The 288358-nt window shown below is 45.2% G+C and overlaps 1 protein-coding gene and 1 non-coding gene across 2 annotated transcripts; one reads left to right on the forward strand and one right to left on the reverse strand.

Moving 5' to 3' along the window:
- Positions 1-24371: 24371 nt before the first annotated feature.
- On the reverse strand, positions 24372-195958 carry LOC124551153 (G-protein coupled receptor moody-like). The gene is made up of 8 exons (XM_047126118.1): positions 195828-195958; positions 116302-116442; positions 88183-88353; positions 85165-85292; positions 68411-68564; positions 66169-66434; positions 55618-55785; positions 24372-24527 (listed from the first exon to the last, which is right to left on the reverse strand). The coding sequence occupies exons 1-8, from the start codon at positions 195956-195958 to the stop codon at positions 24406-24408; spliced, it is 1281 nt and encodes a 426-aa protein (XP_046982074.1). The 3' UTR covers positions 24372-24405.
- Trnat-agu lies at positions 105836-105908 on the forward strand. The gene has a single exon. It is a non-coding gene; the product is annotated as a tRNA-Thr (tRNA).
- Positions 195959-288358: the final 92400 nt, after the last annotated feature.

A 288358-nucleotide genomic window follows, 5' to 3' on the forward strand; every position in this document is an offset into this window, starting at 1 on the left:
GAACAGGACCAAAGACGTGCTGTGTGACTAGCCAGCGTTACTCCGTTATGCTTCGCCGGCATGTCGTACCCGCCCTACAGGAGAAAGACGCATTGGACTCAAGTTTTCATGCGCGATGGGGCCCCATTGCACATCGCTAGGTGAAGTTCACCTCGTTCTCCGAAACACATTTGGAGACGATCGGATTATCAGCCGATCGTTTCCAATTGCTTGGCCGGCACGGTCACCTGACCGTGATTTCTGGTTGTGGGGCTACCTGAAGGACAGGGTTTACCAGGGGAACATTCACACATGAGCTGATCTGAAGCGCAGCATATCAACAGAGGCAGCCAGCATACCTACGGACATGCTTTGTTCTGCTGTGCAGATTGCAGTCCTGCGCTTTCAGACTCTATTGGACACTGATGGGCGCCATATTGAGCCCCTTTCGTAGCAGTAATGGTACCGGTATGTAATGGTATGATTATCGTAGCAGCACATTAAAAGTGTTTCAGTTGAACTGATTTTGCATTATTCCTCTTCCACATGTCCTTGACATTAATGCTACCAAGTTTGGTATTTGTACAGTAACTAGTTTCCGTGTTATAACGTGTTAATAGGGAGAGTTTAATTATAATCACTAGCTTGCGCCATACAAAGAACTTAAGTCATCTGATAAAGCCCTGCCATGTTCAACAATCTAAGGCCACATTACAACAACTTGAAGCTGTCTAGCCCTATCTAAAGCTGCCTCACCCTGTCTGAAGCTGTCTGACGCCATAGGCGCCTAACCACAGTATATACAGGGTGGTCCATTGATAGTGACCGGGCCAAATATCTCACGAAATAAGCATCATACGAAAAAACTACAAAGAACGAAACTCGTCTAGCTTGAGGGGGAAACCACATGGCGCTATGGTTGGCCCGATAGATGGCGCTGCCATAGGCCAAACGGATATCAACTGCGTTTTTTAATAGGAACACCCCTTTATTACATATACGTGTAGTACCTAAAGAAATATGAATGTTTTAGTTGGACCACTTTTTTCGCTTTATGATAGATGGCACTGTAATAGTCACCAACGTATATGTACGTGGTATCACTTAACATTCCTCCAGTGCGGACGGTATTTGCTTCGTGACTCCAGTGTTAAAATGGACCGTTTACCAATTGCGGAAAAGGTCGATATCGTGTTGATGTATGGCTAGTGTGATCAAAATGCCCAACGGGCGTGTGCTATGTATGGTGCTCGGTATCCTGGACGACATCATCCAAGTGTCCGGACCGTTCGCCGGATAGTTACGTTATTTAAGGAAACAGGAAGTGTTCAGCCACATGTGAAACGTCAACCACGACCTGCAACAAATGGTGATGTCCAAGTAGGTGTTTTAGCTTCTGTCGCGGCTAATCCGCACATCAGTAGCACACAAATTGCGTGAGAATCGGGAATCTCAAAAACGTCGGTGTTGAGAACGCTACAGCAACATCGATTGCACCCGTACCATATTTATATGCACCAGGAATTGCATGGCGACGAGTTTGAACGTCGTGTACAGTTCTGCCACTGGGCACAAGAGAAATTACGGGACGATGACTGATTTTTTGCACGCGTTCTATTTAGCGACGAACCGTCATTCACCAACAGCGGTAACGTAAACTGGCATAATATGCACTATTGAGTAACGGAAAATCCACGATGGCTGCGGCAAGTGGAACATCAGCGACCTTGGCGAGTTAATCTACGGTGCAGCATTATGGGAAGAAGGATAACTGGCCCTCATTTTATGGATGGCAATCAAAATGGTGCAATGTACGCTGATTTCCTACGTAATGTTCTACCGATGTTACTACAAGATCTTTCACTGCATGACAGAATGGCGATGTACTTCGAACATGATGGATGTCCGGCACATAGGTCGCGTGCGGTTGAAGCGGTATTGAATAGCATATTTCATGACAGGTTGATTGGTCGTCGAAGCACCGTACCATGGCCCGCACGTTCACCGCATCTGACGTCCCCGGATTTCTTTCTGTGGGGAAAGCTGAAGGATATTAGCTATCATGATTCACCGACAACGCCTGACAACATGCGTCAGCGCATTGTCAATGCACGTGCGAACATTACAGAAGGCGAACTACTCGCTGTTGAGGCGAATGTCGTTACACGTATTGCCATATGCATTGATGTTGACGGACATCATTTTGAGCATTTATTGCATTAATGTGGTATTTACATGTAATCACGCTGTAACAGCATGCGTTCTCAGAAATGATAAGTCCACAAAGGTACATGTATCACATGGGATCAACCGAAATAAAATGTTCAAACGTACCTACGTTCTGTATTTTAATTTAAAAAACCAACCTGTTACCAACTGTTCGTCTAAAATCGTGAGCCGTATGTTTGTGACTATTATAGCGCCATCTATCACAAAGCGAAAAAACTCGTCCAACCAAACATTCATATTTCTTTACGTACTACAAGAACGTGTAATAAAAAATGAGAGTTCCTATTTAAGAAAAAACGCAGTGAATGTCGGTTTGACCAATGGCAGCGCCATCTAGCGGGCCAACCACAGCGCCATCTGGTTTCCCCCTTCAAGCTAGACAAGTTTCCTTTGTAGTTTTTTCGTTTGATGCTTATTTCGTCAGATATTCGGCCGGTCACGATCAATGGTCCACCCTGTATAAAACGAATAATTGTTCTAGAACAATCTACAACTGGTAATGGTGCAAATTAATAACTTATTGACTTTAGTTGCAGAAATTATTTATAGGTTTTGACTTCTGTCGTTTTTGGATAATAATTTAAGTAGAGCGTTATGGATCTAATGATTACTGACAGAGTTGATAAATTTTGAAAATGTGAAAAATAATGATGTCCTGTTTGTTTACAAGATCGATGATATTAATGATAATAAAATTACCAAAATATTATAAATGAATACAAAAAATTTGCTTGCATGAATTTAAAGAGTAAAAATATTGTCTCCAGTATCAAGTTGTTTTCAGATCATTTAAGTTAATAACTGTGACCATTCATTTTCATGGTACAAGATCGATGTTATGAAATATATCGATACAAATAAAAAAATATATTGACAGAAAATTAGTTTTTTGACAATTAAAAAGGTCCAGAAATATCTACCGACGAGAAGTATATAATTTAAGTAAGAAAGTTTGCCCAAAATTTATACGGTATGGAACGCTTCCATTGACATGCGACAGTTCCGAAAGGATTAGATTTACTGCACTATAACGTACCCGTGGCAATACTCGCCCCTCCACAACAGGAGTACGAATGGTGCCAGGTGTGGCACGATCCGCCGTTGTTGGAGCTACATAGCCAGGCTGTGCTAGTTGTTGGAAAAGGCGCTTGCACAGTTGCAAGTTCTGGATATTTTTCAGCATGCTGGACAAGGGTTTGACGGTTGCTTCCATTTGCAAGGCCGTAACAGAAGATCATGTCTGCCATATTCCGTGTGGAATAATAACTCCATCGATATTAATACTATGGAAATCACACTTCAGCGCCTGGCAGAGGGTTCATCGAATCACCTTCACAATAAATCTCTATTACTACAATCTCGAACAGCGATCGGAGAAAACGAACACCTATATCTTTCCGTACGAGCTTTGATTTCCCTTATTTTATTATGATGGTCGTTTCTCACTGTGTAGGTCGGCGTTAACAAAATATTTTCGCATTCTGATGAGAAAGTTGCAGATTGAAATTTCGTTAGAAGATTCCGCAACAACGAAAAACGCCTTTGCTTTAATTATACCCATCCCAAATCTTTTATCATGTTAGTGACACTGTCTTCCCTATTTGTCGATAGTAAAAAACGTGCTGCTCTTCTTTGAGCTTTCTCGATGTACTCCGTTAACCCTATCCGGTAAGGATCCCACACCGCGCAGCGGTACTCCAAGAGAGGACGGACAAGCGTAGTGTAGGCAGAGTCCTTAGTAGATCTGCTGCATCTTCTAAGAGTTCTGCCAGTAAAACGCAGTCTTTGGTTACCCTTCCCCACAAAATTTTGTGTGTGTTCCTTCCAATTTAAGTTGTTCGTAACTGTTATTCCTCGCTATTTACCTGAATTTACGGCCTTCAAATTTGAGTGCTTTATCGTGTAACCTAATTTAAACGGATTCCTTTTAGCACTTATGCGAATGACCTCACACTTTTCATTATTTAGGGTCAGTTGTCAATTTTCGCACCATTCAGATATCTTTTCTAAATTGATTTGCAATTTGTTTTCATCTTCTGATGATTTTTCTAGACGATAACCGACAGCATCATCCGCAGACAACCTAAGATGGCTGCTCAGATTGTCTCCTACATTGTTTATATATATAAGTGACAGTTCAGGGCCTGTAACACTACCTTGGGAAACACCAGAAATTATTTTTGTTTAGGTCGATGACTTTTCGTCAATTACAACTAACTGTGGCGTGTGTGAGGGGAAATAACGACTCCAGTCACGTAACTGAGACGACATTCCATAAGCACGCAATTTAATTACAAGCCGCTTGTGACCGGCCGATGTGGCCGAGCGGTTCTAGGCGCTTCAGTCTGGACAGATGACTGATGACTGATGACCTCAGATGTTGAGTTCCATAGTGCTCAGAGCCATTTGAACAAGCCGCTTGTGAGGTAGAGTATCAAAATCCTTCTGGAGATCGTGAAATGCGGAATCAATTTGAGATCCCTTGTCAATAGCACTCAACACTTCGTGTGTGTGAAGAGCTGGTTGTGTATGACTGGAACGATGTTTTCTGAATCTGTGTTGTCTGTGTATCAGTAGACCGTTGTCTTCGAAGCAATTCATTACGTCGAACACAATATACACTCCTGGAAATGGAAAAAAGAACACATTGACACCGGTGTGTCAGACCCACCATACTTGCTCCTGACACTGCGAGAGGGCTGTACAAGCAATGATCACACCCACGCACGGCACAGCCGACACACCAGGAACCGCGGTGTTGGCCGTCGAATGGCGCTAGCTGCGCAGCATTTGTGCACCGCCGCCGTCAGTGTCAGCCAGTTTGCCGTGGCATACGGAGCTCCATCGCAGTCTTTAACACTGGTAGCATGCCGCGACTGCGTGGACGTGAACCGTATGTGCAGTTGACGGACTTTGAGCGAGGGCGTATAGTGGGCATGCGGGAGGCCGGGTGGACGTACCGCCGAATTGCTCAACACGTGGGGCGTGAGGTCTCCACAGTACATCGATGTTGTCAACAGTGGTCGGCGGAAGGTGCACGTGCCCGTCGACCTGGGACCGGACCGCAGCGACGCACGGATGCACGCCAAGACCGTAGGATCCTACGCAGTGCCGTAGGGGACCGCACCGCCACTTCCCAGCAAATTAGGGACACTGTTGCTCCTGGGGTATCGGCGAGGACCATTCGCAACCGTCTCCATGAAGCTGGGCTACGGTCCCGCACACCGTTAGGCCGTCTTCCGCTCACGCCCCAACATCGTGCAGCCCGCCTCCAGTGGTGTCGCGACAGGCGTGAATGGAGGGACGAATGGAGACGTGTCGTCTTCAGCGATGAGAGTCACTTCTGCCTTGGTGCCAATGATGGTCGTATACGTGTTTGGCGCCGTGCAGGTGAGCGCCACAATCAGGACTGCATGCGACCGAGGCACACAGGGCCAACACCCGGCATCATGGTGTGGGGAGCGATCTCCTACACTGGCCGTACACCACTGGTGATCGTCGAGGGGACACTGAATAGTGCACGGTACATCCAAACCGTCATCGAACCTATTGTTTTACCATTCCTAGACCGGCAAGGGAACTTGCTGTTGCAACAGGACAATGCACGTCCGCATGTATCCCGTGCCACCCAACGTGCTCTAGAAGGTGTAAGTCAACTACCCTGGCCAGCAAGATCTCCGGATCTGTCCCCCATTGAGCATGTTTGGGACTGGATGAAGCGTCGTCTCACGCGGTCTGCACGTCCAGCACGAACGCTGGTCCAACTGAGGCGCCAGGTGGAAATGGCATGGCAAGCCGTTCCACAGGACTACATCCAGCATCTGTACGATCGTCTCCATGGGAGAATAGCAGCCTGCATTGCTGCGAAAGGTGGATATACACTGTACTAGTGCCGACATTGTGCATGCTCTGTTGCCTGTGTCTATGTGCCTGTGGTTCTGTCAGTGTGATCATGTGATGTATCTGACCCCAGGAATGTGTCAATAAAGTTTCCCCTTCCTGGGACAATGAATTCACGGTGTTCTTATTTCAATTTCCAGGAGTGTATGTTCCAAACTCCCGGTGCATATCGATGTTAATTATATGGGCCAGTAATTTAGACAATCACTACTACTGCCTTTCTTGAATGTTGACGTGACCTGTGCAATTTTCAAGTCTTCGAATACGGATCTTTCGTCGAGCGAGCAGTTGCATATGATTCTTAAGTATGGAGCTGCCGCATCAGCATACTCTGAAAGGAACCTAACTGGTATACAGTCTGGACCGGAAGACTTGCTTTTATTAAATGATTTAAGTTGCTTCACGACTCCGAGCATAGATACTTGTAAGTTACTCATGTTGGGAGAGGTTATTGGTTCGAACGCTGGAATATTTACTTCGTCTTCTTCGTTGAAGGGCCGGCCGAAGTGGCCGTGCGGTTAAAGGCGCTGTAGTCTGGAACCGCAAGACCGCTACGGTCGCAGGTTCGAATCCTGCCTCGGGCATGGATGTTTGTGATGTCCTTAGGTTAGTTAGGTTTAACTAGTTCTAAGTTCTAGGGGACTAATGACCTCAGCAGTTGAGTCCCATAGTGCTCAGAGCCATTTGAACCTTCGTTGAAGGAATTTCGCCGATGTTTCCATTCAGTTAAACATAAAACTACAATATAAAAGAACGGTTAGATTCTGACAAAAACATTTCACAGACTTGCCAAATCACAGACTGATGCCATTAGAACTAATGTAAGTAGTGCACTTGTCCAGCACTGTGGTTATGGTTCACATAATAACACTAACATGCGTTTAATGCGTGCCACATCTGTGGACTATCACAGGAATGTTTCCTCTTTTGTTAACTGCATTCTGCAGGCCTTTCGCAATAGCAGAGAGCTTGGAGTAGAAGAGAGGTGTCACACAGTAGCGAAGATGAACAAGTGATGATACCTCTTATAGTATGCATTCCTAACTTTACTGGACTTTTTTTTCCTTTTTTTGGTGCGTACTACCAGCTCTCAGAATATGGAGTACTTCCTGTATACATTTCATCAGTGTCTCTGCTCTCGCTTTCTCAAAGGAACCTGTAGACGTCCCTATTATCACGGAGTCGTCATCCTAAACTGCGGTAGCCATTCTAGCAAACGAATGAAAGTAGAAGCTCAGTATATCTTCAGTTGGTACATGAACTGCAATTTCAGAAGCCTGCTGCTGCCTTTTCTATGAAACTGAAAACTTGCTAACTACTTACTTGTTATTTACATATGTATTACGAAAAATACCTAGTAGCAAAAAGCTCCATGAATGGTAAATACGTGTGTTAACGCAGTACTGTTTGCTGTGGTATCGTGGCTCAGGCAGTGATACGTTTACCGTCCACTTTGTATCATGTTCAGACGTACTGTGACGATCGTTTCTTGTTACCATGTGAAAAATGGCAAGGTGAACAACAGTACACAATCGAAGGTAAACCCGGCAAGTTTGATGTAAAATCGGCAAAAGAAGGCAAGCTGCTGAAGTCCTCCGTATTGGTAATATTCAAGAATGGAGTTCGCAGGTAAGTGTGAAAAGTTTTGAAAGAGTTCCGCAACTTTCAAGCACACGGACATCGAAGCGTCTTATTTTTTCAGTGCCTTAGAATGCCAACGCCAGTGAAAGAAGCTGTGTCCAATCTGCACACACACAAATTTAACAACAACATTACAGGACATTTCTAGTCGCACTTCATCACTGTGGGTGGGATAGACTGAGATTGGATAGCGCTACTCTGAAAAAAACGGAAAAGTCAGTTCTGTATTGTAAAGCATCGTAATTGAAGACTATTAAAGAGGGCTTCTACGAAAGGGACTGCTTACGAAACGATTGTGCGTCCCATGTCAGATATGGAGCAGCTGCTTTCGTTCATGTGAAGGAGAGTCATCTGTCAGTGCCTTCAAGAAAGCCTGATTATTTCTATGAAAGGAGCGCAGTCACTGGCACCATAAGGTACACCATATGATCAAAAGTATCCAGACACCTCTTTGTAGTGTGCAGCCGTCCTTTAGGCTTTACGAGAGGCGGACCCGCCAGTATGGAAGGCGGCGAGGGCTGTCGAGATGTCAGCAGGAAAGCAGCGACAGCGGGACAGCTGAGTGACGGTCTGGTTACTGTACAGTCACTGTAGTGATAGGCGCGACAGGGGCGTTTCAGTCCTTTAACTGCCCACGACTACTACTGGTGATGTGACTGCACAGTGGAAACGTGAAACGGCTCCCACAGTTAATCGAAGCCCGGGCAGACCTAATGTACTGTATGAATGAATGATCATCTAACATTCTGCGTGGTTGCTGTTTGTTCTAAGTCGTGTCTCCCTACCACTTTCGCGCAACGACGCTCTGAGCGTGTTTTTTTAGGGAATTGACTAGTTTGAACCTGGGACCTGTTGCTGGTAAGGAGACGCCAGACCACACATGACATGTAGAGTTCAGAAGAGTTCAGTGAGACTAGCGATGATATGATCAAATACTTAATGATTTCAGCGTCAGCTCCACTGCACTACCTGTAAAAGAATCTTAATACTAACTAAATTTAGTGGAACGGGTTCAAGTCTTTCCTATTTTTAGTTAGCTGGTAAAATAACGTCGAAAAAGCAGTTAAGTTTACCGTTGGAATTTTTATTCTACTCACAAAACATTGTTTATAAATTGTACTAGATAAAAGGAAATATTTTAATAGAGAGTAATAAAAACCAACTGTGTTCTACAAAAATGTGAACGAATATTCCCTGAATGGGTTTCCAAGTTCTATAACGGATCGAAGGATGACCTATGCCATATCACATCTATAATCTAGGTTTAAATTAAGTTTCATAAAAGAGAAAACTATCAAAAATGGTTTACAGTGACCCTCAATTATCTTTAATTACTTATTTAACTTGTCGTAAATTACAGTGGCTCATGTGGCTTCTCAATAATTATATAATAGAAAAATCAGCGCGTTTCAGATTTTAACTTCAAGTAGCAAATGTGAATACGATCGACACTAGTATTACGTAAAAAGGGGGTGTAACAGATGAGACTTCTGCGGTTCTGAGTGAAGCCTTACGCACTTTTATGCGGCATCGCGTGCGTTCATTGCCTTGTTGGTGTTTAGGCAGTGCAGGGGCGGCGGGCGGCGCAGCTCCATACAGCTCGCCGTCTCGGTAGCAACTCTCTCGAACTTATCCTTACTACTGTTTACTGAAGTTGCTTTAAGAAAAAGGTATCTGGCTGTGTTTTCAACTGACCAATCAGCGTCTCAATGTTAACCTTAAGCTCTGCCTACAAAAATTCTGTCTATCCAATGAGGAACGTTATACTTTTCGTGGTGGGGCAATGTTTTTAATGTTTCCTACGTAACAGAGACGCCTATAGGCTCACGCTAAAACTTGCAGCTGGTGTGGCCCTTTTAGTGTTATCGTCAGATCTATACTGTTCTTCTGGAGGGCTCTAGCTTTTAACATGGGCTGGGGGGTGGACCTCTTGGCGGTTGGCCGGCGATGCGGGTGTCCCATTGCCCCACTCTTATTGTAGGGCCTTCTAGCTTAACACGGTTCTGCTCTCGGCTTCTGTTCTCGCTTCTCCCCTCGGAACTGCGTCTGTTTCACGGTGGGAAGGCATGACATACATTTAGGCGTTCTTGTGTTAGTCTGTGGTATTCCATTTGCTGACTCGTTGATCGTATTACTTTGGTTAATTTAATGTCAGAATTTATTCGGAGCTGTGTGACATAGTGCCGGATTTGCTATCATGTCAGGGTTTTCATGGAAGGTGTTGGATTTGCTTGATACCTTACAATCACATGGCGTTGTTGCCCTGGAGACCCCATCTGGGTTTGTGAAAGTCTTTCTGTTTGATGCCACTTCGCCGAATTGGGCGGCTTTTTGATGAGGAGGAGACGAAATTACTAGGGTAACACGAACACCCAATCCCTGACCGAAGAAAAGCTTCGACGCTGGACCCCGCGATCGACAGGCAGCGACAGTAATCACAAGAGCAGAAGCTGTGGACACTTTTCGTACTGACGAACAGGGGCCGTCGAGTATTGCAGAGCGTGATAAAATCTCAAGAAATCAGCCGAAGGAATCACTCGTTAACTCCAAAGTGCTACTACCAGTCCAGGAACATAATTACTGTGGACAGGTAGTTAAAAGGAATGGGCTACAATGGTGGATCCACACACTCCTGTGGTCAGTGGTTAAGCCACGTGGGGCAAAGTGCGACGCTACTGGACAGTGGACGGCTGGAAATTGGGGATTTGGAGTGATGAATCATACTACACTGCGCGGAAGTGTTTGGTTTTGGCGAATGCCTGGACAACATTACATGTCATCGTGTGTAGTGGCAATAGTGAAGTTTGGAGGAGCTGTTGTGACGGTAGGGGGGTCTTTTTTTATATTGGGGTGTCGCCCGAGTGTTGCCCTTAAGAAAACGCCATGTGCGGGTAGGGTGTGAACGCATGTTACAGCAATGTGCACTGCGTGCAGTAGAGGAACAGTTCGGAGACTACGATTGTTTGTATAAGTATGACAATGCACCCTGTCATAAAGCAACATCTGACAGGCAGTGTTTTGTGGACAGTAACATTCCCGAAATGGACTGGCCTACCCAGAGTCCCAATCAGAATGGAACACCTTTGGGAAGCGTTAGACGGTGAAGTTGGCGCTAGACCCACTGTTCAAGTTCACTACCATCGATGGTTTCGTCTCAAGAGGAAGATGAGCTGCCATTCCCCGTACAGACATTCAGATACCTCATTAGAAGTCTCCCCAGTACAGTTCAAGCGAAGACAAAGGATGTCACACCCCACATAAATGTCCACTAATGTGTGTCCGGTTACTTTTGGCCAGGTAGTGTGCCTCTAGGGAGGGTGAGCAAGCACTCACATGTGCAGAACAGGATGTAATATATCGTATCTCCATCGCCTGCGATATACCTTTTCTACATTCATTTTCTTTTTGTTATGTAGCGTTTTCATCTTTATTTTTTCATCAGCCGTACATTTTTGCAAAACTTTAAAGGATAATTAAACTTGAAAAACTTCCCTCCTCCCCCTCTCACTCTCTCCTGTCTCTTCTACACTGGCATAGCTACTATCTCTCTTTCTCTCTCTCTCTCTCTCTCTCTCTCTCTCTCTCTCTCTCTCTCTGCCCATTCTAGTGTGGGCGCGCACGCATGCACGCGCGCGCGCGCACACACAAGCACACACACACACACACACACACACACACACACAAAATTTCCTCCTCCCACATACCCTGCTTAACATTTCATTATTAAAAAAGTAAATACATAATAAGTAATGCTGTGATGTTTATTGTTTATTTCAAAAATGTTGACCAATACTAGTTAAACAAAAGATAAATGAAATGCCAAACTTAATTTCAGTGCCAAAATTGTAGATGTAATATCTTCCAAACTCATTGTTTAATAGATTTCATAAATAGCACAGGTCTATTTTACCGTGTAACTTCATGTTATTTTTGCAATATAGTAACTGATATATACTTGCTGTCGCCAGTGTGTATTACAAGAACAGAACAAAGAGAGACTCTGCCCTGGCACAAACTCTTTGACAATACTTTAGCTGTAGTCCTTGGTTTATTTATGTTTTGTTAAGCATGTGGGGCGTGTTACCTGTGGCTAAGGGTGTGAAGTCCAGTAAAATTGACGTCACTGGGAAACATTCATTATGTTTTCCAGAATACTGTGTGCACCAACAACCAACCAACAGATACCAGTAACTGTAAGTAACGTAACAAAATCGGTGCCATAAAGTCAGTAGTTCTCGCCACACTCAGTGCTTACATGTTTCTATTATACATCTTGCCACAGCTACACGACCCCCACACAGCTGCAAATAAACAATAAACATGTACTATCTGATGATGAATCACTAGGCGGTTCGAAACTGGTAATGGGATGATAAAATTGTAGAACAAAACAAACGGCGATTGATTGCAGTAATTTCATTATTCGTCACAGCCGCAGCACGATCCTCATCCGTAATGGATAAAAGTTTTATACCTTACTATCGATTAGATGCCCAGTTGAGCAACGTCTTCTTTGCTGCCGTCTCATTTTCAACTGCTTCAAATAAATCAATAATGCAGATGCACATGTACTTCGACCAGCGTCCAAGGCAACGTTTTGTTATCTTTTCTGCAGCTTCGCTAGAGCAGTGCTGCCAAGCGCCTACCATGTATACTTACACTGTACGTACGGACTGCTGAAGCTCACTCAAATGAAGCCGTATTCCAGAGTGTATTGCGACACTATAAGCTGTGGCGACAATTGTAATTACAGTATAATAGGCAAATGTCTGTATTTCGATTACCAAAGGATGCTGAGACGTAAAGACAATAATTTTATGAATAATCATTGCTCGTTTTAGAATGATTAGTTACACGTTTCGGACATGATAGATAACGTTTAATATTTCATTTTCTCCTAGTGTCTTCACAACATCTGCTGTCAATGGCGTGGGCATTATTTTAACCACCTTTTCGTGATGTCACTACTGTATAAATGTTTGAACGCTTTACGAACGTAACTAATACTTGGATTCTTATTTTTTTTTAAATATTTTTGTGGTTACCTACCAGCTTCTCTCACTGTGTGCGAACTGCCAAGTAATTGTTGAGGTAATTTCCGAGAATGATTGCCTATCGAAGTCGAGGGGTCCAAACGATACATATCGAGCGTGCGATCGTAAATCGATCATGCGGCTCCGCTGGCGGGCGTTCTCATCAATTATTTGTGGTCGTCATTTTTATCTGTTTTGCATCGTTCCCTTAGCTGCTCTAAATTACATACCTCCGCGAATTATTAGTGAGTTGCTAGGGAAACCCATACGATTTATGTCGTTAGTGAGTTGGATGTCTGATGTACTTGACGTTTCTTCGGCGGATTCTCACACATGGAAGACTCTAATTCCATGTTTATCCAGCGTAGAAAATTGTTTGACTTTTTGTCGCAAATATGGAGTACTACCAGACGAGGAAAGAAGGGACTGTGGTGGTGCGAAGTGTATAAAACTTCGTAAGAACAGTTTCTATGCTAAAATACCGTTACACTTTCATTGCGGACAGCGCGGAAAACGAACGAGTTTCAGGAAGAATACATGGCTCGATTCATCCAAATTATCCATCCAGACCACCGTAATGGACTTTCACATGACGACAACACCGACGACGAGTTAGATAAGTTGTCTCCTTTGCAGTAACAAGTATTTTTGTAACGATTTTCTTTTGTCGTTACATTAGTGACCAACGTAAACACACTCATAACGCCCGCCACCAGTCGCATAATCGATTTACGATCGCACGCTCGATATGTATCGTTTGGACCCCGCGACTTAAATAGGCAATCATTCATGGAAATTACCGTTGTTGAAATTAGCGTGTCATAAGAAATTCCTGAAAGCAAGCGAACTTTGTATATTACATTACTTTATACGCACACAAACGAGGAGATTAAATGATATACGGATAGTGTAATAATGTATGTGATACAATAAGCACATACTGATTTTTTTCTGCGTGGAGTTATCACTTCCAATCCCAGGAGTAAGAAATGGTCGGTTAAACAACGAAAACTACCCAGCAGATGCACTGAATCAGTACTAAAGAAGAAAAAAGCGTTCGTCATCTATGGAGGCGATTCAAGTGCAACAGTAATTTTACGAAAAGAAGTAGCTCCCAGAGGCCAAGAATGTCTCGTAAAAATGGTGCCTGGATTTGGGTGCATTAAAATGAGTCTGAAATCCTCAAAGAAATTGAACTACAATAGGCGCAAGGCGTCAGAAAGAACGTACTGGGCTCACGTATAACCTTGTAATGATTTCCGACTCAAAACACGTCAGGTTACAATTCATTTCTCGTCCTCGTCGTCGGTGATAATAATGCGCTCGGCTACTGTCAGTGGCGTATGCACAGCGCTCAGATTGTATTATAATACGTTGACGATAGCAGATTGGCGAGATATTAGTTTAATTACATTTGCATCATCATCTTGGAAAAATCACTACCCCGGTTAGTGAGTAGGAAATAAGATAGGAATACTATTAAAAAACAGTAAGTTTTCAGTGTGTATCAAGCCATTCTTCTGTTACTATAGGCTAACTGCTCAAAGCGCTAACATCGCTGCAGTTGTGAAAAGGTTGCATTTGTTTGCCGTATAGAGTTTCTCGACTGTTGTAGACGGCGGTTTGACTTCCACTGGTGAAAGTTCAGCTGAGAGGACGTACAAAAAGGTGCACTCAACTCATCAGTATATTTTTTACTGAACGATGAGTTTTAGAATACACAGGTAAAATGAAATGAAATGAAATGTCGTGTGGCGAGGGCCTCCCGGCGTGTAGACCGTTCGCCTGGTGCAGGTCTTTCGATCTGACGCCACTTGGGCGACCTGCGCGTCGATGGGGATGAAATGATGATGATTAGGACAACACAACACCCAGTCCCTGAGCGGAGAAAATCTCCGACCCAGCCGGGAATCGAACCCGGGACCTTAGGATTGACATTCCATCACGCTGACCACTCAGCTACCGGGGCCCGACAATACACAGGTAAGACTCCGACATTTGATAACTTACGTAAGGCAATCTACGTTAAAAGCAGAAAGACGTTGGAGAAGTAGATGCGACAGAGAGAAAGAAATGAGTTTTGACAAGTTTTGTTCGTTACTGTATACTCATCAGTACACGTTGCCTGCCAAGTCATTTGACTTCAGTATGACGTAAGGTTTGCATGTAAGCTTTCACATTCTCCTCCTATGATGTATTTCAGTTCGCGACTGAGCAACAATAATGTGCAGCTCAGACGTTACTAGAAGAAAGAAATAAACCTCCGTTTGCCGGCCGGAGTGGCCGAGCGGTTCTAGGCGCTACAGTCTGAAACCGTTCGACCGCTACGGTCGCAGGTTCGAATCCTGCCTCGAGCATGGATGTGTGTGATGTCCTTAGGTTAGTTAGGTTTCAGTAGTTCTAAGTTCTAGGGGACTGTGCTCAGAGCCATTTGAACCATTTTGAACCTCCGTTTATAACATTTGCAGCTTTAGAGAAGGCTTTTGACAGTGTTGATTGGAAAACCCTCTTTAGGATTATGGAGTTATCAGGGTTAAAATACAGGGATCGAAAAGTTACCTGCAACTTGTACAGAAACCAGAAACAGGTCTGAGAGCATGAAAGGGAAGCCGTGGTCGAGAAGGCACTGAGGGTTGTACCCTATACCCGATGTTGTTAAATCTGTACATTGAACACGTTTTGAAAGAAATCAGTACCAGATGTTATTAAATCTGTATACTGAACACGTTGTGAAGGAAATCAAGGGGAGATTTCGAAAAGAAATTAAAATTCAGAGGGAAAAAATATAAACTCAGAGATTGCCGACGACACTGTATTCTGTCAGGGACGGCGAAGCATTTAGAAAAGCAGTTGAACGGAATGGAGAGTGTCTTCAAAAGTGGTTATAAGATGAATATCAACGAAGGTGATCCATGGGTAATAGAATGTAACCGATTTAAAACAGGTGATGCTGAGGGAACTGAATTAAAAAATGAGACGATAAGAGTAGTAGATGGGTTTTGCTAGTTGGGCAGCAAAATAACTGATGATGGCGCAGGTAGAGAGGATATTAAATGCTGACTGGTAATGGGAACGAAAGCATTTCTGAAAAAGAGAAATTTGTTAACATCTAATATAAATGTATTAGGAAGTTTTTTCTGAAAGATATTTGTCAGGAGTGGAAACCTTTTTGAAAGCAAAATGTGGATGATAAAGAGTTCGTACAAAAAGAGAAGAGAGGCTTTTGAAATGTGGTGTTACAGGCGATTACTGAAGATTAGATGGATACAGTGAATAACGAGTCGCTTTTTAATCGAATTGGGAAGAAAAGAAATATGTGGTACAACTTGACTAACAATTAGCGATCGGATGATAGTATCCACCCTAGGACATCATCGTATTATTGCATTTGTGTAATGAAGGGAAGCGTGGTGGGTAAAAACTTTAGATGGAGACAGAGACACGTCTTGACCGCAATAAGGATGTTCAGATACATGTTAAGTTAGAGCAGTTGTGCGGACAGAAGAAACGTGCACAGGATAGATTAGCTTGGAGGGCTGCATCAAACCAGTCCTCCACTAGCCCCACAACAACAGTGACAACAACGCTGATAAGCGATTCTTGGCATTTCTTTTTATTTCTCTCCCTCTCAATCTCAACTTCGTTGACAAGCGTCGTTGATTCTGACTGCAACGCCCGCTCTATTTCTGGATCCCAGTTCCCATTCATTCGAAACACTGTTCGTGAAATTTCTGCTTCTTCGGCGAGGCTCCTGTTGTCTGACAGCTTTCGAGATCTGACAACTAGACTTTTTAGCAAGGAATTTCTTTGTAGCAGATGATGGCTCGAGGAGTAAAAAGAGTCATTGTGCGTTGGTTTTCTATAAACGCTGTGATCCAAGGGATCCGTTTGGCCTTCTCCTAACTAAAGCGTCGAGGAAGTGTCATCCTTCAGATTTGACGTTGGGATTTTCGTAATGTGATAGGTGGAATTTAAATGTTCCAGGAACTTTTCAATATTTTTCGTACCATGTGGGCATACTACAAACGACTCGTGCACGTATGGATGACACACCTTGGCTTGAACTTCGTTTATTCTAGTGCGTTTACTTCAATGTGTTCGAGGCATAGGTTTGCCAGGACTATAACGGAATACTCATTGGATTGTTCATAGCATTTTCAGTCAAACAGGAAGTAAGTTGAATTGGGAAACTGAGTAAAGAAATAAGTGAAACGATTGTCTAACCTTAACGCAAATAGTTTCAAAGACTCACAAAACGGGACTCTCGCAATCGAAACTGACCATAAGATCCGTATCACGTGCAGTTTAAGATAATTAGATATAAATTCATTTTTCTTGACTTTGTTCAGTGCCTAAACGTCGATATAAAATTTCAGCAACAAATACACTATTAATACGAAGTATAAACCATCAGTACAGTAGTCGTTTTATATTAGAAGGAAAAACAATACTTCTTAAAATTACACAAGCCCACTTCCACTGTTGTCATCAAATATCATTCAGAAACAATCATTTGTTCTCCATGTCTATAAGTAAATTTTGTATTGTATAAAACTGAATGTAAACTATGATGGGTAGGAGTGGTATGTATCTTAAGAAAACGTAACTCATCAATGGCTTCTGTACAGTATTTAATTATTTTACTATAGAAAACTATATGCATTTATAAAGAGACAACAATTGCCACAAATTTTGGAGCAAAGAAAGTGTCTTTTGTATAACAATAACTAAATTTGATACATAAATTATGCATACTATTTACAAAGATTTTCTAAAATTAACTCTTTGTGCACAAACATTACATACAATAATCAAGAAATTAAACCACTGCTGCCCTCTGAATACTGTTGTGTAAGAAACAAAGATATTTACATATTACTAAACTCAAAATTAAACATAAATTACGAAACTTATATTTATAAAGATAAAGTGATCTCACTACATTCTCCTGTCATGTATTGTAGCTTAACAAACAAAATTATTTTTGAGTGCGAAATATTGTATCGTATTTGTCCTCAAAACTACTCATTTATTCTCATAAACAGAAAAAAACTGTTTGTCCAATGAATGCACTCTCATAGCTACAAATATTCTATACGTTCTGTAAGTGTAAAGTCATGATAAAATATACTTCAGGTGATCAACACTTATTGCTTTGGCACTGTTACTAAAGTAATGGCATACCCTTCCACTGTATTATATTCGATTTGCTTCCAAAATTTCACTATATGTTGGTGTATTGACATCATATTTTGCACCACACACACTGTACTTAGAAAAATCTCTTTGGCAAAACACTGTACACAGAAGTTTGTTTTAAAGACTTTTTGATTCTCATTGTCATTATTCAGTACTTATAAAAAAGTGATAACTCCAGCTTACGGTTGCACTTTTTATTTTCATGCTCTAGAGGTATGGTAATAATTTTTATGATGATATATTGTCTTGTTTACAGACATGGACTAAAGTTAGAAAAAGTAATAAAATGAACGAGCTCTAATATTGAATATTATAAGGATGATGGTTGTGGGTGTAAACTAACTTTCTGTAAGAAATCTCAAAGTGCTTTAGGGAATTTAACTTATCATTAAGACAGTTATTTTCAATCACATTTTTGTTATTAAATTGACAGAAATATCACTGTCTGTGCAGAGGCACATTACACATATTAATGCCTGTAACTGGTAACTGCAAGATAAAGAAAATCATTTAGTATGTAGAGTGATACCTTCATAAACAAATATATTTATGTACAGAAAAGTTTTATCTGCATTAGGCATTCAGATTTACAGGTTTGCTATATGCCAGATGCAGGTAAAGTGTTGGGTACTAACATTTATTGAATAAAACTGTTTTCATCCGAAAATAAACTTTGAACAATGTTATATAATACATAAGCCATAATATTTGGTAACAATGTTGTGGACTAGACAAAGAGTGTTATTTACGGAGTTAGATGATTCATAAAACTTAAAAAATATTTCCTTTTCTTTGTACTGAGTTACCAATAGGATCATGTAATAAAATGCTTCTATTGAGAAATGGTAAATGTCCCTGTCTGTCCCAGAATAAAACAGCAAGAAATAGGCATTTAATAAATGGCATTCACTCCCTACAATAGCAATTGAAAATCATATACATTTTATTTTTAAACTGTTGCACAAACTGAAATATACAAAACAAATAAGATAATTTTTGCTAAAAACTGTTTGTCACTATATTTAGCATTCTGTGACACTGTTTGTCTGTAACAGCGTTGGGCTGGAAAGTCTCAACAGTTCTTGTCGATATTTTGCATGTTTCAGGTGCTCCCATTTTTAAAAGAATTGTTAGATATTTTGAGCAATATACATTTATGTCAGAAATAGTGGCTTAGGGATCTGGAAAGGCTTTGAATAATTTATAGGGGTCATAAAACAGTTTTGGATTAGTACAACCTAAACTTTAAGCATTTATGGGGAGAAACCTGTTGTAGCTCTTCTTTTTCGCAGTTTTCCTGTCCTTAATATTGTGAATATTGTGTGTCTGTTATTAATCACAACTAACCTCTTGCCGGATGTGGGTATTTTCATCCACGATACACACAAGACAATTTTGTCAAGCGAAAATCCAGCAAATACGATACGAGTATTGCTGACACTGTTGTTCAGAAAGAATGATTTAGCATGTACTCTTATTGTGATATGGAGTACAATTATGGGACGAAGTAATCTTGGTCTGTTCTTCGTTACTTTTCTACCCTGAAAGACGTTAACGGAGAATTATTACTCCTATATTGATGGCTGAGCAATATATATGATGACACAGTCGTAATCTGCAAATGCTGATGAAATGACAGAAGCGCCTAGTGGCGCAGGCTTGGAATGGGTTGTAGGGCGAACACTGAACTCCTCAGGGGCATCCTACTGGCGGATTATCGAGATGTATCTCATTCTGGAGCGACGTTTACGTCCTCGGCTGTTTCTCTCTCCCTCCCTCCCTCTCTCATGCCCACTCAACGGGCTCACGTATCTGGCGACTGGGATGCTCATATTCTCTAGTGCTGCCAACTTTGAGAACGAGTTCTCCCTTTAATGGTAACTTGGCTATGTTTCATTGCCTTTGTCTGCGCTCAAACTCAAGTGGTGACAGACGTTGCTAAGAATCTCCTGTTTCTTTGAGTAATGTTCTGAACACTTTAGTTGTTGTTTTGAGTGCAAGATCTTTGTTAGTCTAACAAGTTTTGGTAGGAAGTCGCTTCAGGTATATGCGACTGGGAATTTCGAACTGTTACAGTATATTTTGTTCTAGTCAGTCATGTCCCAGAAAATTACCAATGCGGTTTGTGTGACATTCCTACGGATACATTATTCTTTTCTAAGATATGATAAAATTGTAATGGAAAATAACTCTCAGCATTGTAATTTAAGGTAATAAACATAGAAAAGTAATAATTTTAGAATATTTGTATGGTTAATCAGTAGTACTGCCCATATCGTTTATTATAATAGTATGCTAAGAAATATAATTATTGTATTTTTGATTGCGTGTTTCAGTTTCGATTCAAACATATAGTATCGTTTTCAGTTTAGACTTTTGGTAAAGTTGTTACTAGAAGGTTTGAATACATTGTATAGTAGTAAAACTTTGTACTTGTACAGTACTTTGAAGAGTCGTTGTGTAGAGTGTATAAACCATCTGATGATGCCTATAGCCTTAAGTGGATATGAGAACTAGAATGTGGAGAGCAATACAGCTAGGCATTAGATTGATACTTCCGTTGTTGTTGGGGGGGGGGGGGGGGGGACATTGGAGAGCTCATTAACTTAGTCTCTATACTTTGTACCAGTCAGTGCTCACACAATTTGTATTTATTAGTTCTTTACGTTTCGTCTTTTCAGACGTTATCACTAGCCCAAAATGCTTCTTGGCAGATGTGTGCGTCAGAGTATGTTAAGATTGAACTCATTCTGAAAGCTCCCACCAAGGACTCTTGGAGTAAACATATCGTCGAAGATCCTACTGTGGACTCTAGTAGAAGTCTTGAGGATACGTTCACTCATATTCAGTGCTCTCTGTACTATCTGGATGCAGAATTCTGTCTTTCAGCACTGAAATTCCTCGGTCTTTCTGCATTTTGTGCTTTGCATCTTCCGTCATGTTGTTGTCGGAGAAAAAATTTCCATCGATGTGTATGTGTTTAAGGATTATTTATCCGTTTCAGGTTATAAAACTTATGTCGTGGACTACAAAAATATCGAAGCAGGGATTGTCAGATCTGCAGGATATTGCAATATTTCTTTTGAAGAGATGTATATAACCAGAATGATTATTTTCTTAGCGTTTGCTACAAATTTTACAATCTCGTGGTTTTGTTCCTGCAGATGGTAAGTTTTGCTAAAGATATCGTTATTGCTTGATAATTGATTGAGTTATTAATATTTATAGTTTCAGTGCATTTAAAGAAATCCATGGAGATTTAATGTGCCAACTATAATTCGTACGCTTTGTGTCATGACTATGTATATCCTGCAGGAAACTGATAAGCATTCGTAACAATGTTCCCGAAATGTGTCACCGTACACATGTATCTGCGTTGTCAAAATAGATACATGTAACGTCTATAAGTACTGATAATTTTCCTGAAAATTCGGAATTTCATGACCAGTTTAAGGAAATACATTTACTTTTGGAGTACATCTATCCTATGGCACTGACTGCCAACATAGTTGTTGGTAGTCAGTGCGTGACGTCAAGTTATCAAGTATGTTAATATGTACTTAATTTTCGACTGAGGTGTAAGTGGCATTCCACATTTTAATATCAGTTTATATTTTATAAGTATATCCTTTGTTCGTAGCACTTGTTAGTCGTGGCATGTCTGAAAAAACGATGTCAACTTTGTTCTGCATTGCTTTAACACACGTTTTTACGAGTTATACGTTTTTAAAGGTTTCGCTAATATAGTAAATAATTTAGGGATGTGTGCTGCATCTCGTGGCGTTCTTTTGCACGACAGTGAAATGTGTGGGTAAGAAACAAGTGAAATAAAGCAGAATCAATTTTCTGATCGTACTGCCAACGTCTGAATTGCAGGCAAATTTTTGAACTGGCACAGCAGAATTATCACCGTTCTTTTGCGCTAGTCCTGAAACAGTCCATCGTGTTGTTCTGCAGAAATCTGGAACACGCGGTGTCATAGGAGTATGTTGGCACAGAATGGAAACGTATTTTGTTTTACATTCTAGTGGCACTTCGTGGTGTGAGGGTCTTTGGCTGGTTAAACAGCTGAGTTGGATATCCAGTTTAGGCATAGATTAGAACTATAACGCAGCCATCGGCCAAGAAACTCACGGGCCACTGATAACGGCTCAGAAGTTCAAATAGAGATAGTCAATAATTAAATATTGAGAGAGCACTGACTGGTAGAAACTGTATCTGGGAAGAGGCAATTTTTATGGTAGTGGTCTAGTCTCAGCCGTATTGTGAAATGTTTTCTAAGGCATTAAAGCAGTGAAAATGTATGTTTAATATCTTACGACTAACATCTTATCGTCCACCCGGTTAGCCGTGCGGTCTAACACTCTGCTTTCCGGGTGGGAAGGCGTGCCGGTCCCCGGCACGAATCCACCCGGTGGATTAGTGTCGAGGTCCGGTGAACCAGCCAGTCTGTGGATGGTTTTCAAGGCGGTTTTCCATCTGCCGCGGCGAATGCAGGCTGGTTCCCCTTATTCCGCCTCAGTTACGCTATGTCATGCGATTGCTGCGCAAACACTTTCTCCACGTACGCATACACCGTCATTACTCTAGTACGCAAACATTGGGGTTACGCTCGTCTGGTGTGAGCGGTGTGGGGCGGCGGTGGGGTGAGTTGACTGCTGTAGCCTGCTGCGGGTTTGTGAACCACTGAGGGCTTCGGCGGGGACGAAGCCTCTCCGTCGTTTCTAGGTCCCCAGTTCCATACAATACAATACAATACAATACATCTTATCACCTGTCACAAGCTCCAGTTGAGACAATGATCTACGTGGAATCGAATATCATGACTCTGTTATCAATCCGATGCCTTCGTGTCTAGACTGTCATGAAGGAATGTTCTGATACCTAGTCAGTGACCACTTAGCTAATCTTTGTTTTTGCCTGGAAAAAACTAGAAAAACCAAAAGTAACAGCCTTAACTAAACCACATCAGCAAGTGAAGTGTTTATATGTACAACTCATTAGTATTCGAAATAAATATGTCATTATTAAACACGCACAGCTGCTTTGAGAATATTTTCTTTATAGTTGAGACTTGTGTCGACCAAAAGACAGTGCATCAATCTCTCACAGCCTACGTCGACTGTGGGTGACATTCGGATCAAAAGTATTCTCGACAGTAAAGAATACATCCTTGCAGCAGTTTATTGCTGGTTTCTTAATATGCTTAAAAATCTGTGGAACACTGGTTACAGAAAATATTTGGTTGGTAATTCACCAAGAAACAATGGTTGTTGTTTTTATACAAAATTGCCAAACGTCTATATTTGACCAGGTACACATTTTATACAGTCTTAAATTCGTGTGTATAATCTATGAGGAAATATCATAGGCAATTAGCAGGAGGTGGCGTATGCTCTGCAGCTTTTCGTATTTGTGATGTACAGTTTATCTGGTATTCCTGTGGTAGAACCGTGGAAGACATATGAGTAGAGCACTAGAATTTAACTACTAGTTCTTTCTCTGCTCTGTTGTAAACATATTTCCAGCACGCTCAAGGAATGGCAGGACACCTAATGAGAATCATAGCGCGGCACCTCATATGAAACTGCAAGTGTGTGGAAGCTTCAGCACTGACCTACAAGAAGCCTTCCGCTGTTAGCATGGAAATGCTCTCTTTCTATCTCTCTCTCAATGCGATTTTCTATTACAAAGTGTCCCAATCACGTGTAAGTTCTAGTTCTAAAAAGGTAAACATTTACATCTTTGGTACCTCTTGAAATACTACTAATTTTCGTTCCATCAAACACACGATTTTCTCCCATTTGGAATTCGCAGTACACGTATATTTGATGCACAAAGTCAATGAGCAATTTTCACAGCAAGTACACGTTCGAAGTAATTACAAATATTAGAGTGAACAGATTTCTTGGATGACAGTGTTTGTAGAATACGCAGTACAGTTGCTACTACGGAAATTTATGGCGTGGTTAGTCTTCGTTGTGAACTGTTATCTAGTACACTGACGTAGTGAAAGGAAGTAATTAAAAACATCTGTAATACAGCAGAGGACGTAGAGGTGTAGGAAAACGGTAGGATAGCCTGTGAAAATTTTCGTACAATGAGTCTGCTGTTACTGTCCGAAGGTAGTGGTTTACTACCCAGCTGAAGAATCACTTTCTTTGTCTTTGTCACTTTGAAAATAATCTGAAATCAACAATAAGCTCCAGTATTAAACGTTTATATCTTTGGTAACAGATAAACTCTTTGGCAGTCCGACTCTTTACCGACGTTAAGTCCACTTTCAGATTTTGTAGCGGACGCCCGCACGCTTCAAAGTGTTGAGAAGGGATGCAGTGAATGGTGTATGCCGGTTCCGGCGACTTCCCATTGTTGCCCCGGTCACGTGGTGCGATTGTTGCCGACGTCAGGCAGGCGTGTGACGTCACGGCTCTTCGAACACTTCCGGCAGCTCGTCGTTCCTGTCGTTCCTGTGTGGAACCATGGGCCCCATGGCTATGCTCACCTGGGACACCATGGTGCGGCTGATGGCGTCCTTGGACTTGTCTGCAACAAAAGACGTGATGGAGGTGAACAGCTGTGCAGAGAGTCAGAGAACCGGTTCTCTCAACCCATCAATGCCGAGAGTTACATTAATGCTACGTGTGACATGGCAGGGATCTTAAAAGAATGAAGTAAGTTCTGTGAGGAATTCAGAATGACAATTAATAAGAAAAATACAAAATGTGTAACGATAAGTGCAACAAAAGTAAGAACAACTATACAGCTAGAATAACAAAATATAGAAGAAGTTAATGCTTTCAGATATCTGGGGATCATAATTAAGGAAGCATCAGATGTAATGAGGAGATGAGAACACGTACAGAAACTGCCAAGAAGGCATTTAATAAGAACAGGAGGCTTCTATGCGGGTGAATGGCGGGAGGACACTGGCAAAGTGCTTTATATGGAGTACAGTATTATACAGAGCTAAGACATGAACACTGGGGAAAGAGGAAAGAAGAAGAATAGAAGGATTCGAGGTGCGGGTTTGGAGGAGGATGGAAAGGATAAAATGGGTAGAGAAAGTGAAAAATGAGGAGGAGCTGAGAAGAGTGGGGGGTGGTGGTGGGGGGGGGGGGGGGAGATTGAGAAATTTTAAAGGTAATCAGGAAGAAGAAATAAAGTAGGCTTGGACATTGGATGAAAAGAGATTGCTTACTGATGGATGGTATGGAGCGAATGGTGAATGGTAGAAGAAGAAGATGCAGAAGATATCAGAGGGCGGATAGTGTAATTAAAGGAAACAGTTATGAGAAAATGAAGATGCTAGCAAATGACAGGAGTGCATGGAAAGCTACATGTGAAGACCTGCCCTAGGGCAGAACACATAATGATGATGATGATGATGAATATGACACAGTTAGCCTTGGACAGTGATGGTCTTCCACAATCTTGGTATCGTTATTTAAGGATTGTTGAACGTATGTTCTTCCATTCCTATGTTAGTAGTTTTAAGAATCAAATCATGGATTCATACTCTATGTAACAATCAAACTATCATTCAGGCTCAAGAACAGCAAATAGTTCCCCAGCACACCAACGGTCACATGCTATTTATTTAAATGTATGCAACATTATTTGTATCGTAACGACACAGATTTTCACTACCCATCATCTTATTATGCCTATTGCTGTTTTAATGTGGTATTACTTTGGACGCACTGAGACTGCGAGAGAATATAGTATGTCCCAAAATTCCCCCTTTCCAAAGAAGGAAATGAAAAAAAAAGAGGTACATTCTGCCACACAAAAGGAAAATTATGTGTTTCTGTGAAAACGGCGTGACAACTGCATCATTTGGGAAGTATCTTGTTCCTTTGTAGCTCCTTGACCCTCCATTCTGACAGAATACAACAAGCACATCGGTGGAATTGATCGAATGAGTCAATATGTGAATCAGTACAAGATAAATATCTGTAACAGGAAATGGTACTGAACTGTTTTCTGTTAGTTATTGGATGTCACAGTACACAATTCCTGGATACTCTAGCAAAAAAATGGAAAACTATGTCTCTTGTAAATTTTCGAAGAGAAATTATGCAGTCATACTTGACGAACTGTATGAAGCCACCAAATGGGGCTGTTTGAATCCCATACTGTACTGTAGGAGATGAAGTTGAGTTTGATGCAACGAAGCACCTGATTCTGAAAGTACACGAACACAAAATATGATGATGTGTTGGACTAAACTGTAAGACATCAGCACCTACCTAATGGAAGAAATGTAATGCACGACTACACGTTGAATATTTTGCGGTTTATCACGTCAAGTAATTTGTTATTTTACTTTTTGATTTGTCATTTGTACTCATGTACAGTTTCTTTGCTTCAGAACAATAACGTGTAACATTCCCATATTGTGCAGAAACTGACATAATGTCCTTGCAGAAATCAGCAATCACTGGCAGCAGAACGTAATTCATACAAATGTACGGTTTCCTGTTAAAAGTGCAGCATACAGGGACTTAGCAGTATGAGTACAGATACTTTTACTGATGACAGAGAACAGTGACTGAACAATGTTACATTAGTACTAACTTAATGTGCAGAGTAATAATCATAGCTATTTGGAGTAGTATGTTTTTAGGTTGATTCATACCTCCAAGTACATGTGGCAATAGCAAGCCATTCCCTGGGCAAGCCGGTCAGGTGTTGAAGTGTGGACGTGTGGACGCAAAACGGTCAGTCTATACCGACAGGCGTAGTCCACTAAGTCGTGCAATTACGACCGTGCAAAAAATGTCAGGTTTTAAATTATGTGCCGTGTTTGCAGGAAGAGTTAGGTGCAGAGAAAAAAAAAACAGCTGATTCACTGAAGTGGCTAAATATTAAAGTACAATATCTGCACTTGTACACCCAGTACATGGTACAGTAGATTACATGAAAACCAGGAAGATAAAAATTACTTTTCCACTTTAAATGCTTCTTTTCTAATGTCATAAGCAAGGTAAAAGTAAGAAATGTTAAAGAAATTAATGAAAAAATAATATGAAAGCTATTGGGTTAATTCCGAGATGCACTGTGAAGAGCGTGTTCAAACATTCATGCCACCACGATGCTGGGAAAGAAATGTGGCGCAAAGGGTGTGGAAGCTGGACTGCACCTTAACATCGGTTTGTTGCAGGATTCTCGAACATGTGCTCAGTTAGAATATAATGAATTTCCTTGAGGCAGAGAAGCTGCTGTCCATGCATCAGCACGGCTTTAGAAAGCATCGCTCCTGCGAAACGCAACTCGCCCTCTTTTCACATGATATCTTGCGAACCATGGATGAAGAGTATCAGACGGATGGCATATGGGATGGGTTCCCAAATATGTGAGTGGCTCGAAGACTTCTTGAGTAATAGAACGCAGTACGTTGTCCTCGATGGTGAGTGTTCATCGGAGGTGAGAGTATCATCTGGAGTGCCCCAGGGAAGTGTGGTAGGTCCGCTGTTGTTTTCTATCTACATAAATGATCTTTTGGATAGGGCGCATAGCAATGTGCGGCTGTTTGCTGATGATGCTGTGGTGTACGGGAAGGTCTCGTCGTTGAGTGACTGTAGGAGGATACAAGATGACTTGGACAGGATTTGAGATTGGTGTAATGAATGGCAGCTAACTCTAAATATAGATAAATGTAAATTAATGCAGATGAATAAGAAAAAGAATCCCGTAATGTTTGAATACTCCATTAGTAGTGTAGCGCTTGACACAGTCACGTCGATTAAATATTTGGGCGTAACATTGCAGAGCGATATGAAATGCGACAAGCATGTAATGGCAGTTGTGGGGAAGGCGGATAAGTCGTCTTCGGTTCATTGGTAACATTTTGGGAAGATGTGGTTCATCTGTAAAGGAGACCGCTTATAAATCACTAACACGACCTATTCTTGAGTACTGCTCGAGCGTTTGGGATCCCCCTCAGGTCGGATTGAGGCAGGACATAGAAGCAATTCAGAGGCGGGCTGGTAGATTTGTTACTGGTAGGTTTGATCATCACGCGAGTGTTACGGAAATGTTTCAGGAACTCGGGTGGGAGTCTCTGGAGGAAAGGAGGCGTTCTTTTCGTGAATCGCTACTGAGGAAATTTAGAGAACCAGCATTTGAGGCTGACTGCAGTATAATTTTACTGCCGCCAACTTATTTTTCGCGGAAAGACCACAAAGATAAGATAAGAGAGATTAGGGCTCGTACAGAGGCATTTAGGCAGTCATTTTTCCCTCGTTCTGTTTGGGAGTGGAACAGGGAGAGAAGATTCTAGTTGTGGTACGAGGTACCCTCCGCCACGCACCGTATGGTGGATTGCGGAGTATGTATGTAGATATAGATGTAGATGTACTTCTGCTTGTGTGATGTTAAAACAACTTACAAGATGGCGGTGGTTGTCGGGAACGTTGTGTGGCTGCAGCCTGTAATTCACCAGCCGTCCGGCGCACGTATTACACGGGTCACCAGGTCCCAAATGACGCGGTGCATTAGCAGCACGCTGCGCGACTTCTGAACAAACACAGTTATGACGTGTTGTTGAGAACAACGTTAAGCAGTAAGTTTACTACCGAGCGAGGTGGAGCAGTGGTTATCACACTGGACTTTCATTCGGGAGGGCGACGGTTCAAACCCGCGTCCGGCCACCTTCATTTGGGTTTTCCGTGATTTCCCTAAATCCCTTTAGGCAAATGCCAGGATGGTTCCTTTGAAGGGGCACTGCCGACTTCCTTCCCCATCCTGTTCTAGTCCAATGGGACCGATGACCTCGCTGTTAGGCCCCCTCCCCCAGAGCAAGCAACCAACCAATTAGTAAGCTTCTGATCTCTGTACCTCCTTGGATTATGTTCGGTAGGGTCGAAGCTACCACGGCGAGTGGAGTAATATCTGATTGTTTGAAGTGGGAAAATAGGAAGAAAGCAAAGTAAAAGGGAAACACAAAATCATATGTGTGTTATTAATCATTTGTCACCCAAAATTAGTGTTCCAGCGAAAAAAGGTTTTTATTTAACTGTTATCTTGTTTTACAAATTTGTGGCTCTTCTCTCTGAAGTTTTAATGAATGACATAGCAATTCAGTTCCCGTTCACCGCACCGACACCTTACATGGGATACCGGATGCAAAAGAATGACTGATAACACCTCTTGTAGCATAGGTAATGTTGAACCGTGCTAAAGTTTCCAGATAGCCCTAAGTCGGATGTGCACCGTTGTCGGGTTAGGGCTGCTAAACGACACCCGATCCAGGGACTGCATTTGACTACCGTGAAGGAATGGTCGCAAAAAATTTTGTGACACCACAGCAACTTGTTTTTATTAAATATGACGTGCTCCGATTGTTATTTACTGACCTTTTTACAAGATGGTGAATTTACATCTGAAATTTCGTGGGGAGCCAACATTTCTAGTAATTTATGGCCAATTTTGAGCTTGATATCCTGCAATATATGCTAATGATATAAAATCAGACAACTGAATATGGCATGAAAGGCCGAAACCTGGGTTATAATTAAATAGACAACGATACAGTCAAATGGCGGTGTGTTCATTTAAAAAACAGTTACAATACGCCCGGTATTTCGAGAGAGTGAGCCAATAGTTTCTTGGAGTGAATCATCTTTATATCGAAACTGGAAACAGAAACGTCTTGCACATATTGTAAGAAATCTACGCATGTGAAGTTAATTACGCGCTTAATCCAAGGGAATCGTACAGGGCCATCGCTGTCTTCAGTAATAGAGAAAGGGTAACATAAAACCGAACCCATAACGAAACCACAAGCAGATACTATATGTGAAGGACTCTATACAACTAGCGTGTATAGCGGATGTGTATGTTACTACTAATTCACAGCTGCCGTTCGTCAGATGTTACGGGTCAGAGCAATATACATTTTATTGTAGTTTACCATTGTGAACAGCGTTGTGGTTGTGTAAGGTGCCATATTCAATCCAAGGGGAGAAAACTGTGCTTAAACCATAAATTTGTTTTGAATCACTTCAAGAAACACGTCAAATGTTTGTAGAAAAATTTACGAATGCCAATGCCCCCGAAAACAGTTTAGGTTTCAGATGCAAAACGAATTAATTATTTAAGTAAAGAACTTTTTAATATAACACCTTTTTAAAAAGGAGCAAAAGTGTTAAAAGTATTGTCATAGCCATTAAAAAAAATCACAAATAAAAATTTTCAGACTGTCTTTACAGGGTTAGGAATCTGTGAGTGGGGATAGGAGAAATTAATTTTACACTTTTCAGCCCGGTTTAAAAGTGTATTACATCAAACAAATTTTATTTATGTAATCATTGTCTACTTTTTAATCTTTTTCAGATATTTTGACATTACAGCAGATATATATGGAAAACTTCAGGTTAATTTCGGTTTCTCTTCACCTGAGTTAACCAATTTATTGCTTCCTCTTGCGTATATCACGGGAAAAGACCTTGAAGGTAAATATTAGAAAGGTTTCAGCTCACACGATGGCTCTTCCTGCGAACCGTTCGCGTATGGAACAGGAAAACGTGGTAAATAGCAGTGCTACATTAAACACCCTTCGCCACACACCAGACAAGACAGCGAGTTAATATTGCATTGTCATCCACTTCTGAGTTACGTTGAAAGTTTGAAGTGTCCAGCTCACTGGTAAGCTAGTTTAAAATCAATTACAAAATCAGTGATGAACAGGCAATAGAGAAGAAAGGGACCTAATAAAAGTGTCAAAAGAGGCAACTTTCCGCTAAGACTCCAAAAGCATGAATCGAAATTGAAACCTTAGCGCGTTACAATTGTGTGCAACAAATAGAGGAGGCAGACACACCGAAACGTATTCATTATTGCAACTGGCTTCTCGACAGGCGTTGTTGGAAGGCAGATAGACCCGACGCAGTGTTCCATGTCAGACTAGACACGGTTTCGTTTATCGGGCCAAGTTCATTTGCAGGATACCAGGTATTGCATGGCGTGTAGTCCTCACATGATATTCTAGTGTCCACTACACAATGAGAAAATTGGTGTTTGGTGTGCCGTTTCCGGTAAACGTATTGTGGGACCAACATTTTTGGATTGATCTGTCAATACAGGGTCGCCCGTACATTTTCATGTCAGCAGAGGCAAAAACATTTTCCCCATCATCTACATCTGTATCTATATCCTGCAAACCACCGTGAGGTGCGTGGCAGAGCGTACATCCCATTGTACCAGTTATTAGGATTTCTTCCCGTTCCGTTCACGTATGGAGCGCGGGAAAAATGATTGAAGTCTTCTGTTCGTGCAGTGATTATTCTAATTTTATCCTCACGATCCATGTCTGGGCGGTACGTAGGGTATTGTAGTACATAGCTAGATTCATCATTTAAAGCCAGTTCTTGAAGCTTTGTTACTAGACTTTCACTGTGCAGTTTAAGTCCATCTTCAAGAATTTGCTTCAGTTTCTTCAGCGTCACTGTAACACTTTTCCACAGGCAAGTAAACCTCTGACCATTCGCGCTGCCCTTCTCTGTATACATTCAGTATTCCCCATTAGTCAAAGTTCGCATGGGTCCCACAATTCTAGTATCGGTCGCAGGAGTGATGTATAAGCAATAGATTAGATTAGATTAGTACTTGTTCCATAGATCACGAATACCACACTTCGTAATGATGTGAAACGTGTCAGGTTAATAAAAGGTGTCTATACAAGATATTACATTACAAAAATATTACATAACACTTAATATTTTTAATTTTTTGTGGGGGTTGAGGAAATTACCCACTTACTATATACTGTGGTGTCACCGCCAGACACCACACTTGCTAGGTGGTAGCTTAAATCGGCCGCGGTCCATTTAGTACATGTCGGACCCGCGTGTCGCCACTGTGTAATCGCAGACCTAGCGCCACCACCAAGGCAGGTCTCGTGATACGAGAGAGCACTCGCCCAGTTGTACGAGAACCTAGCTACCGACCAGATGTACGAAGCCTTTCTCTCTCATTAGCCGAGAGACAGAATAGCCATCAGCTAAGTTAATGGCTACGAACTAGCAAGGCGCCATTAGCCATACAGTGATTGTACTTAAAGTCTCCTGTGTATCGTCAAGATCGATGTACCACAATGATTGAGTAAAGTTAAGTATTAAACCTGCTCCGTACTTTTCTTCCTAACATTAATTACGTATCCTGTTCCAGTACTTCACGCCCGTCTGCGTTAGTCTAGCTTGCCTTTTCAGCCATCTCAACTTCACGGTGTCGGCCCAGCTACCGACACAACATATACAAACATTCATCTAATGAGTAGAAGGAGTTGCCATTAAAAAATTCTTTCAATTTCCTTTTAAATGCTATATGACTATCTGCCAGACTTCTGATGCTATTAGGTAACTGGCCCAAGACTTTTGTGGCAGCATAATTTACCCCCTTCTGAGCCAAAGTTAGATTTAACCTTGAGTAGTTAAGATCATCCTTTCTCCTAGTGTTGTAGCCATGTACACTGCTATTACTTTTGAATTCGTTCGGATTGTTAATAACAAATCTCCTTTGTAGACGGATTGCACTTCCCCAGTATTCCACCCACGACTGAACCTACATGATCATTCCATCTCATGTCCCTACAGTGTTACACCCAGGTATTTGTACGAGTTGACCCATTCCAAGAGTGATTCATTGACATTATAGTCATAAGACACTATGTTTTTTCGTTTTGTGAGAGCACAGTTTCACATTTCTGAACAGTTAAAGCAAGTTGCCAACATTTGCACATATTTGAAACGTGATCAAGATCTGACTGAATATTTATGCAGCTTCTTTGAGATAGTACTTCATCATAGATAACTGCATCATCTGCATAAAGCCTGAGGCTACTATTAATATTGTCTGAAACGTCATTAATATATAATATGAACTCAAAGCGTCCCAACACCCATCCCTGGGACACACATGAAGTTATCCTTACATCTGATGACGACTCTCCATCCGAGATAACTTGCTGTGTCCTCCCTACCAAAAAGTCCTCAGTCCACTCACCAATTTCACTTGATACCACATATGACCATACTTTTCACAATAAGCGCAGGTGCGGTAGTGAGTCAAATGCTTTTCGGAAATCAAGAAATACTGCACCTATCTGAGTGCCTTGATCCAAAGCTTTTAGTGTGTCACGTCAGAAGTCCTTCGATTTTCTTGCGTTAAGAGCGACGTGCTGAGTCACAATACTCGTACATGTTCCATAATTCTGCAACAGATTGACGTCGGAGATACAGATGTCCTGTCGAAAACAGACGTGAGCTACGCTTTTTTCCAGTCACTTGGTATCTTTCGTTGGTTCAGCGACCTACTATATACTGCTGCTAGAAGGAGAAAAAATTCTTTCGTGTGTCGACTGACATTGCTTGTCATGACCAGAATGATTTTAACAGAATAAAACTTAAAGAAGTACAGTAAATAAGGGAGACGTGCTGTGTCACAAGTGGCATGAGTCTCCTTGCGAAGGCGTCCAACCACTTTGAGTTCTCCACCATTGTGAAACACGTGCTACGAAACCCATCCCCAGCCATAAGGAAATGAGACTAATCTTATCAGTGACGCTCGCCTTCACCTACATCTGCATGACAGCTCCATAGTTCACACTTATCCGTCGAGCAAAGAACCGTGCTTAGTAGTTGGAAGAAAGCACGCGTCACGCTTGTATACAAGAAGGGTAGGAGAAGTGATCCACAAAACTACCGACCAGTATCCTTTGCATCAATTTGATGTAGGCTCTTAGAGCATATTCTGAGCTCAAACATGACGCGGTATCTCGAACAGAATGACCGAAATGACCTTCTCCATGATAACAGCACGGTTACCGAAAACATCAATCACGTGGGACCCAATTCGCACTTTTCTCACATGACACACCGAAACTCGTGGATCAACGCAGCCACTTAGGTGCAGTATGTCTCGATTTCCAAACAGCATGTGACTCAGTATCATACCTACGGTTACTATCAAACGTACGATCGTGTGGGGTATCAAGCTAAATTTGTGAATGTCCAAGAGAAGCATGTTGGGACCGCACCTGTTCATGGTGTATATTCATGACCTTCCAGACAATGCTAATAGTAATCACAAACTTTTCGCAGATGACGCAACTGTTTGTAATGCTGCACGGTCTAAAAAAGTTGCTCAAGTATCCAGTCATATCTCGGTAAGATTTCAAAGTCGTGTATTTCTTGAAACTTCCTGGCAGACCAAAACTGTGCGCCAGACCGAGACTCGAACTCGGGACATTCGCCTTTCGCGCGCAAGTGCTCTACCAACTGAGCTACCCAAGCACGACTCACGCCCCGTCCTCACAGCTTTACTTCTGCCAGTACCTCGTCTCTTACCTTCCAAACTTTACAGAAGAACTCCTGCGAAACTTGCAGAACTAGCACTCCTGAAAGAAAGAATATTGCGGAGACATGGCTTAGCCACAGCCTGGGGGATGTTTCCAGAATGAGATTTTCACTCTGCAGCGGAGTGTGCGCTGATATGAAATTTCCTGGCAGGTCCCGAGTTCGAGTCTCGGTCCGGCGCACAGTTTTGGTCTGCCAGGAAGTTTCATATCAGTGCACACTCCGCTGAGGAGTGAAAATCTCATTCTGGCTCGTGTATTTCTTGTCAACTTTCTTTAAATCATCAGAAATGTAAAATTGTACAGTGAAACTGTGCACTTCACGAAATGATAAACGTAGTATCCTATGATAGTAATATCAATGATTCACTGCCAGAACCAGGTGACCTACACTACTGCTTTGGTGTAAGAATTTGCAGCGATATGAAATGGAAAGATCACATAGGCTCAGCCGTAGGTAAAACAAGTGCCAGACATCGGATCATTGATAGACTACTAGAGAAATGCAGTCAGCCTACGAAAGATATTGCTTACAAAGCGCTCGTGCGAGCCACCCTCGAATACTGCTGAAGTGTGTGGGGCCCGTAGCAGACAGGACTGACAGCGGATATTTAACGTATACAAAGAAGAGGAGCACGAATGGTCGCATGATTGTGCAACCCGTAGAGAGTGTCAACGGAGATGCTGAAAGAACTGAACTGGCAGACAGTTGGAGACGCAAACTATGTAAGCTACCGCTTCTGTTTGGCTCTTTTCTGCTGATGGGTAAGCCTGTGAACCGAACGTATAAGTGAAAATGTTGCACAACGGGTTTTATAACGCTAATTTGTCGCCCTGACACTTATACGGTTTCCAGAAGGGTAAGCTTATCCTCTGCTCTGTATGTGACGTCAACTAGTCGTATGCAAATCTGGTTGGTTTCTAACCATATTCTCAGTATATGCTAGAATGTTCAGATGTGCTGACCTACAAACACTGCCACCACCAGGTGGTTGCAAACATGAAATACACAAATAAGGAGATGATAAAATGGCAAAGGAAAGTACTAGCTATGAAATGATACACTCAGTAGTGTTAAATGCTTTACTCCTCTGCAATGTACTCTATACACGATTACACAGTACGAGCAACATTTTAGTTCTGCCTAATCACATTTGGTAATCGCTCTGCCTGGCACTGTCCTCTGATATATTCGCGGTCGTTAATTCAAGCGCGGAATACTGACATCAGCTATGGCAACTGCAATTATATTTAGAACTACACTCGCTTCTAGCAACGCGAAGCCTCAGCATAGAACGAAAAAGACACGTGATCAGCAATTTACTTTACTTCCCTAACCGCCGTTGCGAGTGTATGACCACTACAGTGATCTAACGCTTATCGCTGCAAAGGTTCTCGCCTCGGCGAGATAACATGAATTCTACTTCACCAAAAGCTTCCGTGGGCACCTCCACGGCTGCCGTGGAACACCAGACCATCCTCAGGCTCTCGCTACAAGTACTCTGTCCCAGTAACGAGGTCGCACACCTCGCCAGGACCAACCTCTCTCCTCGACGCCCCAGGAACAAGTGTTTCACAGTTGCTACGCTTTTTCGTAGCTCCTGTTCTTTTTTCTTCCCCCCTTTAATGTGCGTGGCCAATCATGTTGCTGGAATACGTTCGTTTCCGAGCGCCAACTAATCTCACTGTTGCAACCGACCGAAGCTTCTAGAAGTTTGCAGACTGTTCCAGAAGCTTCCGCTCCGGCCGTTGGGAAAACCACCTACACGCCGCCACGCGTTTTGCGGGCGAGCCCCCGTGACTTCTTCTCCTTGTCCTCGGCCACGTGGCTGCCGGTAAGCCGCGGTCCACCCGCCTGTGGTTTCCAGAGTAGCTTACGGGCGCTGTTGTCTTCAGCTCTCGGGCCTGCCTGCCACGCTCGTGTCTTTCCCGTTCTCCTGCCAGCCTCCCGTCTCCTTCCGCTTCACTATCGCCCAACGTGCAGATATTCTGCTACAAATTAAGATCCCTAGCCGATGTCAGTATCGTTAATGGTTTCCTGTCTCGATGTTTATACTATTAAAGGGTCTTCTCTCCGGAGTGGTAGTTGTAATGTGTCTCAAAATGATGCCACCTTACAACTATCATGAGAAACCCTAGTTACAAAGCATCAAGAACCGATTTTAAATGACAACAATGGAACAACAACTGTCCACTGCATATCGATCCCATAGCGATCGGCCGGCCGCGGTGGTCGTGCGGTTCTGGCGCTGCAGTCCGGAACCGCGGGACTGCTACGGTCGCAGGTTCGAATCCTGCCTCGGGCATGGGTGTGTGTGATGTCCTTAGGTTAGTTAGGTTTAAGTAGATCTAAGTTCTAGCGGACTTATGACCTAAGATGTTGAGTCACATAGTGCTCAGAGCCATTTGAACCATAACGATCGTCAGGACTAGACTGGATTAATCACAGCACGTACGGAAGCATTCAGACAACCATTCTTCACGCTCTCTATATGTGATGGGAACGGGAAGAATTCCCGATTAATGGGACGGTGGAACGTACGTTCTGCAACTCGTTTCGCAGTGGTTTCCAGGGTATAAAGGTGTAGATGTGGAAGTGGTAGGGAGGGGCTTGATAGAACCGCTGGCAGACAACTTCCCAACTGTTCCTCTGTCGAGGGGGACGCCCTTCGTCGTCAGTTGTTCCGTAGCGCCTCCACTTTAGTGGAGCCCCGATACGCGTACCACTGCTAACCGGGTGTCACGCAGCAAAATTCGTTACGAAGGAGATTTTTTTGTCTGTCTCTCGTCTTCCATTTAATATCCCTCTCTCCCCCGCCCTTCCCGCCCTCTCTCTCTCTCTCTCTCTCTCTCTCTCTCTCTCAACTATTCTGCACCATTTCGTGCGAGCGGTCCGGAAGTAAGAGCCCCCTGCCTGCAGTAGCTGGCAGGTTAAAGCAGAGCAGGCAGCATAAAACAGAGCGGCGCTCTCTATGCAGAGGAGGCGGCAGCAGACAGCGTCACCCCCCTCTTCCCCCCCCCCCCCCTTGCCGTAGCAGAGTGGAAAACTGGTGCCGTCACTCAGCGTCGCTGCCCTACACGCGGGGGCGTTTTCTCCTTCTCTTCCCGCCCCCCACCCCCAACCCCCGCCCGTGTATTTGTCCGCGAAATTCCAGCTGCTGCTCCCGTTAGGGGAACGAACAGTCGGTCGGCAGTCGTAGCTTCTCCTTCCTGCAGACTAACGCCCCCAGGAGCTGTGCGAACAAGAATGGGGGCGCACTGGAATGGGAAAAAAAAGTAGGCGCCGAGCACTCGAGCTAATGCTCCACCAGCAAGATCGTCGTCTGCTTGTTGCTCTGACAAGGGAACCTCCCCATCGCAGCCCCCCCAGAATTAGTTATAAGTTGGCACAGTGGATAGGCCTCGAAAAACTGAACACAGATCAATCGAGAAAACAGGAAGAAGAAGTGTGGAACTATGAAAAAAATGAGCAAAATATACAAACTGAGTAGTCCATACGGAAGATAGGTAACATTAGGACAATGTTACTGCAGGAGCACCGTGGTCACGTGGTTAGAGTGAGCAGCTGCGAAGCGAGAGGTCCTTGGTTCAAGACTCCCCTCGAGTGAAAAGTTTAATTTTTTATTTTCAGACAATTATTTTCTGTCCGTCCGTCCGTCCGATGCGAGGTAACTGCGCCGTAGTATGGGGACGCTACACCTAAACAAACATCCAAACACACGACGTCAGTCGACTACAGCGCACGGAAGAGAGAGTATTCCTGCTAACGAAGCTCCCTGGCTGGCAGTTGACTGTTCGCTACTTTGGACGAGAGAGCATTAAATACGTGAGATGTATTCCGTGGGCAATATGAATCCAGCAAATATAGCGGTCGCAAAACACAGACACTAAACTTATTACAGTGAACAGAGACGTCAATGAACGAACGGACAGATCATAACTTTGCGAAAATAAAGAAATGAAACTTTTCACTCGAGGGAAGACTTGAACTAAGGACCTCTCGTTCCGCAGATGCTCACGCTAACCACGGGACCACGGCACTTCTGAACTCACGCTATCGTTGATTTTTCCTATCTTTCGCATGGACTACTCAGTTTGTATATTTTGCTCATTTTTTCATAGTTCCACACAACTTCTTCCTGTTCTCTCGATTGATCTGTGTTCAGTGTTTCAAGGCCTATCCACTGTGCCAACTTATAACTAAATCTGAGAGGGGTGCGATGGGGAGGTTCCCTTGTGAGCAGAAACGGGTTTATCAAGCGAAGTGGTGCAGCGGTTAGCACACTGTGGACTCGCATTCGGGAGGACGACGGTTCAAACTCGCGTCCGGCCATCCTGTTTTGGGTTGTCCGTGATTTCTCTAAATTTCTTAAGGCAAATGCCGGGATGGTTCCGTCGAAAAGGCACGGCCGCTTTCCTCCTCCATCCTTCCCTAATCCGAGTTTGTGCTCCGTCTCTAATGACGTCGGGACTTCAAACACTAATCTTCTCCTCCTCTTCCCCCCCCCCTTCCCCTCCTCCTCTAGAAACAGGCTGACAAAGTGCGCCATTCTGAGCCCGGCGTTAACTGTCAAAGTGTCAACTAGAGACGACGGTTGTCGCTGAATCAACCGGCTTTCTTTTATACCACATTTTCGTCTTTACTTTAACCTAGCTGTTAAAAACCACTCAAAACAACAGGTTTAAGAAATAACCGATTTCGGTTTTTTATTGTTACTATTTCCCAGCAATAAACACAGACTCTGAACAGAGATTGAAAAATTGTAATGAAGGGGAAGGAGGGCGGATCTTGATCGATGTGGCGTTGAGACTGTGGCCGAAATTGGTCTCGTTCTCTCCAGGAAAGGTGCTGCACGTGAAAGAGAAGAGCGTAGCGACATCGACAGGGACAGATCACAAGCTGATGACTTCCCTGCATCGTCACTTTTGGATTGTATTAGATTCTCTACCTCAAGCAACCACAAATGTAAGGATTAAGTTATTATCCCAGTATTACATGAACTGAACGCTTGTTTCAATGCCTGAAGCAACCACAAATGTAAGGATTAAGTTATTATCCCAAGCGTTCAGTTCATAGTGCTTTGGAATGTGGGAAAAAACCGCAAATTGGCATTCATAAGAAGAAGAACACCAAAAATGCAACAGGAGCGTAATATGTAAGAAACTGTCCACGCAACCTGCCACTGATTATGCCTTGCAGAAAATAAAGGCGAAACGCGTATGACATTTAAATTGTGTTTTATTCAGTTGCTATCAGACGGTCCATAAGTAAAAATTATCAATATAGCGTAATATTACACGCAACTGAGGAAGACAGGACTAAAAAAGTTGAAGATGTAAACCTAACTAACCTAAGGACGTTACACAATCCATGCCCGAGGCAGGATTCGAACCTACGACCGTAGGGGACGCGTGGTTCCAGACTGAAACGCCTAGAACCACTCGGCCACTGTGGCCGGCCCATTTCATCTCATTCAAGAGAAAACATAAATCGTGTATGAAGACAAATTAAACCTGATGGTGGACCCACAGAGCCCGAAATGCATCGACTGTTTAACAAAACATTAAAATTTATGACTGCAGGCGATTTTTGCAGTGTACTGAATACAGTCACGTTTGAAGCTGCAATATATGGATAATATTAAAATATAGATATATCGACCAAATTTACCTTCTGTTCCAAGGGACATTGCGTATGTTTTCTCCTTATATAATGTCGGAAGTTTGTTGTGGCTCCTCCAGCTTTTAATTTTTAAAAGCGTAAGAGCATTGTACTTTTTTACTACCACACTACGAAAACATATTCCAAACCTGGCATAGTGCCATTCTGCAATACAACCGATTCCATGGATCAGGTTTGATCAGCAAATCTTATCACTGACGTCATTTCACCCAAAACTTCAATCCCACGTTTAAAATTCTACTTTTATTTGCTTCATTGCTTTTGCAATATGCAGGGTGAATAACAGACGAGAATGACTCCATCCCTGACTTACGCACCGTTTCGAATCCTAGCACCTCTCTGTTATTCTCTTCCTTATTTTTCTCTCTCGCTTCTTGTGCGTATTCTATATCACCCGTTTTTCGATTCACTGTAGCCTTGTCGACGTCAAAACTTCTATTCGCTCGCCGGTCGAACTTTCTTGTGTGACAGAAGACGGTTAGATTCGAATCGTTAATAACTGCGACACTAATAATGAGTAAACAATGGTGGAGCCCACAACTGAGAGACGTTTATGTGTGCACGTGTTCGTCGCGCAGTATGCGTTTGACTAGTGACGTCATCGTACCAGTGTAGCCGCATGCACGAAATGCTTACGTATTGCCTTAGTGTAAAGTTACAAACTGCCATAGCGTCGGAATACATTTAGCTAGGAGATTGTTACGTGTGTCACTGCAAAGAGCTTGTGGACCATTACTAGGAACCGGCCGCTGTGGCTGAGCGGTTCTAGGCGCTTTAGGCCGGAACCGCGCTCCTGCTACGGCCGCAGGTTCGAATCCTGCCTCGGGCATGGACGTGTGTTAGGTTAGTTAGGTTTAAGTAGTTCTAAGTATTGGGGACTGGTGACCTCAGATGTTAAGTTCCTTAGTGCTTAGAGCCATTTGAACTACCGCTAGGACGCAAAGTGAGATAATAGTAAACATATTCACCGGAATATAAGTGAAATTCGTTGTTGTTGTTGTCTTCAGTCCTGAGACTGGTTTGATGCAGCTCTCCATGCTACTCTATCCTATGCAAGCTGCTTCATCTCCCAGTACTTACTGCAACCTACATCCTCCTGAATCTGTTTAGTGTATTCATCTCTTGGTATCCCTCTATGATTTTTACCGTCCACACTGCCCTCCAGTACTTATTTGGTGATCCCTTGATGCCTCAGAGCATGTCCTACCAACCGGTCCCTTCTTCTAGTCAAGTTGTGCCACAAACGTCTCTTCTCCCCAATTCTATTCAATACCTCCTCATTAGTTATGTGATCTACCCAACTAATCTTCAGCATTCTTCTGTAGCACCACATTTCGAAAGCTTCTATTCTCTTCTTGTCCAAACTATTTATCATCCATGTTTCACTTCCATACATGGCTACACTCCATACAAATACTTTCAGAAACGGCTTCCTGACACAAAACATGTCCTACCAACTGATCCCTTCTTCTAGTCAAGTTGTGCCACAAACTTCTCTTGTCCCCAAATTCGTTAGTAAACTGAATATTTCAAAATAATTAAATAGGTGTCATACGACTTTCAAACATGCTCGGAATTATAGAAAATGCAAGTTAGAGGAAAGTCCATTTCTAAATGAACGCAAAAAGTCCTAAAAAGTGCAGTTCAGCGGCAGCTACGTGAGCGTCGAAAAGGAAATGAAAAAACGGCGCAAAGCTATTACGTGCAGCTGGCCCATCGGCCACACACTGTCCGACGACAGCATTATGGAAGCATTATACTACTATGGGGAACCATTTTATTAAACAGGCAAGTAAATAAATTGTATATTAATACGGATCAGCTTTTTATGATGTTAACCCTACTTTTTCACGAAAAATCTACGATGCGGACGGAATCTGCACACAGTAATTTTTTTTTGTTTTTTGTTTTTAGGACTTCGTACGTTAACCGGTAAAAACGGAACGCTTATAGGATCAATTTGTTATTCGTCTGTTTCTCTGACTGTCGAAAATTATTTTTCTCAGGAACGGGTAGTAAAAGTATCAAGCTAAAATTAATATCACCTACGAAGGTATACGATCCCTTGGCGGTGAAAAAATTGAAGCTTCTAAGTCAGTGCTATCAAAAGATACCGTCATATTTTGATATATGTGAACTCACTCATTAAAACCTATAGTGAACTTTTCTTTGACCTAGAATCATGATATTTAGCAACAAGCAAGGTTTCACGATACAGCCAAAGGAGAAAATTAGAAAATTGATAGTTTATAATTTTATCACTCGATAAACATTGTTTCTCATTTGTTATCAGGCTGTCTGTCTGCCCGTCCATCTGTTAAGACCACTTTCTTCAAGAACGGGTTGATGGGTCGAAGATGAAACTTGTCACATACTAAGGTAGGTCTGTGGTCCTTAGCTTCTAGTGAATTCAGTCGAAAGGGACGGCCTTTCACGTCACTTATTTTGATACTCGCGAAGTCTCTCATTAAAACCTATAGGGTACTAATTTGGCAAGAAGCAAGGTTACACAGTACAATTAAAGCAGAAAAACCAGAAAATCAGTAATTTGTAATTACATCACACAAAATAAATATTTCTTTTGGCAATTTCTATTTGACTTCAAACATGAAATTAAAGTATTCTCGAAACTTCTGAAATCCGTGCGACCAATATCTGGCGGGGCAAAAATTGTAGTGATTCTCGACTTCCGGAAACGCTGAAACGCCAAAGAAACTGGTATAGAGATATGTAAACTGGCAGAAAACGGCACTGCGGTCGCCAACGTCTGTATGAGACAAGTTGTTAGATCGGTTACTGCTGCTACAATGGCAGGTCATCGAGATTTAAGTGAGTTTCAACGTGGTGTCATAGTCGGCACACGAGCGATAGGACACAGCATCTCCGAGGTAGCGATGACGTGGGGAGTATCCCGTACGACCATTTCCCGAGTGTACCGTGAATATCAGGAATACGGTGAAACATCAAATCTCCGATATCGCTGCGCCCGGAAGAAGATCGTGCAACAGCGGGACGAACGACTGAAGAGAATCGTTGAATGTGACAGAAGTGCAGCTTTTCAGAAAATTGCTGCACATTTCAATGCTGGGCCATCAACAAGTGTCGGGATGCCAATCATTGAACGAAACATCATCGATATGGGCTTTCGTAGCTGTAGGTCCACTCGTGTACCCTTGATGACTGCACGACAAAAAGCTTTACGCCTCGCCTGGGCCCGTCAACACCGACATTCGACTGTTAATGGCTGGAAACATGTTGCCTGGTCGGACGAGCCTTGTTTCGAATTGTATCGAGCGGATGGACGTGAACCTCATGAATCCATGGACGCTGCAGGTCAGCAGGGGACTCTTCAAGCGGTTCTGGGCGCTTCAGTCTGGAACTGCGCGACCGCCAAGGTCGCAGGTTCGAATCCTGCCTCGGGCATGGATGTGTGTGGTGTCCTTAGGTTAGTTAGGTTTAAGTAGTTCTAAGTTCTAAGGGACTGATGACCTCAGAAGTTAAGTCGCATAGTGCTCAGAGCCATTTGAACCATTATTTTGTACCAGTTTCTTTTGATCTTCACTGTATACACATTATTAAGTGTACGGAACCCTCAGTATACGATATATTTTACTCGAAAAGGCATCTACAATGCATGAGCTGTCAAGCTGGTCGCACAATATCTGTCGCTTTTATCTTTCCTTGTCCGTATTACCGTACCGAAAGTGGGGCAGTAGCGAGCAATGTGAAACGAATCACTTGTCCACCGTCGCTTCTCATCGCAGCCAGCGGAGCAACTGACCTCAGATGGAGGCCAGAGAGTACTGTGTAGCGCCGCGTGATGCCGCAGTACGGCGACTGCAAAGAGAGCAGGGAACACAATTGTTCTGCGCACACCGCTCGGATCGTAAAAACGAGCGCGCGCCCACTCCCCGCCGCCTGCAGGCGTCCAGCGCGCTGTATCAGCGTTCTCATCCCTGACGACGTCGTTCGTTTTACGTCCCTCCGAGGCCGAAACAGCCAGAGCGCAGTTGCATCTTTCGCCGCCGTCACTTTGCCCGCTCCGATATATACGGCAGACGCGTCCGGCGGAATGAGCGAGGTATAAAATCCGGCCTTATCGCGCGGGAAGAGACGGACTGGACTGCTTTCTGATGATGGAGTCGCCGCCACCGGCCGGAACGACGCCGGCTACCTCAGCCAGTGGCACTCCGCGAGGCGGTCCGCGCCAGATTAGGACTCGATAAACTCTCGTCCGGCTTAAAGTGGGCGCCGTAAGACGCGCTGGGCTGCTCCCAGCTCTTGCTGTACAATAGACGAGAAACAGAAGATGGTCATCGTTGACCGAAATTAATTATCTGGATAGTAAACTTTTGTGGCCTGTGACTGGATATATAATAAAATAAAAAAGAAACGGAATATTTTAGGGCATAAATACTCAAATCGTACCAGTTAAAATTTATATAGGAACTAGGAGGCTTCCATTATGATCAGAACGCTGCGCTTGTACACTACTGGCCATTAAAATTGCTACACCAAGAAGAAATGCACATGATAAACGGGTATTCATTGGACACATATATTATACCAGAACTGACATGTGGTTACATTTTCACGCAGTTTGGGTGCATAGATCTTGAGAAATCAGTACCTAGAACAACCACTTCTGGCCGTAATAACGGCCTTGATACGCCTGGGCACTGAGTCAAACAGAGCTTGGATGACGTATACAGGTACAGCTGCCCATGCAGCTTCAACACGATACCACAGTAGTGACTGGCGTATTGTGACCAGACGTTTTCAGTTGGTGAGAGATCTGGAGAATGTGCTGGTCAGAGCAGCAGTCGAACATTTTCTGTATTCAGAAAGGCCCGTACAGGACCTGCAACATGCGGTCGTGCATTATCCTGCTGAAATGAAGGGTTTCGCAGGGATCGAATGGAGGGTAGAGCCACGGGTCGTAACACATCTGAAATGTGACGTCCACTGTTCAAAGTGCCGTCAATGCGAACAACAGCTGACCGAGACGTGTAACCAATAGCACCCCATACCATCACGCCGGGTGATACGCCAGTATGGGGATGACGAATACACCCTTCCAATGTGCGTTCACCGCGATGTCGCCAAACACAGATGCGACCATCACGATGCTGTAAACAGAACCTGGATTCATCCGAAGAAATGACGTTTTGCCATTCGTGCACCCAGGTTCGTCGTTGAGTACACCATCGCAGGCAGTCCTGTCTGTGATGCAGCGTCAAGGGTAACCGCAGCCATGGTCTCCAAGCTGATAATCCATGCTGCTGCAAACGTCGTCGAACTGTTCGTGCAGATGGTTGTTGTCTTGCAAACGTCCCCATCTGTTCACTCAGGGATCCAGACGTGGCTGCACGATTCGTTACCGCCTTGCGGATAAGATGCCTGTCATCTCGAGTGCTAGTGATACGAGGCCGTTGGGATCCAGCACGGCGTTCCGTATTACCCTCGTGAACCCACCGATTGCATATTCTGCTAACAGTAATAGGATCTCGACCAACGCGAGCAGCAATGTCGGGATACGATAAAGCGCAATCGCGATAGGCTACAATCCGACCTTTATCAAAGTCGGAAACGTGATGTTACGCATTTGTCCTCCTTACACGAGGCGTCACAGCAACGTTTCACCAGGCAACGCCGGTCAACTGCTGTTTGTGTATGAGAAATCGGTCGGAAACTTTCCTCACGTCAGCACGTTGTAGGTGTCACCACCGACGGCAACCTTGTGTGAATTCTCTGAAAAGCTAATCATTTGCATATCACAGCATCTTGTTCCTGTCTGTTAAATTTCTGATCTGTAGCACGCCATCTTTGTGGTGTAGGAATTTTAATGGGCAGTAGTGTATTACGTTTGTCAGCAACAGCTCGTCCTCTTATGTACTGCGCAAGACTGTGTGAGTAGGCAGCGGCCCTGTACACTGACCAGCCAGAACTCTGTGGCCACCCACCTTATAGCCTGTATGTCCATCTTCGCACCGATAACACAGGCGACACATCGCAGCATGGAAGTACTGGGGGCCTTGGCAGTTCGCTGCAGGGAGTCGGCCACACACCTGCACACACACAGGTCACCCAGTTCCCGCAACTTCCGTGGAGGCGGGCCATGAGCTTCGACGACACATTCAATCACATACCACACATCTGCTTCAGATCCCGCTTTTTGGGGGGCAAGCACATCAACTGCAACTCGTCAGTGTGCGCTTCGAACCACTCCATCAGAGTACTGGCCTTGTGAGATGGCGCGTTATCATGCTGAAGAATGCCAGTGCCTGTGGTGTACGTGGTCTGCAACCAATATACGATGCTCCTTGGCCGCCATGGTGTCTTGCACGAGGTTCGCTGGACCTACGGATGCCTACATAAATGTTCCCCGAGGCCGCCGCCAGCTTGTCTCCGTCCCGCAGTACAGGTGTCAAGGAACTGTTGAAAGGTGGCTACACTGAGCCACAGCGCCAGAGATTGCGCCAAAGAGTATTATTCAGCCGCCTCCACAGTGCTTGGGGAGAGCTCGTAGTAGTCAGTGCGTGGGCAGAACTCGTGGTAGTCTGTGCTGAGATGTCGTAGTGAGGAGTGTTTGTTGAGATGTGCTAGTAGGCAGTGCTTGCTGAGATGTGATATTGGAGAGTTCTGGTTGAGATGTGGTAGTAGCGAGTCGGTGTGGAGAGATTGTAATGTCTAGAGTGTTTTTCATCAATATAAATTAAGGTAACAAACTACCTAAAAAAAAAAGAAAGAAAGAAAAACGTGCATGGGGGCTTAATTAAATAAAATGAAAATACTTTTTAAATTTTTAGTAGCTGTATATCCGATTACGCTGTCTCGTAAACGGTTGGCCCTGACTAGTATTATTACGCAATCTGACTGCATAGAACAACAACAAAGAATGAAATGAAAATTTTCGTTAATACAATTAATTAATTAAGTCCCCAGCTACTATAAAACCTACGAAGCCAACAAAGCTCAAGTGTAGCTGTTCTGTGTGTGGAAGTATGACTCAACGTACACATCTGGCACGGTTCTTCTTAAATAAGACAAGAAATTTTAAATATCATTTATACTGACGTGATAAAAAAAATTAGAAATACTATAATTGCGTAAGGAAAGCAGAATTACACTTTAATACAAGAACACAAGCCAGATGCTTTGTTGACTGAACCTGTAATGACGCATTATTCAGGACATTGAAATAATGAGAAAAAAAAAGAAAAGTAGTTTGTTACCTTAATTTATATTGATGAAAAGCACTCTAGACATTACAATCTCTCCACACCGACTCGCTACTACCACATCTCAACCAGAACTCTCCAATATCACATCTCAGCAAGCACTGCCTACTAGCACATCTCAACAAACACTCCTCACTACGACATCTCAGCACAGACTACCCCGAGTTCTGCCCACGCACTGACTACTACGAGTTCTCCCCAAGCACTGTGGAGGCAGCTGAATAATACTCTTTGGCGCAATCTCTGGCGCTGTGGCTCAGTGTAGCCACCTTTCACTGTGCCCCTGGCGTATCACCCGGCGTGATGGTATGGGGTGCCATTGGTTACACGTTTCGGTCACCTCTTGTTCGCATTGACGGCACTTTGAACAGTGGACGTTACATTTCAGATGTGTTACGACCCGTGGCTCTACCCTTCATTCGATCCCTGCGAAACCCTACATTTTAGCAGGATAATGCACGACCGCATGTTGCAGGTCCTGTACGGGCCTTTCTGGATACAGAAAATGTTCGACTGCTGCCCTGGCCAGCACATTCTCCAGATCTCCCACCAATTGAAAACGTCTGGTCAATGGTGGCCGAGCAACCGGCTCGTCACAATACGCCAGTCACTACTCTTGATGAACTGTGGTATCGTGTTGAAGCTGCATGGGCAGCTGTACCTGTACACGCCATCCAAGCTCTGTTTGACTCAATGCCCAGTCGTGTCGAGGCCGTTATTACGGCCAGAGGTGGTTGTTCCGGGTACTGATTTCTCAGGATCTATGCACCCAAATTGCGTGAAAATGTAATTACATGTCAGTTCTAGTATAATATATTTATCCAATAAATACTCGTTTATCATCTGCATTTCTTCTTGGTGTAGCAATTTTAATGGCCAGTAGTGTATTAGTATTGTTATCGTTCTGTTTCTTCAAATGGAGTACCACAGCCGTGAATTTTCACTGACAGGAAAGTAAACGCAACACCAGAAAATAATTAATGTACAGTAATGAAATTTTGGGAATACGTTTGTCTAGGTAATATATTTAAGTTATTAACATTGCAAGACTACAGGTTAATGTAAGAGCGAGATGAATCATTGAAAATGTGCTCATCTCTCGCTTTCTCTGCTCGTACATTAATAAGCGGTGTAACTGCCAGAATGCTAAATGCAAACACGAATGCTCTGCGTTGTTCAGGTGGCGGATGTCAGTTTGTGGGATGGAGTTCAATGCCTGTTACTCTTGGTCGGTCATTACAGGGACGGTTAATGCTTATTGTGGATGACGAGGGAGCTGCCGTCCGATGACGTCGCATATGTACTCGACTGGAGACAGATCTCGTGATCGAGTAGGCCCACGATCGAACAAAATGGAGACAGCAAATACACCCAACGGGCCCTGACAACGGGCGTGATAAACGCTAAAGGGAGAGGAGAAGAAAGTGAAAAATATACGCTTTGCGCTATGCTGATGATGCTATCCTCATTGCAAGAAGTGAAAACGAACTAAACTACCAGTTCTGCAGTGTAAAAACTCTTAGTCTGGACTTAGATCCAGAGATAAAGATGATAAAGGCCGTAGTGGTGGTTATCAGTAGGCAAGGTTTAGGTCAGAGCCAACTTACAGGTTGCTTAAAGAATCTCGAGCTACTGAATGATCGTATATATCCAAGATCTCCGATCAATGGCACAGAAAACGGCAGGCCACCATTGACCGACCTGCAACGGTTAAACTCATTAATATGTGGCAGAACGCGACAATAGTCAACACAACGAATGGGCTTGGTGGAAATGTTGGCATTCCCTGTGTACTTTCACGGCTGCGAGACGTGAAAGGTAGTGGAAACAGAGGAAATGATGCCTTCGAGATGTGGTGATGGCGAAAGATGTTACGTATACCATGGAGAGAAAGAAGAACCGGTGTTGCAGTTATAGAAGAACTTAGCACCAGAAAAAGTTTATCCTTTCATGTCAGTAATTCCAGCTCCTTCAGCATATCATGAGAAGAGAAGGGGTCCATTGAGGAAAGACCATCTTATGGGGCACATCTCTCCACATTATACACCGAAGACGCAAAGAAACTGGTACACCTGCCTATCTTGTAGGGTCCCCGCGAGCACGCGTAAGTACCGCAACACTGCGTGGCATGGACTCGACTAATGTCTGAAGTAGTGCTGCATGGCACTGACACCATAAATTCTGCAGGGCTGTCCATAAATCCGTAACAGTACGAGGGGATGGAGATCCCTTCTGAACAGCAGCACGTTCCAAGGCATACCGTATATGCTCAATAATGTTCACGTCTGGGAAGTTTGGTGGCCAGCGGAAGTGTTTAAACACAGTAGAGTGTTAGGGGTGTCGCATTGTCCTGCTGGAATTGCCCGTTCGTCTCAGTGCACAATGGACATAAATGGATGCAGTTGGTTCAAATGGCTCTGAGCACTACGGGAGTTAATTTCTGAGGTCATCAGTCCCCTAGAACTTAGAACTAACCGAAGGACATGACACACATCCATGCCCGAGGCAGGATTCGAACCTGCGACCGTAGCGGTCGCGCAGCTCCAGACTGTAGCGCCTAGAACCGCTCGGCCACACCTGCCGGCGGATGCAGTTGATGAGACAGGATGCCTACATACATGTCACCTGTCAGAGTCGTATGTAGACGTATCAAGGGTCCCATATCACTCTAGCTACACACGCGCCAGACCATTACAGAGCCTCCACCAGCTTGAACAGACCTCTGCTGATATTCAGGGTCCACGGATTCATGAGATTGTCGCCATATCCGTACACGTCCATCCGCTCGATACAATCTGAAACGAGACTCGTCAGAGCATGCAACTTGTTTCCAGTCATCCACAATGTCGGTGTTGACGGGCCCAGGCGAAGCGCAAAGCTTTGTGTCGTGCAGTCATCAAGGGTACACGAGTAGGCCTTCGGCTCCGAAAGCTCATATCGATGATATTTCGTTGAATGGTTCGCACGCTGACACTTGCTGATGGCCCAGCACTGAAATCTGCAGCATTTTGCACTTCTGTCATGTTGAACGATTCTCTTCAGTAGTCGTTGGTCCCGTTCTTGCAGGATCTTATTCCGGCCGCAGGGAGATTTGGTGTATTACCGTATTCCCGATATTCACGGTACACTCGCGAAATGGTCGTACGGGAAACATTTCATTGCTACCTCGAAGATGCTGTGTCCCATCGCTCGTGCGCTGACTATAACACCGCGTCGAAAGTCACTTAAATGTTGATAACCTGCCATTGTAGCAGCAGTAATTGATCTAACGGCTGCGCGAGACACTTGTGGTCTTATATAGGCGTTACCGTCGGCAGCGCCGTATTCTGCCTGTTTACATATCTCTGTATTTGAATACGCATGTCTATACCAGCTTCTTTGGCGCTTCAGCGTGTTAAGAAGAACTGAAGATCGTTGGGAATGGAGAAGTCTTCTCGTAGATTCAGCTATTTAAAAAGTGAACGAAGAAATGAGGTCACGACAATGAGAAAATGAATAAAGTGAGCGAGGATGATGCTTATTAGTATTGGTTAAAAACAGTCTTGGTTGCAATTTTAGTTTTTTATTTTTCAACGACGCGTTTCACCTTACTTAGGCATCTTCAGGTTATCTTTACGGATGGACGCGAGAGGTACCAAGATCTGCATAGCGCGTTCCCGTTCACAGGAGCGAGTAGCAGAGTAAGATGGGGGCTGAGGCAGTAAGCTTACTATGCAGATCTTGGTACCTCTCGCGTCCATCCGTAAAGATAACCTGAAGATGCCTAAGTAAGGCGAAACGCGTCGTTGAAAAATAAAAAAAAAACTAAAATAGCAACCAAGACTGTTTTTAACCAATACTGTTAAGCACTGCTATTCTGTACGCCACATATGGACTGGAGCCGGCCGCGGTGGTCTAGCGGTTCTAGGCGCTCAGTCCGGAACCGCGCGACTGCTACGGTCGCAGGTTCGAATCCTGCCTCGGGCATGGATGTGTGTGATGTCTTTAGGTTAGTTAGGTTTAAGTAGTTCTAAGTTCTAGGGGACTGATGACCACAGATGTTAAGTCCCATAGTGCTCAGAGCCATTTGAACCATTTGAGCCATGGACTGGAAGAATCTCTATGATGCTTATAATTATTTTTAGTTTACACGACGCGTGTACCAGAAAGTCGTGCAGAACCTGCAGTGTCCGGTCCCGTCCATGATGTAACTTTAATGCCGCTATTCGGCATATTTAATCTGGTGATGTGGCTTCTGGGGTACGAGGCCGGTCGTTAAATAAACTCGGCGGCGTTTTGCGCTTAACGCGGCAGACCCCGCAGTTTGCGCCGTGCAAAGTGTTTGCCGTCGCCCCTCGTCCCACCTGCAGCGCGCCTGCGCACTCAGATAAGGCCGGCCCGGCGGCAGATGGAGCCGTTCCACCCGCCACGGCAGCGGCCGCCCCCCAGATGAACGCGCTGTTTATTCACTGTGCCCCGCGCGCAAGAGGCTAACTGCCCGCTGCACCCCGGCACTGCCACGAGCTGCGCTGTACAGTAATGGGGCACGGCTGACAGCGCCGGGGATCGCTCGTGCGAGGCTCTTCGCGGATTACAGCTGTCTGAGCGTCGGCAGAATTTGTTACCTCATATCCCACCACTGATGAGGTCGTCACATAACATTTGTAATAGAGATGTGCAGTAATTTTTCTTAAGCTGGCATAACGTCAGTGACAGAATCTGTGCAGATTAGTGAACCACATAACGTGCGAAAAATTGTTTCTGTTCTTTTCTGTTTTGATTTATAGAACTTGTCATTCTCAAAGTCGAACGATTCGCATCTACAGAGTGTTACAAAAAGGTACGGCCAAACTTTCAGGAAACATTCCTCACACACTAATAAAGAAAAGATGTTATGTGCACATGTGTCCGGAAACGCCATGTTAGAGCTCATTTTAGTTTCGTCAGTATGTACTGTACTTCCTCGATTCACCGCCAGTTGACCCAATTGAAGGAAGGTAATGTTGACTTCGGTGCTTGTGTTGACATGCGACTCATTGCTCTACAGTACTAGCATCAAGCACATCAGTACGCAGCATCCGCAGGTTAGTGTTCATCACGAACGTGGTTTTGCAGTCAGTGCAATGTTTACAAAGGCGGAATTGGCAGATGCCCATTTGATGTATGGATTAGCACGGGGCAATAGCCGTGGCGCGGTACGTTTGTATCGAGACAGATTTCCAGAACGAAGGTGTCCCGTCAGGAAGACGTTCGAAGCAATTGATCGGCGTCTTAGGGAGCACGGAACATTCCAGCCTATGACTCGCGACTGGGGAAGACCTAGAACGACGAGGACACCTGCAATGGACGAGGCAATTCTTCGTGCAGTTGATAACCCTAATGTCAGCGTCAGAGAAGTTGCTGGTGTACAAGGTAACGTTGACCACGTCACTGTATGGAGAGTGCTACGGGAGAACCAGTTGTTTCCGTACCATGTACAGCGTGTGCAGGCACTGTCAGCAGCTGATTGGCCTCCACGGGTACACTTCGCCACTTCTCCGAATGGTTCATCCAACCATGTGTCAATCCTCATTTCAGTGCAAATGTTCTCTTTACGGATGAGGCTTCATTCCAACGTGATCAAATTGTAAATTTTCACAATCAGCATGTTCGGGCTGACGAGAATCCGCGCGCAATTGTGCAATCACGTCATCAACACAGATTGTCTGTGAACGTTTGGGCAGCCATTGTTGGTGATGTCTCGATTGGGCCCCATGTTCTTCCACCTACGCTCAATGGAGCACGTTATCATGATTTCATACGGGATACTCTACCTGTGCTGCTAGAACATGTGCCTTTACAAGTACGACACAACGTGTGGTTCATGCACGGTGGAGCTCCTGCACATTTCAGTCGAAGTGTTCGTACGCTTCTCACCAACAGATTCGGTGACCGATGGATTGGTAGAGGAGGACCAATTCCATGGCCTCCACGCTCTCCTGACATCACCAACAATGACTTGCATTTATGGGGACATTTGAAAGCTCTTGTCTACGCAACCTCAGTACCAAATGCAGAGACTCTTCGTGCTCGTATTGTGGACAGCTGTGATACAATACGCCATTCTCTAGGGCTGCATCAGCGCATCAGAGATTCCATGCGACGGAGGGTGGATGCATGTATCCTCGCTAACGGAGGACATTTTGAACATTTCCTGTAACAAAGTGTTTGAAGTCACGCTGGTACGTTCTGTTGCTGTGTGTTTCCATTCCATGATTAATGTGATTTGAAGAGAAGTAATAAAATGAGCTCTAACTTGGAAAGCAAGCGTTTTCGGACACATGTCCACATAACATATTTTCTTTCTTTGTGTCTGAGGAATGTTTCCTGAAAGTTTGGCCGTACCTTTTTGTAACACCCTGTATAAATCGCGTTTCTTGCAGCACGAGAGTTTTGATGGTGAAACACACACACACACACACACACACACACACACACACACACACACACACACACAGGGTATCAGACGCACCTCTCTAAGACTAAAAGAAGATTCAAAACTCCCGCCCAGAACACATTCAACCGTCCGCCACCTTTTTGTCGTATCTTGTAAGCAGTGACAGAGTTCACGTTTAAAAGTTCACATCGTACTGGAGACATGACGTAATAAACACTGTGCTGCGTGAAAAATTGTTGCATCGTGCATGGCGGTTAAATTTGTTACTTGTTTGCTACTAATTCTATTCGCAACACATTTTGCAGAAAATATCCACATATTCCGCTGAATGCCGCTACAAAATTATACTCTTGTACGACTGATGGTTCGGGAGATAGTACGTCATAAATAATGAGCTGTGTCAAAAACGAAACGGCAGGGCGAAATTCGCTACAGGGACAGGAGAAATAAGTGTACAAATACTCACGCAGTATGTCAAATGTACGTGATTTATGTGTATGTGGACAAAGCTGCATGTAAAAATCTCCTTCTAAGCCCCGAAGTCGATTTCTACCAAACTTGGTACATGTATTAGTTACTGTCTGGAAAGAAATACTCTGGGAGTAAGAACAAGCAACTTACTCTGGGGTGGGATTGATAACGTGAAGTGAGAAGGGGGAAGGAATAAATGAAGAACAGACAAAGAGGGGGAAGTGGGACATGGATAGAGATATGAGAGAAGAGGAGGTGGAGAGAGAGAGAGGGAGAGGGGGAAACGGACAGTGAAAGGTAAGAGGAGGAGGTCGATGGAAGAGGTTCAAATGGCTCTGAGCACTATGGGACTTAACATCTGTGGTCATCAGTCCTCTAGAACTTAGAACTACTTAAACCTAACTAACCTAAGGACATCACACACATCCATGCCCGAGGCAGGATTCGAACCTGCGACCGTAGTAGTCGCGCGGTTCCGGACTGAGCGCCTAGAACCGCTAGACCACCGCGGCCGGCGATGGAAGAGGGGGGGGGGGGGAAGATATGGACAGAGGGTTGAAGATGAGATGTCAGAGGAGGAGTGGATGGACAGAATCATGGGGAGTAGCAGAAGGACAGAGAGTTAGGTAGAAGGAGACAGAGTCGTGGATGGTGGACAGAGGCATGATGAGATAGACTGTGGTGGATGGTGGAGGTGGACAGAAAAAGTGGAGGATGAAATGGACAGAGAGGAGAGGGGAGGAGGGGGATAAAGGGAGTGAAGAGGAGATTGGGCAGGCGGAGATGGACTAAGGGGAGGAGGAGGTGAACAGAGGTGGAAAGAGCTGATGGACAGGGGGATGGGGGGGGAGCAGCAGATGGACAGAGAGAGGGCCAGAGAGAGGTAGACAGAGTGTGTTGTGGTCACTGGACTTGGACAGGGAGAGGTTGAAAGCGGCAGAGAGGAGAGCAGACGAGATGGACAGAGAAGAGGGAGGACGAGATGGACATAAAGAATTGGAATAAATAATACCTGGGCGACGCCAGGTACTCAGCAAGTACCTATAATAAAACGAAACCTATCTCATTAAAAGAATGTCGATACACTGCATTTCGTCAGTTCATGTGAACAGCTGTACCACCATAGACGTTTATGTCAACTGTAGAAGTGGGCAAAATAAGTACTGATGAATGGAGACGGATGGGAAGGTTCTACAACAAACCCAGAAGTTGTACAAATCGAGAACTCGTTCTGAGCAGCACGCTGTTAACACTATTGCAGAGTTGCGGTTACTGTGCAGAGCGTGTGAGCAGGCGGGTACGATGTGCGGTGTCGTGGTTAGTGCCCGGCGGTTGGCTGCAGCGGGGAGAGGAGCTTCGGACGTTACCTGCGGCCCAGTGCGCCGAGGCCCCCGGTGGCGCCTCTGGAGAGACCGCTTTGCCGCTGCCTCTGGCTGCAGCTGCTGTTGTTGCCGACGCTGGTGACATACCTTGGCAGCTGCTGTTGTTGGCAGTGGGCGTCAGCGACAGCAGACGCGGCCGGCGCAGCAGCAGCACTGTCTTGTACGCCTGGCGGTACTGCTTGTTCATGATGACGTAGATGATGGGGTTGAGGCACGCCGACAAGTACAGCATGATGTAGCCCAGCACGTGCAGTCCTGCGGGCGACAGACATGTCACGTAAGACACGGAGCACTGCTTGCTCGCAATGTTTGTGTGCGAGGCAACTGTGGTAGCCTGGATGGTCGGACAGGCATCTGTAGTCAGCCAGCCCTCCCCCACTGAGTGGGTCAGCAGCCTGTCTGACTGTGAGTGAGCACACTGTGACTCCATAGTTGACCCTAGCTGCAGCCAGTCATGCAGCGGCTTTCACTACCCAAAAACAGAAGCGGAAAGGGTGGGGTATGGAATGGTAGGTGGCAGTCAGGGGTAGCAGATGGCAGTGCACTGGTGGAGCTGATGCAACCAGACTGTGGACCCAACCACTATAAAATTGCCCACACAAAGGTGAGCATGTTGGGCCAGACACACTTGGCAGGTTGGGAGGGGGGGGGGGGGGGGGGGGCTGGCCAATGGGTAGACCTGTGAGTAGATGGCTAAAGCCACCCATTCAAAGGCCGACCAGTCGGCCAACATTGACCCCCCTCCCCTTACCCTCCCATAAGCAGGTCACCAACCCATGTGACTGTGTGTGGGCATACGACAGATGCATAGCAGACATTAACTGTGACCAGTCACATGGCAGCTTTCACCATGCCAAAACAGAAAGGAAAAGGGCAGAGTTGGGGTGGCAGGAAGCAATCAGGGCAAGCAGGTAGTGGTGTGCCACTGGAGCCAACACACCTGAGCCACGGTCCTAACCACTGTAAAATTGCCCACACAAAGGCGAGCATATTGGGGTGGACCCGCTTGACAGGGGGGGGGGGGGGGGTGGATTGGCCAGCCAGTCAGCTAACCCCCGCCTCCGTATGAGTGGGCTGTCGACCTGTGGCAGAGTTTGACTGCGCCCAGTCGTGTGGCAGCTTTCACCTTGTCAGAACAGAACAGGAAAGGACAGAGTGTGGAATGGCAGGTAGTGGTCGGGGCTAGCAGGTAGCGATGCATCGGTGGAGCCGACGCACTGGACCACGGACCCAACCACAATAAAATTGCCCACATGAAGGCGAATGTGTCGGGGCAGATCTGCTCGGCAGTGGAGTTGGCAGACTGTTTGGCTTCTGAATGGTTAGCTTTAGATAGGGTGTGTGATGCAGGCAGCAGTCAAAGGTACTGCACAATGTTTACGACTTGGTTGGACACAGAGACTTACAGATGTTTTCCTCTCATCATGAGAGATGAGGGTTTTACACATCTACCAAAATTTACAGCAATTAGTTCGGTGGAAAACACAAAGAATTGGAAGTGATTGATAAGGCATAAGGATAAGGCATTGATAAGGCATAAGACTTCATATTTTCCTCTGACTGTACTCATTATTACAATATAAGCTACTGCAACCACAGTCTTAGATCATTTTCAATTCCTTACTGGTGATGAAAACAAAGCAGCAGTCAACATTCATAAAAAGAGTAGAAATGTGAGCCGCTGTGGTTGCGTCAGCCTTTGTTAGACACTGATGCCGTGTGTGCATATTGCAGTAAACAGTACAATAAGTGGCATATACGAAGTCCTTTAAAGAACTGTACGAGACTATGGTGCTGCAGCAAATACAGTTACGTATAAGGATAAGAGTATAATGGAGGCAACAGTTGAAGTGACGTAACATTATTTACACCTTCACTAGACAAGGTCTTCTGCAGACGCAAGCAAACTCAGCCTTACTCTAACCTAGGGTGTTTTTAGAAAGGAAATTTCTTTTGGCAAGTGTGTGCCTTTATTTTCACAGGATAGTAGGGCGTTAATGCAGCAGTAACAATATGTGCTAACAAATAATTTGATTGGCAAGATGAATAATCAGAGCTGGCGAATCAGGTGGAAGGACACACGCAGAGGAAAATTGTCTGAAAGTACTGTAGAGCACAGTACATCAGACATGCATCTGTACATTCTTTCAGCTGAGGTCAAGTCGAGAATATACTACGGAGGCACCAGTAAAAGGGATCTCACATTAGTTACAGCTCAACCAAAGCATTACTCAAAATAGTGTAGGAAACATTTTACGTGGGAACCATTCCTTTTGACAAGTAGAAAACGATGCCGTTACACAACAGAAATGAAACTTGCTAACAAGTAGTTTGGTTGGTGAGATGAGGAAACCGAGTTTGCTGGTCGATGCAAGGATTTATCCAGAAGAAAGTCCTGCGAATTACTGGAGAAGGCGACAGAGTTACAGTGGAAGACACTGCTGCTACACCTGATGCAGAACACTTGAACACGAAAGCCCAGAATCACCAGGTGGTGAGCTGGACTGCAGCATCCGGTGTGCAGTTTGTTTCAAAGCGCTAGCTCACACCCAGCAAAGCAACTACCCGAGTTTCATCAATACAATGGGGATATTATTATTTGTCGTTTGTTATGTTAGCGTGTGGTGAATAGCTCAGATATTTAAAGTGCAATCTCTGAGGCGTGCTGAAACGTAATGCTTCCGAATTTCTCATGTGTAAAGTCTTACAAATTTTTCAATAAAACAAACTTCATTAACATTTCCCATTTGTATTCCTCATGTCTACATACTTATTTCTCAACATAGTCAGCCCGGCGATGAACATGTTTCTCCCACCAGGAGGCTATTTTGTTGATACCATCACTGTAGATTATTTGATTTTGTTGATAAAACTACAACCTCAGCTCTGTTTGCAACACTTCCCCACTGTCAAAGTGAAATCCTCAAAGGTGTACTCCAAGTTTTGGAAACAGGTGAAAATCGGATGGGGCCAAATCAACATTGTAGGAGGATGATCGATGACAATGAACCCAAGGTGACGAATTGTTGTAGCGTGTAACATGGCGCTGTATAACATGTGTATCTCACGCACCGAGATAGTCAAGATACACAGCGCCACGTTACACGCTACAATTCGGAGCCCTCTAGTGTCAGAGGGTTGCAACTTGCGTCAGTGAAGCGGGAAAGCCGACTGAGTTATCTTGTGAACAGCATACAAATTTCGGAGGAAATAGTTTCCAGCATGCCTTCATAACTGTGTTTCTAAAAAGATGCAACTTAAACGTGCTTTGCAGAACTTCGAAATATAGAAAGGTTCAAATGGCTCTGAGCACTATGCGACTTAACTTCTGAGGTCATCAGTCGCCTAGAACTTAGAACTAATTAAACCTAACGAACCTAAGGACATCACACACATCCATGCCCGAGGCAGGATTCGAACCTGCGACCGTAGCGGTCGCTCGGCTCCAGACTGCAGCGCCTAGAACCGCACGACCACTCCGGCCGGCGAAATATAGAAAGGTTTGATAGCATAATTCTTTACGTTTGTCATGTACTGACATAGCCACGTTACACAGCGCCGTAAATAACTGTGCGATCAAAACATTTCCATATTTCCAAGTTGTGCCAAACCTGAATGGTCGTGTGCTGGTGTAAGCCGCTGCCAGCACGCCGGTTGGGAAAGAGGCTGCAAGAAGGTCGATAATAGGCGCTGAATCAAGTGCGTCTGTCAGGAGAGAGGCCAAAGACAGACTCGCAAGCAACGAGCCGACAACGCCCTCTCAGTCAAAGACCGCCAGTATTTAGATCGCTGCTCCGGACCGGAGAGCCCAGTCAGTCACAGACCGTCAGCCCAGTCGCATACAGAGTCAGTCGCAGTTGCGGTCAGCTCAGTTACATAGTTGACATCTGTCAGTTCACGTCACCAGCTACAAGAGTGTAGTGTGTATAGCGGGACTTGTACTTCGCCAGCAGTGAGGCTAATGTGGACTATTATGGAAGAGCTTGCACCACAACAACTTGCTTAAAGATAAAGTTCTTGTTCTTGTGAATGAAGAACCCTGTTAACACACCTGTGTGGAGTTGTATTGTAGAAAGAGGATACCGGACACCAAACGACAGCCTCTCCCCCGCTTCTCCTGGTACAGAACTCTACAGTGTCAACGACTACACAAAATGTCAACTGCTTCTACCATGGATGCATTTTTCCATCAGGTAATGGTTAACGTACATCGCTATCTTTCCTGATGCTGCACATAATTATTACATTATTATTGCTTGCAAATGTTGCACTCACACATAGTTCTTCATAATTATTAAATATGAATTCTGTACAGCAACCTCCGATATTGAATAATTAATGCCCTGTAACAGGGAAACACATGCGGACTGCTTCGCTCTCTTTAAGTTTATCTCAAGGTGAGTGCACAATCAACAATTCATTATACAAATATGACGCAATGATAAAAAAATCGAAAAAATGAGAGCTGAAGATCAGAAGATATCCAAGAACCAAGTACAAGGTGACAATTGTTGAACTATAGGAGAGAAAAAAAACGTAAACTAGTCGCAAACTACGGCGTGCACACACTTTATTGAACAAGTAAACGTCATTACAGATATTCCGATTTAGATTATGACATGTTCGATATGCCTGCCATCGTTGGCGACGATGTGGCGCAAAAGAATAGCGAAATTCTGCATGACCCGTTGAAGTGTGGGAATATCCATGGTGTCGATAACCAATGGTTATGCGGTTATTGATGTATACCTTGTCCTTAATATAACCCCACAAAAAGGAGCCGCACGTGTTCAGATCCGGAGAATATGGCGGCCATTCGAGGCCCATGGCAGTGGCCTCTGGGTACCCCAGAGCCAGAATGCGGTCCCCAAAGTGCTCCTGCAGGTCATTAAACACTCTCCTGCTTCGAAGGAGTCACCTTGTCGATATCAGGGTGACTTTGGATAATGGAGATGAAATCATCTTCCAAAAGCCTCAAGTACATTCCGTGACTGGCCATTGCACACCTCACAGAAACTCGTTGAGGGTGAAGAGACTTCTCAATCTCGAAATGCGGATTCTCAGTCCCCCAAATGCGCCAATTTTGCTTATTGATGAACCCATCCAAATGAAAATGGATTTCGTCGCCAAACCAAATCTTGCATGCGCGTACTAATTCCTATCAAGCCCCGTGGCCAACCGTGCAGTTTGAACATCCTAACACAACCGTTCAGAAGTTATGACGATTTTATTTCATATAGTTCAATAATTGTCACTGTGTATTTGCTTGTAATACAGTCACTGATAACTGAGTATACACACTATTCGACTAAACAGTGTTCGGTAACTTACTAGTCGACATTAGTATGGAGGTGTGTCTATCCTTCGCTTTTATGAGGGATTCAGCTCTGTTTGGAACACTTTCAATGAGGTGCCTGAATGGCTGTGAAGGAATGGCAGCCCATTATCCTGCGAGGGTAGTGATGTTGGACGCTGGCACCTTGAGTGAAATCGACGTGCTAACTCTTATATCATTGTGTTGTGCTCGCGGTCTTGGGCAGGCAAACTTGTTACAAAAATATTACTCTCCACAAACTATTACCTGCCTGATGCTACTTCATGACGTGGTGCACTGTGATGCTGATACAAACAGTCACAGGCCCTGAACTGTTCCCCTACTGCACACAGCAGACAATGCCTTAAACTGTGTTCATACCTTTCCACATTTAGCCTGTTTTTAAGCACAATGAGAGAAGCACACCCTAATCGTGAAAAACATCCCGACAGCGTAACACCACCTCCTTCGTACTTCACTTTTGGCGCTACAGATGATGGGAAGTAACGTTCTCCAGGTATGTGCCCAGCCCAAACCATCCATCGAACGGCCACAGTGTATATCGTTATCGTCCACTCCAAATCTCTCGCTTCCAGCCACCCACTGTCCACCGTCCACTGGCACCACAGTTTACGCCACTACAAGCGTCACCCAGCATCGGCTACGCAAGTGCGTGGCTTGTGAGGAGCTGCCCGGCCACTCTACCCCATTACTTCTCACCCTCTACGCATATCCATTGTGATAGGTGGCACGTTGGTAGCGCAGCCTCTGCGTCGATGTGTTACTCAGCTGACGTCCAATGACTAGGCTACTGCGTTTCAAGCCTCGAGCTCTCGTGACCAATTCATTCTGCTGTTACTGCGTCTCTGCTGGCAACACGACACTCCCTGCGCCCTTTTATACTGGCGGGTTCGCCTCCTGCGACGTTACATAGCGGTGTATGGCTACTTTTGATTAGATATTGTAACATAAAAGTCTCGTGAAGGGTGAAATCGCTGTTTCGATTCTCAGTGATATAAACGTATTTTAAGTTTTGTTTAAATTCTATATTTGTCGTCAAATGGAAATGTTTATTAATTAATACTGATCGTATTCTGTTGTAACAACAACGTCTTTTAAGTTCTCATCACTGTTTCTGTATTCTTTCTGTGAATCTGCAATTGGATGCAGCTAGACGGAGAATCTGCACACTTTTCTGTGCAAGAGCGTGCCGCACTTGATGTAGTGCATCGCAGGAGTGGGATCGGAATGGGAGATCGAATTGCTTGACCACCCCGCTTCCTCTGATCTCGTACCTGTTGATTTTATGATGGTGGCATATCAGATGTCTAGTGAGCGTGACACCAATTCCCGACAAAGTAACACTGCTCCGCAGGATACGTGTAGGGTCTGAAGAGGTTCGTGGGGTGTCTGGTGTACTTGCTGGAGTGCATCAGGTTTTTCTAGGTACTTTCAGCGCGGATCCCCCACATCCTCCAACTCCAGGACTTAGTGAATGCTGCAGGCGGTGGGCTGATGGATGGGAGCGCAACTTGCGCATGACAGAAATTTTCTACCTCCACTGATTTATTTCATATCTGTAGGCGACTGAAGTCCTGATTTCTCGTAGTATATGTTGTGCCTATATTGAATACGCTGGTTGTCATTTCGAACACCTTGTGTATTGTACGACATTGAACATACGGTACATTGTCTTTGCTGAACTTAAGGCGCGTGTGCATTGACAGGCCATGTCGTTCCTGACATTGCAAAGCTTTCTTTGGTTCTGCATTCCTTCCAAGGCCATAAGTTCCTGTTCCAGACGTTTTGTATCTCGACTCCTTTATCAGCATCTTCAATTCGTGCACGCCTTTCGCAGATCAATAACAATGCTGAACCTCTGGAAAACAAAAAGTATTTTATTCTCTATTTCGCGTCTGGCATTTTTATACCAAATTTTATTTTACTGTGAATACTCGAATTTTCTTGTGATTAGTAATTAAAAATAAAGACACGTAGTTTTCGTTAAAAAGTCCGCCTCTGTATCTGGCTGCCGTGTGGCAGGCCCGGGTTGGAATCCTGGCACTGCCAGGCATTTTTCCCTGATGAGGGGTCTGGAACAGGCCGCACTCAGTCTGGTGTTCCCAGCTGACGATATGCTTGAGTGGGAAACATCGCCTCCAAAGTATGCGAAGCCAACAAGGGTCGGGGGTCGGGCAGACGGTGTGCTCAGCCCGAGCTTCTCCATGTTGCATCCAATGGCGTCCTTGGCAGAGGATCACAGGGCCGTCGCTCCCGACAGACCTGAACGTGGAGCTTTGCTTTCTTGCTTTTATTTCGATTTCCTTTTAAATATTTGGTAATTAACATTTCCATTTGATTTTCGTCTCTTTCTTCTATCTCCAAGTGTTTCTGTTGGCCTGTTATGGTGCCGTTGAGATCTGATGCCATCTTTCCATTGGTCGACCCAGTGATGTTACATCGTTGGGGTGGTAGTCTGTCAGGGATTTTAGAGTCCTACTTTGAGCACAGTCGTCGTAGATGTTTTCCCCACCAGTATTGTTTGTTCTTTACAGTATCTGTGGTGGGTTCCATTTTAACTTCCTTAAACACGCCTTCATTCCTTTAGAGATCCCATCTGGTGTAGCCAGCTGTTCGTCTCAAGAATGTCATTCCACGAGAAGTTAGTCTTTTCGAGTATTTTGGCTTTTCTCTCCAGGCTTCGCTGCCCTAGCACACCTCTTGCCTAGGTATTTTTTTTTCAGTCATCACTCTTCTGATGCGGACGGCGACATATTCCTCTCCTATGCCAACCTCTTGATCTCAGAGTAGCACCTGCACCGTACTTACTGAATTATTTCCTGGCTTAATCCAACCTCTGTCTCCCTCTACAGTTTTTACCGCGGACGCTATTCCCTAACGTTTTAACCGGTGTCTTATCACCATGTTTCTTCTTTTCGTCACTGTTTTCCATTGATTGCTTCCCTTTCCGATTCTGCGGAGAAACTCTTCATTCCTTCACTGAACTCAACATAATTTCCAACATTCTTCTGTACCACCACATCTCAAATGCAACTTGTGATCTGAGTCTATATCTGCTCCTGGGTACGCCTTACAATCCACTATCTGATTTCGGAATTTCTGGCTGACCATGATGCAATCTAACTATAATCTTTCTGTGTCTGCTGGCCTTTCAGAAGTATACCTCTTTCCCCTAAGTATTAGATTGTCATCTCCCTTTAGGTACGGAATTACTGTTTCAATATGTGAGGATATACTTTCTGTATGTCATCATCTTCTGCTTACGACGTCGGCATGTATACCTGAACTATCGTTGCCGGCGTTGGTGGAGGAGAGCAGCTCCTGACACTGAACTGTTCACAGTAGCTGACTCTCTCTCCTACCTTCCTATTCATAACGAATCCTACTCACTTTACGCAGTTTTCTGCTGCTGTTGATATTATCCTAAACGCGTCTGACCAGAAATTCTTGTTTGCTTCCCTATTCTCCTCACTGGCCCCCACTATATCTAGACTGAGCCTTTGCATTTTGTTTTTCAGATTTTCAGCTTTCCTGCTACATTCAAACTTCCGACATTCCACGCCCCTCCCCCCTCCCGATTTGTAGAACGTTATCCTTTCATTCGTCATTGTCCTTTCCTCACGGTCACTTCCCCCTTGGTAGTCCCCTCCAGGAGATCAATCTGAGGGACTGGTCCAGAATCTTTTCCTGATGGAGAGATCATCATGACACCTTTCACTTAGAGGCCACATGTCTTGTGTCTTCAATGCAGTGGTTTCCATTGTATTCTGCATCCTAATTTCATTAATCACTGCGGAAGGAGGTGAACACATGTTACAGCATTGTGACTGCGTACAGGGAGGGAGGATTCAGGGGGAGGAACAGTTCAGAGACGGTAATTATTTGTACCAGCATGACAATGCACCGTGCCATAAAGTACCATCTGTGAGACAATGGTCTGAGCAGGCAAGTCGGTTTCAGGAAAGTTGTTGCCCACTGTGTCCTGACCTGAATCCAATGGAGCACCTAGGGGACGAGTTGGAACGTCGACTCGGCTCCAGAACGTCTGCTGCCTAATCTGGTTTCAGTTCTCGAAGAAGAATGGGCTGCTATACCTCTGCTAACATTTAGACACCTGATTTTATCTTGGAACTCTTCCATTTGGTCCGTATTTGCATAGAAAAACAGTTATATCAAAAAATTGAGTTCACCTTGATGCAAAACACCTTGTTATTCGTTTATTTCTTTATTGTCCCAAACTAGTTTCGGCGACAAATATCACCATCATCAGTGGGTTTTTTAAATCAAAAACATGTAGAAAATGGTATGGTTACACAAACACAGTAGCACATTTTTACTATTCGTTCTTTAGAATATAGTTTTCTATGGATACTTTTATACTACCTTATTTATTGTATGTTGCAGCATGTTTTAAGCAATGGTTGTCGCTGTCTGCCACATATTTTCTGTGCGCTTCTTTTCTGTTGCCGTTTGCCGGCCGCGGTGGTCTCACGGTTCTAGGCGTGCAGTCCGGAACCGCGCGACTGCTACGGTCGCAGGTTCGAATCCTGCCTCGGGCATGGATGTGTGTGATGTCCTTAGGTTAGTTAGGTTTAAGTAGTTCTAAGTTCTAGGGGACTGATGACCACAGCTGTTAAGTGCCATAGTGCTCAGAGCCATTTGAACCATTTTTTGTTGCCGGTTTTTACTCAACGAACATCATGTCATCTGGAACCAGCGGTTTCCACAGCACTACCGCAACTCCAAGTATATATTGCTGACATACGAAGTTCACCTTTCAGTATTTTGTTTACTAACAGCCACTCACGTGGTTGCAGATGACATGATGTTCGCTAAGTAAAAAACGGCAACAGAAAAAAACCGCACAGAAAATATGTCGGAGACAGCGGCAATAATTGCTTAAAAAAAGCTGTAACATAGAATAAATAAGGTAGTATAAAAGTATCCATAGAAAACTATATTCGAAAAATCGAATAGTAAAACTGTAATAATGTGCTACTTTGTTTGTATAACCATGCTATTTTCTGCATGTTTTAGATTTTAAAAAAAAACCCACTGATGATGGTGATATTTGTCGCCGAAACTAGTTTGGGAGAATAAAGAAATAAACGAATAACAAGGTGTTTTGCATCAAGGTGAACTCAATTTTTTGATATTGCTGGTTTAGACACCTGACTGAGAGTGTCCCCAGCAGACCAAATGACGCCACCACCTCGAATGCTGCCCACTAACGGCTGTCCAGACGCTTTTCGTCAGATGGGGTACACTGTGACTTTAGGAGTGCAGCGGGCGGCCGCCCTCACCCGGGTGTCGCACGCGGTGGTCGGCGACCTTGACGATGGTGATGGGCAGGTAGCACACCACGAAGGACAGGAAGATGGCCAGCACCATCTTGGTGATGCGCCACTCGTTGCGGCGCGCGCGCACGTCCCTGGCCGCGTGCCGCTGCTGCTGCTGCCCGCCGCCGACGCCCCCCCCGGCGCCGCCCCCAGGCGTCAGCCCCTTGCCGCCGCCCCCGGGGGTGGGAGCCTGCGCCGCCGACTGGTGCGACCGCATCCGGTTCTCTGACCTGCAGCAGATCCAGACATGGGTTATGAGAGAGATATGATACTGTTGTCCATTACACCGTTACTAGGACACAGGGGCGACACTGAAAAGTTTTACAAACAGGGTTTATTTTTTTAAATATATATTTCTTTACTGTTTTTAAAGCTCTTGGCCCTGTGAAAGAAAAAGGTCTCTCAAGGAGATTCAACTATGAATTATACAATCTCTATCATCAGAGGCACACTCGACTTGGGCAACCCAACAAGTCGGCAGTCGCAGAGCACTGTTTGTCCAAAAATCACGAAACGGTATACCAACACACAGGTATCTAAATTCTGGTACAACGTCTTTATAGAGGCTATCGAAATTCGTACCATGGACGGCTCATCAACCGAGATTGCGGCTACAACCTCAGCAGAGCATTGGGAACCAGGACTGAGTCTAATTAAAAAGACGCTCAGCAAAGGAAACGAACGCGCGACTAGGGCGGACGAGACAGTTACACCGACGCCACCACATACGCCGTCGCCAGCCTCTCACCGACCGCTGACGCGTGGGTGCGGACCGCGGAGAGAACGCCTTGCGAGGGGAGCGGATTTGAGACGGCCGCCCGCCCTCAGGAGCTCAGTTCTTCAGCGCACCTGACGATGGCGACATGTCTGATCGCCGAAATATTGTGCCCGCTGGACACTATGGACCAGCAGTACACCCGTGGACTGTTCGAACAAGTGCAATGTCGTTTAGTAGGTGATAAACATTTTGTGAAAAAAGGTCATTCTAAACATTTATAAAAGAAGCACATATTTATTAGAAATACATTACTGCTATTTTATCAACGAAAAGTCAGAGATTCATTACTGGAAAAGAGAAACTCACTATTAACGATATTTTTTGTTATTTTTTCGAGATGGTCTCTTTTTCCTTGTTCTGGCGAAACGTGTGTGAACTGTAGAGACCTCTTCATTTGTACTAGGAAAGGAAACAGTATTATTCCTTTTGGCTTAGATTCATGAAATTAGGGAAGAAGCCAGGTTTAATAGTAGAAATAAAGAAAGAAAATCATAAAACTGTTAATTTGTAATTATGATACATGAAAAATATTTTTGTGATTTGTTATTCGATTGTCTGTCAGACGGTATGTTGCGACGCAGGTTTCTTAGGAACAGGTAGACGCATCAAGTTGAAATTTATGTCTATGGTCTCACGGTTGTGAAAAAAAAAGTTAAATTTCTAAATGAATGCAGTATAAGGGCGATTCTCTTTAAAACCTATAGGATACTTCCCGTTTACATCGGTTCATGAAATTTGGCAAAAAGCAAGATTTTAACGTAGCACTAAAGGAAAAAATCAGAAAATTGTTAAGATGTGATTATATCGCTCGAATCAAATATTTCCTGTGTCATTTGTTGCCTGACTTCGTGTTTGAAACATTGTCGAAAATCCTGTGATTCCCGTGGCTGGTATCTTGCCAAGGTCGAGGTCGATAACAGGCAGCAATCGTCGAGACTGACGGTTCCTCATACAGACACACTGTCTACTGTCTGTATACACGACTGAGTCCGCTTCTAGCTCACTGAGAGTGCGAGACATGGCCAACTGCTTTCGACCTGAGGGCGGCCTACGCTGGCTGAAACAGCTTACGAAAAATTTAATGAAAATTGTGGTACACACCGGGTTTTTCAGGCATTCGCACACTCCCACCGGCAATTTCGTGCTCCTGCTAAAAGCAGGTGGCTGGAATGTGCTGGTGCTTCCTGGAAGCAGCTACAGAAGTTTATTTCGAGAAGATTTACTCTCTGGCCACCTGGTCTGCCGGTTCACTTCCGAGTACGCCTCTGAGAGCTTTAAACCATGCAGAGTGTATAACCCAGTTTTTACTTTGCAACATCATAATCTCATTTCCGTAACTAGGCTGTTGTGGCGGTTCGGAGGCCGCTCTGTGTAGAGAATGAGAAATAAGGAGGGGTGGTGCTCGGTATGGTGGACAGGCGTACTCACTCGTGGACGACCCAGAAGATGCGCGCGTAGCAGGCGACGATGACGACGCAGGGCACGAGGAAGCCCAGCACGAAGAGCGCCGTCTTGGAGGAGCGGCCCCACGAGTCCTCCAGGATGGAGCAGGAGCCCAGCAGCGCGTCGTAGCCGAAGCGGCCTGTCGGGGAACAACAACAAACAGCGCCACGTGGGCGATTAGCGTCAGCACTGCGGTGGAGGCGCTTGCACGGTGACAGTTACTGCACTACGTGACAAAAAAAAACGTAAATTAGTTACAATCTACGGCGTGGACCCACTTTATTCAACACGTAAACGTCACTAAAGATAACAATGATTTTATCTTGGAACTCTTCCATTTGGTCCGTGTTTGTATAGAAAAACAGTAATATCAGAAAATTGAGTCCGCCTTGATGCAAAACACCTTGTTATCCGTTTATTTCTTTATTCTCCCAAACTAGTTTCGGCGACAAATATCACCATCATCAGAGGGATTTTTATAATCTAATGGTTCAAAAATGGCTCTGAGCACTATGGGACTCAACTGCTGAGGTCATTAGTCCCCTAGAACTTAGAACTAGTTAAACCTAACTAACCTAAGGACATCACAAACATCCATGCCCGAGGCAGGATTCGAACCTGCGACCGTAGCGGTCTTGCGGTTCCAGACTGTAGCGCCTTTAACCGCACGGCCACTTCGGCCGGCTTTTTATAATCTAAAACATCCAGAAAATAGCATGGCTATACAAATATACTAGCACGTTATTACATTTTTACTTTACATTGTATGTTACAGCATGTTTTAAGCAATTATTGTCGTTGTCTGCGACATATTTTCTGTGCGCTTTTTGTTTCTGTTGCCGTTTCTGTTCACATGGTTGCAGATGAAATGATGTTCGCTAAGTAGAAAACGGCAACAGAAACAAAAAGCCCACAGAAAATATATCGCAGACAGCGACAATAATTGATTAAAACATGCTGTAACAGCCGGCCGCTGGTGGCCGAGCGGTTCTGGCGCTACAGTCTGGAACCGCGCGACCGCTACGGTCGCAGGTTCGAATCCTGCCTCGGGCATGGATGTATGTGTTGTCCTTAGGTTAATTAGGTTTAAGTAGTTCTAAGTTCTAGGGGACTTATGACCTCAGCAGTTGAGTCCCATAGTGCTCAGAGCCATTTGAACCATGCTGTAACATACAATAAATAAGGTCGTATAAAGGTCTCCATACAAAACTATATTTAAAACGAATAGTAAAAATGTAATAGCGTGCTACTCTGTTTGTATAACCATGCTATTTTCTGCATGTTCTAGATTTAAAAAAAAAAAAAAAAAAACACTGATGATGGTGAGCCGGCCGCGGCGGCCGAGTGGTTCTAGGCGCTTCAGTCTGGAACCGCGCGACTGCTACGGTCGCAGGTTCCAATCCTGCCTCGGGCATGGATGTGTGTGTGATGTCCTTAGGTTAGTTAGGTTTAAATAGTTCTAAGTTTTAGGGGACTGATGACCTCAGAAGTTAAGTCCCATAGTGCTCAGAGCCATTTTTCGATGATGGTAATATTTGTCGCCGAAACTAGTTTGGGAGAAAAAGAAATAAACGAATAACAACGTGTTTTGCATCAAGGCGGACTCAATTTTCTGATATTACTGTGTCACTACAGATATTCGGATTTGGGTTATGACGTGTTCGATATGCCTGCCATGACTGGCGATGATGTGGCGCAGGCGAATATCGAAATTCTGCATGACCCGCTGAAGTTTAGGAACATCGACGCTGTCGATGATCTCCTGAATGGCTGTTACCGGCTCAGCAATGGTTTTGGGGTTATTGCTGTACACCTTGTCTTTAACACAGCCACACAAAAAGGAGTCGCACACGTTCACATCTGGAGAGTATGGAGGCCAATCGAGGCCGCTGCCAGTGGCCTCTGCGTACCACAGAGCCAGAATCTGCTCCCAAAGTGTTCCTCCACGATCTCAAACACTCTCCTGCTTCGATGGGGTCGAGCTCCGCCTTGTATGAACCACATCTTGTCTAAATTAGGGTCACTTTGGATAATGGGGATGAAATCACCCTCCAAAACCTTCAAGTACCGTTCGGTAGTCCTCGTGTCGTCAAGCAGTGTCACACCGATTATTCCGTGACACCACACACTCATCCGCTAGGGATGAAGAGACTTCTCGATCGCGAAATGCGGATTCTCAGTCCCCCAAATGCGCGAGTCTTCCTTATTGACGAACCCATCCAAATGAAAGTGGGCTTCGTCGCTAAACCAAACCATGCATAGGCATACTAATCCCCATCATGCCCCGCGGCCAACCGTGCAGTTTGAACGTCCTAACACAACCGTTCAGAAGTTATGACGATTTCATTTCATATAGTTCAATAATTCTCACTCTCTATGTTAGGATGGTTGTACAGGAGGTAGATCACGGTCTGGTTGTCTTTTCATGACTTTAGCACAAGCACCTGAGGGAAGAAGATAGATTAGGAATGTAATAGACATGGTCATCAAAAAGTCAGTATAAATTTGTAGATAGAGAGGTAAAAATTGACGCACATGCTTGGAATGACATAGGGTTTTAATAGAAAAAAAAAAAAACAAAAAAAACGAGGTTCACAAAAGGTCCGACAGATGGCGCTGGGCAGCAAAACGTCAGTGACTGCGCATCATTCCCAGCCTGGCCGTACGAACGATGTTTATGCAGGGTAGCTCTCCACCCCATATCGCTAGACGCGTGAAAGGTCTCTTGCGCACGTGGTTTGGTGATGATCGTGTGCTCAGCCGCCACTTTCGTCATGCTTGGCCTCCCAGGTCCCCAGACCTCAGTACGTGCGATTATTGGCTTTTGGGTTACCTGAAGTCGCAAGTGTATCGTGATCGACCGACATCTCTAGGGATGCTGAAAGACAACATCCGACGCCAATGCCTCACCATAACTCCGGACATGCTTTACAGTGCTGTTCACAACATTATTCCTCGACTACAGCTATTGTTGACGAATGATGGTGGACATATTGAGCATTTCCTGTAAAGAACATCATCTTTGCTTTGTCTTACTTTGTTATGCTAATTATTGCTATTCTGATCAGATGAAGCGCCATCTGTCGGACATTTTTTGAACGTTTGTATTTTTTTAGTTCTAATAAAACCCCATGTCATTCCAAGCATGTGTGTCAATTTGTACCTATCTGACTACCTTATTCCGTGATTTACTCAGTTTTCAAATTTATAATGACTTTTTGGTCACCCGGTGTTTTCATCCATTGTGGAAAGTCATTTGGCAACGTGAAACGGAGAATGATATGGAAATCACTAAAGTAAATGGTATTTCCAGCACAACTCATTAAGACAGGTTAGTCGCTAGAAACTGAGGTGATGAGTCATGGGATAGCCATGTGCAGATATACCGTAGTAGTTTCGCGTACACAAGGTATAGAAGGGCAGTGCATTGGTGGAGGTGTCATCTGTACTCAGGTGGTTGGTGCCAAACCCAAGTGATTGCGGCCCCTCGACGGGAATTAACTGACTTTGCACGTTCAATGGTAGTTGGAGCCATCATTACGCTTCGGAATTCGTTTGCGACTACAATATGCCGATATTCACAGCGTCAAGACTGTGCCAAGAATACGACATTGCAGGCATTATCTCTCACCACGGACAGCGTGCTAACAGACAAGCAACACTGTGTGAAATGATCACACAGATCGTTGTGGGACGTTGGGGCCTACGACGAAAGTACCCGTTACGACAGTGCGGCGAAGTTTGGCGCCAGTGGGCTATGGCAGCAGACGACGGCTGAAAGCACGACATCGCCTGCACAGACTCTCCAGGGCTCGTGACCGTATTGTGTGGACTATAAGACCGTGGCCTGGTCAGATGAGACACGATTTCAGTTGTTGAGAGCTGATGCCAGGGTTGGAGTGTGGCGGAGACCCCACGAAGCCGTGGAGCCGACTTGTCAACAAGGCACTGGGCGAGCTGGCGGTGGCTCCGTAATGCTGTTGGCTGTGATTATAGGAATGGACTCGGACCTCTGGTCCAACTGTAGCGATCATTAGCTGCAAATGGTTGTGGTCGGCTACTTGGAGTCCATTTGTAGCCATTCATGCATTTCCTGTTCCCAAACAACGATGGAACTTTTATGTATTTTAATATATTATCATTAGTTTGTTATATTCTTTATATGTGCTTTTATTTTAATTATTGGTTTAGTTATTGGTTTTAGTTCAAAATGGTTCAAATGGCTCTGAGCACTATGGGACTTAACTTCTGAGTTCATCACTCCCCTAGAACTTGGAACTATTTAAACCTAATTAAACTAAGGACATCACACATATCTATGCCCGAGGCAGGATTCGAACCTGCGACCGTCGCGGGTGCGCGGTTCCAGACTGTAGCGCCTAGAACCGCTCAGCCACTCCGGCCGACCGTTGGTTTTAGTTGGTTTAGCTTAGTTCCTTATTTCCTTTTATCTCTAATCTCCTGAAAACCTGCAAAATATAAATATTTCGTCTTAAATACCACAGGAGAGCAAGAGATGTATTTCGCAGCGGCGATCTCGCGGAAATTCCTCGTCGTTATCTACACCACTAGAAATCTCTAAAATCTTTACTCGCTACGCAAATGCTTCGGCACAACTGTGTGCTATGTTGTTTGATGAGTCTGGATGATAGGTCCAACAATTTAGCAAATTAAAGTTTATTAATTCCAAGATATTCTCTCGACGAATTCTGACCGTGGAAAATGCAGGTTCCCACTATCGTTTCAAACTTCACCTCCGAGCGATCTACGTCTCGTAATATCTGTACCTTGATAATTAACTAATTGAAATATGGAGACATACACACCTTTAATACATCTACATCTACATGGTTACTCTGCAATTCACACTTAAGTGCCTGGCAGAGGGTTCATCGAACCATTTTCATACTACATCTCTACCATTCCACTCTCGAATGGCGCGTGGGAAAAAGGAACACCTAAATCTTTCCGTTCGAGCTCTGATTTGTCCACGTAGGTGGGTGTCAACAAAATATTTTCGCATTCGGAAGAGAGAGTTGGTGATTGAAATTTCGTAAACACATCTCGCCGCAAAGAAAACCGCCGTGTTTCAGTGACTGCCACCTCAACTCGCGTATCCTATCAGTGACACTCTCACCCCTATTGTGCGATAACACGAAATGAGCTGCCCTTCTTTGCACTTTTTCGATGTCCTCCGTCAATCCTTCCTGGTAAGGATCCCACACCGCGCACCAATATTCCAGCAGAGGACGGACAAGTGTAATCTAGACGGTGTCTTTAGTGGGTTTTTCGCATCTTCTAAGTGTTCTGCCAACAAAGTGCAGTGTTTATTTCACTTTCCGCACAGTATTAGTTGCTCGTAATTGTAATTCCTAGGTATTTAGTCGAATTGACAGCCCTTAGATTTGTGCGTTTTATTGTATACCCAAAATTTATCGGATTTCTTTCAGTACCCATATGGATGACCTCGTACTTTTCTTTGTTTAATGCCAATTGCCACTTTTCGCACCATACAGAAATTCTCTCTAGATCATTTTGTAATTGGAATTGATCGTCTGATGATTTTACTAGACGGTAAATTACAGCGTCATCTGCAAGCAATCTAAGGGGGCTGCTCAGATTATCACCTAGATCATTTGTGTAAATCAGGAACTGCAGAGGGCCTATGACACTATCTTACGGAAAGCCAGATATGACTTCTATTCTACTCGATGATTTACCGTCTATCACTACGAAGTATGACCTCTCTGAGTGGTAATCACGAATCCAGTCACACAACTGAGACGATACTCCATATGCACGTAATTTGATTAATAGTCGCTTGTGAGGAACGGCATCAAAAGCCTTCTGGAAATCTAGGAATGTGGAATGAATCTGAGGTCCCTTGTCGACAGCACTCATTACTTGATGAGAATAAGGAGCTAGCTGTGTTGCGCAAGAACGATATTTTCTAAATCGCTTGATGTTAGTTATTGGATTTCATGTAGTGCAAAAAACTATTTGAACATTTACTATATACGGTAGTGGCGTCTCACAACAATACAAACTCTCTCCTCCTCTCACACTTCCGATCCCTCTATTTCCTCGACAAAGAGTCCATAAAACAAAATCTTTGGTTCGGTAAGACACAGAGATGCGTTCGTAGCGTGGAACGTCCGATTCTCACATTCGGTACATGCCGTTCACCACAATATCAATTCGTCGCACCCAAATTAGAGTTTTTCATACATTGGTACACCATGGTATGCTAATGCGCCATGTCCCCAGGCTACAGTTGTTCGTGACTGGCTTCAAGAACATTCTGGACAATTAGAGCGAATGATTTGGACAGCCAGGTCGCCACACATCGACATAACCCAGAAGTCAGTTCGTGCAGAGAATCCTGCACCAGCAACAGCTTCGTCATTGAGTTCATGCTGACGCCCAGAGGCTGCACCATATCGGGCAAAAGGAGGTCCGACCCGATGTCAGGAGGCATCGCATGACTTTTATCACCTCAGTGTCTGACACGGCTGTATGCTGAAGAGTGCAACCGGCTGTCAAATGAACAGAAGAAAGTGTACGAAAATGGGTGCAAGTGTAAGTTCAAATGGCTCTGAGCACTATGGGACTCAACATGTGTCGTCATCAGTCCCCTAGAACTTAGAACTAGTTAAACCTAACTAACCTAAGGACATCACACACATCCATGCCCGAGGCAGGATTCGAACCTGCGACCGTAGCGGTCTTGCGGTTCCAGACTGAAGCGTCTTTAACCGCACGGCCACTTCGGCCGGCCAAGTGTAAGTGACAAATTCTGCAGTCCACAATACTTATGTACGTGACGCAAAGGACTCTTCCTTTGTCCTGTTGTAATAGCATCCGCGACTTGTAGACGGCCGCTCGAACGACACTCGTTAGCGATAAATCGTCACACAATACAGCAACTTTTGGTGGCTCAGTAACGCCGTACTTTAAAACTACTGAATCTGTGTAGCAGTGTTAGCAGAAAGTCCCTGACACAAAAACATCTTCCGGGAATACATTTGTCTAGGTAGCAAATGCAAGTCATAAACATTGCAAGATCACATATTAACGAAAGCGCGAGATACGCTATTGCATATGTGAAATGGTGGTACATTAATAACCGGCGTAACCACCAGAATGCTAAATTTAAGTTCGTAAATGTGCATGATTTGTGTTGTACAGCTGTCTGCGGTCAGTTTTTGGGATGGAGTTCCACGCCTGTGGCACCTGGTCGGTCAGTACAGGAACGATGAATGCTGTTTGCGGATGACGCTGGAGTTGTCGTCCGATGACGGAGACAGATCTGATGATCGAGCAGGCCAAGGAAACTGTAGAGCGTGTTGAGTTACAACAGCGATATGTGGGCGAGAAATATCGTGTTGGAAGAGACTCCCTGGAATGCTGAACAGCAATGGCAGCACAAGAGCTCGAATCGATGACTGACGTACAACTTTGATGTCACGGGAAGGTGGTGGGGGGGTGGGAGGGGGGGGGCATAACGACGGAATGCTCCTGCTGTCATACGAAACCGCACCCTAGAACTTAACTCGAAGTGCAGGTCCAGTGTGTCTAGCACGCAGAGAGGTCGGCTGCTGGCTTTCAACTGGCCTCCTCCTAATCAACACACAGCACCGAGGTAGAGCCATGCTTTATCAGAAAACGCAACAGACCTCCACCCTTCCCTCCAACGAGCTCTCGGTTGACACCACTGAAGTCGTAAATGACTGTGGTTTGGGATCAGTGGAGTGCACACGACAGGGCGTCTCTCTCGGAGCTGTCCTTGTAGTAACCGATCTGTAAAGGTTGGTTGTATTCCTGTAGAGCCAACTGCTGCTGTAACTGCCGCTGCGGGTGCAGTTAGATGTGCCAGAGCCACACGCTGAAACGATGGTATTTCCTCTCGGTAGTGCCGGGTGGCCGTCTTGTGACCACCGCTGCCAGCAATCATGTAGTTGCTACATTCCTGCCAATTCGTCAGGAATATCGCAGAAGTGTAGAGGACAAGGGGTTATTTTTAGGAAATATGGTGCGAAATTGTGATTTAGTGTGTTTCAGTGCACGATGCGCCAGGCTCACAGCAGACGGGCAGACGAAGGCTGGCCAGTGTGTTATGCAAGTGAGACAGTTTTGCAATGAGCGTCGGTATGTGTGTAAGTGTGCAGCAGCCATAAGAGCCAGAACGCAACATCAGCAGGCGCGAGCCGCGTGTGGCGCGGCTTCATTAGACAACTCATTGAGAACCTTCTAATAAACACGCCACTGCGTAACCGGCGGATTCAGCAGGGTCTGCACTATTTCAGAGCATCGGAGGTGGACGTCGGCATTCGGTTCGACCGATTGGGCGTTCGGTCGCTGTCACGTCGACGTCATCAGTGATGCTTTCCCCGAGCACTGGCCGGCAGAGGGCGTTGCCGCTGCTGCACCGGCGACTCCCGGCGTCGTCACTAAACTCCTGCCACTAAACTCCTGCCGCCCGCACAGCCGCCGACCGATCCCGGCGTCGCATTCCCCGGACTGCGTCTCCACCACGACACGAGCGGTGGGGCTGAGCTACCGGAAAATGTATTGGGAGAACCAACAATAAAGAGGAAGATTGCTAAAAACAGCCACCTTCTTCTACCCAGCCACACCCTACAACCCCGACCACGTCACCTGCTCCGGTCAACCCATTACAGAAGGAACATCCAGTTTCTCGTAGCGCAGTTACGCGACCTCCTTCAAACTCAATGAGGTGTTTATAATGGCATTTTGTCGCCTTACAGGCATTCTTGACTAACATTATGCCGCCTCATCCAATCTGAAAGGTAACAAACACTCAAGACCATTACGGCGTGTATTTAAAGCAAAACGATTTGCGTGCTCATAGTGGCACTTCTAGCGCCACTCTTAGGCAACTGACTGGAACTATGAATAGACTTCATCTTTCAAACACAGAAACACGTCTACCGACTTTCGTTTATGTCACACAAGTTCTTGTTGGTGTTGCGGGTCTTTTTTATCCGTCAGTGCAATTTTCTCCCGGTCGTAGAAGCGCTTGGTTTCGATACTGAGCTTACGGCTAATCTGACGAATTAAATGAGAAAAGGGAAACTGAGTAGGAAGGGACAGAGGGAAGTGATTGCTGAAGAAGTCGGTCAGCGCCGTGTCCGGAACGCCGGCTGCGGTGCATTGTTTACTGGAACCAATAAGGACGCGGGTGCGGCCAGGCGGCGCGCGTGCTCCGCGCCTCCCCCCCTCCCTCCCTCCCTCCCCCCCCCCCCCCTCCAGGCTTCCCGCTCGCCTTGTCTTTTATCGCGCAGGGCGGGCAGAGATTTCATATCGCGGCCGGCGCCTCCTTATGAAGCCGAGCTCCGGCTGCCGGCAGAGTCTCGCGCCCGCTGTTATTGGAAGCTCAGCTGCCGGGGGGGGGGGGGGGGGGGGGGAGCCGAGCGCCGGCCCAGACAGGGATTCCTCAGGACAGTCGAGTCCACAGCTCTGTGTCTCGCGCTGTGGCCGAGCGGCTCTAGGCGTTTCAGTCCGGAACCGCGCTGCTGCTACTGTCGCAGGTTCGAATCCTGCCTCAGGCATGGATGTGTGTGATGTCCTTACGTTAGTTAGGTTTAAGTAGATCTAAGTTCTAGGAGACTGATAACCTCAGATGTTAAGTACCACAGTGTTTGGAACCATTTTTTTCCGTGTCTCATATTCTCCCAGGAGGCACTATTGGTCAAAACTACGCAAAAATATCCTATAAAGAAATACACTACTCGTCATTAAAATTGCAACACGAAGAAGGTGCTTTTCTTTAAATTAGGGTTAGGAAACACCGATGCCGGTATTTTACTTCTTAACAATCGGCATTTTTCGGTATTTGTTAGATCTCTATTATAAGAGTTTTTTTCACTTTTAACCTTTTTTTTTTTTTTTTTTTTTTTTTGAGTCGTCACTCTTCAGACTGGTCTGCTGCGGCCCGCCACGAATTTCTCTCCTGTACCATCCTCTTCATCTCAGAGTAGCACTTGCAACTTATAGCCTGAATTATTTACTGCATGTAGTCCAGCCTCTCTCGTACTCTACAGTTTTTGGCCTCTACAGCTGTACAATGTTAACACACGTCCTACCGTCCTGTCCCTTCTCCTTGTCAGTGTTTTCTATATATTTTCCTTTCGTCGTTTAGTCTCCAGAGAACCTCGGCATTCCTTACCTTATCAGTCCATCTAATTGATAACATTCTTCTGTAGCACCACGTCTCAAACGCTTCGATTCTCTCTTTTTTTCCTGTTTTCTTACAGTGACGTTTCACTAGCATCCAATGCTATGCTCCAAACGTACATACTTAGAAATTTCTTCCTCAAATCAAGGTCTGTCTTTGTTTCTCTTGGCCAAGAAAGCCGTTTTTGCCAGTGCTTGTCTGCTTTTCATGTTCTACTAGCTCCATCAATCATGCGATATTTTGCTCCCTACGTGACAGAGTTCCTTAACTTCATCTACTTCGTAATCACCAACCTGATGTTGAGTGTCTCGCTGTTCTCATTTCTGCTACTTCCCATTACTTTCGCCTTTCTTCGTTTTACTACCAGAACATATTCTGCACTCATTATACTGCTCATTCCATTCAACATATACCGTAATTCTTATTCACTTTCACTGAGGATCGAAATCTCGTTAGCGAATCTTGCCACTGACATCCTTTCACTCCGAATTTTAATCCCGCTCTCGAATATTTCTTTTACTTCCATCATTCCTTGTCTGACGTATAGAGTGAACAGTAGGGGCGAAAGACTACATTATCCCTCTGTCGCACTCTTTTGAATCCGAGCACTTCGTTCTTGGCCTTAGAATTAGTGTTCTTGTACATATTGCACATTACCCGTCTTACCCTATAGCTTATCCGTATTTTCCTCAGAATCTGGAACACCTTGCACCATTTTACACTGTCGAGCGCCCATACCAGGCAGACAAGGCCATGAAGGTGTGTTGATTTTTCTTCAGAGTTGCCTCCATTACCAACCGCAACGTCAGAACTGCCTGTCTGGTACCTTTACCTTTCCTAAACCCAAACTTATTGTTATGAAACAGATCCTCAGTTGTCTTTTCCATTCGTCTGTATATTTTTCTCGTCCGCAACTTGGATGCATGAGCTGTTAAGCTGACTGTGCGATAATTCTCTCACTTACCTGCCCTTGCAATCTTCGAAATTACGTGGATGATGTTTTTCCGAAAACCTGGTGGTATATAGCTAGTCCCATACATTCTACACATTAACTTGAATAATCGTTTTGTTGCCACTTTCTCCAATGATTTTAGACATTCCGATGGAATGTTTTCAATTCCTACAGTTTTATTTGATCTTAAGGTGTCCGAAGTTCTTCTAAATTCTGATTATAATACTGATATTATGTCCCGTATCTCTTTCCTTTCGATTCCTGTTTCTTGTTCTATCTCGTCATCAGATCTCACGGAAGCCTTCAGTGTATTCTTTTTACCTATCTGCTCCAATACTTTGCTAATAACAGTGTTAAGAAAACCGCATAGCAGTTTCCCACAACAGCAGCTCTAAAAGTTTTGTTTATTCGTAAAATTTCCATTCTTTTGAAATATTATGTATTATATAAGATGGGAAACGTGATTAGTGATACTTTAATACCAACGTTAAGAGGTAGAAACTAGCAACAAACACATGACGTAAGGATACGTACAGCACTGGGGAGACAATGATGTTCTCGTTGCAGTGTGACGTAGCCTAGTAGACGGTTTGCCTGTATTTCCAGTGCCGCCACCTGGTGTACATCGGTTTTTCCCGCCGTGGTCCTCGGACATCGGCTCTGTTGCAGAATGGCAGCATCCCTAGTCTGCAAGTGTTTTACGAACTCCGGCAGGAATGAAACATGAAACGCAGGAGGAGGGACAGCGCACTTCCGGCGTCACTTAAGGAGGAAGAGTCCACAGTCTTATTTGGAAGAGAAATTAAATCTGACTAATATACCCAGAATTTTATTGACTTGCCATAAACCTGTGATTGTAACCGAACCCCTCAGTTTGTGCCTGCTTCAGGGTGAAAAACTGAAACCATCCAAAAGTGACACTGCAGGGAAGTCATCAGCTTGTGACCTTCCCCTCCCGCCTCCCTCCCCTTCGCCATCTTTACTGCAGCCACCGAGACTGTTTTATACCACAAACTCTACCACCATATCAATCGAGATTTACTACTCCTTCATCTGCTCTAGAATTTTCCAATCTTTGTCTGCGTTTATTGCTCGAAATAATAGCAATAAAAAACGAATATCGGCTACTTCAGAAACCAGTTAGTTTGAGCGGTTTTAAGTCAGGTTAAACTGAAGACAAAAAACGATAGAGCCGAAAACAATGACATATGCTGGACGGCGATCATCCCGGCATCGCAGTCTATTGAGTTTCCCTGGACCTCCTCTGCAGTCAACAGCGTATTTCGCCTCAGACGCAGTAGAGGCTGCAGCCACGGCGTGGTCATTGACCCTGCGGGCATCATCAGTAAGGTGGACACGGCCGCCTGCTTCATTGGCAGTCGCCGGCGCGGCGTAATCAATCTGAGTTACTTTGTTTCCCTCGCAATTAGGCAAGCACTGTGCGCACACCGCTGGAATAGCATTTGTTTTATTTGGTCGCACATTCTGTCTGTGGCTTCCCTCGCTTGATTTCATTTGCGGACAAAGCAAATCGAGCTACACTTTTCTGACACCTTTACAATATTCCGCTGCTGTACCTTGGACCCTCTCAGCATAACCATATCGTGACGGGACTGTTCTCACAATTACGTTTTATTCGTGCCGGCTACGTCGTTAGCAGACTCACTTCTGCAAACTTATGTTTTGCCAATAAAGCAGCGGTAAAGTGATGGAGATGAAACTCTTGAAGATGCTATGCAGCAGCGCAGGTCTTAGAACTAAGCCCAGGTATTTTCAGTAATAGTTACTCACGTCCGAAAGTTGTATGACACGGGGCATAATCTTACAGGGGAAGTAAAAATTCGCCGGCCGGAGTGGCCGAGTGGTTCTAGGCGCTACTGTCTGGAACCACGTGACCGCTACGGTCGCAGGTTCTAATCCTCTTTAGTTAGGTTTTAGTTGTTCTAAGTTCTAGGGGACTGGTGACCTCAGAAGTTAAGTTCCATAGTGCTAAGAGCCATTTGAACCATTTGAAGTAAAAATTCAACGAGAATATTCCCGAATGTTAGTTAGACCGACAGCATGTCATCCCCATGGGATAAGCCTGGTGGTTAAAACTGACTGGAAGGATGCAAAGCTAAGGTGATGGCAGCTGGCATCCCTCAAGGATCCGTTCTCTCTCCAACAATATGTAACATACTCAGGGTGGCTGCCGTGAACAGGTTGCTTGGGGTAAATAGGGTAACATGTGTACATCTTAAGTGAATTACTCCTAGATGTGGCCGACTTGAAATGAATTGTTCAACAAAAGCATTTAAAACTGCAGTACAACTAAACGTTTAGAAGATAGCAACGACGTGACAGGGCATTGCTTCATCGATGAAACACTGCTTCACACTCTCACACTGGTCCAAACTTCGTGATACGGGACTGACTGCGCGTTCAGGAGGCTTGCTTCGAAGCAGCGAGCAAAACACAGCAAAGAAATCGTGCGTCTGTGGTTGCTTCATTGTCAACGCAGAAACCAGCAGCGATAAGTGTTCGCCTGGGACACAGGCAGCCAACCCTACCACCGTGTGCGCCATGTGGACAGACATCCCGGCGGCTGCTAGAGAAACAGGTGTGCAAAACCAAGGCAGTACTGTACCGCGAATAAAAGGCCTGTTTAATTCTTTTTTAAACCTACCGATTGATAACGGGTTATTTCTTTTTTTTTAACATATCGAGTGGGAGAGGTTCATCGTCCTTACGTGCTCCGATTGTAGTTTCAACAGCAGACATTTCTTCGTTAAGTATAGCCAGATGTAAATTGATGAGGTACTGACAAACATACATTTGACGTACTACGTCAAATAGCGGGACTATTGCAGCAAAACATTTTATTTCGAAATCATACATATTTAGTCATTGGCACCCTCAATATACTCCCCTCCTCTACCCCTCCACGCTCCATGCGAATTTTCCATTCTGTGAACTCCTTAAAGATACGCGTTGCTTTTTCTTCACTGCTTCAATGGAGCGAAATATTTTTACTTTTAATGCAGGTTTGATCTTGGAAACAGATAAGTCACATGGCGATAGGTCAGGCGAATAAAGTAGGTGGTCTGACGCTGAGATGCAGTACTCATTCACAAACCTCTTTACACAAAACGCAGTATGAGCCGGTGCGTCGTCTTGATGCACACCCACGGCCCGTTCTTCCATAATTCAGATCTTGTTTTCTTATTTTAACACGGATATGAGCAATCACGTCAAGGTAATAACTTTGATTAATGGTTTGAACTTCAAGAATCCAGTGAAGATACACAGTTCCAAGAATAATGAAAAAGCAATCATTATCGCTTTGTGTCTTGATTTGCTCATTCGAAGTTACTTCGCTCTCGGTAAAGCTGGGCCCCTTCAATGCATGGATAGGGATATAGATTTTGGATCATATGTGGAAAACGAAGATTTGTCACGTGTTATTTAGAAGAAATTCATCCTTTGGAAAAAATTATGATCATTTTGAGTGGTACTGAAAGAGTACGAACAATTTTCACGAGCTTTTGTTTGTTGGATCCTAAAAATTTTCGACATCAGTTGTGCACAAACTTTTCTCATGTCAAATTAATTATGTAAGACATGTCTACGGATTTTTGTCAGTACCTACAGTTGCAGTAATTGATTACATACTCAGTCGACGATCAGATCGAATCACATTACCTACGTTTTCGGTACTTTCAGTTTTTGATGTTGAAGGGCGTCCCAGGCATGAGTCATCTTCAACGTCTTCTTGGCCGTGTTAGAATCGCTTGTTCGCATACGTCATAGACTGTCTTCGCCGTACGCTTCTTCTAGTAAAAGGTAGGTTTCAGTAGCAGTTTTTCCAAGTTTCATCTAAAACTTCACGACAGTTCGTTGGTGTATTATTACACTTGTCATTTTTCCGACAAAACAAAATAACAGCTTTTACACAAAATGAGGCCACGGCCGGAATGATCTGTCTAGAGACATCATAGGTGCCACAACCGGCTGAGAAGGCATCACGATTCTTTGCCATATGCGTTCTTATTCTATGCCAGCGTCAGTGGCATTATTTTATAGCCACGCCTCAGGTGGTGAAGTGATATGCAGCGAAGCGATAAAAGTCACGGGATACCTCTTCATATCGTGCCGGACCTCGTCTAGTCCGCTGTAGCGCGGCAGCTCGACGTGACGTGGACTGGAAGTTCGAAATGGTTCAAATAGCTCTGAGCACTATGGGACTTAACGTCTGAGGTCATCAGTCCCCTAGAACTTAGAACTACTTAAACCTAACTAACCTAAGGACATCACACACATCCAAGCCCGAGGCAGAATTCGAACCTGCGACCGTAGCGGTCGCGCGGTTCCAGTCTGAAGCGCCTAAACCGCTCAGCCACTTAGGCCGGCGGACTGGAAGTCCCCTGGAGAAATACTGAACTGTGCTGCCTCTACAGCCGTTCACAGCTGCGAAAGTGTCGGCAGTATAGGATGTTGTGCACGGAACGACGTCTGAGTTACGTCCGACAAGTGTTCGATGTATTCATGCCTGGCGACATGGGTGGCCAAATCATCCGCTCGAATTGTCCAGAATGTTCTTCAAAGCAGTTGCGAAAACTTGTGGCCCGGCGATTTGGTGCATTGTCATCCGAACATTTTCCATCGTTTTGTGGCAACATGGGGTCCTCGAATAGCTGCAAATGGTCTCCAAGTAGCCGAACATAACCATTTCCAGTCAATGATCGCTTCAGTTGGACCAGAGGACCCACGGCATTTCACGTAAACACAGCTCACAGCGTTACGGAGCCACCACCAGCTCGCACAGTGCCTTATTGACAATTTGCGTCCGTGGCTTCTTGGGGTCTGCGGCACAATCTAACCCTACTATAAGCTCTTACCAACTGAAATCGCGATTCGTCTGACCAGGCCACGGTGTTCCAGCCGTCTGTGGTCCAACTGATGTGGTCACGAGCCCAGGAGATGTGCTGCAGGCGATGTCGTGCTGTTAGCAAAGGCACTCGAGTCGGTCGTCTGGTGCCGCAGACCATTAATGCCAGATTTCATCGCACTGTCCTAACGAATACTTTCGTCGTACTTCGCACATCGATTTATGCGGTTATTTCACGCATTGTCTGCCAGCACTGACAACTCTACACAAACGCCGCTGCTCGCGGTCTGTAAGTGAAGGCCGTTGGCCACTGCCTTATCCGTGATGAGAGGTAATGCTTGAAATTTGGTATTCTGCGACACTGTGAATTCCGGAATATTGAGTTCCCTAACGATTTTCGAAATGGAATGTCGCATTCGTGTAGCTTCCATTCCGCGTTCTAAGTCTGTTAACTGCCATCGTGCGGCCATAGTCACGTTGCAAATGTTTTCACACGAATCACCTGAGCACAAAGGACAGCTCCGCCAATTCACTGCCCTTCCATACCTTGTGTACGCGATAGAGCAAACATCTTCATGGTTTTTGTAATTTCAGTGTACACTGAGTGTTTGAACATAATAAAGTTAATGGGGGAAATGGAACGAGCAGAAGGGTCCAGTGAAAGTCTACCCAAAGATGAAGACATGGTTAGGTAGGTAGGCAGGCAGGTGGGCGGTACTCACCCCAGACGCCGAGCAGCGTGGGCAGCTGCATGCCGTAGCTGAAGAGCCAGCAGAAGGCGATCATGGCGGCGATCCAGTGGCGCCGGTAGATGCGGCCGTACCAGCCGTGGTGCGCGATCATTATGTACCTGCAACACGCCGCACCTGTCGTCACCAACCTGTCCACACTTCCCACTGTGATTCTGCCTGCCTGCCTGCCATCATAAGCTACCTGCCGTTGTTATGTATGTGACAAGATTACATACATGCCATTGATAGTGACCGGGCCAAATATCTCACGATATAAGCGTCAAACGAAAAAACTACAAAGAACCGAACTCGTCTAGCTTGAAGGGGGAAACCAGATGGCGCTATGGTTGGCCCGCTAGATGGCGTTGCCATAGGTCAAACGGATATCAACTGCGTTTTTTTTTTAAGCAGGAACCCCCATTTTTATTACATATTCGTGTAGTACGTAAAGAAATATGAATGTTTTAGTTGGATCACTTTTTTCGCTTTCTGATACATGGCGCTGTAATAGTCACAGACGTATAAGTACGTGGTATCACGTAACATTCCGCCAGTGCGTGCTACATTACCCGTGTTAAAATGGACCGTTTGCCAATTGCGTAAAAGGTCGATGTCGTGTTGATGTATGGCTATTGTGATCAAAATGCCCAACGGGCGTGTGCTATGTATGCTGCTCGGTATTCTGGACGACATCATCCAAGTGTCCGGACCGTTCGCCGGGTAGTTACGTTATTTAACCAAACAGGAAGTGTTCAGCCACATGTGAAACGTCAACCACGACCTGCAACAAATGATGATGCCCAAGTAGGCGTTTTAGCTGCTGTCGCGGCTAATCCGCACATCAGTAGCAGACAAATTGCGCGAGAATCGGGAATCTTAAAACCGTCGGTCTTGAGAATGCTACATCAACATCTATTGCACCCGTACCATATTTCTATGCACCAGGAATTGCATGGCGACGACTTTGAACGTCGTGTACAGTTCTGCCACTGGGCACAAGCGAAATTACGGGACGATGACAGATTTTATGCACGCGTTCTATTTAGCGGCGAACCGTCATTCGCCAACAGCGGTAAGGTATACCGGCGTAATATACACTATTGGGCAACGGGAAATCCACGATAGCTGCGACAAGTGGAACATCAGCGACCTTAGCGGGTTAATGTATGTTGCGGCATTATGGAAGGAAGGATAATTGGCCCCCATTTTATCGATGGCAATCTAAATGCTGCAATGTATGCTGATTTCCTACGTAATGTTCCACAGATGTTCCTACAAGATGTTTCACTGCATGACAGAATGGCGATGTACTTTCAACATGATGGATGTCCGGCACATAACTCGCGTGCGGTTGAAGCGGTATTAAATAGCATATTTCATGACAGGTGGATTGGTCATCGAAGCACCATACCATGGCCCGCACGTTCACCGGATCTGACGCCCCCGGATTTCTTTCTCTGGGAGAAAGATGAAGGATATTTGCTATCGTGCTCCACTGACAACGCATGACAACGTGCGTCAGCGCATTGTCAATGCATGTGTGAACATTGCGGAAGGCGAACTAATCGCAGTTGAGAGGAATGTCGTTACACATATTGCCAAGTTCATTGACGTTGACGGACATAATTCTGAGCATTTATTGCATTAATATGGTATTTACAGGTAATAACGCTGTAACAGCATGCGTTCTGAGAAATGAGTTCACAAAGGTACATGTATCACTTTGGAACAACCGAAATAAACTGTTCAAACGTACCTACGTTCTCTATTTTAATTTAAAAAACCTACCTGTCACCAACTGTTCGTCTAAAATTGTGAGCCATATGTTTGTGCCTATTGCAGCACCATCTATCACAAAGCGAAAAAAGTGGTCCAACTAAAACATTCATATTTCTTTACGTACTACACCAATATATAATAAAAAATGAGGGTTCCTATTTAAAAAAACGCAGTTGATATCCGTTTGACCTATGGCAGCGCCATCTAGGGGGCCAATCATAGCGCCATTTGGTTTCCCCCTTCAAGCTAGACAAGTTTCGTTCTTTGTAGTTTTTTCGCTTGACGCTTATTTCGTGAGATATTTGGCCCGTTCACGATCAAATGAGCACCCTGTATATCTGGTAGTATTAAGTATTACACACCTGTGATCAGTGTCTCCTGCCGTCTTTACTTACCTGCCGTCATTATATAGGGGCCATCACTATGTACCTCGTTCCACTATGTATCTATGTCCATTGTGTACATCAGATCATTATGCAGTTACCACCCTTATGTACCTACCATCCTACGTGTCTTCGGCTATTGTTCACGTCAGATTGTCATCTGCTTTTCCTCAGTATGTACCTGCCATCACTATATGCCTGTTACAACTATGTAGCTGTCTGTATTGTGTCTCTGCTATTACTATGTACAGCTATCTCTATGTATCTTTCAGCACTATGAACATCAGATGATTATGTGCTTGTTATTACTTATGTGCCATCATTATGTACCTGAGATCATTATTTATCTGAGATCAATATTTACCCGATATTATTATTTACCCAAGATCGTTATTTACAAGATTTCATTATTTACCTGGATACTTATTTACCTGAGGTACTTATTTACCTTAATACTTATTTATCTGAATACTTATTTACCTGGCATACTTATTTACATCAGATACTTATTTACCTGAAATCATTGTTTATTTGAGATCATTACTTGCCTGATATTATCTATGTGAGATCATCATATTTCTGAGACTATCAAGTAGTTGAGATCATTGTATCCCTGAGATGATTGTGTACCTGAGATTATTGTATAGATGTAACCAAAAACAGTGCTTGGCAGAGCAGGGTGAAACTTAGCCGTAATACTCGTATATTCAATACCATCCAGACATGTTACGAAAAGCCTTGTGAATAGTGCAATACAGGACTCAAAAAATGAATAAAAGCAGGACATATTTTCCACGCCAGCAAAAGTCGTCGTAGTGGATGAGGGGAACATAGTTGACCCACTGACCTGTTGATGGTGATCATGGCGATTGAGAGCAGCGAGACGCCCACGTTGCCGTAGCGCATCAGCGGGAAGAGCTGGCAGAGCTGGTCGCCGTGCACCCAGGTGCCCGACACGAAGCGCGACGCGCTGAACGGCAGCACCAGCGCGCAGAACACCAGGTCCGCCACGCACAGGCTGCGGGCAGAGGCGCAGCAAGTCAGCAGTAGAACCGGGCAGTGACAGGAGCAAAGAGGAAGTTAGACAGGGGTGAGGAGGCGGCGGAAGTGAAAAGGAAGAGTGAGGGGCAGCAGGGGTGAAAGTATGAGAGACAAAAAAGAGAGAGAAGTGGAGGTGAATGAGGTGGAAGAGTGAGGAAGAAAGAGAGAAAAAGAGGATGTGAAATACAAAAAGACAGAGAGAAATGGAGTTGTGCAAGAGAAATAGGATGGGGAAGTGAGAAAGAGGAGGTGAGTGAGAAAGGAAGAGAAATGGACGGCCCTAAGAAGGAAATAGAGAACGAGGAGGCTAGGAAGAGGCGAGAAGAAAGAGACATGGAGGTGAGAAGAGAAAGTAATGGGGGAGTCGCATCAGTCAGAAATAAAAAAAAGAGTGGGAAAGGATGGAGAGAGAGAGAGAGAGAGAGAGAGAGAGAGAGAGAGAGAGAGAGAGAGAGAGAGAGAAAGAGAAAGAGAGAGAGACAGAGAGTGAGAGAGATTACAACTTCAAAGTCAGCACACAGTAAAACAGGACATGTAACAAACTATTGAGTCCAGCCATAGTGGGCCAGCTGAAAAACGTTGCAAACTGGTCTCAAGGCTAAATATGAGTTAGACAGCTGCTTTGCAGTGACTGAGATAATGTGCAATCTCGTCATAATAATTAATGATTCCGTGTGACTCAATTACCCTCTGCAAGTCTTTCAATTGCACGCCACTTTGGCGACTTGCGTGTGCCCAACATACGCAGCAATCCAATCAGCATAGGGAAATTGGAAAGCATGGAATACGAACCGCAGGTCGTTCTTGGCGAATCTTCACATCATTGAGAGGTGAACACTAGGTTAAGGCTGACTGGAAAGAATTTTTGGGCTGATGTGGATTCGATCCTGTGACCTTCCGGTTTACCACGAGGCTCGACAAGGAATCTCCTCCTTCGAAGTTTACAGACAGGGCAAAACAGCGGGAGAAACGGTCACATCCTCATTTCATGGACAAGTTTGGAGGCAAACTGACAGCTATCACTTTGTCAGTTCGTAAATACAGTCCACTAAAAATGGAACTGTGTGTTTTCCCGTTTCTCCTCAGCACTTCAATTGCGTACTGTTCTTCTGCTCCTTAGCAGACGGCTCCTTACGAGTCCTGATACTTTCGTTGTCATTAACTGAAATAAATACACTAGAAGACTGTTCTGGAGAAACTCGACTGAAATTTAGCTGGTTTTGATAAATTGATATTTTCAGCGAATGATCACACATTTTGCTTAAAAGTGCGACATTTAGATTAAATCTCAAATACTCACGTCCAAAAGATGATCTGAAGGGACATGCCTAGACTGCATTCACTGTGGGTAATCGGAGAGCGGCGATCAAGAATGCGTACAGTACAGTCGAACGATTTGTTTCATGTATTATGCTACGGTGCTTGCTCTACAGTTTTCTCCCATCAACGCTAGCTAATTAATGAGTTTGAAAATATGAAAAACGTAACAGGGCAGAGTATCTAATCCAGAGTTTTCTTAGCGACAGTTAATACGCCGACACTGTCATCAGTAAATCTGTATCTGTGGACTGCACACCAGCCCGATTTATAAATATCTTCCCTTACTCAGTCCATGAATAATACAGCGTGTGTCAAAAAGAATCACGATTTGGCACGTCTATATTTTTGAAACTAATAAACATATACAATAAATTTTGTTTTTTGATGAATTGAGAGCTCAAAAAGTTTTTTCATACCTTTTCATAGGTGTTCAATCTGCCCCATTTGAGACGCACGGCATACGCCAATGTGGTATTCAAATTGTTCCCGCATTGTAGCGAGCAAGTCTTGAGTTACAGTTTCCACAGCTGCTGTTATGTAATGTCTCAGTTCATTCGTTGTTATTGGTAACAGAGGCACAAAAACAGTCTTTTATAAAAAAAAAAATTTCAAATGTGTGTGAAATGTGATGGGACTTAACTGCTAAGGTCATCAGTCCCTAAGCTTACACACTACTTAACCTAAATTATGCTAAGGACTAACACACACACACACACACAAACACACACACACACACCCATGCCCGAGGGAGGACTCGAACCTCCGCCGGGACCAGCCGCACAGTCCATGACTGCAGCGCCTGAGACCGCTCGTCTAATCCCGCGCGGCCTTTTATAAACCCCCACAAGAAATAATCACGTACAGTCAGGTCCGGTGATACTGGCGCCAGTAACGTAAGGCTGAATCATTTGATCCAGTGCGACCGATGCATCTTTCAGCAATCCTTTGATTTAAATTTCCCGCACTTCCAGATGCCAGTGTGGCGGTGGCCCATTCTGTTGGTAAATGAAGTCGTTTGAATCAGTCTCCAACTGTGGCGAAAGAAAGTTCTCAAGCATATAGAGATACGTATTTTTTGTAACAGTGTTCTCGGCAAAGAAAAATGGAGCATACACCTTTTCCCGTGAAACTGCACAAAACACGTTAAATTTTGAAGAGTCCGTCTCATGTTGTACAACTTCATTGGTTGTGCCGTACCTCATATTGTCATTCCATTTAAATGGAATGTTGCGTCGTTACTAAACAGTAAGCGTGGAAGAAAACTGTGATCCTCCATCTTGCCAAGAACGAAATTACAGAACTCCACAAGTTGTTGTTTGCCACCTTCACGAACAGCTTGCAGTAGCTGTGTTTAGTACGGTTACGTGTGTAAACGTCGACGCAACACACGCCAGAAGGATTTAGGGGGCATATTGAGCTGTTCAGCTCAACGGCGAATGGGTTTATGCGAACTCCTTTTGAAACTATGGCGGATGCGTTCGACGTCTGTCTCAGACACTCGGGGACGGCCCGGCGATTTGCCTTAACACGAACAATCTGTTTCTCGCCTAATTCTCTGTGCTGTAGGAGGATCCACACCATACCTAGTACGAAACTCACGCTGCACAGTTATTACTGACCCGCACTGCGCAAAACGCTTTCTCTAATCCCGGTACCATTTTTACTAGAACTGAAGAGGGAACACACTGCTGCTACCTAGCGGGAACCAAGTGAAACTCGAGCGTTTGCTCTTTCGAACAGTACATTGTTTACGTACGTATCTCAAATAACATAATTGTTATGACTTTTTTAAAATATCTGATGATTCTTTTTGATACACCCTTTATTTTGCGAGTGTTGTCTGGAGTAAAAGGATAGAGGCGATTTAGGAATGTATCGCTGAGACGAAAGCATCAAGGAAATAACATACCAGTACTCTAATAGACGAAACACACTGCATGACAGAAAAGTGAAGTGCCTGCAAGAGGAGGAGGAGGAAACGAAATGAAATTTCAGGGCTAGTTATTTCAATGATGAGAAAATATTTAATAAGAACTTGGCAGCATGAGGCCACGTAATAGTATGGCATCACACCTCATTTGGACTGCATCATTCCTGAACTGATTCGTTTGCGAGGGGTGTCACGTGGTCCGTGATATCTCGGATACTGGCACTGGGACGGAGTTCACGTCTCGGTTGGCTCCACATATGTTCTATCTGGGCCAGAATTGTGGATCTTGTTGGCCACGGACACACCTCAGTATCACGCAGACGTTTCATAGAGACACGTGGCGCAGGTGGATGAGCGTTGTCCTGTTGGAAAGTGGCAACACCATACTGTCGATTGAGGCTCCACGACGCCCGTCACGTATCGCTGTGGCGTCAGAGTTCCCTGAGTCATTACTGGTCGTGAGCTGACGCCATACCTGCTGGCTACCCATATCATGAGGCCAGGACTAACACCGTTGCGCTTCTCAAAAATATTGGTAGAATGGAACCTCTACCCAGGTCGCTGCCGTACTCGCCGACGATGAGTGTCTGTCTCTCTCTCTGTGTGTGTGTGTGTGTGTGTGTGTGTGTGTGTGTGTGTGTGAGAGAGAGTAAGTGGTGGGAGGGGGGGGGGTGTTTGCAGTTTACAGGCGCTCAACGGCAACGTTATCAGAGCTCTTACATATTTTAAAAGGAAAGAATGTGGAGCAAATGGCTACAAATGTTGTCACACAGAAAGGAGTAAACTTACAAAATAACACTCACTCACTCACTCACTCACTCACCGACTACTTCCTCACTCGCTTTGGCCCAGACAGTCACTCCACGCCTCACACGCCGTACGACAACGGGGAAAGGGTGAAAGGTGCTGCTTATTGCCGAACACAATGCGACGCCATTCGTTAGCAGTCCGGTCGTGGGACCACTCCAAACGCAGCTGTTTGTTTTGTGACGTTAACGGCAGCCTACGCATGGGACGGTAACTCCCTACTTCAAAAATGGAAGAAAAACAGCCTCGACCGCAATAAGACATTTATTTACTTATACATTTGTTGCTGGTTTCGGTAAGAATGTGACCGTCTTCAGACCATTTACATCATTATGATAGGCGGTGGCGGTGAACGGAGCTGGTGTTAAGACTCCACCGTGAAACATTTCTTTTTATGTGTAAAATAAACTTAAGACCCAAAAAACTATAATAATTCATGTAAACCTACGTAATAAACAACGTATTTTTGTATTAATTCCGGGCAGTCCAACATCGGACCACTGTCACATCCGAATGCGTCAGAAATGTAGAATATTGCACGATTGGTGCAGTATGCGAAATGGCATCTGTGTGTAGTGGGGAATGGTCACAGCTGGAAGGCTCAGTGTAGTAGAGACTTGGGAAGCAAGCTGGCAGCCGTGCTAGGGACACGCTCTCCTGCTTCCTACAGCCAACTGAGCGACTTTGAAAAGGATCAGATTCTGGCCTTTTGAGTGACGGGATGGTCATTTCGAAGTATTGCTACACAAATTGGACGTGCTGCGTCAGCTTTAGAACAATGCTATTAGTGGTCAGGTGGGAGAACATTCTGACACCCGTAGACGAGGTTGCCGAAGTCAAAGCAGCACAGACGGCGTCCACGAGTGCCGTATTTAAGCGCTGCAGTGGCAGGTCGTACAGCTACCACAGCACAGATAAGGGGCTTATGAGCCCAGGCGTGTCAACACGAGGTCTTGTGATCCAGTTATTAGCAGTGGGGCTACAGGCAGGCACACCTCCACCCACGCCCCAGCATCGACGTGGAAGACAGAATGGCGCGCCGTGCTCTTCAGCGATGAAAGCAGATTCTGCCTGCAAGCAAGTGATGGTCGTTTGCAAGTACAATGTAGACATGGTGGGCGCTGTCTCGTAGGGTACATTCGTTCGAGACACACTGGCCCCTTCCCAGGCGTTGTGGTTTGAGGTGAGATAAGTTATAGTTTTCATTCACCCTTGGTATTCCAGGAGGGGACGTCAAGCAGCGCTCGGTAAGTGTAGACTGTTGTGAGACCCTTTCTTTTGCAGTTCTTGCAACAGGAAGGTGATGTGTGGTTCCAACAGGATAACGCTCGCCCAAACACTGCCCGTGAAACTCAGAGTGCTCTGGGAGACGTGCAGCAACTTCCCTGGCCAGTACGATGTTCCATCTTGTCTCCCATGGAGAACTTGTGGGATACGATGGGACGAGGAGTGACTCGTGAACAACAGTTCTTGCAGAACTACGTGGACAGGTCGAGCAGGCATGGCGTGACGTATCTCAGGGCAATATTCGCCATCTTACGATCGAGTGGATGCTTAAGTCAGTGCCTGCATTGCTGCCCGTAGAGGCTAGGCCGGGTGTTTCAGCGTGGGCCGGTACTTCTTGCACCCCTTGTGCTATTGATCTGTGAATGTAATCATTTCACGTGCTCCTTATGCACAGTAGCACCAGTAGAACTCGAGTGAAATGGAAACTTCTAACAGGGCGTACTAATTCCTCTCCGGCAATGTACACGACTGTGTGGCAGTTGGACGGCAGCCGCTGCTGGTATTCCTGCCCCACCGCTGTGCACACTGCCCCGCGCCTGCTTCGCCCGCGCTCTGCTCTGCCGTTTAGCGGACCGCTGCCGCGCCTTAATTGGCATCCACTTACGAGTGGGCGTGCCGCCTTCATTAGCCGCTGGTGCAGCCCGGCAGCCCGGCAGCCCGGCCCGGTGGATAATCGCCCTCAAGTGGCGACCCGGCGTCTCGAGCTGCCTAGCGTGGGTGGAGGGGGGGGGGGAGGCGCTAACCGTCCACTGCCTCCTAGCCTGCTACTGCAGCACGCGGCGTGTGTGGTACGCTTCTGCAGTACTCGCCGATCTTCATGTAAATCCGGTACTGTGTAACACACTCGATCTCTTCCAAACCGCCGGCCGGTTTTGCCGAACGGTTCTAGGCGCTTCAGTCTGGAACCGCGCGATCGCTGCGGTCCCAGGTTCGAATCCTGCCTCCAGCATGGATGTGTGTGATGTCCTTAGGTTAGTTAGGTTTAAGTAGTTCTAAGTTCCAGGGGACTGATGACCTCAGATGTTAAGTCCCATAGTGCTCAGAGCCATTTGAGCCATTTCTTCCAAACCGCTTGCTTCTCAACTTTAACCTGAAAATCCTACGTAATTAACCTTGGTTATGACGTAACATAACAGACGTCATTTTCGGCCACTATAAAAAAACTGTCGAAATTATTTTTCTCTTTCGATATCGATCTTTTTACTTGTATTGACTTCATCAGCTTTTTTAAATTTTTTTTCCTTTTTTTTAGTTTCGAGTCATTAAAATTTTCGCAAATGATTTATCTTTTAGGAATTACCGAAAACCTCCAACGCTTTAAGGGGGGGACGTTCATAGCCGGCGGTTACAGTTAAACTTTCCCTATACAACAACACGTTTTAACACGGAGACTAATTACCGTACGAGTACCAACCTTGGTACCATTAATGTCCAGAGTATGGGGTGCATGATTTCCATCCGTCACAGCGCCACCGTACAGTTCCAACTCTGGCCGCCAGGTGCCGTCATCAGTCATCCTCATTCATAGTCTCACACACATGACCAGTCGCAGTGCACTTGTTGACGTGTCATCATGAGCTCGGACGCAAGGACCACGACATTATTGGTCAAGCTCTATTATCAAAATGATTAACGCTGCAGTTGTGCTTCAAGAATATTGCCAGCTGAAAGGATTACGGAAGCGTCCTCTTTTCCACGTGCTGTGAGGACCATGATGAACAAGTTCGAATCAGCTGGAGAACTGGGCGTCGCTCCGGGCAGAGGCCGACGCCCGGTTGCACCACAAGGCAGTTGATAAAGTCGCCGTTGCTATGGCAGACAACGCTGCGCGCTATTCCCGTTCGTCAGGCAGTGCGCATGCTGTGCCACGACAGTTGAACATCCCGTGGTCCACCGTACGGAACGTGCTTCGAAACATTCTCAAATGGTATCCGTCACAAGGTCCATACCGTACAGCATCTTGCACCACAGGACGCACAACAAAGTGTTGACTTCACTCTACACTTTCGCGCATGGAGTGAAGATGACGAAGACTGGCCCTCCACCATCCTATGGACAGACGAAGCTCATTTTTCTCTGACGGGTGAGGCGAATGCACAGAATTTCCGAGTGTGGACATCTTCACCTCCAGTCACTGTGCATAAAGTTCCTCTATATGGTGAACATGTCACCGTATGGTGTGGCTTCAAGGCTACGTTCGTCATTGGCTCATACTTTTTTGAACAGGTTGGCTCTCAAAGACCAAAGACGTGCAATGTGACTGGCCAGCGTTACTCCGATATGCTTCGCCGGCATGTCGTACCCGCCCTACATGAGAGAGGCGCATTGGACTCAAAAGTTTTCGTTCACGATGGGGCCCCACCGCACATCGCTCATGAAGTTCACTTGCTTCTCCAAAACACATTTGGAGACGATCGAATTATAAGCCGGTCGTTTCCAACTGCTTGGTCGGCAAGATCACCTGATCTCACTCCGTTGTGGGACTACCTGGAGGACAGGGTTTATCAGGGCAACATTCACACATGAGCTGATCTGAAGGGCAGCATATCAACAGAGGCAGCCAGCATGCCTATGGTTTGCTTCGTTCTGCTGTGCGGAGTGCAGTCCTACGCTTTCAGACTCTTCTGGGCACTCATGGGCGCCATATTGAGCCCCTTTTGTAGCAGTGATGGGACCGGTGTGTAATGGTGTGATGTACCGTAGCAGAATACGAAAACTGTTTCATTTGAATTGATTCTGCATTTATTTCTCTTCCTCATGTCCTTGACATTAATGCTACCAAATTTCGTCCTAGTACGGTAATTAGTTTCCGTGTTATAACGTGTTAAATAGGGAAAGTTTAATTATACCCACGCGGTACAATTGGCCGAAAGTGTCCTTTGCAAATTATTTTTTATTTATTAGTAAAAGTGAAGTTCCAGAAATTTCAATAATAAAGTCCCATCTGAAGGGCCTGAAAAATAATTTAATATGTGACGCGACCTTCCTGCCACGCCCACTTTTGAAGCAACACTAAAATACCAGCTCGATGAACAACGATTCGATGGATTAGTTTCAAGAAAACTTGCACGACGTGCGTCTTGAAGGTTTGCATTGGACACATTAAGAAGAGAATGACCTCTAGAGTGAGGAAACTTGTCTGTGATATGAAGGGGAAAAATTTGGTAGATTTAAAGAGCATTGGTGGACACTAAAAACTCACAAAGAAGATGACAGCCTATAATGGCAAGGCTGTCAGACTGAAACTACCCAGTGTGAGTGACATCAAACATTCAGTAGTGGCTACATATTTCCACATGGTGTCTACAGATGCACGTCCCATTCATTGTCTGTGCCACATTAGCTCGTGTAAATATCTTCAGGCTCAGAGGGGTAACAACAGCTGCATTCACAAGCAGAGGCTTCCACATTGTATCCTGGATGTTGTCAAACCAAATTACATTTTTCTGGCAGATCCTGAACTACTAATCAATCGAAATGAGTCCCTGAATTCACTCATATGGAAACAATGCTCTAAAACCACATTTTCAATTGCTACAGTTGTTAGAATTGCAATTTATGATGCAGATCTTGTATTTAATGCTGGGAACGTAGGAGAGATGAAAGTATTAGAGAGAATGAACTTCAAGACACGAAATTTCACTCAATACATCTTGAGAAAAATAGATTTACAGCTTCTCTCTGTAGCTGAAAAATCAGTTGATGACGTGGTAAAGGAAAGACGACAGGAAACAAAAAACCAAAAAAATAACCTTGAAGGGAAAGAGGACCCTGAGTACATTAGGTGCTGTGTAGTTCCTGCAATTTGTTTTTTAATTGTTCTTTCATTTCTTGTACGGTAATAAAATCTCTGTTAACCTGAGCAATTATCTTTCCATAATGGCTACAAAACGACTGTTTACGTTGGTGGGTAGAATGTATGAGTGGCGATATACCAGCTGACTTACAGAAAAAACATCATCCTCACAATTCTGAAGATTGCAAGAGGTGATAAGTGCGAGAATTATTACACAATCAGCTTAACAGCTCTTGCATCCAAGTCGCTACAAGAATAACATACAGAAGAATGGAAAAGAAAATTGAGGGTATGTTAGATGACAATCAGATTGGGTTTAGGGAAGACAAAAGCACCAGAGAGGCACGTTGCAGTTGATAATGGAAGCGAGACTGAAGAAAAATGAAGGCACGTTCAGAGGATTTGTCGACCTTTAAAGAGCGTTCGACAAAGTAATGTAGTGCAAAATGTTCGCAGTTCTGAGAAAAATAGGGATCAGCTATAGGGAAAGACTTGTAATATACAATATTTATAAGAATGAAGAGGGAAGAATAAGGGTGGAAGACCAAGAACGAAGTGCCGGGATTAAAAATTTGTAAGGCAGGGATGTAGTCTTTCGCCCCTACTGTCCAATTTGTACATCGAAGAAGCAATGAGGGAAATGAAAGGAAGGTTTGCAGTGGAAATAAAATTCAGTGTGAGAAGATATTCAGTGATAAGATTAGCTGATGAAATTGCTATCCTGAGTGAATGTGAAGAAGAATTACGTGAACCACTGAGTAGAATGAACGGTCTAATAAATACAGAATATGGACTGAGAGTAAATCGAAGAAAGGCGAAAATGATGAGAAGTAGCAGAAATGAGAACAGCGAGAAATTTAACATCAGAGTTGATGGTCACAAAGTAGATGAAGTTATGGAATTCTGCTACCTAGGCAGCAAAATAACAAATGACGGACGGAGCAAGCAAGACATCAAAAGAAAACTAGAACTGGCAAAAAGTGGATTCCTGGCCAAGAGAAGTCTACTAGTATCAAACACAGGTCTTAATTTCAGGAAGAAATTTCTGAGACTGTACGTTTGGAGCACAGCCTGGTATGCTAGTGAAACATGAACTGTGGGAAAACCGGAACAGAAGAGAATCGAAGCATTTGGGATGTGGTGCCTCAGGAGAACGTAGATAATAAAGTGGACTAATAGAGTAAGGAACGATAAGATTCTCCGCAGAATAGGCGAGGGAAGGAATATGTGGAAAAGACCGACAAGTAGAAGGCCAGGACGGTAGGACATATGTGAAGACATCAGGAACTTACTTCACTGTACTAGAAGGGAGCTGCCGAGGGTAAAAACTGTAGAGGAAGACCGAGATTGGAATACATCCAGCAGATAAGTGAGGACAAAGGTTGCGAGCGCTACTCTGAGGTGAAGAGGTTGGCATAGGAGAATAATTCGTGGTGGGCCGCATCAAACCAGACGGAAGACTGATGCTTAAAAAAATGGATACTTGTCTTACTATCCAATGTTCCTGACTCGTGACAAAAAAAGGAGAAACACGTATTTTGAGACTTAACAGGAAAAAGTCATTGTGACTGTCGGATACACTATTGACTGACGACGGGACGAATTGGGCAGCCTTCCCACGAACTTTAAGTTAACTGAGAGCCGGACAGGCAGCTACTGTACCAGCCTAGCCTGACTTGGTGGGGGAACCAGCCACTGCGTGTACAAGAGCGCGACACTTGGTGGCTGCGAGCACCACAGTGTATTTATTGCGGGATCGCCCCTCCGTTGCTTTTGTCTCTGGCAGAGGTCCAGCCGACCGCGGGAGATGAATCGCTGCCCCTCCCACGTCGTCGGCGCCATAATGCTTTACTGCAGGCGCTTTTTGTGCTCTGCTGACGACGACGTAATCCGCAGTCGCCGAAACATCTGTTTCCAAACACGCACGCTGGGCCGCAGCGCTAACAGATCAGCCCCTCCAGGACGGATAATTAATAAACAATCAAATCTACATATACATGACTACTCTCCAGTTCACACTAGAATGCGTGGCACACTTTTCGTAAGTGGGGTTATATGCGAGCTGCAGCATGTAACTAGATTAGAGGAAACGTAGATGCCAGCCAAAGTCGAATAACTGCAAGTAACCAAATTAACCACTTATCCACGTCAAATAACAAGACGAGAAGTGTGTTATAATCTACAAATATCGCATATCAAAACAAAACTGTATCTATCTGGATTCCATTACAGATGCCTTAAAGTAAAAGGAGTAACGCGTTTGGTCCGCACCTCGTGGTATAGTGGCTAGCGTTGCTGCCCCTGGATCACGGGGTCCCGAGTTCGACTCCCAGCCGGGTGGTTAGCGATTTCCTCTACCCAGGGACTGAGTGTTTGTGGTGTCCTTATCATTTTTCATCTTCATCATCATCTTTCGTGATAGTCGCTAGATTGGACTGGGTAAAAAATTTGACTGTGTAAAAATTGGGACTTTGTAGGGACGCTGATGGCCGCGCAATTGAGCGCCCCACAAACCAATCATCATCGTCAGTGACGCGTTTGGAACAAGTGAAATACATTGGAGCAAGAAAAAATTGGTTTTTATTTATAAAACGACAACTTGCAGGCCATTTGTCTTGCATTCCACTCCTGAACAGCGCGTGGGAAAAACGTACACTTAAATCTTTCTGTACGACATGTGATTTTTTATTTTTATTTTATTACGGTGTTCTCTCTATGTAGAAGGGCATTAACAAAATATTTTCGCATTCGGTGGAGAAAGTTGGTGATTCAAATTTCTTGAAAGAAGAAAGCCTATGTTTCAATGGCTGCTATCCTAACTCGTGTATCACATCCGTGACACTCGCTCCCTATTTGCGACAATACAAAACGATCTGCTTATCTTTCGACTTTCCTATGTCCTCCATCGACCTCTAATAATGTGTGTCCCACACCGCACAGCAGTACTCCACAGCAGGGCGTAGAAGTGTAGTGTAGGCAGTCTCTTTAGTAGACGTGTTGCATCCAGTAAATCGTATCCGTTGTTTCCTGTTCCCCACAACATTATCTATGTGATCGTTCCAATTTAAGTTGTTCGTAATTGTAGTCCCTAAGTGTTTACTTAGTAACCGAAATTTAACGGATTCTTTTTAGCACTCATGTGGATGACCCCACACCTTTCATTATTTAGAGACAGTTGCCACTTTTCGTCCATACCGATATCGTGTCTAAGTCGTTTCGCAGTTGGTTTTGATCTCACGATGACTTTACCAGACGGATAATGATGGTATAGTATGTAAACAACCTATGAGGGCTGCTCAGATTGTATCCTCAATCATTTTTGGAGATTAGGAACAGCGGTGCGGCTATAACGCTTCTTGGGAAATGCCAGGTATCAGTTCTGTTTCACTGGATGACTTTGTGTCGAATACTACGAACTGTGTCCCTCACTGACAGGAAATCACGAATCCAGAGGCAAAACAGACGAGATACTCCACGGCTACTCGGTTTGATTAGAAGCCGTTTGTGAGGAACGGTGTCAAAAGTCTTCTGGAAGTCCACCAGTATACAGTCACTTTGAGATACCTTATCGAAAGCACTCATTACTTCGTGTGTACAAGACGTCGTTGAGTTTCGCAGGAGTCGTTGTTTGCGCAGAAAAAAAAATCGAAACATGATTTGTTTCCGGTTGTATTTCATGACCATTTCTTACCATAGACTGCCGTGCGACCTTCAGTTGCTGGATCACAAAAGGTCTGGGACTGTAGCGGAAATACATCTGCACCCCACAAGCCACAAAATAGTATGTGGCGCAGCAACTATTCGTTAGACACTTTTCCTGTTTCAGTCGAGACTGGACGCGGGAACAACGATTATCGGTAGGAGTCCGTTGCGAGCTCGAGGCTGTATAGTTTTACATTCACGGACTTTCCGCGAAGTGTACGTGGGAGAGAGGCTCATGCAGGGCGTTCTTCAGGTTACACCACAAATAGTCCGTATTGCTGGTTTTTTGTAGCAGGGAAACTCTGGTCTGTCTTGATGACTTACACCACACTCTTTGCAATATAATGGGGGAGGACTGACACATAGGTTATGCAAAAACTGTAAGCCGAATGAGATGAGTCAGAAAACAATTGTACAACGGTCTAGTACAGAATTAGTGCTGTGCTGCTTTACACAGTCAAGCCGATTAAATACATCGACAGAAAAAAATTGCAACAACAGGACGTAATTAATGTAGAGCAATGAAATTTCGGGAATACATTTGTCTAGCTGACATATTTAAGTGATCAACATTGCAAAATCACAGGTTAATGTATGCTCGAGATAGTCCATTGGAAATGTGAAAAGCTGGTACATTAGTAGCAGAAGTAACAGCGAGAATGTTGTATGCAAGCATGCAAATGTGAATGCGCTGTGTTGTAGAGCTTCCGGTTGTCTGGAGTTCCATGCCTGTCGGCCTTGGTACAGTGCAGTTCCCTGCTTCTGGGATCGTCTTCGTGCTGCTTTGGCGCACAGAGGATTGGCGGGTGCGACATTCAGTTCTGCAGTGGCCTTTGCTCCTGTCCTCGTCATACTTTCTGTCACAGTCCCCTTCAATCGCCGTCTCTCACAATGACGCACCATACATTCTCGATAACGTTGTGACTTTGCGGATGATTTTTACAGCTTTCCCTGTACTCAGTATAACTCGTCGATACGGTGCTTCGCGAAACACCAAACAGTTCGGATCCATTGGTTACGGAAGCGCCAACCGTACGAACACCGACAATTATGGCACGTTTCAACCCATTTACCTCCGACATAATGAACTCAAAATTACACTGGACGCGACTGACACTTGCAGCATATTGAGAACACAGCACAGGTGCCGTTCTGTACTACAGCGCAGCCTTCAGGCTTTTGTGAAATCTGCATCTGTACACGTGGTATCTGTTCTTTCGGGCATGTGCGAAACAACAAACACAATTTCGATCCCGCGGCTGTTACAAATAAGTCGAGACACAAAGGAGTTAATGACCTCTTTTTGATTGGCAACTCCTTGTATTGGCCGTGTTTGCAGTTAAAATTTTTTCTGGATGTGAGGTCCGCCAGTTACGCAAAACACCGTTTTTCTCAGTACCCAAACATGTTTCGGCACCACTGTGCCATCATCAGTGGGTTTTCGTTTTTATTTATTCTGCAATATGAACATTTTTGTTAAATGATTAATATAAAACTGCAATCCTTTTTATAATCATTTAATAAAAATGTTCATATTGCAGAATAAATAAAAACGAAAGCCCACTGATGATGGCACAGTCGTGCCGAAACATGTATGGGTACTGAGAAAAACGGTGTTTTGCGTAACTGGCGGACCTCACATCCAGAAAAAGGAATAAATGACTTTAGCTGCCAGTGCGCATTGATTGAAATCAGTGGGGAAAAGTTGAAAATCTGTGCCGCACCTGGTTTTCTAACTAGGGCCTCCTGCTTACTAGCCAGACGCGCTGACCAGTGCGCCATCCGGACACAGTGGCCGTCGCAGCTGCACGGACTTCGCCAGCGCGCCTCCCGTCAGACCCAAATCCTCAACTTACCTACCCACTACTGATGTAGTGCGGCCTGCCCTCTATCCACATTACTCGCGGCATTTCGGCGATCACTGTAAGAGTTAGAGCGTGGAGTGCTTCCGCACTAAAGTGACCAACTGTCATCCTCACCCTAATTATACAGGGTGTTACAAAAAGGTACGGCCAACTCACACACAAAGAAACAAAATATGTTATGTGGACATGTGTCCGGAAATGCTTACTTTCCATGTTAGAGCTCATTTTATTACTTCTCTTCAAATCACATTAATCATGGAATGGAAACACACAGCAACAGAACGTACCAGCGTGACTTCAAACACATTGTTACAGGAAATGTTCAAAAGGTCCTCCGTTAGCGAGGATACATGCATCCACCCTCCGTCGCATGGAATCCCTGATGCGCTGATGCAGCCCTGGAGAATGGCGTATTGTATCACAGCTGTCCACAATACGAGTACGAAGAGTCTCTACATTTGGTACAGGGGTTGTGTAGACAAGAGCTTTCAAATGCACCCATAAATGAAAGTCAAGAAGGCTGAGGTCAGGAGAACGTGGAGGCCATGGAATTGGTCCGCCTCTACCAATCCATCGGTCACCGAATCTGTTGTTGAGAAGCCTACGAACACTTCGACTGAAATGTGCAGGAGCTCCCTCGTGCATGAACCACATGTTGTGTCGTACTTGTAAAGGCACATATTGTAGCAGCACAGGTAGAGTATCCCGTATGAAATCATGATAACGTGCTCCATTGAGCGTAGGTGGAAGAAACTAAAATGAGCTCTAACATGGAAATTGAGCGTTTCCGGACACATGTCCACATAACATCTTTTCTTTATTTGTGTGTGAGGAATGTTTCCTGAAAGTTTGGCCGTACCTTTTTGTAACACCCTGTATACATGGAGTGTGTTCTTTGGGACATGTCTCACCTCAATTTTATATGTGGTGTCTTTTCTTCAGCGCATGTCCGAAAGAACAAACACCTCGTGTACACTACTGGAAAACGAAAAAAGAACATCCTGACGCTAGCAACTAAGGCACGCCGTACTTGCACTGGACAGTACGAGAGTGCAGTTAATGCGATGATCAAACGCGCAGCACTGCAGACAAACCACGAACTGCGTTTTCAGCCGTGGAATGTTGCAAGCTTAACAGCGGCTGTTCACCTCCACGGCCAGTAGCAGCTAGTTTGTAGTGGCACACGGAGCTCGTCTGTGTCTGCAATATAGTTAGCATGCGGCAACAGCGAATAAACGAACCGTTTCTATATCTGACGGAGTTTGAACGAGGTCTGCGGGAGTTTGGGCAGTCATACTGCATGTGGCAAGAGGTCTCGACAATGCATCGATGTTTTCGCCAGTCATGAGCAGGAGGTGCACGTGTCCATCAGCATGGGTCCACACAGCGGCGATGCATCAATGCAAGCCTAGAAGTGCCGTATCGGACCGCACCACGACTTCACAAAGTATTAGGCACTGTGTGTTCTGGGATTATCAGCGATGGCCATTCGCTACAGTCTCCGCAAAACACGCGTTAGGGCGTCTCCTGCTCTCGCCCCAACATCGTGCACCCCGCACCCAGTAGTGTCGCGGTAGGCGCTTACGAAAAGACGAATGATGACATGTTGTCTTCAGTGACGAGAGTCGCTTCTGCCTCGGTGCCACTGATGGTCGTACCCGTGTGTGGCATCGTTAAGGGAGCGCTAACGTCTGGACTGTATACGACGGAGGTACACAGGGCAATTACCGAGCATCATAGCGTGGGTAGCCATGTCTTGTAGTGACAATTCTCCTCTGGTGACCGCAGCGGGAACATTGAACAGTGCACAGAACATCCATAACATCATTCAGTCCGTCGTGCCACCGTTCTTGTATCGAGAGGGCGATGTGCTTTATCAGCATGACAGTGCACTCACTGCTCACGTATCCCGTGACACCCAGCTTCCTCTCCAAGGCGTACATCCACTACCCTGGCCAGCGTGATCCCCAGATCTGTCCCCCAAAGAGCACGTTTGCGACTGGATGAAACGTCATCTTTCGGGATGCGCAAGAGCAGCAGGAAATTTGCCCCGATTAAGGCACCAGGTGCAAATTGCAGTAGCAGGCCACTCGCAAGACTCCATTCGTCACCTCTATTATTGACTCCATGGGAGGAGTGCAGCCTGCATTGATGAAAAAGTGTGGCTTACACGGTACTACCGCCGACATTTCGCATACCCTGCACTGTCGACTGTGCTCAGGTGCGTATGGAACTGTCGGTGTGATCGTTTGTCGTATATGTCCTCAAGAGCGTGTCAGTAAAACTACTGGGTCGACGAATTTAATGTGTTCTCTTTTCATTCTCCAGTAGTGTATAATTAACTTGAGCACGAGCAGTCGCCGGCCGCTGTGGTCGAGCGGTTCTAGGCGCTTGAGACCGGGACCGCGCTGCTGCTACGGTCGCAGGTTCGAATCCTGCCTCGGGCATGGATGTGTCTGATATCCTTCGGTTAGTTAGTTTTAGGTAGTTCTAAGTCTAGGGGGACTCATGACCTCAGATGTTAAGTCCCATAGTGCTCAGAGCATTTTTTATTTTTTATTTTTTATTTTTGACTATCAGTCGATCACTTTGGTGCGGATGCACACCACACTTGGAATCTGGGAAATGCCGCAAGTACTCGTAATGAGGATAATGTGCAAGGGGGACTACGTTGCTAGTGTGGGGATAAGTTGAGGATTTGGGTCTACAGGAGGCGTGCTAGGGTAGTCCGTGTAGTTGTGATGACCACTGCGTCCGGATGGCGCACTGGTCAACGCACGTGCCTAGTAAGGACGAGACCCAGGTTCGAATCCTGGTCTGGCACAAATTTTCAACTTTCGCCATTGATTTAAATCTGTGTCTAGTGGCAGCTAATGTCATTAGTTCCTGTGTGTCTTCATGTGCACGTGTGTTGGACACATTTCTGGCAACGTTTCCATATTTTTGTCCAACCCCTTGTACGTTTCATATGAGGACCGCGAAGGCAAGATAAGAGAAATCAGATATCGCACGGACGCCTACAGTCAGTGTTTCTCTCGTCGCTCCATTTGCGAGTGAAACAGGAAATCTAATTAGCAATGGTACAAGACACCCTCCACCTTGCACCGTACAGTCTTCCAGTGGAAGACTCTGCAGGAGAGACGCTCAGTAGCTCGGTACTGGCTTTTGTTAAAGTTTCGAGAACATACCTTCACCGAAGAGTCAAGCAGTATATTGCTCCCTCCTACGTATATCTCGCGAAAAGACCATGAGGATAAAATCAGAGAGATTAGAGCCCACACAGAAGCATACCGACAATCCTTCTTTCCACGAACGATACGAGACTGGAATAGAAGGGAGAACCGATAGAGGTACTCAAGGTACCCTCCGCCACACACCGTCAGGTGGCTTGCGGACTATGGATGTAGATGTAGATATACAATGACTTGCCGAGTACTTGTGTAGATGTAGAAGCAATTGCTATCGACTTCGTAAGACTGGCTTCGTCAAGACCTGGCCGTTTCAGTTTCAGTGCCGGTACCATGGAGGGTGATGACTCTGTGGCGGCCACGCACCTGGGGCGATGCTGTGTGGGTCCCATCGCCGCTGCAGCGCGCCACACCGCCCTAAGGGTTAACGCCCTGCGCCCTTTTTCCTGGCCGGCCCTTTACTCTGCTTGAGCCGCCACTGCCCTCCCAGGGCGCGTCTCCGAGACACCGTGAAATTGTTTCCTTCAGGGGCGTGGTGCCTTCTACTCCCGCCTCCCACTGCAAACAAGACACCCACACGGTTTTTCTTTCCCACTGCCTCCAGTTCTCCACCGTTGACGCGCTCAGCTAATCTCTCTTTCTCACTCGTTAGCCACCCGAGCCGTCAGTCCGAAAAAGTATCTGATAGGATCGCCTCTTCATGAAAATACTAAAAGAGAATTACGACATAAACTAAGAAATTGATGTTTCCTACATATTGAAATTGTTTCCTGGACCCACACTTGAACCATGATTCTCGCTTTTTGCAAGTCTTACCGACTGAGCTATGCGACTGCGACCCGAAAAAGTGGCACTGAATTATTTGTAAAGGAGAGAGAGTATTCTGGTGACCAGGCAGAAATAAGGAACGGAGTTCCACAGGGTTCAGTTTTAGGTCCACTACTATTCGTCGGGATTCTGAGAAAAATAGCAATAACCTATATGGAAAGACGGATGATACAGAATGTGTATAATAAACCAGAAGGGAACAACGAGAATGGAAGTCCAAGAATGAAATGCTCGGATTAAAAACAGTATAAGACAGGGATACAGTCTTTCGCCCTTGCTGTTCACTCTGTACATTGAAGGAGCAATGGCGGAAATAAAACGAAAATTCAAGAGTGGGATTAAAATTCAAGGTGAAGGGATATCAATGATAAGATTCGGTGATGACATTCCAATCCTGAGTGAAAGTGGAGAAGAATTTCAGGATCTGCTGAATGGAGTGAACGGTCTGATGAGTACAGAATATGGGTTGAAAGTAAACAGAAGAGAGACGAAAGTTGTGCGGAGTAACAGAAACGAGATTAGCGATAAACTTACCAACTTAATTGGTGGTCGTGAAAAGTTAAGGAATATTCTGCTACCTTGGAATTAAAATAACACATGATGGAAGGAGAAAGGAGGGTATAAAAAGTACACTGGAACAGGAAAAAGGGAATTCCTGACCATTAGAAGTCTGCTAGCATCAAACATCGGCCTTAATCTGAGGAAGAAATTTCTGAGAATGTACGTTTGGTGCACAGCATTGTATGGTAGTGAATCATGGACAGTGGGGAAACCAGAATCAAAGCTTTTGAGATGCGGTGCTATAGAAGGACGTAGAAAGCTAGGTGGGCAGGGATGATGAGGTTCTCCACAGAATCGGCGAAGAAAGGAACATTTTGCAGGCACTAACAAAAAGAAGGGAGAGGGTTATAGCGGACGTGTTAAGGCATGACGGAATGACTTCCAACGTACCGGAGGGAGTTGTAGAGGGTAAAAACTGTAATCGAAGACAGAGATCGGAAAACATCCGACAAACAATTGAGAATGTAAGGAGCAAGTGCTATACTGAGAGAGGTTGAGGTTGGCAACAAAAGAGGAATTCGTGACTGGCCAAACTCCCCTCGTGTTTGGGACTGCTTGTCTTAGCTGCCTCACCCTGCATATATTTTGCACGTTTCCACCCATGTCCATTCTGTGCTTCACTTCTAATGACCTTGCATTTCTCCCATCAGTATGTTGGTCTGAGTAGTCACGCAACAACGTTCCGTTTTGAGTAACTGTGTTATTTTGTTGGACATTCGAAATGAGCCATTTGTTTCCGGTTCCGCAGTGGGAGAGGGTTACGCCAGAAATCAGCCGTCCCTGGCTGCGGGACAGGGCCGAGGTGGCTGGCGGAGGGTGGTTGCGGGGGCGCCGGCTCTTAACGAGCGAGCGGGTCGTCCAGTATTGCCGCCAAGTTTTCTCATTAAGCCGGCGAGGGGGCGCGGGGCAGTGGCGGCGAGGAAAATGTAAATTTGAACAGCCGTCGAGCTGGTGCGCCGGCCAGTCACAGCCGTCGCGACAGGCTTTCGTGGAAACTTCGTTTTACCTCCCCCGGACACAATCACGTCCTACGACACAATTATAGCTGTTGCCTTCGCCCTACACCGTCCAGCTTAAGATGCCGTCACTCGTCGACGGACTTTAGGGAACAAAGTGTTCATCACAGCCGTTGTCTAAGCAAGCAAGTAATGGAGTCGCAAACGCGTCGTCGGTGTGTGATATTGCGTTGTCCTGCATAGAACATCCGTAGCGCTTTTCCCTAGGCTATAAAGTAGTTTTCCAGCTTCAGTCACTTTTATTTTCCACTAGTCGTCAGATCACCGAAGTTAAGCGCTATTGACCTGGGCTAGCACTCGGATGGGTAACCATCAGGCCTACCGTGCGCTGTTGGCGAGCGGGGTGCACTCAGCCCTTGTGACGCGAAACTGAGGAGCTACTTGACTGAGAAGTAGCGGCTGCGGTCTCGTAAACCTGGAGAGTGGTGAGTTGACCACGTGCCCCTCCATATCCGCATCCAGTGACGCCGGTTGGCTGAGAATGACACGGCGGCCGGTCGGTACCGTTGGGCCCTCATGGTCTGTTCGGGCGGAATTTAGAATTTAATTGTCATGACGTCGTTTCGACAACATGCCACAGTCATTAGGTTAGACGTGTAACTTCCTGGCAGATTAAAACTGTGTGCCGGACCGAGACTCGAACTCGGGACCTTTGCCTTTCGCGGGCAAGTGCTCTACCAACTGAGCTACCCAAGCACGACTCACGCCCCGTCCTCACAGCTTTACTTCCACCAGTACCTCGCCAGGTCCCGAGTTCGAGTCTCGGTCGGGCACACAGTTTTAATCTGCCAGGAAGTTTCATATCAGCGCACACTCCGCTGCAGAGTGAAAATCTCATTCTGGAAACATCCCCCAGGCTGTGGCTAAGCCATGTCTCCGCAATATCCTTTCTTTCAGGAGTGCTAGTTCTGCAGGGTACGCGGGAGAGCTTGTGTAAAGTTTGGAAGGTAGGAGGCGTACTGGCGGAAGTAAAGCTGTGAGGACGGGGCGTGAGTCGTTCTTGGGTAGCTCAGTTCGTAGAGCACTTGCCCGCTAAAGGCAAAGGTCCCGAGTTCGAGTCTCGGTCCGGCACACAGTTTTAATCTGCCAGGAAGTTTCATATCACCGCACACTCCGCTACAGAGTGAAAATCTCATTCTGGAAACATCCCCAGGCTGTGGCTAAGCCATGTCTCCGCAATATCCTTTCTTTCAGGAGTGCTAGTTCTGCAGGGTACGCAGGAGAGCTTCTGTAAAGTTTGGAAGGTAGGAGGCGAGGTACTGGCAGAAGTAAAGCTGTGAGGACGGGGCGTGAGTCGTGCTTGGGTAGCTCAGTTGGTAGAGCACTTGCCCGCGAAAGGCAAAGGTCCCGAGTCCGAGTCTCGGTCCGGCACACAGTTTTAATCTGCCAGGAAGTTTCATATCAGCGCACACTCCGCTGCGGAGTGAAAATCTCATTCAGGTTAGATGTGTGTTAATTTTTACTTTGAGATCTACTTCATGGGTGTGCCAGTGAGGTATGTAGGCCTAACGAAAAATTTGTCCCCGTGCACATTAAGGTAGTTTAATGTTTAAATCTTCTTAGTGATTTCTGTACTTACATTTATACTGAATGTATCCCTATCTGGCAGTTAGAGCACAAGTACAAACGTAACGCCCCCTACCACATCGCCGTCTGTGCTCTGTCTCCGACCTCCATGTTATGTGGGGAGGCGAAAACTTCCGACACTTCGCCGCCTACCCGTGGTTTCGGCGTCTTGCAACCGCTTCCCACAGTTCTTCACGACAGCAGCACCCAAAAAACCTTGCCGCTTTCGAGAAGCCATAACAAACCGCCACTTGTCAAAGTCGCTTAAGCTATGTATACACGTGAGAGTGTTCAAGTCTCAGAGAGCTTTTGCGAGCTACAAGTGTCGTGCAAACGGCGGCGAAAGTCAACTCGCCGCTAGTATCCGAAAGTGGGGCAACATTTCAAATAGTCGCTCCTGCGAGGCTGTGCCTTTAGAACCTCCATCTGCATAGAGGTGCTCTCAGTCAGGGAAAACTACGCCGGCGTTGTCGGAAGAGCTGAGAGTATTCGGAGCCTGCAGGGCGGCCATATTGCGTCCCAGATTTGTACAGCACGGCGTCGTGGTAATATATTTTGCATTCGTGCACACATTAAATAATAGTACTCAAGAAACCGCGGGTCTGAGCCATAATATGTAGCTTTCGTATGTATCCGACAGAAAAAATCGCCCTTTTTAGCTCCTAAGCGAAAAAAAAGAGCTGTTAGCATATCACGAAATTTCTACACTTAAATAACACTGCGCAGCGGATAGCACATAAAACATCGTAGACACACTGTATAGAATTAACAAACGAAAGTACAAGAAATTGTCATTCAAGTGCCTCGATTGCATGTTGATATGAATGGTAGTCTAGAGCTCTGTCCACTGCACCACATTAACACTGAAATGCTCCAGTCTGTGCACACACGTACCAACACTGTTACTGTCACGATGGATACGCACTGTGAGTGAATGTCAGCGATGTGTCGGCAGAAACAGTAATGAAGAAAGCCGCCAAGCAGTGGATCCAGGACGAAGTTGTGCATTTAATAATTTTGTGCGAGGAAAGGATGGTACTGGAGTACAGGAACTGAGATAAGAAGCAAAGTATGTTGGCAGAAATGGCTACAGTTTTTAACACCTCCACAGAAGAAATTGGCCAGTTTTATAACATAGATTAATTAACAAAGAGAAACAATTGAAGTTACATTGGAAGTAGTCGTTTTGGAACTCGGAAAATTGGCATTTAACTTCAAGTAATGCAACTGTACCTATAGTTTTACGTGACGTGATATTTATTAATTATGTTATTGCAGTGGCTGTTGAAGAACAGAGCTTCAGGAGTTCGCGTGTCGTTCCCTAAGTCAATAGAAGTAAAAACGTTCAAATAAATGTATGGCTCGAAATGCTTCATTTACCAAATATCCGCCGTATTTGGCTTTTGAGCGTCTGTGCGTATCAAGATGAAACTGGAGTAATGTTATTTCACCGTAATTGTTGCTTGAAATACTAAAGAGAATAAATGTACAGGGTGACAGTTATTGAACTATATAAAATAGAATCGCCATAACTACTGAACAGTTTGATTTAGGACGTTCAAACTGCATGGTTGACCGCGGGGCATGACGGGAATCTGTGTGCGCTGTATAGTTTGTTTCAGCGACGAAACCCACTTACATTTCGGGATTGAGAAGCCTCTTCACCCTCAACGGGTGACTGTGTGGTGTGCAGTGTCCAGTCACGGAGTAATCGGTGCGATGTTCCTTGATGACACGGTGACTACTGAACAGTACGTGAAGGTTTTGGAAGATGATTCCATCGCCGTTTTCCAAAGTGACACTGATTTCGACAAGATGTTCATGCAAGACGGAGCTCCACCCCACCGGAGCAGGAGAGTGTTTGATGTCCTGGAGGAGCACTTTGGGGACCACATTCTGGCTCTGGGGTACCCAGAGGACACTGGCATGGGCCTCCTTTCTGTGGGGCTATATTAAGGAAAACCTCAAAACCATTGCTGAGATGAAAACTGCCATTCAGGTCGTCATCGACAGCAACGATGTTCCGGCACTTCAGCGGGTCATGCAGGATTTCGCTATTCGTCTGCGTCACATGATAACTAATGATGCAGATACATCGAACATGTCATAACCGAAATCCGAATATCTGTAGTGACGTTTGCATGTTGAATAAAGTGTGTGCACGCTGTAGTTTGTAGCTAATTTACGTATTTTTTCGTATAGTTCAATAATTGTGACCCTGCAGCTGATCTAGAAATCTTACAAGTAAACGTACCAAAGGACGCATCTCGATTTTGATCGCCTTTGAATATGTTGTAGTGTAGAGCAAAATAAGAGACACGATTTTTTATCCGTGGCCATACGGTTGTTAAAGGAGTGGAACACACCTTTGAAAAGAACTGCGTTTAATACACTAATACACAAAAAAAAGACGAACCACAAAGGAGTTGTGCAAATTGGTCACAAATTGATATTCACTCAGGGATCGTCGGAAAAAGCAGATTTGTAAACTTTGGCTGCAATTTCACCGCGCGGGCGCGCTGCAGCGATATAACGATATTTCTAGCTCATTTCTGACATATACCTATTTGGAATATCACTTGACCATGTATGACCGAATTTGGTATTAACAATGCTATACGTTTTGGTGTTAGTCAAATGTCGAAATAAAAAACTGACTTGTCGGGGAGGGTATTTTTTTTTAAAGAAAAGACTTTCCTCGACAAATCTCGGTGCACCATTGTAACGTACATTAAAAACCACACAACTTTTATTTGAAGCTTTTCAACGGTATTCATTCAGAAATATTGAACTCATTTTTTTCAGGATGCGTTTCACCCTCTTAACGGACATATGGGTACGAATAAAAAAATGTGTCCCTTTTTTGCTATAACATATTCATAGCCTATCAAAATCGGAGTGTATCACAGGGATAGGTTTACGTGTTAATGTCACAAGTAGTCTGTGATTAACAGAAATAGATTTACCCATAATACTGTCTTGCTTGGCAATTTTGGATCCAGGTATAAACAGTATATCTTACATCTCCATAGCTGTCATACTCGTAAAATTTCGATACTCTTGCGGATTTGCCATCTCCAAAATCATACTGCCTCCTAATCCGGTCTTTTATCCATCAGGAACACGGTCGGTAACTTTTTTCCCCGTCAGCACGACACCCTTCAGTCGCAACCGCTACCTTCATGCACAGAATTACGACAGAAAAATATCACCCAAAGATTTTCTACTCTGAAGCAGTCATTCAGTTGTCGACCTCGTACACGCGATCGATCAGTTACGCGTGGATCACAGCAGATATTTGGGATTGGAGATTATGTTGCATGTTTTCTGGGCAAGGTAATTCACTCTGAGACAAAAAAAAGAAAAAAAAACGACGCACCACAAAGGAATTTTCAGAATTAGGGACAAAACTGTATATGTGGTATACATGTACTCGAACATAAAAACAAATGAATACAGTTGCAGAAAATGTGGATGATTTATTAGAGAGAAACAACTTCACAAATTGTGCAAGTCAGTAACGCAGGAGGGCATTCAACAAGTCCGTCAATCAACGCCAAGCCGCATAACTGACTACATAACGGGCAGAGGTGGACCATCGCGTTACTGACTTGCTCAGTTTATGAAGCTCTTTCTCTTGAATAAATCATCCAATTTTTCTGAAATTGTAATCACTTGTTTGTACATGATCTACCAGGTTCCGTCCCATTCGGATAACTCCTTCGCGATACGTCGTCTTTGTTGCCTAGATTATACCCGCTTTTAATTTCGATACTGGCCCCGTAATTAGTTTTCGAGAAAACCGTGGCTGAACGACCGCCTAGTCGCATCCGACACAGCGACATTTTTTTTCCGGATCAGACCAGAGAGGGTACGTTGCACCCGGATGTGGCCCCAAATAAACGCCTCACCGCAGCTGGGGGCGGCATTCAGGCGGGTTAATAGCCTCTACCGCTCGCCCACCCCACCCCCCTGCCACTGATTATAGATATTCACCGCGGCGGGGCAGTGTGTACGGACAAAAGAATTGACGAAATAACGGCGAGTGGATTCGGTGCGCGCGACGAGAGAGGGGTGGAAAATCGAGCGCTTTTTAACTAATTGCGGCGGAATAGTTTCATAAATCGACGCGTCGGTTAGCCGGGGGAACTGAATAGCGGCGGCTGCGCCAGTGCAATTTCTGCAGCTATTTCCCCTGACTGCCCGGACCGCGTAATTCCGTTCGGTGAACCCGCCAACAATGGCCGCTTTGGAGTAAATACCGTACCCTCCCTATTGTTCCCTCCGAATTAATACCGTGGCGGGGAGACAGTGGCGGCGCTTTGAAGACCTCCTGCAGCCCGGCAGCAAGTGTCTGCACCCGCGCCCAGCCGCCGGAAGCTGATGTGACTTTATTGCTAGTACAGGGGAGGCGGGAGCGGCTTCCTAACACATCAGACACGAGAGAGGCGGGTCGCAGCTAGGGACGGAAATTACGCACCTAATGGTTTGTTTAAACCGTAATTGCACTCCCCCATATGAGTGGTTGGGATGTCCGAAACTCATTTCAGTACCCTTCAGCCGAGAAAATATTTTGAAATATACAATACTTACTGTACCGGTACCGTAAAACTGGGCAACTTTGTGACGATTCTATCACTTTATGGAACGCAACATTATAAAAGTATTTACTGTGACATTTAATTTCCACTTATATGGGGTAATATAACATTTATCCTTCAATATTGATAGAAACAACGGTTTTGTATGCAATTAGATATTCGGGATGTGAAATATTAACTGTCAAAAAGTCACCCACCAGTTCGGGACCACGTTGTGACTCGAAGCCTAAGACAGGGAAAAGAGACGCGCTAACCCTGAGTATCTTTATGACATACAGCAATAACTTCGTTACAAATTATTGTGAATTTTGTTTTATCCATATGAAGACAAGCATTTGTCACAAATTTGCCCAATTTGGTGAGATTTATTTATTTTCTAATTTTCTTTCACTCCACGTACTTACAGTCCTATCCTCACTGAAACAATATAAGAAAGGAAGGAAGATCTACATTAAGCAAGGTGATTAAACAATACATTCATTACACTTACTCGTATTTACGCGTCTGTTCGATGGAAACGAATCAGGAAAAAAACAGCTCACAAAAAATTCACACAATATCCTCAAAGCAAGGTTATAAGTTCAAACTGTGAGCCACTTTCTTAAAAGTTGTAGGGTTTCAGGTAAAACAATAATACATTTAATACAATATTCTGCGCAACTGTATGTTATACACCGACGGAAAAAATCGCAACACCCAAAGAAAAAAAAGTCAAGTATTGAAATTTATGGAATACATTTGTCTAGGTAACCCATTTAAGTGCTTAACATTGCAAGATCACAGGTTAGTGTGAGCGCGAGATAAACGATTGCTGATGTGAAATGCTAGTACCACAATAATCGATGTAACCGCCAGAATATTGAATGCAAGCATGCAAACGTGCGTGCGTTGTGCTGTACAGATGCCGGATGTCGGTGTTTGGGATGGAGTTCAATGACCGTTGCACTCGGTCGGTCGATGTAGGACGGTTAATGACGTTGGTGTAGTTTTCCCATGGTGTCCCGTATGTGCTCGGCTGGAGACAGATCTGGTGATCGAGAAGGTCAAGGCAACATGGCGACACTGTGTAGAGTGCCGACATGTTTCATTGACCGATGGAGAGGGGGGGGGGGGGGAGAGAGAGAGAGAGAGAGAGAGAGAGAGAGAGAGAGAGAGAGAGAGGGAGGGAGGGAGGGAGAGCGGGAGAGGTAGTGATTGAGGGGAAAGGGAGGAGGAAGAGAGGGAGGGGGAGAGAGGGAGGGGGAAGAGAGGGAGGGCGGGAGAGAGAGAAAGAGAGGGAGGAAGGCAGGAAGCAGATAGGTGGAAAGAATACAGTGAACACCTCTTGGAGGGACAGGAACCGCCTAATGACGTCATGGAAGAAGAACGAGGTGTCGATAAGGAAGACACAGACGGTCAAGTATTGGAGTGAGTGTTGCCAGAGGTTTGAGAGGCTGCAGAGGGCGGAGCTGCGCTCACCTGATGATGAAGGCGGCGGCGACGTTTCGGACCCTGGGACACCTCAGCAGCGCGACGACGGTGAGCAGGTTGCCCAGCACGCCCACCACCAGGATCGTGATGGTCGCCACCGCCGCGAACGTGAGCAGCGGCCGCGGGAAGCTGCTGGCACACACCACACGCCACCGCGTGGCCGTCAGCATAGGTACAAGCGAGAGGAGCGACTGGAGGAGAATGGAGCAAGCAGATAACTTTAATACGGCTGAATACCTGGGCGCTTAATGACAGAGTTCTCCAGGGTGCAAAAAACAGGTAGGCACTAGACGGAAGACACATTTACAACACGGCTACCGTCCATGTGCAGGGGGCCTTCAGCACGGCTGCTCATCAATGTCTGTAGTCCTTCAAAGATCGCCGGCGTGCTCCGAATGCACTGACAAGCATCCAAACGAAACTATACGGCTCCAGGGACCTTGTCAAGTCTCAAACATCTATGGCGTATGTATGCAGACTGAAGCAATGAATGAAAATCTGTACCAAGGCTGGGATTCGAACCCCGCTCTCTTGGTCACTAGGCAGATGCGCTAACCATTACACACTTGTCGCAGACGATTTGGCCACTCAAAGGAGTTTAGGGTAGTTGTGCAAAGCCACTGTGCTAGGGTGGCTTAGTGATTAGCGCGTCTGTCCAGTGAGTAGCACACACGGGTTCGAATCCCGACCTCGATACACTTTTCATTTGGCGCTTCAGTATGTTTATATAAACCCACAATGTGTTACCAGAGTTGATCGGCACTGTCAACAGGGCTGGAATACGCCAAAGTGTCGATGTCTGGGAAAGGTGTCCAAGTGAAAGGTTTGCTGTAATGTGTCTGCCGTCAAGGGCACATCTGTACTCTGCCGTAACATGTTCTTTACTCAGTCGTGATACGTCATACCAGGGAAGGCATTGGTTCCTCGACCGGTGTCTGACAGGATTATATGCTTGTTTCCTTGTCCTCTAATCGCTCCTTTCTGTTGAACCTATAATGTCAAACACTCTCCAGAATAAAATGATACCAGCAAACTTCAAGGGTGAAATGTAACATGATCACAGAGAAAACTAGTAGATATAAGAAAGTCTTTAATAACAATGTTTTTTTTTTTGTTTCTTGGCCAGTTTAGATCTACAGGCTCACCATCAATAAGGTGCTGGGCACAATTAAAGGGAGGCGAGAAGAAATGGTTCCTGAGTTAGCATCTCTTGTGATGGACAACGCGACCAGCAAGTTATCGCGAGACAGTATCTGTTGCACAGTTGAGTTTATCCCATACTGTCAACGTTACATTTTCATTGTACTGCGTTATTTGACTGGAATAAACGTCTTCCAATAAACTACCATCGTTTCCCAGGTTTCTCTGATCTCAGGGTAGGGCCAATGACAGATACATATGCTGATGATCGTTTAGGTTAAAACCTCTCATAAGACAAAAGGAAAAATTTGCGATTAGAAACTTCAAGGGATTGTAGAATGTAGATGGTTTCTTGAGGAACAAATTAAGGATAGGAGCTTTTGTGTACCACAGCCCAAGACTGACGGAATGAATATAAATAGAGTACTTAAGTACTGGTACTTAAAACCATGCACTTACACGAAACAAAAATGTGTGAATTCGTAAGGGACCAAACTGCTGAGGTCATCGGTCCCTAGACTTACATACTACTTAAACTAACTTATGCTAAGAATAACATATACACCAAAGCCAGAGGGAGGACTCGAACCTCCGGCGCGAGGGGCCGCACAATCAGTGACATGGCGCCTCTAGCTGCTCGGTCACTGCACGCGGCACTTACACGCACATCTATCAAAGATACGTCAATTACACAACAGAAACATTTTTTATCTTGTCTTATGGTTCCTGAGTCTCAGACAATGTTTCGCAAAACTTGTACAACTGCAGTTAGAAACAAAAGATCAGAATATGTCGTCTCGTCTGTGTAGCAGGTAATCGTAAGAATGCCAAAGATAGTTAATGTAATATGTAGTCAGTGAGTTCTCGGATGGATTGCTCGGAATTTTCTTTTGGTACCGCCATTTCTCGACAACGGTATTGTCGACAACGCAACGCGGTGACAACAGATTTCAGGTTTCAGCAAGTGGCCTCAGACTGAAGATGACCACAAGCGGATCGTAACGTGTTACAGGATCCTGAAATACTCATTTGATTATATAGCAAAAATATAAAAAGAATTAAAGAAAGTAGTTGGTTCTGTTAGTCATATTTACAAATATAATCCATATGATAGGCAACGATGAGGTAAAGTACCGAATGCCTCTTAGAAATGTAGAGAGGAGAAATGTACCTACTTGTTTATCAGTGTCTCCTGTTGGCGAGTTTCGTTTTGCTATGGTGGTGAAACGCTCTTGATTTTTTTGAAGCATATTTTCCTCTTCTAACGTCATAAGTTTTTAGCTTAGCGTATGATAGGATCCACACACACACACACACACACACACACACACACACACACACACACACACACACATGCTTCCTCAGCTCCTTCTTCTTCAAGGCAAGCAATAAGCTTCGACGAACTTGAATTGCATGAACCCCTACACGGGAGGCAACCCGCGTAGCAGTAATGACGGCAGGGTTATCTGCAACGTAGGCGCTAACATGTACCATCCTCGCGATAAGGCATTGTGTAGCGGGGGTCTTGGCCGGAACTGGGGGGACATGACGCGTATCTGTGTAGCGGGCGCTGGCGAGTAAACTGCCGACGGTAAATCACACACCGGCACAAAGGGCGGCAGATAATGCGAGCGCGACGCGCTGCTCCGCTCCCCTTCCCTCCCAGGGGGCGTAACCCGCGCACGCACGCGCACGCCCTGACCGTGAGTTGCGTTGTCAGCTCGCGATGCTCCCCCTGCCGGTGGCGGCAAATTACCGCGGCCACACCCACCGCCAGCACCGGACGGCCGCCTGGGGAAATGCCGCCAAGTGCCGGAAGTGATAAACACACGCGCCGCTGTCTGCACTCAGTGCGCACTTGCTGCAGGTCTGCGCTATCACCACGTGAGCCGCGACCCCCCCCCCCCCCCCCCTCTCCCTGCGTATCAGACAGTGGCTGCTTGCTCAGTTCACGTGAGGGTCGCAGTGCTGTGGAAGCAGAGAACCGCTCGCCGCTGCTGAGGAAAATGAAACTCGGTAACGGATGCCTATGCCTATATCTATGCCAGGGACGCGAAAAACCCTACCGGTTGTCAATCGATACCGGAATTTCAGTTCTCAGTAACAGGTATTTTTCGGTATATGTTATAACAAGATTATTTTTATTTTTTACTGATAACCGTACGAAAAATCCCGATGTATCAATTTTCCATAACAGCAGTATTAAAGCTTTTTTATTTTTAAATAAAGACTTTTTTTTTAAACACGTAATGTTTATTGATATAATTTTCATTACTTCCAAATATTGGCAGAAAATGGGAATAGCGGCCAGTGCTGTTTTAATAATAACGCCGACAGCTAGAATCGAGCAACAAACACTTGACATAAGAGCCGGCAGAGCACTGCTGACACAGTAATGTAGCTTTTTGATGTTGCTGAGCAACTGATGCTACATTCAATCACGTCGCAGATGTGTTAGGTCGGGTTCTGATATGGCGATTTGAAGGACCAGCACAGCAATTGGAACTCGGCACTGCTGCCCTCGAACCACTCCGTCACACTCCCGGCTTTGTGACATGGTGCATTATCTTGTTGAAGAGTGTCAGTGCGTGTGGGAAACATGATCGTCATGAAGGGGTGTACATGGTCTGCAACCAGGGTATGATACTCCTTGACAGTCACGGTGCCTTACACGAGCTCCACTGGACCTATGGATGGCCATGTGAATGTTGCCCAGGGCATAACGAAGCCGCCGCCAGCTTGTCTCCGCCCTGCAGTGCAGGTGTCATAGACTTGTTCTCCTGGAAGGCGGCGGATTCGCGCCGTCCTGTAGCCGTAATGAAGAAGGTATCGGCATTCATAAGACCGTGCAATACTCTCCCACTGCGCGAACGTCCAGTGCCGATGGTCACGTGTCCATTTCAGTCGTAGTGTCCTCCGCCACACACCGTTGGGTGGCTTGCGGAGTATCAATGTAGATGTAGATGTAGTTGCCGATGTCTTGGTGTTGTTATTGGCACATGCAGGGGTCGTCAGCTGCGGAGGACCAGTGTTAGGAGTGTTCCGTGCACTGTGTGTTCTCACACACTTTCTGACTTTGCAGCATTTAAGTCGAATGTAAGTTCAGCTACAGTTTTCCAACTGTCCTGTTTTACCAGTGCCCGGCCTACGACGTCCGACATACGTAATGACGGGCGGCCGCCCAACCCGACGACAGCTGGACGTGGTTTCACCTCGGTTTCGCCACATGTTGAAACGCTCACCACAGCACTCCTCGAACACCCGACAAGGCGTGCATTTTCACAAATGCTCGTGTCGAGCCTCCGGGCCATCGCAGTCTGCCCTCGTTCAAACTCCGACAGATCGCGCGCCTTCCCCACTCTACACACGGACAGCAAGCTCACTGGTACTACGTGCGCTGTGCGTGTGTCTGACTGGCAGTCATTCCTCGCCAGATGACGGTGCTGTCGCCTGGACGGATTTGTATCGATAGTAGTTTGGTGGTCATAACATTCTGGCTGATCATTATGTATATGGCAGTGAGAAGCATACTATTTCTGCAGCATGGGTTACTACGAAAATAGGAATCTTGAAATTATAAACAGCAATGGACAGTCTGAGACAAAGTGTTTTGTTTTCTGCAAATAGGGATCGCGAATCGCTCCTTAGTGACAAATACTTCCACTTACGAAAAAAGTGACGAGAGGAGTTTGACAAGAACTGTGTTTACAGAATCGGCGTTCATTGCTACGGAGCAGATCTTCCTTCTCCAAAAAGAGTCGCAGTACGAGATCGATAATTCTGCCCTGTAATCACGTACATCTGCCCGCCGGCCCTTTCTACTGCAATATTTGACGTGTCTGTGTTATACGACGTATTGGGAAATGTTCTTCAAACTCGCACGCATGTCGGAAGGACGTTGCGTGGTACATCGTATAACACATCGTGTAATACGGTTTCGTGGTATGCACAGCATAGCGGCTTTGCAGATCAGAGGCTTTGATACGAAAAGGGAGAGCAGCGGCTCGGGTCTCGGGGACGAAGTTGGCGAGGCGCAGGTGGGGGGGGGGGGGGGGGGAGTGGTGAAGGTGTGGGGCGGAGGGGTCTTGTGACGGCGCGCGACGCGAGGGGAGCGCCAGCAAGATGGATGGCCGCTTCGCCCCTGGAGACGCGTCTGCCCCGCCGTGTTCGCAAATCGCTGCCTCGGCCTGCGAGAGGCGCCCGACACCTGGCCCGGGCGTCCTGGATCTGGTATCTGCAAGGAGGGCGGGGGCGTCTCCAGCCAGCGGCGTGCTGCTGGAAGGGAGGCGTACGTACATCGCACACTGCTCCCCTCACTCCACCTGACATCTGTTAGCAGGCCGTGCCGCACTCATTACGTGAAGGGCGGGTACTAGCGGACACGTAAGCTTTCCACATCTACATCTGTACCTCGCAAGCCTCCTTGCGGTATGTGGCGGTGGGTACATTGTGTACCGCTGTCACATCCCGCCTTTCCTGTTCCACTCGTTTACGCTTCCCGGAAACAAGGACTGATGCTAAGTGGGCTCGAATCTCTCCAATTTTATCTTCGTGGTATTTCCGCGAGATACATTTAGGAAGAACCAAAATACTCCGTCGTTCTGCTAGGAACGCACGCTCTTTGGCACTTCACGGCAAACCACACCGTGATACAGATCGCCTCTCTCGCAACATCTGCCACTGCAGTTGGCTGAGCATCTACGTGACGTTTTGGTGATTACTGAATGATTGTCGGAAAGGCGCACTCAGCATACAGAATAGTCAAAATAATGTTCCGTGAAATTATAAGCAAGGGCCGTAGGTTTAAGACTTCAACGGAAATTCCACCGTTAAATGCAGAGCAGAGAGCGAGATGTAGAAACACTACACTGAAGGCCTCTGCGAGGGGGAAGACGTGTCTGGTGACGTGATGGAAGAAGAAAGAGGAGTCGATACGGAGACTGACGAAAAAATGAATGTGGAAAACCAACATTCGTCCATTAGTGCCCACGTATGGTTCCGTGCTACGTTCCGTAGTGCTTTTATTCATCCCATGACCATAGGACGATGGTGCCTCGTAAAATTTTATCTTAATGCCAAATGTGTGCATTAATGGACGAATGTGGCTTTCCCACATTCATTCTTACATCAATGTGATGATGCCCCAAAAGGACGAAACGCGTCATTTACTGTAAATAAAAAGAAAAATTTTGCAACCGAGACTGTCTTATTTCAATAAATTCACAACCGCTTGCCGTACCAGGCGCCAACCGCGGAAATATAACAAGTTATGCATTACTTTATAAATTTATAAAGCTCATTGTGACAAGAATATACGTTGTTGATTTGTTTAACAATATTTTTCAATGATTTGCATTTTAGTCGTTCAAAATTTTGTAGTGCTGCGTAGGACACTTTTTACAAACAAGTTGCCATTGGACGGATATTTATTCGCTACTGTTAGTACCTGATAAAATAACATTTGGAAATCCGTGACCGTAGTCACCAACTCTGTGGTGTCCTTTTTCGCGAGAAGTGTGCTGTTATGTGGCCAGCGCAGTGGATGGGACACTTTCCTGACTGATGCGCTAAGTTCACTGAATGATGTTGCCAGGAAAGAAGGGAGGTTAGAGTTCAGCGTCCTTTAGACAGCGACATTATTAGAGATGGAGCACAAGTTCCGATCACAAAAGGTTGGGGAACAGGAATTTGGTCGCGTCCTTTTTAAAGGAACCATCTCGGCATCTACCTGGAGTGATTTAGGGAAACTGCAGAAAACCGTAATTCGGGTGCACGAGGATCCAGCGTGCTGACCGCCGCTCCGCGCCGCCCCATGTCGCAGGAAGGAGAGGGCCAGACGCAGACCCCTGGCTGCTCCTTCCCCGAGGAACAATTCATTAGCCAGCCATTTCGGCAACTACGGTTACGTAAGGGCGAAATTCAGAGCTTGCGAAGCAATTTTACCGCCCTTTCGCGGGAGTTACGCAACGGTCCTTCCGAAATGAAGGCACCTGGCTGGGCGGTACGGATATGACGTCATCAGACGTCGTCTTGGCGATATTCTTAGCCGAGCCAATCAAACGCAGCCAGGCGTACAATGGCACGGTAGTGCTGCTTAAATCTCTCGTTAACTTTCCAAAAAATTAGGAAGCGTGTAATAGACTCTTTATTCGCTCCTTCCGTACATCTCTGGAAAAGGCTAAGCAGTAATTTACGTGCGATGGAAAACACATTACACTAAAAGGTGACTGGCCAAAATTTTATGACCACCTGCTTAGTAGCAGTGAATCTGCGTGGAGCTGATTCGAATTGTCTTTCGCAGGTTTAAGGCGGTGTGGGGCAGCAGATGTCTGCGCACACACCAGGCAGTTCACATACGGGGCGGAGGCTTCTGGGCGCAGATCTGGCGCCATATGGTGTCTAAGACGAGCTCCATCGGGTTGAGATCGGGTGAGTTTGGCGGCTAAGACGTCAGCCTGAGTTCACTGTGGTGCTCCTGAAACCACTGTAGCACGATTCTGACCTCCTGACACAGACGGTTATCACACTGAAAGATGCCATCGCCGTCAGGAAAGAGATGCAGCTGGTCCGTAATCACGTCCTCGTAGTCCACAGCTCCGTACATTTACGTTGATAGTCTGCACGCCACCACATGTTGTTTGGCGGAGGGTACCTGTGCCACTGATAGTTATGTCCTTTGCCGTTCTACTCGCAAACAGAGCGACGTAAAAAACGACTATCTATACGCCTCCGTCCAAGCCCTGATTTCTCGTATCTTTTCCTTTCCTCCAATGACTCCAATTTCAGTTCCCGAAGCATCTCCGCAATGTTTGCGTGTTGCTCCAACCTACCGGAAACAAACCTAGCAGCCCACCTCTGCGTTGCTTCGATGTCTTCCTTTAATTTGTCCTGGTGCGGATCTCAAATACGCCAACAGTACTCAACTATGTGTCGTATGTACAGTATGCTAGCGGCAAGACACAGTCAGTCCCTTCTCTGCGCGATAGCGAAATACTCTCGACGACAGTGCTGCAAGCCGGCCGAAGTGGCCGTGCGGTTAAAGGCGCTGCAGTCTGGAACCGCGAGACCGCTACGGTCGCAGGTTCGAATCCTGCCTCGGGCATGGATGTTTGTGATGTCCTTAGGTTAGTTAGGTTTAACTAGTTCTAAGTTCTAGGGGACTAATGACCTCAGCAGTTGAGTCCCATAGTGCTCAGAGCCATTTGAACCATTTGACAGTGCTGCAAAACCACACTTACTATACACAACCTTTCGAAATTCCTTCACCAAAGAAGACGTAGTAAGAATTCCAGAATTCAAGCCGGCCGATGTGGCCGTGCGGTTCTAGGCGCTTCCGTCTGGAACAGCCAAACCGCTACGGTCGCAGGTTCGAATCCTGCCTCGGGCATGGGTGTGTGTGATGTCTTTAGGTTAGTTAGGTTTAAGTAATTCTAAGTTCTAGGGGACTGATGACCTCAGAAGTTAAGTCCCATAGTGCTCAGAGCCATTTGATTTGAACCAGAATGCGAATCAAGAACACCTGCCAACATAGGTAAGATGAAAGTACGTATCCTCGGAATAGCGAAACGACTTAAATCACTCAGTAAAAGCAAGTCTTCCGGTCCAGACTGTACACCAGTTACGTTCCTTTCAGAGTACGCTGATTTTATAGCTCCACACTTAACAATGAGATACAACCGCTCGCTCGACGAAACATCCGTATCAAAAGACCGAAAAGTTGCACAGGGCACACCAATGTTCAAAAACGTTTATAGAAGTAATCCATTAAATTAGAGGCCCATATCGTTAACGTCGATATTCAGCAGGATTTTGCAACATCTATTGCGTTCGGAGATTGTGATTTACCTTAAAGAGAACGATGTATTGACACACAGTCAATACGGATTTAGAAAACATCGTTCTTGTAAAAGACAACTAGCTCTTTACACGAAGTGTTCAGTGCTATTGACAAGGGATTTCAAATTTATTTCGTATTTGTAGACTCCCGGAAGACTTTTGACATTGTACCACACAAGCGGCTTGTAGTGAAATTGCGTGCTTATGGAATACGGTCTCAGTTATGTGACTGGATTTGTGATTTCCTGTCAGAGAGGTCACAGTTCGTAGTTGTTGTTGTTGTGGTCTTCAGTCCTGAGACTGGTTTGATGCAGCTCTCCATGCTACTCTATCCTGTGCAAGCTTTTTCATCTCCCAGTACCTACTGCAACCTACATCCTTCTGAATCTGCTTAGTCTATTCATCTCTTGGTCTCCCTCTACGATTTTTACCCTCCACGCTGCCCTCCAATACTAAATTGGTGATCCCTTGATGCCTCAGAACATGTCCTACCAACCGATCCCTTCTTCTGGTCAAGTTGTGCCACAAACTTCTCTTCTCCCCAATCCTATTCAATACTTCCTCATTAGTTATGTGATCTACCCATCTAATCTTCAGCATTCTTCTGTAGCACCCCATTTCGAAAGCTTCTATTCTCTTCTTGTCCAAACTATTTATCGTCCATGTTTCACTTCCATACATGGCTACACTCCATACGAATACTTTCAGAAATGACTTCCTGACACTTAAATGAATACTGGATGTTAACAAATTTCTCTTCTTTAGAAACGCTTTCCTTGCCATTGCCAGCCTACATTTTATATCCTCTCTACTTCGACCATCATCAGTTATTTTGCTCCCCAAATAGCGAAACTCCTTTACTACTTTAAGTGCCTCATTTCCTAATCTAATTCCCTCAGCATCACCCGACTTAAATAGACTACATTCCATTATCCTTGTTTTGCTTTTGTTAATGTTCATCTTATATCCTCCTTTCAAGACACTGTCCATTCCATTCAACTGCTCTTCCAAGTCCTTTGCTGTCTCTGACAGAATTACAATGTCATCGGCGAACCTCAAAGTTTTTATTTCTTCTCCATGAATTTTAATACCTACTCCGAATTTTTCTTTTGTTTCCTTTACTGCTTGCTCAATATACAGATTGAACAACATCGGGGAGAGGCTACAACCCTGTCTTACTCCCTTCCCAACCACTGCTTCCCTTTCATGTCCCTCGACTCTTATAACTGCCATCTGGTTTCTGTACAAATTGTAAATAGCCTTTCGCTCCCTGTCTTTTACCCCTGCCACCTTTGCAATTTGAAAGAGAGTATTCCAGTCAACATTGTCAAAAGCTTTCTCTAAGTCTACAAATGCTAGAAACGTAGGTTTGCCTTTCCTTAATCTTTCTTCTAAGATAAGTCGTAAGGTCAGTATTGCCTCACGTGTTCCAGTGTTTCTACGGAATCCAAACTGATCTTCCCCAAGGTTGGCTTCTACTAGTTTTTCCATTCGTCTGTAAAGAATTCGTGTTAGTATTTTGCAGCTGTGACTTATTACACTGATAGTTCGGTAATTTTCACATCTGTCGACACCTGCTTTCTTTGGGATTGGAATTATTATATTCTTCTTGAAGTCTGAGGGTATTTCGCCTGTTTCATACATCTTGCTCACCAGATGGTAGAGTTTTGTCAGGACTGGCTCTCCCAAGGCCGTCAGTAGTTCCAATGGAATATTGTCTACTCCGGGGGCCTTGTTTCGACTCAGGTCTTTCAGTGCTCTGTCAAACTCTTCACGCAGTATCATATCTCCCATTTCATCTTCATCTACATCCTCTTCCATTTCCATAATATTGTCCTCAAGTACATCGCCCTTGTATAGACCCTCTATATACTCCTTCCACCTTTCTGCTTTCCCTTCTTTGCTTAGAACTGGGTTTCCATCTGAGCTCTTGATATTCATACAAGTCGTTCTCTTATCTCCAAAGGTCTCTTTAATTTTCCTGTAGGCGGTATCTCTCTTACCCCTAGTGAGATAGGCCTCTACATCCTTACAATTGCCCTCTAGCCATCCCTGCTTAGCCATTTTGCACTTCCTGTCGATCTCATTTTTGAGACGTTTGTATTCCTTTTTGCCTGTTTCACTTACTGCATTTTTATATTTTCTCCTTTCATCAATTAAATTCAATATTTCTTCTGTTACCCAAGGATTTCTACTAGCCCTCGTCTTTTTACCTACTTGATCCTCTGCTACCTTAACTACTTCATCCCTCAAAGCTACCCATTCTTCTTCTACTGTATTTATTTCCCCCATTTCTGTCAATTGCTCCCTTATGCTCTCCCTGAATCTCTGTACAACCTCTGGTTCTTTTAGTTTATCCAGGTCCCATCTCCTTAAATTCCCACCTTTTTGCAGTTTCTTCAGTTTTAATCTACAGGTCATAACCAATAGATTGTGGTCAGAGTCCACATCTGCCCCTGGAAATGTCTTACAATTTAAAACCTGGTTCCTAAATCTCTGTCTTACCATTATATAATCTATCTGATACCTTTTAGTATCTCCAGGGTTCTTCCATGTATACAACCTTCTTTCATGATTCTTAAACCAAGTGTTAGTTATGATTATGTTGTGCTCTGTGCAAAATTAAAGAGAACGGTGTATTGACACACAGTCAATACGGATTTAGAAAACATCGTTCTTGTAAAAGACAACTAGCTCTTTACACGAAGTGTTCCTTTTGACATTGTACCACACAAGCGGCTTGTAGTGAAATTGCGTGCTTATGGAATACGGTCTCAGTTATGTGACTGGATTTGTGATTTCCTGTCAGGGAGGTCACAGTTCGTAGTAATTAACGGAAAGTCATCGAGCGAGACAGAAGTGATTTCTGGCGTTCCCCAAGGTAGTGTTACAGGCCCTCTGCTGTTCCTTATCTATATAAATTATGTGGGAGACCCTCTGAGCCGCCGTCTTAGGTTGTTTGCAGATGACTCTGTCGTTTATCGACTAGTAAAGTCATCAGAGAATCACAACAGATCGCAAAATGATTTAGAAAAGATATCTGTATGGCACGAAAATTGGCAGTTGACCTTAAATAGCGAAAAGTGTGAGGTCATACACATGAGTGCTAAAAGGAATCCCTTAAACTTCGGTTACACGGTAAGTCACTCAAATATAAAGGCGTAAATTCAACTAAATACCCAGGAATCACAATTACGAACAACTTAAATTGGAAGGAACACGCAGATAATGTTGTGGGGAAGGCTAACCAAGACTGCGTTTTATTGGCAGAACACTTGAAAATTTAACAGATCTACTCAGAAGAGTACCTACACTACGCTTGTCCGTCCTCTTTTAGAATACTGCTGCACGGTATGGGATCCTTACCAGATATGACTGACGTAGTACATCGAAAAAGTGCAAAGAAAGGCAGCACGTTTTGTGTTATCGCGAAATAGGGGAGAGAGTGTCACTCACATGATACGGGATCTGTGGAGGGGGGTAGGATATCATTAAAACAGAGGCGTTATTCGTTGAGGAGAACTTTTTTAAGAAATTTTAATCGCCAACTTTCTACAACGAATGCGAAAATATTTTGTTGATGCTCTCCTACATAGGGAGAAATGATCGTCGTAATACAATAAATCAGAGCTCGTCGTCTCTCTAACCATCAAAAGTTGACAGTCGATGGTTAGAGAGATATGACAGTCACAGAGAACATTCATAAAGCAGTTACGGCGCCACTGATGTGTCGTATATACGGATCGTGATAACCCCTTCAGCATCAACTAAAGCCTGAAGATGGCGTACTGAAGCGCCGAAACTGGTAGCTACACAATGAACGACATCATGATGACGGCTGTAGGCGTTTCATTTTCTTACAGCGGTAGAGGACTAGTCTAAGCATGACTCGAAAAACGCTCTGCCGAGCCCTGAAGTGTGAATCGCAGAAGAGTGATGTAGATGTAGAACATCGGCTGTTACGCCCCTCTTTAACGGTGGCTGCGCACCAGGCCGATGCAATAAAGTGTAGAATGTAGGGAAGGCGTTAGTTTCATAAAACAGACGTCGCACACAGTCTGGGCTTTAGAGTTTGCGCCCTGCACCAGCGAGGTGAGAAGCACAGCCCTACGATTACTGGCCCGCGTCCCTCGTTCTGACGAGGCGTGTTAGAGGGTGAACATTTTGCGGATCGCTCACTATAGCTGGCCTTTCAGTCACCAGCCGGTGCGTGATTAGTGTTTCATTAGACCGTGGGGCGTGGCCGGACCATCCCCCCCTCCCCCCCCCCCCTCCCACACACACACTGCCTGCTCTGGAGCGGAAGCACACACCGCGGCCCACGTGACGTGACGTCACATAGGAGAGGCTCCTCCAGTTTTTTCCCTTTCCCTCTGCGGCCTCTCTTCGCTCATAGCCAGAGTGTGATTAATGAGGTCACGTTTTTTTTTCTTCCCGTCGCTTCCCTTCTGTTCGGCCCTCCCGGCTGAAAAGCCCTGCAGCGGCAGCTGATGGATTAGCGGCGCCGATGGACCGCCGCGCCAGGAATGCAGATGTGGCGGAAGAGGTGCGCCGAGACGCCTGCGCGCCATAGTGCGTACATGTGCGTGGGCGGCCCGCGACACGCACTGGCGTCCACCGCCTGCGTGAGAACACCGCGGGGCAGCCTCGTTCCGCACCGTGGATCCGAGCGTTGAGCGTGCGGAGTTGGTGACGTCATAGTGTGGAACAAGCACGTCGGGGAGTCTTTCCAGACGTGCAGAGCAATATCCAACGCGTCACATATTCTGAACGAGCGTGTGAACGTTGAGCAGTGAGACGGCGGAACGCCACGTACCTCAGATGCACGCCATGTCGCTTCGGTGCAGAGGCGACGTATTGGCTCTCAGTTGAAGCCCATATCTGTACATAACGAAGAGTGACGAGCTGTTGAAAAGGCGCCGTTAATTATATGGTTCACATGGCTCTGAGCACTATGCGACTTAACTTCTGAGGTCATCAGTCACCAAGAACTTAGAACTACTTAAACCTAACTGACCTAAGGACATCACACACATCCATGCCCGAGGCAGGATTCGAACCTGCGACCGTAGCGGTCGTCCGGATCCAGACTGTAGCGCCTAGAACCGCACGGCCACTCCGGCTGCCGTTAATTATATCATTCGCTGTAATGAAATAACGAGAAAGTTGCAGAGTTACAAGGTGAGACAAGATCACAAATAAAGAAATCAGGAAGCGAATGAGAACTGCGTCTTCCATCACCTAAGAGGGATAAAAACGGTATTTAAAATGGGTTGGGCATGTGATGAGATTAGGGGATGAACGATGGCGAAAAAAGTACAATGTTGGCAACTTCAATACAAGGGGAAAAGAGGAGGACGGCGTGCAGATTGGAAAAAATCAGAATAGACATGGAAGCATTGTGAAAGAATATGTATAAGAACCGAGGCGATAGGAATCGGTTAGAGGAGAACAGACAACGAAGCATTGTGAAACAAGATTTAAATAAGAACCGAGACGCTAAGAAAAGAGATTGCAAGAAACGTGACAAAGAGCTGAAAACAACGCGCGAAAAAAGTTAGAGGAAACTAGAAGTCTGGTGTTTTCCGATATTATTTTAACTCTTTCAGACTCGGTGAAGGAGTCGGAAGATAAGTTGGATAGAATCGATAGCGTCTGGAAAAGACAGGTTAGAAAGGCAAGCAAAGGTAATATCGTAAGCTGAATGGTCTGGATAGCGTCTTGAAAAGGAAGGTCATAACATGAACATCCACTAATCAAACAAAGGTAATGCTGTAAGTTGAATGGAATGGATAGCGTCTTGAAAAGAAAGTTTATAATATGAACTTGACATAAGCAAACAAAGGCAATGCTGTACAGTGAAATTAAATCAGGCAATGCTGATGAAATTAGGAAGTGACACACCACAATTAGTAGATGAGTTTTCACTGTTTTGACAACAAAGTAATTAAAGATGGCTGAAGTAAAGAGAATAAAAAATGCAGACTGGAAACAGGGAAAAAGCGATTCTCTAAAGAACGAGATTTGTTAAGATCTAATATACACTCCTGGAAATTGAAATAAGAACACCGTGAATTCATTGTCCCAGGAAGGCGAAACTTTATTGACACATTCCTGGGGTCAGATACATCACATGATCACACTGACAGAACCACAGGCACATAGACACAGGCAACAGAGCATGCACAATGTCGGCACTAGTACAGTGTATATCCACCTTTCGCAGCAATGCAGGCTGCTATTCTCCCATGGAGACGATCGTAGAGATGCTGGATGTAGTCCTGTGGAACGGCTTGCCATGCCATTTCCACCTGGCGCCTCAGTTGGACCAGCGTTCGTGCTGGACGTGCAGACCGCGTGAGACGACGCTTCATCCAGTCCCAAACATGCTCAATGGGGGACAGATCCGGAGATCTTGCTGGCCAGGGTAGTTGACTTACACCTTCTAGAGCACGTTGGGTGGCACGGGATACATGCGGACGTGCATTGTCCTGTTGGAACAGCAAGTTCCCTTGCCGGTCTAGGAATGGTAGAACGATGGGTTCGATGACTGTTTGGATGTACCGTGCACTATTCAGTGTCCCCTCGACGATCACCAGTGGTGTACGGCCAGTGTAGGAGATCGCTCCCCACACCATGATGCCGGGTGTTGGCCCTGTGTGCCTCGGTCGTATGCAGTCCTGATTGTGGCGCTCACCTGCACGGCGCCAAACACGCATACGACCATCATTGGCACCAAGGCAGAAGCGACTCTCATCGCTGAAGACGACACGTCTCCATTCGTCCCTCCATTCACGCCTGTCGCGACACCACTGGAGGCGGGCTGCACGATGTTGGGGCGTGAGCGGAAGACGGCCTAACGGTGTGCGGGACCGTAGCCCAGCTTCATGGAGACGGTTGCGAATGGTCCTCGCCGATACCCCAGGAGCAACAGTGCCGCTAATTTGCTGGGAAGTGGTGGTGCGGTCCCCTACGGCACTACGTAGGATCCTAGGGTCTTGGCGTGCATCCGTGCGTCGCTGCGGTCCGGTCCCAGGTCGACGGGCACGTGCACCTTCCGCCGACCACTGGCGACAACATCGATGTACTGTGGAGACCTCACGCCCCACGTGTTGAGCAATTCGGCGGTACGTCCACCCGGCCTCCCGCATGCCCACTATACGCCCTCGCTCAAAGTCCGTCAACTGCACATACGGTTCACGTCCACGCTGTCGCGGCATGCTACCAGTGTTAAAGACTGCGATGGAGCTCCGTATGCCACGGCAAACTGGCTGACACTGACGGCGGCGGTGCACAAATGCTGCGCAGCTAGCGCCATTCGACGGCCAACACCGCGGTTCGTGGTGTGTCCGCTGTGCCGTGCGTGTGATCATTGCTTATACAGCCCTCTCGCAGTGTCCGGAGCAAGTATGGTGGGTCTGACACACTGGTGTCAATGTGTTCTTTTTTCCGTTTCCAGGAGTGTACATTTAAATATTATGAAGTCTTTTTTTTTAAATTACACGGCTGGAGTACAGCCTCGTGTAGAAGTGAGACGTAGACGTTAAGCATTTCAGACAAGAAGGGAGCTGAAGCTTTTGAAAAATGGCGAATGGTACGTAGTTTGAATAACTAACGCAGAGGCACTGACAAGGGGAGGCCGCCAATTGTGAAATTCAGATCCGATTCGTACTGCGCATAATAAAAGCTCATGGCCAGAGGTGTAATGTGGCAAAGCATCAAGATGCACTTCTCAGCCGTTGTCGAGAAAATCAACAGTTAAAAGAAACCGTTGCGATGAAATACTCTCTACGATTAATTGCTTTCTACAGCGTCGTGGCGCAGCGGTAAGCGCTCGCGTTCGTAATCCGAAGGTCGCCGGATCGAATCTCGCGCCATGCAATTTTTTTTTTAGTATTTGTTTTTTGTAATTCAAATGTGTGTATACACACACACACACACACACACACATATATATATATATATATATATATATATATATATATATATATATTAAATTCCCGGCAATCAGCTGCAACAATTATGCATATAATAAGTTTGAAAGTCGTTTGTCTTGGAAAAACTGGCGACTTCGAACATCATTATGTTTTCCGCAAACAAAGTTGTATGTCACAAATGTTATTAATTGTCTTCATAATGTTAATCATATATAGCTAACGGAAGACGTAGAAACGATATTCCGAAACGAATAAATATAGCGTAAGTCAAACGTTCGAATTAGAATAGAGACCCCCACGAACACAAATTTGCTGTGGCAGGTATGAAATATAAACTCGGTTACTCACTCGTTACACTTTAAGGACAGATGCTGAATGGGACGAAACGAGCCGCCTTATAACAGCGTAGTTGCCTGCTAACTTCGAAAGAAGGTAGATGCGGCCCCCAGCGCAACTTATAACATCGTCGAAAATCAGTGCAGACGTGAGAGCTTTGGTACAACCCGTTAAACAAACGGAAAAATGGAGGCGGTACAATTGTAGAGCGACCCGCCTTCACCAACATGCATAAGCAATTCATTAATAGTTTATATTTGAATTACAAAAAAATAATAAAAAAAATTGCATGGCGCGAGATTCGATCCTGCAACCTTCGGATTATAAACCCTAGCGCTTACCGCTACGCCACGACGCTGTAGAAAATTTTGAATCGTAGAGAGTATTTCACAGCAACGGTTTCTTTTAACTGTCGATTTTCTCGACAACGGCTGAGAAGTGCATCTTGGTGCTTTGCCACATTACATCTCTGGCCATGAGTTTTTATTATGCGCAGTATGAATCGGATCTGAATTTCACAATTGGCGGCCTCCCCTTGTGAGTCCATTTGGGGAGAAATTAAGTTACGGTAAAACCCGACTAACGGGAGAGATACGTTGACAGGACTAGGAGCCGCTATCTCTCAGGACTACAATTCGGTCTTACACTGTCTCTGAGGAAACTGAGTTTTCTAGAGCGGTTTGATAAATTTGTATTGTTCTTTTAACTTGTACTACAACATACCTCTGTTTCACGTTGCAAGTCAAGAATTTTCGAATAAAACGTGAATTAAATACTAACAGTTTCAAGTTTGCTGTAAATCTGTTTATTTTTAAGTAACAGATAGGATGGCTTAGGCGGTCCTTTATACAGGGTGACTTTTTCCGCCGTGTACAAAGTTTAGGGATTGATCGGTGGGAGGATACGGAACAAAAAAGGTCTAATGAACTTATGTCCGGAAAGACATGGTTCCCTTGCTGGAGACTATTCATTCCGTCATACATTGTTACAGAGACTGCGGTCTAATACGTGCTGTACCATACAGCGACACTTACCGTACTTGTTGAATATGGCTTCCACGTGCCTCAACGCACGTGCATACGCGCCGCAGCATATTGTCTCTCACACGTTCACATCAGCCAGGCTGCATCCGAACAGCATCAAAGGCAACACAAATAAGCTGTTCCAGTGTCTCCACACCTGGAATGGGCTCTGCATACACGACACTTTTGAGATAACCGCATAACCAGAAATCGCACTGGTTGAGATCCGGCGGGCGAGAATGCCACGCAAGTGGACCCCCCTCGTCCGGTCCGTCGACCAGGGAAGGCACGACTGAGATGCGTCTGAATGTTAACAGTGAAATGGGCTGGAGAACCACCATGCAGCAGCCACATCAGTGGCACTTCTTCCAGCAGGGGAGGCAAAGTCACCCGCAAGAGACGCCGATAATTCCGGCCCGGTAGGCGCTGTGCAGGTAAGACTGGTCACAAAACACGGTCGCCAATTATCCCGGCCCACACATTCCTGCTGCACCGATGCTGCTGACTCGCTGTCACCATACCATTGGGGGGTTCTGCATACTGCCCAGCAGATGAGTGTAATGAAAGTTGAAGATGCCACTTCGCGTATAGGTGGCCTCATCTCTGAAAAGGATGGATGACACATATTCCAGGATCATCGTTGTCTGGTGAAGAAACCAGCGACAAAACTGCTCCCGATGTGAAAATCCTCTTGCTAGTAAGGCCTGCACGCCCTGCATCAATAGAAAGAGTGATAGGGGTAGCGACGTTTGCCACGGAGACTGTTCCACACGGTCGCCTGGGTCTACTGTCAGGGCCAACTGCCTGGTACTGACACGGCGGTCGCATTCCACAGCCTTCGTCACATTTTGTTTCAAGTCTGGTGTCCGAACATTTCGGGTAGGTCCTCCATGATTTTCTGCTCCCTGAAACTACCCTGTATCACACAAACGGCGAAACAATACTGCAAGCATTCAACGCTGTGGTTCTTGTCGGCGGGGACAGGTCTCGTGATACAACCTTGCCATTTGCTTTCCCCTAAGTACACACCACATCACATACACGAGTCATGTTCTCAGTAATACTACTCAAGTAGTATTACTACTCAAGTAGCATTACTGACAACATGACTCGTGTATGTGATGTGAGTTATATGTATTTGACGATGCTGGTGCTGATTCCGCATTTAACATTTGACGATGCCACCATGCCTGCAGTACATTAGGACGTTGTTTTTATGAAGCAGATCTGATGATGATCATTAAAGACCGAAACCGGTAATCTGTTAAACAAAAATATTGTGACCATAGACATAAGTTAAAGGAAACTTACAACTTTCCTTTATTTCAACGCACCCCTCTGCACTCACTTATCAATACGCACCTACCAACAAAACGGCACAGTGCAGAAACTCACATAAAAGAAGAGTCTCGTTTTGACGACGCTATCGACATTCAAACCAGTGTGACGTGCGAACGTCATCCCAAAGAAGGACTTGTCCGGCGGTCTCTCGTGGTTGTATGAACGTTCTGTGCGTTGTACTCAAGTGGGGAGAGACCATGTAGAACAACTGAAGCATTAAAACCAAAATCTTAGCCTTTATCTGTTTTTTATTAATGCTGTCTCTTTCTGTAAATCACTAATTTGACGCCCCACACCAGCAACGGAAATCCTACAGCGCGCTGCGACTGTTTCGTAATTTTCTAGTTCCCCCTACCGTACCGGAAGGTAGGATTCCCCGAGCTCGCCCGGTCGAGCGTAAAATTGAAAAACGCATCATTTTCACTGCCGGTATTTTACGCTCCCTCCCTTTTATTTGCAGTAGCCGGCAGAGAACGAATTAGCTTCCCTTTATTTCAACGCGCCCCCTAGCTGTTCCCTCGCTTTTCATTTCATGAACTTTCCGTTTCTATAGCTCCTCCCCCTCTTCCAGCTCCGTCTTCCTCCCCTATGCAGACGCCCTGCACAATACAATAATGAACGCGCCGATGCGTCCGCAATTTGATGCCGCTCTCAATGACTTCCTGAGGCGCGCCACAGAAGAAATGAATTTACATGAAGCGAAGGGCGGAAGTATAGAGGAGACCAAGTTTTCCCCCCATCAGGCAGACAGACAGACAGGCAGGACAGAACTTTACAGTGCTACCCCTGTTCAACACAAGTTTTCGGTGTTGCTGTAGAATTCCTGAATAGTTAATACGATGTAGATACGTCTCGAAAGCGCGTGAGAGTGTTCTGCCTTACAATACTTTTCATTCCGTCGCTTGTAATAGAAGTTTAATATATTTTCATATTTCAATTTTAAATGATGGAATTCAGCTTTAACTTGCTGCAGCATATTTCTAAAATTACAAACACTACTCCGCGAAATTATGGTTTTTCAAACTGTGAAAACATGTCCCAAGGTGCGAAGTGCTCATGTGCCCAGCAACAAATATTCTATTGAAATTCAAAAGCGTTGCAACCGCTAAAATTTTGTCAGCATCGTATTTAATCGTTTGTCTGTTGCATTATCACTTTGTCACACACCAATAACCAGTACGTGAAGTCAGGTTCAACAGAACTATTACCAAAAGCCTGTTACAAGTTAAGTACATTTTGAAATAGAAACTATCCAAAACTAAAACCAATTTCCATTTTCAAGACAGTAAAATTATTACGACATTAAAGGAATTCAGTCCATTTGCAGTATCACACGTTCCTTCGTAGAAGACCTCCTTGTGTGTCAAGGTAACAGATGGCGCACGACGAAGGAAATGGGCCTTAACTGGCCATATGTTATATAACTAGTTCTAAAAACATAAAGCATTTTATTCACCATAAATTCTGTACCTGAAGAATCAACAATATAATCCAAACAGCTTTAATACATCGTACAGTATTTAAGTGTGGAACGCGAAATATTTGCATTGTTCCACAAACCGCAACCTAATGCCTAATAACAACAAAAATTGCGGAAAATAATGCAAACTGCCTATGGCGCATTCCTTCACGGGATTGTAAAATGAGTCACTAGACTGAAGTGGAAAACCAAAAAACATCACGTGTTCTTACAGTAGCTACACTATCCTCCAGGTACAACGCTCTCTCCTACGGTCATAGACGAACCGTTTGTATTTGGTCTCAGGACAGGTATCAAAGCTAGAGGAAGGAGTAAAAGTTTTTAAGGAGGAAATAGTATACATAAACGGTGTATTTACATTTGAAGTCACGAAAGCGATTTATGAATCTACATATTTGAGTGATGTTCATTTGTCTGACATGTACACTCGAATATGTACGTTCCTGAAAGAGAATGATGGCTTCTTCGCGTTTATTTCAGTGCAGGTGCACTGATATCGTCCAAACTCGTACGAGAATCGATAACTTGAGAATATGGTGTCAATGGACGAGGTACACTGCATTGCACCGTGTGACACGTCGGAAATTTGAGTTGCTCGGGGACCGTGTCCGGATAGCCGAAACGGTGCCGGCAAAGTAGCTCAGAAGGTTATCTGCCCTCTGTAGTAATAATGAAAAAAAACTTAGTGAATGGATCGACGATGAACTTGAGCGGGGGTCATAGGACGTCCTCCCTCCCCCCCCCCCCCCTTCCACCACCCACCCCAACCCGAACAAATCCGACGAACAATAACGAACAAAATCAAATTAAAAACAAAAATCTGTTAAGGCAACCGCTCACTAGAAGCGGTAAATACGGTTTCGAGTCTCGGTCCAGCACAAATTTTCAACTTCCGCGATGAAATGAAATGAAATGTCGTGTGGCTAGGGCCTCCCGTCGGGAAGACCGGTTGCCTAGCGCAAGTATTTTGAGTTGCGCCACTTTGAGGATTTGCTCGTCGATGAGGATGAGATGACGAAGACAACACAACACCCAGTGCCTGAGCGGAGAAAATCTCCGACCCAGCCGGAAATCGAACCCGGGCCCCTTTCCATGGCATTCTGCCGCACTGACTACTCATCTATCGAGGCGGACAACCTTCACGATTGCATAACCACAATGCCCTGTGCTGCTGGAAATCACTATTTCCCATCTACCCCTTCCCTTTGTTTCCCCATTCTGTATTTCAGACAAATTTCTGAATCTCTTAATGACAGTGCGAGTGACTTTCATACGCAGTTGACGTTCCAGTTTAGTAACTGAAAATAACCAACTTAGTATGTTATGTTTAAAGTACTACAAATATTTCCAGAATGAGATTTTCACTCTGCAGTGGAGTGTGCGCTGATATGAAACTTCCTGGCAGATTAAAACTGTGTGCCCGACCGAGACTTGAACTCGGGACCTTTGCCTTTCGCGGGCAAGTGGTCTACCAACTGAGCTACCGAAGCACGACTCACGCCCAGTACTCACAGCCTTACTTCTGCCAGTACCTCGTCTCCTACCTCATATCAGCTCTGCTGCAGAGTGAAAATCTCATTCTGGAAACGTCCCCCAGGCTGTGGCTAAGCCATGTCTCCGCAATATCCTTTCTTTCAGGAGTGCTAGTTCTGCGAAGGTTCGCAGGAGAGCTTCTGTAAAGTTTGGAAGGTAGGAGACGAGGTACTGGCAGAAGTACAGCTGTGAGTACCGGGCGTGAGTCGTGCTTCGGTAGCTCAGTTGGTAGAGCACTTGCCCGCGAAAGGCAAAGGTCCCGAGTTCGAGTCTCGGTCGGGCACACAGTTTTAATCTGCCAGGAAGTTTCATTTACTACAAATATATTCTAATTTAGATATAAGTAAACTTCCGAAGGTAGACGCATTTATAGCCTACAACATGTTAAATCATGTTTCCAAAAGAAAGTTCTTAGTTACTCTTTAGAAAAAAAAATAATTACAGATGAATGCTGATGATTAGATGCATAAATTGCGACATACTCGCTAATAAAAACGGTGACTCAGGAAGTATAGAGTGTTTCTTTTGTTCCAGTCTATGAGCACACAAAAATTGTGTCCTTGAGCTATAGGGTAGTATCAGTATTGCCTGTCTTCACCCTGGCTTTGTTATGCTAGGATATGTTTTAAACAGATCTGAACATGGCCCCCACCAAACAAAATCAGTAGTCTGAGGTCCGAATTTTTTTAGGATCGTGGACCGGAATAAAACAAAGAAATTACAGAAGATTAGATTGGTGGAACCGTTAACTAATGGTGAGGTACTGAATGAAACTGGAGGTAAGAGACATTTATGACACAATTTGACTATAACGAAGAGCAGGTTAGCAGAATAGATCCTCAGGTATCAAGGAATAGTTACGAGCTTCGGTAACGGATGTAACTGTGGGCTGTACAAATTGCAGCAGGGGACCTACTCTTGGATACAAAGAGCAGGACCAAGTGGATGTAGGTTGGAGTAGCCACGTACAGATGAAGCGGCTTGCGTAAAGAGAGCTGCATCGAACCAGTGTTCAAACTGAATACCACAACAACGATGTCAGATGAAATATACGAGAAAAATATTTTCTTGCATCACCCTGTGGGACAAGTCTGAACGGCTTATTGTATTATTCTTATGGTTGAAAGGCATCGCGGAAACGTTGCTTTCGCATCTAAATCTTCGGAAAGAATCGACATTCAAACTAAACTATAGGTGCGAAAAATTCGTATAACAACCGATACCAGAACAGCACATCTTATCGTCGTAGAAAGCAAGTTCAGCATTCATACTTAATTCTCTCCGCGAATTTTAGTCTGTGTGACAAGGAGTTACATTCATATACCACAATTTTTTGTAGGCGAAATAGTCGTTCAAGGTAACCACGGTAACATAATGATAGAAAAATTGGCTAGGTGCGATTAGCATTCGCCCACTGACGGTTCTGTACAAACTTCATTACGTCTGTAGGCGGTTAATCCATTCCGGGAATCGAGAATCTCATACCAGCAAGATATCGGTCCCACAGATTTCAAGATTTTCGAGAATGTTTTAATTTGAATAATATGAATGTGACAAATTCGGGCAGGAGACAGACAACCATTATTTTAATAACAGGTAGTTCTCCATACACGCTGACTGGATCGCAGTGGTAAAAGTCAAACACCAGGCAAGAAATGACTTCATTGCTCACGTGACGCGTTTCGGAATTGAACTATAATTTCACATCCAAACAGCGTGGAACGTGCTTCCGTCCCAAAACGGCAAAATGCTGATTAGAGAACCAGCACCATACATTTAATTAATCGTTTGAAGTGCACTTCAAAGCGAGCGTCTGCCGCTACGACGCCCATTTCCGCTTGGCTAATTTAATTCAGTCGTATTTGCGTGTTGAAAGACGCGACAGCGTAAAATTACCGCGAAAAGCCCACAAAGTGTTTCACACTCTTCTACTTCGACAACTTCTGTTTGCATTTGAGGAATGTCCTCGAACAAATGTAAATATGTAACCAGTACACACTTGCAACATCTCAAAATTCCATTCGTGTCAAACCTCGTTTGCGGATTCTCTAGAATTCCACAGCATTGTAAGCAGCAGACACTTCTGTTGTCATAAACAAATTGGTGCAACAGTATACAGCTGCGTGTTATTATCAACTAATTTCAAATTCACGACCGTTTGAACAGCCTAGAATTTCCCTATAGTATAAAGGAAAATCGCTCAGGTCGTGATAAAACGAGTAACTCGGCCTGATCGTGGTATCCTGAACTGGGGAATGTGACGTTTTGGTAAATCCTGTCTCACTAAACGCCAATTCTAAGATGAATGTAATCTAAAGTAACTTTTGTTAAACCATCACCAATAACAGTCTGTCTTATTTTCGTAAAGTCTGCAACATAGTAGCTCACAAAAGAGCAGTTAACTGAGTTACGTAACCAATAAGAGGAACCACAGAAGTTTGACAGTAATCACTTCATGGTGGGCGCTAGTTACGGCAATAATTCAAACTTGGAATGGCTGATGTTGTATGTCTCAGTATCACTGTCTTCTGAAAGTCATTTACCTGAGCACAAAGTTGGTGCGATGCAAGATTTTTGGCCTGGAGTTGCCTGATGTTGAGGCATAGGAAACTGAGTTTCGGGAGGACGACGGTTCAAACCCGTGTCCGGCCATCCACTTTTATTTAGGTTTCCCGTGATTTCCCTGAATCGCTCCCTGAAAATGCCGGGTGGAAAGGGCGTGGCCGATTTCCTTCCTCTTCCTTGACACAATCCGAACTTGTGCTCCGTCTCTAATGACCTTGATGTCGACGGGACGTTAAACTCAATCTCCCTTCCTCTGAAACTGAGTTGACTACATACGTCTATACCTGCAGTTCATCTTCTATTACAAAGCCACCATTATAGACGTGGAGCCAATATTCATACTTTCTCCTTGCTTCTTTGCTTTCTAGTTGTAATATTGCCGTCGTCTTGACTACTGGCTGTTGCCAAACTTACCATATGTCATCCGAATACTGTTTTGATAGAGTTCTTTATCTCTCTTCATAACTACTTCACCACGCGGGATTAGTCGAGCGGTCCAAGGCGCTGCAGTCATGGACTGTGCGGCTGGTCCCGGCGGAGGTTCGAGTCCTCCCTCGGGTATGGGTGTGTGTGTTTGTCCTTAGGATAATTTAGGTTAAGTAGTGTGTAAGCTTAGGGACTGATGACCTTAGCAGTTAAGTCCCATAAGATTTCACACGCATTTGTACATTTTTCGTTCTACTTCAACCTACATCCATTTCTACCAGCGTACTGTATTCATCCCTTAGTCTTCCTCTACAATTTTAACCTTCCCCATCCCTCTCACTCCATTTCCAAATTGGCGATTTTTCAAGATTCATTGATGCTTCAGGATGTCCTATCAAACGAATCCTCATTTTAATCAAGTTGTCTTATAAATTTCTTTCTTCACTATTTAGATTCGGTACGTCCTCATTAGCTATTCGACCTACCCGTCTAATATTCAGTATTTTTTTTTTGTAGCAGCATATTTCAAAAACTTTTATTTTCTTGTCTGAATTGTTTATTGTCGATATTTCAGCTCTGTCCATAGCTACTCTACAGACAAATGTTTTCAGAAAATACCTCCCAATATTTACACTAAAATTGGATATTAACACATTTCTCCTTTTCAGAAATGATTATCTCGATGTTGCTAATCTGCGTTATATATATTCTGTACTTCGGCAATCACCAGTTACCTTGCTGCCACTACAGCAAAACTCATCTACTACTTCCAGTGTCTCATTTCCTACTCCATCAGTCTCACGTTACTTAATTCCACTACACTGCATTCTCTTTTTCTTTTGTACTAGGGGCGTTCAGTAAGTAATGCAACACATTTTTTTCTGAAAGCTGGTTGGTTTTATTCATGTTTTCAATGCACCGTATCATTCCCCACTCTTTTAGTTACAGAATCCTATTTTTGAACATAGTCTCCGTTCAGTGCGATGGCCTTACCCCACCTCACTGGCAGGGCCTTTATGCCCGCGTGGTACCACTCCACTGGTGGACGTCGGAGCCAACGTCTCGCTGTATCAGTAACCTGCGCATCATCCACGTACTGCTTCGCGTGGACTACATCCGTCATTGGGCCAAACAGATGGAAGTCAGAAGGTGCGAGATCCGGGTTGTAGGGCGGACGAGGAAGACCCCTTCAGTGAAGTTTTTTGAGCTCCCCTCGGGTGTGCAGACTTGTGTGAGGCCTTGCGTTGTCGTAGAGAGGGACACGTTCGTTTGCATTTTTGTGACGACGAACACACTCTAGTCGTGCCTTTAATTTCCCGAGGGTATCACGGCTGCGTACGGCCGGTCGGCAACCTGCAGATCGGAAACCTTTGTGTGACCTTGTTGCGATGATCGCCTCGCCCAACGACTCTCCATGGTTTTGTTCACTGCCAGATCTCCGTAGACACTCTGCAGCCGCTTATGAATATTTGCAGTGCTCTGATTTTCCACCAAAAGGAACTCAGTGTCAGCTCTCTACTTGGGATGCACCTTTGTTAGAGACGCCATTTTGAAAGCTTCGTATAGGGTCGCCACTTATGGGGACTTTACGAAACTGTAGTGGCTGAAGCAGGAATACTCCTCGATGTTCCACAACGAATTCGGGATTTTTTAAATCGAAATTGGCTGAGAAAAAATTTGTTGTGTTATTTATTCAACGCCCCTAATACTTTTAATGATTTTCGTTTTATATCCTCTTTTCAATACACTTCCATTCCGTTCACCTGCTCTTCCAAGTCCTTCATCCTCTCTCCGACAGAACTACAGTGTCATTTGCAGACCTCTATGTTTTGATTGTTGCTCTTGGACTTTAATTCCCTTTCCAGATTTCTGTTTGGTTTCCTTCACAGTTTGCTAAACGTGCAGATTGAATAACATCGGGGATAGGCTAGAACCCTGTCTCACTCCCTTCTGAACTACTGCCTCCCTGTCATGCGCTTCAACTCTTATAACTGCAGGCATCTATTTACGTGTACAGTTTTGAGGAAAAAGACCTGCATTGCGGTTCTATAGAGGAATTTCGGGTATGTTAGGTTAACAGGGCGGGTGGATTGTTTGAGGCAGTACAAAACTGGATGATTTGTGTGTGTGCGTTTTTGTTTTTTTTTTCAAAGTTTAAAGCTAGACCATTTCTGCGAAACAAGACAGCAAGTTAAACAAAAACTTTGTTTACAGCTTCCTCTGCTGATGCTTTGTTGCTCGGCTTCACAATAACGTAACGTTTCCGTTGCTACGAGTCCGTTAGTGATAACGAATGAGTTGGAATACAGAAACAACTGACTCGGACCGAACAGGCAACGAATCGCGTGGGAGGAAGGAATCGTGCGAGCGACAGTCATTTCAGGCACCACCGAAACGGCACTGTTAGTCCCGTGCAATACCCGTTAATCAGCAGCGAATACGCCAGACAACAGAACTCGAAGTTACGGCTTCGGTGACCCGAAGACTGGCCAGTAATTGTGGTAATTGTCAAATCGAGGCGGCATTTCCCTGGATTATGAACGTATCGGTGCGGTCAACAGACTGACCCCTGCCGTAATCCGGCGTATTGCCCGTACGGCAATGCGGCTATTGGCTCACGTGGCGGGGTGTTGAGTTGACGCTAGTGCTTTGCTGGCAGGACAATGACCTGAACAGCGGATACTAGCCGGTCGACATATCGTGTCGACATAACCGTCAGGTACACAGCTGCATTCGAGCTAGTTGCGAAATTGGGACGGTAATAAGGTGAGTGGGACTGCTAGACACCGGTAGCAGGTCACGGATATACAGTTCAGCTAAAGTCCTCGGGACAGGATCTGGGGCAATAAGGACGTTGACACACTTACGGTAATTAGGACTCCAACACCAGTAAGAATTACAAATACGTAAAGTTTAGTTACTGAACGTGTTGTAACGGAACTGGTTACTCGGCCTATTTTCGTTAAGTTTTGTACTTGACGATACGAGCAAACAAATCGGAGGACTCGATACCTACAAACACTCAGGATACCGGATGTACAAACAGAAATATATCACACGATACGCAGACATTCTTCCGATTATAGTAATTATATTTTTATAAAATTTTGGAAAGATATTTAATATTAATAATTACAAGAGGCGATCGGAAAGTTTCCGTTTGAAGACCGTACAGTATAGAATCTGTACGGCAATCAGGCAAAATAGCCGTGAGCATTGAGGCAATCATTCCGCCGACGCACCGGGTCGACGACACCCGTTTGGCAAAACAGGGCGGCCTGCTGCGTGAAGGAGGGCGCAACCGCCTGCTGAACGTCGTCGGCAGCAATCGTCGACCATTTGAGGCGGTCTTTTATTTACTTACTTACTTATTTATTTATTTTTTTTTAAAAAAAAGGCGTGATAATCGCACTGGGAGAGATTACTATACCTGCGGATGCTGGAGTGTTTCCCCATTTGGGTTGGCGTGACTTCTGCGTTACGACACTTGGGATACGGGGACGTGCGTTATCGTTCATTCAAGTAGTCTTGAATGAACTGTGTCTCGTTCTGCCCACCTGCTCCTCCCTGTATCTCCCTGGCACTCTCCTCTTCCACCCTTCCTCTGCCCATCTTCTCCCCCCCCCCTCCCACCTTCTGTCGACCTCCTCCTCTTCCCTTTCACTGTCGGTTTCTCCCGCCCCCGCTGTCTGTCCATCTCCTCCATCATATCTGAAATCTGGTTTCGCACGACAGAGCGGATCAGGTTGTGGTTGTGGAAAGGGACCAAAATCAGTTACTCTTAGTTGCACAAAACACAAAATGGTTCAAATGGCTCTGAGCACTACGGGGCTTAACATCTGAGGTCACCAGTCCACTAGAACTACTTAAAGCTAACCTAAGGACAGCTCACACATCCATGCTCGAGGCATGATTCGAACTGCGACCGTAGCGGTCGCGCGTTTCCAGACCACAAAACACGCAAACTTTATTTTCCTGAAGACATTTAATCACTCATGCCCTTAAAAGGATTCATGAACAATACTGCTGAAAGCCCCAACACAACTTATTAAAATTGCCTTATGGAATATACGCAGCTGAAGGCTTTAGTTTAAAAAAAAATTACATAAATGTTCGGCTGAAGGTAACATACTGAACATTGAAGAACTGAAGGCTTAAGGTCTGAATAAGAAAAATTTAAAATAGAGGAAAATCTCGTTGTTTAAAATAAGTTTTAATCAGTTCAATCTTGAAACCTTAATTTAAGTCGGCTGAAGGCCTTATTTTAAAATTGAACCAACTAAATTAATACACGGTTGTAGGCCTTGCACAGTACTTGAGACTAAAAGAAAATCACAATCTCAAAACAACAGAACAATGGTGCTCAGAAGTGCTCCAACGGTCGGCCTGAGGAGGTAACTCTAACGTAGGGTTAGGTGAGACAGGCAGCCAAGAATAAGATGAAGTAATCAGATGGCAACCCGGACCAGTGACAGCCGAAGGACCGACCAACAACCTAATCAATTCCCTTCTGGCCGGCCAACGGCACGCAACGGAAAATGTCAGTGAGGACGAAGATACCAGCAGCACTACGTCTTCAAAATTGGCGTCTAAATACAGCCAAAGCACAATAACCACTCAAAAATATGAACAAACACCAATGGCTGTCTAACTAGACGCCGTGCCGGACAGCATCAAACACGGTGAGGAAACACAGACGCGCTGCTCTTCCTACCGACCGACTGGCTGCTCCAGTAAGCAGACAGCATTCATCTGCTCAGTAGGAATCACACAAGCTACACACAGGTCCACGTAGACACTTGTACCAAGAACTCCGACAATCCCAAAACCAATCACTGTGGATCAACAAGGACGTATCACGAGTCGACACACGCAGAGTTTCCATACGCGGTCGGCGACCAAATACACGTCGTCCGATGAGACGACCGAACGAACGACCAGCCAAGGTCGTCCACACTCAAGTTGTGTGTGTCGGCAACGGTCGGGGGAGTCACGGTTGTCCGGATCTCCCTGCAGCTCCATCCAGACTCCCTTGATGTCCGTTCGGAACTCAGAGACACGGCGACCCGGGCACACTAGCTCCGACCCATCCATGCAGAGGGAACACCTGCGACTTTGAGCACCCGACATTTCTGCACAAGGAAGGAACCAAGCCACGTCCGGAAAGATGACCAACTGACGAGGCCCAGAAACGGTCAGAATACCAAATACACGTCGCCTGGTGAGACGACCGACCGAACGACCAACCAACTGTCGTCCCTGCTCCAGTCTCTTTCCGTCGGACTGTGCAAGCGTGTCGCCAGCGGTCGGGCGAGTACTGGCTGTGCAGACCTCACTGGAGCTCCATCCCGACTGCACTCCGACAGAGGACGACTCGCAAATACTAGCCGTCGCTCCACAGATAGTACGACAGTGCACTTATCGATAAGCACCGCTGCTGCTACTCAAAGCAAACCAGCAACTTAGTGACGCCAGTAAATCGAATAAGAAACGAGACGACAGTATCGTAAAGACAAGATGACAAACAATAAACGGCAGGAACACGAGCCGCGCAGGGCTCAGTATCTGTATCAAAGTTCCCCCTTCCCCTTGTAAGTAGACTGTTTAGGTTTTTATGTTGGTAACGTCACGTAGCGCTCTGTGTGAAAATCACTGGCTGTGCTGTGTGCAGTCTGTGGCTGGTTGAACTCATTGTTGGAATATTCGTTATTGTAGTGTTGGCCAGTTGGAAGTGAACATCGCGTAGTGTTGCGCAGTGGTGGATGTGGGAAGAGAGATGTCAGAGTTTTGAGAGCGGATGATCTGGACGTGTGTCTATCAGAGACAGTAAATTTGTAAGACTGGATGTCATGAACTGATATATATATATTGTGACTTTTGAACACTATTAAGGTAAATACATTCTTTGTTCTCTATCAAAATCTTTCATTTGCTAAGTATGCCTATCAGTAGTTAGTGCCTTCAGTAGTTAGAATCTTTTATTTAGCTGGCAGTATTGGCGCTCGCTGTATTGCAGTAGTTCGAGTAACGAAGATTTTTGTGAGGTAAGTGATTTGTGAAAGGTATAGGTTATTGTTAGTCGGGGCCATTCTTTTGTAGAGATTATTGAAAGTCAGATTGCGTAGCGCTAAAAATATTCTGTATCAGTTTAGTAAGTAAAGAGAGTAATGCCTGAGTACGTTCACTTTTGCTCAGCTGTTTGAAAATCAAATAATGTAAGAGGTTTATCAGCACAGTAATTCGTAAATTTTTCTAAGGGGACGTTTCACCCTCACTGTCTGTCCATCTCTTGCTTCCCCCTTCTCACTCCGCGTTATCAATCCCAACCCAGTACTAGGTCGCTTGTTCTTCCCAGATAATTAGATCAGTCTTGAAAGAACTGTGGCAGAAGCCCAGACAACAGGGGACTGGTGTACTAGGACATGTATTGAAACAATGAAACAGTGCACTGATAATGGCTAGGCAGTAGCCCAAATCTAGATTTGCTCTAATAAAAATTGAAAGAAAAGGACGGGTGATTGCTGTGCTCCATCATTTTGAAAGTATTTATTTTGCTTATCAACACTTTGCCGTTCGCACGTCTCGTACAGATTTATCCGCTTGGCGTCGGCAGCGCTAGTTCGGATTACGTGGCTTCTCGCCGGCCCCTTGTCACCTTTCCGTTGATCACAAGCTTCAGTCACATTGACTTTTGCGCGCTTTAATTTGCCAGAAATCCTCTATTTTGCCGTGTCGTTCCACAAACTTGAATTTTCTTTTCAGGTAACTTCTCTGCAAGTTCTACACTGTTACAATAATTCAGTCCGCAACTCATAGCGCTCAGAGCCATTTTTTTTTGTTATAATAATTATCCATACAGCGGTGATACCACTTTCAATCGGAAGGTGTAAATAGTTCCATCACTGTTTTTGCTAAAGGCTATCCAGCGCCGGAATATGTGTTGAATGAGGAAATGTATCCCGTACTCTAATGACACAGCATCCGCATGAGTATGCCATATTTCGTAATTTTCGACGGATTGTAAACTTCAAAATTTAACCGTCTTCGCCACGGTATCATTCCTTCATCATCTCAGATGTTTTGACTTAGATTAAACGTTTCTTTAACCTTTTTGGAAAAATAATCAATTACCAATTGCACATTGACAAGCCGGTCGGCATTATCTGGTTAATTGTTGCTGTCGGAAAAATGTAAAACTGATAATATTTGTCTGAATCTTTTGCGGGACATCTTTTTGCGTAACATGAGTGTGTCTGTCAACGGATTCGTTGACCAATAATCATCGATCCTTGCTTTTTTTACAATTCCCATAAGGATAGCAAGCCCAAACCATTTGCTAAGTTCGGGTCCCGTAACGTCTACAAATTTGGCTTTTTTTTTCTTTTTTTAAATCCAGTTTCCTTCTATTCCAGTTTTGACTGTAGTACTTTTTGGTTTCGTTGCTAATGTATTCAAATAGATCTTTCCCAATATATAATTCTACGATATCCTCGACGCTCTTTGTATCTTTGGGAAATATGTCTGGATCCGGGGACCCTTCAGATTTATTATTGGTCTTCGGTAAATCAAAATCTGACCACTGTGCACTGTCTTCTTCGTCTGATTCAGCCGAATCAGTTGGTAATCGAAGTGTTCGCCGAATTCTTCTCGGACGCATTTCGCTATCTTCCTACGATTCTGCTTCACTTTCATTTTTCTGATGTCCATTGTCTTCTTCCCAATCGGCCAAGTCGTCCGGAACGTCAGACAAGACTTCCGCGCATTGAGCGTTAATAATCCTATTGTCTTCTTCGTCCGCCATGATGAAAGGGCACAAGTACTAATAAAAACAAAAAACTTGTTGACGTGTGTAACTTATTGTTACGTAAACAAAACACGAACAGAACGCAAAAGATACTTAAGTGCTGTCGCCGGCCACTGAGCGATACTATGCACACGACGCCACTGTGGTGTCGCCGGCCGATGACAGCTGTTTAGCGCACGACACCACTGTGGTGTCGCCGGACGGCATAGTGTTAAAGGGCAGTTGGGGACTGTTTCGTAAGTTAAGGCACTCGGCGCCATCGAGACACCGAGAGAGTACCATCCTGTGGTTCGGCTTCGGCGCGTCTCTCTCCCTCTGTCGCTCCGCGTGTCGAGTTTCTCACCGCAATTGTCGCGGGGGCACCGGCCGGTGGCAAAGGTCCGTCGCCGCGACAACGCACGCCCGCCTCTGACGTCACACAGGGGTGATGATCTCAGCGCTGTCGATGAGTCGAGTGTGGGGGCGACATCCGTCATCCGTCATCCGCCATCCGACATCCGCCAAACGGCCGATCGGCGACCCACCGCCGACGCCAGAGTGGCGCTTTCGGCAGCAGGCTGCTTCTCTCTCATTGTGCGTGCGTGCGTGCGTGTGTGTGTGTGTGTGTGTGTGTGTGTGTGTGTGTGTGTGTGTGTGTCGTGGTGGCGGCTCGCCAGGCCAATAAAGAGAAGGTCTGCAGACGCTGCGAGGGACAAACGGCGGCGCCCGTGCTCAGACACACGCCGCAGCCAGATAAGGCTCCGAGCCGTCCGTCACCATTAGAGCGCGCCGGCAGCAAGTAGCGGCGACTTCTTGCCGCCTGCTCCCCGCCGCGGAAGGCGGCAGACCTCAAGAGGGTCCGCGTCTCCCTCTGCGGTTTCTACGCGGGGTGCGTAAAAAATGTGTCACGTGTTCCTATAGGAGGTGGTGTTCACCACAGCTATAACGATATGTCCGGAAACCAACAGGTGTCGCGATATGAGGCGTTTTACGTCTGACGAGTAAAGTGCGATATTCCGCTGTGTGAAGAAGAGAAATTTGTTAACATCGAGTATTGATTTAAGTGTCAGGACGTTGTTTCTGAAAGTATTTGTATGGAGTGTAGCCATGTATGGAAGTGAAACATGGACGATAAATAGTTTAGACAAGAAAAGAATAGAAGCTTTCGAAATGCGGTGCTACAGAAGAATGCTAAAGATTAGATGGGTAGATCACACAACTAATGATGAGGTATTGAATAGGATTGGTGAGAAGAGGAGTTTGTGGCACAACTTGACTAGAAGAAGGGATCGGTTGGAAGGACATGTTCTGAGGCATCAAGGGATCACAAATTTAGCATTGGAGGGCAGCGTGGAGGGTAAAAATCGTAGAGGGAGACCAAGAGATGAATACACTAAGCAGATTCAGAAGGATGTAGGCTGCAGTAGGTACTGGGAGATGAAGAAGCTTGCACAGGACAGAGTAGCGTGGCGAGCTGCATCAAACCAGCCTCAGGACTGAAGACCGCAACAACAACAGGCAGGATTCACAAGAGGCGTACTGAATTACCATCTGAAGACCTGAAGCCTTGTACATGGTGGCAGCCAGTCAAAGAATATTTCAGGGAATTGTTCAAAGAAATTTGTTTCAAAGGCCCAGTGAAATGTTTACAAGTTTTCTCCCAGAGCAACTAGCGCTGTCCCTACGTGACACAAGTCGCCTGTCTATGAGAGCTGAGGCAGCTCTGGCCCACCGAGCGAGGTGGCGCAGTGGTTAGACACTGGACTCGCATTCGGGAGGACGACGGTTCAATCCCGCGTCCGGCCATCTTGATTTAGGTTTTCCGCGATTTCCCTAAATCGCTCCAGGCAAATGCCGGGATGGTTCCTTTGAAAGGTCACGGCCAACTTCCTTCCCCATCCTTCCCAAATCCGATGAGACCGATGACCTCGCAGTCTGGTCTCTTCCCCCCAAAAAACAACAACAACAACAACAACAACAACAACAACAGTTCTGTCCAGTTACAGCTGCTGACAAGAGACGCCTTAAGTCCTCTGCTGAAACTGTTAGCACATTCACGCCCTCGGTTTTAGCCAGTAGCGTGTGTGGGATTCAGGTCACGTGTGTGCACACTGGAGAATTCCACAGTGCAGAACACAGTTGCCTCTCTCTCTCTCTCTTGTGATCCAGACCTCGAACAGAACAGACGTCTTTCACGGGAGGCGGAGCCTCTGGCTGTGCGTTCCGTGACGGCCACCTACATAAGTTGTCATGAACCACCTCCCCTTCCGTCGCCCACTTATTTAGTTGTTCGACCTCCTACACTGGCCTAAACCTGCTAAGTTCCGACCACAGGCGCGCCCCTTGTATATAGTACACTCAAATATATTCTCTTCATTTTACCTAATTTTCTGTTCTGTCAATGCCGGACGAGCGGTTCTAGGCGCTTCAGTCTGTAACCGCGCGACCGCTACGGTCGCAGGTTCGAATCCTGCCTCGGGCATGGATGTGTGTGATGTCCTTAGGTTGGTTAGGTTTAAGTAGTTCTAAGTTCTAGGGGACTGGTAAGTCCCATAGTGCTCAGAGCCATTTGAACCATTTTGTTCAACGGCAGTGTACGCTTCTCGCTTCGGCAAAGGACGATCTGGGTTTCGCTGAAGGCTGCAATCTACAGTATACCTTGCCCCTGTGGCAGAGCCTACACTGGTCAGACGACGCGCACAGTGCGTGAAAGATGCGTGGGACGCCATCGCCACACTCACCTCAGTAAGTCATCGATTGCTGAGCACTGTATCTCCACAGGACATTCCGTGGGTTTCTCTGCCACGGAAATCTTACCCTCGACAAGAATCTTCTGTGGTTCAGTTATTAAGGAATCGGTGGGAAGACGTTTGGGTAAAGATCTTAATCGTGATGGTCGCTTTTAACTGGACAATACGTGGGACCCGGCGATTGTTATAATTTCTTCAGAGAGAAAACATTGTATGACCAATGACACGCCTAAGGACTGTTAATGTTAATAATTTTGACATCTGAATTTTAACTCCACGATCCAACATTTGGTCAGAGATGTAGCAGCAGAATTACGCATGCGCCTTCGCGCCATGGATGGAGCAATCAATACCTCGAAGACGGTCATTCATGTAGTGTCTGCCTTTGCGCATGCGTTTTGGCGCCAATTTTTGGTGTATAAAGTTAGCGATGCGAGCTAGCGATCTCCAGAGCCCAACTCTCACCTGAAGATGGCTCAGTGGTTGTCAGCCGAAACATCGTGCCAAGAAGTCGACGTTATGCTGTTGCATTCCCGAAACTTCGTGGATACGCATGTTCACTTTTAACCTACTGAATTACGATGCTGATCTCTAAAGTACCCCATCACCCGTCTGTCTACTGAGTTATGTTTGTATAAACATAGGATGCCCCTATGCCACCAGCAGCACTCATTATGTGCCTTCGTGTGCAGACTGAAGATCATACTCCTACCAGAATACTTTGAACCGTATGACGATGACAGTAAGGCAGACCGTTCGTTCAGGATTATGGTCGAGAGGGAGATTTACGAATAAAGTGACAGATATGGTGGTCGATTGAGTTACAGACTTGACGTCTTCAGTTGGGAATTTTTCAACCTGCCTCTTGTGAATCCTGCCTACACCAGCGATTACTCAAAACCTGCTAATTCCAGATATGCGACTACACCGACTTTCCTCCAAGTCTTAATCAATACCACCTCCCTTAGGAATATAGGCGAAGTATTGTACCACGGATAGTTTTCATAAATGCGAAAATGACTTATTGTCAAGATATTTGTGACTTTATCAGTGAGAAACGTCTCTAACATTACTAAACTGATCTGTACTTGTTGTATTTACTCGTAAACGTGTTAACCGACAGGACCACTGCAGCGCTTACAAACTGTATTGCAGTACTAGGTCGTAAAATCTTCTGAACTTTCCCGTACAATCATGAACAATCAAGAGTTAGCTGAGGCCACACATATCTTAGTAAACCCACAGAGCGACTTGTTGTTTTCATTGAAGGATTTGCAGAATATACGCGACAGCCCCGATATTACAGCCCTTGGCCATTATAGAAAACACGCGATGACGTTACGATGAAAGCAAAACGTATCGTGCTGCCAGAACTTCCAGGTCGGTTGTGCTCACACTATTCATCCAGAATACGCTCTGAATCACGATAAACAGACCGACGCGTCCTGAGTCACATCTCCCATAGAACTGTGATCGACTGCTGTTTTTAACTTCTGGTGTGTTACTTGGAACTCACCTTGTTGTGTACGTACGTAACTCTTTCAGGTACAGTCCATTGCTGTATTGTGGACGGTGATCGATTGCAGCCGATTTACTGTCGACAGTGAGTGTGTGCTGTGTACTGTGTGCTGCTCTGGTTGGACATCAGTGGACATAGAAATGCACCGCATAAGTTTTATTTCGCTGTGCGTCATGTACAGGTGCAGGCAATGCACCAGAATCATTATATCAATATGTAATAAAAGTACGTGCGTGTCCCCAAAACCTCGCAAACCAATTTTGCAGCCCCACTGGTGTTATATGGTGGTAACCCATCAATTCCCATTCGTGAAGGTTTTGTTTTGGAACTGCAGGGCTTGGTCATGAATATATATCCAAAGAGGCTATTTGTTCGCGACGGCATTATAACCATAAGCTTGGTTTGTCCGTGCATGTGCTGTAGCTGCACCACACATTCTCGCAGCCCCACGAGGGTTATATGACACGGTAGCCCCCATCCGTGAAGAAGGTTTGGTTTGGAACTTTTGGAACTTCAGATGTTCGGTTCGTAGCTGTGGGTGTCAAAAGGCGGCGCCACACCTATGGACTTCTTACGGGAAGGTGGCGAAGCAGTGTGGAAACGAGTGCCGAAGTGCCAGAGACTGGCCAGAACGTCCGGTCTTGAACCTTGGAAAATGTTGTTGAATGTTCCAAAATGTTATAAAATCTTCCAGAAGATTGGAGTCCGCAGCTCGTGGTCGTGCGGTAGCGTTCTCGCTTCCCACGCCCGGGTTCCCGGGTTCGATTCCCGGTGGGGTCAGGGATTTTCTCTGCCTCGTGATGATTGGGTGTTGTGTGATGTCCTTAGGTTAGTTAGGTTTAAGTAGTTCTAAGCTCTAGGGGACTGATGACCACAGCTGTTAAGTCCCATAGTGCTCAGAGCCATTTAGAAGATTGGAGAACTTTCTAGGATTCCGCGATAATCCGGAATTAATTGGAGGAGCCTTACTTACGCATGCGGGACATTTTCGGCAAACGCTTACAGAGGTTCAAAATCGCCCCAGCAGATGAAATCAATGCATATTTGAAGAAATAATGTCTGTGGCCTCAAATGAAGGAAGTACAATTAAGAACCAGTGTGAGTGTTCAACTTACCAATAACCAAGAAGCAAAGATTTTATTGGAAAACTCCTACAAATTAATGACGGCACTCAGCCAGCTGATTGTGAAACTGGCCAAATTGAACGTACGTATTATTTATGTAATATTGTCAAGAGCCCAAATGAATTTATAGATAGTTTTTCCGGTTCAAAACTACTCAAGTTGGTTCTTTGAAGGTGCCATTTTAGCAGTAAAAAATTAAGTAGCTGACGATGTTAATTTGAAAATTCAAACGAGGAAACGGCCATAAACAATTATCAAACAATATAATTGAAGCAAAAATATTACCAAGAAGACGTAAAGGAAAACAGCATTTATTGGTTCAAATGGCTCTGAGCACTATGGGACTTAACTTCTGAGCTCATCAGTCCCTTAGAACTTAGAACTACTTAAACCCAACCAACCTAAGGACATCACACACATCCATGGCGGATGCAGGATTCGAACCTGCGAGCGTAGCGGTCGCGCGGTTCCAGACTGTAGCGCCTAGAACCGCTCGGCCACACCGGCCGTCAAACACCATTTATTCTGAGAATTACGCTCGTATCTACCGAAGTACCGTTTCAGCTCGAAAGACTGCAATTTCCAGTAAGATTAGCGTCTAGTGTCACTATAAATATGGCACAAAGACAAACGTTAAGATGTTGTGGTGTTAATTTGAAAGAATCGCGGTTTTCTCACGGTCACTTGTGTGTAGCTCGCCTTAGGGACGGGAAACTCATAGAATTTTTGTACTCACCAAATAAGGATGACAAATGTAGGTCAGAAGCTAGTGTTGTGATAGAATAAGTTAAGTATGAAGTAAGGTGAAAACAAAGCAAATTTTTCTTTCGTTAAATTAAACACAACTGTATTGAGAACATGGTGATTTAGTATATCTTTGTAATTCGTGTATTTAAAGACTGATTCTTTTAACCCTAAAAGAATCAGATAACCACTTACCGCCTATCGTTGGTTTTTTTTGTAAGGTGTAGCCCTTGGTTCGCCTGTTGTGTACTATAATGGTTTTGCAGTGGTGTTTCTAGAGATATGAGTGAAGTAGTCGCTATCACGTTTTGGTGGCCACCAAGACATTTCCCGTATCTTTCCCATCAGTTTGCATTTTAAGGGAAACAGTTCGAGATTTATCCGTGTTGTCGAGGTTCTATGAATATTTTTGAATGCTAACGAATGTTTTAGAATGTTATGAAATATTCTCAAATGTTCTAAATTTTAGGATGTTCTAGAAAGTTCCTAAATTTTTTTGAACGTTCTCGAATGTTCTGGTTTGTTCTTAGTGTTCTATAGAGAAGTGATTGGCAGAATATTTTATTGCAATTTGGGTTACAGTTGAATAAACCAGTGGATTTAAGAGCACTGGACAGCGTTTTTCAGCTTTCGAGGGTACTTTTTAGCGTGGCATATTAACATTTTTACGATTTCCCAGAAAATGAACGAAAATAAAAATCACACGAAGCGGCACTTTTTCAGCTACAGTATAATAAAACATACAATACCGATATACCATTAGTTAGGACAGGCGCACGCGATCGTCAGCGAACAGACCAGTAATGCTGCTGGTCCTGTCTGGTGAATCGTGCCGTAGCGGCTTCTGCAAAATGTGCGTTTTATTTGAGTGTTCACGCTCACTATCGCAGCCGGCAATAAACTGCATAGCAAGCTTCGGTGATGATCGCACGGGACTTGCTTTGTACTCATTGTGTCTCGCAGGACGAGCCTGCCGGCAAGAACATCAGAAGCGAGCCGCCCATTTCTGCGAACACGGGAGGTCGAGTTCATTCACGACAGCCGGCGACACTGTGACGTCACCTCCAGTTCTCGGCTTTTCGCACGTACAGTGCAAGAAGCGACGCCAGCTAGCTAGCAGCGCAGATATCAGCGCAGTAGGACGTGTTCGCCGTTAGCAGCTGGTCCCTCTGTGTCAACACGGCCAGCGACTCCACAGGTTCTGGACTAAAAGCAAGCGTCGTAGCACCTTCGATCTTCTCAAGACTCGTGATAAGCTCAGGAGCACCGTAACTTTGTTTGTTGAACAAGCTGTTGACCACAGGCAAGCGCCATGGTAAAGAACTGCAGAAGGACTTGAACAAAACTTGCGACTGGTTTATCTCTCTGTAAAGTTGGAAAAATGCACGATAATGACTATGACAAAGGAAAAGAAGCCCATAACGTCTGCTTACAATATCTTGAGCGCTCCACGTAGTGTAACCAAGTAGGGGCACTATTAAGGAGCCATATGAAATGCGACGATTACGTAATACACTGCGTAATATCGTGTAGGGCCCCACGAGCACGTACAAGTGCGCCAGCACGACGTGGAATGGGCTCGACTAATATCTGAAGTAGTGCTGGAGGCAAATGACACCACGAATCCTGCAGGGATGCCCATAAATCCGTAAGAGTGCGAGGGGGTGGAGGGAAATCTCTTCTGAACAGCACGTTGCAAGGCATGCCAAATATGCTCAGTAATGTTCATGTCTGGGGAGTTTGGTGGCCAGCGGAAGTGTTAAAACTCAGGAGAGTGTTCCTGGAGCCACTCTACAGCAATTCTGGACGTGTGGGGAGTTGCATTGTCCTGCTGGAATTGCCCAAGTCCGTCGGAATGCACAATGGTTCAATGGTTCAAATGGCTCTGAGCACTATGGGACTTAACTGCTGAGGTCATCAGTCCTCTAGAACTTAGAACTACTGAAATCTAACAAACCTAAGGACATCACACACATTCATGGCCGAGGCAGGATTCGAACCTGTGACCGTAGCGGTCGCGCGGTTCCAGACTGTAGCGCCTACAACCGCTCGGCCACTCCGGCCGGCAATGCACAATGGACATGAATGGATGCAGGTGATCAGACAGGACGCTTACGTACGTATCACCTGTCAGAGTCGTATCTAGGCGCATCAGGGGCCCCTTACAACTGCACACGTCACACACCATTACAGAACCTCCACCAACTTGAACAGTTCCCTGCTGACACGCAACGTCCATGGATTCATGAGGTTGTCTCCATACCGGACAAGTTCATACGCTCAATGGAATTTGAAACGAGACTCGCCCTACCACGCAACATGTTTCCGGTCATCAACAGTCGAATGTCGGTGTTGACGGGCCCAGGCTCCCAAAACCCATATCGATGGTGTTTCGTTGAATGCTTCGCACGCTGACACTTGTCGATGGCCCATGATTGAAATCTGCAGCAATTTGCGGAAGGGCTGCATTTCGGTCACGTTGACCGATGCTCTTCAGTGGTCGTTGGTCCCGTTCTTGCAAGATCTTTTTCCGACCGCAGCGATGGTATTGACGGTACACTCGTGTATTGGTCGTACGGGGAAATCCCCACTTCATTGCTGCCTCGAAGATGCTGTGTCCCATCGCTCGTGCGCCGACTATAACGCCACATTCAGATTCACTTAAATCTCGATAACCTACCATTGTAGCAGCAGTAACCGATCTAACAACAGCGCCAGACACTTGTTGTCTTATATAGGCGTTGCCGACCGCAGCGCCGTATTCTGCCTCTTTACGTATATCTGTACTTGAATACGCACGCCTATACCAGTTTCCTTGGCGCTTCAGTTGCAGAAGATGAGTGGCAGATTTTGATGTGTTGGAAGGATTCTGTGAAAGTGAAGTGAATCTGTAATGGAGGTTGTATACTAGATGTTGGTCAGACCAGTTCTAGAGTACTGTTCCCCGTGTTTGCAGTTCTCATCGAGTTGGAGTGACAGGAGATCTCCGACGAATTCAGAGACATATTTCTAGGATCGTGATAGGTAGAAATATCGAAATACTAAATACGCTATCTGATCAAAATAGCCGCCTTTGTAATGCGGAAGTGACCACTAGGTGTTGCGAGAATCGTATCCACCAGTACAAAAGGAGGCGGGCAGTATTGGGTTGTGAACAGGGAAGCAGTGGCAGCAGAGCGGATTGGCCAGGACTCAGTGACCTGGAATGCGGACTACTCACTGCATGTTAACTCAGTAACAAATCCACCAGGGGCATCTGAACCTTTTCTGAAGCTAGTTGGCGAATGACGCAACCGGCCACAAGCTGCTTTATTTCAGTGCCATAAACAAATGTTCAATTATTCTTGCGGAGTGCAGGAGCAGAAGACATGTTTTTGATCAAAACATCTACAGTCGCACCAAAAAGTATTGCCACACGTGCGTATTTATCGCTGCTGGATGCAAACGCCGCACCTTCCGGTACACAGCACATGTACGTGCTACCTCACATATCAGACACTACAATTCTGCCCACAGTGCCTACCATTAACAAAGAAATGCAGTGTTAAGGGTAAACACGTATCTCCTCTGCACACAAAAAGTATTGGCACAGAGCGTGGCTTCTCCTTATATTGCTGGGGTTTTCCGGTACCGGAACGCCATCTGCTGACGCAATAGGTTCACAAGGCAGAAGCTATCGACAAATCGGAGCAGAGGTGTCTGTTAGCTACACCACGGTACGAGCCATCATTCATAAATATAAACAGACAGCAGTGAATAAGTGTCGTCCTGGACGTCCAAAAGTGCTTACAATCCAAGAGCGTCGCCGTATCATCGCACTTGCTCGGAAGGAACCTGCTACAAGTGCAGCAAGTATTGCTGAGGTTGTTCAGACGACGTCCGACAAGAGAGTGTTCAAACTATACGAAATGTGTTGAATGAGGCTGACATGCATGGACGTTCTCCCAGGAAAAAGCCATACATGCCGCCAGAAACGCGTGCAGTTTGCCAAGGACTATATCAGCAAACCGATGGAGTTTTGGAACAGTGTGATATTTAGCGACGAATCGAAGTTCAATGTGTTCGGATCTGATGCAAGAAAGAAAGTTTGGTGCAAGCCGAATGCGCACCTCGACATCAAACACATGCATCCCGCACTCAAACACGGTGGGGGCGGTATCATGATCTGGGGCTGTACGGCGGCGTGCGGTGTTGGAAATCTAGCTGCAATCCACGGTACAATGGATCATATGAGATACATGGACGTGTTGCGAGGTAATTTACACGCTAGTACACAGACATTGGGCCTTACCGAGCTGTTTCATTTCCAGCAAGACAACGACTCAAAACATACCGCCATGAAAACCCGGGAGCGGTTACTGTACAATGCCCCCAGAAGGGTTCTAACACCACTTCAGAGCCCTGATTTGAACCTCATTGAGAACCTGTGGGTTCATCCTGACACATAAGTCAGAAAAAGGCGTCCGTTCGGAAAAAAACGACTTGGAGAAAGTGCTCCTGGAGGCATGTTCGAAAGTTACCCCTGATATCACCCGGAATTTAATACAAAGCATTCCTAGGCGCTAACGTGCTGTTATAGATGCTAAAGGGATGCACACTAGCTATTAGAAGGTGAACATCAATGAAGAAAACGAACACTCTGTCCGATTCATACGCGTGTGGCAATACTTTTTTGGATGCAGAAGAGCGATGTTTATTTTCATGACACTGTATGTTACTTTACGGACAGGTGATTTGGACATATTTGTAACCTATGTAATGTAAGGTGGCACGTGTCTGGGTTCTGTTCTGAAATATACGTTTCGTTTAACCTACAACCACTAAAATGTAACTATGCCAATACTTGTTGGTGCGGTTGGATGTAGTTGAAAATATTAGTCTTCTGAAGATGGGCATGGTAGCCCGAAACCTGTTACGCCACTGACTAGTGGTGTGATAGTGAAGTGGGGACATGAAGGGATAACCACAGCTAAACTGAGACCAGTCAGACGGCATGTACTGAGGACAGGGGCCGACAAGCATTCCGGTGGGCGGCTGTAACAAAAAAAAAAAAAAAAAAAAAAAAAAAGAAAAAAAAAAAAAAAAAACGCGTGAAATCAGCAGCAGCAGAACGACTTTCCGTAGGCAGTTATGGAGAATGGGGTAGAATGGTCGAGGAGCTCCTCGTGAGCCACACATTTCTGTGGTCAGTGCTGAGGAACGTTAGGGGTGGTGCACAGCACTGGAGACCAGTGATCTGGAGTGGTAAACCACGCTATAAGCTGTGGCAGTCCACTGGAAGGGTCTGGGTTTGGCGAATGGCTGGAGACCGTTACCTGCCGACAGTGACGTCCGGAGAAGGTAGTCTTACAGTACAGGGCTGTTTTCCGTGGTCAGGGTGTGGTCTCCTTATTTCACTTAAGACAACGCTAAATAGTGAATGATACGAATACATTTTACGGCACTGTGCACCAGTCGAACAGCTCGGAGACGATGGTAGCTTCAGCATGACACCGCTCCCTGTCCCAAAGCACCGTACGTGAGCCAATGGTTTGTGGACACTAAGATTCCTGAAATGGACTGGTCTGCCCCTAGTCCCGACCTGAATCTAATGGAACAACTTTTGGATGAGTTAGAGCGTCGACCTCGTTCCAAACCCTAGCGTCGAAAATCACTGCCTTTTCTGGCTTCATATTCGTAAATTTAGACAACATTGTCCATGGAGAACAGCGACCTGGTGCTGTATTAGGTTAAAATCAACAGTCGAGAGCGCAATAACATTTGTTTGTTTACCGGTTTCGGCTTACGTTAGAACCATCTTCAGGATTGTTTGGCCCCCTATGGCTGGTGCTGGCGGCTGCTCGGTCTTCTCGGGATGGCACCATCGTACACTGTCTGGCTTCGGTTCTTGAGGAAGAGTGGGCGGTCATTCTTCTACAGACATTCAGATCCACAAGTGAAAGTATTCCCATCAGAGTTTAAGAAGTCATTAAGGCGAAGGATGGACGCACTACGTATTACTGTCCCCTAATAGGTGTCCGGAAACTTCTCCCTCTGTAGTGTATATCTAAGAAGTAAACAAGCGTGGCGTAACGGTAATTCTAATGTCTCTACTACGAAAGCGGATCAACTAAATATTTGGGACGCTACATAAGAGGTAGGCATATTGACGGTGACAGATCTGTAATACGTGATCTGGAAATGTAGTGATTTGTTCGGGGTTCAACATGTTCTGCGTTTCTGAACTGACGGCTTGATTTCCCTTCGCATCCTCCCAAAAGAAGACGTACTTGGCGGTATTGTAAATGATTAAGAGAAGTTGCAAACATTATACTCGCAAAAGCATTCGTTTTCCGTCATCCGTGTTTCATTCGGTTTGACTCTGGCGACGTGAGTTACATTCGTCAAACACTTGTGGTTGTATTGTGCGGCGGTTTCCGTGTCTGGGAACATCGTCTATGCGGTTCTTAAGATCCAGCGCAGACACTGATGATCTCGGAATCCCGAATTGTCGAATAAATTCCAATACGACAGGCGCGTCTTGCGTCCATATTCACTGCCCATACGCTGAGCCGTACGCAGTCGCAACATACAGGCATCACGCACGACACATCTTCAAATGGAAGAACCCTGCCCGTCACTCTGACCACTCCGTCACCTGTAGATACAGAGCTATTCAAAACGAAGGAGGACATTTCGAATATATCTATGTTTCTCCAAATTGCAGAGGGTAGGTAGGTGTACAATTCCAACGTCCCTGCACAGAGAAAGTTTCCGCTTTGAAAGTCCAGGCGGTTATACACTCAGTGTGAGCACCACGTTTTACACGACAGATGCCAAAGCGGCGGCTCATTTCTGGGCACATGCGAATCGAATTCACAGCTCCAACAGCCGGATGTCGCTGATCTCGAGAATACAGTAGATAAAAGTGAACGAAAAGACGGGCTTTTGTATAGTGTACCCTTACAGATAACGCTCCCAAAGGTGACTTGGCAAACCCGTCCTTCTCCTATACAATGTGGTGGAATGGTGTTATACTCGCTTCTGATGAAGACTTTTCAGGACTCGTAACACCATTCTTTGAGGGATTCGAATTTTATCTCTCTGCTTGTATTATGAGTGTCCTAGGGCTTCTTTCATGAACTGCACAGCTACCTTCCACACTTTTGTCCGATGTGCGGGGGCCACCTGTGGTTTTTCGTTTGCAGATGCAGCTGCTTTCTACGAATTGTCCATGCAACTCATACGTTTACTGATAACGACGCGGTTCCTTGTGGATTTGTTGGCGAAATACACATTGCATATTAACAACGAACTCTAATTTTATTAATGGCGACACTGGGAGCGACTGTTCCTATCGGGTTCCTACTCTCCTAGAAGAAAACAACAGCACCGCTGCCTCTTTCAACTACGAGGACCATTCTAAACTTTCATCTTTTCTCTAAGAAGGTTCGATTTGTGTTTCTTTCTTTTGTCTTTTGTGAAACATAAATTCTGAAATGTGATTCTTTTTTTTTTAACAACTGTGTAGAATAATTTCTGACGGATGAAAATAAAAAGCATCTCTCCTTCTTTCAGATGCGGGTTGGGCAAATTGTCTGTAGTCACAACAGGCATCACACACTGAGTCAGCTAAACAAGTATAGGACAGTACTGCCGTTCTGGCCAATCGCTACCGACCGACCGCCGTGTCACCCGCTGCCAGTGGCGCCATTTGGATGCGCTGTTGACGGGTGGCTTTCAGCACACCAGTCTGTCGTCAGCTGCACCGGCTGCTGCTCGGTGAAGCAGCTCTTCAGTTGGTATCCCCAGACTGAATACAACACCTGTGCCAGTACTCCCACCGAGGAAAAAACCCTCGGCAGTAACGAGACTCGATCCCAGGTCCTCCGCGTCGCAGTAATGCGCGCCCACACTCACTTACGGAACTGGGCCAGTTAAACAAGTGACGTATACCTCAAGTGAATGAGGCGAGCCACATAAAAACGTACGTCAGGGTGACGGACACGAAACCCGTGCCTGAAGAATACTGGTCCAGTCTATTAACTGCTATACCTGAACCGCTTTCAGCAACGCGGCAGTATCTGATACGGTGATAACAATCAACCTGCACACGCTGTTAATACGTGGGCCATTGCATCATAAATATGGATGTCTGTATCTCGCAAATTGCCCCTCGAATTAAGGATTTCGTTCAACCAGCTGGACGTAGGTTCCCTTAGGACGTAACATCCACCCCACTGTTCCGTATCGACTCGGATCTCATGCATGGTAACAGCTTTCCGTGCGGAGGTGATGAATTTAAATTGGCCTCTAAAGAGGGGTCTTCCCGACGCACATCGCTCAGTCTCTCCGAGCGTTTCGTGTCGCATTTCACTGACGCACTGTAGCTCCCTTTGGCAGTTCTGATGCGCTTTGTGGACACCTCGAGTTTAATCTAAAAAGCGAAACAAGTACGAAAAAGTCTGACTGCTGATAGCGACTAGACAAGATGGGTATTCGACTGCAGCAAGTAAAACGCCCAACTCTGTCCCATTGCTTTACAGGAAGAGAAGGTGACGCGTGCAGTGTTTCCACGTACGATCGGAGCGTTGTGAGCAGCAGCGGACGGCAACCAGTATACAGAATTCTCGTTGCGACGTCACCGCACTTCCTCCCGGCCGTACCTCGGACTTCGACAGTTGTATTGGATTTAGGCGAGACCATAGTAGGGAAGTTGGGGGCGGCCTTGAAAAGGGAATCGAGGAAACCGTTGCCGCATATAGCGCTCGGGATGGCTTGTCAGTAACATCTGGTCACAAAGCTTGTAAGGGGTACTTCTGAAACTTCCTGGCAGATTAAAACTGTGTGCCGGACCGAGACTCGAACTCGGGACCTTTGCCTTTCGCGGGCAAGTGCTCTACCAACTGAGCTACCCAAGCATGACTCACGCCCCGTCCTCACAGCTTCACTTCCGCCAGTACCTCGTCTCCTACCTTCCAAACTTCACAGAAGCTCTCCTGCCTTATCTGGTGGAACCCAGTATAAAGGCAGGCAGCTATGTGTGTGTGTGTGTGTGTGTGTGTGTTTTTCTGCTACAACCAAAACTGGTAAATAGATAAAGATAGCGACGTTTTGCCCTGGTCTGCATGTAGCCGGGATATGAACCCCGTGGAAAAACCGTTTAGGAATACTTGAAAGGCGTGTTTATTCAATGGAAGGCGATTTGAGGCCAGGCCTGAGCTGGAAAGGGCGATACGAGAAGAGTGGATAACAATTTCACTGCAAGAACTACAAACCTTAACAAAATCGATCCCGAAGAGTATTTCTGAGGTAAGTAGGAACAACAGAGGTGAGACAGAGTACTAAGAATGCAATAACAGAACCGAAGAGTCAGAGCCTTTATAGTCTACCAGTTTCCACCCAGAAAATGGAAACGCCTTATTTTGCTACTCGTTGTGAAAGAAATTCCATTATGATTTTTTATGTCTTATATGTATCTATTGCTTTCATAATAAATTCGATACAGTACGCTACGGACACTGCAGTATTAGTTTCGTAGGAACCTTGCAGTATACTGATTTCCACTACTGTATTACTTTTCATACTTACGTGGATATTTTTAGATGGTTTGTATGTTACTGCACTAGTCTGGCAACTGTGTCTACAACGTGATAAAATTAGGAACAACCACTTTATTGTTTCAAAACAACAGCTTCAGAGAAATGTTTGAATCAGTGGTAGTCAACCAGCTCCCACTAGTGAGTGCTCTAGCTTTCGTGGTAGGTGGTAGGTATATTAAAAGTAATCATTAGGCTTTCATCGATTTTGTTTTTATTGTTTTTATATCGCTTAACCTGCTGTAAGTTTGCTTTATCAGTGTGATAAAGTTACTTCCCTAATTCATAAATCACTATTATTGTGAACAGGTGGGCGCTTAGAAAATAGTACTACTAAAAGCGACAAAAAAGGGGCGGTAGGTTGGAAAAGGTTGTCTACCTCTGGTTTAAGGGCTGTCTGGAGGCAGAGTTTCAGGTCGCCAGATAACCATTTTCTACGATCTGCGCGTTTCGAGAGAAACTGCTTCCTTGTACAATGTATAAATTGCAGAAGGCTGCAAGGTGATGCTGATCCATCTACCTTTCTTTTCCGAACCGTATACGGCAGAATGTAAATTATTTTTGAAAACTGTATGGCCTTTCATATTTTAACTAGCAATAGGAGATTTCGCGCACGGGTTTAACATCGCAATGCTCGCTATTAAATAGTGTTTTTTGGTAACTGGCTTTCAGGAGGTGCCCATACACCCATCTCAACAGTGGAATGTCAATTGGAAATGCCGTGTGGCTAGGGCCTCCCGTCGGGTAGACCGTTCGCCTGGTGCAAGTCTTTCGAGTTGACGCCACTTCGGCGACCTGCGCGTCGATGGGGATGAAAGGATGATGATAAGGACAACACAACATCCAGTCCCTGAGCGGAGAAAATCTCCGATCCAGCCGGGAATCGAACCCGGGTCGTTAGGCATGACATTCCGTCGCGCTGACTAATCAGCTACCAGGGGTGGACAGTGGAATGTCAATTATGACAATACGAACGTGAGGATAGTACAACACCCAGACCTCGACCTGAGTTTGTGGGTTAAAAATCCGCTTGACTTGCGAGCAATTTTCTTAATTTATTCCAAGACCGGTTTCGAAGCTTAAAGCTTCATCTTCAGGTGCCACCAAATAATTATGAGAACGTGAATGTGTGGCTGTCGGGCTGGTCAGTCATGGGGAGGGGGAGGGCGGAGTCACACCGGCGCGTGGGGGCGTAGGGCCGACAACCGAGCGACCGCCTGGCCCGACCGCCACACTTTCATGTTTTCATAATTATTCGGTGCCTCCTGAAGATGAAGCTTTAAGCTTCGAAACTGGTCGTGGATTAAATTACGAAATTTACTTGCAACGTAAGCGGATTTTTGTATTGTAAATATGTTCTGCAGCTGCAGATGTGCACACGATTACATATCCTGCCCCGAGCGGAGAAAATCTCCGACACGGCCGAGAATCGAGCCCGCGCCTGTTCGGTTAGCAGTGCTCCGCGCTGACCTTGCAGGTAGCGACGTTCGTCCACTGTACACCTCGGACCGTCTGCGGAATTGGCTGGCCCGCTTCCGCAGCGTAGCTCAGTAGCTGCCCGCGAGAAGCGGCGCCTTCTTCTACGGGGAAGCGGGTCCCGGCTGACGTGCCAGACAAGCGCTTCCGGCGGGCGGTTTTTGCCTACCGCGGGCCACACGGGGACCCTTGTGCTTCTCTGCAGCGCCTCTCAACTGCAAAAAGCGCAGCTCCACCTCTCGAGGGTCTCCCTCACATCTCGATAAGTCGTCCGCCGTCTCTCAGCTAAACGTCTCACTAAGCGCCGGCGGTAGACACCCGTAGCTGAAACACGTCTCTACGTGCGTAGCCAACGTCACCGCCGAATCCTTTAATACTCCTCCTTCCTTTCTGCGTTAGGGCCTTCAGGAGACCGTGTCCCAATTTCAGTTCCTCGTCTTCGGTCTTCCTCCTGACTTTTTCGGCGAATTTCACCGATGAAGTCTTCTCGGGGTATCAGACGAGTACCAACGTCGCCCTAAGCAACGTTTCAGCGAATCGCCTGAAGATGACGAGAAGGAAACTCACTTCGGCGGAGTTACTAAACGTATTTTTCCAAAATTCCTTCACGAAAGAAAATATACACTGAAGCTCCAGAGAAAGTATGCATATTCAAGTACAGAGACTGACGCAGTTCTTACATCGCTTACTGCTGCTGTAATGGGAGGTTATAAAGATTTGAGTGAGTTTCAACGTGGTGTTGTAGTTGGCGCACGAGCGATGGGACACAGCATCTCCGATTTAGAGATGAAGTATGGAATTTCCCGTACGACCATTCCACGAGTTTACCGTGAATATCAGGAACCGGTAAAACATCAAATCTCCGACATCGCTTCGGCGGGAAAATGATCCTGCAAGAACAGGACTAACCACAACTGATGACAATCGTTCAAAGTGACAAAAGTGCAATCCTTCCGGAAATAGCTGCAGATTTCAGTGCTGCGCCATCAACCATTCAACGAAACATCATCGATATGGGCTGTTGGAGCTGAACGCCCATTCGTGTACCATTAATGACTGCACGACACAAAGCTTTACCCCTCGCCTGGGACACTGGACTGTTGATGACTGGAAAAACCTTGCCTGGTCGGACGAGTCTCGTCTCAAATTGTATCGAGCGGATGAACGTGTATGGATATGGAGACAACCTCATGAATCAGAGGACCCTGCATGTCAGCAGGGGACTGTAAAAGTTGGTGGAGGCTCTGTAATGGTGCGGCGTGTGTAGTTCGAGTGATATGGCGCCCCTGATAAGTCTACATACGACTCCGACATGTGACTCGTACGCACGCATCCATCACCTGCATCCACTGATGACCACTGTGCATTCCGACGGACTTGGCCAATTCCAGCAGGACAACACGACACCCCACACGCCCAGAATTGCTACTGAGTGGCTCCAGGAACACTCTTATGCGTTTAAACACTTCCGCTGGCCACCAAACTCCCCAGACCTGGACTTTATTGAGCATATCTGTGATGCCTTGCAACGTGCTGTTCAGAAGAAATCTCCGCCCCCTCGTACTCTTACGGGTTTATGGACAGCTCTGCAGGATCCATGGTGTCAGTTCCCTTCACTGCTACTTCAGACCGTAGTCGAGACCTTGGCACGTCGTGTTGCGGCACTTCTGCGTGTTCGCGGAAGCCCTACGCGATATTAGGGAGGTGTACCAGTCTCTTTGGCTCTCCAGAGTATGCCAGATTTCGAATCAAGAACAGCTGCCAACATGAGTAATGTGGAAGTAGATAACCTCGGTGTAGCGAAGCAGCTTAAATAACTTTATCACTCCGGCCCAGAGGGTATACCAATTACGTTCCTTTCAGAGTATGCTGATAGAATAGCTCTATACTTAGCAATCATACACATTGGTCTCATTACTTCACTGTGTTTTCGATGATCGACTTTACGAACTTTTTTATTTTTTTTGTGGACTTGTTATATGTTTCTGTCAGTGGTAATTCAGGATAACGCACTTCAGTTTACGTCGCGACTGACAGTCTGAAACTGAACTTTCGGACTTTGAATGTTTGCTGTTGATTTTCTTGAACGAATGTGCAGCTAATGATCTTCGTCTGCAGATGCTTCTGTATTTCATGGTCTGCTCACTCTACATATGTATGTATTATGATTTTGTTGCTTTCTTTTCTTTTGAATTCACAATTTGTGTAAAGCTGCCATTCACGCATATGGGAATGCTATTAAACCAAGTAAAAGTGTATTTAATCTACAGTGTGCACCAAAAGTGACTACCAATCGTAGAGTAACTTGTACTAGTTGTTTGCAAAAGTCTCGAAAAGTTCTTCTACGATTTACTTGGAAGTTTTGCGTAATATTCTAACGAAAGCTGGAACGGACATATGTTCGATCGAATTACTTCATATCCTATTAACAATATTTAAAATCAATACATCCTATTATTAATCCAATTCAGAAAAATCTCGTGAATTCATAATCAACTTACGTGTCTTTTTTTTTTTTTTTTTATAAATGGACTTGTAGTCCGGGGTGATATGTTACAATGCAGCATCACCGGTCTATTCCGGTCTAACTGTGTTGGTGGGGCAGTAAATTTCCACAGGGCAGTGACTGCGTCACTGCAATTCACTTTGGAGGCGTGGCGGTGGGACTTGTAGTCCCGTACCACCCTCTGACGGTGATAGTGCTACATGTGTTAGGCAGAAAAATTTTGCCTACCATGGACTGTGGAACGTTTTTTGTATAATAATATACTCTCTTGTTAAAATCGACTGCGAGAAAGAAATGCCGCGCTCTCTTCTGTTGTGGACATGTGCGGTTTTCTGTTATTTTTCTAAATATTTTTAACTACGATAGCAGAAAATTTAAATCATTGGACAAAGTGCTTCTCCCGTATATACTCTTTTCGGTTATACAAATTTTTTCTGTTTTGACAGAAAATAGGGAAGTTGTATTTATGGATAATTGGCTTATGATTAGAATATTAACGTGTAACCCCTTAATTTGCAATAACAATACACAAGGCTCAAGGTCAGAGACAGAGGAGGGGGGGGGGTGGTAAGAGGAGACAGGCAGAGGGGGGTGGGGTGGAAATTGGCATTGAGTGGGGGAAGGAGGTGATGGACAGAAAGAGGTGGGGGGAAATTGTTAGGACGTATATCCAATTCCCGGATATATTTAGCAATTGGGAAGTTTTGTCGCGTTCGCAACTGAAATTACGAAATAAATGAACACTTTGTTGAAGCTACGGGGTTGTTTGTAACGTTCTTTCCGGTATTGTTTTCCATCTTCGTTGATACATTTCGTCAGACCATCTGGGACGCTGAAGCATTCTTTATTAGAATCAGTGTCTACAAAAGCGATACAAATAACTTCTTTCAAGTCCTCAGTTGTGGGCGGTTTTGTAGCATACACTTTAACATACCCACAAAAGAAGAAATCCGGTGATGTAAGGTCAGAAGATCTGGACGTCATTTCTATTGTCTCTCGCCGTCTAATTTCCGAGAAGATACTTCATGAACGTAATTTCGCATGGAAGATGCGTAATGCGGTGGGCGTCCATCACGTTGAAAGTAAAGTGAGTTGAAGTCGCCGTAGGTTATTTGCAGTCCCGGAATGGGATAAGTTGTCAGTATTTCCAGGTAGTTCTTTCCAGTTACTGTTTCATCAAACAGCCGATGTTATCTTAATATTTTCGAAGGGTTACGACAGTGAGTTTTGTCCCGCCCTGTATAATTCTCTGGTTTCCGCAAAATTATTAGTCTTACGGGATTTTTCCATGACTTTATTTAAATATAATTCGCCAACTTGCCGGTCGGTCCCCTGTGGCACTGTGAAGCCAGAATAGGGGAGCTTCCAGCTTGATTACCTAAAAGTGTTAAGGATCAGTCTCTGTACATAAACTGAAACGTCCTGACTGACTGACTTGAGTCGCTCGCCATCGCCCAGCCCAAACCGCTAAGGACAGAAGGACAGGGTGCTGATCTTGTGCTGAAGGCATTGTTTGACAAGGGACTTCTCGCAATTACGCCTCTAAGGAGGGTGAAAGAAATGAAAGTCTAAATGATGGAACCATTTTAGTCACCGTCGGCTGTCAGTTTTATTCCTTTAATGCACCGTGCATATAAATTATTTTAGTGCTCAGTTTCGATCTTAAGCCATTACCAAATGTCTGCAGTATAATACCGAAAGTACAGTAAATAGATAAGACGTATTAGTGGATAAGAATGCGCTTGCACATTACAATTGTTGTTTAGATTACTTACATGATACTAATGATATGCGTGTCACATTTTTAAAAGAATGTTTGTTGCAGGCTATGTGGGGACAGCCACGTTTCCAAACACACACACTTGTGGAATGTTACAGATATAGTCTTGCACATACCAGTCGGCTTACAAGAACAACTTCCACAACACGCCACGTAGGACTAACAGTTAGCCTACTGGCCCTTGCACATTTCCTGTAGGAGTGTACCGAGGGCTTTTCCGTACTCATACATACACGTAACTGCAACAAACCGCGAAAAACACGCGTCAACCAAAGAGCGTGCTGCGGCCTGCCATTACGTAGAGAGAAAGTTAACGCTAGAGGAGGCAGCAGGCGTGTGATTACTGTCTTGGCTACACGTCGTTAATTCGTATTAAATTTCTTATGTGCTGACCTTTGACAATACTTATAAATATTATAGGCATAATTAAACGTTCGTTATTGCTCGATGGATGTTTCCCGCGAGTATATATGTAACATTCGACATATATATGCGTGGGAACATGCCTCTCCCCACATAACACGTAACAAACATTTTATAAATGTGACCCGCAAATCACCAATATAATGTAATTAATTTGAACAAAAACTGTAATATGCAAGCGTGATATTATCGACAAACATCTCTTACCTGTTTACTGTACATTCGGTACTGCACTGCAGACATTTGGTAACGGTGTAAGGACGAAGTCGGACAGTTATGCAATTTATATGCACGGTGCATTAAAGGAATAAAACTGACAACCTACGGTGGGTAAAATGGTTCCATCATTTAGACGATATATTTAGACTGTAGACCCGTACATGAAGAAATTAAAAGAATAAAAGTTTTTTTCAGTATTCTTGAAAATGTAAAACCTATGGCGATGAGATAGTGGGTGAACGTCTTTGGAAACAAATCGTGATTACATAACTATCTCGGAAGTTGTAAAACTACACTATGAAAATTGGTATTTGGCTTCTCGGCTAGAAATAAAAAATGAGCGTTTAATTGTTTTTGGAAAGTTAATCCCCATGGAGGTGAAGCAGTGAATGATACTTTTTTTAAAAATAAATCATTATTAACGAGCTACTAAAGAATTTTAAGGCTACGGCTATGAAACCTAGTATTTCACTTATCAGTTAGAAAAAAAATAAAAAATACTTGTTTCATTGCTTTTCGAAATTCGGTCTCTAAGGGAGTGAAGTAGGGGATTAAACGTTTTATGTAAATATTTCGCTATCAGACCATTTTCAAAGCTAAATCTATAAAAATTGCTATTTGGCTTCTCGACTAGTAATTAAAAAAATGTTTCACTGTCTTTGGAAATTCAACCTCAATGGTGGTGAAATAGGGGATGAAAGTTTTTATGGAAATATTTCAGTACTGAAGTATTTTTGAAGCTAAATTTATGTTTGCTTTCTATGTTACATATGACAAAAAATATGTTTCAGTGTTCCTAGAAATTCAACCCCTAAGGGTGAAAACACCTTTAAGAAGTAAATCTGTAACAATTTATACTTCACTTCTCGATTAGAAATAAAGAAGTATTTGTTAGGGGATGAAAGTTTCTATGGCAATATCACTACAAGAACTTAAAAGACAGAATTAACAAACACCTTGGACTCCAGCTAGGAGAATCCCTTTTTGATGAGAAGTGCATTCAGAAAAGACCGTGTTTCTATGGCCTCAATTATCGTGAAAGGCTTATAAGGTATTGCAATTCGTGAAGAACATAAATGTTCAAATAAAGAAAACCCAAAAAGAAGTCTGTACAGACCTTACAGTCCACGTGAGCGAACCATCGGGCCCTAAGCTAGTTCTGTAATAATTGTACGGGTCCTAGAGGGCTGGTGCTTAAAACGCCGATTCGATCGTGATACGAATGTCTGAATGCCACCGTAGATGCCCTTATCTCTCTCCACTTCGGTTTTTTTTTTTTATTGTGGGCACACAGCTACGCGGTCATCAGTGCCCGTACAAAGTCCCAATTTTTACACAGTCCAATCTTTTTACACAGTCCAATCTCGCCACTGTCACGAAAGATGATGGTGATGAAATGATGAGGACAACACAAACACCCGAGCAGAGAAAAATCCCCAACCAGGCCGGGGATCGAACCCGGGACCCCGTGATCCAGAGGCAGGAGCGTTAACCACTAGACCACGGGCTGCGGACTTTGTTATTTTCACGGTCGATGAGACTCAGTTCTTACCATATTCAACATCTATGTAATCCTTTTCAATAAAAGCATTCTGGGAGTGCGACCGCACCAGCGTATGATAAAGCTACCGACGCGTTTATCGGGCGACACCCGCTCCTCCTTCAAACGTCAACACCTGCTCGAAACCTAATCCTTCCCATTTTTTCCTCTTTTTATGTATTTGGAACTCGCGCACAATAGTTACTTGGGTCTGGTCTAGGCCACAGATCACGGGAGTTCGTCTTAGTTTTCCCCTTTCCTTCTCTGCGCTCGGTTGTTTTGTGTTTCCGTGTTAGACGCAACGTCGATACCGCCGCCTGTCGAGCTATCGATGTGTCGCCTCCAGGACAAAAACGCATCGCCCTCAGTTGTCTGTCGGAGTTGTGTGCGGAAGAGGACTACTGCGATGTGTTTTTGTCAGCGGCACTGATCGATCGGTCGATAGTGACGCGATTTTGTCGCGGCAGTTTGCGGAGGCAAAGAGAAGCGTTAGACAGAGATAGACAGATCTGAGACGAGAGCGGAAGCCGGGCAGTTGGAGCCGGCGCTGGGTTACGTAGTGGACTACGGGGTGAGACGTCGGCCAGAGATCGCGTGTAGGCGACAATCGCTGCCTGCAGTGGGGACTATTATCTGTGGATGCGGCACGAACAGTTCTCTACATATCACTACTGCCGCCCGACAGGGATGAGACACCGTCAGGGCTGCCAGCGTGTAAGAAACACGAATATAAAGAATAGCTGTTCAATTTACTTACAGTTAACGAAAATAAACGATAGCGAAGTTACACTACACTCGTATTTCTGTGTTGTCCTCCTGAACAATAGAATTACAGAAGCTGTATCTGATAAATGAGTCGCCAAAACTGATAATGTACAACTGTATTTTTAATTAACAAAGTAATTAGAAAATCAAAACAGTAAATTAAATTATTCAATTTACTGTTTTGATTTTCTAATTACTTTGTTAATTAAAAATACAGTTGTACATTATCAGTTTTGGCGACTCATTTATCAGATACAGCTTCTGTAACTCTATTGTTCAGGAGGACAACACAGAAATACGAGTGTAGTGTAACTTCGCAGTGAAACTGTATATTGCGCGGGAATGAGCAGTGGTACAATGCCTGACAATAAGTGACTGGAATTCCAGAAAACAAGGCTAGCAAAATGAAAACGCTGTATAAAAATACACATCCAACTTTTGAAAGAACGACGAGCAAAAATGGTTCTACAGAGATACCCTGAAAATTTACGTATTGAAAACTGACTAACAAGTTTCTAAACACTGAATAACGCACATGCAAATGTAGCTCAGCACTGTTAAAGTAAAACCGTCTGTGTATGTACTGTTACCATTGTGGTCTTCAGTCCTGAGACTGGTTTGATGCCGCTCTCCATGCTACTCTATCCTGTGCAAGCTTCTTCATCTCCCAGTACCTACTGCAGCCTACATCCTTCTGAATCTGCTTAGTATATTCATCTCTTGGTCTCCCTCTACGATTTTTACCCTCCGCGCTTCCTTCCACTATTAAATTGGTGATCTCTTGATTCGTCAGAATGAGTCATACCAACCGATTCCTTCTTCTAGTCAGGTTGTACCACAAATTTCTCTTCTCCCCAACTCTGTTCAGTATCTCGTCATTAGTTACGTGATTTGCCCATCTAATCTTCAGCATTCTTCTGTAGCACCACATTTCAAAAGCTTCTATTCTCTTTTTGTCTATATTGTTCATCGTCCACGTTTCACTTCCATACCTGTCTAAACTCCACACAAATACTTTCAGAAAGGACTTCCTGACACCTAAATCTACGCTATGTTAAAGAATTTCTCTTCTTCAGAAACGCTTTCCTTGCCATTGCCAGTCTACATTTTATATCCTCCCTAGTTCGACCATCATCAATTATTATGCTTCCCAAACGCAAAATTCTTTTACTACATTCAGTGTCTCATTTTCTAATCTAATTCCGTCTGCATCAGCTGATTTAATTCGACATTATTCCATTATCCTTGTTTTTCTTTGGTAGATGTTCATTTTATATCCTCTTTTCAAGACCTTGTCCCTTCCGTTCAATTGCTCTTCCTGGCCTTTAGTGTCTCTGATAGAATTACATTGCAATATGCATATGTAATAGATAATGAAATAAACTTTAGACGAACTGGCTCGAATAACGAATTCTGAAAGAAAAGAACAAACCTAACAGTCAATGACCGTATTATCTTGACTGTAACGTAACAGGCCCTAACAAATTTCGTATAGCTGACCTGTGGCCACGGAAATTTGGTACTGCTCGAAGTGATTGATGAACATAAAATATGCAGCAGCGGCGAGTTAGCTAAATGGGAAAGAAAGTTTTGCGCAAGTGCACTGCGAGGACATGGCAGCTCTTCTGAGCAGATCGTGACTTCGTGCAGTTGAATTCCATTCCGTGCAATGCGGCAGCACGCGTACTCAGAAAAAAAATCTTTCGTGAGGAGACGGTGCTAGAAACAGAACTCGTTAAGTGGTTGAGCGAAAACTGACCTTTAAAAAAACTGCAGCTGCAAAAAAACAGACTCGTTGTCTGATTATAAAAATCATTATTACAAAAAATTATATTTTCTAACAAGTTTTACTCCGTCAAGGTTAATTTCTAAAAATGGTACAGGAGCGGTAAACTCTATAGGTTCTGAGTGCAAGCCGTGTGAGTGGATAACGTTACTGTGTTCTGAGCAATGGGACCAACTAACACAAACCAATAAAGTGAGATGTCACCAAAAGCTTCCATTATTCACACAAACACACACACACACACACACACACACACACACACACACACACACACGCAAAATAATAATTACGCGGGAGCAAGCACTGCAGTATACCTTCTCTCAAAAATCTTCACTTGTCCAACGAGTCTTTGCAAAATCGAAAATTCATAATTCGTCCTTCTCTGTGTCTTTACCGCTGTGCTCTGCGACCCATTTCCATCCACTCAATAGCGTAGCCAATACCAGACTCTCTCGCTGGCTGGCCTCAGAAATCTCATTTGAATGACAATGCTACTAGCAGCCAAAGATCACACAACCTCTGTGGCGTAACATGTCGACTGTCTAAAACTACTGTTGGAAAACTATCCAGTATACAAAGGCGAAATATGGCACAACGTAGAGAAAAAGAGGTTAGATCACTTTGCTGGAATACCAGAAAAAAAACCAGAAACCGTACAAACAATCAGCCTTTTGAACCCGAAGGCTATAGATTAGTATGTAAGATTCCAATATCACTGCTGAAAACATTTGATTATGACGACAGCTTTCCATTTTCAAGTACGTCTACGTTGTCCTGACGTATATACAACATCTGCTGTGACTGTATCTGGTGACTGTTCTCGTTACATTTCACGTTAAATTCTAAAATATCGATCTCACATGTGTTTTATACACTGTCGCGTATTATTTTGATATAATTCTGTAAATATCTCCAGTTAATATTTGACAGTTCGCACCATAGATATTTGATGGTGCGAAGTGTCAAAAAATTACAGGAGATATTTACAATATTATATCAAAATATCACGCCACAGACGTGAAATCGATGTTTTAGAATTTCACGTGAAATATAGCGAGAACAGTCACCAGATACAATCACACCAGATGTTGTATATACGTCAGTACTATGTAGATACACTTGAAAATGGAAATCTTCCGAAAGAGCTGTCGTAATAACCAATAAATGTTTTAGGAAGTGATACTGGAACCATACTTACAATGTCCTTTCAAGACATATATTTCACTGCAGGGCCAATCATAATGAAACTATAGATTAGCCTCTAATATCTGCCACTTTCAATTCCCTTTCCTATTTCTCTTATTCTATTTTAATTTTTTTTTAAGTCAAGCACTCAAAGGTGGAAGAGGAAACTGAATTAAACTTCAAGGGTTGAGATGGCACGTGAATTTATTTCGCCGATTACAATGTCGAGTCAAATTCGTAGCACACTCGGAAGTACGAAGCCACTTGCCAGTAAGACACTCCAAAATCTCTGGCCTGTACAAATGCATGAATCGATTGGAGGGATGCCCACAAAGCCATGGTATTCTCTCCTTAGGCAAGCTGGCTCACAGGTGTTGCAACAGATCCTCGATCATACTGGATACTGGGACTGTCACATCAGAGATAACACCTCAGAACCTGTGACATACCGTCGTGCTGTCAGTTCCCACAGTCACTACCACCTGTGACCTGATAGCTCGCCACGCCATGACGCCCCAGGTGTTAACACCACTGTGTCTCCACAAAACATTGCAAGAATGGGACCCCACCCTCCCCAGTTCGTCACCATACTCTACGACGATGGTCGTCCGTGGCAGTGCAGAATCTTGATTCATAGCTGAACACAATGCAGCGCTATGCACCAGCAGACCACGCTTACGAGTCACGGTACCATTACAGACGTGCCATTTTCGTTGTAGACGTTAATTTCTTACTCTGGCTGCTGTCTGTCTGCGACCTTTGGTGCGGGGTGAACAGAATGCTGAGGGCAGTCCATAACTTGTTCTCTGATGGCAGGAGGAGATGTGAAGGCATTACGCTGACCCGCCCTCATCGGGTTCAGTCGTAATCAACTGGAACTTTGGCGAAGAGTATGCCTGCTGTGAAGGGACAGCCTCCTCTAGCATTACTTTTCATCAATAGTAGTTGTCGATACCAGTATTGGTTTTCGAATTTCGGACAGATCAATATTACCTCAGCTGCTTTTCTGAAAACTTTCATTTAATTTTATACACAATATATTATATTTCAAGCTAAAATTTATGAAAAAGAATTACTTTAATTTCGATGTTACAATCGATAAGTACTACCTCTGACTGCACAACTAAGGCTATTTTTTTAGAAACGTTTGAAATTACATATTATTTGGCATATTTCAAATTTCTATTAATAATTACGCAATCTAGTACTGTTTACTATGCTTATTTCCGCATTCATTTATGAAATAATAATCGAAATTAATAGAAATTAATTTGTCAAGAAATATTGTAAACCCTTTGAATTGTGGTTATTTTTCTCTGAGTGAGAGAGTAGTAACCATGCCTCTAATGTGATCGAACGTATTTTTTTATTTTGTGCGAACAATGTAGTGTTGACTTTGTTAACGTGAAAATTCAAAAGACTGTATGATATACTAAAATGTGACAAAATAAATTAGACTACTGGCCTTTAAAATTGTTACACCAAGGAGAAATGCAGATGATAAACGGGTATTCATTGGACAAATATATTATACTAGAACTGACATGTGATTACATTTTCACGCAATTTGACTGCATAGATCCTGAGAAATCAGTACCGATAACAACCACCTCTGACCGTAATGACGGCCTTGATACGTGCTGGACACTGAGTCAAACAGAGCTTGGATGGCGTGTACAGGTACAGCTGCCCATGCAGCTTCAACACGATACCACCATTGAGAGTAGTGACTGGCGTATTGTGACGAGCCAATTGCTCGGCCACCATTGACCAGACGTTTTCAATTGGTGAGAGATCTGAAGAATGTTCTGGCCAGGGCAGCAGTCGAACATTTTCTGTATCCAGAAAGGCTCGTACAGGACCTGCAACATCCGGTCGTGCATTATCCTGCTGAAATGTAGGGTTTCGCAGGGATCGAATGAAGGGTAGAGCCACGGGTCGTAACACATCTGAAATGTAACGTCCACTGTTCAAAGTGCCGTCAATGCGAACAAGAGGTGACCGAGACATGTAACCAATGGCATCCCATACCATCACTCCGGGTGATACGCCAGTATGGCGATGACGAATACACGCTTCCAATGGGCGTTCACCGCGATGTCGCCAAACACGGATGCGGCCATCATGATGCTGTAAACAGAACCTGGATTCATCCGAAAAAATGACGTTTTGCCATTCGTGCACCCAGGTTCGTCGCTGAGTACACCATCGCAGGCGCTCCTGTCTGTGTTGCAGCGTCAACGGTAACAACAGCCACGGTCTCCGAGCTGATAGTCCATGCTGCTGCAAACGTCGTCGAACTGTTCGTGTAGATGGTTGTTCTCTTGCAAACGTCCCCATCTGTTGACTCAGTGATCGAGACATGGCTGCACGATCCGTTGCAGCCATGCGGATAAGATGCCTGTCATCTCGACTGCTAGCGATACGAGGCCGTTGGGATCCAGCACAGCGTCCCGTATTACCCTCCTGAACCCACAGATTCCATTTTCTGCTAACAGTCATTGGATCTCGACCAACGCGAGCAGTGGTGTCGCGATACGATAAACCGGAATCGCGCTAGGTTATAATCTGACCTTTATCAAAGTCGGAAACGTGATGGTACGCATTTCTCCTCGTTACACGAGGCATCACAGCAACGTTTCACCAGGCAACGCTGGTCAACTGCTGTTTGTATATGAGAAATCGGTTGGGAACTTTCCTCATGTCAGTACGTTGTAGGTGTCGCCACCGGCGCCAACCTTGTGTGAATGCTCTGAAAAGCTAATAATTTGCATATCACGGCATCTTCTTCCTGTCGGTTAAATTTCTCGTCTGTAGCACGTCATTTTCGTGGTGTAGCAATTTTAATGCTCAGTAGTGTAAGTTAGCAACAGAAACTGTGCAACAACAATCGTCAGATTTATTTAGATCAGTTCAACCATGGGACCTAAAATGTGAGAATTTCATCTTCAAGAATCAGACCCGTTAGACAAGAAGAACTGGAGCCAACCTTACACGACAAGCAAAATAAACTAGAAAGTTTGTGGTAATCTTGGCGCCTCTCAAGTTTTTCATAAAAGACTTTGCTTTTTGTGGACAATAACTGGAATTAGGAAGGAGGGGGAGATTACACTGCTCTCACATTTCCGTGGAGACCCGCATCAAGACGCTCTCACACCTGAACGCCCCACAAACCTGGTCACGGCACGATTCGACCAGCTGGCCACAAGGTGAGGCCCCTTTCGAACTGACAGGTACTGATAATGTTGTCTCATACGAGTACGCGGCATCTACACGCCCTTCACAGTGATGACTCAACATCTAATGCTGTTCACATCCTTTACATACCTACCAGGCCTGGTAACGCCGCTAAACACGGGCAACTCTAATGCACTTTGTTGACCATCTCAGCAATGTTCTTGCGCCTGCAAAACAAACATGCTGACAGAGAACTGCGAGTAGAATTCGAACCACCTACATATCCACTGATGATGGGTATGTGTAGAAAGTAACATTGACATCCGACGATTTATTCTGGGTACTTCACTATTTTTTGTCATGCAGTGTGTTTGTCATAATTTCCACTACTGGTGATAAATCGACAGAGAAACGACCATGAAATACCTGGGAGTGACCCCCAGACCGACCTAAAAAGAACCGGTAACGTAATACTGTAGTTGGAGTCACGAACGATGGCAGCCGAGTTTAGGCTTGCTCTGCGCACCTACGTCACGCAATCTCCGACAGCCAATGAGCGTTCGGTAGTGTTCTGAGCGCTCTGCTTCGAATGTCGTAGTCAATTTGGGAATCAAACGTGATCGTAGCGAGTTATTTAGTGAGTTTTTCTTCCATTTCTTGTGATTCGTCACGGCTGATGGTCGTAGTAAGCGAAAAATTCTCCACAAGCAAGCGAGAGACATAATTTGCAGTAAATATGCTTTCTTCAAGCGCAGAGCACGCGTATGAGCGTACTGCAACCGTCGCTTGGAACCGACAATAATGTAATACAGAATGAAATTTTCACTCTGCAGCGGAGTGTGCGCTGATGTGAAACTTCCTGGCAGATTAAAACTGTGTGCCCGATCGAGACTCTAACTCGGGACCTTTGCCTTTCGCGGGCAAGTGCTCTACCAACTGAGCTACCGAAGCACGACTCACGTCCGGTACTCACAGCTTTACTTCTGCCAGTATCTCGTCTCCTACCTTCCAAACTTTACAGAAGCTCATCTGCGAACCATGCAGAACTAGCACTCCTGAAAGAAGGCAAAGGTCCCGAGTTCGAGTCTCGGTCGGGCACACAGTTTTAATCTGCCAGGAAATTTCATATCAGTGCACACTCCGCTGCAGAGTGAAAATTTCATTCTGGAAACATCCCCCAGGCTGTGGCTAAGCCATGTCTCCGCAATATCCTTTCTTTCAGGAGTGCTAGTTCTGCAAGGTTCGCAGGAGAGCTTCTGTAAAGTTTGGAAGGTAGGAGACGAGATACTGGCAGAAGTAAAGCTGTGAGTGCCGGACGTGAGTCGTGCTTCGGTATCTCAGTTGGTAGAGCACTTGCCCGAGAAAGGCAAAGGTCCCGAGTTTGAGTCTCGGTCGGGCACACAATTTTAATCTGCCAGGAAGTTTCAATAATGTAATACCCGTCCATGTCGAGAGCTGCACGAACCGCCACTATTCGTGGACTGTCAGACAATCAGGACTGTGGAAGACCTTCGTATTGAACATAAGCGTCACACACGTTTACAACAGCCGAGCAAATCCGCCATTGCAGAACATTGCCTTGACACCGGTCAACCTATGGAATACAACAACATGGAGATTCTGGCTTGCACATCCAGCTATTGGGCTAGCGTTATTAAGGAAGCTGTTGAAATCAAACTATCAAGCAACATTATAAACGGAGATGGTGGATTTTGTTTAAATTCTGCTTAGAATCCGGCTCTGTCTCTCATAAAAAAACAGAGGGACAGAATTAGTGCTACCTCGCCTGTTGATTAATAGTCACTATCGATATTTATGATGTTGGTTACCTTTGGTTGTGTGTTGACTCTGCGGTTACTTGTTCCCTGTGTGGTATCTTCCTTGTTTCTCCTTTGTGAACCAAGGTATTAAATTCCCTTGCTCATTGCTTCCTGCTTGCAGTTGTGCCTTGAGAATGGCAGGGTGTGCTCCTGTCGAAATATCGGCGGTGGCGACGTCGTCACCCGGCAGCAAACCCGTAAGTTATTTGAACAATAAGTGACTTACTGCTACTCGTTTGACCAATTCTTCAGTACTGCTATTGCTCTTGCATCCTTACCAGGTAGTATGTATGTAGAAGACAGAGAATGCAAAGCCGTCACGTGGTTATTCTGCTAGCACACAAGTTCACTACCGAGGTGCTCGACAAACTCAAGTGACAGCTGCTTCAGGAGAGGCACTGTGCGTCGCAGAGAGGGCATACATTCCCAGGAGAATTAGGCAATGTGTTTCTTCTTCCCACATACGGGTACATCACACTGTATCAACACAAAAAATGTTGGAACAGGAAGGGTGAAGGGATAGAGTGGGTGGTTGCACCACCAGAAGTATCCTGCATCGCAAACTGGATCGCTGTTCCCGGATAGGGATGTACGTGCCTCTTGCGTAGTGGCAGTTCTGGATTTGAGGTGTGGGGCTGATATTGACGTCAGCAGGTTTCGCCATATGGGGGGCGGGATGGGGGAAGGTCTTCTGTGATGTTGACTCAGGGAATGAGGTTTGCCTCATACCAGGCGTTCCAACCACAGCTGTGGCCAGAGATGAATAATTTAGCTGCTGAGTCTGCACCCCCTCTTCTCCCCTCTCCCTGCCCTTTGCTCCCTCCGTGTGTCACCGGGGACCGCTACTTATGATTCCAAACTCGCCAACCGTGTAAGTCTCTGCAGTCTGCGAGGACTGCACTGCACTGCCCTAACTGGAGAGCACCAGCTCAGGATGCGAGGTGTGTGCTATACGCTTTACTATAAACAGACCTCCATATTCAGTTCCTGCTGGCTACGTACAAGTCCTGAGGAATCATCAGCATCTCTATTTAGATGTGCCTACTGCACTTGGTGACTCAGTGGTTAGTTAGTTACATCATCCATACATCGTTCGAAAGATTCTTTTAGCAAAATAATTTCGACCGAGTCAATTTACAAGATACGAGGGTTGCCCACATTTTTTTCTTCAATAATGCTTTTTGAACATAATGAGAATTACACACACGGAAGAACGATGTTTTATCTACACACCCTATTTTTCTACGTAATCTCCATCCTGTTCTATGGCCTTCCTCCAGTGCGAAACAAGGGCCTGTTTGCCCTGTCGGTACGAATCCTTGTCCTGGTGTCCCAGCCTATGCTTCGCTGTGTGAATCCCCTCCTCAACATCCTCAAAATATCTTCCACGAGTGCCATCCTTTAATGACCCAAACAAGTGGAAGTCCGAGGGGGCTGCAGCACGTCAGGTGTGACAGCCGTGTACGGTCTCCCCGACCGCTGCAAATCGTGGAGCTCCGTCGAACCGCCTTCTGGTGACTCCACCTTCCATGCCCAGCAACTTACTGAACTTCTGTCGACAGGAATGCTGCGTAGACTCTGCACAAGCGTTTGTGGATATTCCTGATAGTTTCTTATTCTGCAGTGAGAAATTCAATGACGGCACGTTGCTTGTAACGTACATCACCTACAGACGCCATTTCGAAACTGTCCCACGGCTATGCTATCTGTCGAAAGTGATGGAAACATGGCGCGCTCACTCAGGAGACTTCAGATAATACACACGTAACGTTTCGCATTCGAGGCATTGTTTTCGGCTGAGAAAAAAATGCTGTGCATTACTTTCTGGGCAGCCCTCGTATGTATACATGATTAGCGTTAACATTTACGAACATATTATCGTTTACTTGCGGAACAACACTTTAAAAAAACCCAGCTTTATTACAATCTACTAGTTATTAAATAAAATATCGCACATTAAATAGAAGGAGTTGTCCGGGTGAAAAGATTTTAGGTTAGATTTAATACTTGCTTTACTTCCTGTCAGACATATTATGCAATTTTACAAATAATAAAAATTTTTGTTGCTACATATTGACTCCTTTCTCAGCCACTAACTGTTTTAATAACGGGTAATAATGGTCATTTTTTCCTCTAGCATTGTACGTATGGATATCAGTATTTTTCTTAAATTGTGATGGATTATTTACGACGAATTTCATTAGTGCATATGTGTATTGTGACAGTGCAGTTAAAATTCTTAACTCGTTGAAGAGATACCTACGTGACTATTGTGGGTGAATACTGCGTATTATTCTTACTGCTTGCTTTTGTGCAATGAGTACTTCAGTTCTAAGTTACACCACAAAATCGTTCCATAAGACATTATGGTGTGGAAATATGCCAAATATGACAGGAGGCTGACTACTTTATTTCCAGGACTAGGAATTATACGAAGAGCAAAAGCATCTGATCTTATATTTTTGAGTAGCTAGGTAATATGTTTCTCTTAGTTCAAGTGTTCATCAGTATGTACACCCAAGAATTTGTAGCAGTCTACTCTGTTCACTGACTCTTGTACATGTGCTACCTCAATTGCTTGTAAGACAATATGTTGTACAGAACTTAATGTACTGTGCTTTCTCAAAGTTTGGGGAGACTCAATTTTCAGAGAAGCACTTAAGGGGGGTAGGACGTCAAACGGGCCGACTTGGAGCAGGAGAGGCACCACAGGACATTTTAATTTCCACTGTCTATACTTTTACAAATAAATTCATAAAACTTTGACAGCCTGACGAGGAAGGATTCAGGATTAATACTCATAGCAGTGACAGCTCAAAAACAATACATTTTTCACATGTGAAATTTCATCATTTTTTCACTTGATACTGGCTGCATTTGTTGCTATAGGTACACTTTTCTTCCTAAGTAAAACGGATTTTTCGATGAATTTTGTACAGCATACAAACCATAGTTATATGTGTATGAAACTCTAGAATTTATTTAATTTATGAAAAACTGAATGAACTGTTACATTTTAAATTTCATGTTTAGAAAAAATTGAAATTTTATAGTCAACTATCTCAATTTTTACAACAGGTTTTTAATAAATTCGGCCGGCCGTTGTGGCCAAGCGGTTCTAGGCGCTTCAGTCCGGAACCGCGCAACTGCTACGGTCGCAGGTTTGAATCCTGCCTCGGGCATGGATGTGTGTGATGGCCTTAGGTTAGTTAGGTTTAAGTAGTTCTAAGTTCTAGGGGACTGATGACCTTAGATGTTAAGCCCCATAGTGCTCAGAGCCATTTGAACCATTTTTTTAAATAGATTCGGAAAATTCTAGAGTTTCATTCACCTGTAAGTACTGTTCGTATGCTGTGCAAAATTCATTGAAGAATCTTTCTTACTTAGAGCGTCCTTTTGATTGATTTCATGGAGCATGGGTCACCAGGTATAACTTATGCACATTGTGAAACGCTAACCAGAGTGAGACGTGCGATCCATAATCGACGCCGCAGGAAACTGTCGTCTGGCACAATCCCCCTTCAGGACAACACACACCCTCACACCGTTGCCAAAACCAAGGAGAGAAGATTCAGTATTTTCGTTTGGAACTTTTTGAGCACCTTACGTACAGTCCCGACCTACCACCAAGTGGCTATTTCCTCTTATCGCATTTGAAAAAGTGGCTCGGTGGACAACGAATTCAAAACGACGATGAAGTGAAGACTGGCGCTACCAACTGGTTCAGTTTCCAGGCCCAGGCAGAGGGGTTAAAGAAGCTGGTGCAACGTACACAAGTGTGTAGATGTTAACGGCGATTATGTGGAAAAGTAAAGTAGGTATGTAGGAAACTATTACTGTCAGCAAAAACCTTTTATCATGAGGTTAGCTTTTCTTTTTTTTTTTTTTTAACCAAACGGACCTTAGTTTTGGAATACGCCTCGTGCAGTGTTGATGTAGTCTATAAATGGATATATGAAATCTGCAGCAAATGATAGTGGGCTGAGATGCTAAAAACTAACGACCTATTTCTTGTTAGGCACTAATTTATTTATGGGGAAGATTGGCGATCGTGACACGTACAGACATCGACTTACAAAAGACCGCAACGGAATAGAATGTCACCGCTCGGACGGCAGTTTCTCTGCACTGGACGTAGTGTACGCGAACTGGCAATTTACTCGGAGCAGCTCTGAACGGCTAGGTGCGCTAGCAGTGTACGGAGGGTGTGAGAAGACAATAATGACACCGCTGAAGCCATTGTCCGTGCTATAGGAGAGTGGCGACGGTAACGCGTGGGGGGAGTCACAGATAAAGGAGCCAGCGGCGGTGGCTGCATATATGTAAGGCGGAGGCGTTCATTAGCGCGCGTCTCATACATATGTACAGAACAGGGGCCGCGTCTACTGCACACCGCGCAGTTCAGTTATCCGCGGGCGCGTGCAGGCGACAGTGTAGGCTCCATTTGCATCGATGCGTAGCCAGCCGGCTGTCTGGCTGAGAGAGCTAATTACCCCTCGGCAAGGTACAACCCATTCGTCTACATCTGCATCTACATCTACATATTATCCGCTCACACTCTCCGCACGCAGTCCTGCAGCGCCTCGGAGAAGGCACTGCGTACCGCTCATAGTCGTTTGCTCGACTAGCGAATGGAGTGAGAGAAATAGAACTCCTGTATCATTCTGTTCAGACACTTCTCTCTCTCGTTTGGTCATCACGCTAGTTACTGCCAGGTCTCTGTTGACATTCTGGAAGCGCCTATGAGTGTGTGCGGTCTCTGATTTTACGCCTAAAGAAACTCAATGATAGCTCTCTGCTTGGAATGCCCCTTCGTAACTGACGCCATTTTGAAGGCAACATATAGCACGGCCACCTATCGGAACTTCATGGAACTATAGGGGCTGAAGCGGGAATATTCCATGATGACCCACAATAAGTTCCACATTTCTTCAGCCGAAATTAGTCGAGAAAAAAAGTGTGTTGCATTACTTACTGAACGCCTCTCGTGATAAATTAAAGTTTCGCGCGTAAAGCTGGAGTTTTACTGCATAAACAGCGATTATGCAGTAAGCGTTCGGCGTTTTCCATCTCGTTATTTTGTGAAAGATGTCAGCAAGCAAGAGTTTCGAATAGGTAGGAAGTTAAGTGCAAAGTCTTTTGGAAGTCCTTTTTGAACGTTGTTCGAACCTACCGGTAACAAATCTAGTAGCCCGCCTCCCGAATTGTTTCGATGTCTTCCTTCAATCTCATCTGGTACGCATCCCAAACAGTCAAGCAGTACTCAAGAATAGGTCGCACCAGCATTCTATATGCGATCTCCGTTACAGGTGACCCACTCCTTCCTAAAATTCTCCCAAGGCAAAAACACAAGTCGCAAGTCAACGCGAATGATCGACTTCGGTTTTTTGGGACGGTTTTAGGAAAGAACGGTTCACCTGTAAAGGATACCGGATGTAGAATGCTGGTGCGACCTATTCTTGAGTACTGCTCGAGTGTCTGGGATGCGTACCAGATGAGATTGAAGGAAGACGTCGAAACAATTCAGAGGCGGGCTGCTAGATTTGTTACCGGTAGGTTGGAACATTACGCGAGTATTACTGAGATGCTTCGGTGACTCAAATGGGAATACCTGGAGGGAAGACGACGTTATTTTCGAGAATCACTATTGAGAAAATTTAATGAACCAGCATTTGAAGCTGACTGCAGAACGATTCTACTGCCGCCAACATACATCACGCGTAAGGACCATGAAGATAAGATACGAGAAATTAGGTTCAAATGGCTCTGAGCACTATACGACTGAACTTCTGAGGTCATCAGTCCCCTAGAACTTAGAGCTACTTAAACCTAACTAACCTAAGGACATCACACACATCCATGCCCGAGGCAGGATTCGAACCTGCGACCGTAGCGGTCGCTCGGCTCCGGACTGTAGCGCCTAGAACCGCACATCCGAGAAATTAGGACTTGCGACTGGAAAATGACAAGTAGTGGTACAGCGCACAGCAACCTCCGCCAGGCTCCGTACGGTGGCTTGCGTATTATCTATGTAGATCTAGATGTAGAACTATTTTTAATGTGTATAATACATAAATTAATATGTAATATATAAGAGGGAGACGTCATTACCAGAGATGTCTAAATGTTGATTTACTTCAAAGTTTTACACAATACGCTGACCAACATCTGGACTGATATGAGCTATATATTTTTAATATATTAATACATATAATGCAGGAGACGTTGTCACCAAAAATCTCAAAAAGTACTCATCGGATTTACATCAAATTTTTACTCGTTGCGGTCCTAAACATACCAAACAGGAAAGTTCTGTTTATGGCCTATGGGCTTATTACTAGAACTACTACGGAATCTGAATCTGTAATAACAATAGGAAGGTTCAGGGTCAGGGAGAAGGGGAACAGAAGACGTACACATGAGTGGAAGGAAACTGACATAGAAAGTGGAAAGGAGAAGATGGAGAAAGAGAGGGGGAAGCAGGACGAGGTGGAGGAGAAGGGGGGGGGGGAGGGGGAGATGGGAGGAGACAAGGGAGAGAAGGAAATCAGGGCGTGTATCCAGTTAGAAGTGTGCTTTCTGTTTTCTTTCTTTTCTATTTAACCACACTGAGCCGCACCAAAAGCGGCTGTGAGGAGCTAGACTAACCTAAAGTATTTCCTTATTTGGGTATGAAATCACAAACGTCTGCGCAAGACAGTAACTCGCTTCATGTTCAAAACAGATAAATGTTAAAATCAAAACACTGTAATTTCTCGGAAACTACTGATCGTATTTTGAAGATTGAAACGTCGTCGAATTGTCCTCTCTTAGACCTACGACACGAGCTGTAGAAATGACTACAATTTCATTTCAAAAAAGGAAGTTGATACTCATATGTCGGTAATTAACGTAACTTTCAACAGAGACTGAATTCCATTTAGTCAGGAATATCACATTTCATGTAGGTGAATACAGAATTACGTATCTTAAACTGTCCAGAAAATGTTTGAGCTACGCAGCTTAAATGAATCACCAATACTCCACGATGCTGTTCGCGAGTGTGCGGTCAACGTACAGAGGAGTCGTAACGCCAGAAAACTACGGCAGAACGCCCCAACACCTGCGGAGAATCGATTGCTGGTGCAGGGACTCGCTGCTGGCTCTCGACATAAACGCACGTAATGTTCTGGACATCAACAAGCGGTAGGAGCCGTTGTCGATGGATTGCACGGTTTCCTAACAGTCACTGCAGTCAGTCACATCCATTAATTATCTGGGACTGAGCAATCGCAGAGACTAAAATGGAATTACTAGATGAAACCAGTCGCAAGATAGACAGGTGCCAGTATTATTTGCTGGCAGAATCATCAGAAATTATAGCCTACCTATGAAGCAAGTAGCTTAAAAAATCCTCAGTCTATCTAAATTTGAATACTGATCGTCTGGCTAAGAATAAAACCGTTATCGCGAAATAGGGGAGAGAGTGTCACTGAAATGATACAGGATTTGGGGTGGATATCATTAAAACCAAGGCGTTTTTCATTGCGACGAAATCTTCTCACAAGAATCCAATCACCAATTTTCTCCTCCGAATGCGAAAACATTTTTTTGAAACCGACCTACATGGGGAAAAGCGATCACCATAATAAAAGAAGGGAAATCAGAGCTCGTACGGAAAGTAGGTGTTCGTTCTTTCCGCGCGCTATACGAGACTGGAATTATAGAGAATTGTGAAGGTGGTTCGATGAACTTTCTGCCAGGCACTTAAATGTGATTGGCAGAATATCGATGTAGATGTAGATGTAGATGTAGATGTAAGAACGATAGGGAAAATACAGAAGATACAAAGAAGAAGAGCGCGTTTCGCGACAGGTTCGTTTACTAAACGCGAAAGCGCCATGGAGATGATAATCAAACTCCAGTGACAGAAGCTACAACACAGGCGTCGCGCATCACGGTGTGGTTTTGCTATTAAAGTTACGAGAGCGTGCGTAACGTGCGTTCGTGGAAGAGTCAACCAGAGTTTTCCCCCTCCTAATTACGTCCCGCGAAAATGACATGGAGATAAAGCTGCAAAGATTAGACTTTGCGAGCAGTCGTTCTTTAGGAGAGGGGAGGTGGGGGTGGGTTGTGGGAGGGGGAAGCAAGTGAAGTACCCTCCGCCATCCACCGTTAGGTGGCTTCCGCGGAATGCTTGCCATGTGACTTGTCGCGAAAGAACTTGCCCCCCTTCTAACAGCCGTGTACCGCAAGTCTCTAGAGGAACGGAAGGTTCCAAATGATTGGAAAAGAGCACAGGTAGTCCCAGTCTTCAAGAAGGGTCGTCGAGCAGATGCGCAAAACTATAGGCCTATATCTCTGACGTCGATCTGTTGTAGAATTTTAGAACATGTTTTTTGCTCGAGTATCATGTCGTTTTTGGAAACCCAGAATCTACTCTGTAGGAATCAACATGGATTCCGGAAACAGCGATCGTGTGAGACCCAACTCGCTTTATTTGTTCATGAGACCCAGAAAATATTAGTTACAGGCTCCCAGGTAGATGCCATTTTCCTTGACTTCCAGTGATTTCCCTAAATCACTCCAGGCAAATGCCGGGATGGTTCCTCTGAAAGGGCACGGCCGACTTCCTTCCCTAATCCGATGAGACCGATGACCACGCTGTCTGGTCTCCTTCCCCAAACCAACCAGCCAAACCTTGACTTCCGGAAGGCGTTCGATACAGTTCCGCAATGTCAGCTGATAAACAAAGTAAGAGCCTACGGAATATCAGACCAACTGAGTGGCTGGATTGAACGGTTTTTAAAAAACAGAACAGAGCATGTTGTTCTCAATGGAGAGATGTCTACAGACGTTAAAGTAATCTCTGGCGTACCACAGGGGAGTGTTATGGGACCATTGCTTTTTACAATATATATAAGTGACCTAGTAGATAGTGTCGGAAGTTCCATGCGGCTTTTCGCGGATGATGCTGTAGTATACAGAGAAGTTGCAGCATCAGAAAATTGTAGCGAAATGCAGGAAGATCTACAACGGATAGGCACTTGATGCAGGGAGTGGCAACTGACCCTTAACATAGACAAATGTAATGTATTGCGAATACATAGAAAGAAGGATCCTTTATTGTATGATTATATGATAGCGGAACAAACACTGGTAGCAGTTACTTCTGTAAAATATCTGGGAGTATGCGTGCGGAACGATTTGAAGTGGAATGATCACATAAAATTAATTGTTGGTAAGGCGGGTACCAGGTTGAGATTCATTGGGAGAGTCCTTAGAAAATGTAGTCCATCAACAAAGGAGATGGCTTACAAAACACTCGTTCGACCTATACTTGAGTATTGCTCATCAGTGTGGGATCCGTACCAGATCGGGTTGACGGAGGAGATAGAGAAGATCCAAAGAAGAGCGGCGCATTTCGTCACAGGGTTATTTGGTAAGCTTGATAGCGTTACGGAGATGTTTAGCAAACTCAAATGGCAGACCCTGCAAGAGAGGCGCTCTGCATCGCGGTGTAGCTTGCTCGGCAGGTTTCGAGAGGGTGCGTTTCTGGATGAGGTATCGAATATAATGCTTCCCTCTACTTATACCTCCCGAGGAGATCACGAATGTAAAATTAGAGAGATTCGAGCGCGTACGGAGGCTTTCAGTCGTTCTTCCCGCGAACCATACGCGACTGGAACAGGAAAGGGAGGTAATGACCGTGGCACGTAAAGTGCCCTCCTCCACACACCTTTGGGTGGCTTGCTGAGTATAAATGTAGATGTAGATGTTCAGTTCGTCAAGCCTTTGCTGAAACAAAATAATTAATTTTATATGCAGATCGAAAGCTGGGTGAAGCTTAGTGTTAAATAAGTAAAAGAAATTACTCTACTGGACTATCACGAAGAGTTTGCATCTCGCGAATTTCACATTTCATGCTTACACATTTTTGGTGCCTCAAGAATTGTTAAAGGGACTGGGTGTATAGTATGTAATGCACTGAAGCAAAAAAAGTTTTTGCAAACTAGCACTGCTTTTGCAGACACATTTTTACGGAAAACATTGCGCAGCACGTTCGCTGATTCACTATTGCAAAACGATTTTTTTGGTAGCTGACGGTGACAGTTTCACAGTGCTACAAACGGTACTCGAATGAAAAGTCCCAGTTTCGGTGTAGGACCGAAGATAGTTTTTTCATTTTCGAAAAGGGGTGTCATTTATTCGTCGTTCTACTGCAGGCTGCAGAGTGCGTCAGAGAAAGGCGGTGTAGATTTACTTGCAGGCGCTTTCTTCGTGTGTGAAGGGAAATTACTATCGCGAATGATTGACTAGTGCTGCTGTCGTACAGTGAATCAGAGTGAAAGCAGGCGAATGTTTACGATAGAACGCCCTTAACGCCGCCGCGCACTGGACGCATTTTTATGAGTCTGCGAGATGGATGGATCCGACTATAGGGAACGTCATACGCCTGCCCACGCGCGCAGGCATAAACACGTCTGCGCTCTTTCATTTCCATTGGAGGTGTGTGTGTGTGTGTGTGTGTGTGTGTGTAGGCGAGGCGCGACGCACGCCGATCGACAGACATTCGTTTCAGAATTACGAGCGACGCCTTTCAACGCAGCGCCTGCTTGGCAGAAGCGAGGGAGCCGTTCAACTTGGACAGGAAAGGAAATACTGCAGAGACACAAATACAGCTGTATGATCTACGTGTACACATACATACACGAGGGGTGTCAGGGAGAGGCTAATATACTAGGCGCATCTGAAAAAGTTCGGCGTGTGGTCTCAGAAAATAGAGGAAACGAAGGTTACAAACACAACACCTTCACTGGCTTCAGAATAATGGCTAATAGCTACAACGCACCTCTGACATGAGTCGTACTTGTGATCGAAACTGTGAGATCCTCGAAGGACCGTGACCACGCGTTGTTGGGTACCCAAAACGTCTGCGAATGTTGGTGAACAACGCTGCTTACACTGGCCTCTCTTATCTTCAACTTTACTGCTGTCATTCTCAAAGACAGCTGCCGGTCATCTGCAAGAACTCGTTGCACTAGTTTGATGTTGTGTGGGATTGTGCCGGTTGATTCAAGTGCGGTTCGTTCTTCACATGGTCGCTTCAGTCCCTAAAGTTTACTGGCTGCTTCAACACCGTACACTTATACTAACGTTACGTGAGTCTCCACCGCCGTGTCTCCTAATTTGAAGTAAAACCTTACGTTAACTTGTTGCGCCATTTTGCGCTCCATTTTGCAATGACGTCAGTGTGACGGAAGCTTGTGGTTGGCCGGCAGCTGTCATTGAGAATCAGAGCAGAATAGCTGAAGATAAACGAGGATTATTGTTCACGAATGTTCACAGACGTTGAGGACACCCAACAATGTGTGAACACCGTGCTTCGAGTCATTCTACAAGGAGTGTTTCCCGACATTTCCAGCAGCTCTGCAACCGATGTCAGAAGTGTGTTGTAGGCTTGTAGCTAAGGGTGATTACTTTGAAGGCCAGTAACGGTACTGGGTTTGTATCTTTTGTTTCCTACGTTTTGTGAGACCACTCATCGAACTTTTCAGACGCGCCTTACATAAAAATGATTACTGTATTTAACTAACCATAAACTGTTTTTTTACCTCCTTTCACATATTTCATTATGGTTACTGCAAACCCTAGGTTTCGGGTTATGTCAGGATTAGACGATGTGTCAGCTAACAACTAGAATGTCCAGGGCATATCCATCCTTGTAGCCAAAGGAACCTCTTCCAACAATGCTGGAAGCTCGTTACCGAAAATGGGGCCCCGTGAGACGGTGCGGCAACACAACGAGTCCAGTCAACTGGTTTATTGTAGCACGCCACACATTTACAGAGAAGCGGGCTTGTAAATGTCTACACAAAGTCATATAGGTTTTCATCTGATTGCCAGTGTGAGTTACTGAAATCCTCACAAGTGAAAGCGGCCTTAGCAGTAAAGAGTACTGATAGGATCACTCGTCAGTTTGAAATCAGCCAACGTCAAAATTCCAGTCGTCTACCTTCATCTCCTTGTCAATAGTAATTGTCTTTCTCGGTCTTTCACTTTTATTAGTATTTTTTTCTTTCTTTTCAGTTAGCTGTGGTCCAGGATATTTCATATTTAATTCAGCCTTAAGTTGCACCCAGTGTTCTCGTATATGTTTCCTCTGAGCATCCTTCCATTCTTCTGTCCACGTCTTGCTAGTTTTCATCTTTGACTTTTCCAGGAACCAGTCGTGAGTTCTGTTTCTTTTTGGAAATTTGATGTTCCCCGATATCTTCATCTTGAGGGAGATAAAGCGAAATCATACATACATAACGCCTCAAGATCATGCTTTCGTACTATGAGGAGCTTTGTTCCATAAAAAAAGTGTAGATTTTGGTCCATCGGAGCTGAATGAGTAAATGCCTTGACTTGTTCGAGCTAAATAAATCTGTGCATAGTTATGTTAAATAGGGAAATTTCAGTATTAAAGTTTTCCGTGCCATAGGAACGCCAAAAGATCTACGTCTACATTTATACTCAGCAATTCGCCTTAAGGTGTGGGGCGGAGAGTGTTTCGTGTATCACTGTCACTTACCCCCTTTCCCTGTTCCAGTGCCACATGGAAGGAGAATTCCTGGCAAGCCTCCTTGTGGGCTGAATCTCTGTAGTTTTATCTTGTCTTTCCGCGAGATACACCTAGGAAGGTTGTCTTTTACTAGGGACGTACGCTCTCGGTATCTTAACAGTAAACCACAGTGCCTGACTTGCCGCCTCTCCCGACGAAGCTGGGAGCATCTCCGTGGCGCATTCGTGCTTCATAAACGAATCTGTCACGAGACATGCTGCTCTTCTTCGCATCTCTGTTTTCTCTATCAGTCAGACGTCGTACGGATTCCAGAGTGACGAGCAATACTACAGTATGGGTCGAAAGAGGGTTTTGTCCGTTTCCTCCTTCGTGATTGTACTACGCTTCCTGACTGTTCTCAGAAATGAATCTGAGTCTGGCATCTGACTTTCCTACTATTAGTTTTATGTGGTCGCTCCATTTCAAATCACTCGATGTGTATACTCTCAGAAATTAGTGTGTGACTGCTTCCAGTCATCGTTTGGTATTCGTGCAGTCAGAGATAACTGGGTCTATCCGCCTATGCACTGGCACTCCGTCTACGTGTTCGCACTACGTCACATTTGTTTGTGTTGAACGTCACGGGCCAATCGCTGCAGCAAGCAACGATCTTCTGTGTTTCTCCACAGTGTTTGGCGTTGCTCCTTCTCTGCATACAACAGCATCATTCGCTTTCAGCCTAATGGAGCTCTCGTCGTTGCCAACTAGCTCATTAATGTATATTCTGATACTAACGGTCCTATAACACTCCCTTTGGGTACTTTCGATGAATTTGCCCCATGAATGACGTCCACATAAGCGGATTTGACAATTCGGTGCATGTCAGGAACTGTACACAATTTGCAGGGTCCCAGGGAGGTGGTACATCATTGCCTTCCTCCCACCAGATATGAATAAAGAGGTGGCTATTTGTGCTATGTTGGTGCCTCGTACTCGTGAAGTTGGGCTGAATATTGAAATGCAAGGAATGGTGACGAATCGAAACGAAATCTCATCTGGAGCAGACACTGTAGTCCCCTCCAGTTGGGGCGTCCTCCCGGTGCATTGTTTTCTGGGCAAGGCGCGTTCTTTGGGTCAGGAAGCCTCCTGCAAGTGATGTCTGAGAGGTTCGGCAGGCAGGCCACTGCTGGAACTCACCTGGGCGGCGCCAGCGTCGCGTTGACAGACCCTGCCGAGTCGTCCCCCAGTGCGGCGTCGCCGTCCTGCTGGAGGCCGGAGACCAGCGCCATCGTCAGCTCTGGAGGACTCTCCGACCACGCTGAGCTCATCGCCATCCCAGCTCCGTCTGGAACAGTAGGTGGCGAGCGTCAGTCTGCTAGCCTGCTGCTGCTGGTCTCGCAGGAATGTTGGTACTGTGTTTTGAATCCTACCTGTAAAATCGCCACTCTAAGTTTTCAGTTGTAATGTTACTTTATTTCGCAAACAAGTTATTGCTGAAATAATGCAAGGGTGGTGTGAGATTACCTCTACCGTCTGTGGCTTATGGGTTCAGCCGTCAGATGGAATCTTTAATTAAATATTTTAAACTGGTCCGGTACATCTAACATAAGTAAATTATCATCAGTGCCAAAACAATGAAAATGAAATACATTTGACTATGACGTAAGACAGGGATCTCAATCAATTCAGCTTATTACACATGTTCATAATTAGACTCACAATAAACAGGTGGCCTAACAATCATTTGAAACAATAACCTAATGCCTCGGAAAAACTGGACAGGGGATCTGGGATAGTTTAGTAGTTTGCTTTTTTCAACTCGCTAACTGACCTATCTGCTGATACTTTGCAAATATGTTCTGTTACCAGTATCGATGTACCCAGACTAGATCCTTTGTGTCTAACTGAGGTGTAGCGAAGAAAGCGCTATTGCCTTGCTTCCGAGCGCTCGCAGCCAATCAGCACGCTAGCGGTTTAAAGAGCACGCCCGAGGAATAACTGAGATACATTTCTTCCGCGATGGATAGTGTGTATAATTAGAGGTCAAGCGAGGCAATGTGTGTTTGCAGTTACTGGCGAGAACATTTCGTTCATTCTAAGTGGTCGCTCACAGGCGAGATTTTGCACCCAGTTCGAGCAGTTCGAAGTACACTGAAGCGCCAAAGAAACTGGTAGGGGCATGCGTATTCAAATACCGAGATATGCAAACAGCAGAACACGACGCTGCGGTCGGCAATGCCTATATAAGACAACAAGTGTCTGGCACAGTTGTTAGATCGGTTACTGCTGTCACAATGGCAGGATATCAAGAGTTAAGTGAGTTTGAAGGTGGTGTTATAGTAGGCGGACGAGCGATTGGGCGTAGCATCCCCGAGAAAACGATGAAGTGCGGATTTTGCCCTTAGAATATTTCACGAGTGTACCGTGAATATCAGGGATCCGGTAAAACATAAAATCTCCGACTTCGCTGCGGCCGGGAAAAGATCCTGCAAGAACGGGACCAGCGATGACTGAAGAGAGGCGTGCAACGTAGCAAAAGTCCATGCTGGGTCATCAACAAGTGTCAGCGTGCGGGCCATTCAACGAAACATCATCGATATGGGTTTTCGGAGCCGAATGCCCACTCGTGTACCCTCGAAGACTGCACGACACAATGTTTTACGCCTCGCCTGGCCCTGTCAACACCGACACTGGACTGTTGGTGATTGGTAACATGTTGCCCCGTCGGACGAGTCTCGCTTCAGACTGTATCGAGCGGATGGACGTATTCGGTTATGGAAACAACCTCATGAATCCATGGACCCTGTACGTCAACAAGGGACTGTTCAAGCTGGTGGAGGCTCTGTAACGGTGTGGGGCGTGTGCAGTTGGAGTGATATGTGATCACTGATATATCTAGATACGACTCCGACAGGTGATACGTACGTACGTAAGCATCCTGTCTGATCACCTGCATCTGTTCATGTTCACTGTACATTCGGATGGACTTGGTCAATTCCAGCACGACAATGCGACACCTCACACGTACAGAATTTCTGTAGAGTGTCTCCAGCAACACCCTTCTGAGTTTAAACGCTTCCGCTGGCCACCAAACTCCCCAGACATGAACATTAGTAAGCATATCTGGGACGCCTTGCAACGTGCTGTATCGATCTGTGTCTCCTCGTTCTCTTACGGATTTGTGAACCGCCCTGCAGGATTCATGGTGACAGTTCCCTCCATCACTACTTCAGACATTAGTCTAGTCCATGGCACATCGTGTTACTGCACCTCTGCATACTCGCGGGGGGCCTACACGATATTAGGCAGGTGTATCAGTTTCTTTGGCTCTTCAGTGTATATGTCTATGTTAGAACACACCAGCGGTTCCAGGAAAAGTCAGAATTGAAAACTAGCAAGGCGTGGACAGAAGAATGAAAGGGGCTCAGAGGAAACATATAAGAGAATACTGGGTGCAGTGTAAGCTGAATCAAATATGAAATATTCTGGACCACAGCTGTCCGAAACCAAAGAAGAAAATGCTAATAAAAGTGGAAGACTAAGCAAGGCAAGTTGGTGTTGAGAAGGAGATGAATGTGGACCACTGGAATTTTATCATTGGCTGATTTCAAAGCGGCGAGTGATAATATCAATATTGTTCACTTCCGACGAGGTCAGTAACACCCGTAACTCACACCGGCAGTCCAACAAAAACCCACAAGTCTCCGTGGTGACACATTTTCAGGACCTCTTCTCTATAAATGTTTGGCATGGTATAATAGACAAACAGTTGATTGAACAAGGCTTCGTTATGTGGACTTTCCTGGACACGTGTTTCCAGCATTGGAAGAGGTTGCTCTGGCGACAAGGATGGGTATGTCGTTCCAGGATGACGGGATTTATTGGCACAACTAGAAGATGCAACAAATCCACTGAAGAGACTTCCTACACTACACTGGTCTGTCCTCTTCTGGAGTACTGCTGCATAGTATGGGGTCTTTACCAGATACTGCTGCCGCTGCTCTTATACGTTCAAAGAGGGGCAGCTCGTTTCGTAATGTGACGAACCAGGAGAGAGAACGTCACGCATATGATAACGTGGGTTAGCGTGGCAATCCTTAAAACAAAGGTGTTTTTCGTTGCGGGGAGATCTTTTCACGAAATTTCAACCACCAATTTTCTGCTCCGAGCGTCAAAATATTTTGACGACTGACATCTAAACAGGGAGGAAAATGGTTCAAATGGCTCTGAGCACTATGGGACTTAACATCTATGGTCATCAGTCCCCTAGAACTTAGAACTACTTAAACCTAACCAACCTAAGGACAGCACACAGCACCCAGTCATCACGAGGCAGAGAAAATCCCTGACCCCGCCGGGAATCGAACCCGGAACCCCGGGCGCGGGAAGCTGGTTGGCTGGTTGGTTTGGGGAATGAGACCAGACAGCGTGGTCATCGGTCTCATCGGATTAGGGAAGGAAGTCGGCCGTGCCCTTTCAGAGGAACCATCCCGGCATTTGCCTGGAGTGATTTAGGGAAATCACGGAAAACCTAAATCAGGATGGCGGGACGCGGGATTGAACCGTCGTCCTTCCGAATGCGAGTCCAGTGTGCCGCGGGAAGCGAGAACGCTACCGCACGACCACGAGCTGCGCACAAACAGGGAGGAATGCTGATCCTAATCAATAAGAGAAACCACAACTCACACGGAAAGCTTACGGTGTCAATTTTTCACACGTGCTATTCGAGAGTGGAACGGTTGAAAAACACTCCGAAAGTCGTTCTATGAACCCTGAGCCAAAGACTTAAGTGTGCACTGCAGGGCAGTCAAGTACAAACAGATGTGTGTGAATTCGGAGCGCAGTGTGAGAATGATAGTGTAATACGAAGTGGAAAACCGAAAAAAAGGAAGACATTGTGGGACAGAGCCATTAAGAATGAAGCAGACAACTATGCGTTCGTAGATTCTCATCAGGAATGGTGCTGAACTGTTGCTGCTATGGAAGCAAATCGAAATCCGTCAGAGAAGGAAAAGTTGCCACAAACGTCTGATTATGCTCATCGCACTAATAAGAGACGTTTTACGTGCCGATTAATATTAAGGTGCAGTGAGCTAATACTTTGCGGATAATTTCAGTCACTGTGAAGTCGTATTATTTATTACTAGACTAGTGGTAGGTAAATTCTGGTAGCGTGGCTGTTTTCTACCGTTGAATGTTACACATATTTCGAACAATTTCCAATTGCAGATGATATATGTATGACTGTCTGAGACACTGTCTCCAGACTGTACAGATCTCGAAACCGTTGTGCTCTATTAAAAAAAAGTCACATTAGAAAATTGTATTACTAGTAGCTATGACGTGAACAATGATGTGTGCGATTAGTAATTTCCCCACGGTCTGAAATTTCCCTGGTTCTGACACTTCTACAGTGTGCGACATATGCTACTAGAAATTAAAAACAGAAGAATTTCCTTGCCAAAAATATCTCAGTGCGCGGTAAGTCGTTAACTTGCAGCATGTCGTTGCTCCAGATTCAACATCTTGGGGCACTTTTCCACTTTGGTGTACCAGGAGGACATTTCGCAAAACCATCACAGCATAATTAATTAAAACAGAAACTCTACAACACAGTAGAGTGCAGTATTGAACCTAAAAAACAGCAGTTCGCATCATTTTATTTCTCTTATATGTATACCTCAGCTGTGACGCTTCTCGCAGACAAGCAAAATGCCCTCAACTTTCTCTGTTCAAAACTTTACGCAAAGCTCTTTCCGTATCGTCTTACTAAGGTTTGAAGTTCCTTCTAACGTTTATCCGTGTTCGCAATTTAAAATTTGGGCTGTTTTGAAAATTCGCCTTATGCAAACACTACTTCTTTTCATTCACCCAGGCATGTTTCGACATCTCTATGTTATCTTCTTTGGGTCAAATTTTATTTATGTAAAGTACAATATGAAGTTAATAACCATCTATCTATTCTAGGCCAAAAAGTTGTAACAAATGCAATTTTTTTGGCTTGTTTCGATTGCTCGCTTGAAAATTACATTGGTAGTGGAAACGCGTTATTGTAGATGGCTTTTTGTGCCCTTTTTTGTCGTTTTTGACAGTATGTCATCTGCAAAGTAGTCGCGAAGAAAATTCTTTGTGCATTTCCGAAGTACTTCTTCGTGGATAGTGGCTACGTAGTTGCTATACTTACATTTTCCGTCCTCGTACGTACGTGCTCGGAAAACTTTGAAATTCTATGATATCAACTGTACTATCGTTATTAATGTGTACTGAAGTATTAGTATATGTCTCATAAGACAAAATCATAGAATTGTTGTTTAAAACAAAGCACAGAATTTGCATAAAACAGAAGCTTTATTCTTACAAAATAAATTACTTTGTACATTCTGCATGTATGCGTGCAGGCCTAAACGTAAAAGAGAAGTGCTATAGCCTTTTATATACAGAAACTGCGTACATGCGTTTACTTACTGAAGAAAGGAAGGAAACAAAAGTTGTTCAGCAGAAGGCATTTTTAAATCCCATTGCTACATTTTTGTTTAGAAATATGATTTTGTTAACCAATTAGGCTTTTAGTCTGCTTCTTTGTTTGTTTATAAGTGGTCCTGTGTTCGAAAATATTCTTTCACTGGGAACAGAAGTTGCAGGTATTGCAAGATATTTTTTTGCCACGACAGCTAGACCTGGGTAACTGTTTTCATTTTTTTCCAGTAGTGTAAAGGATTATCCGCGCGTATCTCCAGGTCTATGCTATCACAACCGCTTTTCATTAGATTTTTATTGGAAACCTCTTCATCGAAAGAAGCCCATAAGGAACTACTGGCGTTTTGAACCACATGGTACTCGTGGCTAGTGTCGTTAGCAGCCGAATGAGTAGATCGTACGGTCTCTACCACGTTTGTGCACTCTGCAATTAGGCTTGCAACGGCATGTTTTGAATGAATGGGATTCGTAAATGGTAACGTTTTGAATCTTGGGTCGGTGCATACGGTTATAATTAGCTGTCTGATTATTTGAATAGCTTTTGAAAGAGAGGTATAGTTTTCAGTTGAGATCTCACTTGTTACCACTTCAAATGGCTCTAGTACACATAAACATTCGCTCAAAATTCGCCACTCGTCAGCTGTGAGGTTCTCTACACCTGAATACAAAGTCGATAAACAGGCTGCAGTGCATTCCTTTTGCTCCACTAGACGTTGTAGCATATAAAACGTACTGTTCCATCGGGTTTCAGTTTCCTGAATCAATTTATGAACAAGTTTTTTCGATAGATCCTGAATGTCATGAAGTTTTTCATTAACATTGCAACTTGTTTTAAAATAGCTAACAATTTTTCTGGCCTTTTCCCGCATATATGCAGAGCTCACTGTTGCTGTTCAAAGAACTTTTCACAACTAAGTTGATGGTGTGTGCTAAACAAGGCACATGTTGCATATCTATGTTGCCACTGTGAATAAGTTGTACGGCTGCCGTCATGTTACTGGCGTTGTCAGTTGTGATGCTTACAACTTTGTTTTCAGTGTTCCATTTTGAAATCACGTTATCTAACGCCTCACTAATATTTAGCGCTGTATGCTTTTCCGGGAAACGGAATGTCTCGAGAGCTAAGGCTTTCAGGCACTAATTAGTGTTAATGAAATGACCAGTCACAGCAATACATGCCTCACAATTGAGTGAGGTCCAAATATCGGTCGTTAAAGAAACACAAGTAGAGTCTTCCACGGCCAAGTTTACAGCCTCTTTCTGTTTATGGTAATCGTCCTCAATCGTGAGGCGCAACTTTTTTCGGTTTGGTATCGAGTATTGTGGGTCCAACAGTGAAACAAAACGTCGAAAACCAGTGTCCTCGACGAATTAAAAGCGGTTGAAAATCGTCTGTTATCATGGCCACAAGTGCTTGATCTAGCTGTTGTTGCCGTTTACTTCCCCCTATGAAGAGAAACGTAAGATTTAGATCAGTGCTCCTGCGAGGGGATACGTTATGCTCGAAACTAGTCCAATAAAATTACATATCGTATCGTGCAAAAGCTAGGATAGTATAGGTTTGATTTTGGGGTATGTTGTAGATTATCGGAGTACGATTAAAAAATCAATGTTTTTTAAGCGTGGCAGATCGCTTTGGACACTATCCGAACTTTTGTATGGAATTCATCTTTTGTACCATATGTACCTGGATATTTTGTCTGCCTCGCACTATTGGAAGAACGAGCCTCTGTATCCACGGACGTCGCTGTTTTATTGCTCGATAAATTGTGCAGTTTAAGATGTCTAATCGTGCCCGTTGTATTTTTTGATACATTACGGAGATTTTTACGACAAATGTTGCAAGTGACGTTATCTCCATCCTCCGTAAAGTATTGCCAGCACCATGACGTTCGTTTTCGAGTGTCCATATTGATTTGAATAACAACTTTACTCGAATGAAACCTGAGACATACTAGTTACGAGCACAGCAAGCGTGTTTGTCTAGCGGCGGCGTTCAGTTCATAAAACAACAGCGGCGCGGCGTATGTTGTCGCAGCCAGCTGGCGCGCAGCGGCACACGCCGCCGAGCCGTTTCTCGTGAGCTTCTCGAGAATTGCTTGAGAACTGGAGGCTCGAGAAATTCTCGGTGCGCTCGAGTCGCCGCGCCTCGCCGTCCCATCACTGCTGTAAGTATGTAAACACAACCCACAAAAAAGTCCTTCAGAAATGCACAAAGAATTTTCTTCACGACTGTTTTACAGATGACATGCTGTTAAAAACGATAAAAAGGGCACAAAAATCTATCTCTAATAATCCAGTTTCACTAGGAATGTACTTTTCAGGTGAGCAATTGAAAGAAAGCAAACGAAATGCACATGTTAATTTTTAGGCCTCGAACAGAGAAATGATTATAAATTCATATTATACTTTATAGAAAGAAAATTTGACCCACATAAGATGTCACGTAGGTGTCGAAGTATGCCTGAGTTAATGAAAAGAAATAAATGTCTTTGCGTAATGCGGATTTTCAAGATACCAGACTCACTCGATATATCGATTGCAAATTATTAAGACAATGACCACTACGAAACGCGCGTACAAAAGCTAATTGGATGTGTCGGTACTGGTTTTATAATGACGTTCAGAACCTGCAGAGCGCATACGCTGTACTATATGCAGTCACTTGTTTTTGGAAGCGATGTATAGCCGCGACAAATATTCTGTTCAGCGCAGCATAATACGTAGAAGAGCGATCAACACAATCAGAAAAATATTGATTTAGTCTTTCTATAGAAGACCAACAAACAAAAAGAAATATAATGAAGTGCAACAATAAATTACAGCAAATATTTTTTTCAGAACGTTCACTCCCTAGATATTCGTAGACTACTCTATGAGTGTAGGTAGATATCGCTGGTCTGGAGGTGATTGATAATCTTTGGACGAAGATTTGGGGTCTGCACAAGGAGGTCTGTTGTTCAGATGGAATCGGTGCGTACGCGAGTACACAGGTTCGTCCGCCAGTGGTGTGTCGCGGTGGGTAGAGTTCTCTGGTGCCTCGATATAGCAGCGATGGCGGCGGCCTTGGTGGAAGGCGGCTTGTGGAGGAAGGGGCGTTTGCTATGCAGGAGGCCAACAGCTCGTTTTGAGGACTCTGGACAGCGATATCAAAGTAAGGCAAACACATTGAGTGTTTATAGTGTGGCCGTAGCAACTGCTGTAATGTATCGATCAAAATCTGAAGATGTGGACCAGTTAGTTGCGTAATTATTTTCCCAGCAGAAAAATGCTCCTATAGGAGCACAAAATATGCGAATATGTTTCTCAAGAGAGCGAAAAACCAGCCAGTGTTGCAACTCTTTACTTTTTATTCATTCGATCACTAGTTTCTGGCCGAGACCCATTTTAAAATCAGTATAACATAGTCGAAAATGGCATTCACGAAAATGTCAAAAATGTGCAATGAACATTTACAATAAATTGCATATTTTTGACATATTCGGAAATGCCGTTATCGACTATGTTATAATGATATGAAAATGGGTGTCTGCCTGAAACTAGTCATCGAATGAATAAAAAGCAAAAATTTGTGACTTGGACTTGTTTTTCGTTCTACTGATTAACAGAAGTTGCTGACCCATGCTTTTCCAGCATGCTGGAAGTTCGTGAATATGTTCCTGTTTATTTAAAAGACTCTGACTGAAAAGCAGGGTACCAGCTGTCTCATTCTACCTTCCTCTGCACCTGTAAAAAGTTTTCAAAGTTGCTTGAAATCTGGATCTCAGAAATACGTAGTAAAAATTACAGCCATTTGCTGTGCGTAGCCGTCGCGGAATCCGCATCTTGGTTGTGGTACCCCAAAAACAAGTTTTTGATGTGTTTCTCGGTAACTGGTACAGATTTTTGAAAACTGTGAGATGAGTCTTCTAGATATATAAAAAGGCCATTAAAATTTGAGTAATTCGCTGGGGTTATTTACTGTTTAGATTTCGTCTCATACCGTATTTTACACGTAGAAGTAGGGTAAATTTGAACCTCTGTATCTTGGAAACGGATAAAGATATCAAGAAAATTTTTAAGATTGTTCGAGATGAGGATCTTAGGAATATATCGTAAAATTTCCAGCCATTTACTGTACATTGCCGTCTTGAAATCATCGACTGGGTTTTGGTCCGCTGGAGACGGCGAAAATTTAGTCAGAAAATTTTTTTGTGGAGTTTTCCGAGAAACCGCCCATGAACTGATCTTGCCTCCCTAAGTGCCATCAAGTCCACCGTAGACGACATCAAATTAAAAAAGAACCATTGCTCCATTTGCGTAAGATGGAGAAAGTGTGTAATATTCATGCTTTGACCCTTTGCTGTAGAATAGTGGCACTAAGACGATCCTTCTGCTGGGCACACAAATGGTCCCTGGCGCAAGGGCTATCCAAGACACGTGACCCTTCCTTTTTATCACCAGTATAGCTCGAGGTTTTAGCACCGAAGAATCCCGGTTTTATGCGCGCCGTTTTCAAATATATTAGGTAAGCAAGCTGTCGCATGCATACCAACTTTATCCTTGTGGGAGATTCACAATCGAATGGAACTTTTTGAAACACATTCATGGTCGCCTTCGACTGCTGAAACTATTTTTAAAATCCGATATTGCAATTTCGGCTTAAAGGCATTTTCCGGTGGGACTCGAGTGCTAAACACGAAATTTCCTATGTGCGCTGCTTGGAAACGGCTGCATGTCGTCATTGCCATCGCGAGCTTCAAAATTGAGGCACGAAATTAACGTTGCACTCGAAAACAGCTAAAAGATGAAGCAATCAAGGTGCCCACCGTAGCATAAAAAAATTAAACATTTGTCGCTGTGATCATTATCCACAGCGAGCATGTTGTTTTGTAACAGACATTTGCATTGATGCGAGGATAGTATTCAGTTTACGGAAGCTTTGAATCTCTCATATTATACGCGTCTACCATGCATTTATTATTTTTATTCTTATTATTATTATATTAGTGGCATAATCGGTTCCGGGCTACCATGTCCGTCTTCAGATGGCTAATATTTTCATTTCGAAAGATGTTTTGATCAACAGCATGACGTCTGCTCCTGCACTGTACAACAATATTTGTGTATTTAGTGACACTTTATAAGCTGTTTCATTAACAAAAACACGCTTAAATGCTCGCATTGTTTTTGCATGTGAAGAGTCGAAATGTCAAACGCCCTAAGTGTCAAACATCACACTTTTGTGAGCTGAATCAAAATAACCATCTATCCGTCTCTATACATAACTTAAAAAATGGTTCAAATGGCTCTGAGTACTATGGGACTCAACTGCTGAGGTTATAAGTCCCCTAGAATTTAGAACTACTTAAACCTAACCAACCTAAGGACATCACACACATCCATGCCCGAGGCAGGATTCGAATCTGCGACCGGAGCGGTCGCGCGGCTCCAGACTGTAGCGCCTAGAACCGCTCCACCACTCCAGCCGGCTATACATAACTTATTTCTAACAAAAAAACCTGACTAAGTATTCTGATAAAAGTACAAAAGAGAATAATGCTGCTCACCTGATCACTGTAAAGATTGCGATGAATCATAAAATAATTCTGATGCGTTCTAGGTGTCATACAAGAGAACTAAATGCCACTAAGGAAGTTTTTGTTTCATGTGCTGTTAAGACCAAGGCTCTGTGTTTTATTTATGATAAAAGAAGTACAGAAATGCAGCAGTGATGTTTTAACTAGTGGAACTGTAGTCAACAAAAACCATTTCCCACGTTCATTTAATTAATTAATTATTTTTTTTAACCAGAGAATAACAACATTAAAGTTGAGAGACAATATCTGTGTTGTTTCTTCCACAACTCCATCCTTGAGATGAGATGTTCCAAAGTTTACTGTAGATCTCCCTGTGCAGTTCATAAGGATATGTCATAATATTTTCCAGGCACAGGTTGCTTTTGTCTGGTGACTTCAACATATTTTTACTACTTTCGAAACTGAAACTATCCTCTTCCATTGCACAGATGTTTTATTCATTCAAACGAAAGCGTACATTGTCTCTGCTTAGCACACAGTCTGTGCATCAGCGAAATGGAACAGACCTCGACGCGTGGCATGCGGAAGTCCACTGGCCACTTTCATCCAATCCACGCATTCTCCACAAGAAGATATCTTCTCCGTCTGCCTGAACAGTAGTCTCATGGCATGCAACATGTGTCGCCCCTTTGAGTTTTGTCACACTTGTTCGTGGAGACACACGTGCCATGTGTGGGCGAGCAATGTCCCGTTGAAAAATGGCACGAAGATATCCTTCGCATGAGTGGTAATAAATGAGGACACTGGCGTCCATGACATCTAAAGGTTAGCGTTGCTGCCTCAGGATCACGGGGTCTCGGGTTCGATTCCCGGACAGGTCGGGGATTTCCTCCACCCGAGGACTGGGTGTTTGTGTCGTCCTCATAATTCATTATCATTCAGGAAAATGGCGAGACTGGACCGTGAAAACGACTGGGAATTTGTACAGGTGCTGATAACCGCGTCGTTGACCGCCCCTCTAACGAGCCATCAACATCATCATCATTATCATTCTGCCGTTAGTTTCCTCAGTCACCACCAGACGCGACCGGAAGTCATACCCGAAGGCTGCCCACACCATCACGCCAAGTGGTAGCTCCGGGATGCCTCTGCAAAACGCTGGAAGGTTGGGACATCTCGGCACTTCACCGCCCTGATCATCGACGATGGTCGTCCGGAAAAGTTTGGAGAAGAGAGACCCAGCGCTGTAGGCAGCGCGACGCCAGACGTCAGCAGTCGGTGCTGCAGAGCGCTGAAGTCGGTGCTGCACGCTCAAGGCGCTACAGCAGACGCAGCCGTTAGTGGTCTGGTGTTAACGGCGGCCTACACACCGGGACGATAATTAGCTAGTCCGACTGCTGCTAGTTTCTTACCAATGGTGCGGCATTACACAGAATGTTGTAGGGAGTCAATAACTTGTTCTCGTGTTTCAGGAGCAGGTGTGAGAGGGTTACGATGCGCTTTGTGCACAGTATGGCGACGAGAACGGTCACTGCGGGTATGCGTGCCCTCTGCTTCCCCCTGAGACCCGACATTTGGCCACTGCCACAGGGGGACGTCCCACACGTTTCATCATGAAATGACGCCTCTTTCAAACTCTGTCAAGTGATGATATCTCTGCCTCACGCGAGTACGTCTCCTTCACAGTGATCACTCTACGTCTGACACTAATGACTCCTCTCATATACCATACCAGACCTAGCGGCAACGTTAAATACAAACAACAATGCACTGTGCTGGCCGTTCTACGTGTCACACGGAACTGCAAGTCTGATTATTTGCATACCCGCTGATGGTGTGTGTACGTGTTAGAAATTACACTGACATCCGACCGTCTTTTCTGTGTGCTCAACTTTTATTGTCAGGTAGTATACTGCCGGAAAAAAAAAATCGCAACACCAAGAAGGCGTTGTGAGACATAAATGAAAGTTGGTAGGCGTGTTACTACATCTGAAAGAATTTGTCTATTTCTATTTGGCGCCAACCGCGTAAGAGTGGCACTAGTAGGTCACCAAGAGGACCCAAATCAGGTTTGCCTTAAATATACGCTGTCACGGCCGTGAGCGTTAGTCAGCTTTGAGATTGGACGTGGTCAGCAGATGTTAGTCAAGAATGCATTTCAGGCGACAAAGACGCGACGGGCAGACCGTCGTGTTCGGCAGGTGGCTCTGGCGCATCCTACTGATTGTGGCCGGAATTAACAGACGTTAGACGCGGAATTATAGTTGGAGGTAGACGCATCGGACATTTCTTTTCGGATATGCTTATGGAATCCGATATTCCGAGATCCACAGTTTCAAGAGTGTGCCGAGAATAGCACAGTTGAGGCATTAACTCTCACCACGGACAACTCAGTGTCTATCGGCCTTCACTTAACGACCGACAGCAACTGGGTTTGTGTAGAGCTGTCAGTGCTAACAGAGAACACTGCGTGAAATAACCGCAGTAATCAATGTGGGGGGGGGGGGGGGGGGGGGGGTACAACGAACGTATCCCTTAGGACAGTGCAACGAAATTTGGCGTTAATGAGCATTGGGAGCAGACGACCGACGGGGGTGCCTTTGGTAACAGCACGAAATCATATGCAGCGTTCCTGCTGGGCTCTAGAACATATCCGTTGGACCCCAGACGACTGGCAAACCGTAACCGGGTTAGATAGGTCCCGATTTCTGTCGGTAAAAGCTGACGGTAGGGCTAGAGTGTGGCGCAGACCGCTCCAGCCACGGATCCAAGTTGTCAGCAAGGTACTGTGCAAACTGGTGGTGGCTCCATAATGGTGTGGGCTGTGTTTACATCAAATGGACTGCGTCGTCTGGTCCAACAGAGCTGACCACTGACTAAAAAATATTTATGTTCGGCTTTTGATACCGTTTTGATGCGGTGCCTCACAAGCGACTGTTAATCAAATTGCGTTCATATGGAGTATTGTCTCAGTTGTGTGACTGGATTCGTGATTCCCTCTCAGAGAGGTCATAGTTCATAGCGATCATCGAGTAGAACAGAAGTGATATCTGCCGTTCCGCAAGGTAGTGTCACAGGCCCTCTGCTGTTACTGATTTATATAAATGATCTAGGAGATGATCTGAGCAGCCGCCTTAGACTGTTTGCAGATCACACTATAATTTACCGTCTAGTAAAATGATCAGACGATCAATTCCAATTATGAAATGATCTAGAGAGAATTTCTGTATGGCGCGAAAAGTGGCAATTGACACTAAACAAAGAAAAGTGCGAGGTCATCCACATGGGTACTAAAAGAAATCCGATAAATTTTGGGTATGCGATAAATCGCACAAATGTAAGGGCTGTCAATTCGTCTAAATACCTAGCAATTACAATTACGAGCAACTTAAATATGGTTCAAATGGCTCTGAGCACTATGGGACTCAACATCTGACGTCATCAGTCCTCTAGAACTTAGAACTAGTTAAACCTAAATAACCCAAGGACATCACACACATCCACGCTGAGGCAGGATTAGAAACTGCGACCGTAGCAGTCACGCGGTTCTGGACTGAAGTGCCTAGAACCGCACGGCCACCGCGGCTGGCCGAGCAACTTAAATTGGAAAGACCAGGTAGACAATATGGTGGAGAAGGCGAAATAAAGACTGCGCTTTGTTGGCAGAACACTTAGAAAATGCGACAAACCCACCAAAGAGAAGCCTACATTACAATTGTCCGTCCTCTGCTGGAATATTGCTGCGCGGTGTGAGATCCTTACCAGGTAGGATTGACGGAGGACATCGAAAAAGTGCAAAGAAGGGCAGCCCGTTTCGTGTTATCGCGCAATAGGGGTGAGAGTGTCACTGATATGATACGCGAGTTGGGGTGGCAGTCACCGAAACAAAGGCGGTTTTCTTCGCGGCGAGATCTGTTTACGGAATTTCAATCACCAACTTTCTCTTCCGAATGCGTAAATATTTTGTTGACGCCAACCTGCGTAGGGAGAGATGATCATCATAATAAAATAAGAGAAATCAGAGCTCGAACGAAAAGACTTAAGTCTTCTTTTTATCACGCGCCATTCGAGAGTGGAATGGTAGAGAAGTAGTATGAAAGTGGTTCGATGAACCCTCTGCCAGGCATTTAAGTGTGAATTGCAGAGTAACCATGTAGATGCAGATGTACTTGGAGACCACTCGCAGCCATTCGTGGACTTCATTTTAGCAAACAACGATGGAACTTTTACGGATGAAATGCACCATGTCATCAGACCACAAATGTTCGCGATTGGTTTGATGACCATTCTGGACAGTCCACGAGAATGATTTGGCCACTTAGCTCCCCCCACATGAACGCTGTCGACCATTTATGGGACATATCGGGAGGTCGGTTCGTGCACAAAATTCTGCACGGGCAACACATTCGCAAGTACTGTCGGCTATAGGAGGAGGAGGAGGAGATTAGTGTTTAACGTCCCGTCGACAACGAGGTCATTAGAGACGGAGCGCAAGCTCGGGTAAGGGAAGGATGGGGAAGGAAATCGGCCGTGCCCTTTCAGAGGAACCATCCCGGCATTTGCCTGAAGTGATTTAGGGAAATCACGGAAAACCTAAATCAGGGTGGCCGGAGACGGGATTGAACCGTCGTCCTCCCGAATGCGAGTCCAGTGTGCTAACCACTGCGCCACCTCGCTCGGTGACTGCTATAGAGGCAACATTTCTGCAGGGGACCTCCAACAACTCCTTGAGCCCATGCCACATCGAACTGCTGAACTTGGTTGGGTAAAATGAGGTCCGACAGGATATTACGATGTATTCTACGGCTTCCGCCACCTCAGTGTAAACCGGAGTGTGGACGCATTGCGTTACGTCGAAACCGGGTTGAGTGCCGCACCAACACACAAACAGACGGGGTCGCCGCAGCGAGAAGAAACTCTGTTTAAGGGTACTGCGTGTGGAGGGTTTCGACGTTGTTGATCGGTGGAGCTGGGTTTGACAGCGGTGCCGTTACACACGAGGAGTAGCGCCATTAAAAGTTGTGCTGCAGCAGCGTTGGTGAGGGTAGAGAAGGGGGGGGGGGACTGGGGACGGCACGCCTGGCTGCCTGCCTCTCTGACGTGACGTCACGGTGGCTGCTCCGGGGAGCCACTCGTATTCATTTCAGGCGGAAGCTGCGGTGTCTAACAAGACGCGTTTGCGGCCACTAATTTGACTTGGCCGCGATGCAAAATGTAAATGTTGTTAGGGGCAGCGCCAAGTTCCACTAGAAGCGGGGGAGAGATAGTTACGAAACCGCACACACCGCGGCCCTTGCTCACCCCTCCCTCCTTCCCACTCACCCTAATTTTCACTCCTACACACAGTTCTCCACCCCTACCCTGCATTCCCTGTCCCCGTGCTTCCTGTAGACCTCTTTTTTCATTACTTCTTCCATTACGAAATAAAAATGTAAATTAAATTCATAACAGTCAAACAAGTTAGAACTTTTTGAAATGTGTCGTACTAGTGACGAACAGTTGGTAACACTCTGAAACAAGTAATCTCTACATCCATATTACTACTCTGCAATTCAAACCTAAGTGCTTGACAGATTGTTCATACAACCCGTTTCATTCTATTTCCCCACTGGAACAGCACGTTAGAGAACTGAACACCTAAATTTTTCCGTGCGAGCTCTGATTTCTCTTTATTTTATTACGATGATCATTTTTCCCTACGTAGATGAGTGTAAGCAAAATATTTTTGCATTCGGAGCAGAGCAATACTGATACAAATTTTGTGAAAACATAAAAAAAGGTTCAAATGGCTCTGAGCACTATCGCACTTAACATCTGAGATCATCAGTCCCCTAGAACTTCGAACAACTTAAACGTAACTAACCTAAGGACATCACACACATCCATGCCCGAGGCAGGATTCGAACCAGCGACCGAAGCGGGCGCGCGGTTCCAGACTGAAGCAATTTTTCTCAATTTCAACATAAATTGACGACCGTTTTAACAAGACTCGACAAATAACATTTACAGAATTTTGCATTGTACTCGGTATAGTTAATTAAAAAAAATATTATACTGGTGATCTTCGTAAATAGGGATTGATGAAGGACTAATTCATCAACAATATCCTTTATTGCGAAAAAAATTAGAAATAACAATTCTTTACAAAACTCAACATACCCAAGTTTTCAACAACATTCGTTCTTTTCAAAATGCAGAAATTGATGCTTTACAACCACTACTTTCATGTGTGACACTTTTCATTTCGAGTATGCGTTTTTGAGCTACAAGTACTGGAAAATGAGCATCACTCACTTTTTCGTCAGACCGGTAAAAACTGCCGATCTTTGACGATCGATTGTGGCTAAACGGCTGAACTGCTTTTGTCCCTTTTATTTTACGCGAAATTGTATGCTCTTCGACTCTGGTGTTCTGGAAATCCTTTGCAAAATGTATCGTTTACGAGTTATAAGCGTAAAACTGAAACATTTCAAAAATTTCGTGTTTTTTTGCTCCTAAATATTTTAGCATATGCTACAACTCGCCGCAAACTTTTATTCGGGATGCCTCGCGTCGATTAAAATTATCTTAGGTTTTGCCTATGCATTGGCCAGCAAAAGTCTAATTTGCCTACAATAATCAAAGTGAGAAATTAACCGGTTCATCTTTCCTTTTATTTATATAGAACAATATGGCTACAGTATATATTCACATCTTCATCTGAGGTTTCAGACATGCACTTCTAACTCTTTTGGCGTTGCCTTACCTTCCACTGATCACCCCCTTAACTGTTTGAGGATATTCTGAATCAAACATCTTGATAATAATGTTCCAAGAGCGTACGACAACAGCTGCGAATCTTATGGTAAAACAGTGGCTGGGCATGAAAGAGAATTAAGCGGAACAATATGCATTGTTTCCAACAAACGATTAGCAGACAGTGGGTTCATCTTGTTGGATGTTGTGCGGTTGCCTGACAATAAACACATGTGAATATAAAGTCTATTAACTTTAACTTTTAAGTTTTATGTTCTAAAAAGAAGGATTAGTTGAATTTTGCGGAGTCTTGAAAAATGGAGAAGTCGAGTTTCGTGAAAATTTGCTATATTCAGGTGCCTTTTGCAACGGCAAGTATTCAGTTTTGCCGTATTTTCTTTTAGACATTGTGTTAGGTTCGTGTTAAAGTAACACAATCCGCTAAAAAACGCATTCTGAAAAAATGGCGTTTGTAGAGTTTTCTTACGACGGTCTTCAGTTGAGGTGTGTTAATATCTTCCAGACGCTTCAGGATGACCATCAAGTGGTTGATGGCCTAGTTTTCACTTGTTGTTGTGGTTGTTGTCGATAGTTTCATGCAGCTCTCTATGCTACTTTGTCCTGTACAAGCCTCTTAATTTCCGAATAGCTACTGCAATCTGCATCCTTTTGAATCTGCTTACTGTATTCATCTCTTGGTCTCCTTCTACAGTTTTTACCACCCCACAAGTCTCTTTAATACCCATTTGACTTCTTATTGATACATCGGGATGTGTCTCATCAACTGATCCCTTCTTTTACTTAACTTGTGCCATAATTTTTTTCCCCTGTTAGATTCAGTAGCGCTCATGAAATGGCTCTGAGCACTATGGGACTTAACTGCTGAGGTCATCAGTCGCCTAGAATGTAGAACTACTTAAACCTAACTAACCTAAGGACCTCACACACATCCACGCCCGACGCAGGATTCGAACCTGCGACCGTAGCGGTCCCTCGGCTCCAGACTGTGGCGCCTAGAACCGCACGGCCACTCCAGACAGCCAGTGCTCATGAGCTGTCCAAGCTGCCCGCGTAATTTTCAGCATTCTTCGTTAGCACCATCTCAATAGCTTCTCTTTTTGTCTCAACTGCTTATCGTCCACATTTCAGTTCCGTACAAGACTACACTCTAGGCAACAATCTTCAGGAAAGGCTTTCGAGTGCCTAATTTTATTTTTGATGTTAACAAATTTCTCTTTGATCTTCTTGCTACTGCCAGTCTGCATTTTATATCCTCTGTACTGCGTCCATCGTAAGTGATTTTGCTGCCCAAGTAACGTGACTCATCTGCTGTCCATAGTGTTCCATTTCTTTCCCAAGGGTATGACTAGGCAATATGTTATCATTATCTTTCCGAAACCGTACTTTTGCCTTTCACAGAAGTAGCTCTATCAGTTTGCAGGTAAATTTCAGGCGGGCAACAGCAGCACAATACAGCAGCCTCGAAAAGCCCCAGCTCGCTGCAGCAACCCTCGTGCAGCCCTCATTATTATGACGTATGCAGTGCCGCCACCACGCGGCTCCCCTGCTTTGAAGCGCTAATGTCTCCCCCTCCCCCTCCCCCTCTCCCTCCCTCACTCCAGCGGCGGCCGGAGCAGTGTACGTCGCAGACGCCTCCGTTTTTTCCTCCCTCCCGCTACCCACCCCATTTCCGCTACCCACTCGCAGCGAGAAATCTCGGCTAAGGGGGGTGACCCTCCCCCAGGCGCGCGCTAAGGAAGAAGTTACTGCGTCGGGCGTGTTTCCAGGGGCGGCAATGGCAGAATTTATGCCTCCGCCTCCCATTATCTGCGCGTGAGTGCCTGCCTGCCTGCCTGCCTGCTGCGTCTCAGGCGCGGGGGTGGTGGTGGGGGTGGGGGAAACCCAGGGACGCGGCGCATATGCGGGACTTCATTAGCCGTGCGAGCGCGAGGGGGAATCCCCTAGGCTAGACACAGGAAACAACCGCCAGGGCGGCGATGCCAGGGCGCTCTCTAGTTCCGGAAACGTCTCGACTTCGTCAGGTACTCATTCACACGCGGTATTTATTAGAATTTAGAAATGCAGCAGATGAAGCAGGGAAAGGGGAATACGGATGTCGAAAAATTCTATTGACAAGAGGTGCAAAGTGGCCAACCAGGAATGGCGGGACGAGAAGTGCAAGGCTTCAGAAGGAGAACAGTGGGAAAAACAGACACCATTTGTACGAAAGCTAGCGAGATGCACCAGTAAAAATATCGTCAGAAGGAAAGCTAGTATTAGGCAAAGATAATTTTAAAACTGGAGGCCCCACAGCTAAAGTAGTTACACATAATTAACTGACAATTCATATGGTATAACAAGTATTTAAATAGAGGTCTTAAAACTATTAAAATATTGTAAGGAGTGCGACAGAACTTGGTTCAAATGGCTCTGAACACTATGGAACTTAACATCTGAGGTCATCAGTCCCCTAGAACTTCGAAGTACGTAAACCTAACTAACCTAAGGACATCACACACATCCATGCCCGAGACAGGATTCGAACCTGCGACCGTAGCTTTAGCGCGGTTCCAGACTGAAGAGCCTAGAATCGCTCGGCCACACCGGCCGTCGCGTCAGAACTCTCCATTACATAGAACAATACAGTCAACTTAACGCTGTTCTTTACATTGTGTAAGCACCCAGATATCGATAGTAACAATCTGAGGGCGAAACATGGGAGCGCGATTCTAAGCATTGTTGTGAGACGACATCTGTCAGCGAGAGTGGAAAAGTAGTGTCCGGTGGAGAGCCCGGAGTCAGAAGAATGTCACGCTGCCCTCACGTCGGGGTAGCCGAGCGGTCTAAAACGCCTTGTCACGGTCCGTGCAGCTCCCTTCATCGGAGGTTCGAGTCCTCCCTCGGGCATGGGTGTGTGTGTTGTCCTTAGCGTAAGTTAGTTTAAGTTAGACTAAGTAGTGCGTAAGCTTAGGGACCGATGACCTCAGTAGTTTGGTCCCATATGACGTTACCACATATTTCCCAATTTCCAAAATTTCCGGTGATGGAAGATCTTACCACACTCAAGGCCTGATTTCACTTCTGTAGCCCGGAGAGATCTAGATGGCTTACTACGCTTGAAGAAGGAATTACAGGTAGAATTCGCAAGCATAGCGCAAAAACAATTACAGGGTTAGGCTCGTGATTGTTAGTCCGAGTTTGCAATAATTCCATGTTTTGCTTGTCAGTGAAGGAAGCCTCCCTATTCTCCAAATAATAATTATTATTCTCCACATCTAAATAATATGCTGTGGTTACTAAATGTAGTTGCAGTTTTGAAATTGAAATAATTTGTTAACCTGGCACTCAGCCATTATTTGCACATATACCATTTGTTACTGTCATTATTACTACTTGTTCATGATGATTCTAAAGTTTTAAATGGACTTAATTATTGAAATCCCTTCTCAAAAGTTATTTAGTTGTTAACAGGAACCAAGCAAACTTCTTTTTATTAAATTCACTCTTAGTAACAATATGCTTTAGCCGCTGCAGCTGCATGCTGCTGCGAATTGCTGTAAACCACATGGAAAATGGCAGTCGTCTAAAGAGCTGAGCACAGAACTCAGGGCCAAAACAGAGACACTGACACACCACAACATGTCATGTATTCCAATCCAGTAAATTCCGTTGCACCAGTCAGATTCTGTATCACCTGCAAATTCATATTCAAATCTGCAGTCAGATTGCTTATACAAATGTTAGTTTTAAGTTCTTCATGTAACGATCTGTTGAGGGCTTAAATGGCAGTGAAACTGACACTCATACAACACGCACACAGTGTTATGCAGGTTACGTTCTGTTTACTGATAGATCAGGTTGCTTATCGAGTCCAGTTTCACAGACGAACATAGGTATATTGGCTGTAGATACGTTACCGCACATACGTTACAATATAAAACTCAATTAAAAGTCCAGTAGTCAACTGCATATTTATTTAAGTCGATGAGAGACCTACACAACTGATTTCGCAATGTTTAAGTTGCATCTTCTCGTACACTTGCCTAATATCATGTAGTGGCCCTCGCGAGCACGCAGAAGTGCCGCATCCTGACGTGGCATGAACTCGAATAACGTCGGAAGTACTGCTGAAGGGAATTGACACCATGAATCCTGCAGGGCTGTCCATAAATTCGTTAAAGTACGAGGGGGTGGAGATCTCTTCTGCAGGGCATCCCAGATATGCTCAGTAGTGTTGATGTGGGGAGTTTGATCGCCATCGGAAGTGTTTAAATTCAGACGTGTGTTCCTGGAGCCATTCTGCAACAATCCCGGTCCTGTGGGTAGTCGCATTGTCCTGCTGGAATTGCCTGAGCCCGTCGGAATACACAATGGACACGAATAGATGCAGGTGATCACACAGAATGCTTACGTACGTGTCACCTGTCAAAGTCGTATCTAGACGTATAAGGGGCCTGTATCACTCCAACAGCACACACCCCACACCATTACAGAGCCTCCACCAGCTTGAACAGTCCCCTGCTGACACGCAGGGTCTGTGGATTCATGAAGTTGTCTCCATACCCGTACACGTCCATCCACTCGATACAATTTGAAACGAGACTCGTCCGACCAGACAACATGTTTCCACTCATCAACAGTCCAATGTCGGTGCTGACGGGCCCAGGCGAGGCGTAAAGCTTGCAAGGTGACCCTCCATACTGTAAATCACGGATCTTGACGTGCATCAGACATGTTGTAGAGGCACCTATCCCGAGTACCTGGCTTTCCGTTTCTTTAGCGATGGGCCTTGGTTCCTGAGAAAATCGATTATGAAGTTCATAGCGCGCTACGTATACCCGTAACATCTCATGTATTTCGAGCAAGTCAGCGTAGAGCAGCGTTAAATGTTCACGGCTATCGCGCTGCAGGTACCTTGTTCGAATCCTGCTCGTGTCCTTTTTTTTTCAAAATCGACCGAATTTTTCAATTTTATTCCACAGAATATCAACAAACAGTGTAAAGTGTGCGAAATTATAAAGATATATTCAGTTATTAATTTTTTTCAATATTCATTCCGTTTGTGGTTCGCAGTTGGAGTTCCAAATGTTCGTACAACGGTCGCTTCTTGTATTACCCAAAATCGATCTCCGCCCATTATCGTCCCCTCTCCCGTGAATACCGTTAGCCGTAGTGGGAATCCCAGCTCCTAGTTGCGGCCAATGAAGATGCGAGTTGCATTCATTTACGTTCGGATCTAACTACAGCCTCAGTTGCTCAGAAAGCGTATTTAGTGCCGTGTGTTACAAAAATTCTGTAAAATGGAAGAACGAAGTGTGTCTGCAGTAGTGCAGCTAGAAGAAGATTCACAAGTAGAGGAGTTGAACGAAGAATCAAAAGGCGAAATCACAAATGGCATCAAATATGCCGAAAATGTACTCCGCGAGCGGGATTCGAACACGGTACGTCCATCGCGGTGGCCGTGAACCTTTACCGCTGCGCTACGCTGACTTGTTCGGAATATATGTAATGTTACTGATGTACAAAGCACGCAATGAACTTCAAAATCGATTTTCTCAAAAACCGAGGCCCGTCGCTAAAAAACTGGATAGCCAGGCACTCAGGGTGAGATCCTCTTCAACATGTTGGAAGCGAGCAAAATCCGTGATTTACAGTATGGAGGGTCCCCTTGTTAATGTCGTGCAGTCATCAGAGGTACACGAGTGGGACCTCAGCTCCGAAAGCCCATATCGATGATGTTCCGTTGAACGGTTCGCACACTGACACTTGTTGATGGTGCAGCATTGAAATCTGCAGCAATCTGCGGGCGGGTTGCACTTCTGTCACGTTGAACGATTCTCTTCAGTCGTCGTTAGTCCCGTTTATGCAAGATCTATTTCCGGACGCAGCGATGCCGGAGATTTGATTTTTCACCGGGTTCCTGATATTCGCGGTATATTTGTGGGATGGTGTATGGGAAAATCGGAGATTGTGTGTACCATCGCTCGTGGCCGGCTATAACACCACGTTCAGACTCACTTAAAACCTCGACAAGTTGGCATTGTAGCAGCAGTAACCGATGCAACAACTGCGCCAGACGCTTGTTGTCATATATGGGCGCTGCGGGCCGCAGCGCCGTATTCCGCCTGTTTACATATCTCTGTATTTCAATACACATGTCTACACCAGTTTCTTTGGTGCTTCAGTGTATAAATGTTATGTCATATGGTGTAGGGACTTGTTACAGAACACCGCAGAGTAACAGCTGGCGTAGATAAGCAAAGTTCTCAGCCCTCCTTAACTGATAAAAACCATCATCGCCGTAGAATGTCCATTCTGTGTTAAAATTACGAACTGTCATCACTTTAGCCGGCCGGAGTGACCGAGCGGATCTAAGCGCTACAGTCTGGAACCGCGCAACCGCTACGGCCGGAGGTTCGAATTCTGCCTCGGGCATGGATGTGTGTGATGTCCTTAGGTTAGCTAGGTTTAAGTAGTTCTAAGTCCTAGGGGACTGATGACCTCAGAAGTTATGTCGCATAGTGCTCAGAGCCTTTTGAACCATTTTTTGTCATCACTTTATCGGTTAAAATATGTTCCTGTTGGCCAATGTGAAGCAACAGACAATGCCCCACGTTAATATTTTACAGGAAATAATTGTGTCCGAAAGCAGACACACTTATGTGCGTTTGTCACCAGCGTAATAACAGTCGTTGTAGCTCACAACACAAGCAGCGGTGCGTCCTTCATATGGTCGGAGCGTGTGCGGTGGCTGACCATCGGGTACTGGGACTCGGCATTTCTTGTGGTGACCGCAGTTCCGCAGCAGACCGCTGGCAGCGCACTTGCCTTATCTTCCCTGCTGCCCGCGTTGGATGATTTCGTTAACCTTCCCAATAAACAGACGGGAGCCACCGCAAACGCTCCGACAACACTCATGAACCCCCCCCCCCCCCCCCCCCCCCCCCGCGAAGCCAGTGTTCTCAGCTAGCTGTGTTTTTCTTGTTGGTTTAGGGTTTTATATAAGAAAGCAGGTGCTGACAGATGTGAAAAATACCGAACTATCAGTTTAATAAGTCACGGATGCAAAATACTATCGCGAATTCTTTACAGACGAATGGAAAAGCTGGTAGAAGCCGACCTCGGGGAAGATCAGTTTGGATTCCGTAGAAATATTGGAACACGTAAGGCAATACTGACCCTACGACTTAACTTAGAAGCTAGATTAAGGAAAGGCAAACTTACGTTTTTAGCATTTGTAGACTTGGAGCAAAATTTTGACAATGTCGACTGGAATACTCTCTTTCAAATTCTGAAGGTGCCAGGGGTAAAATACAGGGAGCGAAAGGCTATTTACAATTTGTACAGAAACCAGATGGCAGTTATAAGAGTTGCGGGACATGAAAGGGAAGCAGTGGTTGGGAAGGGAGTGAGATAGGGTTGTAGCCTCTCCCCAACGTTATTCAATCCATATGTTGAGCAAGCAGTAAAGGAAACAAAAGAAAAATTCAGAGTAGGTATTAAAATCCATGGAGAAGAAATAAAAACTTTGAGGTTCGCCGATGACATTGTAATTCTGTCAGAGACAGCAAAGGACTTGGAAGAGCAGTTGAACGGAATGGACAGTGTGTTGAAAGGAGGGTCTAAGATGAACATCAACAAAAGCAAAACGAGGATAATGGAATGTAGTCGAATTAAGTCGGGTGATGCTGAGGGAATTAGATTAGGAAATGAAACACTTAAAGTAGTAAAGGTGTTTTGCTATTTGGGGAGCAAAATAACTGATGATGGTCGAAGTAGAGAGGATATAAAATGTAGACTGGCAATGGCAAAGAAAGCGTTTCTGAAGAAGAGAAATTTGTTAACATCGAATATAGATTTAAGTGTCAGGAAGTCGTTTCTGAAAGTATTTGTATGGAGTGTAGCCATGTGTGGAAGTGAAACATGGACGATAAATAGTTTGGACAAGAAGAGAATAGAAGCTTTTGAAATGTGGTGCTACAGAAGAATGCTGAAGATTAGATTGGTAGATCATATAACTAATGAGGAGGTATTGAATAGAATTGGAGAGAAGAGGAGTTTGTGGCACAACTTGACAAGACGAAGTGACCGGTTGGTAGGACATGTTCTGAGGCATCAAGGGATCACCAATTTAGTATTGGAGGGCAGCGTGGAGGGTAAGAATTGTAGAGGGAGACCAAGAGATGAATACACTAAATAGATTCAGAAGGATGTAGGTTGCAGTAGGTACTGGGAGATGATGAAGCTTGCACAGGATAGAGTAGCATGGAGAGCTGCATCAAACCAGTTTCAGGACTGAAGGCCACAACAACAACAACAACAACAACAACAACAACAACATGTAGCTGCCGGTTCGCTTCTTGTAGGTGAAGCTGAGTCAGAACATGACATATGTCACCCGAAGTCGTATCTGAAGTATCAAGCTTTTTCTTTTAATCCAGTGCCTCTGAAATCAGGTGTGTAGCCGAGGAAAAGCTTGACTACTTCACGCTCTGGAGCAGTTATTGGAGCAAAAGAAGACAACTTCTTCTCATATCAAGAAAGAAGCACGTCCACAACTTTCCTTTTACGAACATATATTTCCTTCAGTGGGTATAAAAATCATTAGAGTGACTCGGGAATTAGAGAAGAAAACTTTTCATACTACATACGCCTCTAAGACTCGAGAAGCAAGATTACAATATACTTTATTGGTCACAAAACCATCTTGTCTTTTGTTTTCATTCCTGGAGAGTGCAGTTGCTCCTTGACGATCGAACCACCGCCAAGCTGCGACGCCAAAACGTGAAAGGTGCCGCCCACAGAGTGCTAAGCCGTTCACTTGTCGCCATACCTTGCTGTTTTCTCGTGTTTCACACCTCCCGCTCAATGTCTACACATACGAAAACAAACGCCTGCGCACAGTATATGTTCCGCGACTTACTACTTAACATTATTCTGTCACAATCATCCTTCCTTGTACTACACGAGGAGTGTCAAATGTCGTTTGCCTAAATGGCATGTAACACTTCCTCTGCTACGGCATTCTCTAACTCCCTATACCATATGACACAGCAACTACATAAACCAGAAGATGCAACTTAAAAGCTGCGAAACTGTCTGTGTGGATCTCTAATCGACTTAAATAAATACAGCTATAACAGACTTTTGCATTTTTCATTCTGTTTTATATTTCTATATTTTTAACACCTGTTGCCCTATATGAACTCCAGAATGAGATTTTCAGTCCGCAGCGGAGTGTGCGCTGATATGAAACTTCCTGGCAGATTAAAACTGTGTGCCGGACCGCGACTCGAACTCTGGACCTTTGGCTTGCTAATGCTAGTTCTGCAAGGTCCCCAGGAGAGCTTCTGTAAAGTTTGGAAGGTAGGAGGCGAGGCACTGGCAGAAGTAAAGCTGTGAGGACGGGGCGTGAGTCGTGCTTGGGTAGCTCAGTTGATAGAGCACTTGCCGGCGAAAGGCAAAGGTCCGAAGCCTGTATGAACTGTCAATCAATTACGTCTATTAAGCAAAGAAGGGAAAGCTGAAAGGTGCAAGAATACGAGAGCTATAGTGAAGTGTTCGTTGTCACTGGCTGAGGGTTTCACGCAGCCCACGTCACGTAACTGTGGTGTGCGACAGCAAAGTGTGGCAGTGTTGTAGGAACTCGCCCCTGCATCGTTTCTGACTTGGCTCCCTCTGATTTTCATCTCTTTGCTTGCATGAAGTGCTGACTATGAGGACCGGATTTTAGCAGAGACAACGAGCTGCAGACCAGCGTAGAGAACAGGCGGAAAGCATAGGCGGTTGCCTTCTATAACGAGGGTATTGGAAAGTTGGCACCACACTGCGAAATGGCTCTGAGCACTATGGGACTTAACATCTGAGGTCATCAGTCCCCTAGAACTTAGAACTACTTAAACCTAACTAACCTAAGGACATCACACACATCCATGCCCGAGGCAGCATTCGAACCTGCGACCGTAGCAGTCGCGCGGTTCCAGACTGTAGCGCCCAGAACCTCTCGGCCACTCCAGCCGGCCGCACCACACTACGCCAAGTGTCTAAGTCGCATCGGCGATTATGTTTGGAAGTAGCGGGAAGGTGGTATTTGATTTTTTTTTAATTTTCCCTGTGGTTCCCATTCGCGATCAAACAGAGTTTGGGAAAAAAGAGCCCTCGTACACACAAGGTGACCATTATCGAACTACATGAAATAAAATCGTCGTAACTTATGAACGGTCTGCGTTAGGACGATCAAACTGCACGGTTGGCCGAGGGGCGTAATGGGAATTAATATGTGAATATGATTTGGTTTAGCGACGGAGCCCACTTTCATTTGGATGCGTTCACCGATTAGCAAAATTGCGCGATTGGGGGACTGAGAATCCGCATTTCGCGATCGAGAAGTCTCTTCACCCTCAACGGGTGACTGTGTGCTGTAAAATGTCCAGTCACGGAATAATCGGTGCGATATTCCTTGATGGCGCGGTGACTGCCGAATGGTACGTGAAGGTTCTAGAAGATGATGTCATCCCCATTATCCAAAGTGACCCTGATTTCCACTAGATGTGGTTTATGCTAGATGGAGCTCGACCTCATCAAAGCAGGAGAGTCTTTGATGTCCTGGAGGAACACTTTCGGGACCGCAATCTGCTCTGGGGTACCCAGAGGCCACTGGCATGGGGCTCGATTGGCGGCCATATTCTCCGGATCTGTGCGCATGCGACTCCTTTTTGTGGGGCTATATGAAAGACGAAGTATACGGCAATAACCCGAAAACCATTTCTGAGCTGGAGACAGTCACTCAGGTGGTCTTCGACAGCAGAGATTTTCCGACAATGCAGCCGATCATGCAGAATTTTGCAATTCGTGCGTCAAATCATAGCATATCGAACATGTCATAAGCTAAATCTGAATATCTGTAGTGACATTTACGTGTTGAATAAAGTGTGTGAACGGCGTAGTTTGTAACTAATTTAGGTTTTTTTTCATATAGTTCAATAACTGTCACCGTGTAAAAGAGCTATACAACAACAATAAACTTGAAGACAATAGAATGGAAAGGCAAGAAGTAGCAGATGAGATGGGATATAGGACACTGTGTGAAGAATTTGACAGAACACTGAAAGACCAAAGTGGAAACTAGATAACTGGAGTGCAAGTTCCTCCAGAATCATCACTAAGGTCCTTGGGACAGCCAGCCTCGAAAAATCTACTCCACCTGATATACGAATTATATTAAACAGGCAGAACAATCTCAGACCTCAAGAACAACCTTAATAACTCCAGTTGCACAGAAAGCAGGTACTGACAAGTGTGCACTATACAGAATCATCAGTTGCAAAATACTGTCAAGACTTGCCTATAGAAAAATGGAAAAACTTACAGAAGGCGTTCTTGGGGAATATCAGTTTGGGTTCTGGGAAAATGTTGGCACATTCGGTGCAATACTGACCCTACGACTCATGTTACAAGATAGGCTTGGCAAGCCTACGTTTGTAGCTTTCGTAGATATGGAGAAAGCGATTCATAAATATTGACTGCAAGACACTTTTTAAAACGCTCGACAGAAGTGTAATACATAAGCAACAAGCAGTACAGTAGATTTAGTTATGTTCAGGGTCAACAGCCCGTCCCTCTTCAACAGAGCACGAAAAGTCTCGACTGAAACTAGTACGTGAATGTCGAGCTTTCGATCGGAAATACTTATAGATAAGTAAAAAACGGAAATCCTCACAACTAAGAGTCTTTTGTTCATAGGATTTATTTTAAGATTATTAACGGACACAACTTATTGCCAAATAAACGAAAGGCGATATTGCTCTGTTAGTTTCCTTCACTTACATGTTTGGCTTCTGTTTCACTTCCTCTTACCCCCCTACCACTCCTTCTCTCTCTCTCTCTCTCACTCACTCACTCACTCACACACACACACACACACACACACACACACACACACACACACGTTCCTTTCACACCCAACTTTGCCAACACAACTGTACATGGGGCAAAAGATAGTGAAAGAGTGGGTAGGAGGGTAGGAAGAGATAGTGAGAGAAAAGTGACGCTACTTGTCGGTATTTATGGAGAACATTTGCGACTCTTCACGCGCCACACAATAGAGAGGGAGAGAGAGAGAGAGAGACCCAGCTGTTTAAAATGCAAAGGAATGGCGAACAGCGCAGTTGGCAAACACAGCGAAACCGCGGCGATAAATAAAAAGCCGAGAAGAGGCCCTGCGGCGTGGCTGTTCCTCCTTTGTGGGAGAGGAGGCGCTAAGTTCTCCCTTATCTGGCGTCGCGTGCCGCGAAGCGCAGAGGCGAAGCACTCACTGCCACACACCGCCGCGACGAGTGGCGTGCTCCAGAGTAATGACGTCCATAAAACACAGCCTGCTTCAGGCCGCAAGTTTCGCGCCTCTGGTTGGTTCCGCATCATCGGGTATGCGAAAGAGAGGCTGCACCGTTTCTCTTGTTTAATCAAACTTCCCGCTGGTAAAGCGTGCAGGGCGATACACGTAACCTGACACCCAGAATATTTCGTGAATCGTTTTAGGTACCGAACGAAAAATTTTCCGCCAGGGGGGAATTACTCGCCTAGTCGGCTCCGACCGCCAACCATTTAGGAGGGTTAGAGACGCATCGTCTTCTGAGCGAACAATTCACAATTGAGTTTTATCTGGTATAATAAATGATTAAAACAAGTACTCCTTTCAAAATTATAAAATATAAAGGACATGAGCAGGGCACAATATTTTGAAAATGTGGACATGAAGTAACCTCCCCCCTCCGTCCCTCCCCCCTCCCGTTGGTATTGCGAGGGTAAAATTAAATCAAATTCAACTGGTTTCAGATATGAATTGTCCACATTAGGACTGGTGGTGACCTTATTTCTTTATTTAATTAAAGTTTCATTCAATTGGAATTTCTTTAATTAATAACGAATTCGACTAACGAATAAAAATTAATCTCTGCACGTTTGCACGCTTTCCGTATTTGCAACAGAGTATCCATCTGTTATATTTTTGAGACCGCCGCCACTCCCGTCCCTCGCAGCGATATGCCCCTGGCACGGCCGTGTGGGCCTGTGAGTACGGGCGCAAGGCGGGTTGTCGGCGAATGAGCAAGGTTTTAGGAAACATCGCTCGTGCGAAATTCATCTTGCCCATTTCTCGTATGATATACTGCGAATAATGGACGAAGGGCAACAGGCAGAATCTGTATTTCTAGATTTCTGGTTTTCAGTTTGACACAGTGCCCCATTGCAGGCTGTTGAAGAAGATAGGAGCATATGGAATAAGTTCATAGATATGTCACTGGCTCGAAGACTTCTTACATAATATAAACGCAGTATGTTGTCCTCGACTTCAAGTGTTCACAAGCGACGAGGGTGTCGTCAGGAATGCCCCAGGAAAATGTGATGGGACCATTGTTATTATTTATATACATAAATGATTTGGCGGACAGAGTTGGCAGCCACCTGCGATTGTTTGCTGATGTGGTGTCGAAGTTGAGTAACTGTAGAAAGATACAAGACGACTTAAACAAAATTTCCAGTTGGTGTGGTGATTGACAGCCAGCTCTAAATGTAGAAAAAATGCAAGTTAATGCCGATAAGTAGTAAAAACAAAGCCGTGATGTTCGGATACAGTCACGTCGTTTAAATACGTGGGCGGAATGTTGCAAAGCGATATCAAATGGAACGAGCATGGGAAGGTTATGATAGGAAAGGCGAATGGTTAATTTCGGTTTACTGGAGGAATTCTAGGAAAGAGTGGTTCACCTGTAAAGGAGGGCGCATATAGGACGCTTGTATCACCTATTCTTGAGTACTGCGGTCCAGTGTCTGGGATCCGTACCAAGTCGCATTAAAGGAAGACATCGAAGCAGCTCAGAGGTGGGCAGCTAGACAGCGTATTTCGAAGAATACGCAACAGTTGCGGAGATGCCACGGGACCTCAAATGGGAATCTTTGTAGACTATACGACATTCTTTTCGAGGAACGCTATGGAGAAAATTTAGAGAATCGGCGTATGAAGCTGACTGCAGAACGATTCTGTTGCCTGCAGTATACATAGAGCGTAAGAACCACGAAGATAGCAGAAATTAGGGCACATACGGAGGCACATTGACAGTCGTTCTTCCCTCGTTATATTTGCAAGTGGAACAGGGGAGGGAACGACTATTAGTGGTACATGGTGCTCTCCGCCACGCACCGCACTGTGCATTGCGGAGTATTGATGTAGATGAAGATATTAACGATTAGTTGTACACTTTCACGCATAATTGCGGAATATATGCCTTTCCGATACCTTAGGTACACGTAATCACGGTCGATTTCAAAGACCACCGAAGCGTGTGGGAGGTTTACAACGCGCCCGCTGGTTTTGGTGTCAAAGGAAGTGTGGGCCGGGACCCGTTAGCCGTGTATAGCAGCGCCTTCCCTAATGAGAGGGCGGACGCTGTGGTCGCCGCGTCACAGCGCACGTCAGCTGTCACTTTGATGAGGGGCGGGAGGCGGCCGTAATTGATCCCGCTACACCGGCGCCGGGGGCGGGGGGCCTCAGCTTGCCTAACGACGCTCCTCAGTCACGGGAAACAAGGCGAGCCGAGGCGTGTCAGCCACCTGAGGACGCCTCGCCTTGTCAGGGTCGAAACGTGATGGCGGGAGGAAGGGAGGGAGGGGGCGCACGTCCTTTGTGGTGGCCGCCACAGGGCGACGGCTGCGGTAACTAGACAATCAGCCAGTCCGTGGTAACGCCAGAGAACTGTGGGGAACGTTCGCAGCAACAAACTTCCCGCCTCCTGTCACAATAGCTTTGTCTGGAGAGTCCTGACTGTTAACTGGAAGATACTGCCTGTAGCTAGTCCCCCATCCCGTTTCACTTGCCAACTTTTAATTATGATAGTTTGTGCAAGATGTTCGAAACAATAGTAAGCTATAGGGGAAAGACTGGTGACACACAATACGTACAAAAGCCAAGAGGGAACAATAACAGTGCAAGATTACGAAGAAAGCCCTCGAAAGGAACAGACACCAAGCATTCATACACTGAAGAACCAGAGAAACTGTTACACCTGCGTTACATCGTGCAGGACCCCGGCGAGCACGCAGAAGTGCCGCAACACGACGTGGCATGGACTCGACTAATGTGTGAAGTAGTGCTGGAGGGAACTGACACTACAAAACCTGCAGGGCTGTCCATAAATCGGTAAGAGTACGAGGGCGTGGAGATCTCTTCTGAACACCACGTTGCAAGGCGACCCAGATATCCTTAATAATGTTCATGTTTGGTGGCCAGCGGAAATGCTTAAACTCGGAAGAGTGTTCCTGGAGCCACTCTGTACTAATTCTGGGCGTATGGGGTGTCGGATTGTCCTGCTTGAATTGTCCCAGTCGGTCGGAATGCACAATGGACATGAATGGATGCAGGTGATCAGACACGATGCTTACGTACGTCTCGCCTGTCAGTGTCGTATCTAGACGTATCAGGGGTCCCATATCACTCCAACTGCACACGCCCCACGTCATCTCAGAGCCTCCACCGGCTTGAACAGTTCCTTGCTGACTTACAAGGTCCATGGATCTGTACACGTCCATTCTCTTAATACAATTTGAAACGAGACTCGTCCGACCAGGCAACATGTTTCCAATCATCAACAGTCCAATGTCAGGACAGGCCCAGGCGAGGCGTCAAGCTTTGTGTCGTGCAGTCATCAAGGGTACGATAGAGGGCCTCCGGCTCCGAAAGCCCATATCGATGGTGTTTCGTTGAATGGTTCGCACGCTGACACTTGTTCATGGCCCGGCACTGAAATCTGCAAGAATTTGCGTAAGGCTTGCACTTCTGTGACATTGAACGATTCTCTTCAGTCGTCGTTGGTCACGTTCTTGCAAGATCTTCTTCCGGCATCAGCGATGTCAGAGGTTTGATGTTTTACCCGATTGCTGATACGATACACTCGTGGAATGGTCGCACGGGAAAATCCCCACTCTACCGCAACCTCGGAGATGCTGTGTCCCATCGGTCGTGCGCCTACTATCACATCACGTTCAAACTCACTTAAATTTTGATGACCTGCCATTGTAGCAACAGTAGCCAATCGAATAACTGCGCCAGACACTTGTTGTCTTACATAGGCGTTGCCGACCGCAGCGCCGTATTCTGCCCGTTTACATATCTGTGTATTTGAAAGCGCACTCCTATACTAGTCTCTTTGGCGCTTCACTGTGTAATCTGACTAGCCTAGCTGGGTAGCGGATCCACCTTCTTCAGAGCGGATGCACAAGTACGTCCAGCCTCCTGTGGGAACCTCAGAGTAGCCAGCACGGAGGAAACGCGGACAGGGACTCGGGATACGCGGCGGTCGGCGGGAGTGTTGGGCTGCCGTGAGGCGTGCCGAGGTAGTCTGAGCAGCAGCGATGACGCTGTAGCCCGGAAAGCGCAGTGGTCAACGCACCTGCCTAGTGTGCACGAGATCCCGGGTTCGAATCCTGGTAAGGCACGCATTTTAGATCGTCGCCGCTGATTCCGCTTAACGTCCCGATGCAGCTGACACCAGTTATTCCCCCCCCCCCCCCCCCCCCCTTTTTCCTTTCCTTTCTTCCTCTCGATTTAGCTACGACAGCTCCGCCGACGCACTGGCCTTTTACACCTTGTATGCACGATACTACCGCCATGTGTACACGTGTGTGTCGCTACCGCATGACTCTTCTGACCTCAGTGTATTTTGGTACCGGCAACTACATTTTACACACGTTCGTCCCTACCGAAAGCACAATTTCCTGTACCCTGTCAGAGGCAGAATTAACAGAGATTAGGGGCACAGCTTGTTTAATGAGGAAGCAAGCGGGAGGACAAAAGATCGCTTGTAAACCCCAACAAGGTTCCCATTTCCAGAGCTTACATATGTCTAAAAACACACACACACATACACACACACACACACACACACACACACACACACACAGACAGAGACAGAGACAGAGAGAGAGGTATGAAGAATTACTCTCTGGGACTCCAGTGAACATACGGAAGAGTATTAGCCTTCACCAAATAATGGCTAGCTGTTGCAAACTCAAGCGCCAAACAAACTGGTATAGGCATGCAGGTTCAAATATAGACATATCTTATCTCACTATAAAAATACAGCAACCAGCCACTTTTTAATGCGTTTTATTTATGCCAATATGCATTTCTGGTTTGCACCCATCTTCAGCGGGCAAATTACATGTATCTTCAGTTTCTACAGTGGTACAACATCGACAGCAGTTTGGATGCTGCAGCTGGCCTGTGCAAAAGCAACGATTCCAATCATTTACTTCAATTTCGCGAGTTTAAAGTTACACACCATCAGTTGTTCATTTTACATACATTCTCCTGTCATTGTTTTTTCTTGGCTTTTCTTTTTTTTTACAACACAAACACTTTTTGTCACGTATTTTACACAGGTGCACTGCGTTATTCGCCATGTTGTCGACTGACAGTTTTTGTTCACATACAAGCGGTTTATCTATGGACAGAGTTATATTTTACGAAAGTTTTGAGGTTCTAAGATAAGATATGGGAGCCCTGATATGTCTAGATACGACTCTAACAGGGGACACGTACGAAACCATCCTGTCTAACCAGCTGTATCCATTCGTGTCCATTGTGCATTGCGACGGACTTCAGAAACTCACGGATTTATGGACAACCCTGCAGGATTCATGGTGTCAGTTCCCTCCAGTACTACGTCAGACATTAGTCGAGACCATGGCACGTCGTGTTGCGGTACTTCCGCTTCCTCGCGGGGCCTCTATACGATATTAGGCAGGTGTACCTGTTTCTTTGGCTCTTCAGTGTAGATTGAATATTATCAATATTGTTGTTCGACTTGTACATCGAAGAAGCGATCGAGTGACGGAAAATTTCGGAAAAGGAATAAATGTGAGAGGCTAATAGATGGCAATTGTAGAGTTCGCAGACGACATAGACTTCTAGCCGGATATGAGGGAGAATAAAGATATTTTGGCGGCAGTGGACAGGAAATAGGAAGGCACACTTTTTGACTGAGACTTAAGAATAATCAAAAGGGACACGAAGACTATGAAGAGTAGTGAAATTAGGAATAACGACCCTTCCGACACCAAAGTTGGGAACTATAAGAACGTAGCTGCTGTGTAATGTAATAATTAAGAGGAATTTCGTGACGAAATTAATTAAACGAAAGGATCAGAAACGTACCGGCAGCTTTGTCGCTGCATCGCGCAGTTTTACAGATAACTGCCCCTTGGCCGTTCAGCATCGAAGATTGCAAACGAAAGCAAGTGTTTCAGTCGCGGCGTGATTTAGTTATGGAGAGGGGGAAGGGCTGCGGAAGTAAAGGAGGTGCCTCAATTGAATTAAAATCAGTATGTCGCCGTTAAGATCAAGTGGAAAAGCGAGACAGCCTTCACAGTGCGGGGAAAGCCATGAAACCACTCTTCTGGAATACTACTGGCGCAGGCAAACAATCCCAGGAGAAAGGGTGCATAAATTACAGCAGCGACTAATAATGAGAGTTCGTCTAGTCGTTAGGGAAAAATACACGAGGTACTGAGAGGGAACCAGTCAAAGCGAAATGTACAAAAAATTAATGAGATACAAAAGTGTTAAAGACGGGGAAAGAGGACGCGTGGCGTCAGTATGTTCATTGCACACACGCTCTGAAGGACCCGGTGTTCCAAAACGATCTTTATAATTTGACCACGTATATTTCAGGAATGGGGATAGAGAGAACAGTGCGGTTTGGGGCATGGTTTTCATACGCACTTATAATTTTAGTAGTCTTGTAACAGAGCTTAATATGTGCGTCATCTGTAACGTGCATGTTACCTGAAAGATCTGGCAGACAGCGTCCCCTTCACCCCCTCCTCCCCTCCCACTACTCCACCAAAAGAAAAAATGTAACAGCGTTATGTCAGGAATCCTTGGGGGTCAGGAAGTGGATCCTCACAGTGTCCCTAACGATCGAGGTCCAGTGAGGAGGGCCGGCCAGTGTGGCCGAGCGGTTCTAGGCGCTTCGGTCTAGAACCGCGCGACCGCTACGGTCGCAGGTTCGAATCGTGCCTCGGGCATGGATGTGTGTGATGTCCTTAGCTTAGTTAGGTTTAAGTAGTTCTAAGTTCTAGGGGACTGATGACTTCAGATGCTGAGTCCCAGAGTGCTCAGAGCTATTTGAACCATTTGAATCAGTGAGGAAGGGTAGTACAGTGCAGAGGCATGATGTCAGCATCCAGTTTTTCGATCTGCGGAAATGCAAATCGTCGAGGATACAGACACCTCTGCAAAAGAAAAACGGTCCCACCACATGGTCATGAAGCAGACGACACCACACATCTACTTTTGGACTGTCCTGCGCAAGTTCAATGCTGAAATGGGGGTTCTTCACGGACACACGAAAGCAAGCTTCGCCCGCGACCGTCATCTTCTTCCCATAACCTGGGTCGCCGTCGATGCAAGTCAGAATTTCAATGGCGAATGCTTTGGCCTTTGGACTTTCATCATGTTGAACAGCATGCACCAACTACTCCTCGTGAGCAACATAAACTAACTCAACTAACGGCGTTACTGACAATAATAAAAAACTGTGAATTTTGCACTTTAACGAATCATCATATATATAATATATATAACTGCGCTTTCAGGCTACAAGTGGCCCATCGAGACCATCGGACCGCCGTGTCATCCTCAGATGAGGATGTGGATAGAAGACGCGTGTGGTTAGCACATCACACTCCCGCTCGTTACGATGGTTTCCGTTGACCGAAGCCGCTACTGTTCGGTCGAGTAGCTCCTCAATTGGCATCACGAGGCTGAGTGCACCCCGAAAAATGGCAACAGCGCATGGCGACCCGGATGGTAACCAATCCAAGTGCCGGCCAGGCCCGACAGCGCTTAACTTCGGTGATCTCACGGGAACCGGTGTATCCACTGCGGCAAGGCCGTTTCCCCAGTCATCGTATGGTTGCAAAATAAAAATGGTCCGTTGAAAAAAGTAAGAAAGAACATCGACCTCTACTTATCTTTTGTTGGCTTCAATGTTCCAGGTGCTATAAATTCATTTAGCTAACTTCGAAATATGGAGGTTCGAGTTTTCGTTTGAAAATGGCTGAACACTAATTGTTTGCTGTTGCTGATTCATTTCGCCATTTTTCTCGAATACAAACGAAATCCTCGTCACACCTTTTATAACGTAGCAATTCTTTCATTCGCAAAGTTCTTCAAAGTAAATGTGAATGTATGCTTCAAATTAGATTCTTATCTTTAACACACGATATAACTTCACAAAAGAGAGATGAAATAATACTTAAACAAGCGGAGCCGTAACCACAACAGCAACGTAACACAGACTGCCTCACGTGGCATCCACTGACGGCCAAAGACAATAATGCAGCAAAAAACGTTTGAAAAGAAGTTAAGTTGATGTATACTGCGACAATTTTGTACATTAGAGAAATAGAGGTAAATAACGCTCAACGTCGTCGTATCGTGTATTTAAAGCAAACCTTAAAAAAATGGCTCTGAGCACTATGGGACTCAACTTCTGAGGTCATCAGTGCCCTAGAACTTAGAACTACTTAAACCTAACTAACCTAAGGACATCACACACATCCATGCCCGAGGCAGCATTCGAACCTGCGACCGTAGCGGTCGCGCGGTTCCAGACTGTAGCGCCTAGAACCGCTCGGCCACTCCGGCCGGCTAAAGCAATCTTATTTGCATCCTCACAGTGCCGCTACTAGAGCTGCTCTGGTACTAGTGGCGCAAAATTTTAACAGTGATCATCTTCCAGATGTTGAAACAGGTCTATCATCTTCCGTTTATGCCCCACAGCTACTTCTTGGCGTTGCGATATTTTTTCCCGTCAGTGTATAACAAAGAAACAGTTTCACAGCAAAAGCGAAGAGTTACACAAGTATCGACCAAAAGTGGCATCGGGTGATTCAGTGACCGTGAGATCGGCCTCAGTAGCGTCAGTTTGAAAGAGAGCGAATGACTTTGTGGTCGTTGCAGAGCATGAAGCTTCAGTCTCTCTCGCAGCTCCCTGACGCACCGTGGTTGATGGTAGGTGCAGCTATCGAGACGCTTGACTGATTGATTTGGTTGGGCTCCGGAAAAATGCCTGTTGTATCACTTGTGCTCGGACACGCAGATCTCGCCCTCTTCATGGCGCTTCCGGATTTCTTGAACCTCGTGTACCACTGTGCGGTGGTCGGACGTGATGGTGGTGTGCTTCTGTAACGTGTCCGGAAGTTCCCATGGACATGAGCGTCAAAGCTGGTATGTATCAACCATCCCCAACAAACTATGCCATCTAACTGGGGGCCGGAAGGGCAGGGGGGGGGGGGGAGGGGGGCATTTACGTCAGTAAGTAAAGTGTCAAATAAAACTCTATGTGTTTGTGAACATTATAACCCAACAGCACCTTTCTTTTCTACCTATCCCATTACTGAAATAAACGTTATTGACGTTGTGAAGTACGTTTTGCAGCACTTTGTAGAGTCGAAAGACGGCGTGTATAACGTCACCAACTTTTACACGAAATTCACGCAAAGTAATATAACTATGCGAGACACCTGTGGATAATATATCGGTAATCATACAAAGATCCTTCTCTTTTTTGCTCTCCTCTTTTGCTCTTTTCGTTTTGCCTTTGTGCTTGCCTCTCTCGGTTAGCTTGATTCATGGTACGCAATTAATTCTCCGAATTCGATGAAATAGCTATTCAGGTCTTTAATAGTACTTTTAACTGCAACTGTTATTAGAAATCAGAATATCAACGGCGTGCATATGAATATCGCGAGTTTCATGTAGAGGATCCTTTGTTTCGAGTATCAGGCATGAAATGTGTGCTAAGTGGACTAGTGTAACTCGACTTTTAAAATGTTCAAATGCGTGTGAAATCATGTGGGACTTAACTGCTGGGGTCATCAGTCCCTAAGCTTACACACTACCTAACCTAAATTATCCTAAGGACAAACACACACACCCATGCCCGAGGGAGGACTCGAACCTCCTCCGGGATTAGCCGCACAGTGCATGACCGCAGCGCCCTAGGCCGCTCGGCTAATCCCGCGCGGCGTCGACTTTTATTTCTCTAAAATATACTGTTGAAGTTTAACCATGTTTTATTTACAAACCGGTCCTTCCGTTACAGATTTATAATTTTGTATGTTTTCTTAAATACGAAAGCATTTGTTTTACTTACTATAATTTACGTGCGCTATTTCATGCGCCATGGTTTTTTGTTCGTGGGACACGATAAAACCTACAACCATTTCAATATTACGAAGTCCGACAATCAGTTTAATACTAATTTCCGCAAAGAAACATATGTAAATTCATGGCCAGTAACAAATTTTAGCATACGATTTACTCTCCACGCCAAAACTGTGGCGTCGTTGCTACTTTTAGGATTAATTGCATTAGGTCTCGTAAAACTGCAGAATTAAGTCAGTCACTTAATGAGAGAGGTCCCAGTTTCTTTTAATGTCGCCGCCATTTTTTTCCATTTAATACAAAAATAGTTCGCAACCCGAAATTGTCTTCCACATTGATTTCAAGTAAAATAATTAAATCCCAGTTAACGAGTGGTAACGTTAAATGTGTAGAATCTTCGGTCACTGTTGCGATCGCGACCATAACGTGCATCTTCTTAAAATGCGGCCAGAGTCTGGTCTACATCTCCATAATACTCCGCAAAACATGGTGCGTGGCGGAGGGTACTCTGTACCACTAGTAGTCATTTCTTTTCCTGCTCCACCTGCAAGTAGAGCGAGGGAAAACGACCGTCTATATGCCTCCGTACGCTCCCTAATTTCTCTAATTTTATCTTTGTGGTGCGTACGCGAAATGTACGTACGTTGGCGGGAGAAGAATCTTTCCGCAGTCAGCCTAAAATGCCGAATCTCTACAGTTTCTCAACAGTGTTCCTCGAAAAGAACGTCGCCTTACATCCAGAGACTCCCACTTGAGTTCCCGAAGCATCTCGGTAATACTCGTATAATGTTCCAACCTACCGGTAACATATCTAGCAGTCCACCTCTGAACTGCCTCGATGTCTTCCTTCAGTCCGACCTGGTATCGATCCCAAACACTCGAGCAGTAGTCAAGAATAGGTCGCACCAGCGTCCTAAATGCTGTCTCCTTTATACATGAATCGCACTTTCCTAAAACTCTCCTAACAAACCGAGGTCGACCATTCGTCTTTTTCACCACAATCCACACGTGCTCGTTCCATCTGATATCGCTTTACAACGTTACGTCCAGATATTTAACCAACGTGTCTGTCTCCAGCATATACATAATGCTATAACTGAAAATTATGCGTTTTCGCTTAATTACTGCACCGTCTGGCTTCAAAACCATGAAGTCCAGAACGTGTTTCAGCTAAGATGGCGGCTGCCTTGCAAAGCTATCTTCCAACGTACCGTAATCAAACGACCGCTTCTAGGTGCTGCATTAGAGTGTCTAAGGTGTGCGGGGTGATCTGTTATTCTGTTATTCTGCGCAACGGATTAATCTGAGATGTACCCTTTACCCTGTGGCTCCTGCAAGATGCAATTTCCACTCCCACACTACTACAGAATTCAGACAGACGCTCCTAACGTTCTAAAGAGAAATGCCTGAAAAACTTTCAGCAATAAATATCTTCTAGAGTCGTCCGCTGTAAGGAAATGACATAAAAATTCACAACATTTATTACGTAACTAGTGAGATACTTGGGTACTGGAGTAGTGCTAGTTAGTGTAATAAAAACATGGAACTAACGTAAGTTATTATTTATTTTACAAAAATTATGATAAATCACAATGACACTTTTAGTTATGAATTGAACAAGTTATATCCTGGTTCTTTTCGGAATGTGAAGTTACCTCTCAAGGATAGGATTTGCTAATGAAATTTCTATACAAAGTTTAAGATAGTTGTTGACTTGGCAGAATGGCTGAGAGGCGCGCCTACTCAACTTGAATAATTATCGTTTAGAATGTTGCTAGGTACGGTCGAGGTTGTCGCATGTGAAATGCAGTGAAGTGTACTGTTGTGGAGGAAATATGGGGCTTGCAATAGCTGTAGAGCACAATGCCATAAGCTGTGATGACTGCTGTCTGCGCCGCTCGCTACTGACAAATAAGATAACTCTCGTTCTATCTGGATTGACCTTCGCCAATCAAACTCTGCCTATGCCTTGATGAAGTCAAGGGTTCCTATTCGCCCCTAGTCCAACTATTGGGGTGGTACACCGATCAGATAACCAGTCCACCACGATGCCACTCAAAATTCGCTCGCAGGCGTTTAACTATAACTCTGTCCATTCACACCGCACAATAAGTGTGGCGGCCAACACAGTGAACAACACTTAATCGCAAGGACTCAATATAGAGAGTCGCACTTCGAATCGCTCTCCACAGAGGTGCTCTCCCAGTGAAGTACTGAGGAGAGACTTGTCCCTCGCTCTTTTGAGTACACGTACGAGCGCGCACGCTCTCGTTACGTGTTCTCGCTGCAAGAGCGACAACGGAACGGCGCCTCTCTACGCCAGACGTGAAGGGGTATATCTTTCGGTCTCTTCCATTACTTCTGCAGCTCAAGGCGTTAGAAATATCGTCTGCCATCAGTATTGCTCTTCTAAAACGGGAGAATGACGTTTCGTTTAAGGCGACCAATCCGGAAACCTGTAGCTTTGGCGTTTGGCGTTTGATGTCTCCCTGTGAAAATCTCTGAAACTGCATGCTATGTGTAAAGAATGCGTAGGCTGGCCGCTCCCACACAATATAGCGGAATTTGCTTTTAAGCCAAACACAGGATCGTTCCTCCTTTTCACTCGGGCCCACGTTTTGGGCTGGGTCGTCCTCTAAAGGGACCGGCGTCCCGCTGTGCGGCCTCTCTCCTGAACTAAAAGCCTCTGTGACCGTTGTGTCTGGAATGTATGTGTGCACGCCAGCCTAAAGTATTTCAACCACTGTGCGCTCACTTGTCAATTGCATATCGTTTACATGAATTTATACAACATTGGCTTTATCTTATCGAGTTTGGATTCGAATGAAGTGTCTTTATGAGCGGAATATGATTGTGAGGGCGGAAATTGTAAGCAATGAAGGTCAGGAGACCACGACGTCTTACAAGTGGATTACGGGATGTGTGTGTGTCTTGGTTAAACTACATGGGTTGCGACTCCGCGGTGTGGCTACGGCTGAACAGCAAAGTAGCTGTGTAGCGGCCACCTCACCAGGGAGGCAGACGTGTCACTCCAGGCTTAGACCCCCGGCGCTTTGCGTTGCTCCCCCTGAGCAGGCGCCGAACCACGGACTACAGTGCCTGTCACCGCGCAAGTGTGTCTGCGGACCGACTTTGAACGTGACGGCTCAAATCTACCTTTTCAACCGATCCGCCACAGTGGAACTGTTTTACTATTTTATCTGCAGAAAACTGAAAATTATGAGAAGCTACTCATCGGGTGGTCGCTGGCCGGAGTGGCCGAGCAGTTCTAGGCGCTACAGTCTGGAACCGCGCGACCGCTACGGTCACAGGTCCGAATCCTGCCTCAGGCATGGATGTGTATGACGTCCTTAGGTTAGTTAGGTTTAAGTAGATCTAAGTTCTAGGGGACTGATGACCTCAGAAGTTAAGTCCCATAGTGCTCAGAGCCATTTAGACCAATCATCGGTTCGTCATTTATCTTGGGAGTATGCTGGTCGGTTCGAATCTCCAGAAAAATTACGTTTAATGGAGAAATTTGCCTACCAAATTTATCAACTCATTAACTACGTATGAGATTAACTCGTGATTACAGACAGTTTGATTCCACATTTCTCTCACAGTCCCAATCTCTACTTCGATCTTAAATTAAAGTAATTTTTTATGGCCAAGGTCACGATCAAGAATTTTTTATTGACTGGCTTCGACCGGGAAGATTGTCATGTTCAGAGTTAGTTAGTTACGTGTTCCATTGATCAATCTCACGTAACCATTAATGATGTGGAACGTGTCAAGTGAACAAGAAATGCATACACGGATCAAGCTTTTTTTTTTTGCTTAAAATTTTTATTACCTATCTCGTTCCGTTAAATGGCACAAAATGCGTATATTATAGCTATAGATTTGCTTGTTCCTTTTCAATAATTCATCTGTGGCATGGGAAGAGTTGTCAAGGAGATATGATTTCAGTTTCTTTTTGAAACTGTTACTGCTGTCTGTCAGAGATTTTGTTTCATCCGGTAATTTATCGAAAAGTTTTACAGCAGCATATTTTAACACCTTTCTGTGCTACAGATTTGAATGAAGAAGGCCGCTGCGACTGTCGGAATTCTTTAGTGCAGAACACGACCGTTTTCTCAAAATAAATTTGCATCCTCAGGTACTTCACTGTACACAAAGGAATGAAACAACTTATCAGAAATTTAGCCATGCCGCGAACCGCTTAGGTGAAAGTGATAAGGTCCGTGTCTACTTACAGTCAAAAATTAAAGGCTCTATTTAAACCGAGTGAAGCCATTCCCAACATTTACCGGTCTCGTTCTCCAATAAAGAATTATAACAGTTACAGCGGTGTTGTTTGTTCAAATCGTGGAATATTTGGGCTGTTGGTGCCCCACATATAAATTAGCGTCATCTTTACAGCTTCAAAAACGTTTTTTGGTTGCACATCATGTTCTATGGTGCGTTTATTGCTCACATCATGTTAATATTTTAGAAGAGAGTGTATTGCACATTCCACTCAGATGCAATATACTCGTTGCGGCCTTTGAGGGTGGATGCGCGCACGATTGTGTGTGTGTGTGTGTGTGTGTGTGTGCTAGAATAGTCTCATACTAACAAGCAGTGCAAGGAATGAAATGAACGTCCTGTCCGGGAGGTAAAATGGCACAGGATGGACGAGACACGTAAGATGTAAGAAGAGAGGCGTCGGCGGAGGACGATCTCCATAGTGAAAGAAATCTGCAGGTGTGAGACGTGATGTTGGTATCGAAATCAGGAAGAATTTATTGAAAGTGGAAAGCGTGGATCAACGGAAACGCGGAGACGCGGAGACGGGGAAACGGCAGTCGAACAAAATTCCGAGGTGAGGACAGTTTCGCCTTTTTTTAAAAATTGATTTCACTGTCAGTTTGAGGCGTTTTGAACACCACAATTCCACCTACATGTGAAGGTCCGCTGTTGTTGTCGGGAGGGAGCAAATGAATGCGAACGCGACGGTGAATGCATTCGAGGACGGTGCTCATTTTAAATAAAACGTGAGGGAGAGAGGGGGGGCCGGGGGTAGAGTGTGTGAACGCGTAGCTGACAGACGAACGCGCAAATCGGTGGTGCGTAACGCACCGCTTTCATCGTGTCCCACCACGCACATACCTTTCTGGATGGATTAGCCATTCTGCTGGGCAAACCGCAGCGCATTCTGTGTGGACGCGGGGCGGACCGGAGCTTGTGTGTGTGTGTGTGTGTGTGTGTGTGTGTGTGTGTGAGAGAGAGAGAGAGAGAGAGAGAGAGAGAGAGAGAAAGTGGGGTGAATCCCCCACCTACGCGAACAGTCGAATGCCTACAACTCGGGGAATACCCGACCGCGTCGCTTCTATAATAATTCGCCCTTCAGTTCTGTTGATTCCAGACCACCGCCCAAACGCATCACAGGGATTCGAGCGCTGCTATTCATTTCCGTCGGCGCGGACTAAGACTGCAGAGAGACTAATCCTGTTAGCATTCATGTGGCCCACTGTGTGTCGCCAGCTCATTCAGAAATGCGGCAAAAGAGCTCTCCCTTCTGTCTTTCCACTCTGTTTTTGTTTTTGCAAAACTTAATTCACTTCACAGTGTGCGTCTCTACTTCTGTGAAGGTCGAAACCTAATGAGTGCGTGCACGTGAATTACTGTTCGTTCTTTCAGTGCACTGCTTATACGAACTTCAAATCTGATTTCAAATATGAAATGATCTCGACGTGGAGGTAGGTGCTGTGCAATGACCCCATTGTGACAAACCAGTGTGCGAGTAATCATGGTTAGGGGAAGAGGAGGAGACAAAAAGTGGAAAATTGTGAACAGCTGTTGTCAGCTTCTGGATAATAGTCACTTTTGTTATCTGATGACAGAAACAGTACACTAATAAACAAATGTCACCAGAAGAAAACCCAGCTAACTGTCCACCATTACACGTGAAATTATGCAACCATGGCCTGACAGAAGAGTACATCAATATATATATATATAGACTCATCAAAAGTATCCGAACATCCCTGTATAATGTGAAATTGACCACTCGGTGGCACTAGAGGCCCCTATAAAAGGGGCGTGCGGACTCTTATATTGATAGTAGAGCAGCAGTGACAGCAGGACTGGTCGGTCATTCGGACGTGGACTAACCACTGGATGTCGCCTGAGAACCTCGTCAGGGACATTCCAACCCTTTTGAAGCAACCAACTGTGCGTGGATGGAGTGGGATGTGAAAGCACCTAGTCACAACGACAGCTAAATAAAGACTGGCAGACCTCACGTTCATATTAAATTCTCTGAATAACCGAACATTATCAATTGGGATATTTTGTGATCTCTCAAAGGCTTTTAACTGTGTGAATCGTGAAATTCTTCTAGATAACCTTAAGTATTGTGGTATGAGTGGGGCAGTGCGCAAATGGTTTAATTCATATATAACTGGAAGAATGCGGAAGTTTGATATTAACGGTACACATAGTCTGCAAACATCAACACAGCCCTCTAACAGGGAGGTATCAAGGGTGGTGTCCCACAGGGTTCAGTGTTGGGTCTCTTATTATTATTAATATATATTAATGACTTGCTACTCTGTATTTATGAAGATGTAAAGCTAGTTCTTTTTGCTTACGATACAAGCATAGAACCCACACTCAACTAACAGGAATCAGCTGAGGAAATTGTAAATAATGTCTTTCAGAAAATTATTAAGTGGTTCTCTGCAAATTGACTCTCAGTAAATTTTGAGAATACACGGTTTATACACTTCTGTACAGTAAATGGCATAACATCATTGATAAATACAGACTATGAACAGAAGTCTGCTGTTAAGGTACAATTTTAAAAATTTCTGAGTGTCTGCATTGATGAGAAATTGAATTGGGCGAAACGCATTGATGATCTGCTGAAACAGTTAGCCATCTACCTATGCTATTAGGGTTATTGCAAATTTGGTAATAAACATAACAGTAAATTAGCCTACTATGCCTATTATCAATCACTGCTTTCATATGGCATCATATTTTTGGATAATTCATCATTAACAGAATAAGTATCCATTGCACAAAAGCGTGTAATCAGAATAACAGCTGGAGCCCCCCCCCCCCCCCCAAGACCACCTCGCGGACACTTATTTAAGGAACACGGGATATTCACAGTACCTTTGCAATGGATATGTTCACTTCTGAAATTTGTTATTAATAACCCATCCCAATGCAAAAATAATAGCGTAGTGCTTAGCTACAACAGTACAAGAAAGGATTACCTTCACTATTCTGGGTTAAATCTGACTTTGGCGAAGAAAGGGGTGAATTGTGCTGCCACAAAAATATTTGCTCATTTGTCAAATAGCATTAAAAGTCTGACGGATAGCCAAGCAACATTTAAAAACAAATTAAAAGAATTTCTGAATAACAACTTCTACTTTATAGACGGATTTTTAGATATGAAGAAGCAACTGAAAAAAATTAAATCAAATTTAAAAAATTGAAAAAATCATATTCTGTAAAGAAAACTCGTGTTAAACTGACACGTTCCACATCATTACGAAATGTCGTATTCATGATCTGTGTAACAAGTATTAATGTAATGACGGACAGGGACAGTCCAGCAATGCAGAGGATGGATTGTAAAAAATCGCATGGAATCGGCAGAACGAAACACTCATGAGTTCCAAAGCGCTACCGGCAGTCAACCTTTTTTATTAGCTGTTCTGTTTGTTTGAATGTCAAATTGTTTATTAATTACTGTCATAATTGTGCTTAGTTGTCAAAGTAAATGAAGGTGTGAATGTCAAATAATGTTTTCTGTAAAGTTTTTTTTTCAGTACATTGAAGTAACTGGTCTCGTGATGAATGTAATGGCGAGTCTGTTAGTCACTCGTACCGGGAATTTGTTATGAACTGTTTCGTCAGTTTATGGTACTTGGGAAATGAGATTATGATTTCGGTTGATTTTATATTTGTCGGTTTTCAAACCTCATTTATGTTAATTTACTGTTCTGATTAAGAGAAAAATTTTGATTTGCTCTCTGTAAAGCCGCGCGGGATTGATCGGGTTCTATGCTCCTTTCCGATTGGCTGAGGTGCTCCTCTGCCAGTCAGAAATTAGCACATTCGCGCGTATTTTGGGTACTGGAAGCTTCTTTTGCAAAGAGAGATCAGTACAGTCGGGGCCTGGATGTCATAGTGATCAGCCCTATTGATAGGTGTTCATACTGTGATATTTAGGTACCAAAATGTTTGAGAAGTACCGTAAAGTGTTGAAGAGAGTTCAATTTGGTGCACGTTGTGAAATTCAGAACTCTTGGTGACATTTTAAATAACTAAATCCCACGTGGCGTGTTGCTTACCCTCGAACGTGAACATTTTTGTTACGTGAGGCTGATCAGAGCAATGTTTGAGCGCGCTATTCTAAAAGAAACACTCCGTTTCTAAAATGTCTGTGGAGGATAATTAATAGTTAACCATAAACTGGCTACCGTTATGAATAATGTGTCCTTGTGGGCTTTTCAGACTTAGCACAACTTAGAGTAAAACTTGGCGGTAACTGGTGTATGCAAGCTTACCGTAATAGAGTGAAATTTTACGCACATGAATACTTTCATTTAACTATTACTAACCTTCCACCGAAAAAACAACTCGTGGTTACTAGGTGTACAGATGTTTTTCTATAGCTTTTTCCGGCTGAGAACTCCATATCAGTAACTTCAAGGATTCGTGCTTGTGAGAAGCGATTCACTACAAGGTGAGCGGAAGCTCATACGCAGCAGAATCGCACCGCGACGCTGTATGGCGAACGCTTGGAGAATATTATTCGCGATCGTGTGTAGGGCCGACAGTGATGTTACAGAAAGGGGTGTTTCCTGTGGTAAGAGTGTGGTCCCCTTAAATGGGCCGAAGAAAACACTAAATGCAGAAGGATACAAACACATTTTGCAGCACCGTGTACTGTGTGCAATAGAGGAATAGTTTGGGCGCAGTGACTGCATGAGCACGACAACGCACACCACCATGAGGCAGCATCTGTGAGACGATGGCTGGTGGACAGAAGCACTCCTAAAATGGACCAGCCTGCCCAGGGTCCAAACCTGAACCCAATGGAACAAGACTGGGATGAGTTAGAACGTCGACTGCACCCAAGACACCAGCTTCGAACATCACTGCATTATTGTTTGGAATCATGTGTGCTTCCAAGTTATACATAGATGTGTATAAGAGTGCTCATGCTAGTGGAACAATACGCCAGGATGAAGGTTTTACAATAACAATGCGAGAACAACATTTTTTGTAGGTACCGCTTTATTGTTTTTCAAAATATTCTCATTTGAAAAAAAAAAAGGAGTTGGAAGAATTTGACAGCTTCTTGACATGTTGAAAATAGCTGTCTGCGCATTGCAATGTGGTCTGGTTTATAAAACTGCAAGGCAAGCCTATCAGGTGTTGCAATAACATTAGGACGCCCTCCAAATTTGGGGAAATTTGTGACTGTTAAATAAGACACGAATCACTATTTAGTTGCATTATTCCAGCAAAATTATTGAAAAAAAAACAAATGAAAAATAGTGGTAACGCAAGTTAATAAGGCCTTCGCATATCTGACATAGGGGTCGGGGAGCAATATGCTAATAATAGTGCAAGTGAATGAATTGTAATTGCAAAGTGCCCAGTGACTGTGGTGGAGTTACGGGAAAACACAGTGCTATAGAAGGGAATACGCCACACTTGCGAGTGGAGTTAAAGCAGAGTGTTCACTGACGTTAGTCGTCAGACAGAAGCTTGAGCTAACTCGAATAGCTATAAAGCAGCTTTATTGTCCCTACATAACGTCTCGCAGTTGTGGCTCGATTTCACCATAGAATTGCAACTGGAGGCTGGAGTGCCTGCAGAAGCAATCACTGGCAGACCCAACGACCGCCGCCAGTGGCTAAGTGTAGATAAGCTCGAAAATTTTCTAGCTCCCCAAAATGAATTTTTAGATATGAAGTAGTAACTGTAAAATAATTATTTTGTCTAAAGAAAACTTACGTTAAAGTGACACGTTTCACATCACTACGAAATGTCGTATTAATGATCTATGGAACAAGGATTAATGTATATATGTATTTATGTATGTATACATCAGCTCAGGCGGCACAGTAGACTGACAGAGTTGATGGCAGCTGTCAGTGTGGAAATGTGGCGGCGGCGGTTCGCGAAGGTCGAGTGATCTCTGATCCAATGGTAACTAAAACGAAACCTCACTCTGCCGAGTTGTCTTGTGGCAGCCAGAGCGAGAGCACCAGCAGCAGCGAGTACTGTTTGTATAAAGCGTTTATTTTGCATTTTGTTTACGACCTTCCACTAAGGAAGGGGTTCTATTTGTGTTTATCTGCTCTGCATAGTAACTAACAGTTCTTGATAAAACTTTACGTAGTTTTCGTGTTAGATTTCTTAGTGTTTTCTTGATCGTTTAGAACAGAAAGCGCCCTAAAACCGTCTTTTGTTTGTTTCGCGGCCGTTAGCCACTAGTCACTTGAATCAGCAGTTGTCTTGTGACAGCCAGAGCGAGAGCACCAGCAGCAGCGAGTACTGTTTGTATAAAGCGTTTTTGTACTTATTTGCTGCGCTTAGCTTTTAAATAGTTTTTCTGGGAAAACCTAGCGTAGTTTTCGCGTCTCGTATTTCAGTGAGTGTTTCTTGATTATCAGAGTAGCTCATCAGAAGATTATCTTGGGAATTTGTCACCGTATAGAGTAGGGTAAACATAGTCATGTGTAGGGACTGTGGTTGTTGTGAGCGGACGCAAGGAGAATTGGCCACTCTTCGGGGGCAGGTGGAGGCTTTGTCTGTTAGGCTCATCGAGCTCGAGGCGCAGGCGTCGGCTCGTAGTGGCGTTGGGGCAACTGTGGTGAGACCTATGCCTACTTCGGTGGCCTTGGAATCACATGGAACCCCTGATGTCGCTGCGTCTTCCGGCAGTGAGCATCTTACCGGTCAGCCATCACTCCAGGGTGAATGGCAGACAGTGGTGGGCTCGCGCGTGCCTGGCCGAAAGGCGAAGGTGGGATCTGGCCGCGTGGCAGCTGCCTTACCCCTTTCCAACAGGTACGGGGTGCTTCCTAGTGGTGATGACATCGTTTCCGAGCCACCACAGGATGCCTTGCCTGTTGGGCCAGTGGCCGATTCTCCGGCAAGGTCCCGACAGTCACAGAGGGCGGGCCTATTAGTCATAGGGAGCTCCAACGTTAGGCGGGTTATGGAGCCCCTCAGGAAAATAGCGGGTAGGTCGGGGAAGAATGCCAGTGTGCACTCGGTGTGCTTGCCGGGGGGTCTCGTCCGTAATGTGGAGGAGGCCCTTCCGGCAGCTATTGAACGCACTGGGTGTGACCGGCTGCAGATAGTAGCACATGACGGAACGAACGTAATATTGGTAAACTGCAGGAGTATCCAGGGCAAGGTTCCTGAATTAGTATCTCTTATTGAAGGAAATAGTGCGCATATAGTATTAGGAATGGAAAGTTGGTTAAAACCGGAAGTGAACAGTAACGAAATCCTAGACACAGAATGGAATATATACCGCAAGGATAGGATAAACGCCAATGGTGGAGGAGTATTTATAGCAGTAAAGAATTCAATAATATCCAGTGAAGTTATTAGCGAATGCGAATGTGAAATAATCTGGGTTAAGTTAAGTATCAAAGGTGGGTCAGATATGATAGTCGGATGCTTCTATAGACCACCTGCATCAGCAACCGTAGTAGTTGAGCGCCTCAGAGAGTACCTGCAGAACGTCGTGAAGAAGTTTCGTGATCATACTATTGTAATAGGGGGAGACTTCAATCTACCAGGTATAGAATGGGATAGTCACACAATCAGAACTGGAGCCAGGGACAGAGACTCTTGTGACATTATCCTGACTGCCTTGTCCGAGAATTACTTCGAGCAGATAGTTAGAGAACCAACTCGTGAAGCTAACGTTTTAGACCTCATAGCAACAAATAGACCGGAACTTTTCGACTCCGTGAATGTAGGAGAGGGTATCAGTGATCATAAGTCAGTGGTTGCATCAATGACTACAAGTGTAATAAGAAATGCCAAGAAAGGAAGGAAAATATATTTGCTTAACAAGAGTGATAGGGCACAAATCGCAGAATATCTGAGTGACCACCATCAAACGTTCATTTCTGAGGAAGAGGATGTGGAACAAAAATGGAAAAAATTCAGAAACATCGTCCAGTACGCCTTAGATAAGTTCGTACCGACTAAGGTCCAAAGCGAGGGGAAAGATCCACCGTGGTATAACAATCATGTACGAAAGGTACTACGGAAACAAAGCAAGCTTCATCATAGGTTTAAGAGTAGTCGAATCATAGCTGATAAGGAAAAGCTGAACGAAGCGAAAAAGAGCGTAAAGAGAGCAATGAGAGAAGCATTCAACGAAGTCGAACATAAAACATTGGCAAACAATCTAAACACGAACCCTAAAAAGTTTTGGTCATATGTAAAATCGGTAAGCGGATCTAAATCCCCTATTCAGTCACTCGTTGACCACGATGGCACCGAAACAGAGGACGACCGAAGAAAGGCAGAAATACTGAATTCAGTGTTCCGAAACTGTTTCACTGCGGAAAATCGTAACACGGTCCCTGACTTCAGCCGTCGCACGGACGCCAAAATGGAAAATATTGAAATAAACGATATCGGAATTGAAAAACAACTGCTATCACTTAGTAGCGGAAAAGCATCCGGACCAGACGAGATACCCTTAAGATTCTACAGTGATTATGCTAAAGAACTTGCACCCTTTCTATCAGCAATTTATCGTAGATCGCTGGAAGAACGTAAAGTACCTAGCGACTGGAAGAAAGCGCAGGTCGTTCCCATTTTCAAGAAGGGTCATAAATCAGATGCGAATAATTATAGGCCTATTTCGCTTACGTCAATCTGTTGTAGAATAATGGAACATGTTTTGTGTTCTCGTATTATGACGTTCTTAAATAATACAAATCTCCTTCATCATAACCAACATGGATTCCGCAAACAGAGATCATGTGAAACTCAGCTCGCCCTATTTGCCCAAGAAATTCACAGTGCCGTAGACACTGGCGAGCAGATTGATGCCGTATTCCTGGACTTCAGGAAGGCATTTGATACGGTTCCGCACTTACGTTTAGTGAAAAAAATACGAGCTTACGGAATATCGGACCAGGTTTGTGATTGGATTCAGGATTTCCTAGAAGAAAGAACACAACATGTCATTCTTAACGGTTCAAAATCTGCAGATGTAGAGGTAATTTCGGGAGTACCGCAGGGAAGCGTGATAGGACCTTTATTGTTTACAATATACATAAATGACTTAGTTGACAACATCGGTAGCTCCGTGAGGCTATTTGCAGATGACACGGTTGTCTACAAGAAAGTAGCAACATCAGAAGACTCGTACGTACTCCAGGAGGACCTGCAGAGGATTAATGCATGGTGCGACAGCTGGCAGCTTTCCCTAAACGTAGATAAATGTAATATAATGCGCATACATAGGGGCAGAAATCCATTCCAGTACGATTATGCCATAGGTGGTAAATCATTGGAAGCGGTGACGACCGTAAAATACTTAGGAGTTACTATCCGGAGCGATCTGAAGTGGAATGATCACATAAAACAAATAGTGGGAAAAGCAGGCGCCAGGTTGAGATTCATAGGAAGAATTCTAAGAAAATGTGACTCATCGACGAAAGAAGTAGCTTACAAAACGCTTGTTCGTCCGATTCTTGAGTATTGCTCATCAGTATGGGACCCTTACCAGGTTGGATTAATAGAAGAGATAGACATGATCCAGCGAAAAGCAGCGCGATTCGTCATGGGGACATTTAGTCAGCGCGAGAGCGTTACGGAGATGCTGAACAAGCTCCAGTGGCGGACACTTCAAGAAAGGCGTTACGCAATACGGAGAGGTTTATTATCGAAATTACGAGAGAGCACATTCCGGGAAGAGATGGGCAACATATTACTACCGCCCACATATATCTCGCGTAATGATCACAACGAAAAGATCCGAGAAATTAGAGCAAATACGGAGACTTACAAGCAGTCGTTCTTCCCACGCACAATTCGTGAATGGAACAGGGAAGGGGGGATCAGATAGTGGTACAATAAGTACCCTCCGCCACACACCGTAAGGTGGCTCGCGGAGTATAGATGTAGATGTAGATTTTGCATCTCTTACTAAATTCAGGTTGGCGGGGCCTGGTTTTCTGTTCGCCGAATGATAAGTGCTCCTTGGAAAACACTGCTCCTCCTCCTCGAACATGTTAATCAATAACTTTTTTTCCTACCATTTTCCGCAGAAAAAAATCGCTTCTCTCTCTCTCCTCCTCTCTGTGACCAGTTGAGGTGATCTTCCTCATCAATGTCCCACAGCCCCATTTCTCTCTCTAAACTGTAGTTCTCTTACACTAGCCAGTGCTGGCAGTTTTTACATTACGTAAACATTTTTTTCCGCAGAGTCTCATCTTTCCAAAGGACTTAAACTGCGGAACCCCAGTACGCCTTTGGATGTTTATCTTTGGCGTGTTGTGTTTTCTGGAGAAAGTCAGCTTTTTACATTTGAGTACGATAGTGCCTTCTGCAAAAAAATAAACCTTCTCACTCCACTCCCAGGTTATAAAATGTTTTCTCCAGGAGTTTGTGCCATTAGAGATACTATCTGTGTCCGTTCAGGATAAATCTGGACGTCCCAGGGTGGCACTACAAAAGCATGGCCGATGGTCGGTGGGCTGTTGACCCTCACCTCTGCCTCGACAGTGCTTCTGCGGACTGGCTCTGTGTGTGAGGCAGCTGACTCTTCTGTCCCCGGCAATGCACGTGCTTTTGCATCATTCAGAACGCTTTCAGCGTTCTGTCACTTCTACAAGGCGTGCAAATTCGAATCAAGTCTACAAGAAGAGTCAGACTGCATTCGTCAGTTACTAACCATCACTGGTACTACTATTTATCATATTGCCCGGTCTCAACGAAATACTCCGATCAACTGGGTCTTTCATTATGAATATGCATACACCGTGTGACTATTACCCTAGAAACGGTCCCATAACAATATCTTTTATTTGACAAAAAAGAAAGGAAGAGGCATCTGGCTATAAATCAGGAGGTGAATACAGAAACGAGACAGTATTCGACGCACTCTATTTTGAGGTTGTAGCATGTATTCATGTTCCTGACATCTGATGGTCTTACGGTGAACTAGCATTATGAGTGCTGCACCCGTACAATCTGCGTATGAACAATTGCGAAAAGCTGTCTCAGCGATTTCCCTTATATTCTTCCATAAGGTAGCAAAGTACAATTTCTTTTTTCTTTTTTTTCCCATAGGAACGCTCTCTGGCTACGCTGACGTCAATTTCTTCATAAAAGCGCGAAGCTCTTGAAGGAATGCTCCACCACAACCTTACATTCTATGGTTACAGTATTCCAGTCTCTAAAATGGATGCTGAGGATTTCAAGAATATTTCCGACCTCACTACCAAACCAAAACTCGATGTTTGTGGCAACAATGTTCATTTCTGAAAATTTTACAGTGATTAAGTTTTCAGCAGGTTGCCATGAGCTGTTTAAAGTAACATATTCTTCGTTGGAGTCTTCAAGGCACATCGAGGTAAATCACAATTTGTCATTTCCCCACCGTCTGTAGAGGCCTTGCAAAATGTAGTGCCCAAATACTTAGGTGGAAGGCAAATATCAACCTTCAAACAGAAAGGCTTAACAAAACGACTAAATCAGACTTGAAACACGTAGACGTAACACAACTAGTAGAATTCATGCTTCAATTGACCAGACACTTTTATCTGAACCTCAAGCCAGAGAACATGCTTCATGAAAATATATTAGGTCAGTGTAGTGCATTTACTATCTGTTCTTTATATTCTGATTCTAGTTTCACATTAATTACAAACTGCACAACTGTCAAAAGACACTATTGCCATTAACCAATATATATGAAAACTTTGGGGATTAACATTAGTAATAATAATACTAAATATTAATTAAAATTTCATAATTTAAGAGGGGCACAAGTGTTTTTTTATAGAATTATAGGATACTGAGCCTTGGTTAAGAAAACAAGTCAGACCTGTGAGACAAGTAGTTTGTCTATAAACTTGAGGTCCACATACATCTATTTTTCTCAAAACTTTGGGCCCTTATGATTCTCCGTGCCTCAATCGCATGTTTCTCTTCGTCAAAGTCAAAGTCAAAGAGAAGAACGATGCCTGTCTTCGATCGGTTCTTCTGATTTCGTCGGAGACCTGCGGCGAAGTAACAGTTGGTGTGCCATCTGCACTACGTGTGCGACACCTCTAGTGCTCAAAGGTCGAACCTTTTCATGGGCCGTATGTTCCTGGGTGTTCGAAGACCTGGTTGCAATCAGGTCTTCAAAGGAAGCACTTGGGATGCGGTTTGGAATTCACCACCCAGGAACATATGGTCCAGTGTGTCAGTATCGTTTATATTTGATAGATGCGGTATGGCACCTGAAGATGGCATAATGGAATGCCGAAACTGGTGGTAAAAATAAAATAAAATAGCACCTCATCTTGACGGCTGTTGGCGAACATCATTGTTAAATATTCTACCATCGCCGTCCCATGTCCACAATGGATCAACAGACTTCAGGGAAGTTCCTGCGCCATTTGAAATGAGCGTGTTTTTGAATTTCGGGTAAATTGTATGGAATCCATCGGTAACATACTTTTCGCAGCTTAATCTTGATGCAAAATCGCATGTACTGCAGCCTCAGATACGCCTAAGGATGGCTCTGTTTGGCGGAAGCATTCAGTCATGCTCTCACGTCGATGTTCGGAAAAACAACCCATTTTGTTAGATATTCACTATATAAACGCTAACGGAAGCGGAACCGCAAACCAAATGTAAACAAACTTCTTTGAAGGTGACTGGTCAGCAAAAGTGGTAAAAAAGCAGCGTTCTTAATTTAGGAAGTTACAAAAAATCGTGAAAGTATATAAGGGAAACCTTCACGCTGAAATTGCATTTTTTTTTACACAACAATGGATCTTTAATCGCTTACTGTAAACCAACTAGTGAATCAGTGTCTGGGCTCCTGTTGTTTAAAGAACAACAAATGACAATTTTTGAAACAAGTATGATGTCACGTCTCAGTAACACTGTCTAGTGATCGCTTGTAAAAATTTAAAAGGCAACAGTACGGAGATAAATCACACAATGGGAAACTCCATCTCCTTTCCCTTAGCGTTTCCCGTATTCTAGTACGGGGACCGCTTTTTTCACAATTTGGGAAAAGTTTCATTTTTCTGTGTGACTGTGTAGCCGGATTCACGTCGTGACGCCACAGGCGCCAAGGTAACCTAAGGCAGTGTAGTCGTGTATGTCGTCTACTGCGAATCGCGTAAACTTTGTGCTCTGTTGTTGTTGTTGTTGATATCGTTGTTCTGATCTTCATTCCGAAGACTGCTTCGATGCAGCTCTCCACGGTAATTATGCAGTTGCAACTGTTTTGTGTGTCGTTTTCTCTGACACGGAAGTGGCCGGCGGCCTCAGCATCTGCCTACACGTGCTTGGGAAACCGCCGAAAAACTGCATTGGCACTGGTCAGTGTGCCAGCTCACCGCCGCTATTTCGCCGTGCCCAGTCGACTCACGTCTGGCTTACCTCCCTGTCTCCCAAGCTAGCGCCGTGCGCGTTACACTATACCAACAGGTTACAGTGTGAACGCAATAAACAAGACGGTACCGTCGATAAATACAGCACAAATTTTTAGACCAATTCACGGAGAACGCATGAATAATTAGCACAAATAGAGGAGCAGTAAATTTTACAGCACCAGTCCAACGTTTGTAATATAGGGGTCAAAATATGTACAGTTGGAGACGAACGAGAAACACTTACCTTTACGTCGTAGAAATTCACCGTGCTGACTGACTCGTCAACAGGAATCTGAAAAATAAAGAAAGATGCGTGTGAAAAATCACTCGGACAAGTCAGTCTGTCAGAGTCACAGTCTGAACCTAGACACTTGTTTCACGACCGGCCGCGCCGTATAGGCGCCCACCACACAGTTCACTATTCTCTTACACTCCTAAATGCTATGTATGTAAAAAAAAAAAAAAAAAAAAAAAAAAAAAAAAAAAAAAAAAAAAAAAGTCGGGACTGGTAATGTAAAATGCGTTTCTTATAATTATGACATTCTCTTTTGTTGTACGCATGTTTAATTTTATTGCATAGTATGTCAACGTCTACTTTTTTTTACTATTACGTCACCTGATGAATGTCTGGACTGTAACGCATGTAGTTAGTTAGCTTCTTGTTCTATAGATAATATTCACGATAAATGTTAAAAAAATGTCAACTGCGCTGAAATAGAACTCGCGCACACACACACACACACACACACACACACACACACACACACACACACACACACACACACACACAATTATTGAACTATACGAAAAAAACGTAAATTAGTTTCAAACTACGGCGTGCACACACTTTATTCGACATGTAAACGACCATACAGATATCCGGATTAGGTCCTGACGTGTTCGATATGCCTGCCATCGTTGGCGATGATGTGGCACAGACGAACAGCGAAATTCTGCATGACTCACTGAAGTGTCGGAACATCGATGCTGTAGATGACCTCCTGGATAGAACTTTTGTTGTACGACCTTTTCTTTCCGCGCTTCAAGATTTGCTAGTTTTCTTGCTGCCTCATCTTTGTTACCATCTTTCTGCAATGCCTGCAGCGCTTGCTGTTACTCTGCCCACACGACTAAGAGACGGTGTCTGCACAACGCGCGCACACTGCACACGTGCTCCTCCATCACGCTATTACGTTGAATTTCATGTGGTGCTGAACATTAGCAGCTATTCCATAGAGAACGCAGCGCTGCCGTATTGGGCTGCCTGGCCTTTCTCATACCGAACGACTCCAGCAGTTCCCCAGCTGGGCGCCGCCTTCTTTTGGTATGTCCGCTGTCAAGAGAACTCACTACGCGCGGTGCACGGTTAGTAAGGAGCCGCGAAGCGTGTGTTGTAGCTGTTAGCCGTCCCGTCCACCTGATGTCGAGATCCCGTTGCGCGAGGCAGTTAGCGCTCGCTGAACCCTGTCTGTTAGCACCTCTCCGCTAGCAACACCAGCCGCCGCTCTTACCGAGAAACAAACGCACCACATGTACAGGTGTTCTACGTACGGCCGCCGCTTCCACCAGCAAAATTATTCCGATATTCTGCCGGTGTAAATTCATGTGATAAAGTCGGAGAGCCGGCCGAAGTGGCCGTGCGGTTCTGGGCGCTGCAGTCTGGAACCGCGAGACCGCTACGGTCGCAGGTTCGAATCCTGCCTCGGGCATGGATGTGTGTGATGTCCTTAGGTTAGTTAGGTTTAACTAATTCTAAGTTCTAGGGGACTAATGACCTTGGAAGTTGAGTCCCATAGTGCTCAGGACCATTTGAACCATTTGAAACTCGGAGAGCAGACATTTTCCTGTAACCTACTACAGCGTCTTCCGCAGGAACTACTGTCACCCTGTCCAGCCCTTCTGACAAAGAGGGAGTGTCTTAACAAACTACATTCTACTTTCCCGACAATGAGCGAGGTGGCGCAGTGGTTAGCACGCTGCACTCGTATTCGGGCGGACGACGGTTCAAACCCGCGGCCGGCCATCCTGATTTAGATTTCCCGTGATTTCCCTAAATCGCTTCAGGCAAATGCCGGGATGGTTCCTTTGAAAGGACACGGCCGATTTCCTTCCCTAATCCGATGAGACCAATGACCTCGTTGTTTCGTCCCCTCCCCAAAATCAAGCAATAAACCAACTCTTCTGACGGTAGATTCAAACTACACGCAGGTTTTCGAATCATACGATTTGCACAAACGCCGATCTGATTAATATTCAGAAAATAGACTAAATTAATCATCACTTAAACTATATCAAACTAATTTTCGCCTAACCAGAGGACTTATGTCTCTTAGAGTCGCAGTAACTTTCTGAACTTCGATTCAAATACTGATAGGAATTTGCAATGTGGCGAACGCCCACAAAGGCTGTTGGAGCCGTTACTTTGACTTCCAGGCCACGTCTTCTTCGTCGCAGGAATACTGCTGTCCCTCGTCTTCAGACCGGTTGCCGCCACTCCAGGGAAGCCAACTTCTGAAACTGAAGACCAGGCCTTGCGCGCCAGAACAAAACTTAACCGCCACTGTGGTAACAAAACTGGCGGGAGAGGGGGGGGGCCCTGGTCCTGAGTTGCTTGCAGTGGCTAACCTGGAGTAGGTCCGCGTAGTTCAGTTGCACAGAAGTCGCCGCTATTTGTGGGTTTTTGTACTTCCTTAGCTATTCTCAGTAGCGGCCATGGACTCTGCAACTCTTGCTAGTATTGTTTAGCATTAAAGGCAACGCAGCCGCGATAATTTCGGTCGGTAACCATCGGAAATGCAACGGTTTGCATACCGATCGGTAGCTGAGTGGTCAGCGCGACAGACTGTCAATCCTCAGGGCCCGGGATCGATTTCCGTCTGGGTCGGAGATTTTCTCCGCTCAGGGACTGGGTGTTGTGTTGTCATCATCATCATTTCATCCCCATCGACGCGCAAGTCGCCGAAGTGGCGTCAAATCGAAAGACTTTCACCAGGCGAACGGCCTACCCGACGGGAGGCCCTCGTCACACGACATTTCATTTCATTTCACCGATCGGTAGGCGCGACAAAGCTAAACACGCTTGCCCGATAGTGCTATGTACCGCCCCTGACTGGGGTTTAGTTTATTCTTTATCGTGGGTAATAATAATCATTACGTCCACGTCTACATGGATACTCTGCAAGTCACACTTAGGTGCCTGGCAGAGGGTTCATCGAGTCACATTCAGAATGAAACTTCCTGGCAGATTAAAACTGTGTGCCGGACCGTGACTCGAACTCGGGACCTTTGCCTTTCGCGGGCAAGTACTCTACCATCTGAGCTACCCAAGGACGACCTCGTCTCCTACCTTCCAAACTTTATGGAAGCTCTCCTGCGAGTCTTACAGAACTAGCACTCCTGAAAGAAAGGATATTGCGGAGACATGGCTTAACCAGAGCCTGGGGGATGTTTCTCCTGAGTTCGAGTCTCGGTCCGGCACACAGTTTTAATCTCCTAGGAAGTTTCATATCAGCGCACACTCCTCTGCAAAGTGAAAATCTCATTCTGTCGACATTCAGAATAATTCTGTTATTCCAATCTCGAACAGCGCTGGAAGAAAACGAACACCTATATCTTTCCGTGCGAGCTGTCATTTACGTTATTTTATTATGATGTTCGTGTCCCCCTGTGTAGGTCCGCTTCAACAAAATATTTTCGCATTCGGAGGAGACAGTAGGAGATTGAAATTTCATGAGAATATTCCGCCGCAGCCAAAAATGCCTTTGTTTTACAGTGTCAACCCGAAATCGTATATCATTTCAGTGACACTCTCCCACTTGTTACGTTGTAATACAAAACGTGCTGCTCTTCTTTCAACTCTCTCGATGTACCCTATTTATCCCATCTGATAAGGATCGCACACCGTGCAGCAGCACTCCAAAAGAGGACGGACAAGCGTATTGTAGGCAGTCTCTTTTGTAGATCTGTTGCCTCTTCTAAGTGTTCTGCCAGTAAATCTCAGTCTTTGGTTTGACTTCCTCACAACATTTTCTATGTGCACTCTCCACTTACAGTTTTCCGTAATTGTAATTCCTAGTTATTTAGTTGAATTTATGGCCTTTAGATTTTTCTGATTTATCGTGTAACCGAAGTTCAACGGATTCATTTTAGAACTCATGTGCATGACCTCAGACTTTCCATTATTTCGGGCCAATTGCCAAGTTTTGGACTATGCACATACCTTCTCTAAATCGTTTTGCAATTTCTTTTGATCTTGTGACGAGTTTACTAGACGATAAAGACAGCATCACCTGCAAACAACCAAAGACGGCTGCTCAGATTGTCTCCTACATCGTTTATGTAGATAAGGAAGAGCATAGGGCCTATAACACTACCTTCGGGAACGACAGAAACTACTTCTGTTTTACTGGAAGCATAGCACTGTATGGTAATGAATCACGGACAGTGCCAAAGCCGGACCAGACGACAATCGAATTGTTTGAGTTGTGGTGCTTCAGAATTATTTTGAAAGTCAAGTGTATTGATAGGATAAGGAATGAGGAGGTTCTCCGCAGACTGGGGGAGGAAAGAAACGGATGGAAAACACTGACAAGAGGAAGGGACAAGATGACAGGGCACCTGTTAAGACATCAGGGAATAACTTCCGTGGTACTAGAGGGAGCTGTAGGGGGTTGAAGACAGTAGAGGAGGACAGAGATTGTGGAGCATATCCAACAAGTAACTAAGGACCTAGGATGCAGGTGCTGCTCTGATATGAAGAGACTGGCGCAGGAAATGGTCAAATCATACTAGTCAAACGACTCTTGATTTGAAACAAAACAACTTTTGCTCGGCGAGGCACGCAGTGAATTTATCCGCTACCGTAGTCGCTAAGTTCACGCCTTACTTCGTGAGACTTGCGTAATCTGTAAAGGAAAATGATATATTTGAAGAACAGGGGACGGAGAAACAGTTGCTAGGCAACGGTATCCGTGTCTGCTATGGCTGCGCTGTGGAGCCGTAGCATCTTCGACAGTCAGTAGCGGATAGCTGCAGTGTGCAGCAGGCGGGGTTTTCGTCGGGCGTACCGTGTAATGCATGGACGCACTTTTGAAACTATGTGAGTTCTAGATTTATTACGAGAAGGAATGGTGACTCTGGACAATGGTTGGATAGCATACGTTCATAGAGAAGGTTTTGAAATGAAGAACAAAGTATTATTTGATAAGGTAAACAGTTTTTTTAATTTTTGTAGACTTATGCTATTGGTGCACTTCACCCTCGTCACAGTCGAGTTTTCTGATAATTATTCTGTTGATTGATCTTCTGGCTCTGAGCACTGTGGGACTTCACATCTGAGGTCATCAGTCCCCTAGAACTTAGAACTGCTTAAACCTAACTAACCTAAGGACATCACACACATCCATGCCCGAGGCACGACTCGGACCTGCGACCGTAGCATCAGAGCAGTTCCGGACTGAAGAGCCTAGAACAGCTCGGTCACAGCGGCCGGCGATTGATCTTCTGAGTTAATTTACTGTGCCATGGAAGTTACTAGACTAAATGAATTTTAATATTAGTCTATAATTGTTTTCTTTCGTAAGTTCCTAACTGAAATTTCAGTACTTAAGGTTGAGTCATGTTTCTCATTGGCATTCTGTGTCAATATTATGAACCCGATTTCCCTGGACCAACTGTAGTTAGTTTTTAGCAGTATTTTTTTAGCTGTTGTTGAGTCTTGCTGTTTCTGCCAGTACTTCATTTTGCCGGTGATATTCTTAATACCTGATTGTTTAGTTTTCTTTGCGCAATGTCGGTTCTGTCAGTTTCTTTAGTTTACCGGGGCCATATGTCAGTGCAGAAATTTTCGTGCGTTTCAGGTTACATTCTTATACAGGTTGTCATTACAGTTTTTTTATATCCACTTACGTTTTTTCCAAACAATTCGCACTGACCAAGTGAAATTACTGGTTTGCTTGTTTATGAGATCGGTTTTCACATACACAGAATTCTTTTCAATTTCATGCAAGTGATGTGGCTTTGAGCTCAGTAGCACATTTTGGCTCTCCGTTCACATTCCTACGTTTGTATTTACGATAACACACACACACACACACACACACACACACACACACACACAGGAGTAAAGGCTACTCACTTAAAGTATCATCGATATTTTTATTTATTTGTTATATCTGCTTTTAACCGACCCGCCACGTTAGCCGAGAGCGCTAATGCGCTGCTTCCTGGACTCGGGTAGGCGCGCCGGCCCCATATCGAATCCGCCCGGCGCATTAACGACGACGGTCGGTGTGCCGGCTATCCTGGTTGTGGTTTTTAGGCGGTTTTCCACATCCCCCTAGGCGAATACCGGGCTGGTCCCGACGTCCCGCCTCAGTTACATGGATCGCAGAGATATGAACACTTTCGCACTATTCCACGGATTACACTAGTCGCAGATAGTTGGGGAACACTAATTCCGTCCTGGAGGGTACGGGGTGGCGGCAGGAAGGGCATCCGGCCACCTCTTCATCTAACATCGCCAAATCCGATTAACCATGCTGTAAGGGGTCCGTAGGCCCTTACTTTAACTTTGCACTCGGCACAGGTCGATAGGGCGAACAATCGATTGTGACGTGTTGCGAGAGCGAGTGTCGAGATGCGCCAGTGTGGTTGGCGGGAATGGTGTGTGTGTGTGTGTGTGTGTGTGTGTGGAGGCCATTATTGGAATACAGGGTTTTTAACCGAGAAGGGTGTCACCATCGCCGTGGTTAGACCCCTAAATAATAAATAAATACCGCGAAAGTGATGAAGTATCTTAATAAAAGTGATCAGTGACGTTACTAGTGCCGATATTTAGTTTCGCGTCTACCGCGCCGGCCTAACCTTGGATTGCAGTGTTGGATGCAGTGATGGATTAGCGTGTGACGATAATGGCAAATGAAGAAAGCCTGTGCTGAGATTAGCCGTAGTTTGATATGTATGACGAAGGCAGTGGGTGTCTCCTTTTTGTGTTTTGAGAAGAATATAAGTTCGTAATTAGTAAAACTGTGTTGGTGTTCCTTATTACCATACATTCAGTATTATAGTATTTAACAGGATGAACTGGAAAGTAACAACTTCCGTAGCAGTCAATTTCGATTACCAGCCCCATTAGGTTCACGGTCATGTTAATAATAAATATTGGGCTGCTATTCGATCAGATCAGGTCGGGATAAAAACGGAGGTGTTACAATGCCGACCCTGCGTACCTGCGGACAAAGGCACAAGCGAAAGAAAGAAAAAGGATCTGCTTTTAACCAGACCGTGTTCTTAAAAATCTGTTACGCTGCAGATGAGTTACAGCCTGCCCTTGGGAGAATGGAGTGCAAGTAAAGAAAGAAATAACTGTGGTGACTGTGTAACGGAATCTCAAAATACTGACCGACGTAAATTGCTAGACACCCACCGCGCAACTCTTGCTGGCTGCCTCTCTTAGCCACGCAGAACAGAGGTCTGCTGTGCCGTTCGCCACGCTATCGGCCCGCGCGCCGTTGGGAACAAAATAATGGGGGCGTAGGACGGGCCGACAACTGGCGGCGGGTGACGCGTCGAAAACTGCTGCCGTCTCGCAATTGCCGCACTTAAAGAGCCGACTGCAGCACGTCCCTGTCTCTGTCCCTGGCAGGCGCCCACAGCGCAGCGATTAGGGCTCAGCTGTGTGTGTGTGTGTGTGTGTGTGTGCAGTCAGCCACTGGACTGATGCAAACACTACGAACCGTCCTCGCCTGTAATAAAAGTTCTCGCCTTACGCTACGAGTCCGCGGGAACCATGAGTAATACACTAGAGGGTAGATAGGGACAATATCAGTATTCTCAGCCAACGGTGCCACGTGTTTCTGGAATCTTCGGGGACAGATCGAGGCTGTTCAAAGCGCCACTCATCACTGAAGACAGCCCTGCTCCAGCCAATGAGACTGCAGTTCAACAACGCAGTGCCCGGCCATCCTCGGTTTGCAATTCAACAAGATAATGGCCGCCCGCATATGGCCGGAGTTTATGCTGCTTGTCTTCCTGTTTTACAAACCCTAACTTGGCCACAAAGTTCGCCGGATCTCTCCCTACCTTTGAAAGTTTCGAGCATTATGGGCAGGGCCCTCCAACTACATGTCGATTTTACCGATCTAAAGTACCAATTGGGCAGAATTTGGCACAGTATCCCTCAGAAGGGCATCCAACAACTTGATCAATCAATGCCAAGCCGAATAACTGCTTGCACGAGGGCCAGAGGTGGACCAACACTTACTGAACTGCTCAGTTTTAGTACTTGATGCAGAATTTCCATAAGGAGACGAAATTTTCTGAGGGACTCTGTATATGTCTTCCCAGTAGTTATAACAACTCTGTAAACCGCTGGCAGCTACATCCCCGAAGCAGACACCTGCGTTTCACTGTCGTAGAAAGTATGCAATATCCGATATGACGTTACGTCAGCAGTACAAAATGACGATGGCGACAGTTGCCCCACGACGTGTAATGCCGCCGGAGCAAAATAAGAAAACAGCAACAATCGTTTTGTTGCGGTGCAGTGGCCTGTTGCGAGTGTCTCAGTTGGCGGCACCCCCTGGACTTGCGTGTCCCTGACCTACCCCAGTTAACAGCGACCGACAGCGTAACGTAGACTGCGAATCACTCGTCGTTACTGGCGGATCTACATACCACCGACAGATGGTTAGCAGGTCGAAATACCTCGTGGAGACCACACGACTGGGTCTCGAACTCGCGACCTTCGGTTTGCCGTTAGAGCACCATGTCCGAGAAGAGGAAAACAAAAACAGTACCACTGGGCTTCAGACAAGAGAGCTTTGGAAATGATGTCATTGTATTGGGCTGTCCATATTAAGTTGCCAGACTCCAAAAGCCCTTCCTGCGCCCGTCTCACTTTTCAGACCTCCCCCCCCCCCCCCCCCCCCCAGTGCCGTGCACCGGTGGTGCGCGTGCAGCACCAAGCCGGCCGACAGTGAGTGCGGTACGAGCTAGCTGTGGGTGGGCCCGTGTCCTCCCACGCAGCACGGTGAGGGGGGGTGGGGGCGGGGCGCACACTTCCTCATTTCCCGGAGCCCCAGCCAGCCAGCCAGCACTGCGGTACAGTCGCGCCGGATCAAAGTGGCCACGCACGCTCTGTCAACACAAAACACAGCCGCGCACACACACCTGTCCCACGTCGCCGTCACGTTTGCACCACCTGCAGCTACCAGGGCGCGCTCAAAAGTAGTGTCTCCGAATTTTTTGTGTGAAAACTCTTAAAAATTTTCAAATAAGGCATACGTTATTAATATTCTACATCATTATTCTTCGTGCCTGCATACAGTGAGGTGACAAAAGGCATGCGCAGCAATATCCATATATAGGGATGATGGGAGCGTCGCGTACACAAGGTATAAAAGGGCAGTGCATTAGTTGAACTGTCATTTGTACTCAGGTGAGTCATCTGAAACGGTTTTCGACGTGATTACAGCAGCCGCTGTGGCCGAGCGGTTTTAGGCGCTTCAGTCTGGAACCGCGCGACCGCTAAGGTCGCAGGTTCGAATCCTGCCTCGGGCATGGATGTGTGTGATGTCCTTAGGTTATTTAGGTTTAAGTAGTTCTAAGTTCTAGGGGACTGATGACCTCAGATGTTAAGTCCCATAGTGCTCAGAGCCATTTGAACCATTTGAAAGGAGTCCATTGTTTTATGCCGTATGCGCTTTGGTCATACAAGGCTCACCAGTTGTTATCCCCGTGCGTAACGACCCACCCCCACAATATGACTGTGGAGCCAGACTGACGGCATCCCACATATTGGTGGAATGTCCTCTCCTTTTGGCCCTTGGTGCTAAGTATAGATGCCTTAATTTTAATTTTTGGAGACGATTCATGGATGGTTGAAATGGTCCTCAACCTCCATGAAAGTGGTTTTTATTTCCAGAGATACGCTTTTGCATTAAGTTTAAGATTAAGATGATGATGGTGATGATGATGATTTGTGGGCGCTCAACATCGTGGTCATCAGCGACTGTACCAGTTCCAATCTTTCCATTTCCAGTATCCCCACTACCCGAATGATGATGAGATGGTGAAGAGATGATGAGGACAACACAAACACCCAGTCCCTGGGCGGAGAAATTCCTCGACCGGGCTGGGAACCGAACCTGGGACCCTGTGATTCAAAGGCAGCAATGGTAGCCACTACACCACAAGCCGTGGACATTTTCTTTAATCGTGGAGCAGAGGCAGAGTGATTGTTGTTGGGACCTCTCTTCACGTCTTCTCGGTCTGTGACCCCATGACCACTCGCACATGGAAAGACCACTCTTTTTTCCAGTTTGTAGATTTGGTCTCACCTTTTATGCCTTTTACTGTGTATGTGTTTTAACTCCATTGTTTTATAGTTCGACTCACGTGACTGGATCCATCCACTTTTTGCGGATTCTCTTCTGTGACTAACTTCGGAATCACCGTTTGGTCCAATGAACCCTCTCAGTTAATCAGTCAGTTAATGCCGGCTAGCTTCATACACCGCATTAGCTATTGTAATGAGTGGTGTTTCTGATGTTTTCGTGCCCTCGTCCACGTTCTGTAGTCTGCCATCGACACCGCGCCGTGGCTAGTGTCGGTGGTCTGCCTGAGCGCACAGTAGCTGCGTGTCTGTCTGCGTGTGGCCGACGCGGCTGGGCGCCGACTGCTCGCCATTCCCGGCTGATGTATCGGTGGGGGAGGGAGGGGGGGGGGGGGAATGAGGCTGTGTTTTGGCGCTGCTGCTGCTGCTGCTGGCGGGCAACATCCTGCTTACGGGCTGCGGATGTTCCGAGGACGCGGGAACAGCGCAGTCGCAGAGGCACAGTGGATGGACCCGCAGCACAGCCAGGCAGGAGTCCACTGAGAGGACCCTGCCGACTGCTGAGGGCTCTTCTCTTGCCACAGCCCGGCACTGCAGGGTCAGTCCCAGGGACCGATCATCTCCTCTGTAGGAACCAAAACGGTCGTACGAAAAAAAAAGTGCCTGCTCCCTCTGCTCGTCCACAAGACTCAGAAAGCTGTCTCTGTTGATCCATCATGGACGTGGGACATCGGCTGGTCAAGTAATTATCGATGAAATTCGCCAACAGCCGTGTAATTGAAAATATTATTTTATTTCGACTACCAGCTTCGGCATTCCACTACCCCATCTTCAGGCGCCACACGCATCACTCAAAGGTAAACAATATTGTTATGCAGTGCCATATATTTCTGGATGTCGTGAATTCAAAACCGCACCCAAGTGCTTCATTCGAAGACTCGATTGCAAGCTGAGCACACCTACAATCCAACAGCTTGGTCAAACTGCAGGTGTGCTGAGGTGCAATCGAGTCTTCGGATAAAGTACTTGGGTGCGGTTTTGAATTCACGACGTGCAGGAATATATGGCACTGTATGAAAATATAGTTTATTTTTGAGAGATGCATATGGGGCCTGAAGATGGCGTAGCGGAATGCCGAAATTGATAGTCGAAAAAAAAAAAAAATCTTAGTTGCACGGCTGTTGGCGACTTTCATTGGTAATCAGAAAGCAGTAACTACAGGAGCCCAGGTAGATGCCGTGTTCTTTGACTTCCGTAAAGCACGGAATACGGTTCCACACTGCCGCCTAACGGACGAAATAGGAGAATAAGGATGTCAGACGAGCAGAAGAGTTTCTAGCAAACCGAACACAGCGTGTCGTTCCGAGCGGAGGCAAGTCTTCAGGTGTAAAAGCAAGCTCGGTGTACCAAAAGCGAGTGTTACAGGACCACAAATTTTCACAACACACTGGCTGCCTCTCCTAAGAGCCGCCAGGCGCGTTTCCTCCGGTGTTTCAGCGGATATTTCCAATTTAGTTTCTGCATTGTACAGATGGAGTCACCCCAGACAAGTACGGCTTCTCACGTCTTTCATGCTACACCAGTGTCGAGGCAAAGCGCCAGTTTGTTTCCCTTTACAAACAAAATGACTTTTCAAACGGAATTTTTAGGTGCCCATTCGATAGAACGTTCACAGATTAGTCTACTGCGATATTCGTTTGATCGATATGTATTAACAGCTCCAGTAAAACAAGGTGAATAATTACGGGTACTCCGTCAGCGACAGCATCGTCCTATTCCGCGTTTACTGCTACCGAAGAGCAAGCACCGCCACTTAACCGCTGCTGGAGTACTTTTCGTTCTTTGTGTTTTACTGTTCCTTTTAATACATATCGGCAAAACAAATATAGCACCGAACTAATCTCGGAACGCTCTATCAAGCGGTGTAAAATTCCGCTTTAAACATACATGTGCCCGTAGTGGGAAACAAACCGACGCTTTCCGTCGGCGCTGGGCGTCGGATTAAAGACGTGACCAGCAGTAACTGTTGACAGTGACTCCAGCTACACAGTGCAAAAACGAAATCACACATACGAAGTCTGTTCAAATAATACCGGAACTCTGTCCACGAAATTTTTCTACGTTTACCTTTTACTCACGTGCGTGGTCTCCTCTGAAACACTGTCCTCCACGATTGACACACCGCTCCCAACGCCGATTCCACTTCTGGAAGCAGTCTTGGTACGCGTCTTGCTGGATCGCGCGAACAGCCGTCTGCGAATTTTCTTTTACTCGTCTATCGTCGCATATCTTCGTCCTTTCAACGAGGTTTTCAACTTTCGAAATAGAAAGAATTGCAGGGGCCAGGTCTGGAGAGTGCAGGGGATGAGGCAGAACAGTTACTTCGTTTCTTGTGCAACAGTTTCCTATCAACAAGGATGAACGTGCGGATGTGTGTGATGTCCTTAGGTTAGTTAGGCTTAAGTAGTTCTAAGTTCTAGGGGACTGATGACCCCAGAAGTTAAGCCCCATAGTGCTCAGAGCCATTTGATAGTGGGAATAAACAACATCCAAACAAGAACAGCACATTTCCTTGCAGATTCATTTAGTAGGCAAGAAAGCGTCATACAGGTATTCAGCAAACTCCACTGGCAGACGCTGCAAAAGGGGTGTTGTGCATCACGGTCTGTTTTACCGTTACATTTTCCGAGTGTGTATGTTCCTGAAAGAGTCAAGCAATACGTTGCTTGCTCCTACGCGTATCTTCGGAAAGGACCATGAAAGTAGAACCAGAGAACTCCAGGGTCGCGCAGAGGCGTACCAGCACTCGTTCTTCCCACAAAACGTTCGCGTCTGAACAGGAAAACGCGGAAGTGAGACTACTGGACAATACACCCTCCACCAAACACCGTAAGTTGGGTTCCGGAGTGTAGCTGCGGATGTCCAAGAGAGCTTTAAACGACTCACAAGAGTTGCCATCAAACAAAGCAGGACGCACGTATAACATTCCCAATCGTCTCTTGATTCAGGTTAGCGTGCAGAATTGATGAGACCGGAGACATACTGTCGGATTTTCGGAAGAATGTCGTCCACACACGACAACGGCAGGTAAGTGTTGTGGATTGGCAGGGGCACGCGTTTTAGCCCACGCAGGCTGGCGTGAGGTCTGGAACAGGACAAGGAAATTAGACTAGCAAAAAAGGACGTAGCTGTGGAATACTTAACTTTAATCCATAATTGGTGAACATCGCTCTTGACGGTACATGTTTTACAGCATCAATAGTAACTGGTAATGGCGCCTTGCTAGGTCGTAGCAAATGACGTAGCTGAAGGCTATGCTAATTATCGTCTCGGCAAATGAGAGCGTATGTAGTCAGTGAACCATGGCTAGCAAAGTCGGCTGTACAACTGGGGCGAGTGCTAGGGAGTCTCTCTGGACTAGACCTGCCGTGTGGCGGCGCTCGGTCTGCAATCACTGATAGTGGCGACACGCGGGTCCGACGTATACTAACGGACCGCGGCCGATTTAAAGGCTACCGCCTAGCAAGTGTGGTGTCTGGCGGTGACACCACAGTAAGTGCGAGAAGTTTCGCGCAACCGCATTAACAGCTCATCTACATCATCTGATGATGACAAGAATTATACCAACAAGAATGGTTAAGAAAGTTGAAGTTGTGTTAGATGACTGTCGGTTTAGGTAAAGGCATCAGAGAGGCAATTCTGACGTTGCAATTGATAGTGGAAACAAAAATAAACAAAAAAACAGTTAACTTTCCTACCATTTGTCGATTTATAGATCTAGAAAAAGAACTCGACAACGTAGAAAGGCGTAAGATGTTTTACATTTTCGAGGTATGTAAGGGGGGGGGGGGGGGGGGAGCGTGATATACATCATGTCCAAGACGGATCAGTAAGAATGAACGTCGGGAACGAAATTCGCCCATTAGAAATGGCGTAGAACAGTAATATATTCTTTCATCCGTACAGTTCAATGTATACAATGAGAAAGCGATGACAGACATAAAAGAAATGTTTAAGAGTGGGATTAAAATTCACGGTGAAGGGATATGAATGATGATATCCATTTACGATATTTATATCCGCGATGAAAGTGAAGAATTACAAGATTTACTGAATAGAATGAGCGGTCTAACGAGTACTGATAATGGTTTGTGCGTAAGCGAGAGAAAGGCAGGAACAGTGAAGAGCAGTAGAAATCAAACTTCTGAGAGTGTTGTTCAGAAGCGAACCATGGACTGTGGTAAAACGACTTAAGAAAAAAAACAAACGAAGCGTTACAGATGGTTCAAATGGCTCTGAGCACTATGGGACTCAACTGCTGAGGTCATTAATCCCCTAGAACTTAGAACTAGTTAAACCTAACTAACCTAAGGACATCACAAACATCCATGCCCGAGGCAGGATTCGAACCTGCGACCGTAGCGGTCTCGCGGTTCCAGGCTGCAGCGCCTTTAACCGCACGGCCACTTCGGCCGGCGTTACAGATGTGGCGGTGCAACAGAATGTTGAAAATTAGGTGGACTGATGAGAATAATGAGGTTCTCCACAGAACTGGCGAGGAAAGGAGTATGTGGAAAACCCTGAGCAAAAGACGGGACAGGATTGCAGCACATGGGTTGAGACATAAGAGAATGACTTTTACAGTACTAGAAGGAGCTGTAGAGGGTTATAGAGGAAGACAGACATTGGAATACAGCCAGCAAATGATTGAAGGCGTGGACTGCGGGTGCTACTCTGGGATGAAGACGTGGCTGGTTACGTCAAAGGGCTCACAAGATTTAAAATTAAAAAAAATTAATTATAATAATACTATCGCTCTTTTGTGCTTTCTTTCCGAGTTATGTTGGCTTCATAAGCTACTTGAAGTGACTGAACCTCTTCATTTCTCCGTACTTCGTGTTCAATTTCTGTAAATTAGATTGACTTGCAGATGAATTCAGTTGTTTCAGGCGAGGTGTGTAGGCTAGCTTTTTCATCACATTCTTTCACCACTTAGAGTTACGTTTAAACTGAACAGTTTTGTTCAGGAAGTGCACAGACCGGCGCTCATCAGATGGCAGAAGTTAAAGCGACGTCGGGAGTGGCTGGAAGTTGGACGGGCGTCCATCTGGCCTGCAAGGCGCCGCTGGTTGCTTTCCCTTTCTAGGAAGGGTGGTCGCGTCAAATTCGTCATCACGTCTTTGCTGCAGTGTCCTGGAGTCAATTCCAAACCTCTTCGCTGTGTGTCATGAAGTGAGGTCACGTGACGCTGCTAATGGTGATCCATACGTCGGCCCGCCTGCCGCTATTAGAGAGGACTACATCAACGTGACTACTCTGTCACTCACACTTCATTGCCTTCCAGGACTACTTCTCTACCGTTCCACTCTCGAACAGCGCGCACGAAAAACGAACACTCAAATGTTTCCTCTGCACGAGCTCTGGTTTCTGTTATTACGATGGTCATTTCTTCCTATGTAGGCGATCGTCAACCATTTTTTTTCGCGTTCGGAGGGGAAACTTTGTGATCGTTCTTTCGTGGAAAGATATCTCCGCAGCGGAAAACGCCTTCGTTTTAATGACTGCCAAACCAACTAGCGAATCATATCCAATGACACTCTCTCCCTCATTTCGCGATACCGCAGAACGAGATGCCCTTTCTCTTCGAACTTTTTCGAAGCCCTCCGTCAGTCTTACCTGGTAAGAATCGCTTACCGCACACCAGTACTTACAGCGTACTGTAGGCAGTCTCTTTAGTGGATTTCTTGCATCTTGTACATGTTCAGGCAGTAAAACGTAGTCTCTGTTCCACCTTCCCAAGAAAATTTTTCTGCGTGATGGTTCCGTTTTAAGTACTTCGTAATTGTTATCCCCAGGTATTTAGTTGAATTAGCAACCTTTAGATTTGTGTGATTTATCGTGTAGCCGGATTTTAAGCAACTGCTTTTAGCCCTCATGTGGATAACCCTACACTTTTCATTATTTTGGATCAATTGCCACTTTTCTCACCATAAAGATATTTTCTGTGAATCCGTTTGCAATTGGTTTTTGATCTCTTGATGATGTTACTAGACGGTAAATGGCAGCATCATCTGCGAACGATCTGAGATGGCTGCTGAGAGAGTCTCCGAAACCATTTATATACTTTCAGTTCCACGAGAAAGTGTACGCCATAATTTTAAATGTAACGTCCGCAGCGACATATCTGGTAGTCGTCTCGAATCTGTAATCAGAGCCCTTTAGCACAGTGTATAGATGAACAGTGTCAGAGCTGAACGTTTGTTTTGTCTGTTGCAAAATATCTGAAGCGCCACGAGGGCAGGGTTCCTTGTAAATCGTGCAAAGGGAGCAAAGATGTCATACAGAGTTGATGCTAAAATTCTTGGAAAGTCTGAGACATTCGTTGCGAAGTGGGTCAAACGATATTTAGAGGCTGGAAACGTGAGTGATTTACCGGAGAGAGGGTTAACGTAGACGATATGGCTATTTGCACTTACTTACGGATAATTTAAACGCCGAAAATATGTGCAGTGTAAATCGAAAATGCCTTCTGAGGTCCGTTAAGAAGCTATTTGGTTCGAAGGAGGCAAACTGGGTGCTTCAAGAGGATAATGATCCGAAACATCGCAGCCGTCTCCGTACAGTGTGGAAACATCTCAGTGGCGTGGCCACGATGAATTGGTGTGCAATCCATCCGGGTGCGAACTCGGTCGCAAATGTTTGGTCGTATATTAAGATGAAGCTTGAAGGAAAGCCGATATATATTTTGAAGCAGCTGTCATATAAAATTAGGACGATATCGTTACCGAGAGAATATGGAGCAAATCTCGTGAAAAGCATGCCAAAAAGGTGTGAAGCTATAATCGATAATGACGGCGATTGGATTAACTATTAGGTGATAGGACAACTAATAATAACATGTATTTTCATGTGAACATACTTTTATAATAGTGTCCTTCATTTCATACAGATAACGATGAACAGTTTCTTGTGGAACTGACTGTAGATCAACAGCAGCATAGGGTATATAAAATTTCGCTGGGGAAAGCCAGATATGACTTCTGTTTCGCTCGATGACTAGTACGGACTGTGCCGTCTCAGTCTCAGCGAGAACCTGCCAGCATTAGGATTCACTTCATCCATAGCAAAACAGATGTAAGACAACACTGTACAAGTGCCGAATCACAGACATCCACAACTACAGCGATACACAGTCGACACTTCATAGTTGCAAGAAGGCAACGACAGACCACCTCCACTGTGTTCAACCTCCCTGAGTGTGCGACTACTTCAACTTACAGTTGAGAAAGAAAGATCAGGGTTCGTGGTCTCCCTCGACGAGAGAATAGACACTGGTGAGGCGTGGGTGTCGGCTGCAGTGAGGCGGGTGCGGCGTTTTCGCAAGACTTGGGCTTGTGGAGGGAGGGGGGGGGGGGGGGAGGGGGCGAGGAATGCGCCAGTGGGCGCCACGCCAGGGCGCTAAACGAGACCTAATTGGCGCTGAGCTTCCGGTCACAGCCAGAGGCGACCGCTGATGGAATAAGTTGACCTCTGGCCGCCGCGAAACGAGACCCACCACTGGGTGGCCGGTTCTGCTTTCAGAACGGAAACCCTGGTGTTGCAAAAGGGCGGGGCGCACTCACAGCCGAGGTGGCGGCCCTGTAGCCGTCCCACCACTCCAGGATGGCGCTGCACGTAGAAGATGGGTTTGAAAAATTAATAACTGGAGCAGCTTTCGTAGACCTTACTGCTGCGTACGACACGGTAAACCACAGAAAGCTATTGCGCAAATTGTATCACCTCACAGGGGACTCAAGGTTGACGATGGTTATTGGTAGTCTTCTGCAGAATTGAAGATTTTATGTCTCCCTAAATGGTAAGAACAGTAGATGGCGACTGCAGAAGAATGGCTTACCACAAGGAAGTGTACTTTCTCCCATCCTTTATAATGTGCACACTAATGACCAACCTATACCTCGAGATGCAAGATTGTTCGTATATGCTGATGACACAGCTGTGGTGGTCCAGGGGTCCAATTTTGATGCAACGTCTGGAAACCTCTCTAGAGCGCTTGAAGAACTGGCTTAATACTACGACGCCAATCACCTCAAGCCAAACCCTGACAAAACCCAAGTATGTGCTTTACACCTGCGCAATAGAGATGCTGCAGTTGAGCTCGACGTTACATGGCAAGGTAAGAAGCTAAAGCACTGTCCAACACCTAAATACCTTGGGGTTGTAATTGACAGAACGCTCTCCTTCAAACAGCATTGCCGAAACACCGAGGCTAAAGTCTGCTCCAGGAATAACATCATCCGCAGGCTGACAAACTATGAATGGGGAGCTCAACCATCAGTACTGAGAACATCAGGACTTGCTCCGTGTGTTTCTGCAGCAGACTATGCAGCGCCAGTATGGGAAGCATCTGCACATGCTAAACAAGTCGATGTAAGTGTAAATGAGACAATGCGAATCGTTACAGGCTGTCTCAGACCCACACCAACGGGTAACTTGTACCTACTTGCTGGAAGTGCCCAGCCGGCCGAAGTGGCCGTGCGGTTAAAGGCGCTGCAGTCTGGAACCGCAAGACCGCTACGGTCGCAGGTTCGAATCCTGCCTCGGGCATGGATGTTTGTGATGTCCTTAGGTTAGTTAGGTTTAACTAGTTCTAAGTTCTAGGGGACTGATGACCTCAGCAGTTGAGTCCCATAGTGCTCAAAGCCATTTGAACCATTTTGGAATTGCCCCATCCAAGATCAGAAGGCAGGTGGCAGCAGACGCCGAGAGAACAAAGAAAGAAACAGATTCTCGACACCCACTGAATGGGCACGTCACTCAGGCTCGGAGGCTTAAGTCTAGAAATAGCTTTATTGCAAGAACCAAGACCCTTGACGGTTCACAGGAAGGTAATAGAGTCCGTAAATGGGAGAATGAACAAACCGCACTGCAGATAATACCAAAAGAGCAAATGGCACCTGGAAACAAACTTCCTTGTACAGTGTGGAGAACACTAAATAGGCTGAGGGCTGGTGTACCCAGATGCAAAACTAATCTGTGCAAGTGGGGACTGCTGACTAACGACGACGACGTTCATTGCGGATGCGGAGAGGTACAAGACGAGGCACACCTGCTCGTGTGCCGACTGCTGCCGGAGCCCTGCAGTTTTAGTGACGTGCTACAAGCCAACGACAAAGCCGTAGCGGTGGATGACTATTGGAAAAATTAAATTTGATCTGGACACGGAAAAGTAAAGTACTGCACGTAGTTCAGCGCTCCCGCTTAAAGAAATAAATACACCGACGCGAAGAAAACCGCAACGCCAAGGAGGAGTTGTCCGAGATTAAGGAAAGTAGATAGGCGTGTTCCTATATCTGGAATATGATACGGATTCGAGCTTCACGCCAGTCGAATAAGAGTGGCGTAATAGCGCCACTACGAGGATGCAGATCAGGTTTGCTTTAAATACACGCTGTGACGGGCGTGAGCGTTAGTTATCTTTGAGGTTGGACGTGCTGAGTTCGTGTCAGCCAAGAATGCCTTCAAGACGACAAAGACGCCATTGTCAACACCTCACTGACTTTGAGCGCGCTCATGTAAGAGGGCTACCAGAAGCTGGATCTTACTTATGCAATACTGCCGAAAGACCTGGCAGGCTGGTAGCTACTGTACGTGATTGTTGGCAGCAGTGTACGGTCGCAATAAGATCGGGTCCCGGACTGCCACGTGGCACTACCGAGAGATAATACCATCGTGTTCTGCGTATGGCTCTGGTGCATCGTACTGCAGCTACAGAAGATATCTGAGCAGCAACTGGAACCACAGTCACACAACGAACTGTCACAACTCGGTTACTTAGCTTCGAGCCAGACGCCGTGTAGCGTGCATTTCACTGACGCCAAACTACCACCATTTGCGACTCCTGCAGTTCAGTAGTTCAATGGAGAGCCAGGTGGAGGTCTGCTGTGTTTTCTGTTGGTGGCCGTGAGTTGGTTGGGAGGGCTCAGTTGAGGGGCTGCAACCAACCTGTCTGCGTGCTACAAACACGGGACCTGCACCTGGAGTTATGGTCTGGGATGCGACTTCGTATGGCAGCAGGAGCACTCTCGCGGTTATCCGACAAACCTTGACTGCAACATTGTACGTCAGCCTGCTGATTCGACCTGTTGTGCTGCTATTTATGTACAGAATTCCAGGAGTGTTTTCCAACAGGATAATGCTAACTCACATACCGCTGTTGTAACCCAACATGGTCTACAGAGTGTTGCCGTGTTGCCTTGGCCTGTTTTTCAACAGGATAACGCTCACCCATATACGGCTGTTGTAACCCAACATGGTCTACAGAGTGTTGCCGTGTTGCCTTGGCCTGTTTTCCAACAGGATAACGCTCACCCACATACGGCTGTTGTAACCCAACATGGTCTACGAAGTGTTGCCGTGTTGCCTTGGCCTGTTTTCCAACAGGATAACGCTCACCCACATACGGCTGTTGTAACCCAACATGGCCTGCTCGATCGCCAGATATGTCTCCGATCGACTACATCATCAGACAACTACAGCGTCATCCACAACCAGCACTAACTGTCCCTGTACTGACCGACCATTTGCCACAGGCGTGGAACTCCATCCCACGAACTGACATCCGGCAAGTTGTACAACACAATACATGAACGCTTGCATAGCTGCATTAAACATTAGTTTAGCTTTTTCACTGGTTCAGGACATCGTGGCAGACGGAACTCAACACGTTGCTCATAACCAGACGAAACTGACAGATGCTAAGCAGATTCCTTAAGTTTTTAACAACATTTTCAGTAGCTTGACAACAGCAACAAAAAGTTGAGGAACTGAAAACGTTGAATTTAAGAGAGATAAACATTTTGTAGATTTGGAGGAAGCTTTAGGGAATGTAGACTGGAATATGCTCATTGACATTGTGAAGATAGCGGGGGAAAATACAGGGACCGAAGGGCTATTTACAACTTGCACAGAAATCAGACGGCAGTTGCAGGAGCCGAGTGGCATGAAAGGGAACTAGCAGATGAGAAAGGGAGAGAGACAGCGTTGTAGGCTATCCCCGATGGTACATCGAGCAAGTAAATTTGACGTACGAGGTAAAGTCGAGAGAGGAGAAATAAAATCTTCGAGGTTTGCCGATTATATTATAATTCTGTCAGAGACAGCAAAGGACTTTGAGCATCAGTTCAATGGAATGGAGAGAGCCTTGAAAGAAGGCTGTAAGATGAAGATCAACAAAAGTAATGCTTTTTGACATGTCGTACGTCCTTCAGTGCCTCCTCACTATGGATTTGAGGGAAGGAATAGTATATCTGTATATCTGACTACGGAGCTTTCAATGGGTCATGAGGAAGCGCGTTGATACTGTGCACGGGCTGTATGTTTACCCATTCGGATGTTTACTAGCCATTCCGTGTCCACATAAGGCTGGAAACTATGCAAGGGTAGGCTTGAACGTCCTGTAGAAGTCGGTGTCACTAGAGACATCACAAGCTCGGACTGAGGAAACGACGTACAGTTTTCGAAAGAAACCACTCTGGCGTTCGCGTTAAGCGATGTAGGAAAACCACCGCAAAGCTAAACCTGGACCCTCGGATGGGGACTCGAGACGCCAGACACCACACTTGCCAGGTGGTAGCCTTTAAATCGGCCGCGGTCCGTCAGTATACGTCGGACCCGCGAGTCGCCGCTATCAGTGACTGCAGACCGAGCGCCGCCACACGGCAGGTCTAGTCTAGAGAGACTCCCTAGCACTCGCCCCAGTTGTACAGCCGACTTTCCTAGCGATGGTTCACTGTCTATATACGCTCTCATTTGCAGCATAGCCTTCAGCTACGTCATTTGCTACGACCTAGCAAGGCGCCATATTCTTCAAGAATGTATTCTGAACTGATAATATTGTGAATCATGCACCGTCAAGAGCGACGTTCGTCATTAATGGATTAAAGTTAAGTATCAAACTAATTACGTCCGCTTTCTGAATTCTCATTCCTCTTCATGTTCCAGACCTCACGTGAGTATAGTCCTTCCCTCCTCACGCCAGCCTGCGTGAGCTAAAACGCGTGCATTTCGGCCTCCACTCGTAACACGGTGTTGGCTCTTCTGCTAACACAATATGGCCAATCGAAAGATGATTACATTGATGATGATGATGATGGTAAAGTTTTCTCATCATCGTCAAGAATCACAATCACCCATTATCGGTCATCCATCCATGCATGCATGCATGCATCCATCCATCCATCCATCCATCCATCCATCCATCATCATCATCATATGATCGTGATCGTCATCAGTGATCGTGATTACCATCATCATCATCATCATCATCATCATGAGACGAGCCGTGGCGTCGTTCTGGGGCAGCGTTTCGGCGAGTTTCCTACTCGTCTTCACTCTGGCAGAAGACGACGAGTAGGAAACTCGTCGAAACGCTGCCGCAGAACTTCTTCATTGAAATTCGCCGAGAAAGCCGACAGTCCCATTTGATGATGATCACAGTGATGGTGTTGTTGTTGTTATTGATGATGATGATGATGTGGCAGTGATGGGTGGATGAGCGATAACGGATGATTATGATTCTTGATGATAACTTATGGATGACGATGGTGGGTGATGGATGGTGGAGTGGCGGTGAGAATGAGGCGTGTGTTGGTGACGGCTGCAGCTGACACGGACACAGTGCCACGTGATGTAACGGCGGAGCTGGAGCCTCCGTGTTGTGAGTGTGGCCCGGATGCTGGCTGCGTCTGTCTGGGCCTCATTAGCACCCCGCGGGGGCGGGAATTTTTATTTCCGCTGCTGCCCGCCCCACCCTTCCTCCATGCCGCTGCTGCGGGCAGAATGTCTGCGTGTGTGCGTGCGTGCGTGCGCTACGCGCGTGCAGCCGACGGCGCTGGGCGATGCGTTTGCCGGCATACACTGGGCGGGGTTGCCGCGCAACACAAGACTGCCGATTACAACCCTCATGACGACACGCAAAACACGCACACACACACACACACACACACACACACACACACACACACACACACACACAGAGAGAGAGAGAGAGAGAGAGAGAGAGAGAGAGAGAGAGATGATAGAAAGAGGAAGGGGCGGGGGGGGGGGGGGTTCATCCTGACAGAGCGGCTCGGATATCCTCCAGGATTACTCCGAAAAATCTGGCGGACCAATCTACGTATATCGTTAAAACACTAACTGGGTTGATGGTGGGCAGTCACAGTTGCAGGTTGTCCACCTAAGGCTTTCAAGGGCAACAAAGTTCCAGTTTCGGTACTCCGTATAATTATTAGCGACTCCGCCAATGCTTCGCAGTTGCTAAACATGGGGATACATCTCGTAATTTCCTCCTCCCGCTCGTCTCTATCCGCCTTGTTCTCTCCCCTCTCTTTGTGCACCTCTTCCTCTAGCTGTCAATCACTTCCTCCCACCCCTCTCTTCCTCCTCCTCCTCCTTTCCCTCCATGTCCCCCTCCGCCCTCACTCCATTTCCTCCTTCACCCTCTCTCTGTCCACTCCTCCCCCCCCTCCCTCTGTCAACTCTTCTTCCCCACCTCCTCTGACTTTGAGCGTTCCTTGTTGCTCTAGGAAACGAAACCTGTGGTGTCACCGCCATACACCACACTTGCTAGGTGGTAGCCTTTAAATAGGCCGCTGTCCGTTAGTATACGTGGGACCCTCGTGTCGCCACTATCGGTGATTGCAGACCGAGCGCCGCCACACGGCAGGTCTAGTCTAGAGAGACTCCCTAGCACCCGCCCCAGTTGTACAGCCGACTTTGCTATCGATGGTTCACTGTCTACGTACGCTCTCATTTGCCAAGACGACAGTTTAGCATAGCCTTCAGCTACGTCATTTGCTACGACCTAGCAAGGCGCCATATTCAGTTACTATATCTCTTCGGAACAGATAATATTGTGAATCATGTACCGTCAAAAGTGACGTTCATCATTAATGGATTAAAGTTAAGTATCAAACTAATTATGTCCGCTTCCTGAATTCTAATTGCTTGACATGTTCCAGACTTCACGACAGTACAGCCTTCCCTCCTCACGCCAGCCTGCGTGAGCTAAAACGCGTGCATTTCGGCCTCCATTAGTGACACGGTGTTGGCTCTTCTGCCAACACAACAAAACCTTCATCGGAAATGAACTTGCCTAAAACAGGTGGGTAAATCGCTTGCGGTTTTTGGTATAAGGCGTATCAGAGAGAAGTCTCCCGCTACCGTATCTATGACGATAGGAGCTTCAGTGGCAGTATTTCGCGTAGCTGTAATCTCCAGACGGGTACCATTACGTAATTTCGGTCTATTCAGAATCCACAGTAGTATTATAATCATACACCGATAGGTCACAAACACACTTTCCCTGTTTCCTTTAAAACAGACAGAAAGGAAGAAAACAAAATAGCACACACGTTTGTGAGCAATTTTTCATTAAAATTACACGTATAAGGAGAAACATAATGTAGTATGTGGCACAAACAAACTGTCTAATCTGGCGCAGTTAATACCGACTGCGGGAACGAAAACAAAACCGCACATTTTAAAAGCACAGCATTTTTTTGTCACGGTCGCTTTTAACAGAAAACCTGTACACTTAAAACAGTTGGTTGTCTCCGTCTGAATGTCTGTTAGGCTACCGTGTAAAAGTCTGAAACAAATCTAGATTTTTACTGACAACGTCTCCTCGACACTCAGTGTGGCTACAGTTGCCTGAGACTGCAGTCGTGAGTGTGAATGTGTGTGTGTGTGTGTGTGTGTGTGTGTGTGTGTGTGTGTATGTGTATGTGTGTGCGCGGTCTATTTTTTAAGAAGACCTTACTGGCTGAAAGCTTTATTTGTGACAGTCTTTTCGTTGTGCCTATCTGCGACTCAGCATCTTCGCTGTATCGTGAGTAGCAACTTTCGTTTTCATAATATTCTCAGATTCCATCTTGGATTTTCCAATGTTTGATTTTTGCCTTACGATGTATCACATTGAGATAACAGAAGTCTTGGGATACTTCCTAGTACCGTACCGTGCCGGACCTCCTTTTGCCCGCCGTAGAGTGACAAATCGACGTGGCACGGACTCCACAAGTCGTCTGAAAATCCCCTGCAGAAATACTGAGCCATAGGCGCAAAAGTGTTGGCGGTGCAGGATTTTATGCACGACCTGACCTCTCCATTATGTCCCACAAATGTTCGATAGGATTCATGTTGGGTGATCTGGGCTGCCAAATCATTCGCTCCAGTTGTCTAGAATGTTATTCAAACCAATCGCGAAGAATTGAGGCACGGTCACAGGGCGCATTGTCATCCGGAAAAATTCCATCGGAGTCCATGAATGGCCGCAAATGGTTTTCAAGTAGTCGAACATAACCACTTCCACGCAATGATCGGTTCAGTTGGACCAGAGAACCCAATCCATTCCACGTAAACACAGCCCACACCATTATGGAGCCACCACCAGGTTTGCACAGTGTCTTGTTGACAACTTGGGTCCATGGCAGTACCCGGAATCGAGCCCGGGACTTCTGCACGGTAGGCAGACACGGAGGCAGCCACAAGGACGGTTCACTGGATATAAAGTTTGTGACAGAAATGCACCGGCAACTGATCTGGGGGCCTTTGGGAGAAACGAGACGGTTTTCTGGAGAAACTCTGTTGGGCGAATTGTAGAGCACGTGATTTCGAAGGAGACCTGCTGACGCCACCTTCGTACACCTCGTGTAGGCAACAGGAGGAAAAGAGGCAAATATAACAGTCATTCCCCGGCTCAGCAGGCAAACGAAATAGGAGAGAGAGCAGCAAATATTGGTGGGAGGTATTTGCAGCCATACACTGTGCAGAGGTTTCCAGAGTATACATATGGATACCAAGCACTCCTATGATTTTTACGGACTGCTCGTCAGTCTATCCTTATTAGACTGGATTAATAAGAGATGAAATAATGTGAGTCTAGGCTGGATCCAATTTTATAACTGCTTACTGCTCAGAATACAATAATGCTCTGTAATTGTTGCACATTATTCAAACTGACAAGTAAGTGAATAGGCACCAAATGATAATATACTAAGCATAATCCAAAACGTATTCAAAATTATAGATTCACGTACTGTACCCTAGATACGAGAGGTCAAAAAGGACCTAAAATGCTCAGATAAATTATTCAGATATTTTTGACAGAAAGGTATTTAAGCAGAAAGTTGAGGGATGGGAAGTTAAGCCAGAGAACGAAACTCTGAAGAAAGCAGGAACAAAATGGACAGAGGAAAGGAAGCGAGCCCATGCAGAAAAAATGAGAGCAGAATCGAAAAATAAGCAAAACAATCAAGAAATTTTTCGTGACGCAACAGGGTCTAATCGCACACAATGATGATGATAATAATAATAAAAAACTTAATTGTTAAAAGTTAGTAACTGCATACCTTTTAACACCCAGTTATTCATGCCACCATACGTTTGCGATGAATGAATTTGATTCACCAGATATTTGCTTCGCTTTAAGTTAAAGAAATCGTAGAATTCCGAACAACGGTATCGCAAATTAACGTTTACTGTCATTGCTGCTTTTAAAGTCTCTACTTTCATTTGAGTTTTGATGAACGTATCTTACTCATTATAGAAAACACACGCTCGAGTGTTGCGTTTGTACTCGGAATACGTAACACAACTCCACAATGTTTCAAACATTTTCGTAAGATATATGTCTGAGACAGCAAAGGACTTGGAAGAGCAGTTGAATGGAATGGACAGTGTCTTGAAAGGAGGATATAAGATGAACATCAACAAAAGCAAAACAAGGATAATGGAATGTAGTCAAATTAAACCGGGTGATGCTGAGGGAATTAGATTAGGACATGAGACCCTTAAAGTAGTAAAGGAGTTTTGCTATTTGGGGAGCAAAATAACTGATGATGGTGGAAGTAGAGAGGATATAAAATGTAGACTGGCAATGGCAAGGAATGCGTTTCTGAAGAAGAGCAATTTGTTAACATCGAATATAGATTTAAGTGTCAGGAAGTCGTTTCTGAAAGTATTTGTATGGAGTGTAGCCATGTATGGAAGTGAAACATGGACGATAACTAGTTTAGACAAGAAGAGAATAGAAGCTTTCGAAATGTGGTGCTACAGAAGAATGCTGAAGATTAGATGGGTAGATCACATAACTAATGAGGAAGTATTCAATAGGATTGGGGAGAAGAGAAGATTGTGCCACAACTTGACCAGAAGAAGGGATCGGTTGGTGGGACATGTTCTGATGCATCAAGGGATCATCAGTTTAGTATTGGAGGCCAGCGTGGAGGGTAAAAATCGTAGAGGGAGACCAAGAGATGAATACACTAAGCAGATTCAGAAGGATGTAGGTTGCAGTAGGTACTGGGAGATGAAAAAGCTTGCACAGGATAGAGTAGCATGCAGAGCTGCATCAAACCAGTCTCAGGACTGAAGACCACAACAACAACAACAACATATGTCTGAATGTGAAATGCTGTAGCGTTTGTACTGGACGCATACCAGAGACAGTTTTCCTGGATGTTCCATTCCTCTGTTTGCTGCATATTAACACGCTCTATGAAAATGCATTATGATTAATTTTGCAGGTTGGTAACAGATTTGTAAGAGAGTCGTGGCATTTTTGTATCTCATACCACGTAAGTACGTTGTTCAAAGGAACCCGTATGTTGTCTGAAAAGCCATTAAATGGTCAGTACATTGCTCAATGCATTGTGCACTGCTACCATAAAATTCACACACAATTTCAGTGAACTCAAAACGTTTCTCCTCAGATTAAAGTTAGCTTAATGCACTTCTTATAACGTGTGGCGTGAATCTGGCTTCTCGTTTTTCTATCATATTCATTCTCAAATCACTAAGTGTTTATCCAAATGGTTCAAATGGCTCTAAGCACTATGGGACTTAACATCTGAGGTCATCAGTCCCCTAGACTTAGAACTACTTAAACCTAACTAACGTAAGGACATCACACACATCCATGCCCGAGGCAGAGGCAGGATTCGAACCTGCGACCGCAGCAGCAGCGCTGTTCTGGACTGAAGCGCCTAGAACAGCTCGGTCACAGCGGCCGGCTAAGTGTTTCTCCAGCCTCTAAAATTGTAACGTGCTGTCCTCCTGCCTTCAGTACTGCTGAATGAAAAGTCCTGCAACTTGAACACGTCATCAAGTAGGCAGTGTGAACGCATCTCATAATACAGCACGTCATGGTATGCTAGATTACGCATACGGTATTGAAATAAAGACTAGATACTTGCTATAAATATAAAAAGTTAGATGTAGAAACCTCACACGACTGAGAATTTTATTTGACTTCTAAAAATCGGAACGTTTAGGAGTCCTGTCAGAACGCGATGGGGACAAGGGGACTGGATTCCAAAAATCGGAACTATCCCGGCGAAATCGGGACACGTAGTCACTTCAGATACATGATCTGAAGAGGGGCGGGTTTGCTCGTGGTTCGTGTACTAAGTGCGAGAGCGTTACGGAGGTGCTAATCAAACCTCAGTGACAGGCACTACAAGAGAGGCGAACTGCATCAAGAAGAGGGTTAGTGTTAAAATTCGAGGGCTGGTCTTCCTAGAAGAGTCACGCAACATACTACTTTCTCCTGTGAAATGATCACGACAACAGCAGACGATCATCTGGAGCTCATACTGAGAGTTAGCGACAGTCGTTCTTCCCAAACGTCATTCGCGAGGAGAACGGAAGTGGTAGGAATGAATCGTGGTAGCAGAAGTACCCTCCGCTATGTACCACAAGTGGCCTATGGAGTATAGGTACGAGTGGAGAAGCTGCGCGCAGTAATATGTGCTCGATCGTTGCCTTACTCGTCCGACTGTGGGCCGTTTTTCTCGCTCTAGCACGGCGCGCAACTGTTGCTAGCGCTCGGGTTGGCACGCCTGCCGCCGCGGGGAGTCCCCCCGGCAGAGTGGGAAGGCGACAGGTGGCGCCGCGCCGCAAATTAAACGCCGCGTCTGGCGAGGCTGGGGGAGGCAAGGGTTAGCCCGCCCCCGCAGTGCAAACACTGCAGCCAGCCCTGCGCCCTGCACCCTGGTGTGAGGGTCGTTAGTGCGGTAACTGCATTACGGTGCGCCCCATTAGGCGGCTGCAAAATATCGATCCTTCCTGCGCTCGCTCTCGCCGTGTCGCGCCAACCGCTGCAGCCCAAAACTACGTAACGTGCGGCGGCCAGCATCTGCACGCACCGGACTGGAGGGGCGCGTTCGCAACTCTGCGGGAGTAGGCACAGGCATTCTGAACAGTAGCGAAACACGGCCCCGCACAGTGAAATCGGCTTCCTTCCCTGTTTGCTGTGCACGCTAAAGTTAATGGTTTCCACGTGCGCTGGCAAAGGCATTGTTCAAATATTGACAATTGACATAGTTACAGCTTTTGAAGAGGATATAAAATGTAGACTGGCAATGGCAAGGAAAGCGTTTCTGAAGAAGAGAAATTTGTTAACATCGAGTATTAAGTGTTAGGAAGTCGTTTCTGAACGTATTTGTATGGAGTGTAGCCATGTATGGAAGTGAAACGTGGACGATAAATAGTTTAGACAAGAAGAGAATAGAAGCTTTCGAAATGTGGTGCAACAGAAGAATGCTGAAGATTAGATGGGTAGATCACATAACTAATGAGGAAGTATTGAATAGGATTGGGGAGAAGAGAAGTTTGTGGCACAACTTGACTAGAATAAGGGATCGGTTGGTTGGACATGTTCTGAGACATCGAGGGATCACCAATTTAGTATTGGAGGGCAGTGTGGAGGGTAAAAATCGTAGAGGGAGACCAAGAGATGAATACACTAAACAGGTTCAGAAGGATGCAGGCTGCAGTAGGTACTGGGAGATGAAGCTTACGCAGGATAGAGTAGCATGCAGAGCTGCATCAAACCAGTCTCAGGACTGAAGACCACAACAACAGCTTTTGAAACTACAGAAGCAATCACGTGTATTGATTAGCAGAAGGTAAGCTTTCTGTTGCAGGTTGGCTATCAAATGCTTTTTCATTTTCAATATTTCGTACAGTTATTGACCAAATTTACAGAGTCAAATATCTCCCATAAACTACTCATTAATCGCATACTAGAGTCAGCACAGTAAATCATGTAATGCAGTTAGAAACTGATTTATTGACACATAGTCAGTACGGATTCAGAAAATGTCGTTCTTGTCAAGCACAACTAGCTCTTTATACTCATGAAGTAATGAGTGCTATTGACAGGGGATGTCAAATTCATTCCATATTTTTAGATTTCCAGAAGGCCTTCGACACCGTTCCTCACAAGCGTCTTGTAACCAAACTGCGTGCCTACGGAGTATCGCCTCAGTTGTGCGACTGGATTCGTGATTTCCTGTCAGAAAGGTCACAGTTCTTAGTAACAGACGGAAAGTCATCGAAGTAATATCCGGCGTTCCCCAAGTAAGTGTTATACGCCCTCTATTGTTCCTGATCTATATTAACGACATAGGAGACAATCTGAGTAGCCGTCTTAGATTGTTTGCAGATGATGATGTCATTTACCGTCTTGTAAAGTCATCAGATGATCAAAACGACTTGCAGAATTATTTAGATAAGATATCTTTATGGTGCGAAAAGCGGCAGTTGACCCTGAATAAGGAAAAGTGTGAAGTTATTCACGTGAGTACTAAAAGAAATCAGCTAACTTTCGATTACGCGAGATAATCGAGTTTGTACTGAACCCTCGGAGCGCGAGTCGCAGTTTTTTTAAATCTGTTTTGACCGCACGGGGTAGCCGCGCGGTCTCAGGCGTCTTGTCACGGTCCGCGTGGCTCCCCCCGTCGGAGGTTCGAGTCCTCCTTCGGGCATGGATGAGTGTGTATTTTCCTTAGCGTAAGTTAGTTTAAGTTAGATTAAGTAGTGTGTAAGCTTAGGGACCGATGACCTAAGCAGTTTGATTCCATAAGATCTTACCACAAATTTACAAATTTTAAATCTGTTTTCCTCCTGTTACTCCCTGTACAGTTCTCAAAAATCTTATTTCATCTCAGCTGCTTGGAGTACACGGTGTGTTCTAGAGTTCCACATAGTCCACAGCAAAACGGCCGTAGCTTTATAAAATTTCATCAGCGTGTCCTTTCGTACTTCTTACCTATACGTTGTTTTGATGGTGCCACACGTTATACTGAATCTCTCAAGCCTTTCTTCAGCATCAGATTCATCGAGATATTGTCTCAGCCCAAGAATCTGAATATGTTAAGGGGTCCAATAGTTTTCTTTTCGCACACTAATTTACATCTTAAATTGTTGATAGCGTTGGAATGCCATCGACTTGTTTTCATCTGTTGATTAATTACAATAATTGCTATTTTACGTAGTTCATACAGCGCTCTCTGTGAGCTGTCTTCGTAATCCGCAACTAGAATTTGGTCTCCAGCAAACAAAATAATTTTGATAAAATTTCTTCGTCCGAAGCTGTTAAGTTTGTAATACGTTGCTTCCATTCCTCCACAACGTCGTACAAATATGAACTAGAAGGTATCGATGAAATACAACACCCCTGTGTGATCCCTTTGCTAACATTTTTATTTTAAAGGAACACACAGCCATTTGACTGTATTGTTGTTTACTTAATTACGACTCAGGTTTCGGCCTTTTATGCCATTTTCACGTGACTGAGGTTGTGTCATTAACATATATTGCATGCAAATGGAATAAAAGGCTGAAACCTGGGTCGTAATTAAATAAACAACAGTACTGTCGAATGGCGATGTGTTCATTTAAAAATTATTTTGTGACGGTTGGTCAGTAACATCAAAAACTGTTTACCTTTGTTAATAGTTCCATGAGCGATGTTCCAAATCGCAAATTAAAATTTATCTATGTTCCTGTTCTTTGGGTAATTTCGCTCAGAGGTAGTGGTATTCCTGTTTTTTTTTTTTTTTTTTTTTTTTTTTTTTTTAATAACATTCCTTAGTTTTTCTATATTCTATAAAGACTATGCAACACTGAAAGAAATGTAGATCGGTACAAGCAACCTGACGAAATGTTTACTTTCTGAGTCACTGAAGACTGCACAGATAATGTCACTGACCGACCTCGGAAATCTTGTCAACGGAGTTCTGGGCGACACTGTACAGGCGAAAGTGGCAGGACAATAAAAAGAGGCATTGATGAGCGCCAGAATGCGAAATCGTCGACAGGACTGTGGGCGAAATACAGGTTACAATAACAAAGGACTGCTGGCCGGAGGCAGTAACATCTATAGCTGGATCGTCCGGGAAGAGGAATCAGAGTAATTTCGACAGAGATGTCGGCTGCAGGCTTCCGGCTTCGCGGTTTCCCGCCACCGAGGAAGTAAATAGCAGACACGGCGTGCGAAGAGCTCTGACAACATTCAGGTCACCTCGGCGCCAAGAGAACAGTAATACTGGGCGAGGGGGTCCAACCCAAAACCAACTCTTCTCACACGGTTTGACAAGTACAGAGTAGAGGAAGCAACAGCCTCTTCAGTTCCATGTCTCAACTCAGGCAAAACATCAGGTAAAGGCGGGACGGTATAGAAAAAACGATTTAGAAAAAAGTAATGTAAAAGATAAAGGAACCACTGACAAAGAAAAAAGTATTGAATATGGAAAGATTCCAAGGCAGGAGAGTGAAGACAGCAAGAAAAAACATAGTGAACAGATGAAAGTAGAAAAGAAGAAGAGGAAAAGGGCAACGAATATGGAATTGAAATTGGCACGTGATCCTCAGTTGGCCATCCGAGAAGGAAACAAGAAATTTATGAGGCTTCACGCCCACACTCTAATGGATCGCGCGAAACTTTTGGCAGGAGGGTGCACCCACTCGTGGAGAACTGAAATAACGACAAGAGAAGAAAAACTGGTTCTTGACAGTGCCGAGCCAACCTGACATACCAGTAGAGTCTCGAAGGAGATTCCAGCAGAGTGGCGCCAAAACGCTGAACACTGAAGAAGAAGAAGTTGTAGTAGTAGTTTGTAGAGGACTGGTAACCTAGATTTTACTTTCCAATGCCCTTTAATTTAGTCATGGAGACGGAACGTTATAAAGATAGAGAGAATGAATTCTGGAGCGAGTTACAGTTTCTGGTTGACACACGCCGAAATGTGTGCGTTGAACGAGCAGAAGTGGACGCGCTACGTAAACAAACAGCGGGTCGTTGTCGCGCGTTGTGTTGCCGCGCTTCCCTCCATGACACACGGGGATGTCCTGCGAGGAAGCGAGGAAGTGTTGACACAGAGCGAGGAAGCGCGCACGTTTCCAGGGAAGCCACCTTCCTGCGTATGCTGTTTTTGTTTTGAAGCAGTCTTTGTATTTCGTCGTTTTGCTACAAGCTGATTTCGCCCTCCTGGGCAAGTTCCAGCTACCTGGCAGCAAAACAACACCAAAAGTTGGTGCAGCTTCAAAAAATAAACTCAAAAACACTGGTATATAAGTTTACACACCTCTCTCCCTCTTTCTTTCTGTCTCTCTCTCTCTCTCTTACACACACACACACACACACACACACACACACACACACACACACACGGGCAGTGTGAGAGAGAGAGAGAGAGAGAGAGAAACAAATCACAACAAACACATTCAAATGGTTCAAATGGCTCTGAGCACTATGGGACTCAACTGCTGTGGTCATAAGTCCCCCAGAACTTAGAACTACTTAAACATAACTAACCTAAGGACATCACACACACCCATGCCCGAGGCAGGATTCGAACCTGCGACCGTAGCGGTCGTGCGGTTCCAGACTGTAGCGCCTTTAACCGTTTGGCCACTCCGGCCGGCACAAACACATTCAGTAGCTGGCAATAACATTCTACAGTTGTCAACACCAGTCAAAACATAACATCCAGGCAAGTTCAAATGGTTCAAATGGCTCTGAGCACTATGGGACTCAACTGCTGTGGTCATAAGTCCCCCAGAACTTAGAACTACTTAATCCTAACTAACCTAAGGACATCACACACATCCATGCCCGAGGCAGGATTCGAACCTGCGACCGTAGCAGTCACGCGGCTCATTCAAGGCAAGTGTTCAGTACATAGTTCTGTGAAGTCTGAAAAGAAAAACTTTTGCCGCGCGGGATTAGCCGAGCGGTCTCGGGCCCTGCAGTCATGGACTGTACGGCTGGTCCCGGCGGAGGTTCGAGTCCTCCCTCGGGCATGGGTGTGTGTGTTTGTCATTAGGCTAATTTAAGTTAAGTAGTGTGTAAGCTTAGGGACTGATGACCTTAGCAGTTAAGTCCCATAAGATTTCACACACATTTGAACATATTTTTGAAAAGAAAACCTTTTAGCTACCATTAGAAGAAGAAGAACAGCGCTAACAAAGGAACAAAAACACAAGATGTAGAACAACACCTGAAAAATCTATAATTACTACCGCATAAAATAGCTAACTACCACTGCTGTTTATAACCCATGTACGCAAAATCCTAAACTTAAGTGAAATGGTATAAACACAAACATGTAAACATTCTTTGTTTAAAATAAAGCCGAAACGTGTATGGCACAAAAACAATGTATCATTCAGCTGTAATTAGACAGTCCAGAGGTAAAAATTATCAATATATCGTAATAACATCTGTGTTAGTCGCATCACATTAAAAAAGTGTAAGCATTAGAGTCATATATTTGACGCTTCTTCGTCGCGGAAGCAATGCGTGATGGCGTCGTTAATAATGGTTCCTCAAAACTATGGATATACGTCACTGTTTGGCATTGTTGACATTAGAAACGTAAAACTATCTGTTTTGTGTAATTCGAAGGTGTATCGAAAAGTAATGCCTCCTGGTTGGTTGGTTGGTTTGGGAAAGGAGA

The sequence above is a fragment of the Schistocerca americana genome, chromosome 9 (genome assembly GCF_021461395.2).
Source record: "Schistocerca americana isolate TAMUIC-IGC-003095 chromosome 9, iqSchAmer2.1, whole genome shotgun sequence".
Taxonomy (NCBI): Eukaryota; Metazoa; Arthropoda; class Insecta; order Orthoptera; family Acrididae; genus Schistocerca; species Schistocerca americana.

Coding starts and splice junctions, on each gene's coding strand:
- LOC124551153 (XM_047126118.1), bottom strand. CDS start 195,958: ATGAGCTCAGCGTGGTCGGAGAGTCCTCCAGAGCTGACGATGGCGCTG. Junction 66,435..68,410: donor ATCTTCTGGGTCGTCCACGA/GTGAGTACGCCT, acceptor GATCTGCTGCAG/GTCAGAGAACCGGATGCGGT. Junction 24,528..55,617: donor CAACAACAGCAGCTGCCAAG/GTATGTCACCAG, acceptor CTTTTGTTGCAG/ACAAGTCCAAGGACGCCATC.